We start from the raw sequence: 203026 nt of genomic DNA, 5'->3' as shown, positions 1-203026 counted from the left end.
GGCTCGACACCAAACAGGATGAACAGGGTAAAATAACCACGTTCTAAGGAATTCTGGTCTACCAATGCCCGGGAGAAAGAGCCGGGGTCCCGCAGGCGGAGTGAGATCCTTGATCCTCATCGAAGGGGGCGACAGAAAATCCTTGGCGAAAGAAATGGTCGTCAAGTATAATTAAACGCGGTCAGGAGCCGGGTGTTGGTGAATGAACGAGTGGCAGTGCGTGCGTGCCAGCAGGTATAAAGCAGCGCGTCTCTTAGGGCGGATTCAATTAATCAAAGCTGCGTCGCCGGGCCGCTGCTGATTACTCTTGCGATGCACTTAGTCGCGTACATGCGATTACACGCTGTGAGATAGACAGATGAGGCTACGTGCCCGTAGTTAATCTTCCGCGCGTCAAACGGTACAAACGACACGGGGCGGAAGGTGTGGAAGTAGTATAGAATACGCGGCTAAGAAGCGGCTTGCGAGAGCGTATAGGTATACACGCGACCCGAGCACCTACCCGCAAACAAGTTCGCGCGAGCGAAGCGGAGAGCTGGCGAGCGTATTCGTGACGCTCTGTACGCGACTAGCAGCCAGAGACGCGTCTTCCGTGATGTAGAGCTCTAATATGCGAATGAATTAACCAAACGGAGCCGTATTCGTTGGCGCGAGCTCTACTCGCCGTTCGGCCTTCTACTACGGCAGGAAACGTATTTGCTGACTGTGTTCACAGATTTATCTGCATAAAACGGTGCCCGGTTCGCGAGTAGTTTGAAGTGTGTCTCTTAAAAATGGACGTATGGCATAGACATATAGAGATAGACTGCGCGGCCTGTACGGAGCGCTGAAGCCCACAATGGCGGCGTGCGAGAGAGAGAGAGCATTAGCCGGGGTCCATAGCGCTCTCTTTCTAATTGTTGTGTCGACACATCATATAGAAAGAGAGCGCTATGGACCCCGGCTAATGCTCTCTCTCTCACTCTTTGTACCGCGCGCCGCCATTGTGGGCTTCAACTCGCCCATAAGACGGCGCAGTCTATCTCTATATGTCTATGACGTATGGAAACAATTGTATTGTGCCCCACAGCTATCACGAGAAATAGAACGGTCAACGCTGAAGTAGGCGAGCGGCTCGCGGTGCAAACGGCATAATCGAACGTAATGATTTCCTATCGGGTTTAGTCGTTATGTTTCCTCCGCTAATGAAGTTACATCGCCATCGGCGGTAACATTCCGGGTTTCGTATCGAATGAACCATAACCAGCCGAACGATATTCAAAAATTGCCTAAACCCAAAAGTGCACCCTTCGAAGACCCTCCCCCGTTCCGCGTAACAGAAAACTCAACCGAAACAAAAATGTAAATAAAATACAGCGAAACGAAAACAAACACGGAATGAAGAGCAGCATTTCCAGATCGATGGGACACTTTTTTCGCTGAAATATCACCGGAACTTGCGGGAGCGGCGCGCAACGATATCCATCGCTCCCGTATTTATTTATTTGCGCGCTTCTCACGTTAAATGTAGCATTTGCTCGATTCGTTCTGTCTACGGCGATGGCGTCCGAAAACAGAACAGAGCAGACCAACCGAGCCCGGTCGCACGGCTCTATATATTTTTCCGTCGGCGCAGCGGCGTGGCTCATCAATTAAGGCAATATTTTGATCGGCCAGGAAGCAACGGAAACCGCCGCGAAATCTATGCGGGATTAATTAATAGTCCGCCGTTTATAATTTACGCGTCACGCACACGGCCGACGATAAATTTCCGCGGGCCCGTGAACGCGCACGGGACACACCGGCAACAATTACACGCCCACGTTAACGGAACACTTTAAATCGTCCGCGCGTAATCGCGCGAATCGACGCGCGACGAGAGAGAGAGTCTCGCCGTGTCTACGCGACGCGCATCGAATTCGTCGATCTTCCGTACAATCGACACATACTAAGAGGCCCTCGGGGGCCTCACGGAACGGTCCCCGGGGCCCCTGGCACACGCTCCGATCCGCGTGCACACGCTCCGATCAGGAAATCACGATCGGGAATACCTGTCCGCCGTTTGGCCGTGTGCGCGCCTCCTTTCGCCTCGCAAGCGCCGCGCCGGTCACCGCCGCTCTGCAAACGATTATCGAGGAGATATCGACGACTCGATGGTGTCGTTAAGATACCGAGAATGCGTGTAGGAATGAGGGAAATAACGTACGGCCGCAGATAAACGTTTCACGACACACTATCCGCGATTGCGCGAGCTTAATACGGAAAGTGAACCGGTGATCCGAGCAGCGAACGCGTGCGATTGCTTAATGCCGATAATTACCCGAGAATGCGGGAACGTTTCTTTCGCTTTTCGTGGAATTCGATGTGCTGAAAGGTGCCAGACTTTTTACGCAGGCTGCTTATCTCCGGCTGTTCGTTACTAATCGTTTCGTAGATTACTGTCTGTGATTACCAGAGTTGGCTGATTGCGTTATCGTTTAGTCTTGACTAATAGAGACGTGGTTGACGGGTGCTGGAGAAAGTGAGGATCGGGAGTAATCAGTTCGGTGTTCCAGGGAGACATTCTTATGACGATGGTGAAATGTCAAACGTCTATCCGGAGTCTATCTAGAGTCATCATCTGGAGAGACATTAATAGCTATCATTCCGAGAGTGAAATCAGGTTGATCAGAGACTTCGGAACACCCACGGAGCAAAGTACAGTGAACGAGTGTGTATAAGAGGGTGCCGAGGTTTTTTAGCGTATCGGCGAGATCGGTCGATACGAAGGGAATTCCAGCGACGGGTTAACATTAATGAGTGTAGGGACCGTCGGCCACGAGTACGAAACAAGTCAGGAAGATGACATAACGAAGACACAGTGTTGGCAGAAGAGGATGCGATAGGAAGGCATCGGAGCGCACCGGCGCCCTGACTCGGCTCCGTCGAGGCGCCGGCGTCACTTCCGCCCTCGCTCCAGCTCCAACTTCCTCCAGCGGGTTGCCTCTCGGCTCGGTTGCGTTCCGTCGGGTTCCAACAGCCGCCGTCGAAACGGCCGGAACGCCGGAAAAAGGACCGAATAGAACAAGATCAGGGAAAAGAGAGAAAAGTAAGGGAGAACCGACCCGTTTTCGCGTGCACGCGCCAGAATCGCGCGACTACGAGCCGATTCCAGCCACCGCCGATAAATAAATATGAGATGCAACCGGCTAAACAGCACTCGCGGGTTGTTGATCCTGCCAGCCGCTACCATAAATCAGTCCCCGTGCATCGGGATTCGACTCGCGCGACCTCGAGGCAAACTTCCCGGCCAGCGATCCGATATGTCCCTTCGACATCCTCGCGCCGATTTCGAATTCCACTCGACGGCCGGACCCTTTTCCCTCGAGCCTTGGGATTCCGGTTTCGTTCACCGCGATTTTCGATCGGACCGAACGTGCAGAGACGGTTTTCGGCGACCTGTGGACGATCGACGGGCCTCGTCAGGATCGAGCACAGGAATACTGATCGATCCGCCGCGAACCTCCGTGCGAAATAAATGCAATCTTTCTTTCATTCTTTTTGGATTGATTTTTCTGGAATCAGCTGGGCAAACATTTTTATCATTGTCAGAGTGAAAGCAACGAACCACGTTGCGAGAAGGACAGTGACTGGCAGGAGCGGAAAAGCTGGGTCGGACGTGATCGCAAATGAGAATCGCTAATTAGTCCATTCGCAGGTCGTTCTAAAATTCCATCATCCCCGTAACTCACGTTTCACCCTCGCGAATCCGGGTCCACGGGAAAAGGGACAATAATCGAGAGGGCGTCCAAGATAGAACGTCGCGGCACGAGGGACGACAGGATTCATAATTTCACGCGAGCTTATTGCCGTCGGTTATTTATTCGTCCAGCTCATTCCACATGCAGCTCGCGATCCTAAGCGACGCGATTCTGTTCTGCGGCCAGTTTCATTCTCCCCAACCGACGTCCTTCCATCAGACGTTTTCTCCGTGAATGACTCAACGTCCTTTCCAACATCGGTGACATGTAGTTTCGAGCCCCTCGTGACTTGTTCGAGCAATTATCAATCGATTATCCGACGCACGCCGTCGGGCACGTATTTATCGGGAATTTATGAGTGACTGTGTGACAGGATGGGACGTCCCAGGTTGCCCTTGAGCTACAGATGTCCTGGATATCCGAGATCGATCGAGATCTCGCAGGCTCCTCTACTGTTCTGTTTGGCTGGTGGACCGTTGCAGAAACCTGATACGATTCGAGAAACTGCCAGGAGCTAAGTGGTGGCTTTCGGGATCGAAGGATGAAGATCGATACTCTGTAATTTGACCACAAAGTAGTCGAGTAATTGCAAACTTGCAAGTCTTTCATTTTGATTCATTTGCTCGAGGTGGATAGACGCTTATCGAATGGCCCACTTACCTCTTCGATTCATTTAATCTGTTTCACATCATAGAATTCACAGTCTACTGATTGGATACTTAACATTACACGTGATTGACGATCATCGCTAGTATGCTAATTGGACACTCACTACGCCGGAACAATATTCAGAAAAGAACGTACGTATTCCGCTTCTCTATCCGCGAAGCGGAATATTTAAATCCAAGGTTCGCGACAAAAGGGGCGCCGCGCTAGAGCGGCCATTAAAAAAACGGCTTGTCGATCGAAACAATTAAGTATTAATTAAGCAGGCGCGCGTAACGGCGTCCAGATGGACCAGCTGACGTACACGGGGCTACGGGGGTGGGGTCAGGAGGGTGGGGGGTGGGGGTGGGGAGCAATATCAAGGTCATTAGTCTGTATCGCGATTCTTTTCGAGATAGCGTCGGTTATTTATGGGCCGGGAGCGTAACAGTCGGCTCTCGAACGGTTACCAGGCAGATTTCGTAGGCCGCATTCGAGAGTACGATACGAATATTCGGGCAGTTCAGTGGCCAGATAGGCCCTCGGCCCCGGGTACGTACTCGCGCTGGAACACGAAGGATAATCCTTGTGGATTATTGCGGTATCACGTGGGTCCATACGTGCTCCACCGGCCGGGATGTGCCCTAGGACGTCGTATTTGTATGCCGTGGAATACACCCACGTGTTTGTATCGTACGCCGGGTTCTCCATGGAAACCCTTGCTAGGGGCCGGGCCTGCTGCGATACCCTAATTCCTAAATCTGTCGCCATAAGTCCTCGTTACAATAAATAACCCGACCGGTGTGTGTCTGGGCTTGCGCCTCCTATTCCTACGGCCGCCTCCTACAGTCTTCTGGCTACCTTCGACTACGGCTACGGCTACGACTTGTTCGCTATGGGGGCAAGATCGTAGATCTTTTCTATAAAGACCCGTTGCCTCCGCGCCGGACACCTCCGTTTTTCGCGAGGACCGGTCAGACGATCATTCGAAAAATATACAGACGTAAGGTAGACATCAATTTTCATTTTTCTGTTGGTCATCGTGAACCAGAAAAACGTTTCTAATGGCTTTACCCCCAGCAGAAGCAGCCGTAGTGGCAAAGGGGTTAGCCGAGGAACGTGGTTCGCCTAATTGAGCGCGGTGCGATGCAAGACGAGCCCGTCGAATCATTTGAAATATGGAAATTGATACTGAAGGCAATGAAATAATTGCTGCTCGAACCGGGAAGCGTCGGGAGGACTGCGCTTCGCGAGTATACGAGTACAGTATAGCGTACTCGCTGCCGGCATCGAGCCGTGCAAGGAGCCCGGGCATCGATGAAGACATAAATTGCCGACGCGCGCATCGGACGGATGGCTAAGATGATAAACAGTTTGTAACCAGTTGTGGTTATAACCCCGAAGAATGAAAATGAATGGAGAAATACGTCATTAATAATGGTGAACGGAATTTATGCCCAGCGTGTCAATTATATCTTCCTCGTGGCTCATAGAGTTTCGCTGTGCCCCGTCGGTGATTTACGGGCCGTGTTTCTTGCGAGCGACCGGCTCGGCTCGGCTCGGCTCGCGATTCATAATTTCTTAAATATAATATCCAACGACGGTGGCTTTTTTCGGGTCCCGGCATCTTCCGCTGTTCGATATCGACCAGGTCTGAGCGATCTTAGTAAGCGACGCGATTGGTCGGCTAGTCGAATGAATTTGAGATTTGTTTATAGAATCGCCGCAATTCTTCAACAGGGAATCCACCGCGTCGTTTTTCTGGTGCGTTTTGATGGAAAATATTTAGCTCGTCGCGTGTCGCCCGATATTTGATTTACCGCGCGCAATTACGCTCGCGCGTCGCCCGCACGAAGATTACGAAGAATAGCGAGATAAATTATATCGGCGGCCGCATTAACAGCGAGTCGGAGCGTGTTGGAGCGGAGTAAACCTCGCTCGTTCCTTCTTCGGCGCGTCAGCCCGGTGATCGTTGCATCTCATTTAAGCCGGCCGATAAAAAACGCTCGCCGAGCGTGAAATGATCCGTTCTATAAATCCTAATAAACGTCTACCTGCCCGGCGCAGACGTACATAAATAAAAGCTCGAGTGTTCGAGAGCAGCGTGATCGGCCGTGTTATACCTCTCCTACGTATCCTGCGTGTGTTGTGCACGTACATATACATGTATGTGCGTGTATATGCTTGTTGCTGTATGCGTGCGCAGCAACCCGCTCCCAACAGAGCGCGGCAAACGCGCACAGCTTCATCATGGACGCTGAAGAATAGAGTGCTCGCGACGGTGCGCCCGGCGAGGAACGCAAAAAGATGCCCGGTACACGATTGATAACCCGACGGGAAATTGCGTTTTAAATGCGCTATGTAAACAAATCGATAAATCCGTCGTCGGTCCCACACCCCTGCCCTATGAAACAAAATGTCGACGGTGCGAGCGCCCTACGCGGAATCCTCTATTCGTCGATGAAAAATTGACTACCCGTCGGACACGAGCGATCCAATCGGTCATCATAATCGACGCTGGCGAGTGTAGTAACAAATGGGTATTAAATGCTAGGCGAAACGACTTGGAGATTCAGATTGTCAAGACTGTTTCCGGTTGAAAGCGCCGAGGAAGTCTCCGGACATCGATAAATCTGTCGTCGGTCCCACCCTGCTGTCCTATGAGACAAGATATCCACAATTCTCGCACCCTACGTCGATGAAAAATAGATTCTTCACCCAATCGATCCAATGAAACGAGATAAAATGACTTCAACATTCAGACTTCCGGGGTGATCAAAGTCGAACCAGGTTAGACACTCAAATTTGAAAATTTTCATGCAGACGACAGTCGAATCTCTGGAGAGAGGAGGTCGATGAGCGTTATGGAGATGCGAAAAACGAGCAGCTCGGTATAAAGACGCGGCGGGCAAGCAAGCGAGGCGAAAAAGAAAAACAGGGCCGGGAAGCAAAAGAGAGGACAAGAAGAAGAAGAAGGAGACCGGTCGCGGGGTAGGGGAGGGGCGCGAAAGGGGAAGGAAAAAAGAAAAGGGAGCAAGATAGGAGAGGCGGGAGGCAAAGAGGAAGGAAGAGACGCGTTTCGAAAGTGTACGGGAGAGCCCCGGGTAAGGGATGGGAAAGACGAAGCGGGGGGGTTGTGGGGTGCGGCTGCAGGGGGCAAGAGGGGGCGGCCGGCACGGCGGAGGATGAAGGCAGTGGGGGTGTGCATTGCGGATTTATTCCCGCCAACACATTCATCATGGCGGATTTAGCTGAACCCGTAACGCATTGCCGTGGATATATATCTGCTTCCATCCCCGCCGCGTGCTCACTCGCGAGAGCGCGCGCGCGCGAGCTCACACACCTTCCTGTCCTCCTCCTCCTCCTCCTCCTTTCTCTTTCTCGCTCTCTCTCTCTCTCATCCCAATTTCGACCCAATCCTCACCGGTATATCCCGTATTCTGACAAAACCTCTCTTTTTCAATGACTTCCCGACTCCCGACCGAAAAGTGCGATCCCCCCGGCTCGCTTATGATCCCGGCACGGTTATGGCCGCGCCGCATATGCCGGCCGCGTGCGATCCGCTCGCGAGCGCGTCCCTTCTTTCCTCTGTCCGTCCGTGAAACAGTCGACAATATTCCATCCCACACCTTTTGCTACTGTTATTCGACGATATCGCCGATTGACGAGCACCCTCCGACATCCCCGCAACTACCCCTCGACTACACCCCCGCAGATTCCCGAGTCGGAATGATTGATCAGTCGGGACAATTTACGGACAGCTACGCTGTGCACTGGGAAGCACGTTTTCTGGATAGCTAGTCGAAACTTTTGCTGTCTTTGTGATGGAGGTGTGACATATGCGAAATTTACATGTAGGGGGTGAGTAGAAAATCCGACGGTACAAAATTTGTAACGATTAAAATCGCATTAGACTTGCGGATACTTGAGAACACTGTGTAAATGTCACCAACCAAACCCCACGTCTTTCACCGCCAGAACGGTCCTCCAATAAAACAGCCCCTGAGCGCACGGCCGTTTAATAAATCGATCGGCCGTTAAAAATGTATATTTCTTTAAAATAGACTCCGCGAGTGCCGTGACTCTTAATGGATCTTCGACGCGTTATCAGCAGCTGATCGCCATGCATCATGGCGCGTAGCGTTGACAAACCCTCCGACCACTCTTCGGCGTTCTGGCCCCTCCTGCGCGGCGCAGATACGATATTACGGGGTTCGGTATAAATCTATGGCTCATCCATCTACATTTTATCCCCGGGAGAACTAGAATACTCGCGCAGGAACGCGCCGGAGACGAGCAGGATCGGCGCTCGAGCTCGCACAAACACCGTCAAAGCCCCGGGCTTCTCCTCTTTTCCTCGCATCCTCGCTGTCCCCGTTCGTCCTTTCTCCCTCGAGACGGTTCAAATCCGATCTCCGGGCACGACCCACTCCCTTTCCACCCCTCCCTCACCGCTCCCAACAACCCCGTAACGCCACCCCCGCTACTACCCCTATCTATCGAGATTCCAATAGCGGCCTTATCGAAGGCTTTGTGCGATGAAGGATCGCAAGCCGCCGCTCGGGCACTTTCCGCGGTCCTCTCGATATTTCACCTTTATTATCATATTTCAGGTATTCGCAATCCATTTTTCATCATAAGAACGCCCCGTTATTAACGACGGCGCGGCACGATCTATGCGTGAACCGAACCCGCCAAAGGAACTGACACTTTCTGCGCCTGTTGCCTTCCGTGCTCTGCGAAAAATTGTTTTGACCCATTTTCCCATTCAACGGACAATGCACTTTCCCATCTTCATCTCGGACTATGAAATTTGACATTGCTCCCGGCGGCCATCGGAAATCGTGTCGGTGAAAAAAGAGGCTCGACCTCCCTCGGAATAGATTAATCGAATAAATCGAGATGTTGATTCAGCTCACCTATGTTTCGTCGATCGCTTTCGGGGTTTAACGCGGTGAAAAACGGGCCGGGAAGCAGAGAATATCCTCCGGCGCCATTCTGCAAATATGGTGGATAAGTTAGGCGGCCGAGAGCGGTTAGACCCGGAAAAAAAACGCCGGCTGACACGGCCATCTCGCTTCGTTTCTCTCCGTTTCGGCTCGTTCGTCATCTCGGGCCGGGTCGGGCCGGGCCGCGCGTGTTCGCTGCACGTGCAACTCCCGCAAGAAACGCGTTGCGACACTGCACCGTGCAAAAACGCGACGTCGCGAACCTAAAGTCGAAAAACTGCTACTTGTCTCCGGCGACCGTGGCTCTTACAGTCTGATCAAGAGCCGAGATATTTATGCGGCGTGCGGCGGATAATTAAAAATCAATAATTCAGAGCTGCCTTCAATTTTTCAGCCATCCCTTGCACCAATCTTTTCATACTTTCTAGGTAAAACTTTTGTAATGCTTTAGCGTAGACTCCTCTTGCGATTTAATGCATTTTTAAATGATCTATGCCGGTCACGCGGCTGTGTGCGTCGAGAAAACGCCGGAAAATGTACTTCGTATTGTTTACACACTCCTTCCAAATTTAACACTAACTTTAATATTCTGAAATTGTATGTAGTATATGCGAGTAATTGAAAGTTAAGAACATCACGATTTTCACTGAAAGTGCCCAGACAGGCCCGAGGAAGACGAGATGTCGAGGAGACGAGCGAGACGAATCGATCAATGCGATCGTTAACGCGATAAACATAGTTGCGAGCTCAAGACGGACTGACGTCAGCCTCGAGAGATCCGCAGTTAAAAATGGCCGGTGGGGTGGGAATGCCTCTACATAGGGAAAACTTGCTCCGACCTATTCCCTCGTTGCTCGAACAAAGTACGATTCACCATAGGACAACAGCTGTTCCGAGAGCAGCTATTGCTCGGAAGACGAGGGGACGAAACGACGAGGACCGCTCTCCCCTCCGATGCCCGGTCTCGAACGACGAAACATGGCTCGTCTCGATGTTTGCCGTCGAAACGGAAAAGATATATCCAGTCGAAACTACTGACGACGTCGGTCACTTTCCCGAAAATCGAACGAAATATATCCATATCGACTAATGACAGAATTCCGTTGACGCTCCACGCCGCTGAGTGCCATTTTGTGTTCGGCCGACGGTCTCCGCCATTCTGCGTCGGGTGCAGCTGCATTTTCTGATTTTTGTCAACGTGATCTGTCATCGGAGGACGTATTTCGTTCATCGTGACTGTCGATGTTTATGCAAATTCGTGGTCTCGTCAGATTTGAACACTAAACCACTGCCGGTCAAGTGACCGATTCTATATTCTTCATTTTACAATTATTGAAATAATGAAATCGCTTACATGGGAATTGATTCGATAAATTTCTTTACCCAAGCACGTATTCTAATAAAAGTTGCATAAGATCTACATGAACAGAGAGTAGGGTTGTCAGATCTTCTATATTTGATATGAGTCTTCTATATTTAAACTTGATCTCCTATATCATATTTGAATGGCATATAATTTCCAAAAATCTTTTAATAAAAATGCTTAAAATGTGCTGTGTACCTCTTTTACTTGAACTCCTATATTTTGAGCTTATCTTATATACACATAATTGCAGTTTTCACTACTTCTTTTATATTTGGATAAAACATTTCTGGCAACCCTAACAGAGAGCCTTGTCATTTTTAATAATCAAAGCCTAGAAAAATATGTAGAAAATAGTTACTACCCATTCTTGTTCTTTTTATGACCATATCGTTGTGGAAGTTTAAAATAATGGGAATTATATCGTTGAATAATATTAAACATATATTTCTATCAATCGATTCAAATCTTTTCTTTAAAATACGACAGAACTATCCCTCCAATCTAGAATTCATCTTAGTGGAAATAATTATTGTATTACTTTGGAAGGTACACTATTCGTGTAGAACTAAGAATACCAGACGCCTCGGAACGGCCGGTTCGCAGAGCGAAAATCCAAAATCGATTTGCAGAGCGGCGTCCGCGGTTTTCCCGGCGATACAATCGAACTTGTGGGTGGTGGTTCGGGTTGGTCGGTTGGCTCACAAATAAAGAAAATGAGCCGGCGAAAGAGGGTGGCAACGGGCTAGGTATCAAAGATACACAAGGAGAGCGGGCTACGGTCGGTCCTCGTACCGGAACTTCCTTCCTTCCGGCGGCTGATCGACGAGCCAAGTTTTCTCGTCTCTCGGATTTGGGTCGGGATCCACCTCCCCTTTCCTCCTCGCCCTTTCCCTTCGGCCCTTCCTCTCCAGTCCCCTCGGTCCCTTCTCCCACCGGTCGACGGCGTTTCTTCGTCCTGATTTTCGAGTCTCTCGGTCGCGGGGACCGCGACGGGTAATTTCGAGGCAAGTTTTTCTCCCCGTTGTCCCTCCACGACGTATCATTCGGAACCTCATGAAAGTTTGATGACGAAAGCAGAAGTTAAGAAGCCTCCGGCATTCGGAGGTGTACCGGTGCCACGTTTCCGTAGGACGAAAAAGAAGCTGGACTTCTGCACGAAGAAATCTTCTACGTTCGGGAACTCCGTATAACTTATCAGCCCGGCAAGAAACTGGGATTTCGTATTCCCGTATAAAGCTCGCGGTTTACCATTTACCCTCTCTCTCTTCGACCTCACTCTACCGGTTCGTCTCTAAATGTAATTTGAAGCTGCGCTTACAAATGATTCATCGCGCGGCATTTGCATCGCGTTTAAGCACGATTTAGACCGGCCGAAACCGGCCGCGTTTCAATTTCTTGCCACCGCGGCCACGTTGTCCTTCTGCGAATCAACTTTCTACTAAATCGTACACCGTCATTTTTGGCAAGACCGATCAATCTTCCGATCGCAACCATCCCTCCGCAGATATACCAGACTCTCTTACATCAATCTAACACGCTAATTGCCGCGTTACCCTTATACGGGACGCGACAACGCTGAGGCCATTGATACTAATGGACGCTTCGTTACGGAATTTCGTAAAAACGATGAATTATCGCTCGCGGCAAAACTATTCAAATCGGAATCGTTTGGCGCGATTCTTGGCTTTGTTAATTCTGAGCTGCATCGTGATATGAATCATGAGCTGAATCGTGGCTTGACTTACAGATTGATTATTGTCCATGATACTCACAAAAATGTCGATGTGTGAAAACGTTTCTTCAAAGAGTTTCTAAGTAAGGAAGTAGTGTACATCGAGATAGTCGCATGCAATTTGTAAAGTGATTCATTGAGGCAGTGGGTTCTTATCTGATGTGATCAAAGCGCACCGAACCAGTCCCCAAGAATCTAAAATCCAACAACCCGGTCCACTTTACTACCTCCATCCTCAATTTACTAAAGAATCACGTTCCTCATCGTGAAACCCAGTCCCTATGCAGGTCCTCAGCAGGTCTGGCAGCGAAGGTGGCGGGATTCGTCGCCTCGTATATTCCGGACCGACGTGTCCCGGATCAGGGAAGTGGGCATAAAGAATCCATGGCGCGATACGTCGTCGGGGTGCGTTTTAAATCATTTTCCTGGACAGTTTGGTAGTGGTCCGAGGTTCGAGGAACGTTCGGGGGCGAAGGTCGCCGGTGGTTAGCCCGGTGTCGGTCTTTCGTTTTGTCGCTTCGAGTCGCTTCGAGTCGCTTCGAGTCTGCCGTTGCGGCGGTCGTCGGGGCGTCGCTGTCGGTATCTGGCGTCGGCCATCAGCATTTTCCAACTTGTCTCACGGAATTCCCTACCGCGTGCTCCCTGACGTAAGTAACAACATATATAAAAGTAAGTGACTCGGGTCTCTCGCGAGGCGGTGATGCAGGGTCGCTGCTATCTGCGGAGTCTATCGGGCAGTAAACAGCGAGCGGCAGATAAGGCAGGAGATATATTATAGACACGGTGGCCGTCGTACACGACGGAACGGGACGGGGACGAGGACGAGGACGAGGATCGAGGACCAGAGGAGCCAGCAGAAGCCAGCAGGAGCTAGCTGGAGTTAGCATCGAGAGCCAGAGAGCAGCTCTCTAGGAGCCGCGAGCTAGCGAGAGCAGATTCTATCCGTAGTTCCGCGCCCTATATATCTCTCGTCTCTCTTTCTCTGTCTCTCTCCTCTCCTCTCCTCTTGCTCCTCGCCTACTCTTTCTTTCTTTCTTTTCGGCCGTTTTTTGTCGGGCTTCGCCCCGGGTAAAAACGCCAACGGCGTCTGAATAGTCGCGCGGAGGACGGAAGTCAGTTTGCAAGCCAAGCATGGGGCGGCGGCGCCGAGCTACCCCTTATTTTCCTCCTTCTTCGTACGGGGTAGCGCGAGTAGCTGCGCCCCAGCCCCTCACTCCACCCTTTCGTCTCTTCCTTCTTCCTTCGACCGAGCAACCCCTTCTTTCCTTTTTTTCCCCGAGGTTATTTCTCTCTGTCTCTCCTCCCCTGCTCTCTCGCTCTCCACCATGCCGCGCCCGACCAAGGTAACGTTTCTTCCTCTCCGCTCCACCGCCGACGCCGCTCGAAGTCGCCTCCTCTCGATGCTCGAATGCTCGACGCTACAATACATCACGTACACGTTGTTGCCGGGTTCACCTTTTTTCCTCCTTTTGCCGCCGCCGCCGCCGCCGCTCTGCCACCCCCGCTTCTCTCCTCTTCACTCTTCGCCCTCTCCCTCTTTCCGTTTCTCCACCCTTCCGCGTTCGCTCGACCAATATCGCTTCCTCTTCGTCCCTAGTCCCTTCCATCGCTCTTCCGTGGCCAGGAACGCTGCGGAGTAGAGCTCGAAGCATTCCGCGTTGTATTCGCGGCGCGTTCATCCCTTCGCAGCGGAAACGCGCGAGCGCTTGACGCCGGAAAATTTCTTCTGCCGCCAATTTTTGGCTGACTGCCTGCCTGCCCGGTGAGCGGGCTGCTATCAGTCAGACACTGCGATCAGTCAGTGCGAAGTACAAAACAAGTTAATCATCAAGTCAAGTCAACCCTTGGCCTCTTCCAATTCCTCCCACGTCAACCATTCTGGTATGCACGGTGGTTTCGTCCCCGAAGGGTGGGACCAGAAAAAAATTGTTGTCTAGGGTGGGCCGTAGCCGCGGAATCAGATTTCGTCACGGGGCTGTCCAGAAATTATTTAACGCCCCGCGAAAAGGGTTGCCCTTTATTTCTCCGCCAGCTCTGAACGAGTTATTACGCCGTTTGTCGGATACCGTACCAACCCTTCGTCGATCTGCATAACCGGCTACCACCCCTGGCTCCTCTGTTCAGCCCTTCTCCACCGGCAGGAACCACTCAATAGAGGCGCGACCAACAGCCAACCGCAAAAGCGATTACAAATTAACGTGCCGCTTCTTCGAGTTTATTACGAACGAGTGGAACGAGCATGGCGGTCGTTTCTACAACGCTCAACCACCGTCCCTTCTATTCTATGCTATACCATAGTCGTCGACGCTTTCGCGAAGCCTTTTACGCCCTCGATCTCCCCCGGGGCCGACTACAATTATCGTGCCTTTTGTTTCGCAATCGGCGCGGCTTCTCTTTCCTCCCCCTCCCCCCCGTCCCCCGGGCGAGTGAAATTCCGCTTATTTTTCAACCTGCTCCCCTGTGTCGAGTTTGCCGGGAGATTGGCTGCGACCGGGCCCCGTCTCATCTGCTCGCCTGGTACCGTGAATCATGCCGCGAGAGTGCCCGCTGAATGGCAACGAGCTCTTAATCATCCCACGACCTGATTGCCCCTAGCCTCATTGATTCCGCTCGTTGGGTGGCTACTCGACTAGTTCTACCGCTGCTCCTTAGGTGACAACTTTTTTTAAAATACTAATCGAATCTGCGGAACCATCTCTCGAATTAAATCCTGAAAACTTCACGGTTATAAAATAAAATTTCCGTAGCTGATGAACACACTCCCAGAAAGATGCCACTTAAAATTTATCCACGAGCGTCACTTCAATACCGAACTTTCTCGACCACGACTTTGCGATTTAAAATGAAGTTAAATAGTAACAAATGGAAGTAATGCCATTTTCATATTAATTTCATATTAATTAAATAATTTTCATAATAATTTCATAATATTTCTAAATTCTATATATAAAATTTCTATAAATAATATTATTCCTTCAAATAATATTAGATACATTAAATTTTCATATTGTGTGTGTGTGTGATTTAATAATATTTCTAAATTCTATATAAAATTTCTATAAATAATATTACCCCCCTCAAATAATATTAGCCACATAAATTTTCATATTAATTTAATAATATTTCTATAAATTCTATATAAAATTTCTATAAATAATATTCTACACGGAAAACGAAATTACTTGCCGAACGACCTAATACAACGAACAAAAGCGAATCGATCACCAGAAATCCAAGAGTCCGTCGGCGTGGACATCGACGGACGGCAGACGTGTTCCAGAAGGAAGTTCCGATGGTGTTCCAGGAGGAAGAAAAACGGAAAAAACGGTCTGAAACGGAGGAATAAGCCGGCAAAAAGCTACCACCCGGAATGCTCTAGATTTACGAGGCCCTTCATTGGTTCCACGCAACGCTGGAAATAGGGCGATGGACCCCGGGGCCCCTATTTCGCCTTTATTTCCCAGGGACAATGGGGTACCGTTTTTTTTCTGGCCAGCGAGATAAAGCAGCTAACGCGTGACGGGCCGATCGGCGACGTTTCCGCAAACATCCTCGACCGACGTGTCCCGTTAGGTTCCCGGATTGTTACAGTTTCGGAAACACTATGCGCGCCTACGTTTTTCCGACCTCGGTTTTTAAGGCGCCCCTGACTTTTGCTTTCGGCACGGCGGAAGGTCGAGGGTGCTTTTCGTCGAGGTCAGGTAAAATACACCTAATTGCGGGGGAGGCTGTTTCGCAGGTAAAATGGAATTTTTACGGACTTTTCGCCGCTTTTGTGGATCTTGTCCCGTTGTGGTTCAATAGGTACTAATTTATGTGCAGACATGATAAAGGACTTGCATTCTTTAACATGCGATTGCGATGACACTGGCAGATTTCGCAAGAATTGTTTTTACTTGTTGTTCACTTCATATATGGAATGATATTTGCAGCTACAATCTAAGAGCTAATTAATTATGTTGGAACGAGTTGTCGAAATGAGTCAGAAATGTCTGAACAAAGCAACGGCCGCTTCAGTCGTATATCGACAATATTTTGTTAATATTAAATCCAGCTCAATATAAACCACACGGCGACTGACAGGCAAGAAATTAATGTTCACGGCGTTAATATTAAACAAACTATAAAATTCATTTTTAACGGATGAAAGAGATTATATAAATTTTTAATAACACTGACACATCGACGAATTTTTATTTCTGAGGACAGAGAATTTGGTTACCTTTCTGGTTTTATATCCCATCGCACAGGCAATGTATCAAGAGATTGTCACCGGTAAGAAAGTCTTTGAAATTATTGAATAAAAAGTTGCGAACAAAAAATTGCATGAATCCCATGCAGTTCTCTCGCGGTGCGAACATCGAAGCTTACAAGCCTCCTCTCCAAGAAAAGCCGTGGCCATTCAAAATTCAAGGTTCCCGAGGAACAAGTCCCATCGTCCCAATGAATCTCGGCAAGATAAAAACAGTGCCATACTCGACAAAATACAAGACAGCTCGAGGTCAAGTTTTACTGCCCAGGTAAATCGCGGAGTTGCTCTATTTTCTCTTTGTTAAGGCCCGAGGTCCCGCCACCGCCGGTTCTTGAAAGACCGTTTTACAATCTTCTGAACACCGTGGCCTGTCCGAGGCTTTGAAACTGATTTTAGCGGCCGGACAATGACTCATTTCCGTAAACCACTCGGCTGTGGAACATCTGCGATTATTATTGAGGGACAACAAAATCAGCAGCAAGAATTTCGAACTTTATAGTCTATTGTAAAATTGTGCATGGTCTTTTTCGAAAACTGCTAGATTGTATCTAGTTTATAATACATAGTCAACATATTACACTTTCATATATGTCCATAATTATGAAAGTGGTCTAAGTCATATAGTATTTATTGTTTCGAGATACATATTTACAGTGGTCCACAAAAGTGTTCGTATGCCCTTTAAAACAGAATAGCTTTTTTATACTTGTACCAAACGACCTGATTTTTTATAATCAATTCGAAGCATTGGTTTACGAAATGACATGCAAAATACATGTTCCAAAAATTATAATTTACAAGGTTACATGCAAAAATAAAAAAGGCTTTTTTAAAACTTTCTTATTTGGGCCCTTAAAGAAAATTTAAAATATATCTTTTGTAGATCTATGTTAATTATACACATACTGAAAATTTCATCGAAATCGATTGAGATACACACGAACTACAAGTGGTTAAAAATGGTGAAAATCGTAGTTTTTCACGACTTTTGATCAGTGTCTGCTTAAAATCCACAGAATCGTACATCTTTCGAAGCGTGTCGTTTTTGTCCTGATTCAACCGATTTCGATGAAACTTTCAGTACGTGTATAACTAACATATGTAGATCTACGAAACATATATTTTAAATTTTCATTAAGGGCCCATATAAAAAAATTTCAAAAAATGCCTTCTTTATTTTTGCATGTAACCTTGTAAATTATAATTTTTGGAAAATTTTTTTGCACATCGTTTAGTAAACCAATGCTTCTAATTGCTTAGAAAACATCAGGTCTTTTTTAAACGAACACTTTTGTGGACCACTGTAAAGGAGAGGAATATTAACACCAAATGAATTCCATATAATGTTTAAATAACGAGCACTATCTAAAGGTTCATTCTTGACAATATCGTAAAAATTACATTGAATTAACTTAGTTTAAAATAATGTGATGTGGAATAACTTTCATAATCATGGGCACATATTTTCGTCCACCAGAAAAGACTCCGGTTATTAAAACCAGGATAACGTTAAATCTCAGGACTGCTCAAAAGCATTCCAATCATGTGCACTATTAATAATTCTGACAATGTTCGAAGACAACAGGACGTTTAAAGTATTTCAGCTGCACACAGATCATGTACTACCCCAAAAATTACGCGAGTACAATGTTATGCGCAGCATAAATTACACAGATACCGCTTAAAGGGCTGTAACTGGAAATCGAGGGGTGGGTATCCCGTCAAAAGAATCGATGAAGAGGAAACGCGTAGAACAGCGACTGAATGAGATTCTCGCAGAAAGTAGAATCGTCCGGATCCTACAAGGTCGTTAGAAGTAGACGGAAAGCAAAGTAGTTAAAACCACCCCCGGGGTTGGCCGGTCGTGCCGCGTCCGAGGAACAATACATCTCGCGGGGTCCTCTGGCCGATAACTTAATTCATAATTGAGTTCTGGCGGTGTAACGGACACACTGCGGCCAATATAATGTCTAATAATTCTAATAATTCGCCGGGTTGGATGCGAAGCCAGAGGTTCAGGGTTGTACGTGGGTGGGTGAGTTGGGGGTGGGGAGGGTGGTGTACGAGATCGTAGGGGTGAGAACGTTTCCTGGAGCCGTGCCCGGCCTGTAGAGTGGGACGTGGAACCAAGATGAGACGGGTGAAAGAGGAGAAACGTTCGAGTTGTAGGTGGATGGAGGAGGATGAGGTAGAGGTTGAAGTAGGATGAGGAGGCAGTAGGAGGGTTAGGGAAGAGAGAACGAAGAGGGAAAGGAAGAGAGAGAGGGAGGCAGAGGAGAGGGAAGAGAGAAGAGAGAAGAAGGAATAGGTCGAGCGAGGGTATGGGACGAGGAAATGGAGGGAAGGCCAATTAGAGGGCGGGAAGATTTATCTGCGGACGACGGGTGTGCGGATAGTAAGGGGTAGGTCGGTCTCCTCTGCCTAGCCCGCTTGTATTATTCCTTAGTTGGACAACCCCGTCCAAGACAACGACGTGGTCCAGCTGCTATTGACTACATCGGTTTCCATCCGGATTAATAGGCGCTAATTTTTCAGTCGACCGCGCTCCGACCTCTCTCCTCCACCCCCGGGGACCATTGCGCTGACCGATCGGGGGTGGAAAACGACGAACGTCTCACGGGCCTCTTCGTCCACCATAAATTGCATCTGGGCACTTCGGAAATTCACCGGAATTTTCTTGATTTAATAATAAAGACTTGCGGCTGCTTGCACGTAATTACAAGCTGCAGATCCTCGCGAGAAATAAAAATGTACTTCGAACGTTTTTTGCGACCGTCTCACCGGCGTGTTTTTGACCCCATTCGTTCTTGTCGGCAACGCAAAAAGTACACGACCCTACTACACTCGCTACCGACTTCCATTCATCAACGGAAACGCATCTTCATTTTCGGATGTAGCGTGAACGTCGGCAGACAAAAACGCGGCGATAAATCGCTGATAAACCCCGAACCGCGGCGCGAAATTTCGTTCGGATGTCCATAAGCAGAGAGAAATCAGCGAGGTGTTGCGTCCCGCTGGAAATTGAAGGCCGGCCCGCAAAAATAACGAGGTCCCCCGTGCGAAAGCTTTCGAGAGGAGAGTTTCTCTCGGCCGTTAACTAACCGGCCTCCGCGACCATTCCTCATCCTCGATTTTATTCCGGAGGTCGGGTGGACGAGCGGAACGGGAATATTTCGTGGAAGGGTGTCGTCGCCGCGAGGCTTAAATTATTTTAATAAGAAGCCCTGACATCTTAACTGGCCGGATGGCCAGATCAAAGGCGTCTGCGCAGGTGATGTCAGTTTCTTTCACTATTTACATGGAAAACACGGGGATACGAGGGATCGGGAACCTGCGAAATCGCGTTATCTCGGAACGGGAATGGTACCGGGAACCGAGGACTGTGCGTCAGTCGCGACATTTTTATAGGCAGCCGGCAACGAAATTAGAGGCGGCGACAAGTTAAAAATACGCTGGTCGACACGCGGGTAAAACTGCTCGCTGCCAATCCGGATCGCTACCGAAACGCGGAAAAGAACCGGGGGATAAGTGTCAACGGCCGCAATAACGTGTTTCGTCGACCGGAAATTGGGACAAGAAGAACAGTCTGAGAAGAGGCGCTCGAATAATGAGCCTCTCGTGGGGTTGCTAGCCTCGGGACTCGCAACGACGTACCCTCAAGAAACGTGTCGACAACATGGTAATACATTTCCCGTTCCAGGAACCGAGAGCAGGGGGAAAATCGGGCGTGGGTGGGACGCTGGAGGAGCCTAAGGCGTACAAATCATGCGGGGTGAACAATGAGAGATATCCTTCGGGGTCCTTCGTTAGCTGGATTAAGATTTCAGAGATGAACATCTACCAAGGTGATATTATTCACTGGGAGAAAATAATACATCAACGGTGGAGTGTCCTGACGAACCTGCATTATCTGCCAAACAACTAGAAAAAGCTGGGAAAAAGGAAGACCGGCTAGGCGAGCTAGAAATAGTGGAATCAGTGCGTTGTCTACAGATGTACCGAGGCGTAGCGGGAGTTAGGTGCAGCGGACACTTATTTGGGGGCGCGTGGTGCACGGTTGTTAGCCCGGCGTGTAATACTGCGACGGCAGCAGCAGGGGCAACAACAGCAGCAACAACGGGCGAGAGAGGACGTATCCCTGCGCGTCTCGGCGGGTCTCGGCGACCGACCGGCCGGGGCCCGCAGTTCGTTTCCGTGTTGTTACATAATACACGCTGCGGTGCGGTTACGCGGATGAGGAATGAGGTGCTGCGTTGCCTAATAACCCCCCTTCCGCAACGATCCCCCCGGCCGCCCCCCCCCGGCCGGCAACCTATTCTCACACCTTTTTGCCTAACCTCGCCTCCGCTTCGTAGCAGGAAGACACGCGCGCAAACACACGCACGCGCGAGCAAACACCTACAAACCTATGCAAGAACACGCGCGGGTGTACGCCGGCGGAATACGGTCCGCGTTGCGGGAAAAGGAGATGGAAATCCTCGAGGTGTGCGAGCAGGACCGGGAACGGAGCGCGAAGTAATTATATGAGGGCGGAGCACGCTACCTAGGACTCGTCTACACCTTGCACATCCGTATCGCTCGGCAGAGCTGCCCGCCAGATACGTGAGAACCCTGCGTCAGGATCTTCGTCGACCAACAGACCTCTTCACCCTCGCTATTTCATCCAAGAGGGAACACTCGGGTTGGTCTTCGGGGACGGATGGCTCGGAAGAATTTTTCTCAAGGTTCTGGGTGTACAAGATGGATTAAATTTTCGGGACAGGTCCACGTAACGATTTCATTCAATTCGCAGCTTTCTAAGATTGTTCCTGGTCGAACCGCAGCGGTATCACGGGATAAATAGCATGTCGGCAAGGGGATACACTGTTCCGAGCTGTTTCTAGCGATGTCTCCGCCGAAACTACCCCCGAAGTTGCGGAGGTCGCCGGTTGCGACGCCTCGGGCTCCTTCGCAACTACCCGCTGGCCAGCTGTTGTCTCGAACTTTGCTGTGGTTCCTGAGATGATATTTTCAGGAAATGTCTTTCCGGAATTATTCATGACGTCTTCGGGAGCCGGTGTCGCTATCAATCGCTGGAAGACGCTAGTTGGAATACTGTGAGGCAGGAAGACGAAGAAGAAGAAGAAGTGAACGGGTGGAGAAAGAAGCATGTTGAAGGGGAGATGGTATATATTTAAGGCGGGTGAAGGGTAAGGGGAAGTTACTGGGATTCAATTACCGCAACGTTTGCGAGGCACGCTATTCCCACACCCCCTCGGTGGGATCCCGCCCCTTCGGGTTCTACCCACCACCTTTCCATTTCTTCAAGAACGAACAGGTGCTCTCGCGTCTGCTGTAAATTGCACCCCTGTAATCCGAAGTAAAGCGGTCGTTTTATCCGCGCCAGTACCGGGGATGGATGCCCGCTACGTCTTTCGGTAATGGGTCCCGCTTACGCAGACGGAGGCTTTCCATCTTTGATGGAAATCTCGAAGACCCCTTCGCCGTTCGCGAACCTCGGGAACGATCACGGCCACGTGTGGATTAGCCTTGATGTGTTTCTTCGGCTTAGCTGGCACGGAGACTCTTCCTGCTACACCGGAAACCGCTTCCGGGGATCTTGCCGGGTCAAGCGTGAACGGTAACGAAAGGCTGGGGAACCTGCTCCTTGCTGGTCAAGGTCAGTTTCCGGTTCAGCATGCGCCAGTCGCGATTTCTACGGAGCAGCTTAAGGCGGGAGCGTTTTGTTAGAAAAGGTATGGTGAACTGCGGATGGATTGTTCAAATTGTATGATTATATTCAGATCTAGCTTCAGCGTTTGCTTCACTGCTCATCTTCAATGTTTAAGCGTTGTATGCATCGTACCTGCTTTATGATATATTTAAACAATTTAGTAGAAGGATGTCGAGGATTCTCTTAACAGTATACACGTTACAACACGTTCGCCATCAGCGACTTTTCGAGTGATTCTTGAAACTAACGGGAAAGGAGTGTGAAAATAAAAAAATCACCAATAGATAACGAAAAATTGTTTATTAGCTACCGAATAAATACGAAATGTCCAGACCAAAGAATCGCAGGGCCCTCGCTAACGTCGTCCACTACGATAGCGATTCAAATATCGAGCGAGCGTCGAACCAAGGGGGTTAGAAAATTGGGATAGATCTTAGGGGATGACGAAAGGTGGGGGTTGTCCGGCAAAGAGGCCAGTGCGAGCGAGGTCACTGGCAAAGTAGAAGCCGTGGCGGATCGGCGAGCGGCGTTTCGTTCGGGTTCGAACCGAGGTACATAATTCATCGAGCGTGCACCATTGTCGGGAGCTTCATTAATACAAATGGCGTCTGGTGAATTCTGGCCGGGCCACACCCCGCGCCGCGCACGATAGTAACAAGAGCAGAGAGAGCGTGTGGGGGGAGGGGAAGGGGTGTGTATAAGGCTAGCGGAGAGCAGCCGGGCGGCATCATCCCTCCGGTATAGTCCGCTAGCCCTATAGCTAGCCTCGACGTCGGCGACGCTCGCCGTCGTCGGGCGTCGGGACGCGCGAGACATATTTTTCCAGTCCTTGTCGACTTTCATGAGGGCGTCTTTCCGCAATAACATATTAATATCCCGGAGCATCGCGAGACTTATGGGCCCGGGGGTTCCGCGGACGGGTGCCTCGACCCTGGATCAACGCAACGCCCGTTAAGGCGGATCCGCACCACCGGGACAACGGGAAGAGGACGCCTAACCGCGCGGCTTAAGCGTCGTAAAGCAACCGTTGCACGTCCAACCCGGCCCCCGGGTTATCGGCCAGGAATTGACAACGATACCACCGCGAAATATCCTTCCCTCGTTTCACCAACTACCCTTAAGCCCGTCCGAGACCGGATTTATCGTGGCCACCCGGCCTCCTCCTATCGTCTTACGTAACCGAACACCGATCGTATTGCGTAATCGAATGACGGAACCGCGAGCGTAACACCGATGGAATCCGCTGATGAAAATAGCACGCCGTTTGTCTACGGGAAATTGAATGGCGGACGCCCGGCTTCTATGGAAATTGTCGGACCAACCGCCTCTTCGAGCTATTGCGAATCAAAATGGGACTCTTTTTACACGGATCTTTAAGTGAGTGGGACACTTGAGTCTCGAGCTACTGATGGTTAGGTTTTTTAGAATCATTTTTGCATACATTACAAATATAGAATAAAAATATCGTATACAATATCTACTGGTGCAAGTTCGGAAAGTAAGCCGAGCGAAAAGCTGCTGGTTTCTCGCGCGAGCAATCACAGCGCATACGACAGGAGGAATTATCACGGGAAACACGGATTCGTCGGAAGCGTGGAAAGGGTTGGTCGGTGTAGGTTTGGTTCGCAGATGGATCGGCTACGGCCAGGGCCGTGCAAAAAAAAGGCGAGAAACACGAGTAATCAAGGTTTACATATCGCATTTATTTTGTTCCTTTTTTTTCTTAGTAATCGTATAATCAAGGTAATATTACAATTCAGCGTTCAGAACAGCAACCGCCCCTAGTCTGTGTATCCGTTACAACGTTCACGCACGATATAGGCAGCAGGTGCGGCCCTGGTCGCTCTCTCCCTCTCTCGGGTTACATACAATCAGGATTCGGATTGGTAAACAATTAATACCCTAATATGTTACAAAAGAGGATTGCTGCTTTGTGTTCATTCTTCTCGCCGCGTCCGATGACGTTTACAGAGATATTGCTACGCTATAGACGCTCCACCCCTGAATTAGGGGTGCCTAACGCTCGCCTAAAAAGAAAAGGAGTCCATCGTTGAACGACGCGACGCGTTTCATCCCTCACTCACTGTCTTTTTTTCACATTCTCTCTCTCCCTTTCGCTCGGTCACTCGCTCTATTTTGTTTTTGTTTTTTCTTTGTTCTCTCTCGCACAGTCTCTCTCTCGCATGCTAGCTCGTATCACCGAGATCCACAAAATAAATAATTATTAACATTACATTCCTCTTAGAAATACTGCGTTTAACTGTTTACTCTTGCGTGTCTCTTAGCGGCTATTCGTATACATTCATTAACTAGAATAGTTGTTACTGCTTAGGATAGCGCCACACACAACCTCGTGTCTGGGTAGGCGTCTAGGTACTAGGTAGGTACGTACAATGTAATTAATGTTGCTCGTTAATAGAGAGTCTCTATCGCTCGTTTCGTCACTCGCTTCACCGAGAACACTAACGACGAGTCAATTCTGGGGGGGAGCTGGGAAGTTTAAACAAACAGCTGGGAAGAAGACGAAGATGATGATGATGATGAAGAAGAAGAAGACGATAGAAAATGGGATGGAAGATCAGAATCACCGGTTACCTTTTTTCCGTTTAACGAAACATTTTTCATCTACTACAAAGAAAAAGCTACTCCGACCCGAGAGGACGTCTCGCGCGCATAAACGATTCTATATAATATTTAACAAAATCATCGAACATCAACATATATATTTTGTACCGATCGAAAGACACACGTTCGCATCGTCCGCCGTGATACGATCGAGATTAAACGCTCAAGAAGGAAATAAGGAAGAATTTACAAAACGAATCGAAGAGTCGAGAAGAGCGGGACGATGGAAACGTGTTCTCGTGTCGTTCCGCAGACGATTAAAAAAAAAAATTAACAAAAACATAACATTCAACAGCAGTCGTAGCGCGACACGCTCCGGAAGTGGTGTGTCACACGATCGAGAAGCGACAAAACGGAAGTACGCTAAGTGAACGAGACAGGGGGTGGGGAAAGGGGGACCGCGTTTACTTTTATTTTAATCTCGTTTCTTTGTTTTTTTTTTGTACATCGATCCGCGAGAAAACAAGAGAAAAATCGTCACCGGGAAAAACACACGCGGATCGCTGAACACGATTCTCATCCCCTGAAACAACCCCCTGCGCCCGTTCGTGAATTTTCGCGTCTTACAGACACGCTCGCGGACGCTTCTCTACTTCCTAGGCGTTAACTTACTAAAGTGTACCTCTCTCCTTCAGGCATTTCGTTTTTACGTATTTTAGGTTTCCTCGAGAATGAGCTGCGCGCACCCTACCGCACCGTAAACCGCCGAGAAACAACGAAACAACGTTGGCTGCGAGAGAACAACGAAACGAAACGGGGGAAAACGACGAGTTGTCCGAGTGTGCGTTGTCCCTTCGATTTCTGTTTCCTTGTTTCTTTTCCCGACTTTCTTATTATCCGTTTCTTTCTCTCTTTTCTCTGCTGTTTTGTTTTCGTTCTTTCACTCTCTCTCTCTCATTCTTACTTGCTTTTTACACATCCGGACGATCTTTCGCAATTCGAAACTCGCCAGAGATCGGTATAAGTGTGGAACTACTCCGATAACTCACCCCCTCTATCTACACACTACTGCGCCAAAGCAGGAACTACAGATAGAGAGACCACTAACGGGGGTGGGCGAGGGGGTGGATTTAGGGGTTGGTGCGGATGGAGGACTACGACAATGCTAGGCTTGTACGGACGTCAGTGTGCACTTGGATACTGATTGGTCTGCGGGCATATTGGTCAAAGTGAGCTACAGGAGGTTCCTGGGGAGATGCGGGGGTGGTTCGTGATGCTAGTGGTGGTGGTGATGTGATGGTGGTGGTGGTTGGCGCGGGGGAGCGGGAGGCGGGTTCGTCACTCACCGGGTGCAGCTTCCGATTCGCCGCAACCGATAAATTGACGATCGACAGATACGCACATCGACCATCTATTTGGCATTACAGAGACAGTGGATGCAGCCTGCCACTCACCTGAAACAGAAATCAGAAACGCAGCGGTTAAGTGACGCGATGTCGAACGGGCCGCCTCTCGAAAGCGACAACTGCACTCTTACGTTACACAAAATTTGTTTCGCCAACCAGGAAATTCCTAGTGCCGTAACATAACTAATAACTAGACTGCGGAAGTGTATGCAAATTTTATATGTCAAAATATGCAAAATATATGCAAATTTAATGCATAATTTATGTAAAATATATGCAAAAAATATGTGAAATGGTCTCCCTGAATAATTGTATTAGTAGCGAAAGAAACAGTCGAATGTAGCATAATATGGTATAGAATAGTTTTATAATATTTATTAGTGCTTTTTTGTAATTGGCATTACAATATGTGACGATAATTTTTTCTATATTTTCAACAGTCATTTGGTGCCTTTTATCAGATAAAATTAATTTATATGCTGAAAATGTCCTTTCAATATCACAAGATGTGATGGGGGGCATATTTATACTTTTCCAGTATCACGCTTTTATTTCATTCGGACCGTCGATATTTGAATCATTTAAAGTATTATTAAGTTTCGACAATATTTTCAATCCTAAATTTTTCTGCAAACCATATTTACATTTTGCTCTCACTTTTTCTCCACAGCCAATAGGTACATTACCTAGATTTTGAGCAAAATCTGTAACTAATTTAATTGAAGCTTTGAATGCTAACGTATTCGATTTTATTTTCGTTATTGTAACTGACAAAGTGGAACAATTAGCTTCAATAAATGCTAAGTCGTCAATAAGATCTTCATTTTTTATAGTATCTCTGGGGTGTCTTATTACATGCTAAGTGCACTTTGTTCTTTAAAGGATTTAACAATCTGGAAATAAAGGAGAACTTGACTATCTTGCACAAAATTAATAATTCAATTAGTCTTTATGAACTTCAATATTACCAAATATATTTACTTTCTTCCCTAATAGCATGCACATGTTTTGCGTAAAAATCGCTGTTTCTATCCACGTTCCCAATCGTGTTACGACCGCTCCTGATGGTAAAGGAACATTTGGCAGCTTTTCTTTGTAAATTTCTATTTTACGTGGAGCTTTCAAGAACATTTTCTATAAAAATATGCATTTGCATAAAATCTACTAATAACGTACAGTCTAAAACATTTTTCTACAAACTAGGAAATTCCCAATCCGAGACTCTCATCGCACCTCGGTCCTGGTTAGGAGACAGGGCCAAGAAACGGAGCAGCTAATCTGCTCATGCGTCACCGTAGAATTCCTGAGCGTCTACTACGTCACCGAGACGGATTTTCAACGAATCTCTCTGTCTCCGTTCTAAATTTCGTTAAGCGAACCAGTCGATGTTCTGCCGGATAACAGGGTAGATTTTGTCAACTAAATAAAATGGGCTTCCTGTCCCGAGTGAGGGAAACGGGGGTGGCGAATCGTCGGTCGGTGCAGCTAGGTCGTTTCAAGGTTCGACTGGACGTGGGGTACGTTCATATGTTGAACGTGTCGAGAACACGACGGGTCGGGTCGTCCGGCGCTGGTTCAGCTCCTTTTGTAATGGGATGAATGCACGTGGTGCCTTGTCCAGGCACACGCACGTTGAGCCCCAGCTTTCCTGGTGTCTGTATCTCGGGGATATCGATAGCCCGCGTTAAGAGCGAAAGGGGTTGGAACGGGGTGGAGGTCTCTCAGAGGCAGGGAATGGCAGAGGACACCGAGCCAGCGCATTGCCAATCCGCTGCCAGTTCCGTTCTTGCCTTCTTCGCCGTCGTTTGTCTTCCTTTTTATAACCGGCTCTGCCTTCTGCTACCCCCTACCCTCGAAGCCACCCTTTTACCACCTTTTGATGCCCGAAGATGTCGATGATACTGCCCTTTCACAGTCCCTTACAGCTTCCGGACGATCCACTAGCCTTTCACTGAGAATCACGGAGAAAGTGAGATCTTTCCTAACTACCAACGGAAACAATACATTTCCTTCTCGCGCGTCTCGTTTGGCTACCGTTGCTGCTCCGTGCTAGCAGATCTTTCTGGATGGCTTGCGTCAGCTACGGAGGGTGACTTTTTACGTTTAGTTAGAGAGATTCTGAATGATGCTTTCCAGCGAATGTTTTCGTAAAGAATTTTCCAATCTCGATCTGAATTAACCAAGGAATACCAAATTCATCAGATATTTATGACAGTATTTTTAAAGCTTGAGACAAAGAAGAGAGCCATATGGCGCCGAGCCTAGACAACATGGCGGCCAGAGTGAGCTACGTAGCCACCATCATAATGGCCTCTGGATTCACAAATTCCTTAATTAATATTAGCCTATTTATTGCCTATTAATATAATTTCAACGATGTGTCGATACGCCTTTTGGCTTGCGGGACAAAAGTGTGCCACATTGTTAAGGGTTGAGACGAGGAGCCAAGGGACGCTCGCGAAGTTTCTCCGAGATGAAATCTCGGTGTTTCACGATTCCGAAGTTGTTTCTTCAGCACAATATCCTCTGCATTATCGTTCCTGTTTATCTTTATATTCCCGCGCGATTCTTTCCCGGTTTCCCGTCGCTATTTGTCATTTCTCGAGCGGCGGCGCTCGCGATCGTGGACGCCAGAGGATGAATCACGGATGCCCACGGAAGCAGAAGCGTTGCTCTTTATTTCTGCAGCGAGATTTCGAAAAAGTTGTTTGCCCTGGCTCTTGCCTTGCTACGCCGCGCCACGCCGGCCGTTCTGACAAAGGCGGATAAAGAAACGGAAAGGTAGAGGAGAGAGGATGTTCCCCCGGGTCTTGGCAAGGTCGGCACATTTTACAGCCGCAAACTCGCGCCAACTGTTCAATCTACCCCTCTTATACGACCCGCTTCTTCTTATTCTTCTTCTTCTTCTTCCTCCTCCTCCTCGGAGCTCGTCTACGAATATCCCTCCGAACTTATTCGTCTTCGACGAGCGCTCCCGTTTATTCCCTTTATTCCTATCGACTGATTTTTTCGCAGTTCACGTAATCCCATCGAAATTGATTTTTACCTTTTTACTGCCCGGAATTTAGTCGAGCTAAATGTCTTCACTGGGGCGAGGGCGGAACCGTTCCGGGAGAAAATGTATATTGATACTGTTACACGATTTTTCTTTTGTTGTAACGCCGATTAAAATGTTTAGATTTACATGCAAGTTCATTAGAATTTAATATCTTTAATCAGAAACAAATTTTTTTTCACCCATTTCATTATTATTTCTTGGGCAATCGATTTTAATCAACTACTTTTTAAAAATAATGGAATAAAGTACTGATAATTATCAGTTGTAAATGTATAGTAATGTTTATATTGTATATATACTGTAATTTTTAATGGCGAAATTGGACGAACGTGAGAAGTTGAGGAGAGATTACAGCGACGTCGCACGAAGACGTCGCCATCGAGCAGGAAGAAATCCCCGGAATTTATTCAAGAAGCTAGCTACAGGAACCGCCCCCATAACTGTTAGGTTTGTTTGTACCGCGACGGTATTTCATTTTTGGCGTAGTTTGCTTTTCGGCCTAGAGTCACATCGCCTTCGAGCTTCTCCGGCGTAGCTGTGCGCAACGAGCAGGCACCCGTGAGTTTAATGTACGTACACGAGCGTTGCTTCTTCGCGCATTTATCAGGATTTCCGAAGGAAGCCGGACTTTTTAAGCCGCAATAAATTCCCGTTCCGCGTGCCTTTACGTCGAGAGTCTAATGTTGCTTAAAGCTCGCAAAAACCGAGAGCACAAATCTCGATGCGACGCCCGGCAAAACAACCTTATCCGTCACTCCGGGATCAGGGCTCGCCCCGGATAACACTATGACTTCCCTATAAATTTCCCTTTGGACCTTACCAACATTTATTTCCGAAAAATATAATTTACCAGAGGATTTTTCTGTGTTGGCGGATTCTTCAAAATTTCATTCTTACCTGTTGGCTGTTTGAATGATATGGTAAACTTGACGAAAGAAATTTCATCAAAAACCGTGAGGAAGTGACGCTTTCACAAGTTTACCAATTATATTTGTCTCCACCCTTTACAGAACAAAATGGCAAAAAATCGTTCTGTACCTCTTATATGTATATCCTTACCGTCTTAATGACTCTATTCTCTCCTCAATAACAGAAGTTAAGGACTTAGGAATTCACTTCTCCTCTACCTTAGACTTTTCCAACCATTCTTATCACATTGTCAACGCCGCTTCAAGAATGCTCGGATTCATACTTCGTTTTTCCACTGATTTTCATTCAATTCATACACATTTAGGTTGCTATACATATATTGCCCTTGTCCGTCCCCTGTTAGAATATACTTCAACTATATGCTCTCCGTAAAGCGTTAAGTATGGTATAATGCTCGAGAGAGTGCAGCATAAATTTCTAAGGTATTGTGCGTATAAGACAAACAATCCAATGTCAATCTTTGATCATGATTACTCTAAAATATTAAACATAGTCAAGCTGGAAACATTATCTGATCAAAGAATAGTATCCGACCAGAGCTTTATTTTTACTTTGATAAATAATAATATAGATTGTCCCGCACTCCTGAGACAAATCAATTTCTACATACCTGAACGTGTTTTGAAAATGAGAGCAGGATTTCAAACAATGAAATCCAAATCCACATATGGAGTAATAAATCCTTTAAATCGCATTATTGCTAGCTCAAACATACTTAATAATAATATTGATTTTTTTAATGGCACGTTACAGGCATTCAAAAGAAAATTACGCAAGATTATTTGTTAATATCGTATCTGTATTTATTTAGTTTCGCGCTTGTCCCTTTTTATGTAAATTTTAGGTTGAGAATTTTTTTTGTTATGTTTCTTCTTGTTTTTATCAGTTCTACTGTAATCAACTGTAAACATTTGTATAAAAGGTCCTCGGTCCGTATATTTCTTATATTGACTTGGAATTCTAATTAGCGTTAATATTTGACAAATGTTTCATAAAATCCGCTAGGCCAGTATATCCCAAAAATCGAAGAGCAAACAGAGCATAAAAATAGTGAACCTCGAATGCGAGATCGGAAACGAATTGCGAGAATTGAATAGCGCAAGGGTTGCAAAGCGGGGATGGTAAGTGTCGAAGAAATCGTATCGAGCGAATCGAGAAAAAATAACCGAAGGTGATATGAACGTGCGAGCGGCCGGGCATCGGGATACAGTAGAAAGAGAGAGATAGAGTGAATGAGAGTGTGAGAGAAGAAGAGAAAGATAGAGCATGAGAGGAAGAGGAAAGGGGATGGGGTTGAGCACGGAGCGGTTATTATCTATCGCTCTCGTTACCACAGGTTGCTCGTAAACCGGCCGCATCAAGAGGGTGGGGCGTTCGGGTTGGAGAGCAGAAGCATAGGTAGGTAGATACCGGTACTCATATCGTTGTCGTCGTACCGTACCCTCGTGCCGCCACCGGTAAACCCCACTCTCGCGCTATTTTCATCGGTTACCCTGCAGGATATCGCGGGCTGTGCGAATGGACGGCCGCGTCGAGGGGGCACTTGAAAAATCTCGACCCACGAGTGCTTTTCCTTCCGTCGATTCTCCATCCGGATTCCTTTTGCACACCGTTTCTATCCCACGATCCTTTCCTTTACAACCTATACTTCTTTCTTGTCGCCACTTCTCCTCCATTTTTATTTTATCTTTTCAGTGGAAATTATCTTTGTTAATGTTCAATTACTCTAATGCTTTCGGCGGAAAGGTTCGATCAATTGTTAATTGATTTACAAAGCAATTTTGCGAACTACTAAAGTAATTCCGACGTTTCGATATCAATTAGTTCTCGCATACAACATGTACAGTATGTAGTCAATTCACAGATGGTTGAATGGTAAAAAAGAATTAGCATAATGTTATATAGATATGGTATATAAGCAAGAGGTGGTAAAATATTATTACATACGCTTTAAAGTATTTAAAATTTACCGCCGAATATTGAGGGCTTCAATCTATGATCTCATACGTTCTTGCCTGATGTGTCCTATTTACCTAAGTGTCTCGATAACCAGCATGTGTCCAACATATGATACATTGTCACACCGAATTTATTAATTTTCATTACAAAGCTAGTGTGAGCAATTTTCTTAATAACGTAATTACAACTAATTTGGTGTTATGCATTCCTAAATTTCAAAATGTTCTTAAGAAAATCATTTTTCACAGACGCAATTCTAGTGACCCCTGAAGATAATCTGAATAAACATCGAAACGTCGAAATTACTTTAGTAGTTTGCAAAATTGCTTTGTAAATCAATTAACAAATGATCGAAAATTTGCGCCGAAAGTATTCGTAATTTAACATTAACAATAAATACGATCGATATAATCTCGGTATTTCAGGCTGCAATTTATACGTACGAATATTGGTCCGTTTCCTTTCTTTATTGGTTTTCTCATATTATTTTATTACGATTATGTTACTGTATTTTTTATATTATTCTCCTTTGGCATTTGTAGTTAGAATTTTCTCAAGATCGAAGCTCATCCCAACAAATCAAAAACACCGAAGCAATCTACTTCTCCATCTACAATTTCCTTCGATGCGAATTAAAAACCGATTCGAACCAGATCCTTCATCCCCTATTACGTTCCCAGACCCCTCTACAATGAAACACTAATCTCGGGGTTGGCTTTAAAGAAGAACCATGCCCATAAAAAACGGCGCAACAGTCGCTACTTCAAAAAAACCACCCCCACAGCACCAGAACCTAGGACCAGTGAAAAATTGAAAGAACACCTTTCGGTATAACTAACGATCAGACTGTAAAGAGCAAAATCATGTTTCTACCCTCCCCGAAAAGCCGGCGGAGCGATCGTCGGCAACTACCACTACTTACCAAAACCGCCCCGGAATCACCACCAGGCAGTACCATTTAAAAATTGAAAAAACGCACCGAAGTATGATAAACGACGCCGGTGATCATTCTTCACGGGCCGAGTCCGGCGCGAGGCTAGCGGGCTCGCGGTCGCAGCCCCCGCACCGGCGTGGAACTATAATTTCAATGCGTTCGCAGTCCATAAACGCGCGGGGAACACAATGATGATCGATATTTCAAGTTCCGAGACCGCGAGGAGGCGGAGGAGCGAAAGAGAGAGATAGAGAAATCGAACGAACAGAAGAGAGGGAGAGAAAGAGGGAAAGAGAGGGAAAACAACGTACAGGGACAGAGAGAAGCAACAAACGAACCGACCAGCAGAGCTCGGGCTCGGCGCAGCGTGTCGGCGATGGTCTGCGCGCGCGGGGGTGTGTGGGGCTCGAAAGGACACAGAGCGAGGAGCCTCGGCAGAAAGAGAGAGGAAGTTCGCAGAAGCATCGGATTGAGATCGAGTCGCAGGTTTTTTATCAGGGCGACGTTGCACGAGCGCGAATTGCGCGTAACCCCCGCGGGGCAACAGCACGCCCGTCGCGACAGGGGGCAGCACCAACACCGTACCCGGACCCGATACTCTCCTGGCGGTGTGTAGTTGCTGCGAGCAGCCGCTGCACCAGGAACTCATAAATCTCCGGGGATATAGATGGCTCTAGTGTCGCGTGAGGTTGCAAGCTACCCCATGCAGGGTGCCGTGGAACGCCCTCCCACCCCTACTCTATCCCCCGGTACACCCAACCCACTCTCCCTCTCTCTCTCCTTGTATCAAGCCTTCTCTATCTATCCATCTCTTTCTCCCTCTCGCTTGTCCCTGTCTAGCCCCGGCATCCCCATCCCACAGGAAAACCCTCTTCCTCGCTCCCCTATGGGGTTCGGCTCCATCGGTCTTCCTCCGTTCTACCGAACGCGTCGAATTACCGGAATCCCACCTTCCGAACCGAAGGTGGTCCTAGCTATCCTACTAGCTTCCCGCTCGACGACCACGAAATCTTTCAGGACCGCAGTTTTGCTCGATACACGCAATCGATAGCCCCGAACCTTCGCTCTTATCGAGCTCCACGAAGATGAAGTCCGGACTGAAGGAACATGCGGTTGGATGCGCACGATTCTTGCTGAGTCACCCCTCGGTGGGCGGGTAAGTGAAACGAGGACGTTCGTTCATAAGCAGACTGCGGATCTTCGTGCAACATAAAAATTGACTACCTCGATTGAAATAATTGGACTGCGGATCTTTATGCAAAATAAAAAATGTTTGCATTGATTTCAGGACACAGGAGCCAAGTAAAAATTGTATTCTTCTTTTAATTATCCTATTAAGCTGAAACTAATGCTTTGATGTCCTTAAATATTTTTAACATGTCCACTGCTTTAAATTGTACGTGACCTTTTTTGTCATAAATACATAATATCCGCAGTCTAGTAATAAACCTGAGTAAAATACCAATTCATCTCCTTTCTTAATCGATCCAGTAGGTTTAAAATAGTAGAACAAACATGTCATTCGAATATTTCCATTTTATGAGTGTTCCTTTATGTCGATCGTAGATAGTGCAAATAAACAATTCAATGAAATGTTACTCAATAAGCATTTTCGATCCAAATGTGGATCATATATTTTCAAGAGAAATTTTGCGTCTGTAAAATTATAGTAATTGTTCAACAAAACCGGGTAATACCAATAAAACTTTGACATACTTGCTATTTCCATTTTACGTGATTTTTTCGTGTTACGCCTAGAAAACTGCAGCAGGAATGAACATCGCCGATGAAAGTAGAAGCTAGGGGACTTCTTCGAACCTTCAGAAGTGTCTATACCGTCTCTACGCTTCGAAGGATGACGCCCACACGATTCTAAGGGAACCCGAAGCGTATGTCGCCAGGATCACGACTATCAATCGTTGGAGCAACGGCCACGAGCACAGTTCCGTGTCTCGTATAATTGAATCGTTGGTGTCGGACGTTGCGCCGCGGTAGAAAAGCATCATATTCGATCGCGTTGACGAAGGAACACGTGAGTAACCGAGGGAAAGAGAGAGAGAGAGAGAGATAGAGTGAGCAGGAAATAAGAGTGTGGCCCCCCTTTTATTCCAGTCCCGGCCAACGGTGATCTCTGCCGTGCCCCCGCAGTGTTTACACCGCCGACACTGGCAACATTTCCAAGCGCGTTTCTCCCCCGGCGAAATATTACCGTATCGCCTCGTGCCGGAGAGTGATATCGCCGGGTAATATATCGTTTCGTATGTTTTATAGCGACGCGCACTCGCCCTTATAGTGGGTGTACCTGGCTGCGCAGATATCTTGGGCCGGGTGCGACGGGATACATCGGGGAATGTCCTTGGGTCGAAAGGGAACCGTGGTGTTTGACCAACGCGTCGCTGCGGGCAGGGGTGTGCGTAAGGGTTGAGCGTCGAGTCAGTGTTACTTTTCATTTCTTACAATCTGTGTGGATGAATTAAGATGTAGTGTTACGTAGAGAGAGACTGACAAGAATTTAACGTACTTATTAAACACCGAAAAATATTAAATACGTGTTTTTTTGTTTCGGCTAAATACGCTTTTTAGGGGTATAAAGCACCCCTCAACCTCTGGAGATGGAAACGTTTGTGGCTAATTATTTCTTAAGGATACAGTTTCTGAAAAAACTGCTAGATCCAGAGTTGTACAGTTCAGAGTGATACACTTGATGGCGTTCTTGCAATCGACCTCGAGGTCGATTTTCAAGATCAATAAAATTTGAAAATAATAACCGGACTTGCTGGATTTAGCAGTTGCCAGACCTTGAGCGCGTTCTGTATCTATAATCAGTAATTTCTTGCGATGACTCTAAATCTGTCTTCAGAATTGATTTGTTGCGTTATTTTCCCAAAAAAGAAAAAATCAAACGTTATGGGAAAATAGGCTCAAATTTATAGAAGCAATATGAATCCTTTAAGAAATAATTAGCCACAAACGTTTCCATCTCCAGTGGTTGAGGGGTGCTTTCTACCCGTAAAAAGCGTATTTAGCCGAAACAAAAAAATCACGTATTTAATATTTTTCGGTGTTTAATAAGTACGTTAAATTTCAATCAAATCAGTGAGTATCAGTTAGATAGTGTTACTTGTGAGAGAGCTACGTATGATTAGAAAGTATGTATCAGCCTTTCCTCGGAGAAACATAGGAATCTAAATTGCTTAAAGACTGTGATTACGGGTTGAGGTTATAACTAGACAATTTCTAATTTTTGCAGGCAAATTTCAAGAAAGTGAGAACAGATAAAATGTTATTTTCAGTGGTAGTAGCGTTTATAGATTTTGAATAGATAAAAATCGTATTCAATTCTGTGGAATTTTATATTCTAGCATACCCATTTCGAAAATTTTTAGAAGCCATAAAATGGTAGGTGTAATTTAAAACATTGCAAGCATTGAAAATTTTTATTTCCCATAAGGATTCGCTGTCTAGTTGTTACCGATGCAGAGGCTGATCGGAGAGAGTCTCGACAGTCGCGGACCATTGGATTTCAAGAAGTAGGAATTGATTAGCCCGGTTCCCCGAAGCAGATTAGAGGGAAGCGGCATCGATGATATTAAACCGTCACGGGGAGGTGTGAATCGAGCAGGTTGCAGCGGCGCGAGTCCGCTTGAAATTTTATGCGGATGAGTACAGATATCTCGGCGGTCGCAGACTCCAGGATGTGCCGGGGAGAAATGCGGGAATACCTATAAGCCAACAGCGAGAAAGAGCGCCCTGCCGGGCCAGAACTGCATGTTGGTACGGCTCCAGTGTAGGAGTAAAACGAGTACATAGGTCCGAGAGAAGGAAGAGGAGGAAGGAGCGAGTGATAGAGGAGACAGATACAGAGAGAAGCACAGAGAAGGAACAGAGATAGAGAGAGAAAGAGAGAGAGCGAGCGAGTGAGAAAGGGGTGCGAGGGTATAGAGGGGTCCAGGGGCCAGAAAGCCAGAAACCAAGCAAGCCGGCGAGCCAGCCAGCCAGACCAGCCAGCCAACCGAGCCAGAGAAAGGAGAGAGGACGACGCCGATGATGAATCACCCGCCAGGAGTGAGCAGGAGTAAAGGAGAGAGGAGAGCAATAAGAGAGCGAGCTACGCAAAAAAGCCTCGACGCTGGAACGCGCTAGAGCGAGTCGCTAACTGACTTATCTACACATCGGAGTATCCCTTTCTTCCTCTTTCCTTTGCTCTCTTTGCCTCTACCTCACTCTCTTTTCCTCTCTATTTCTCTCTCGTTTAGCACTCGAATGTAATGGACTGTTCCGAGTATTTCGGTTGTACGAGTTTAACAAGCTATGGGGAAACTATCGAACCAATAAAGAAATTAAACTGACGCTTTATCGCCAACGCTTTACGATAATGATCCGTGCAGGGAAAAATGTGCGTGAAATCTAGCGAACGAATCGAAACTACAGAATGAAGATTTAATCGTTCGTGTTGTCGTATTATACGATGCCGTTTTTAATGTGCTATTTAATGTTAACTATTTTAACGTACGTTTTTAAGTGTAATTGATGTTTTTATTATTTGCGATTGTGTCAATAAAATCAAATGATCAATGAGCACTAGTCCAGAAGCCAGAGGTACGAACGTATCAAAGGCACGCCCCACAGTAAGAAGAATGAATCGTTTTCCCTAAATAATAGCCCCTCGATGCCCAATCCAAAGCGTCCCGGCACCAAACAGAGTCATCATCAGGCAAATCCACGGCGCAGCGTAGAGTAACGTCGAGGGAGGAGCATGAGTAATCGGTATCGAGCAAGCCTGAATCCATCCCGTGGGCGAACGGGAGCCCGCCGATGCTCGCTCGTGGAAGCGAGTTCGAGATCGTAGGAAATCCGAGGGGTGCTTGTCGCCGAGGAAATTGGGTTCGCCTCTCTTTCTCTCTCTCTCTCTCTCTTGCGATGGGATGGAGGAAGCTGCAGAAGAAGTTCCAGTATCATCAAAGACCGCGCGCGGATCGGCGCGGCGCGCCGGTGTGGACGTGTGCACACCGATACGGTTTCCATAGAAGTTGCGTTCGCTCGGTCACGGGTAATGGTTTTACGAGCGTCAAGGGTGATATAAAGAAAATGAAAAACACGCCGGCGTAGCTGGCAGCATGCTCGGGCATATAACTATGTTGTTGGCTGCGTCCGTCCCCCTTTTACGTCTCCGGTTCCTTCTTAAGTTTTCCAACGGACAGAGGAGCGCAAGAGAACCACCACCCCTCTCCCGAATTCCAACCCCCTTTTCGGATTCAACTCCCCGCGGAGTGCGTTGCAATTAGTTCTCATATTTCGCCACCGCTCACACCACCTGAACTTTTAACGCTCTTTTAAGGGTAGGGCTACGGAGAATATGATTTACTCGGCGAAGAAACGTAAACTTTCATTCGAAACTTTTATTCGGAAATTTCATGGGGAAGCGTACCGATGTCGGGATCATTTCGCAGAAGGATGCACCGGCTACCGTTAGACCCCTCCCACAGTGATTTACGAAGACGCGCAAAAGTTTGCGGGGCATTAGAATAACGAAGGGGACAAGCAGGAAGCGGCCAAACACGCCCCCGCTTCTTTTTAAACCTCCTGCCACGCCACGCTGAATACCCCACGCCAACGGTTACTCTGTGCCCGCCGAGTGTATGGGCTATTGTCTCTGAACCCCACCCCCGCAACCCCCAAACGCCACGCCAATTGCCGTGTTATGAAGTCCCGGCCCCTCTTCACTGTTTCAACGCCATCGGAGGGAGAAGATGGATCCCGCTGATTGTGGGACAACCCCTTCCGTTCGTGCTCCTCGTGTGCTACGGCTGGACAAGGTAATTAGAAGTCGGCGGGACACGGATTAGCGAGATTCAAGCTGCCGGTAAAACCGGCCGGAATTATGCTCGTTCGATTTACATCCATTCGACGTCGTAATGATTCGGCGGTTTTTCTGGACTCCGTAGAAAATTATTTAGACTGTTTTCGGAACTGATGTATTGATCAACATGAAGTTTAATGTTCATCTAGACATCTACAATCTCTCATCATCTACAATCATTTTAAAATCGCGCTGCGTCAGCCAGAATCGCCGCATAAAAATGCAAAAATGCGACGCGTTTTTCAAGAGGTTTCTTTGCACTTGTAAGTGCATCTTTCAACAGTGCCAGGCGTCCCGCGGAGTGTATCGCAATTAGGCAGCGTGTTCCACCCCCTCGGTCGCACACAATTTCCAAGTTGCTCGCCTTTGTGCCGGGGTCCACGAACGTAAGAAAGTTTGCGGGAACTTTACCAAGAGTCTAGAAAGGTTATTTCAATATTGCAATGTGTGACGACGACAACGAGATCCCGGGGAGAGGACGACCGGTACAAGGGGGACGAAGAAAAGCTGATGCACTGGAGGGTCCAGGAGCCACACAATGAACGCATTACACCGAGAATCTTCGCGGAGACGCTTTAACATTAACTATAATTCATTGATCGTACATCTGCGACGGCGATAAAATTTCTCGGACTTTCACGACTCTTCCGAAACTTCGACGAATCGTAATGGGATGATGAGGCTATCCTCGTTCGGACCTTTTACACAGTCCGGCTCGATGACGCGTCGAATACTAAAGCACTCTCGATCATTGTGGTCGGAGAGCGGAGTCAAAATATGTGGAAGATAATCGAAATGAATAAAATCTTTCCATAAAGTTGAGTATGAAATTGAGAATATCCTCGAAATAAATTCTGAAAAATTATGGGAACCGTTTGCAGATAATTTGGAGCAATTAGCGATAGGAGGAAGATAGAGTAGAAGGGAGATCGAGGCGCGAACGACAAAATTGACGGAAGTCGCTCGCCGTGCGGACGTTAATCTCGGCCCGCGATAAAGTAAAGTGAACAATGATAAATTCCGCGCGGGATATTTATCACGCGCTCGCGCGGTCAAGGAACGTTTAGCTCGTACCACTTTATTTCAACGCGATCTTGCTCCCGGGTGGTCTGTATAAATAAAGCCGGCGTCCGAAACTGGAAACGAGCGAGATGGTGTTGGCGTTGGAATCAACCATCGTGTGTGCCTCTGTCTCGTTCTCTCTCTTTCTCTCTCTCGATCTCTGCCTGTCTCTCTCGCTCTCGTTCCCCGGGTGAGTCGATATCCGTTTTAACGCGGCTGTTCACTTTTTAATTAGCGCTGGGGCGACGGCGTGTTATCGGCCCGGCAATTATTCGCCGACCAGGACAGGATATGAGCGGGTTTGGAGATTGATGGACATCGCGGCACGGTCATTCTTGCCGCGTTAAACGAACCGTGTAATCGCGCACACGAGACACGTACCAGAAAACCGGCGAGCCAGTACTTTTTCTGTCCACCGGCACGAAGAAGGCGTAAAACTGCTCGTGAAACGTTCGTCCCGGCGCTTAACCACGCGACAAGTCGTGAATCGCGAGTCCGCAGCGAGAATATGCTCGATACCGGACGATCATTCACATAGAGGGCGCCATTCCAAATTTATTTAAAATATCAATCGATTTTATCCTACTGCACGCACATTCTTATTAATTTTTTAAAAATGATTTCTGTTGCGTATTCTAGAATATTAAGCGTTACTTAAACCTCAGGTACCTCAATCTACACCTATGTGCATCATTTAAAACGATACAACAGAAACAACGCGTAAGGTTCATCCTACCACATCTTAATTCCACAGCCACCTTCAAACGATTAACGCAGTACATTTTCGGCGTCGTTTAATTAGAATGGATATGGCAAAGATTATCAGCCACCCACGCAACAAGGAGAAGCATAATCGAACGTCATCGGCGCGAAGGTGTGACGCAGCGTCGAGGGCCCTCCCACCTGCCATAATCTGCAGATCGGACAGCCAATTACATCGTCGACCGCGAAAGTGTTAATGGCGATCAGAGTGAATGAGCCTGGCGGTCGAAAAAAAAATCGGAACGATCCTGGCCCGGAGAAAAATTAAGCGGTTGCGTAAGATAATTTGGCAACGCCGCAGCCGGCCATCAGGCTCGACAGTACGTCCGTGTGTATCGCGTGTGTTAGAAATATCCAGCCAGACAGAGCGTATATGCCATCTCCTCTCTGCGGCTAGCCAAGACCCGAAAACCGAGTAAAAAAAAGAGCCCCGTGGAAACCTGAGGTTTTGTGTTGCGAGAGGTTCTCTAGTCAGGCCTCTCTTGTCCCGTTCTACGACCCACACGGTCTCCTAACTCGAAATCCAAACCGTGGCAGCGGGGCAGAGGGACGCTAGAGGGAGAAAGACGATACGAAGAGAGACGGCGAGACTTTAGAGAGAACCCCGGAGAGACGATAGGGGGACAGAGGGTGGGCGAGAGGGGAGCGAGAGAGCAAAGAAAAGATCGAGATGGCGTTACGATTCTCCGTTTCTCTCTTCTTTTTCATCCGCCGTCTCTGCCGCTCTTTCCTCCGTTGACTTCGGAGCCCGGGGATTCTGGGAGTTTTTAGAGTGCGGCCCCCTCATTGTTGTGTAAATGCGGACCAATGGCGCCGGCAGACGGGGCGCTGTTCACGTTTTAAATGCTAATACCCGGCTGTACAAAACCGGGTTTTACGAAATTCGCGGCTTCCTCGGGCCTTCCGCCGGATCAGCGCCCGCGGTTATTAAGCTATCAAAGCGCCGCGAAAAAGCTTTTGTTTATGCCTGTTTGCCAGGGCCACCGCCAGTCCTCCTTCGCCGACAAACACGTTACTAGTAGCGGTACCACTATGGAAACTGCAATATGATCCAACCTTTTGTATTTAAATCGCGATCATTAAGTTGATAAGTCTGGAACACTTAATCCCGGAGAGCCGAGTGAAGGGTTCTTAACAGAGCTCTTTCGAGCGCGGGAAACGTTCGAGTAATTGCGTACGACGAATTTGGAAAGATTTTTTGGGGGGTCCAGCTTCGGGAACCGCTTTTCAAGCCGGAATTTTAATCAGGGATTACACAAGGTTGCGTGTAACTGCTGGGTTCTTTGTTGGGTCGTCTCTAATCCTCGGTCGCTTGGGCCGTGACTGTGCATTCGGTGCAGCAAGTTGCACTAACAAAACAAAGGGATTGCGAACTGCCAGTGGAAATAAAGAAATGTGCGAGTGAAACACTGGAGTGAAAATTGGAATAAAGAGCTTGCCATTTTCATTTTCACTCCAAAGCCCAGAGCATTTTCTAAACAAGAGAAAGAGGAATCGAGCGACTCGCTCGTGCTATATTTAGCGATGCGAAGATTGTTTCGAATTACAGTAAGATAATTTTCAGTACAGCCTCGGGGTCTCGATCCGAGCGCGGAGCGTGAAGAGATCGCCGATGCGGGTTGCGGGACGAACGACGAAAAACTAGAATTCTCCGAAGCGCGCGGCGAGATGGGATCACGGCGGCGAGGACATTTCTCAAAATCCAATTATTTGTCCGTCCGGCGCGAGATAAATTTACTCGGCGTGTTGGATTTATACGGAAATCATCAAGATCGGTCCGATACGACGCTCCCGGTCGTTCGCGGGCCAGAATTTACGACAGAAAGTAAGCGCGCACGAAATGAAAGCGAAGATAATAAGCGGAGGAGAGCGAGTGGGAGAGAGGAGAACGCGAGAGGAACGGAGAAAGAACTCTGAACGGAGAACGCGTAGAGGAGATCGTTCCAGAGGCCCAAGGCTACGATGATTCCTCGTGGCGAGATAAGAGGCCATAGAGAAAGAGAGAGGCCTCGATAAATGAAGTATGGCATTAAGACGTAGCCGAAGTACAAGGGCGCGATCTGCCGGACGATCCCGTAACTCGTAAGTCTCCCCTCCACTGGACAGGAGGGAGAGAGAAAGAGAGGGAGAGATATCCCCATGGCAAGAGGGGGACCCCATGGATCAGGGGGAAGCCCCCTGCACAGGCCAGCCCAACGGCCGGCGTGCAGGCGGATGTCCCGGACGAGCCGGATCGCACGGGCGTAGACTTTACGAGAGTTCAAGTGGTATCAGCTAATAATGACGGTCGTAAACGTCGCGATAGAATCAACAACGAAGAATTATTGCCAGCCAGTTACGTGGCAGCGAAAGGCGTAAAATGGTAATGAACCGTAATCAAAACAAATCATAAAACAGCGGACACCGACGGCTCCACGCCTCTGCCATCGGAGAAGCGAGCTGCCCCCCTTCGGACCAGGATTCTACGCACCTGCTGCACGCGCGGATATTAATAATCCGCACGGCGCTATCGTCATTGTTTTTCTTAGTCAACTCTGATTCACAAACAATCGGCATTCGGGTAGCTGATGACTGTAGTCTTACTCTCAAAAAGATACATCGTCGTGATGGTTGTCCTCAGGTATTGATGTCTAGACTTTAAGTCTGTATACAAACCCCTAAGGCCATTAGGTCTTTAATGAACAGTATCATTAAGATGTTGTGACAGTCCGAGGTCCTTTGGGCAAAACAGATCATTGTTGCGATACCTCCCGTGGGCCTTGAGTGTCGGAAGGCTACTTATCTATTGTCAAAGGGGTTGGTCATTAGTCCCGGCAGTTTGTACGGTCGAAGGAAGGGTTTGCAGGTGTTGTAAAGGATAGGGTGCGATTACTCGGTGAATCGTTGCGGACGAGACAATGGCATTGGACGCGGCAGGTGGCGGCGTTGAAATTTTTCTAGGACGTCTGCGCGGGAGGTAGGTCAGGGTCTGATTGCAGGAAGGAAGCAGTTAGGCCCGGTTAAAGTCGTTAAGCCAAGTTTACGAGGTGTTACCGGGAGCGTAACCTGTAAATCTCGAAGGCGGCGTCGGCGAGAGCGCGCGCGTGCCGGTGGCCGCCCTTGGAAAGGCCGCGGAAGGGGTAATGGATATAACTGGGGTGTAAGAACCGAGGTAAGACTGCTCGAGCGCTATAAACGCTTTTATGGATCGTAAAATGTCTTCCTTTACAGCCAATAAAGATCCCCGGGCCCGCTGGTTGACGAGCAACCGAGCGGTCGGCTCGAACGCGCCGAGGAAACATGGAGGAACGTGGCGGGATTAGGGGGCGGGGACAGAGTAGGACGATGAGGATTCATCAATCTGTCGGAATCAGGGTTTACCGGTGGCAATAAAATCGCACGCTGTTTTATTCGGTGTCCTACAGGACCGCCTAAATTACCAGGCGACATCATTTCGAATGATCGTGAGAATCCACTATGCGAGAAAACGCGCCAGGTCGAGACCCGCTTCGAGATCACATAACCTCGTGTGCACATATACGGCCGCGGCTACGTGGAAACACGAGCCGGGAATTCCCCTGGGTCTGGAACAGGGGAGCCCGACGTTGAGAACCAGAAACAGCACTGTAAGTTACTGTACGACCGCGTCGATAAAAACAAACCATAAAACGCATTACCGGCAATCATTGGACTACCGTGGAATGGCGTTAAGCACGGTAAGTAGGAGCGGCTCTAAATTACGTCCCGTACCGATTGAGGCGTCGGTAAGGCAGACCGACCACTTTGTCGACTGGCGACGCGTCGACCCGTGCTGCCATCTGCGACGGAAACGAGCAATTAACGAAAAATAGTGCCGCGGAGTACTACACCAACCAGAGAATTATTTCGACCCGTTCTACCTGTTTCCCAGCCTTCTCCAGACATTTCCCGGCGATCGTTGCAACGAAAAGAAATCAGTGGAATTTTATTTTCACGGGACAAAAATGTAGAGCCATGGTAGATGGTGAAAAGTGACAAGCCAATGCGACGAAATTGTCGTGACCGGGCGTCCCCGCCTTAACCACGCCCTCGAGAGCTAGGGGTGAGGCGGCCATAATTAAGCCAGATGTCGTTAGAGCCACTAGATGGCATCGCTATACCGTCAACGGGATAGCTGGCCGTATAAAGGATCGCTCATACTACTTGCCGACCCGCTCCTCGTACCAACGTTGGCTCTACTTTTCTCTATGAATCATTCATATCCAATTCCATCGTTAACGCAGATGTACGAGGTCCCAGAAATAAGCGGCGGGGAATACCGCGAGGAGCTCGATGATTCTCGCATCGACGAGTATATTATTCGAGCGGGAACGCAGAAAAGCTTGGTTCACAAAGAAAACCGTAGACGCGTTTTGGCCGTACGCTCGGAAACACGATATCGGAACCGAGAAAGAGGGAGAGACAGAGAGAGAGAGAGGGAGAGAGAGAGAGGATGCCTTTAAATATTTCTAGGTTTCAGACTCGGCGGGGCGATTTATCACCGCTATATACGGGCAAACTTTCCTATATAAAAGTAGATCGCCGAAATTCCTCTAAATTGCCTTTTCTTGTTCACTGTCAAAATTTATCTTGGCGTATATCGTCGAGCGGACCGGGTCGGTTCGGACCGAGCCGAGCCGAACGGGGCTGGGACACGCCGCGAGAGAGCTCGGCGTTGTCCCGTTCTTTATTTAGACGAGGAAAAAAGGTGACGTATGGAAGCAAGCGCGGCTAGAGGTCCGTCAAATTCTTCGGCCGTGACTCCGCCGCCACGATAGCGCGGGGCCTTTCTTAATTGGACACTGTCCCCCGCACGCGGAACGACAAAAACGTCGGGCCCCAGGGCCCGCCGACAATGAAATGTAAATTCGAAACGCAAATTCGGCTGGCGAGAAGAGAGAGAGAGAGAGAGAGAGAGAGTCGATCGCGACGGCCGAAAAAAGGGAAGGGAAATATATGTATATATCTCATTATATTATCAGGCCATGGTTGCGCGGTCGCGAATTTAATGCGGCCCGCTATCAATGCGCGATTTAATGAGCGCGCGAAACAATGCAACAGAAACACGGTCGCGAGCGGAGCGGACGCGGGCGCGCGCACCGCCGCTTCTAACAAATAACGTCATAAATATGTAATTAATATGGTAATATAACTCAAATCGGAATTTATCGTCGCGCTAATCGATTTCCCGTCCCGATACCGACGTTACTTCCACCGCCGACCGCTACTATTCGAGCGTGACGCGATTATAGTTTCTGGCAGTGTTCCATGCACCGGCTAACGATCTACTTTGCGCCGGTGAAAAACGCCCCTCTCGCCCAGCACGATGAGGAACGCGAGAGGAGAAGACCCCACCGACCCAAGAAAGAATACAGCCGACGAAATAAACGACGATGGGAAGGAGAAACTGATTGTTTCCGGCCGGCGAACAAACAATTTCTTGTAATCAAAATTCTAAAGAGCGCCTCTCTCGATGTAATACCGCCCTGCCGCCGACCGGTCGTGATCAGTGGAGGAAATAATAATGGTTGCAATCCTTCAATTTATGCATGATATTCAACCGTCGTTATGGAACAGACATCAACAATTGTTTCGCCGGCGAATTACGAAATCACCGATTATCTTTACTCGCATCGTGGCCGTCGTAATTTCTAGATACACTTCGCCGATGTGCAAACACGAAAAGAAGACTCGAGCACATTCGTTAAAAATTGTTGCTTTATCTGATCACGATGTAGTGTGGAAGACTGATAAATCGAAGAGGGGGTCGAAAGGCTGGTTTGGGGGACGATTACGCGAGGATGGTCGCCCGGAAATATTTGATATTCAAATATCGACGCCACCGAAATCTAATTTGTCGGACTAGAAAATAGAAAAGAGGGTCGACGGGATTGCTCGGAGGATAATTTTGCAAATACTATCATTCCAACCAAGGCCCGTGGAACATTGAAATAAATCCTTCAGGAATCGCAGTGCTATCTAACGGGAACCCAATTTGAGGGAAAATGGAAAAGGGTCGTAAGGGTTGTTTCGGGGCCAATTTCGCGCGAAAACGGCCCTAAACCAGCGTCCATCTTCAGCCCGATTTCCATGAGAACGTGCGCTGCGTGACACAGTCGATAACGCGTCCGGCAATTCGGCATTATCATCCTAATTCGCGTATGTAAAATTTCCGCGTGACGGTCACGTATAAAGTCGAACGATGCGAGGGTTGAAAATGGACTGGAGAATGGCTCCTTCGGGCAAACGATCGGGAACTGCGACAACCGGAGGAACGAGTGCATCGATTAAACATCACGTTGAGCAGAGAGTATCGTCGAATCGGCGCCTAGGAAGCAGCCTACAATTACGATGCAGTTCGTGAGGTTAATTGGCGAATTCCTCTGGCCGATGAGATACTGCCGGCCAAAGGGAAACTTTATAAACTTTTCCGTTTATCTCCGCGAGCCGTCGAACAGAGATGATTTGGGAGGACCGGGAATTATCGCGCTCGTTAATCGCGGACGGAGACTGATATGTAATGAGATTTCGAACGGAGTCATCGGACGTTAAAAGTGTTGACTTCGTTTTTAATCGTGTCTGGCAGACATTCCATTAAAACGTAAGTGCCCATTTTGTCGGGCATGTCGCGAATGTTCCCCATATCGCATTATTAGCCAGCGAATTGCGCTTTAATAGCGGATGCAACGGGCAAAGGCTAATTGAATAAAAATGTAAACTAAGTTTAACGTGTGGTAATAAGTTCCCATTGAATTCATAAGTAAATCAATTAAAACGCTGGATTTGCATAAATATTCACAGTCTACTAATCGAGGAGCCACGCTTTACATCAAAATATGAAACTTCTTACGGAGCCTGAATACATAATATAATGAATTTCGAAATTTATTAAAAGGATGTTGCGTCGAAGACAATAAACGCGGAGCGTGCCGGTGTAGTTTCTCTAAAGAAAGTTCCGTTTGATGGCTACGCACTCCATTAATTATGATGGAGGAAACGCGAAACATAATCGAAACGAAAGTTACCTGGCTTCCTAAAGCGTTTTCTGGGGAATCTTTTTCACGGAAAACATGGAACAAGTCATAAAAGAACAACCTGGAGGGTTAGGCGAGTCCGGCGAAAGCACAGAAAACCCGAAGACCTTTTTTTACTGCCGATGTTGCCCCCCCGGTACAAGCAATTCGAAGGGTCGTTCGTTTCTCGAGGATAAATGGTCGAACACCCTGCCACCAAAATACAAATTATACCGGCGGATCTTCGGCGCAGACATTGCCGCCACGTTTTCTACGGATGTCGCCTCTTCTTCTTTTTTTTACCTGACTAGGAAACTTTCTACTTTCTTTTTTAGCCGTTTTCACTTTTCCCTTTTGCCTTTTTTCCGAGCGCGCGCGCTGAAAAGCACGGTGAAAGTTCCGAATATTCTGGGAATTCGTGCGACAGCTTCGAGGGATCTTTCTGGAAAATATTGAACCGCAGCCTCTCTTTCCTCCAGAAACGGCCCTGAATTTTCTGTTCCGGAATTTGGCTGCCTTTTTCGCGCGATGATGTCCTAACGGGTAGAAAGAAAATTCACCCATTTTTTTAATGTTAAGAGAGAACATCGTGGTGTTCGAAGAAGAATTAATATAACGACGTATTACAGGAACAACAATTTCGCCAGCGAAGTGGAAATAAAACGAGCTGTTGGGTACGCTCGAAGAAGATAAAGGCGTCTAGAATGGAGCAAGATCAAGAAGCGAGAATTCTTTTCTGCGAGAAAGAGAAGGAAGAGAACCACTTCCGAAAACGCAGGGGTCGATGAAGAGAGCTGTGCGAAATCGAGGAAATTGCGGAGCCGCTTCGTTAACGTCCGCGGTATCCGCGGTAAAGCCCCGGGAAAAGAAGAAACACGAAAATCACGATGGAGCAACATTTCAGGTGGTCGCGGGGGGGTTTGGCCAACCCCTTGAGATGCAGAAGGTTCAGGCAGGCGCGAGTTAAATGCACGCAAACAGAATAACTTAGGGAATTATGAAGGCACGCTCGCAGGTGGTTTATCCTCATTAAGTGTGCCGGCTAAACTTAATTTTAAAGGCCGGAACGGCTAAAAGCCAGCCGCCCACATTCGTAATACTCTTTAGCCAACATTTTCTTCAGGTTCCCCGTAACTTCCTCCGATGATATATCAAGGCGTAATGCGCGCTCGCCGACCACCGTTGGAACACTGCGCTCGACGCCCTGGGAAAATCCATTACCATCGGGGCTGCTTCAACCCTTTCGAATTTAGGTTACCAAGGGTGGCTCTCTCCCTCCCTCGTACACCTTGCTTGAGACTCGCCAGATTGCGGGATGGAAGTGGAACAGGCCACCGAATTCTCCACGATTTCGGTCACGGAGGGTGAATTCGCACTCTTTGAACCCCTGGCAACAATCTTCACCAACAATGTACAAATGTTTAACTCTTCCAGGACGATCAGTAAATGCGAGATTTGCGACATCTATAGTCTCTTGCATCATGTGCGTTTCTTTACGAAGACATTTGAGTGCAGTGCATCAACAATGGAATAAATCGCCCATTAGAAAGCTAAGAAAGAAAGTAAGGAACGGTGAAAAGATGCACAAAGGTCTCGCAATTGATGGGACTGACATGTTCAGCAGTTTAAACAACGTTCAACCAAAGAATCATTAAAATTGCAACGCTATGGAGTACAATGACGCATCGCGAACGAACGCGAAGAAGAAAATGCATGAAATGCGTCTCATCCCCTAGCGAATCGTCTGTGGAAGGCTCTAACCCGTCGAAAAATTACCAGCAACGCTAACTGTTCATCTGGTCTGAAAGAAAGCCAAAGGAACAGTCCGTGCAGAACTTAAGATTCGCGGGGCGACACGAGAAACACGAATTAATCGGCCATTTCTAAGCCACCGTGTCACTGGAAATGAAAAGTGGCGGTCGTATATCAGTCTGGAAAGAAGAAAACAATGGATTGCCTCGGAGAGAGACATCGCTCGGGGCCTCGAACATCGCCCGAAGACTTTTGTTCTAGGACGTAGGAGTTTGTGTGTTGCAGAGGAAGAACAACTCACGAGCCGTACGAATTTACATAAATTACCGGGCGAACTATGGGAAGCCGGGGTAACTACGAATTTTACCCACGGATAATGGCCGCTCTCGGTAGCGGCCATCGGGACGCGCAAAAATTGAAAATCTCTTTCACTACCGAGGAACGATCCCGTCCAGATATAAAATTACAAGAAACTCGATCGGACGAGATGATACATTTCTTGGCTGACGTGACGACGATGCCGGTTCGATGATAGCGAATTAAAAGCGGCCCCGTAATTTCCACCGGAACGCGGGACGAGGTGGTTCGAGCCGGCAGGTGGACAAGCGATAAACGCGACTCGCAAGAAAATTACCGTGATGAGGGACCCGACTGAAATTGGTCGTTTAGCAGGCTGACGGGGGGCAATCTGAGCAACATGGTCAAAATCAGCAATCTTTGCAATTCCTTCCTCGGAAATAATTTCTTTCGTTCTGTTAGCTAAAACTGTATCCTACATTAAAACTTGCAGAATAAACTGTACTTGTAATCATCGATTTATTTAAAGACATTAAGACCAAGCGACGGGTATGTGTCTGTGGTTGCCAGGAAAAACGCCACATGTCACAATTTAAAAAAAATTCATTTTATGCATTAATTGAGCTTTATAATATTGAATTTACGTCCTTACCAGAAAAAAGTCATAAAAATTAATTCGAAAGGCTGAAAAAAATAATGCAATTTAACCGATGTCCTATGTGAAAGCATTAGTGATTAAAATTTTAAACGGCGATATCTCGAAAGTGAAAGTATACGACATGCGGCGTTCTTCCTGACAACCACGGATGTATAGGAAAAATATGTTCAGAATGTTCACCTTGACGACATATTTCAAGGGCAACGCGATTAGAGTTGGATCCTCTTTTGTCAATACATATGTACCAAATGATTGTTATGTGAAGGAACTCACTTTGACTATGTACCATCTGATAGAAAAGCAAAATTTCGTGTTGGAAGGGGGTTCGCGTGGGGGCCCCGAAAAATGAGAGAGATGGATATCGGAGTCACTCACCTTTAATATAGCTGTGTACATTGCGGTGCTAGCAGAGGGTGGTGTGGATTGGTGGTGGGGTGGTCAGGGGGGCTCCGGTGCAGGGCGTACCCCTAGTTGGCCCCCTCCGGTCCCCCACCGGCCGCTTGCTGCTGATGCGCAGCCGCGGCCGCTGCCGCCGCTGCCTTCTGCGCCTGCGCCTGTTTCTCTTGCTCGTTCAGCTCCTTGATCGCCTGTATCTCCTTCTTCAGCTTCATCCGCCGATTCTGGAACCAGATCTTGATCTGCCGTTCCGTCAGGCAGAGCGAGTGTGCCATCTCGATCCGCCTCCGCCTGGTGAGGTAGTGGTTCGTGTGGAATTCCTTCTCGAGCTCGAGCGTCTGGTAGCGCGTGTAGGTCTGTCGGCCGCGCCTGCGCATTCCGTTCGCCCCTGCAACCAAACAAAACCAAACGAGACGGTCAAACGAGCTCGATCGCGTGTCTTTTTCGGACGAGACTTGGCCCGAGGGCCTCATCGGACCCGTCCACCGCAAAATAATAACGTTTACACGCCGGATACCGCGACCCTACGCACCCCCATTCTAGATTCGGTACCCTAATTCCTGCAAGAACCCTGGTCCCACTTTTTTAATGTAAATTCGGCTTCAAAATTAATTTCTCTGGTTGTATATTATAAAAAATGGCTAAACATTTGGATAGACACATTCATTTCATAGATTCGTTCATTAGTGGTCCATAAACCTGGCGTTAAAGTTGTTCCAAGTGTTAAGGGTAACAGTAACGAACGTTGAAGGTAACCCTAATTCGAAGCTCCAGGACTAATTTTAGATCGTATATAAAATGTGACAAAAATTGTGCGAGGTGGGTCAGATCGCAACAAATCCAGGAAGAAAATCTTGAATCGAGTAGCTAGTTCCTTATTTCCGAGTGGTCGGCGATCACTCGGTAGCGTTATCCGAGATCGCGCGATCGGAGATCCCATTGAGAGGCCGGCGAACAGCAAATAGAAGCGTTCACGGTACAAGGCAGCGAGCCGGGTATCCGAGAGGTCTCCGAAATCCCGGTAACGTTCGCGATAAGACCGCGACGAGGCCAGGATGCTCTTAGGTGGGCGTTCTAAGGTGGAAAGAGGTGGAAACGGGCAGAAGGTGGAGGAAACAGAGAAGAGGCGCGTAAACGTTTTCAGATAGAGAGCGGCAAGTCGCCGTGCCGGGAGAAAGTAAGGGAGTGTACGACAACCGGGATAGGTACTGTCGAACAGCCACTTGGGTACAGTACCGGAATAAACCCGTCTGTGGGGGCGCAAGCTCACCTTATCGGCCGTTACTGCCTCGTAAAAACCCTCCTGGTTTCACCTCTGCCAGCGGCGAGAGGCGAAAACCAACCCCTTTTGCCCGTAAAGGCAGTCTCTCTGCCTTTTGCACGGCTCGCATACGGTTGATATCGAACTGTATAAACGGACCGGTGTAACCACGATTTCTGCCGCGAGTTCAGCTCCCGACCCCTTTTCGTTTTTCCGCCGCGGCCGGCAACTACGACTCGTTCGCTCGGAACAATTAATTTCGGTTAAACGCCACGCCCCCGACACCCCTGCCCCCCTCTCACGACCAACGCCCATCTATCGCCGCTTATTACGCGATAAACCGAGAAATTAATTTCACTCGAAGGGTTTAATTGTTATGAATAATTAATCCGAAACCGACCGGACGCCGCGCCGGTACCCTCGAGATAAGTGGCGGGGGTGATATTGAAACCGATGGAATCGTTCCTCGCGCGTTCTAGCTATATTGATTTGAAAATACCTCCTAGAGTGGAGAGTCTAAATCTCGTTAGCATTAGGAGTCTATCGCTTCAAGAAAGCTACCCTTCCTCGGTACAGAACCGTCCAACAAAGACCACTAAAGCGTAATGTTTCAATCTTATTACCATTAGAAGTCTATTGCTCGGAGCAACCCACCCTTTAACGACTGAGAAGTATCGAACAGAAACCCCCAAAGTTTACGCTTTAAATCTCGTTGCCACATTCAACGGCTCCAATAAAACCGTTCTTATCCAAGAAACATCTGACAAAGATCCCTAAACTCTACGATTTAAATTTCACAAACTTCGGAAGTCATTTACTCGAAGCAACCAACTCTTCCGTGGCCAACAAATGTCAAAAAGCGCCACAAACTAACAGATTTCGATCTTGTTACCAGTAGAAACGAGGAGGCTCAACAAAAACCACCCCAATCTTTCCGGAACCTTCAACCCTGCCTTCATCGAAGTTCGAACCTGCCTCGTCATTACTCGGCAAAGCAAACGTCACAATGAACGATGAAATTTTTCACCGATCCGATCGCGAGCCTCGTTCCACGGGCACAAATTTCCCGGGGGGTAGTTCGGATCGGAATTACAAGCGGAAACAGGGTCGCATAGCAAGCGGGGTTTAGCCTTCGGTATCTCGCGGCTTGTCGTACACACTTTCACGGTCGTGCAGGGATCGGAATCGCAATAAACGCGTCATATTTACAATCGTATCCGCGCCGATCTATTATCGAGAGCGCGACAGAGGCTACGGCCGCGCGAGCGCGCGCGCGAGAGAGGACTGGACCATTTCCAGGTGGCCATTACACAATATCGCGTCGGACGAGCAACAACACGGCGAGCCGGAGTTCATATCGGCGTCATGTATATTATCGCAATGTAATCAAGTGGCTCGGCGTCCGAACGCCACCCCTATCCTCTTCTCTCCTCGCTCTATCCACCCTTCCACGCCCTTCGCCGTTGCACAACATCCCCATGATTTTCATTTCGGGCTGTCACGCCGGCTCGCGAAACCCGCAGAATTACGGCTAGATCGTGGATCTTTATCCTAAATAAAAATTGTCCATCTGCGGTATAAGAAAATTTTAATGATCGAGCTTAATAACCTGATTTGGATAATAATGTCGGAAGAAGTTGTTGCATGATGTAAATTCTTAAAATTGTTTGCAGTAAACATTTTCTCAACTGTTGATCTTCGTTTTAACGTCTTCACGTGGATATAAACTTTTCGTGAAATGCATAAAATCCTCAGTCTAGTTAAATCACACCGTTCATAAGGATAATTTGTCACGCGGACCCGGTGTTCCCTTCTTGCGAGCACCACCCCGCCCAGAGTTATAGCAACCGGCAGCATTCATCCCCTCGGAGGCTCCTCTCGCGAGAAACGCGGGGGATGCGCGCCGATAGACTCGAACTTATAAATAAAACCGGGGCTTCAGCCAATTAAGCCGGCCTCGTAAGTCTCCGTCGAGCAGAAAATAAGACGGCCGCGACCCCCTCAGCCTTCCTTTCCTGTCTTCCTTCCTTCCTTTCCTTCCTTCCTCCCACGCTACAAGCTACAGCCGCAACCGCCCCACTCGTTTCTTTAACTTTCGATCGACTGTTCTTCTCCTCCGTCTTCATTCCGGCCTACCCGTGATGGATGCGCGTTCTTCGATCGCGGGGAACTTCGCCGACACGCTGCTGTTCCGATTCAAACGAGCTCGACTCGCGAATCTGTTAGCTGCTGCTATCTTTTTGCGAGAATTGTCTCGGAATTTTCTGTACTTGTTCAGATTGTAAATCAGTAAAATAATTCAACTATTGATACGAAGATTATTACCGAGTCTGGCTCGACACAAGACTGGAAGTGGCGAGGTAAATATTTTCTCGCCCCAAAAACGAGTAGAGACCAGGAAAAACAATTTCCCAAGAACACGAACGTCTGACAAAATCAATATCCTGCGGTTCAGCCATCCCCGAAATGAGCAAGGCAAACTTTGCACGCGATTGTCACTGTTCTCAGGGGTAAGAAATTAGTTGTGACGGGGGATGGAAAGGAAGATGTACGAGATCGTCGGATCGCATCGAATTCTTCAGAGCCTCCGCCGTCGGATCTTTTCCCATCCGTCGTTTCCATCCCTCGAAGGAGCCGGTCAGCCATCGCAGAGCCTCTCACCCCCAAGGTTTACGCACGCCCCGTGGGAGATCCTGAGCGAAACGAAGTTAGGGGAGGAGAGACTGCCACGCTCCCGGAAAAGTAAGAAGAGGCGTGCGTGGCTGTTTAACCAAGGGGGTGGATAAATTTTATGCTGAGACCGTGAAACGTGTTTCATCCGGGGAGAAGGAAGATCTCGCTGGGTGAACGGGGCGAGGGGAGAAACAGGGGTTGGAACCTGGCAGAGAGAAACGTGCTGGAGAAAGAGAGGGAGGGGGGTTGAGACTGGAAATATTTCGGCGATAACTCACCGGTTTCTTAAAAAAAAAAAAAGAAAAAACGTTCCTCCTCGTATATCGTCAGAAATTCTCGCCCCCTGGGTGGCACCTTCGCTCGACTCGTTCACTGTTCGACTAGGAAGGATCCTGGGGCTGTCTTTCGCGAGAGAGAACTCGGTTCTGCCAGCACCACCCTCTAGCAAGAGTATTTTAACAGTTTTCGCTGGCGGAAGTTCATACGAGAAGCTGATAAAATGCTGCAGAACGGAGAATCGTCTTCTAACATTTTAGCTACCGCGAGTCTAACAGACTTTTAATGGCTTTGTTAATCTAAAAGAAGCTTAGCCATTTCTTAATTTATAACTGTCTTGGCGTCTTCATTAAAATGCTAGATTGTAAATCGTGTAGCGCGGAATACTGTGAATTGCTGTTTTTTAATTTCGCAGGCGTACGAAGTCGGCAGTCCAATTGAAAAAGGCTCGGGGAGCACCTTCACTCTCTCAAAATTTTCTGTTGGCCAGCTAGACGGGGATTCCCCGGGGCCATAAAGAGGGAGTAGATTAAAGCGCGAGCTCGAACGAGCGTGGCAGGAGTCGCGGGTTTAACCGGATACGCTCACGGCTCGTTTAGGACGTTGGTAGACGTCGGGGATCCTCTCGAATGGAAGGAACTGCCGAGGTTCGACGTAGCGGACCATAAACAGCGGGCGGAAAATGGGTGGGGGGAAGAGAGAGACTTCGGCTGTTGCCAACTCTAATAAGAACAACCAATACGTTGATTGCTGCCGGGGATTTGCCGATATAACTCCGCGCCGGCGGTTCGCAAAACACGATGCCAAAGCCTCCCCTTTCGACCACCCTATCGGGGGCTCTACTCTCCCTGGCCCTCTTTCCCTTTCGAGAGTAAGAGAAAGAGAGATCGCGAGCACGCCAAAACCGGATCATACGCGCGGGGGCCAATCAAATCAAAGTAAGTGAATTGCTCGGGAACATGAAGGACCTCCGTTTCGAAACTCCCAGGCGGTAGGCTTCCGGCGCAACAACCCCTGCAGCGTGAGCGACCGAAGTCGAAGAGGGTTTCAGACCTCGAAGACGGTTACTGATGGCCGCATCAATCCGGAACCCCAGCGTTTCTTGTTACGTTGATTCAACCGCCCCGGGGTCAATTTAAACGCGGCCAATTTAGGTACCGTCTTCGCGTATATATCTCTCACCCCCTCCTCCCCTTCTCCTCCTCCCACACACGCATGAACGGCTATACCAACCCCCGCGGACCAATAGTGATGCAATACCAATTACCGCGTTTGCCCCGGCTGTTTCTGAATCACGCTGATCTATCGACGGGAACGGGACTGATGGTCCCCCGGAAGAGATACGGCGGAATCCTCGATACGTACTCGAGCGGTATGCTAATTTGATGGCGGGTCGAACCCGAAAAGTTACCCCCATTCGTTATTGGCACGGTGTGCGCGGGTTTAGGCGTTTGCAAAAATTTCGTGCGGGAAGGTACACTTCCGTTGGACCTGCTCTGGAAAATCTTGTAGTTTCGTCGTTATCTGCGAGATCCTAAAAATCAATGAATCACTTCAAGCCAACGCCGTCTAAATCACCAACGACTACTTCCAAGTCTAGACTAACCCACGAAAAAATGTTTGAACTGTTAAAAAACTGTGCAATACGAACCTTCATACGATACTACAAGCTCACGACCCGTTTCAAATCCTGTCAAGACCCAGTCCGAGGAAGTCGACCATCGACACAGCCGAACTTTCCACGAAAGAAGAAAGATCCCGTGGTCTCCCAACAAATTCCAGGACACGGCCAATCCGTCAGTCGAGATTACCACCCCGGCGTCTTATCCCCGACGTCCAAACACGCCCCCACCCTCCACGCTTATTTAATTTACCGTCAGCTGTATCTTTTCCAGCTCGGTGTGCTCCGTCGAGGAATTCTCGGTGGCGGAAGGAGAGCAGAGCGGTGCAGAAGTTGCCGGCATAAATCGCGGACGCAATTAGAGGACCTTTCGGTGTCCGGCGCCGAAACGGGAGAGGAGAGGGCTGAGCAAACACGACAGAAAGAGAGCGGGACTGAGAGAGTCCAAGGGCCAAGAGCCGGGGCCCGACGCGGGGCCGAGAGCGTTACCGAGCGAGGAGAGGGCCGTCCAGCTTCTGTTCACGTGTCGTAAGTTGTTCGGGCTTCCGGTGGCCCTCTCCGAAAACGCGAAACGTTCACGGCCGCGGCGGCGAACTCTGTTTGCGAGGCACGCCGGCGGTCCCGGAGACACTTGGTATGAGAAACGCGTAGCTACGCAGCAAGATCGTAGCTCAACGTAGCCGGGGCACCACCCTCCTCCAACTCTGGCAAGGTAGGTAATCCTCTCGGGGGCGTGAGTTACTGCCTGGCGTCCCTTGCCGTGTCCCACCATCTTCTTCCTCGCCACATCGACCGTCTTTCTCTTTCTTTCTTTCTTTCCTCCCCCACAGAAATAGGCAGCCTTCTCTCCTGTCACACGTCTGCGTCTAACCCCCCCACCACTAGTTCTTCCTGCTCTCTTTTCCTTCGTTTTCAGGGGCTGGAAATGTTCGGTGAAAGTTCCAGCTACGTGGGGGTGGAAATGTTCGGTGAAAGTTCCAGCTACGTGGGGGTGGAAGGAACAAGAGAGAGAGAGAGAGAGAGAGAGAGAGAGAGAGAGATACAGAGCCGTACGCACCGCGCCACAGCTGGAAAGCATTAGTCAACTGTAATTAATAAGTTATGTAGAACCAAGGCTAACGAACAGCGGCCGCGACGTGCCGGCGTTGTTATCTCTGCTGCGGGGGAGGGTGTGCTCTCAGGGTGTGACGACGGAAGCCTCGACGACCATAAATACAAGCGCGGTAAACCCTTGTAACGTGAATAAACCGGAGCTGCTGCGCAGGCAAATAAGGAGCAGCCGCTGCACACACGAGCGTCTGCCTATCGGTTCACTGATTCGATAATGCTTCTTCGAGAGCTGCGCGGATTACGTTGTTGGGGTGATCTACTTTTATTCTGTAGGGTGGATCTAGACAATGAGCTAACCCCCTCTTCCCATTATTATTCGTTTCACAGATGATTAGAGCATCTTCAATGTCATCCATTTTCTAATTTTTGAATTTTCTGAATTTTTCATTGAATAATTTTCCCCTAATTAGTAGACAGCAGATTTTATGCATTTATAATAAAAATGAGAAGGTGTAATTAGACACAGTGAAAACATTAAAAGAATTTAAAAACACTGTTACATTATTTTCGACCTATTAAACATATTAAGAAAGAAAATCAATTTCTATTTCCCTCATGTTGGTTGCAAATCAGGTAGAAAATTTTTATTTTGCATGAAAATCCGCTGTCTACTAATTAGAGTTGCGACGGAAACTACAGTCGGTCACATAAATATTGGGACACTCTTAAAAAGACTTTTTTAATATTGGACCATGCGATTTTAACTTTTTTGGAAAGCAAGAGCAATTAGTTTACTATAGGATGTGAAAAGAAATCTCTTCAAACACTGCAATAGATCGGAATTGTAGAAAAAATACTAATAGTTGCATTTTCAACTTTTTTATGCGGGCCTATATTGAAAATTTAAAAAGTACATTTTGTAGATCTGCGCCAATTATATGCACTGTGAAAGTTTGATGCGGGAAAGAATGACAGGCATTGAAAGATGTAAGAATCCTTAGATTTATTGCAGTTACAGGTAGAAAATCGTGAAAAATTACGACTTTCACCATCTTTAAACGTTTGTAGCTCATTGCAACGTCGATCGATTTTGACGAAATTTTCAAAATATGTTTAATTCACACAGATCTACAAAACGTATTTTTTAAATTTTCGATACAAGCCCACATAAAAAAGTTGTGAAATGTAACGTTTAGTATTTTTTCTACTATCCCGATCTATTGCAATTTTGTCCGAATATTTTTGTGACTAATTGTACGAGTCGCTATCGTACTCAGACCTGCGATGCACTTGTCGAAAGATAAATAAATAGCCAACTGTCATAAGTGGATACATTGTCAGCGTTTTGCATATCGATAATTGCTATAACCGCATATACGATTCGCAATTATACTAATCGCATGTTGTGGGACGTGACACAGAATGCTTGAGCAATCGTCGATCCAGCTTGCGTGATGACATGAATAGCTAAAGAGCGTTGATACCAACGAATGTTCTTTAACGCTCGTCAGAAAGCATATCAATTAATTCTCTCCTATCACCAGCATCGATCGAGCCTATTACAGAAAAATTGCAGTATCCATTTATTGCTTGACATCGTATTATCCTCTTCGTTTCACATTTACCCATCGAACAACGAACTATTATAATCAGTAGACTGCGGATTTTATGCATTTCTGATAAAAACGGGTGGACGTAATTTAAAACCGTAAAAACATTGAGGCGATTTAAGGACATCCATATGTTATTTTCAGTGTATTACTATTGTTAAAGATAGGAATAAATTGGAATATGGTTCGTGCATCATGTAAGCGACGAAGAAAATTTTTATTTTGCATAAAGATCTGCAGTCTAATAATCAGTCTACAGTCGTAGTGGGATGATTAAGTTAAAATAAAGTAAAGTTAAAATCCTATATTCACTACCATGTATCAACAAGAAAAATCGCATCGACCAAAAACGCGACAATCAAAGGGCGAAGAGAACGAGTAGCCAGAACGATGGAATCATTCTACGAAGACGAAGAGCCTTCCCGGCATCCTTGATCGAGCAGTTAACCCCTTTCTGTGTCCTAGAGCTAGCCCAAAGTTCGCAGCATCCAATCGTGCGCGGGACAAGGGCAAAAAGGTGGAACTGCGGCGAATTCCAATCGAAAGGCAAAACCTGGGTGCCTAACGTCGTCGTGGTATAAATCTGCAAGCGGCTGGACAACAGGAAGCGTAGCTGTTGCTCGCGTGGCGGGCCCTGAAGAGGGAATCGCGAAGAACTAAGGACACGGAACCGACAGGCCGGAGCGGATAAACGGCTGCGAATCAGCGAGATATCGAACGTGATCGGTTAGGCTCCCTCTTCCTCAGTGTGTCTAGGCTCTGTTTGGCTTCCCACGGGTTCCTAAGGGGGATCGTTATTCCGCGCGGAAGGCTTCTGGGTGTACGTTCTTCTGGCCTATCGAGCTAAACTCGTCGTTACGCGGCGCAATCGCGATCAGGCGAAACGGCTCGGATGCGAAAGGGAGCCGGGAGAGAACGAGAGAAAGAGAAAAACGGATAGAGAGAGGGAGAGAGAGAGGGAGAAGTTACGCGACGCGGACAAGAATGTCGCCGGCAGCCAGCAGGATATACCATAAGAAGAACGAATGGAGCATTCGAGAATAAGATATCGGCTTTACGTGCAGCCACTTTTGAATAAGCGTGGCTGCCGAGCAGAGCCGAGGCGAGGCTGCATGCTATGCCAGGCCGCGGGCAAGGTGGCGACTTTGCTCCCACGCGCGAAACGCCGGCGTACACGACACGGAATGAACCAGAGCTCGGTACCTAGCTGTCCCTTTTCACAGGAAAACTAGCGGGAATTGATCCTTGAAGCGTTCCTCGGCTTTGCTCCGATTCAGCCAAAATTCGGAAGACAGATATCAGATGCACGAGTTCATTCAAATTTGTAGTTTATCGGCAAACAATCGAATGTAGGCAAGTCTTGAAAATAATCTCCATCATACGACACAGCTAGGAATGAAGCTCTTTTATCTTCAGAAATTTTATAAACCGTCTCTATGGAGCGTAGAATTAATTAACAGATTCATAGCGCTTTCATGAGCAGCTATTGCAGGAGTATAAGCAATGGACATCCAGCTCGATCGAAGGAAGAGGTGCTAGGGCCGGTGCAAGCAGCCGAACTGCTCTCCGACAATCCGAGCGTAATGTGGTATTCCAGCGTCCATCGAGTCTCGGTATCTGCAACCGCATCGACATAATAACTCGTTGGAAACGATGGGCGTGTGCATCGCGTCCGTTATGGATCGCCGACGGAAAACGAGAGCGACCGGCCGCCATGTTTTTGCATACTTGGGCAAATTACGCTGCACGCGATATAATACTACTCGCCACCCCTTTATAATTTCCAAGGGATATTTTGTCGGCGGTTTGCCTCCTCCTTTTTGCCCGCGACGCTTGGCACTGGCGTTCCTTCGTCGAAAACGATCTTCGGAGAGCGAGAGAGAGAGAGAGTCTTTGCTTCCCCTCCCTTCTCTCCCTCTCGTTTCTTTTCGAAAGGTAGTGTTCCGTCGCTCTCTTTTCTGTTCGATCGGTTGTTCCTTCGGAAGAGGGAGGGAGAGGGTGTATCGAGAGAAGCCAGTTTGGTCGGACGTGTTTTTCTCTACCTCCCCATCGACCGATCGCGGCGGTCGTCTGCGACCGGTAATAGCCGGCCACCGATTAGCTCCGACCGCGAAATTAGTAGTCCGACTGTATACGCCGGGAATGTTGACGAAATCGCGCGAAGGCCGACCGTAACTCACGTCCTCGTGCATCAATCACCGGGGGCCCCGGGATTACTACTATACCGTGGTACCGTATTCGTGACGAGCGGGGCGCTCCCCGTCCCTGCTCCCCGCGCTCATTTAAATGTACAGCATTATTTGCTGTGGCGCGTTGAATGATACCTCGAAAGGTCGGGGCACGCGAGGAGGAAACGCGCCGAGAAAACGCCATTCCCATTCTCCACTTAGGACATCGATTCCCTTCAAAATTGTCCGACCCAAGGAAACAGCTGTCCAAAACAATCCTCCTCACAATTCATCAGCTTGAGAAAGCATTTTTCGATTTGGACGGAAGTCAATAACGAGTCTGGCTCTATTAACAAGTGAAAACAGATACCGAACATAGCCGATCGTTATTTATCGAACATTATCAGTGAACCTCGCCTAGACGCCCCCGAAAAATCGTGGCTTCAAATATCACTTGGCCTGCTCGGATTCCTTAGATTTACCGATCGGCAGGTCTCATATGCTGGAAGCTAATACTTAGCGCCATGTGGAGCCTGGAAAGGCGCTGAATAGACCATCCTCGGTGCCATTCCGCGTTCCAGAGCGTGCTGGTTCGATATTAAAAATCTCCGGGCAAGCTGTCGATGGTTGAAGAAAAGGGACATCGTGGACTGGATCGCGTGTACGTTGGAGAAATTTAATTAACGCGTACACGCGAGTGTAGGATCGACGGGGTTGGTTAGCTGCTGGTGTGGACTTTGGTTCGGTTGTTGCGTCCAGGTAGTACGTCTGGACGACAGCGTCTACCAGGTAGGCAGAGGCGAAAGAGAGACAAGGTGGCTCTCTTCTGCAACGAGCCAGCTGCTACTCGCGGTAACTGTAATAATTATGCAAAGACCGAACGCGCAACGGTGCACCGCGAGCGAAGGCAGGCAGGCAGGCAAACAGGCAGGCAGGCAGGCAGGCAGAGGTAGGCAGTTCTCTCTTTCAGCAGAAGGGACGAGGAAGGAGGACGTTCCAAGGAACGGAGCGCAAAAGGAGCAACGCGAGCCAAGATGGTGGAGGAGATGGCATGCAAAAGAGGCTTCGTAGGTAAGCGAACCGAGCCGGTTGTAAGGCGACACCTCGCGGCTCCATATATCTTTCTCTTTCTTTCTCCCCTGATCTCTCTTCTGCCGAGCAGTCGACGCCACGGTCTTCTCCTCCTCCTCATCCTTCTCTTTCTTCTTCTTCTTCTTCTTGTTTTCTTGTTGCTCGACTCTTCCCGTCGAAGATTTCCACCTCTCTGACTCACTTTCGGGAACGTTCGCGTTCATGTCTCCCTCCCGGCCCGAAAGAAAACTCCGTCCGCAAGTAGAGTTTCCATTTATTACGACTTTCCGTCATGTACACTCGCACGACACTTCTTTGAAAAGAGCCTTTCGCTCCTCAGGTGGTCCAGCGAGCACGGGTACCGGCCAGACATACTGAAAGCTTTCGGACGGATTTTTAATGGCGCATAGCAGCGGCGCTAGGATTGTCGCCGGAGTGCAGATGCTAGCTTTCCACGATGGAGATCTTCCTGCTGTTTGAAGTTCCCGCTGAAGTGTGTCGATGCTGGAGAAATCTGAGGGATTTGTATACGTGGAGAAAAGGCTCTTCAGAGCGCGCGGCGATTTGGACACGCTGGGTAGACGTGCTTCCTCTCGACGTGCTTCTTGTCGACAAAGTCTTCACGTATTTCAATTTTTTAGAAATATTTTTAGAGACTGGTGAGTTGGAACAGAATCGGGAGGACATAATCACAGAGTCCCGCAATGGAATCTACAAAAATTTCGTGTAGAACATCGTTCGGTAAGAACACATAAAATGCGAAAGGAAGAAGCCAGGGGCTCTCGAGGGGTGAGGAGCTCTTAACTGCAGAATTCACCCCGTACTCGTTGAATCGGCCAGTACATCATACGCGGCGGAGTCGCATCCGATGGGAACAAGCATCCAAAAACAAGAAAGACCCGCTCGCGCTGAAGACGAGCGAGAGGACGCGAACGAAGAGTAAAAAGAAGTATCTTAGGAGGTCTGGGGGGGAGCTGGTGCAGAAGAGAAGGGGGCTCGCCGGAGGACGATTCAGGGAGGAAGGTGGCGGAGTTTGATACAGGTGGGTAACCCCGCGACACCCTCTAACGAAACGGATCGTCTGTCTTACTTACATCGGCTCGCATCTATAAACTCACGCGGTTGGTACACGCATACGAAGGCCAGCACGCGTGTATATCCCCCATTGGACGTGCTCGGGGGACACGCGGTTACCAGCGGGCAACCGACCCACCAACCACCCATATATCTGCGTCCTAAAAGGAATTCCAGAATATATTTTACATATGCTTTATTGCCGCCTTATTTCCAACTCTATGGGCACAGACCTCGGTCGAGGAGACCACGAGGAGAAAGAAAGCAAGAGAGAGAGAGGCAGACACGGCGGAGGAACGAACACGGAGAAAAAGAGAGAGGGAAAGAGACGGAGGAGAAAGAGCAGTGCACGCGCGTACACATGGTGCTCACAAAGGACGAGACGCGGCTTGCCATACGCTATGTTTTTCTCCGCGTTTTCGTGTGTCCGACGTTCGTTCCTGATTGCCCGTTCCCGAGGCTCAACGGAAGAAGAAAAGTTCCCGGCGCGACGGGACCTTTTTTCGAGGCCGAGACCACTCGAACCGACGTTGCTCGTATATCTGTCCGATATAACCGAGGAATTCAGCTGACGATTGTCCGACGATGAAGGATCACTACCAGCCAACGCAGCTCCCGGCTCGCTGCCTTTCTTATTAATTCTTTGCCCCCATACGTGACGTCCCCGCGAATTATCGGCCCCCGACCAATTCTTTCTTTTGGATCGTTGCTGGGAACGTTCAACCCTGTTGTTACAGCAAAAGGCTCCGAGATCGTGACCAAGCCCAGAGGAAATGATTAAAAACAGAGTCCGTCAAATTTTCTCTGTTCTTAGCGATCACCAAAATTTTACTCAGTGACGAACAAAATTTAAAAAATTCGAAAATGTCAATATTTTTCATGTATTAGAATTAAGGAGAGAAATACAATTTTTATTTTGCCTAACCGAGATCGGGAGATCGCTCGCACAGCCATCAGCAGAATACACAAGCCCACCCCAGCGGAGTGAAAGGATCGGGACCGGGACAGCATCAAAATAACTCGAAATATCTGGCGTTAGCAAGGCATAACCTTTGAAATGAGATATCACGCGCTAACGGTAGAAAAGCCATTGTTGCTCCGCGGCGGGGAAAGCCGACTTTATCCATCGGCCGGCTAATAAATAATTCCCAATACATTTCTCTGGCGCTCACGAGGCAATGAAAAGCGGCGGTTGTATATCAAACCGATACGTTCCACTATTTCACCGTGCAGCAGATTGCTATGCGGGCATGGTTCACGCGTAACCGCGAGCGAGCGTGTCAGAAGAAGATCAACGGGGCCCTGGTTCGGAATATTTTCGTATCAAAGTTCACTTCGGCGTGTCGTTCGACACGCGGGGCGAGCATTGCGCAAACTCTAGACGAGGAACCTATAATTCCTGAAAGGTTAGAATACGTTTATATACAGGCTCGGATAAGGGAGAGAGAGATAGAGAGTGGGGGTTGTCGTCTAAGTCATCGGTAGCACGTCGCAGACTTATAACAGGGTAGAGAGCTGGCAGCACAATGTATAATACATGCCCCCTGCGCGACTGCATTCCGCAGTAATGACTTAACTTGTACCAGTTAACAAGTACCGGGGCTAGATGATTCGATAATTTGCAAGCGGGGCCCGTGATTTGCCGTCCGCCGGCAGCTTTATTTTTCCCCCTCCACTATTCGGCTTTCAACGCCGAATCGCCGAATGCAAATCGGCGATCGCTCATCAATTATATCGGGCGGAGCGTTTCGCGCGCACGATAAGTTGCTTAGCCGCTCGTTCTCCACGAGAGACGGAGACCAAGAGAGCAAGAGAAAGAGAGAGAGAGAATGAGGAGAGTGGACCCCGGGGACCGGTACTCGCGCGCGAATCAACTTCACCGATCTCTCGAAGTCGCCCGGCCTGCCTACACCTCACCCCGCCCCGTTAAACTTCATTTAATGTGAGAAGGGCTTCTGCGAAGTCTCGGACCTAAGACTTGGAGAAACCGGGCCACGTTATTTACAAGATATCATCAGGATCGCTTTCGTGCGATTAATAATAGGGATGCCGGGCATGGAAACCGCATTGCCGATTGCCGGGTCGAGGCTCCGCGTTTCGGCTAATGACTTAACTTCAGCCCTGCTCGCGCCGGAAAACATACATCGCGCCGCGGAATCGTCCGAGACCGGAGAAGTGTTCGGTAATTTGCGAGGGAATACGGATTACGAAATCCCCTGGAAATCGGCCGGACGGCACCACCGTGTTGGTCAGGAAGAGAGGAGAGGGGATCCTGCCGTGGGTCCTGCGAGTTCGACGGGTCCGACGGGGGGCCCTACCCCCACCGTCATTGCTCGCCTCGGTGCTCGCGGTGGTGGGGAGAGCCGGTTTCGACGACCAAGACGCCATCACGCTTCGCGGCAAGAAACTATGATTACCGGGGGCCCTCGCAGCTCCAGGGCCCCGATGCAGCGCACGCGCGCACGAAATTCGGCCTGCGACCCGCAGCCGCTCAATTACCCGAATCCATCCTCGGACGAGAGAAACGCGCGCGCTGAAATTTCGGGCCCCATGAACCCCTATGCCCCTCGATAACGCTCGCTTTTCGGGGCTCGGCGGGAAGAAGAGGTGGAGCGAAGTAATGGCGAGAGCCGAGCGCGACTCGCTCGCGTAAACACGTTATGCAAAAATCCATCGCCCTGAACCTCAGGCTACTCTTCCTCTCTCTCTCTCACTCTGTTTCTTGAATATATTAAACGATACTTTGTTTCCCGACCAAATTTCGGCTCGATCCGCGGAAATTGCACGTTCCAGCCCCAGTGGGCCGGCGCTTCTTGGGTGCTCCGGATTGGTCGGCGCGCTGGGTGTCCATCTTAACGGACGCCAGCATGATCGATAGCGATTATACCGGGTGATTGTAAAGAAACGGCCGAAGGTCTCGATTACAGACGACTAACACTGAGCTGCCCCGCCGATGCTAATTGCTTAACGCGCACCGTGCGGACACCTAAAAACAGGCTTCGCGTACAGGCTGCGCGTGTTGTAAATCAGTTTTTTATATATATATACCCCGTATAAAATGTTGGGAACCTGGTATTACACGGTAGAATTATAGCCGCGGGGAGGATGTAATCTACCGACGATTTTCTGAAAAGCTGCGTCGCGTGACTGACTGCCGATGTTTTCAGAAAAAGCACAGGGAACTTCTCTAAGCGAAACTTTTGTGGATTTATGAAATTATTTGGTGGCCGCCGAGTTTGTTGACTCAAGGCAATCTTCGGCCACATCTTCGCATCGGGTCGCTGTAAATTTTTACCTACACTACACTTATTGTCGGAAGTTTCGAGTCATACTTCAGGCGAAATAAAAATCTGCCACTGTTGTATACGGCACTTGGCGACCCTCTCATGCGATAAAAAAATAGAGGTTGTGCTTGTTTCTTTTTAGGGATTTATTGGCTTATCTGATAGCAGTTAATTTTCCAAGCAACAGTGTTAATGTTCCTCATTGAAAAATTACAGAAAATTTTTAGAGCGCGCTATCGCGGGAGGGGATGTTGAAGAATCGTTAAAGAATCGTGGCTGTGCCTTAACACCTGGACAAGATCCAGTCCCCGTTGGTCCGAAGCCCCGGAGGAACCTGCAACTGCCATAAATAAGCTGCTGGAGGCCGAGGATCCGCAAAGAATAAAGAAATCGGACCCATTATTCAGCGTGCCTCGGCGATGGTAGTTTTCGGGTTGGTGCGTGGGCCGCGAACGGTAGTGGGAGGTTTGAGGGTGGTTTGGAGAGAGAAAGAGAGAGAGAGAGAGAGAAAGAGTGCGGGGGCGTGATTATTCCGTCGCGCGAAAATAATAATGAACTCGCGTAAATCAGGAAAGTTCGGCGGAACTAGTTCTCCCCGGTTACTCCATTCACGACATCCGCGATCCGCGATATGCGGCAGCCGGCTGCCAAAAGTGTTCCTCGGCAACTTTTCTGGCTTCGTTCGAAAATCCCGTGGATCCGGTCCACGGCGACACCGATTAGTCTCTCCCTCTCTCTCGCTCCCTAGCATGAACGTCCTACATCACGGTTTTCGCAGGATTTCCAGCGACGGAGGAACAATTGGTTTCTTTCGGCAGATAGAACGGTTGTATGAACAAGAGAGTGGAAGAGCGATAGAGTAAATGAGAGAGAGGAAGAGCCAGCCGTCTCTCCTCTCCTGTGGGCTTTTCAGGGATCGTCGACGGGGTTCAGCAACGGCGAAGGTGGAATGGAAGTAGGTAACCTTTCGGGATTTCGACGTGATATATTGCGGCGAGGCGATCTACAATCTGCCGGGCCGAGTGATATAGACGCCGGGGCGGAGGATGTTCTATGCAAATCGGGAATCAGGAAGCAAAAGGAAGCCTTATGAAAATGGAATTTTTAACCTGGCCCCCAGGTGTAACCGTGGAAATAGTCAAAATACCGATTCCGTTGCTCGCGGGAGAGCTCCTGTTGCCTTTTCATTCGACTCTTCTTTTTCCCCCCGGCCGAATCTAATCTCGTTCCTTTTTCATCGGGATGAATTAACGACGCCCTCGGATACCTGAACATACGAGCTACCTGCGCACAGTCGTCTGAGGGTCCTGCAAAAATCAGGCAGGATGGACTGATAGCGAGTCGGCTAACAAACACGCAGAACAACACTCTCGCATCGTCGGTCCTTGTTTCCATTTTTCATGAAGCCGACGACGACGATGGCCAACGTGTCTATAATTCAGCGGCAGATTAAAATTACCATTCCATCCGTGCGAGATAATTGCTTCCCCTAATAATTACAAGAGCACCGACGTGGGATGTGGTTTCTGCCAAGGTCAGGGGCCCGGAGGAACCCGCCGGGAACCGATCAGAGGAGAAAATGATGGCTCGACAGTATCCTGAAGGTGATTCCGAGAGATCGTTGCTCGCGGTACAGTGCGAGCGCGATTTTCGAGATTCCATTGATCGAGCCGGGCCCCGCGATAGCCGGGTGAACGTTTTCAAACATGCAATTTCGACTTTACCCAGGAAACACTGGGTCCGAGGGGGCACGAAGATGCGGGTAATGTTCGGATTTCACGCGTAATGATCACGAGTTGCGCGCACACAGCCGATTCGAGCCCGCGGGATTTCAGTCCGATGGAAACACGAAGGCAATCTTGGCCCGTTCTCGCAAATGTACCTAACCGGGCTCTAGCCATAAGTCTGGGGAGCGCTCGCGAGCGCACGTGTACCGGCTAATCCAGTCGCATTTCTCTTGAGCACGAGGCGTCCGCGGCCATGTTAAGATCGTATGACACTTAGGATCACACGGTGTACGCGCCGTGCATCTCGCGAGACTTGAAAGGAACGTCCGCTGATTTCGGATTTATTTCGGAGAACGATGAACCTCCTGGCCAGAGAAACGGTCGCCGACCAAGACTCCAACTGTCCCGCTTCGAGAGCTCAGGCTTCAACGGAACACGGAATATTTATGGAACCGCCGGGCGATACGATGACACACTTGCTACATTTTGTTGCTGAGAGGTCAGCGGAAAAATGAACACGAGACGCTCCTGGGAATTCGAAGCGTGCAAATATTTGGATGAAGCTCGTGAAATGGCGACTCCTTTAGTGAGAAATATACATTTAATCAAATTTCCATAAAATCGAAATGAAAATTGAGTGATCAAGATGTAAACATCCGGTGCTCTTCCAACCCTTTTACATTTCCAGATTCTACCTAAACTTGGTATGTACATATCAATGCATGAAATCCACTTTTCAATTCGATCAAATAATTCCTATGTAACATCAACAACTGCCCACCCAAAGTTAAGTAAGGAAACATGGTGCAAAGCGTACAGGAACGTACTAATTGCAATCAGGCAGCCGAGAGACAGAGCTGTAAAGTCAGATTCGCAACGAGGGGTGGAACGAGCGTGTAGAATGAACCCGCTCACCCCTTCGCACCCTGTGTACCGGGAGGACGGTTGTAAACGTATCCGATATCCGCGGCCGGGATCGAGCTCCCATTTTCGCTGCGAAGGGGGTGGGTGCTCCGGGGTGCTCCTAAAGGCGGTCACTGCCGCATTGTCGGTATGATTTATGCTGATTAAGACTGTGGTAGCTGCCGCTATCGCCGACTTGTAAGTCATGGCCAGGTAGAGGGCGACTTGTGAGTTGCAAGGTGGCTGCGAGAGCGCCGCGCGGCTACGGTGTGACAGTGTCGTGCTTGGTAATTTAGTGCGCACCAAGGTTTCTGCCGTAGAACGGGCACTTATACACCGTGTAGCTCGATCTCGCTCCCGTCACCCTTCGCTCCCTTTCCCGACAACGTCTTTCTGTCCCTTTCCGTCCCTTCGGAAAGGGACCTCCCTTCTCATTTCTCTCTCTCTCTCTCTATCTCAAGGGTTTGGATAGACGACAACGACGACGACGACGAGGCTATATCGTGCCGTGAACGCGGGCATAGGTAGAAGGTTAGTACCTATAGGGAGTGAAGCGAAGCCCTATTCAAAGCGGATGATTCAGTGGCCGCTGCTACGCCCGGATAAGATCTTGTGCCGCGCCGCCTCGTCCATCTTAACCGCGAGTCTCTGACCAACCTGTAACTACGGAACCATCCCAGTGGCCGATCCTCTCCAGCGATTTTCGAGAAACCACGTCGAACCCCGATTTTTCGCCGATCATCGCCGCGGCACGATTCCATTCTGCCCGATAGCGGAACAACGCCACCAGATATCGCCATTCAAACGATGAACGCGTTCTCCAGGGGCAGTTTGTTTAATAAAGTAATTAACTCGTCACTATTGTTCCATAAGCGTTGTTGTCAAGAGGAAGCTTCAATCTTCAAATCTGCGGTGGATTCAGTCCAGAAAAAATGTTCTGACGATTCTAGAGACGCTTGGACTTTCATAATTTTTCACTGGACACGTATCTTCGGATCTTAGGTTTCAAAATTTTTTTGAAAACTCGGCGGACAGTGTTCGAATACTTTCCGAAGCCGGTACCTTGTCCAACGTGGGAAGAATGGCGATTTTCGCAAGGAATCGCTAGGGAACCGCCGCCATCGCTCACACGACGCAGAGAGATCGGATCGCAAAGAAGCAGCGCACCGTAGGGGCGCACCGTCTAGAAAATCATTAATATTGATCAGCGCGAGATGATTGATATCTTCGTTAACACGTAACACGCGCCGTATTCAATTAACTGCTCGTAAGGTTCCTCGCATGAAGCGATCATTTACGATTCAAAAGCCTTTTTTCCCGGGCGCTGCAGTCAATTAGCGATAACCCCGTCCCGATTTCTAACGGCCGCGGGGCCGTTCGCCGGAGCTATCAACGACTTGAACGTGATCTACACGGCCGCTAATTAATCGCTCCGGTGAGTAACCGGCCAGAGGAGGATTCGATATTATAAAAGAGAGTCCAGAGAGAGGAGAGATGGCACGGAGGGATGTACACACGGAATTATCGTTTTTCCGGCATCGTGGCGCTGGCGCGTGCGCGCGAGAAAACGTCCCGGGGATCGTTTGCATTTTTGCCAGGAAACATCGTAAATCCGATGCGTCGACTTAACGACGTCGGGACGCCGTGCCGAGTACACTATCGCGGAATATTTTTCTTCTGTTTTCTCCCTCTTCTCTCCTCTCTCTCCCTTCTGTTTCGTTTCCAACAGCCCACCCCTTGGCTCGTTTCGTTTCGCTCGTTGCCGGCAGTGTTTCGTCACGAAGAAATTTCTACCGGAATCTATCTCTCCGCTCACGTAGATGTTCGAAGAGAAGGAGAAGCATCGCCCGCGGCTCTATCTCAACTTCTCTCCAGTTCTCTCTCGGCTCCCCGCCGCCTCCCTGCTCTCGACGTTTTCGGGCCGGGACAAGAACAGATCCGTACCCGTAATTGTAAACATTGGATTAATGCAAATGCGCGCTTAAAAGCTTAATTGCTTTGATAAAGTATGGCCGGTGCATTAAATTCAAATGCATGTAAATTAATTCAAATTTATGAGAAATAGGTGGACGCGGAGGAGCACTTACAGGAAAAGAGGGAAAATAAAAATTAGTCCCCGCGGGGCCGGCCCCCGCGACGAGACTCTTTTTTCATTCTATCCCTCACCTCCTCCCTTCGTCGTTCTCATCCTCCCGTTCGTCCTCTGCCTCTCCGCACCTCCTCTCTCTCTCACTCGTCGGAGTTCGATCCTCTCGCTCTCTCTTTCGCCCTTCGACCGCGTTCGTCCTGCTCTGCGCCATTCCCTCTTTTTCACGAACGCGCCATGTTGCCAGCCAGATTGGCCGCTATGCAGGTCTCGCCGATAAATTCCGCCTTCGGCCTCTCTTCGTCCGATACACGTCGAATTTGAACGCGGCCGGATCGTTACCGAGCTGATTAACGATGTCAAAAACAACCTGCTCTCTCGCGAGTTTTCTCGGAAACCCGCCGCGATTCGGTCGAGGCAAACCCGCGACCGATCGAAGCCCGCGTACATACGGAAAAAGAGAGGAAACAGCGGACAGAGGCGTGATAGAGGCAGAGAGGAAATTGGCGTACAACGGTGACAGGTTACCGACCGGTTCGCGCCTCCGACGAGAATCACTCGTATCGGACACTTTCGACGGCCTGGAAAGCGCCGCGCCGCGCCGGCACTTCCGGTCGCCGGTACCGTTTCCACGGAATCCACGTTCTTCCACGTTTCTTCTGCCTTTTACCGCAAACGAGCCGAACACCGTAAACCATTCCACTCTAAGCTGCTCTGGCATGCTGTCTGCATTCCAATACGTTCTAAGTATCGACTAAAAAGATCGGCTTCGCCTTACGTGTACCGCATGTCGTGAAACGGGCAGCCAATTTTTGGTGCCGCATTACACTAGCTCTAAAGATGAATAAAGAGTCTCTGGCCATTTTTGCAGTTGTATGTCATTGTAAAATAATCTAGCAATTCCATTCCGAACCATTCTCATAATGACGTTCCCAATGTTTACAATAAGTGAATAAAATTAACACAGGCAATTAAAATCATGAAAAATTAAAATAAATAAAGAGACTCTACCCATTTTTGCGGTTGTATATCATTGTAAAATAATCTATCAATTCCATTCCCAATTATTCTAATAATGACGTTCCCAACATTTACAACAATTGAATAAGATTAACACAGGCAATAAAAATCAAGAAAAATTGAATAGCATTTAATCTTTTCTGTTTCATTCTGTTCCAATAAATCCAGTCGAAAGATACATGAAATCCAGCATCATAATACAATAGACTACACTCTTTAGTTTTCTCGCTTCTCCTCTTCGGTGGTCGACGAAACATTTTCAAGAGCATGTGCATTATGAAACCACCTGTTCCACGGTGCACTTTGTATTTCAATTGGACCCGATGAAATTCTTCGCTGCCCGAAAGAAACATAATACAGGCCCGGCGTGTTTCGTGCGTGGAGAACATTCCTAGCGAGCTGTATACGAATAAAGTAGGCACGCAATTAATTTTCTCACGCGCTTCGAACGCGTGCTGAGCGAACGTATTCGGCCGTTAAAGGGTTAATCATCCCCCGAGCAGCCACAAACGGCTTAGAAACGGGTCGCGCGCGCGCTCATTCGCGGCACCAGCTATCGCATTCTCTACGTCTACGACGTTCGAAGTTAATCGAGTTAATCCCCCCTCTCGCGAGAAACGCGTACGAACGCGGCGAAGAACGCATAAACAAGCATTGTTGGGTCTAAGCCCCCCTTTAAACACCGCAACACAGACAGAGAAACAGAGAGGTAGAGAAAGAGAGAGAGAGAGTGAATCGCTCGGAAGAAAGACCGTCCTTTTGTACACGCGCGTAGAGACCAGCCGTATTTCAAACGCTTAAACACGCGACCGACGTTCCTGAACGAACGTGTCCCTACGGTGCTCCCTTCGAGAGTTTGCGACAGGGCCTCAACTATTCGGCTGTCTAGAATCTTCACAAACACTGGAGAAATCTCAATTATCCCACCTTAATTGCGTCCCGAATTTTTCCGCAACTTTTGCCGAACGAAGCCGAATCAGAAGCACGACAATCGCGGCAATGCCAATGGCCTCTATCGGGACTGGTAGTCGCCGGAAGCGATTCGATTGCCGTTCGGAAACCGGTGCAGAAAAAAAAAGAGAGCGAGTAAAGGGTAAAAAGAAAAAATCGGGATCGCGGAGTGTATTCGAACGCGATCAGGCTTATTGACCAGGCGGTCGTCGGCATGGCGGGATAACGCGTCGAGCGAGAAAGCCCCGGAAAAGCCAGTGACAATAGGAAAATCTTTCTCGCGGCGCGGCACTTCGGGCCGGCTGATAGATGTGCGCGTTCCATAACGGCGATAATGGTCGGTGGCCCATCAATTCCGAGCCGGGGCTTGATTAGATAGGCGCGTTTTATTGCGGCAAAAACTCAACTCTCTCTCGCCCCCGTCGAAAACCGAGCCACCCTCCTCCTCCCCATTTCCACCCCCTCGCTAACCAGAGAGAGAGAGAGAGAGAGAGAGAGAGAGAGAGACAGAGAGCAACCCCTCCGTGCCGCGCCGGCGACTTTATCGTAAATAAAATGGAATCGCGAAATACGAGAGCGAGGTGATATTTGCCGGTGCACGGCCCGGCAAATACTCTCCGCGGGGGGTCGTATAAACCACGCGGAAGTATTGTCCTGTCTATGAGCCCCGGTGGTGGTCGATTGACGGTCAAGTGGTCCGCGGAAAAACGTTTGATAGCGCGGTTAAAAGGAGGATATCGCCGATATTCGCGGGAGAGGCGATCCCGGAGTTCGATCCGATCCGATCCGCTATAGCCCAAGTTCGAATAAACAGACATAAATCCGGCTACTCGCGAATGAAAATCTATATTTTTACCGGTGCGGTGAGCGCAACGGCGACCGCGGCTCCCGATCCCAGTGACAACTATTCCTGCGAATATAATACGCGATAAATAAATTGGAAACGTCGGTGATATAGAACGGGGATGAAACGCGATATAGATGACACTGGGGTGGAAGTAGTAGCGAGCGAAGTTTTTTCACCCTGTTGCCTGCGACTGGTTGTTTATCGTTGACCGTAACTTCTCGCGAGAGGATTTTTCTTAAGTCTCTGCGGTCAGCGATGTGTTTCGTTGCGTCGATCCGGGGAGACAATCGAACGTAGTTAGCCGGTGAAATATCGATGAGGTATATCGATGAGTGAGGTGTTCAGGGAAATTATTTTCAGTAACATGCAGTGAGATAAACGATTCTACTCTTCTCACAATGGAAAAGTAATTAGAAGATTCAATAAGAGGATAATCCGCACCCCCGAAACGTTAAATTTGTCCAACCCCCAGAATTATACAGTCAGCGACGTGTTTTTTTTTATCGTCTGGGACAAGAGAATCTTTTGAAATAAAACATTCACATTCGGACAGATAAAATCACCCCGAGAGCGGTTCCACGTTTTCAGATTAGAATAAAATTCACTCTACCCTCTCTGTTACATGACGACTTATTTTACCCTTGCGTTTGGGGAACGCAAATGGGCGGAGGGATACTCAAAATGGCGACAGAAACGAAATACAATATATTCCGTGGAATTTCTGAGGGAAGTCTGCGCAAAGTCTGTTGGAATTATTAATTCAAATATTTACAGGCTAATTTTTACAGTAACCAAAGAGGAATGATAAAGTATGGAGAAGCGAGAAATGAAGGGCTATTCAGTAGGGTGATTAACACGATACTTGGCGGATCGTTAATGAGATGCCGCGGGCCGTTGGATCGGCCGTCCACACGGCTAATAACCGGCGCGCCGTTTGATTTCATTAACGTTCTCTACTAAGATCGGCTTAATTCGCGCTGGTGCCGGGGCCGTCAATAAAATCGCCGGTATCTCAATGCATTAAGATTACGCGTGAAAGGCGGTACTCGTTGAAGCGTCCCGGATAAGCTGCAATAGCTCGCTCGGGTTCCTTGCTTGCGCGGATGCACCGGTTCGTGCCATTCGCGATCACTCGCGCAATTTGTAAAACCAAGCAATTTGCCGCGGAACGGTTTTATCTGCGACTCGAAGATGAATCGATTTGAACGCGACAGCACGCGAACTCCGATGACTCGCTTTTCTTCGGAGCGGCTCTCATATAATCCCCGCCTGCGCAAACCTTGACCCAAACGGCCAGCACAAATACGCGAGCATAATTTATTCAAAAATTTATACCGTCGAGAAAAGCGAATTTATATGAAATTTATATTGTTCAGGAGTGCAGACGATTTTATCCGAATCGAGAGTGACAAGGGAAAATTTATTATCAAGTTTGGTGTAACGGATCGTTTATTTATTGGTGGAATAAATTTGGAAATGTCGATTCTGGGCGAAATAATATTTCACCTCGATTTTTTCATCATTTGTTTTAACCCTTCTATTGCGTTCGGGTCTATATGACCCGTTCGAGTTTCTAAGTTAATAGAATTTTGTTGTTTAGACTTCGATTGCATACGGACTTGTTGACTTCCATGTATATTTTCAAATACAGAAAGAATCTTTCTTTTGTATATAAATAATAATTATTATGTATGTAATAAAAATTGTTACATTTATTACGTTCGGGTCACTATGACCCGAAATGTTAAAGTTATTAGATAGAATTCGTTGGACTCAATATCAAACGAACCTTGCCTCGAGTGAATCTCTTCAGTCGCAAGCAAGTAGTCGCAAGAGTTAGTCGCTCTAAAATGAGTGAGGACAGTATTCAACATTTTTCTGATTCTACTGATCTTAGTACATCAGTAATTGAAGATAATTTATCAGGTGCTAGTGATACATCTTCTAGTGAATTGTCTAACACGTACGCTACTGATGAGGAAACTACAGAAAATGTGTGTGTACCCAAAAATGGGAAAATGATATGGTCATCGGTACCTCCAAATCGGTCTGGTCGTCATACCTCAGAAAATATCATCCACTTGAAACCTGGAGTCACAAGATATTCTATTTGATCAGTTTCAAGTTATTATACTTCTTTTGTTTGTTATAATATTCCTTTCAATAAATGTCTATTGTATTGTATATTTTTATAATAATTGTATCCCTTTATCCTACAAGAATACAGCTATTATATTATTGTTCATTTTGTAAAATTATACATATACTTCTTTATGGAGTCTATGTGACCCAATGGAAGGATTAAGTTTGAATCGTCGTACATTATGATTCAGGAGTACTTCTATCATACTCGATTATATGTATTTTCTAGCAGTTCGTTTAAATAATTACCTATTTACATTAGGATCGTAAGAGGATTTAATCTCGAAGCCGCTTAAAAATGCGTAGAAGATTGGTATGTAAGAAAGATGCGATGAAATCGTCGAGTACGTCAATTTTCCAAGGTCTAATGACGAACTCGTTGATGGGAGAACCAGCGTACGAACTATAATTTCCAATAATACTTGCATCCGTTTGAAATTCAGTTTACAGATTTCCCTATCGAGAGACGGTTATTATAAAATTATCAGCATAAACTCGGCATAAAGCTTGAGCCGTATCCTTGAGAACAACTTGGCAAGGGAGACGACCGTTTAAAAATAGTCTAGCGTCTCGAGAAAAAGCAGTACAACTTCGGGCGAGCAGGTTAAGAACAGCAGAAAACGATATAAAACAATTTCAAATCTACTTAGAGTGCATCGTGCAACCGTTCACCTGCACTTTTCACTCTCTCGGGCGGCCGGAGCCAATTCACCGAATCTGCGCGCCGACACTGAATCGCGCCGAATAGCCTCTAATAGCACTGTTCGTTCCAATTATATCTTTTTTCCTGCTTCAGCACTCTGCGAGATCGATTACGAAGATAACGCTTGTTCGAAGGCGAACTTCATCGAGGCAGGCGCAGGCCGCCATGTTGCAACATGGTTGATCGTTCGCGAAGAGCCGAAGAAAGAAAAAAGCAACAACGCTCGAAGTTCAGTTAAAAAAGGGACCAGCAAGACTTGTATAATATACTCGAACGATGTAGATAGAAAAAAAAGAAGGTAGAGGGAGGGGGGAAAAAATAAAATAAAAATGCTGCTACGCGCATCTCGCGCGTTTACAGGCTTATCTACAATTTTGTGTCGACGCGGCAGGATCCGCCAAGGACGATCGGTGCATTTATAGATTGATAATAGCAACATGCACGTGCTACTAGCGCATAAAGGTCGACGCGCAGGTAGTCATTAGGCTGCCCCACGCCCAATACATTAAGTCGTTATGAAGATATCTTTAGCCGTTTCTCGCCGACAGTGGGCTCTCTAAACACGTTCGGGGCTCACCGGAATAATAGCCGGTACAGGTACGTTATCTCCGGAGCAAACAAGGCGTTCTCGGTCTCGTTCCTTTTTCCGTGTGCCCCCTCCGGGGCCTGGATCGGCGTATAGATCGTCGACCGATCCTCGAGATCGTTGCATCGCGTCGTCGTTCTTAGGCGAACTGCGTTACGCTCATTTGCATCCGGCCGCGCACAAACCAACCAAACACCTGTCGGAACGCACTACCCGTGGAACACACATGAAACGAAGAATCTTTAGGAATCTTCCTGGAAAGAACATTGTAGGTCCTACATTCCTTGCAGCAATAGCTTAACGAATTTGTGTAAATATAAATAAGTAGACAGCGGATTTTTGTGCAAAATTAAAATTATTCCTTGAAGACTTGAACGTGCATTATTAAGTTTCTTTGGGAGGGTACGAAACGGAGGCGCCAGGTGGACGTACAAAAATCCCGAGTCTCCAGTTCCCCATTCACTATGCGTTTTCCTCGACGTGTCCCGGCCCCGGGGTCTCTTGTTTTTCAAAAAATCCGGTAAACAGGGCAATAATTCGGCTCTCAGGGCGGCGACGCAGGAAGGAAAGGAGGAAGGAAGGAAGGAAGGAAGCTAATAAAGAAAAAGTTGTTTAACGCTGATTCCGGGCGTTACTCTCCATTTTCCGAAGCGGGGTCCACCGGTACGCCCCCCACCCCCGCCGGCAGCGACGACCAGTTTTATATCAGCAATATCGTCGCGAAATCCCCCGGTAAGACGTGAGCGAGCAGCCCCTTCTCATAGCAATTACTCCCAACCCATCGAGGGCCGAGTGCGACCCACACCATTCCCTTTTCTCTTCCCTGTTCCTCTTCTGGTCCCCTCGTCTCGACCCCCCTGTTCATCCTTCTCTCCTCTCGTACACCCTTCCCCCCCTTTCGCCGCTCCCGTCTTCTGGAATACCCAAGCACGCGTACTGCCTAACTAAAAGTCCTTCTCGCAAATTGCCGGTTATTACCGACGTTACGTTTATCGATGCAAGCGGTTGCGTTTACCTCGGACCCGCCATTTCTTCCACCCTCCCTTGCCCCCTCGACCAGTCCCCCTTGGTCCCCGAAGATTACCCCCCGACAGAGACCCCCTCCTACCAGGACTTTCGACATACCTTTCTTTCGGCCTCTTTTTACCTGCCCCTCTCCCCTCACCCTCAAACGTCTGCTGCTTCGTCTTCTTCTTCTTCTTCGAGGGCTGGAGTCCTCTTTCGACAGCCCTTTGAGCCATTTTGATCCGCCTCGTGAACCCCCTTCCCTCCCGTTCATTTATCTGCTAGTATTGCCAGCTATCAACCCCCTCTTCATTCTACCGTTAGTGCCCCCCCCCATTTTCAGTGCTAATTCTATTTATATTAAATGTTTAATAATTCACTATGTAGTCGAAGATTGAGAATGGTTTTAGGCAGTTTAGTTGAGATGAAGAGGGACTCTTCGGTAATTCCAGAGCTGCGGCGGAAAAGAGGACACTTTGAGTGATTTTAAAGGGGATGCTTCCTTTTCTTGTGAATTTTTCATTGTTTAATCTTCGCGCCACCACTCTTCCGGACTGATTTAGAAGTATGGATCTTACGGCTGTGGGAAGAAATAGTCTTTGTGTGCCTTTACTCTGGAGACATGCGAGAACGAAGTTTGAAGAACATATTTGAAGCTGTTGATTTTTGATACATTCGTAATTCGAAGTGTAGAGTCTATACTGTAAGCCCAGTAAGGGCCTGTTCTACAGAGACTGACTCGAAAAAGATTCTGGTAATTATTTAGAAAGAGGCACTCTTCTCCGATTTTGATGAAATTTAAATATGTTATCCAGCTACACATTTTGAACAACTTTTTCCTTTTCACATATTATAGGGGGTTCGCTTTTAGCTTTCGAGACATTCGCAAATTCGACCCCCCTATATGTGAAAAAGAAAAAGTTGTTCAAAATATCAAAATCCAGTATATATTTAACACTAAACCTACCACTGCTGGTTAGGGATGTCCATTTTTAATCGATTATTTTCATAAAATAAATATTTAATAAAATAATCGATTTTTATGGCAAATTGTGTGACTGTACGTGGAGACCGTGGAGTGTTTACTGTGGAGACTGTATAAAGAGATCTAATTGGCATCAAAAGTAACTATATAAATGTTCCTAAAACGCGACAATTCTATTGCGCATAATGATTCTAACGGAACTCGTTCATTGGCTAATTCCCTACTCGTACTCGGCCGACCACGCGACCATTCGCTGACGCGCAACGACATGCGCGAAACAAGTCCTACGTAAACTTCTTCGATTTTCATATACTCAATTTTGCTATAAATGCATAAAGATCCGCAGTCTAATAATTATTATTACTTTATTTCTTTAATAAAAGAGTCCAACAAAATTTTCATCTTCGTTTTTTATCATTTTTAGACATTTCTAAAAAAAATCGATTACTCAAAACATCGATTATTTTGGAAACGATTTTTGAAGCTTCGATTATAATCGATTCTGCCGGTCAAATAACCGGTTTTATATTTTTCCTTTTACAATTTTTGAAATTGTGCCAACCACATATTCGGATAAAAATTGCACAAAATCTAAATAAATAGAACCTTGTCATTTTTATAAGCTAAAACATTTTAATCGCTTTTAGTGCACGGTAGGTTTAGTGTTATATTTCATCAAAATCGGAGAGGAGTGCCTCTTTCTAAATAATTACCAAGATTCTTCTCAATTCCCCAGTAAATTGAATAAACCTCTGCAGGTTACCAATGATTGAAGTAACTTTGAATAGAACTCTCCAGCTCATCAATGGTTCTCTCACCCTTCAAACGACAATTGTCAAGAAATTCCCCGAATCGCGCGTCTCCCTCTTCTCGCAACATACACTCAAAGAATACCCAATTTTTCAGAGACCTCCATTGTGTAGGTCCAGAGATCACGATCCAGGAGGCGTCTTTATTCGCACGACCAGATGTTCCATGCTAGAACAATATCGCGCGAAACAGTCGGCTAAGCGACAAAGGGCGTGAACGGTTCACCATGGGAAACAAACGAAATATAGGGAAAGTGATAGCTGGAAGGTTATTTCGCTAGCAGGTACGTGACTCACGAGGGGAGGCTTGTTGGACGAGCGGAAAAGTTATGAAAAGACGGCACGTTCTTGGCGCGTCGTTCAATTCTTCCCTCGGTTAGGTGAACGGGGGCTAATTTCGTCTGTATAGCAGTGTTGGAATTAACTGGCGTCTTCTATCTCATTTTTCTGGAACGTGGCCTCTTGCATCAAAATTGCACGTGAATATAATCATGTCCAATAAAGTCTTAGTTCTTTATTATACAGGGTTACAAAATGTTTCACGTTTACGGCTGGTACTAAATTCTAATGAAAGATGAAGTTAAAAAGAGCAAACATCAATGACGAACAGCAGGAATGTAATTACACGACGAGTGTACTCGTAATTAGACAAAGAAAATAAGGTTATGGAACGAAGTAATTTGCAGAAATTCAGTGAAAAATCGTGTCCCGGATCGCGATAAGATCGTCGATGGTAGTCGTCGCATAGTCGCGCGTTCCCGGATGCTGGATGACAGCGTAAGAGAGAAAGCATGATCGTGTATGTCGCGGAAGAGATGAAATTGGCCGGTTCCCGGACCCGGCACGGTCTTATTTCCCCCGTATCCCGATGCAAAAAATATGATCGGAGCCTGTCGACGCTCCCATGGGTATATGTCTCGGGCCCGGGACCGATCAGGAGAGGATCGACGTTTAGCTGGGCGGAAGAGAAGACAACGGGGACGTCGAAGGGGCCGAGAGAAGGAAGAAGAAGCTGCCGGGAGGAAGACGGTGGAGAGATAAAAGAGGAGGAGGAAGAGGGATTGGTGAGCCACGGGCAAGATGAGAACGAGCGAGGGAGGGAGGGAGGGCGACCGGCAACAAGAAAGAGGGATGGAAGATCGGAGGCAGAGGTAAAGGATCTAGAGACGGCCAGGGAGGATCGAGAGAACGAAGGAGAAAGAGAACGAGAACGAATTGGAGGGAGGTAGAGAGCAAGAGAGCGTGCAGGCCCAGGTAGAGGAGGGCAAGAACACGACGAAGAGGGACGAGGAGGGGCCAGGGTGAAAGAGTGAAGCGTGTACGAAGAAGAAATGGGTGGAAGGCCAGCCGAGGGGATCAAGAGCGGAGGGGGATATCAAGAGCGGACCTCCCAAGTTGCGGTGAGATGGCGGATCATCATCATCGTCGCATCATCCGTGAGCCGAATATCGCCGCGCGCCGCGCCGCGCCGTCGTTGCTAAGCATGCAACGCGTGTTAAAAAATTACCTCCAGTACCGAAAATGCCTACTTGCGCGGCCAGGCGGCGGCTGCAGACGACTTTTTCGGATGCAATTTGCCGGCCAGACTACCTTTTGCACGTTTTCTCGCGGCACCGTCGCTCCCGGGAGCTCACGTCCTCGGTATCTCCTGGCGATCGTATAATTAGCTGGCAAAACAAGCATCGAGAAGCCGGCCGTCGTCGATCGCGAACTCCCTGCGATTCTGTGACGCGTTGCACGGTAGTCCGAACAGCCAAGCAAAAATTCACCAACGATCAGAGTAAAACACTGGGTTGGTTATCGCACGATTTAGAGACAATCTGAATTTTGAACTATTCAGACGATGCTTTTGGAGAACAGGATAGGTCAACTTTTTGAAGACAATTGAAAAATATTATCTCGTTCTGCTCTGCGTGTTCTGAACGTCCATCATTGAAATTTTTAGCAACATATTATATATTAATGTAACATATAATTGCTCCCGAGAAGAATCTAACGTCTTCCTTTTGCGATCCCGGGTGGTCAGAGCCACACAGAGCGCCATTTTGTCGCTGTTTTGCGCAGGACGGCGAAGCGACAACATCTGATAAGTGCGGAATAGTGACCGGAGCAATTTCACGGGCATCGTTGCGTGATCTTCCACGTGAAAAAAAGGCAACCACACCGCAAGCCGGTGTTTGACTGCGAAATCGAGCATATCCCGCGGTCTAGATCGCTTTATCGACTTATGTATTCACCGGCCGCAAATTTACAAACTTGCTCCCCCTAAAAAGGGATCATCGGATCCCCAAAGAACCGCCTGCGGTTCAACAAAGTATCGCCTAATGATCGCCGACGATCCTGTAACCGCGAGAGAGACGATCCGACTGGCCGGGAGCCAGACGGCAGGCGAAAAAGCTGCTCGATGGACACCGAGGGAGAGAGTGCACGAGTGAGAGCGAGGAAGAGAGAGAGAGTGAGCTATCCTAGAAGCTCGTTTTCTGCCGGCAGAAGAAAGCTGGGAAGAAGTAATCGGCGAAATCATTCGGAACGTTCTGTCTAATAAAGCCGTGCGTAAGTAATTCCGCAAGGAGCGAGTGCGCGAGAGAGAATCGAGGGAGAGAGCGAATGGTATTGGGCCAACAGATATTAATTTCGGGGATGTACGAGACATTTAAAGGCCCGGGAGGAAGGGAGCCTGATCCCCAGGCGTGTAAGGGGAAGATAAGGCACCGTGTACCCAGTCCCGTAATCAATGGCTGGCAAACGAAGTTATAACACGGATGACAAACAAACGCCGGGGGGTTGCGTCGCCACCGTAATGCAACTTGCTGAAGAGGGCTAATTCGATCCTCCGCAATCGGCTCGCCGCGATAGTGTCAATCGCCCCTGCTATCTCGAGAAGGCGGCTGTTCCCTCTCTACGATAGAAACTCTGAAGAGGATTCTAGGAACGATTTTCTTGGAGAGTCGAGGAAAGAGTCACGTTTCCCTGTCGGTGGTTCTTCAATGGTTTCGTGAGAACTTTAGATAGTTGTTTGGAAAGAGTCTGAAATAATAAATTCAGAAATTAAAAGATCGTGGATCAAGAAGTGCAGTTAACGAGATAAAACGAGTGTCTTCTCGGTGTCTCGGCGAACCGTTCCACGAAACCGTCCACCCCCATAAACAATCTCCGCGGAGTGAATCGGGAACGCGTTTCCCAGTATCTCCATAGAGAACGGCCGGCGGAATTGAGCAACCGCGTCCGTCGATTCGCGAGTCGCAATCTCGCGTAACAAGTGAAAAATGCGCGGCCGTTTCGAATCACGGACGAATCAAATTTTCGGAGAGCCGGGGCAGATATCCGTCAGACGGCGAGTGGCACAAAAGGACCATTGTGCGTCATTCGGGGCTGGTCCGTGAGCGGAATCGCGGGCCGAAATAAACGGGCGAAGGGAAAAAGCGGGAAAAGATAAATGTGAAACGCGGAGGCCGTTGCTGGTGCATATGTGCGTGGACCCGGTGTGCGCGGTGCATCGAGTTGCACGCGCGGGCGCGCGAGCGAGCAAGCCGCGATGGCAGGCGTCGATGCTTTACGAGTTTTCCGAGTAAATTGGCAAATTGTAAGCCGGTGGGGAAGTAATCAGGGGAATTGTTACGGATGTGGGAGGTTGTTACCGGACCGCCGGTACACGAGTAACCTGATATTCGACCATTCGTTTCTCGACTGCACGCCGCCCGGAATCTCTCTCTCTCTCTCTCTTTCGCCCTTTTTGTAACGGTAACACGTCCTAGGGGTGGGACCATTATGGGACGTCCAGCCCGAATCCCCCATGGAACCTGTTTTTCCAATGGAGTCGGCCCCCATCCGACATCTGCCGCTCGTTTTCGGGAGGAAATCTTCGAACTCCGAAACCGTCTCCTCGACCAGCTTTCACCGAATCGGACAGCACACAGCCCGAACACATCATTCTCGTGACCCGGACGCCGTTAATTGCGGCCCCGAAACCCAACCAGTAAATTATCATCGATAATTAGCCTCCGAGTAAATTGGATTAACGCTGCCGCGCGCTTCCTTAACCGGACGCATTCATTTTCCATCGTAAACCACCGCTTTTTGCCCCGGAGCCACGCCGCGTGTTCGACATTGTACGGCCGGACCGAATGGAATCCGCAAACGGAATTTATTAAAACTAATTAACGTAATTGATGGATGTACGGTGGAAGCATGTTGGCACTGGATGGGAGCTGCGGTGGAAAGTGAAGATACACGATCGGTGAAAAGAACACGTGTACTTGTGAAATTTTTGGCAATTTGGTTACAGAATTGTTAATTATGCATTTCATAAAATGTATGTAAATTACGAATTTTTTTTAGTGGCGTGTACGCTATATTTTCGTTGTAAGAAATATTAAAAAGGAGTTTAAGCATCTTTAGAGGAAATCTCCATTGAACGACCCCCTGAACAAATTAAAAATCCATTAAAGGGAACGAGTTGCAAGAATGTAAAACAGAGAAATTGTTTGAAAACGGGGTCGGAGATAAATATCGGTCCCGCCTAACGACAAGGAAAAATCGCGGAGATGAACGAGTTGCGGAACGAACCTATTTCGCGGGCGCATTTCGCGAGGGTTCGCGAGTCCCGCATCGGTATAGACAGGCGCGAGAGCTTGGAGAACGAAAAGTTCGCTCCGGAATGAAAATATCGAGAACACGGCTGGGGTCCGTCGGAGCCGAGCCGTTCAATTTTGAATTCGATTTGATTTTTTTCCCGGTGCCCGAGCGAGCGAAACAGCGCGGCGCGGCGAGCAGAACGAGCGGAGATCGCACACAAGCTCGCGGAGAGAGAAGCGCGCGCTCTCGGTCCGATTCGTTATGTACGCGTTCCGGCGTATAAAACCGGTACGATACCAATACCCCGTTCCCGTGCACCTTATGAATAAGCAATAGGCAGTTTCATTGTGGTCTCATCTTTTATTCTTAAATGTTATTCCTGTCGTGACCGAGCATTCTATTCCCCCAAGTGTTATCCGAAAGTCGAATCGCGTCTGCCCTTCCGGCACATCGAGATATACACGCCAGTCAATATTAATGTCTTTATTAGCGATCGTGGATCTCTCCTCTCTCTTCTCTTGGTTTTGCGCAGCCACCGAGAGAGAAAGAGAGAGAGAGAGAGAGAGACTCCGGGAGCGTGGGAGGATGCGCGACCCCGCGTGCCAGACTATAGCAGAAGGACCATAGAGTCACTGCCATAAAGCGCGACAGAGTAAACACCGGAAAAGCAAAAGTGGAAACCGGGAAAACTCGGGCGAGGGTCGCGCGCCGAATTTTCACCGAGACGAACCTCGACGAACGGCAAACTACACTTTTATACTTCGACGACGAACTTCGGGGACCACTTGTTCCTCGACCTCTTACTTCTTCTTCGTCTACTTCGAATTCTTCTTCTCTTCTTCTACTGCTCCTTCTTCCGTCGAATTCGCGCTCGCACGCGTACGTGCAACTTCCATCCGGCAATATCTCCTACACCCGTAACCCGGCTTGAATAGTTCCGTAACTTTTCAGACGCGCATAAAACGGATCGTTCTGTCCCTCTCTTTCTCTAACGGCAAAAAGGAATTCACTAAAATATACGCGATCGCGGGCTGGATTGTACCCCCTTCGGCGAGCAGCTTGCCCGAGACGCTATTCTTTCGACCTTAAATACCCTGTCGGGAACGTACGACCGAGATTTCGTATTATAAGGGTGTTCGCAAATTCGGCGCGATCTCGCGTGCCCGAAATAAATGTGAAATGTTGCGCCATTGTTTGGTCTTCTTACTTCGCTGAAGTCTATGGGAAGTGAATTGTGCGCTGTACTTGATATTCTGAGAATTTGGGGAGTTTACGGTTGACGAAGAACAGCATCAGAAGATAAGAAAGCTACCTCTGGAGGTAGAGAACTACCCCCCCCCCCCCAGACAAATGAAAACCCCATTCGAATGAACACGTGACAAAAATAGAAGAAAATGGCCTAATTTAGCCGAGATCTCGAAAGACCCAAAGACGGTAGGAACAGTCGGTTAGTCAGAGAGGAGGTCGTCCGTGTATAAATACGCAAACGCTTCACGTATGATCATATTGTGCCCATTAACATGGCGAAAAGTTGCTCTCGGCCCGGGGAAAGCAAGGGAGCAGCAACCACGAAGCCTTTAAGCCGCGGTACGGGAAGTTTCCCCACTGATCCTCAGTGCGAGGTGAGTTTAAGCCCAGGGATTCCGGAGTTACTGCCATCATGGCACACCATGCACCACCGCCCATAGATATAAGTATAGCCACCGCCACCGCCACCGTCGTTGCCGCCGCCGCCGCCTGCCTCTAGCGTACACCACCAGGAGAGAGAGAGAGACAACTCTCTGTACTCGTGTGTCTGCCATCCTATTTCGACTGGGGCTGGCTCGCTCTCTGGCTCTTTGTTCCACCTTTGTTCGAAGCCCACCCCCTGCTTTCAACCCCCTCCCCTTGGCCGGCTTCATCCCTCCTCTCACGATCCCTCTATGTACCCTCTTTCTCCGTCTGCCTCACTCCCACCTATCTTTTCATTGTGCTCTCCTCTCTTTCTCACTCCCTCTCGATTCTCTAGCTCCCTTTCACTCGATTCTCCGTCCCTCTATCTCTATCTTTCTCTCCGTCTGTCTTTCTCCCGCTCGCTCTCTTCGTTGAGTCGTGCAACCGCGATCTAGTGCATCCCTATCGCAACAACGATCGTTCTCCGGGACTACGGTAGCTGATATTTATGGCGTTGCCGGCGATGGCGATGTTGAAGTAGTTAAATCGCTGATAATAAATGCGAATCCGCGGGAACAGCCGCCGGAATGACATCCAATCTAAAGCCCTACCGTGCGATCCTACACGGCCGGACAATGTTTGAGGTTTCAATTCCCCGTACCGCGCGAAAATATAAGACCGGTTCACCGACCGGGAACGTCTCTCGCGAAACTTTTCGCAACCGAGCCGCCCCGGAAAACCGGTGGCCCGACTCAGGAAGCCGAGAACTTCTGTACGGCGCGCGGGGCTCTCTGTAGAAACTCTATCGGGAACTTTCGTCACATAGTCCCGGTCTTTATCTGGCTGTTCGAAGCCGATTCTACAGAGAATTTCGAATGATGTTACCCCCCCCCCCCCCGACATCGGTACGTCGTACTCTCAGGAATATTTCAAAATTGACTGCAGTCAATTTCACTTATTATGCAGTGCATCGATTTATTTTACTAATAATTGTATAATGAAGTGAAAAATTATATATTATATGTTATCCATGTAAAATATGGTAATTATTTAGAAAGAGGCACTCCTCTCCGATTTCGATGAAATTTAAATATGTTATAGATTTCGACATTTTGAACAACTTTTCCTTTTCACATATAAAGTTACTCGAATTAATATTCGGACGCTCTAAAAAAGACAACATTTTTAATAATGTACTATACGATTTGAACTTTTTTGGGAAGCTAGAGCAATTAGTTTACTATAGGATGTGAAAAGAAATTTTCTCTAAATTTTTTTGTAAGAATTCTTACAGTTTTCAATGGCTGTCGTTTTTTCCCGCATCAACCGATTTCGATGAAACTTTCACAGTGCATACAATTGGCACAGTCCTACAAAACGTATTTTTTAAATTTTCAATATAGGCACACATTAAAAAGTTGTAGAACGCAACATTTAGTACTTTGTATACAATTCCGACGAATTGAAATTTTCGAAAAAATTTCTCTTCATATCCTGTAGTAAACTAATTGCTCTAGCTTCCCAAAAAAGTTCGAATCGTATAGTCCAATTTTGAATGTTATTGCTTTTTTGAGAGCGTCCGAATATTAGTGAGAGTCACTGTACTTCGTCGACCATACAGAAGCAAACTGGCAATCCATAGTCAGTCCTCGAACGGTTAAGAAGGTTATTACTGAGTTATGGATCGTGTTTGAAGGTAGCAATAGGTCGATATGATTCGGTTGAACTCGGAGGCGACGGAAGTCGAGTCCCCGGGCTCGCCATTATCGCGGTCAAACAGGGTCACTCCAATTACACGAAGCGTCGTTAGGGTTTTACAACCCGATACAATGGCGGTTGTTGCTGGATGCGGCGGGGTTTTCGACCTCCAGACCCTTCGGTCGATAGAACCCTGCCTCTCTCTCTCTCTCCCTCTTTCTCTCTGTGTGTATCGGCCACGGCAAGATTAAAAGACCCTCGAGGAACTTTCGCTTGGCCTGGCGAAAACTTCCGGCTATCTTACCGCCGCTAAATTCGATTTCGAGCGCCGGAAGTCGCCGTTATCGCTGCGTAATTGAATGAAGCCTCCAATTCAACTTTTAGCTAATGATGAAGACCTTCTTTATCAAGAGATTATTGACCCTCCGTGTTTGAAATTTTGAACTGATCAAATCTGTCTAACGGATCTAGCGATTTTTCATATCTTTAAGTAATCAAGTACCTTTTAACTGTTTTCAATATTTACGCTTTGCAGACATTCAAAATGACAATTTCGGAGACGCAAGGGTCTCGTTACATAATTTTTATAAAATATTCGATGAATGTCAGATGTGAAGATCGGTCGCCGCAATTGGAGAAGCCTCGGAAAGCGCGCAGATGCACCTAAATCTGCAGAATTACGGCGACACAATGGCGGAGTCCGCATTAACAATAAACAACATAAATAATCATATCGTATATCGCGGCCGATACCCCGGAAACGAGTAAATTACCGATTGAATGGGGTCTAGAAATAAATTGGATGCACAACTAAATGGCACAGAGCGATAAACCAACCGGGCCGACTAAATCTGACGATTAACACTCGACGGGATACAAAATGGCGCGGCTTGAACCCGGTGCGCGGCTATGTTTCTTCTACAGATCGATCTGCTTCGATCAAAAAAGCTGAAGAAAGTTGGAGAGCAGATTTTCGAAGATAAAAATTTACAATCTAATTATTATTGTTTAATTATTTCCAAGTATCAGCAATCGAAGTCCTGAACACCGAGAACCGCGGCAAGGATCGTCTCGTGTGCGGGATCTTCGGTCGTCGTGCGATTAAACGGTCGGAACTCGGGCCCGTGCGAAATTTCCCCATAACGCAACACGATAATCGTGGGGGCTACGTGTAGCGGCGGCCACGGGGCGAGAATTTATCGTCGATGGAACACGGAAACGGCGATCGATTAAGGAATCGAGGCGCGTTCGTTCGCGGGGAACGCATGCGCCCCTATTAACAAACGTTGCCCCCGAAACGCGAGCAGCCGTCTACAAAACGGCCGAGCAAACGGCAAATAATCTGATTACATTTGCATAAAACCGTGCGGCAAATACAGTGTTGATACGTGAGCGTCGGGCGAAAAGCTCCGGGGAAACGCGAGGAAAAACCCGGGAGAGAAGAATGAGGAGAGGAAGAGAGAGAGAGAGAGGGGAGGAAAGAAAAAAAGGATAATTCAAACGAGGAGCCGTTTGGGGGCGTCTGGTGAGAAGAGAGCGATACGGAGACGGTAAAGGGGGGACCGGGGTAGTTGGTTCGAACAAAAAGTGAATGAACAGAGACGAAAGAGAGTGAGAGAGAGAGATAGAGGTAGAAAAGAGGAGACAGCGTCGCGACGCCCCGGGGCTCACGGTGCACGGTTCTTCTTCCACCCCCGTTCCTCTCATTCTTCTCCCGGTGAAGAAGAAACGGGTCCGAGGGGTGGAACGTGTTACGGGGATGCAACGAATTTTCAGTGGCGGCAGCTTCTTAAGCTTCATGCAAGGCAAATCAACCCTCCCGGCCGGAAAGCGACGCGCTATTCCCGGATTGCGCCGGCGGCGGACCCTTTTACTTATATTTAAATTTGAAGATGGAAGGTTGCGCGCGAGAACGGACAAATGAAGAGGATGCCACCGGTTCTAGCAGACTGACACCGTTCCCTGTTTGCGTAGTCGGAGCTACGCTGCAAATAACTAAAATTCCCGGCTACCAGTTCCTTTTACTTGTATTCAAATTCGAAGACGGAAGATCTCGCGCCGTAGGACGAATGCAATCAGGAACGTAGAGGTCCCCATGAATTTCGTGTAACAGACTTCTCTGTTGATCTCTGTACGGTGTCGCAGTCCGTGTCGACGCCTGGGGAACGCCGCAAATAACCAAAATGGCCGGCTAATCCAAATGGAATCAGGATACACTTAAACGAATTGCACACTTCGAATAAATCATTGGAAACTGCGGGATTGATTTGCATATCCGGCGAGGCATTACGCCACCGTCAGCCCTGTTCTCTTGCGGTAAAACGGCGAGGGCGAACCCGCGAGGAAAGGGGGTCTAAAGTCAGACAAGAGCATTCTCGAGATTGGCTATATATTTCACGGGGGAACCCGAAACCCGCTGGCCGCGTTTCGCCCGAGCGCCGTGTACGCTCGGTGAAACACCGACTGTTTAGAAACCGATATCGACCGGCCAGCTGGAGAACGTTCGAGAGATTCGATCCTGCGATATCGCGGCGGGAACCTGGGAGCTCGGAGAATTTTTCTTGGTGCAGGATTTTCATTGTCTCTCTTGGAAATCGTCGGACAAACGTCGCGGGGAGTCGTCCATCCACGAAAGTGTCCGATAAGTTCGAATATTTTCATTTTTCACACGTTAGCAATTAATATAATCCAAACTTCAATCTTATTAATTTTTTATCCTGAGAGAAGTAACATCAATTTGCAATTCTATTAGGACGTTCGGTTGAAGAGAAAGAGAGAAGAACAGGCTACTTAAATGTCGTAGCGAGCCGTCGGACGTCGACCGGGCCGAGAAAGTTCTAGTACGAATGAAACCGAGCGATTGCTGCGACGAATAGATGGGTACAGCCGGGAGCGGCTATTAATTCGGGGGAAAAACGTGTTAATTAAGGGAGGACCGACCGGTCTCTATTTAGAGACCCAAATCCAGAGCTGAAGAAGGATCGCGAGAGAGTCGATGAAGTTGGCGGGACAACACACGGTGCTCGCAGAAGCCTAGGAGAACAGCAACCGGGGCTAGGCTAGAAAATTTATGCGGTGGAACGCGTCGCCGGCCTAATTATGTTAATCGCCGTCGAATTTCCGGCAGGTGGATTTATCCCGGGCGAGCTTTGCTCCCGGTACACGCGAGAAACATTGGCCCGGGGCGGTAATTAGAGCGAAATCAAATTGCGGCGGGGAAAGGTTAAGAGAGAGAGAGAGAGAGAGAGAGATGGGAATCCTCTTGGGCGATGGCGTGATATGTGGACCAATAAACTGACGTCGAGTCTAATGGTCCGAGTGGCCGGAAGATCGATGCTGCTATTGGATTACCTGCGTGCGCCGGAAGAGACACGATCTTGCAAGAATCGGACCTGAAAGTCGAATTGCATCGAGAACCGTTTGGATCCTCGACGATCAACACCGATCCCGAGATGCAATTAGTTCGGAATCCTTTACTATATCTTATAGAAATTTCCTTCGGCATCCGTAATTCAGAAATGCTAAAGAAAGTTAAAGGAGAGGCAAGAAATGTGTGAGGATTAGAGGACACGAAGCTCCACTCTGTCTTGATATATAGAGGCCGTTCAATATTTTAAATAATCCTCTTGAACCATCCCGTAACATGTTTCTGCTGTTATCTTTTCTCGGGACCTTTATATTTGAACATAACACCCCTTAATCCTAAAGAACTAACCTGCAAAATGACGATCCAACTAATTTTCCAGGGAGAAATTTCCCGAGGAAGAATTCACTGTCACCGACGCGACCCGAGCAAAAAAACGACTGCAGTGCGATCGGTTTTCGAAAGTCGAGCCACCTGACGGTAGGGGGATGATCTTGAGAATCCTTAGAAGGGGCACGCGTCGACGGTGAAAGTCGTCGAGGGTAAACGGAAGCGTACTAGTATTGGTCGAGCTCCCCCATAAATTGCTGCGACGTTTTTTTTTGTCCGTCCGCTTCACGAATTCTCGGTGCCGGGCTCGGCGCGGCGCGGCGAGAAACGCGTATCGAAAATACGGGTGAAAGTTGCGAAACAATCCAAGGAACGTCGGGTGCGCTGTAAGGAGAAAGAACGGCGGCCAGGATGCGGCAAAAAACTATGCGGAACAAAGGAGAAAGCTAGTCATAGAGTCCGGCGGGCCGGCGGAAAAATATGGTGTCAAGAGGTCCCGGAGAACCTTGACGACCGTCCAGGTATTTTCCGTGCTTTCGTGGAATGCCTTTGAGCGAATGAAGCTGTTATCGAGTTCCGAATTGCCGTGGGGAGCCGTTACGGTGTTGTCGACTATCTTAGAATCTAATTAATGGTCACCCGGCTTGAGCGGAGTCGAAATTATCTACATTGTTACTTCAAAGTAACGTACAGCCCCACGAATCTTGTTCTGCGTGGCAAAAGTAGCCCTGCCAGACCTATCGCCAGACCGCTTTACGATCCCGAATGAACTGTTCCGAACATTCTTTCAATATTTAGTGCAACGGTGCAACTGTTTTAATAAGTGTCGGCAAGTTTTAACAGTTTTCGTGTCAGCGATTGTGAGACTGCCCCTCTGAAAGAGCGAAGCTGCATCGAATACTTCGGTTTTGGATCCGCGAAGCAATATTCGGAGGCAGGAGTCGACGGGTCAGACATTCCGACGATTAATAGCCAACTTATTAAAACCATGCGTCTTGTGAAACCCGAGTCTTCTTGGGACTGGTCAGGGTGACGGGTGCGGGATGCGCAGTGCATCACAGAAGCCCGAGGGTCATTCACGAGCAAGCGGAAAGCAGCCCTCTGGCCTCGGGATTTCATTATATCGCAGGAGTCGCGTCGCGGCGCCATTATTCACGCGCCTCCGGTTGCGTGGGCCCACGCCGACGAGCGGAGCGGAGCGGAGAGGCGCGCAAGAGCTACTGTCAGCCGTGCTGAATTATAAGGGCGTTGGGACGCGGAGCTGTTAATGGTCGTTAATCGCGACCGTTCTGGGCAAGTCCGCGACGCCACCAGACGACGTCGAGTCCGTGAGTCACGATCGTCGTTGCACGAGCGAATTCCATCTACGGTATTGCCCCGATCGTTGCTCCGAACCGAAAATCATCGCTGACGATCGTACGACTTCAATTTTCAATTCATTTATCTTTTCATGCAAGTTCGTTGTTAATGGTCGTTGATGGAATGCGATTTGCGAGATGTGCGGACTAGTAGCAAGGCTATACTGTGGTTTGAAGAAATTATCGCGTCTACAAAAAATCTGGAGTACGTCTAGATCAGGCATGTCAAACTCTTTCACCACCAAGGTCCTCATTATGTATTATAAATTAATTCGAAGGCCGCAGTAGAAAAAAGCAAACTCGAAATAAAAAGAAACCATTTTTTTATTAACGTTGCTGTTACACATACAAAATAACATACGTACAAAAGTTGTTTTTTTCCAAGTTTACTTTATTTGAATAAAACTATTTCATATTTGTTTTTCAGTAATCACATTTTTCAGTAATACAATTTTCAAAATTTGGTTGAATTTATTGAAATGTAATTATTTTTGAAATTGATTGTACACGCTGGTCTGTTCATCTTGACCTTTACGCAATTTCATTATTTTTTAACGTTACAAATAGCAGTTCGCAAACATATGTACACATATGTGGTACCACTGCTACCGGACATAGCTGAAATACGCCTAATTCTACATAACATATCGGGAAATCGGTCGACAGATAAATAATTGTAGAAATGTGGAATCGTAATGTTTGTTTCAATACGGAATCCCACTGCATTTTGATTAATTTCAGTTGTACATGTTTTGCACTCCAAATTCATCCTTCTGCAAATTAATTTCATCCTTTTGTAAATCAATTTCACCTTTTACAAATAAAGTATTTTTAAGTAAATTTTTGTAAAAAAAATCAGATCAAATTTATTGCAAAGATGTAGATGAAATACTTATTTAAAGGTAATTAAGTGTGTGTAGAATAGTGTAGATATGTATTATATATTCAGTGTAGCCATTTTCTGATTAATAAATTTTACAAATGAAAATACATATTTATTGAAGCGTATTGAGTCTTCCCTCGCAGTAATGAAACGGTTAACGTGTGTCTAAATAAATATATAAAATAAATAAATAAATAATTATTTTTAAATATTCTTAATGGATGAAATTGATTTGCAAAAGGGTGAATTTAGAGTGTAAAACCTATAAATTGTCATCAACAGTTTCAAAGTTTTTGGACAACATACTTGTCGACGGGCCGCGTGTTTGACATGCCTGGTCTAGATACATACGTCTTCCTAAAAGGAACAGACAAACCATTTTGCAAAAAATCTGGCGAAGCACATCCAAGTACCGAGATCTTCCGGTACTTCCAGCATTCGCTGTGCGCCGACATTGTTTTAATTTGCCAGTAAACGATCCATTCCGTGGATAATTGAGCCACAGTAGTCCTAAAAAATCTCGAAAGCCGTAACTAACCAGGCCCTACCGTAATTCCAAGATCCTCACAATCTCTCCCATGAGCGAGGATCGTTCTGAACCGAGCGTTTCGCGGCGGTTCTCGCGATATGCTGGGGGGCAAGGTCACGCGATTAAAATAATGACGAGAGTATAATTCGAGAGCGCGAGTACAGGCCGATTCTGAGTGATCGTCCGGTATCGGTGGTTAATCCGTCGGCATAGCGTGCCCGGGAAACAATCATTCCGATAATGCGCAGTCAACATCGCCGGCCGATCATTTACGGCGCGTATTTAGCAATTTACGTGGAGCGGGGCGTACTGATTGCACGCCTTCCTGTAATTACACCGAGATTATAATAATACATTGTTACCCCTAGTGGCGTCGTGTTTCCCTTTCTCGCTTTTTCTTTCAGTGGCACAGGTCGATGAATGGATCAAGGACCTGCGACCTGTCGACGACGTATCGCGAGACTTAGGCGAACCATAGTCGTGGATCGAGCTCGCCGATTTCAGCTCGAACTGTGTATTTATAGAATTACGGGGCCGGACGATCGCAATCGTACAAACGCGCCGGTTTCGCCGCTTATCGCGCGCGGAACGTGCTCGTTATTTGTATTAGCCTCTGCTCGCGCGCGACTGAGTAAAAGCGAGCAAAGCGGAGTGCCGGTCGTCGTCTGCGGCGATTCCGAGGCGGGTACGCAGCGTTTGACGAGCTCGAAGAAATAAATAATCGTGCGACAGCAGGCGGTAGCAGCAGGATCAGCGACAGAAGCAGCAACAGCAGCGGGCAGTAACGACAGGAGCAGCCGGATCCCTCTGAAACAGCCGGACGGACGTTCCTTCCGAACGAAACCCAATTAAGAAATGTTTTGTCCGGCTAGCGGGTAGGTAGAAGAGGGTACACCGTCACAAGAAGAAGAAGAAGACGCAGAGGAGAACGAGGAGAACGACGAGAGAGGCCCGAGGAATCGAATAAGAGCACGAGGAGGGCCCGGGGAACGAGGCCAGAGAGGAGAACGATCGAATATCGCAGCGTGAGTCCAAGGGGGATCGAATCCTCGATCAGGGATCGAAGGTAGATATACACTCGCTCGGCCAGGGAATATAAGCGAACCGGGTCCAGAGAGAGGCCTCCGCTCTCTCGCTTAGGCGGTAGAAACGGCAGCTGTTTGAGTCGAGCAAATTAGTAGCCGGCACGTGATTGGTCTGTTACCGCCCCGTCTACATTGCAATAACCACACCGGAGCCACGCCGCAATACTTCCGAGTGTGGAAGCCCAAAGCCAAAAGGGCTCTTTCGGCCTCGCAGAACCCTTCTTTCTTTCTCTTCTCTCTGCGTGCCGAGGCATCGTACCTATCTACGTGCGTGAGTCCGGGCAGGCACTCGGACTCTTCTCTACACACCGAGGCTCGCTTTCTCTCTTTCTCTTTCTTTCTTTTACGTTTATCTGCTTCTCTATCCGTCCCACCTCCTTCCATCGTCTATACCCCAATCCCCTCTGTCCGGACCCGGAGACTCCGTCTCTTTCAAACCGTGTTCCATACCCCGAACCGCCTCGGAACCCTTTTCCGCACGCCGAACACCGCCGGCTCGCAATTTACTCGCGATATCTTTATGCCGGAATTTACGAGCCGATAATCATCGGAGGGATGTTCCGGCATTTTTCGGCCAAATTATTATTATTTATATTGGCCGGTACCCCGCGGACAGAGATCGAGAACCAACCCGTAGCATTAATTAACTCAGGCTGATCTCCGAGGCCACGGGAAAATGTCTTTATTACGCGCGGACGCGGCACGGCGTCGATCGACCGCGCGCGCGCGCTATAGATGGGGATCGCAGTGGGCGGAGAATGAAGCATGGTTTCGATTGGTCGTCGTTGCTCTTCGGAGATCGTCGTGGTAGCATTATTTCGTAAAAAAAAGTATGTACATTCGACGCGTGATCACAATGAACTTGATACTAGAAAAAGTTCCGGTCTCAGTAAGTGATTAGTAGAGTTCATGGATTTTTCAAAAAAATGAGTACCAGAAATTTGAACCGAATGGTATGATCATCTGTAATTACACCGTGTAAAGACATAAGTGCCATGTGGATGATAGTTGGCGCAACCTAATGGTACGGATATTCACGCTCTCGAAATCAAAGGAGAGCCGACAACGTTCCCGGAACAATTTTATTCAACAAAGTAGCATCCTGAATTACACAGCTCTGAAATCATATGTTTCCGTTCAGAAGAAGAAGAAGAAGAAGAAGAAGTAAACGAAGATAAGTGAATGAAGACATCAAAACGTGTCGGAAGTAACGAGACGAAGAGCAAATGAAAGTATCATACATATATCAGAAGCAAAGAGATGTACGAGGAGCTACTCTCCACTTCAGAGAACATTACAAAGGGCCCGTTGGGGTCTGTAACAACTGCTTTCTGGACACTTTGCAGTATGGGTAATAAAGAGAGGGCGGTGATTACTGTAACCGCGCATCAACTCCGACTGGAACTGCAATCATACTGGGATCCGTGTGTGATTGTAGTGCTCCGATTGATTGTATCCTTCTGCCTTCGTTGCAAGGAGAGAAAGAGCGAAAGAGTTGGCAATTCGGCTGGAAGAAGCCGAGACACCGTCTGGCGGTTTGTCGATGTGATATTACAATGAAAATAAATGCCTACAGAGTCCATCTAAAATTCTATTGGGTAATTAATTCTTCGGATCGTTACACGGACTTTGGGCCAACTGATAAAAAACCGATGATTGGGGAAAGTCAACACGGAAGCCGGAGATCGATAACGGAACCAACCATCGACCAGAAATAGCCCGAACCGCCGGTGCCTCATTAGGAGCCAGTATCTCGCGGCCAATTATGAAAAGTAGATATCCGTAGTGTTCCAGACGCGCACGCGCGCGCTCGCCAGTCGCCGGAAAGTCTCGCGTCGCAAACTATCATTGCCAGTTGGCCTAATACGGTGTGCATGGCCTCGGCAAATTACAGAGAACAGAGATGGAACGGGAGTCGTTCGACTAACACGTTCGCAATGAAATCTTGCAGGCTTGCCTGGCGGATCTGTCGCGGCTCTCTCGCGCGCGTACACTCGGCGAAATCCTCGGAATTGTAGAAAGGTGCTCCTTAGCAACTGACTGTTGCCAGTCAATCAATCTGTCATAGCGATTCCATCATCTACTGTACGATGAACTATTGCGCGGAATCCTACCCATGCAGTGTAGCTAGGTCCTCATATAAAAACTGACTGTTTCGACGTAACATCGTCAATCCATGCAAATGACTCTAACAATTCGATCAGGCGCTGTACGAGGAGGTATTGCGAGCCATGGAAATTTCGCGTACGTGTTCGTAGCCCCCCTTATGGGCCCCATTGGCATCGCATGGTGCCCGTTATCCCTTCGGCCGTGTTCGCGCGATGCTTCCCGGAATTGAGGGAAAATAAAACTCAGGAGAAGAATACGGCGTACGTTGGAAAAAGAGGGACGGAGGCGGAAAGACCTTAGCAAAGGAGGATGAGGAGGAGGTGGTGGAGGAAGGACAGGGTTGCGCGAAGGGATGGAGGATAGAGGATGGAGGAAGAGGGGCGTCACGGAACTCATGCAACGTGAGCGGGCCTAAGGCACGACCGCTGTTGCAGTTGCTGCTGCTACTACGGTGCCGGCGTTGGCTTCACTGAGTCCACTTCTCCGTCTCTCTTTCTCTCTTACTCTCTCTCTCTCTCTTTCTCTCTATCTTTTTCTCTCCGGCTCTCGAGAGCGGTATCTACCTATCTTGATGCGATACAAGCAGCCACCTTCTATGCGATATAATCCCATTGCCGATGGGATCCGACGTGTTGCGCTGCTCGACGAAACCGTGCTAAGATAGAGGGGGTCGTAAATCCTCACTAGCTACCGTCGTGCTGACTCCAACGAGCTAAGTTCCCTTGCGCCTTATAAAGCTTACCCAACCCCCTCTCGCCTGCTCGAACGGCTACCGATCCGGCCGTTCACAGCGACGTTCCTTCCATCGGGATACATGAGGAACGACGACGCTCGGACGCCTCGTTTCGTCCACCCAGGCGCGTGTCATTAAAATCGCAGCCGAGTTTTATTGTACCGATTCCTGGGAAAGCCCCATCGCCACAGATTCAATCGCTGCGCTGTTCCCGTCCGCAGCCGTTGCGGAAACACTCTGATCAGAGAAGCACCCCAACTTTGATTTCGACCAGCTTTCGTTCAATAATAGTATACAGGTCCATTACGATGTGTGGAAAGCATCAGCGGTAGCTGTTCCATAATTTCGAAGGTGTGAACAATTTACATAATTTCAGGTGCTACAAACCCAACCTCTAAGAGGTCCAGGAGCTTCGAAAAGGGTAGATGGTATGTTCTACTTACTCGTACCGCTTCAACGTTCGTTTCTCTCGCGTGATCTTGAAAACCATGGTCTCTTACCTGAAACAAGCCAAGAAAATTCTCCCATTAGATGAACGTCAGTTTAACGTCGTTACGTTTCGGCAATCGCGCATTGAACTGACTTTTATGAGTGAGGTGCCTGACGCACCGGCGATCATCGAGTATCACGCGATTCGGGTTACGAGGCGTGCGATTGATGATCGCCGTTGCACCAGCGGGTGGGTAACGATCTTCGAAGCGCTGCGGCTCGGTTGGACGTCGTCGGATCGGCGGCGTAGACGAAGAAGCGTCTCTTTGTGTGTCTTCATCCTCTCGTCCTCGCCGCTCACCCGACGATCGTTAAAGTTAATGCGACGTGTACCCGAAGTAGGGCAGATTACCGGGGCCGATCGCACGTACGCTCATTACGCGTTCCGATGCGCATAGCTTCATCGCGACGCGCCGGCTGCGACCGGTCTCCGGGTCGTTAACGATGAAAACGCGGGACGAAAGTCGAAACGAAGCGATCCGATTAAATCAACCGGTGCCGAGAGGCGGAGAGGAGAACGCGCGCGCCATTTGCGGCTCGCTGTACCACGGGGTTTTGCCACACGGCATTCGGGAATTTCGCGGAACACGACGCGACGCGGCCGCCGACCAGGGAAAACACGGTGCACGGAGGAATGGAGAAAAAGATGTACGGCCGCTCGACCGGACGACACATAGAAGCTGCTAGGAAGACTGATAGGCCCCCCGGCCTTTCATTACCGCCTCGTGAAATCGCGGATTACCCGCTCGCTCTTCTTCCGATCCGAAAAACATCCGAGAAGAACCTCGTCTTTGTTGCCCTGCTCCCTTTTGTAAATGTTAGAACGTTCGTGAAGGATGGGAAGGCTCTTGTCAGGCTTTACATTAGCAGGTGTTCACACCAAAATTGTAATTGTTTGTATCGATTGTCTAGCTGATTATATTTTTTAGGTACATAGATGATTAAATGTCTGCAGCTACAGGAATTAAATTTGTAGTTCGAATGTCGTCCCAATACGTCGACATTTATCTTGATAGGTTCAAACATCTTTTTCAATGAAACCAATAGACATTCCTACCCCCCCCCCCCAGATCTTTGAGATACATATACTGTTCACGAATACACTCTGACACTCTCAGTTGGCCTCACCAACCCACTCAGAGTCCCTGCATCATCCCTCCCTGCAGGACCACTCGAAAATGATCGCCCTCCGATCCGATCTTACAAGATCGTTCGCGAGAATCGCGTCAAGCCTCCTTTTTCGCCGCGTCTCGTTGCGTCGGAATTCTGACAGGAATCCTGGATCGACGTATTGCGCGCAATTATAGGGGGCACGGGCCCCCGGTCAATCTTCCCGATCGTTTTTCTTGCATCGGGACCGTGCCGAGGGCCTTAACGAGGAATACGGAGAAGGACGAGCTGTCGAAACTGGCCGGCGCGATCTCAGAAGGCGACCGTTCCGGTTTGATCGACGTTCCGTCCGCGTATCCGAATTCGTGGGGGCCCGAGGGGGGCAGGGGGTTGGGGACGGGTACGGAAGGATTCGCGCAAAGCTGCGTGCGCCGGGCCCCAAAAGTCGGAGAAGGGCATCAAGAAAAGAAAAGACGAAAAGGAAGAAAGCCGAGATAAAAAGGCGGCGGGGTGGAAGGCTTTAGGAAACGCGGCATTCAGAGGGCCCTGGGGCCCTGGAAAAAGTGGTAGGTTGGGCCTGGTGCGGTCCGAGAGTGAGTGAAAGAGAGATAGAGAGAGAGTCGGGTCGCCATCTCTGCCGGCGTCACATCACGTAGCGGGCCCCGAATGGCGGGGGCCTCTTGCCGAGATATAACGAGAACCGTCGTGGTCGTCGGCGAGAAAAAGTTGGACGATGCCTTGGTCGCGTACGATGCCGTCGCACCACGCTCTACTACCTGCTCGTTCGAAGTCGAGCACAGAAGAAGAAGAAGAAGAAGAGAAGGAGGAGAAGGACGAAGAAGAAAGAAGCAGAGTAAAGAAAAAGAGAGAGAAAGAGAAGAGATGAAGGCGAACGGAAGAGTAAGAACGGAACGGAGAGAGGGGCCCTCGGTTCTTTCAGCCAGCCACTTTCGTTCCTGGCCGCATTCAGCGAAGGGGAGGCCCCGAGGCAGGGGCTAATGGGACGCAATTAAACGATTGGTATCAAAGAGCACCGCCGGTCGCGCTCGCGGGAATGTCGCGAACTAGATGGCAGAGACTGCCACAGCCCATGGGGACCCACGGTTGATTCGCCGTGTGTGCTCCGGGGGACGACGAGTCTAGAAAAATCTCGGCCACGTCCAATTCCATCTCATTAGTGGAGGGAAACGGGCAGCTGATGCTTGTCTCTCTTGCGGTCTTAGCGCAAGAAGAAGAAGCGTTCGGAAGCCATGTATGGAACCGGTCTCCCTCTGTCTCCCTATCTCTCTATACACCCGTATATATACCACGGGCACGGAGGAATATACCGGGTGTCGCCCACGTAACTCGTATCTCTTCTCACGCTTGAAGACAGCCGCGTAGAGAGAGAGAGAGGGGGGGAGGAGAGAGAGAGAGGGAAGGAGGTTGTGTGTCTGACGTTCCTACGCGCGGCTGCACCACCGAGAGCGCAGGATCGCTGCACCGGCCGCGAACTTCTGCACCGGAGATTCGAGGATAACCGGAGACCTTATGCACTTGGCCCCCACGAACACCGTGGGACGACGCTTGTGCCGAGGTTTTAATTAATCTTTGTCGAAACGCGAGGTAATTGCTCGTCCACCAGGAGGATTTTGTGAGCTGCTTCTGGGGGTGAGATTTTACCCCTGGATGGAGACGATAATGCTGATTTTCGCGTCTCTTTAAACTGAACAAATAAAAATTTGCCTGTATTAACTACAGGAGGTACGTACACATTCATTTCTTGTTTTTAATAATTTTATACAGTTGAAAATAGCGCCGCGGTTCTACGCCCAGCACTGTTTAGCCATCAATTAAAGCCAGAAAGTCATCGATCTAAGACTCTCGATCAAAGTAGTCGCTAACAACGCTACGCAAGGGTTGAAACTACCCTTCCCCTTGGAAAGACAGTTCGCGTGTAATTATCGTCTTCGAACGCATAGATAAAAATCGCTACGATATTAGGTATTGTTTAGAGGACGGCAGATAAGCAAACAGGTGACAGTAACCGGGCAGGACACCCCGTATATGTGCACAGCGGTTATATTCCGTATGTGCATACATTCTACCACGTATATATACCTTTAGCCCATACCTGCATGCAGCATGCACATGCATGCGCCGCAAAACAAAGCGAGCTCGTTAGGAGGTGCATTGCAACGACTGCACTCTTTGCTCTCTCCGGTACATCCTGCTGCCGGGCTGGCCTGGTCCGAGAGGAGCTGAGAGAGGAGCCCGAGAGAAAACCGAGAGGAGCTCCTCTCTTCGATGCTCTTGGGGCTCACTCTCCTTCTCTCTCTCCTCTCTTCGCCCGTTTCTCGCCCCGGTACGAACAAACTCATACTCGGAACACGCTTTGGCTTTGTTCGGTGGGTTCGGTACCAGTTGCCGAGGAAAGGGTAATTGCCTCCGAGTCTCTCCCGGCAATGTTCGAGAGATCCCTTTGGTAAACCCGTGGAATTGCGTATCGTTCCGTGAGATCGATCGTGTAAACTGCACGGCAGTCAGCGAGAAGCCCGGGCTGGCTGGCTGGCTGGCCTCTCGCTGATATACGGCTGCTCGGGGCAGTCCACCTAGGATTTCAGAGATAAGACAGCTACTAGTTTCGAGCAAGAGAGCGAAAAGGCTCCAGGGCTCGCGTGGCCGAACCTTTTATCTAGTTTAATTAGCTTCTTCCCGGGCCGCAATAGCCCCGCGATCAAACACCGACGCAAACAATATGAACACCCGGTTCTAGAGCAACCTTTAACACCAAGATCCCTCTAGGGGACCAAGCAGAATCGCAGAAAGAAAACGTCGAAACCATTGATTACCAAGCGAATTGAATACAAATCGCTAGACTGAGGATTTTCATGCAGAATAAAACATGTCTCTATTACTTGCCAGGTACAATTATCTCTTAAATTCTTTAAATGTTTTTACTGTTTCTTCGTCATTATCGCAGTCTTTATCCTTGAGTCGTACCTCGTGAGCGGACGTGGAGAAATTAATAAGCGAATGAAGCTGTGCTATCAGGTAGTTCGGGAAGTCTTCTCGTGCAAGCCTAGTCTATTGTATTCAAAAACGTTCTACCCTCTCGCAGCGTCTTTATTTCGTTTTGCCATCTAACCTAGCAAATAATACCCTCGACGGCCTAAAAAGAAAAATGCACAGCCTTTTGTGGCAAGCCTAATGTAATTCCTGCTTCGCTGTGAATACGCCAAATAATCTTTATTTATGACTGGTCCAGAGGGTTGCCGAGGATCGAGAGATTTTGGCAGCGTGGATCGCGTGGGAGGCGAGCTAGCAGGCAGCGTGGCATCCCGAGGAGGATAGACCGGTAGCCTTCAGGTCGAGATAAAAGCCGATCAGTGAAATATCGCCTTATTAATGCCAACCGCTTCATTAACGTCAAGCGTTAACACGTGCACGGCTGGTCAGGAGGCAATCCGTATCCGGAGTGAAATTATTTCGCAGTTCCCCCCCCCCTCTCTCTCTCTCTTTCTCACTCTTGTGTACATCGAGAAGAGAACGTGATCGTGGTGGGTTGTTCGTGGCCCGGTCTGTCGAGCGACCGCTTTGGTTGTCGATAAAGAGCGGATCCTTCATAAGCGCGGCAAACCGCATAACTCTCTAGCCGGGCAGACAAGCAGAATAAGAGGAAATATGGGAGGTGATCGGCCTCTCCTCGAGGTGGAGTCATGCGAGCGCGGCCTGCGAGCGTGTAGCCCTGGCTGCAGTGAGAAAGATGCAGGGGAAAAAAGATCGCGTGTGCGGGAAAGAGAGAACGGCACCGAAGAGAAACAGGCTGAAAGGAGCAACGACAGAGAGAGAGAGAGAGAGAGAGAGAGAGAGAGAGAGAGAGAGAGAGTGAAGCATACACAGAGAAGGAAAGAAAGAGACACGGAGAGGGCTCTGAGCGAGCGCCAACCGGGCCGACATAGCTCTCTCGACTCTCCAGGACGAGTTTATGCGATTTTTACACTCGATCTGATTTTTTGGCGGCGCGCCTCGCTCTCGCGAGACAGATATATGTCCCACGGCCATACAAGAGCCGCGCGTATAAAGACATCGAAGCGAAAGCCAACGAGAATTCCTCATCCCATCCTCGGCGAACCCTCTCCTCCCTCTACCGAACCGACCTCCACCTCCTCCACCTCCTCACTCTCTCACTCTCTCTCTCGCGAGCCACGGTACCCCATCATCCTCTTTGCCACCATACTTGGTATACCCCTCTTTCCTTCCAAGCCGTCCTCCCTTCCCCCTAACTTCGCCTCGATTCTACCTCCCTTCTACTTTTCTCTCTCTATCTATCTCGTCGTCGTTCTCCCTCGCTCTCTCTCCCTAGTCCCCGGGGCCCACCCGTTCCCGGGCCCAGGAACGGGAACAAGAATACGAAGACTACGAAGAGTCGAAGGGCCTCGCCCATAACCGGTTCACTCTCTCTCGTCATCGCGCTCCTCTACTCCGCCTCGAACTACCCGGCAACCGACTAACTCACCTACCTGATCCACATAGATACGCAACCACGATCAACCACCGAGACCCAATAAACTCTCGCTGAATCGCATGACCGTTCCGCGACATACATCCGCGGACATCTCGCGGCTTCGATCGCAGACAATACGACAGTCCGATCGCGATTTTCTATTATTTCTTTGCGGAGCACGTGGCGAAGACTGTGACTTCTCCGGAAAGCTGACCCTGAACGCGCGCTTTGCATAGACAGAAAGTATTGCGAGGAGAGACCGCAGTATCGAGGTACAGATTTCATGCACTCATTGCACATACGTTTCTCGAAATGGATACTTAAGTACGATGTTGTCGATATACGTTGTTAGTCGTTCACCGAACCAATAATGTCGAAGACAAAATGGCATTGGAGGTACCGATATATTATTTCCAGCTTTCTCAAATGATCAAAGAAGTAGACGTAGACAATTTTTATTTTATTTACGTCGCAAAATGAAGGACGACGAGCATTCTGCCACTGCTTCTGCACGATTCGTGCACCGCCTATTGCACTTCCTCGCGATTCGGTTAAAGATCTGGGCCCTCGTTATCGTCCAGTTGCGTTCGCGAGTAGAAAGAGAGAATTCGCTGGGTCGAGCCAGTAATTTCCACGTAGCCTGGTGTGGAAAAAGCGGTTCGACCGGAGCCGTCGTTGATCCGGTGCGGGAACGGTCCAATTTGCGGGTCTGATCGAGCGTTGTCTTGGTTCTCGACGAAAAAGAGGTTCCTCCTCAAGCGTTCGTAGCTCGCGTGCTCGCGTGTCTCTCGCAACGAGCGTTTCGCGACGGGAACGGAAGGGGGTTCGTCGATTCGTCGTCGCAAGCGACGAGAGAAAGAGAGAGGGAGAGATCGAAGAAAAAGGATTTCTTCGATGGGAGGCGGAGGCGGAGGACGAAGAGAGAGAGGGTGCGCACGGGTTGGCGCGGGTATGCAGGCGGGTACTCACGCATACGGGCCGGTCTTGGGCCGCTTACTCGCTTGTACATAAGCAACGACAGGTAAGAGTGCAAAAGCGAGACCAAAGAGTTAAAAGAAGAAACGCTCGGAACAGCGTCCACTCATCACGCGGCGTGTAGCCGGCCTTTACATAAGCGACCATGCCGCCTGGCGGCGAGAGCGAACGAACGCTTTTACAACTCAATGCAGAGAGCCCTCCTGAAGGCCCCTCGAGGCTATCTTACTCTCTCTCTCTCTTCTCTCCTCTCTCCCTTCAACCCCTCGACCTGCTCGCGTCGCGTGTTTCTCTCCCTTAGGAGGACCAGTTGTAGCAGCGTATGTACGCGCGTAGACTTCTCCTCTCTCGCTATCCTTTCTTCACGATCTCCCTCTTTCCTTCTTCCTTCAAAAGACACTGTTCACGCATTTATATTCCCGCGGGGCGAGCGGCTTATTCGCGTCAGACACGTTCGACGCGAGGAGACGAAGCACCGGGCTCCGAGATACACCGCGTCCTCGGAATCGTGTCGAGGACGACGCACCAACCGACGCCATTTTTCTTTCTCATCTGCGATCAGGATTCCGCTACCTCGAAAACCCGCGGTCATTCAAAGATTCGCCCACCGAGACTTCCTGATGTGAAGAAACAATTTCTCTATCTTCCGACAACAGCTGACTTCATCGACAGGCTCTCAGACTCCTGTTGAAGACACTAGTGTTCCCTATCAGCTAATTCGAACAAGCATAATCATGTTATCATTCCTGACTCCATCACGAATGTACGCAACCGTGACTAACAAAAAGTCATTTGCAGTCTGTCTAAGAAAAAATGTTTAACAAAATCGCATTTCATAAATATGAAAGCTTCTTTGTAACTTTAAGAGACGTTGAATGCAATCGAACTTTCTCGCCACCACGCGGTAACAATAGCGAGGGGCTGTCGTCTGTGGCCGGAGATCCATTTTCAGAAACCGGAAGTGCCCTCGGCGTAGAACAAGCCCCGCTTACAATGCTCAGAACGTTCGGCCGGCCTGGTTTTTCGCGGGAATCGAGGTCTAATTAACGCGATTAATAATTAATACGCCGCGCGCTCACGGCCACCGGGCATCGTGTAACGCACAAAAAACGGTCCGAGGGGGCGGGTCTCGAGCCGAAGGAGGGCACCGGTAATGTGGAAGGAGAGCTCGAAGAAGAAGAAGAAAGAGTTAATTATCGCGTCCGTATGATTTCGCCGCGAACACGATAATTAACCGTGGCCCCTTCCACCTTGTTCTCCCGGTCTCCTCCCACCTGAAGAACCCACCCTTTTGACGGTGTTCCGTGCGACGTCAGATACGGGTCGCGAGATTATTCGATATTAAAAATTGATGATGGCCGCGCAAGAGTATAATGCGTAATAAAACTTGTTTAGTCTTAGTGATTATTTAACGAATCTTTCACCATCATACTCGTGACGCTTTACCGCTTAAAACGATGCCAAACACGACACAATTCGAATCTTATTTGGTTGTGTAATCCACGATTTACTAGAACCTCCACTATCGGAACCAAAACAAGGTCGTGAACGCGATCGTCCCAGCCAATCACGGCAATGCTTGCGACTAGAGGCGCGCGTACACGATTGGTCAGGCTCTTACGATCACCGTACAACAGGTAGTGTCTCTCGTGCAGTCATTATCACGCTGCTAAACCATCATCACCACTGGCTGGCGGCGTCCTCGCCTATCCGCCTCGCTCGGCTGCCTCTGATGATCGAGTCCCGCGCGCCTTCTCTTTTGCTTCGGTCTCGTCCAACGCGCTCGACGTGCGCTTCATGCGCGGATAATTGTTTCCCTGCGATCTCTCGCGACCGCTATCCGACTGCCAATCGCTGCTCTCTCGAGCCAGGTGTTCCCCCGTCATCCCGAACGTGTATTCCCTGAAAGCGTAACCGGGTCGCCCGATTTATATCTCTAGGCAGAGAGAACGCGTACGCGTTTTCCACGGAACGAACGCATCCGGACTGTTCAATTTGCGGGGAAAGAAATCGATATTTCCGACGACGTTATCCCAACCATCTTGGATAGTTCTCTAAATTGATTCCGAGGCCTCGAGACCCCGAGTCGCAGCAGCCCGGAGACCTTATCTCTATCTCTCGCCCCCGGTTTTCTCTTATCCATTACGCGCCCTCCGATCCCTCCGATGCCATCCGACGACTTCCAACGCTCGTCTGCCAGAAGCCTGCACCCATTTAGGGTATCCGATACGCTGCATGTGATTTTTGATCACGAGCGACGTGCGCTGAACGGCTCTCGTTCTTTTCGAAAATCCCGCATAAACAAGATGATTTAGAGATCGTGGTTTTGAACGTGTATTATACATACATGTATTTTATGCGTGTCCTTCTAAGTAGACGGGTACACTGTTCCTCTACAGTTCCAACCAATTTCGATATTACCATTACCATTACCCTGTACACATTGTCCCATCAACCTCTCAAACTAGTCGATATTTAGAAAGAAGCAACCGTGCTTTGAAATGCATATTCGAGTCGATACTCGCGAGGCATAATACGCGGTACGCGATCGACAATCGCGTAACAGCAGCCCAGCACTCGCAGGCTTGCGCCAGACGAAAAGAAGCGAAAAAGTCGGCGACCTAAACACCGCCTCGCTGCTTTCTCAATTCTATTCTGGCCATCGATCATGGAATTACAGTTGAATGAATGGTACAGTGAACGTCGCCAGGCAGCTCCGAAGTCGTACAGCACGCGAACGATGGACTCTCGACCCCAGGATTCGGACGTTCATCGAGTTCCCGAACCCGACGACCGACGTCACGCTTGCGAACGAGCGGAATTTCAATGAGGATCGCGGAATTGGAAACTGGTTGGAGTCGGCGCAATCCCGCGCCCTTGTTAGGCCTGCGATACTTCGCTAATGATTCACCGGTGTCCTGGGCGCTGGATCGCGAATGCTGTGTCGGACACAGTGATTCCACGGTGACCTAGTCGGGCAGCCGAATTTCGATGTGGGTTGCGTCATTCAGCGGGTTCGGCTATGGATTTAGCGTTCTCTATTTTTAGTATCTATTTAGGCTTAACTGATCCAGCAAACTGTTTTATGTAATATTTCCTCATTTGCAGACCGAGGAGAGGTTTATTCTTTTTTGCTTCGTTCTAAAATCTTTTGTAGCGATGTCTCTTTTAGTTGACTGATTGACTTGAGATTCTGGGGCAATCTTGAACACATACAAATTTTTTAAAAAATTTAGAGAAAATCATACGTGTTATGAAAAGAAACCCTAAAAATCGCCCCGATAAGTGAAGAAACAATTTTCCTTATCGCGGGAAGTGACTCTGAGTCAACGCTAGAAGCGTATACCAAGTAGCAAATTCAATTTCATCGAGCAAACTGCAAGCTAGTGAACTGGCCAAGACATGGAATTATCAAACCAGCATTTCCACCGCTGATAGGCTGAAATACTCCACTTCTTCCATTCATAAAAACCACAATAAATCCCAGACAACTGTCGTCAATCAATACTGAAAGTGCAAGACCTCCCACATGTTGCGAACACTCCGCAAGCCAGCAATTTACCATTCCATCGCCAATACCCCATTTCACTGATTCATAACCAAGTAACCAGTCCCGCCACGAGTAAACCCGAACGATTCCGTGCAATTATCGAGGTTCCACCGTATCCTCATCTCCACGCGTGCCCCAAGGAAGTACATTGTGCTACATTGCGAGTAGACAAGCCCCATCGGCAAGGCAAATCGAGCGTCTGCGGTTTACCCGTGCGAAAAACTGCGATGAAGTACACTCTAAGCTTCTTACGAGGGTAATTCTAACCGGTCGTTACTATTTCTTGCCCGGAAGAGTGGTTGCCAGGTAGCCGGTGGAAGATGGGATATTATGTTTTCCGTGTGTAGCCTATTTGGAACGCGTGCGGCCGGCTCTCGGTTTCGCACTTCGGGCAGAGAAAAATGTGATAGAGAGCGTTGATAAGTCGTTAAGTGGACATCGGGCTTCCGTTTATTAGCGGGACAATGATCGTTACCGGTGGCTCTTAATTGATTCGACTCGGACAGTTATTTTAATGCGGCGAAGATTATGGGAACGTGCACCGGCGGAACGATCGTTCCGGACGATCGCTTTATTTGCGAGCGACGGCTAATTAACCGGTGGGCCCCGAAGGAAGTCGCATTAAAACCGAGAGAGAGAGAGAGAGAGAGAGAGAAATAGAGAGGGAGAGAGAGAGCAGCCGCGCGCGCGTCAAAGCAATCCCGACCAAGTCGGTCAGGCGTAAAAGCGAATGCGGGATCATCGTGTATACGCCACCCGATTACTTTACTTTACGAGGTTTTACCGTGGCAGTTAATTATTTATCAGCGGCGGCGTACATGTCGCCGCGCCGATAAGCTCCGTACATTATCGGCCGCGGAATTCGCGATATCTCGCGTTCTCGATCATTTTTTCGCCCACACATGCGGAACACAGATTAGTAGCACGGCCTCGCTAATTTATAAACGTGCCTCCTCGTCAACCCCCTCTCGTCCTCCCCCATCTCCGATCCGACGATGAGAATATTCCCTCGTAATTATCACGTGCTCGCGCGCGCGCGCGGTCTTCTCCTCTCCTCGTCTTCTCTTTTCCTCTCTCGAACCGATCCACCGACCGATCGGCAATAATGAAAGCGGCCGTCGTTATCTTCGGCTCAACGAGATGGTAATAATACAGAGGAACGATGAATGGGAGTATCGGAAACGTCCACGTTCCCGCGGCAACTTAATCTGTGTCCGACGGCCGCCATTAGCTGCCGCTTCGGGTTACCCGAACTCCCTAATAAGTGGGAATTCATTTTTCAAACGAGCTCCACAGACTATCGTCGCTGTTGCTGGGAAATTAGCCGGCGAACGGCTTTATGCCGTTTAACATTCGTTTTTATCGAATTCGAAAATATTATCTACAATCACCGCAGATAAATGGAATTAGCAGACGTTCAAGTAACACGAGATAAAAGTACTTCTCGTACAAATTAGGAGATTAATTTTTGTGAAGTGGAAGTTGTTTTTTTATCGAGAAGAGAAATCGTAATGCGAGAGGTGCGTCTGTCAGTTTGTGTGCTTGTTCGCCGGCCGGTTAGTCAGCGTCCGAGAAGATGGCGATTGACCAATTAAAGGAACGTCGCCATAAAATCCGCGGCACGCTCGGCGAGACGGTCGGTAAACGCCGGCAATTACCTTGATAAATATTGCTCAGTCGGATCTTTGCACCCGATGTGCTCTCTCTCGCTCCGTGGGTTATTTAAAAAGGACCGCGCCGGCCTTGGATATGAAATGTTGAAATTACTCGCCGGCCGAAAGGCGGTTTCGTAACGCGCGATTATCCAATACAGGCTTGGTTAATGGGGGCCCGGGGAATTATACGAGCCCCGGTAAAAATGTCATCGGCGAATAACGCGAACGGACAAACGGTTCGATTATGATTAGCTTTTTGCCTTAAGTGCATCGTTCCGAGTCACGCGAGTCGTCTAATGATTACGAGTGGACGGGGAAAGGGGTTGGGCGACGCGGAGAAGAGAAAGAGAGAGAGAGAAGTGCATCGGAATCTTACTCGGGTGCAACACCGGTTTCCGCCGGAGATAATTTATCGGGCGACCATTTTTCGAGAGATTCCCCGGTCGCGATCATTAACCGTAGTGTCGCAATTATCGTTCACATTTGCCTTTAACGGCGAAAACGAGATCGAATCGGCCCGCGCATTTTAATTTGCTCGGCTTTTTTTTTAACGAGCGACCAGAGCCGGCCCGAATGCCGACGACACGATGCTTAACCGTTAATTGGCCGGCATTGACGAGGGAATTTTTTGTCAATCTCTCTACCTGGCCGGCCCCGTTTATCGAGCGCCGTTAATGGACGCGCGTTTAACGCGTGAAATCTGAATATCCGAACGAAACGCCGGGTGTAATTACGTTTTCAGGGATTCAGGAAGCACGACAACGGTCCCCGCGCAATTCCAACAATAATTCTCAACGCGGACGAGTCGCGGATTATTTACAGGACAACGGTATAATAGTCGGGACGCGAAGAGGCGTGCGACGGAAGAAATAAAATCTGCCGAATGAACGCTTTTGTAGCCCGCGAACAGATACGGAACAGTCATTCGCCGGTTAAACGGAAGAGTAACGCGACGCTTTCGCTAATGAACACAGGAAAACGTAAACTGAGAGGTGTCATAATAAGTAGGCTCCCGGTGCAAGGTGCACGTGCGCAGGATGCACTCAACTGGTTGGTCAAAACGCATCCACGGACTTCACGCGCGGCCAGCAAAAAACGAGCAGCACGAAGCGCGAGCGGCCGCTTAAAGCCGTAAATGAAGTCGAGCAACCGCGTTTAATTTACATTTCGCCTGATACTTATAATACATTCCCGTAATTTTCTGCACGGGTTTAAGAGGTATTTCAAGGGTACGTACTTTGTAATTTTTATGAAATATAATGCGTTACGGTGCGGAGGTTGCAAAGGTGGCCGACGTGTTGTATCTTCGAAACATCATCTGACGCGATACGCTTGAAAAAGTTGGATCGACCGGCTTTTTCTCAGTCTTTAGAATATGGTAATTCACGGGGTGGGTAAACTGGGTGAAAATAATTACGGGTACTTCGTGCGATAAAAATTGCAGTGGTTTTTTATGTCGTTGGAGTACGGCGCTTCCGATGTGGGTGAAGCGCGCGGTTAATTATGATGGACGTTGTTCTGTCTTCGAAATTTTATGGTTTTCGAAAATGAGTAAACATTGCACCCACCCTGTTTTGTCTCCGCTATATTGTATTTTCTAATTGAAGTATAAACAGTGGCAAAATTTTTGATACAATTTATAACTTCAGAATTGTCGTTTCTGCTCATTTTCTTCAATCTAAAATAGTGAGTCCGAAGTCGTTCAACGGGCACTTAACTCGTCCCCGATTCGTGAACACACAAACAAAAATTAACAGGACTGGAGTTCACAGATATTCAAGCATTTAGGGTTCGCGTGGACTGCGGCGAAATAAAAAATCGACAAAATCCGTATGATTCACGAAAGCGAATAACTCCGAACAAAAATAGCTGAGAATGAATATTCAACGGGAACCACCGGAATAATGAGCACAGCGAGCACAGACAGCACAGCGAAATATCACAAAACCTCTCGGCGTCTACGGAACAACAGCTCCTACCAACAAAAAGCAAAGCCAATCTCGTAACAAACAAAACAACAACTGGGAAAAGTGTGGTTGAAACTGGTCATGCGCATGAACCTGAAGCGAATGTAAACAGAACCACGACGCCGAGAGTATCCACGATGCGTAAGCAACACCGTTGCGTCATCTTCAGGGAAAGCACAGTGGAAAGGAGCCTCTCGAGAAGAAGCCATAATCCGACGGGTGGTTTCGACGAAGGAGTGTTTGGTAAGCAGCCTAACCGGAATGCGAGTCACAGGGAGCACACGTGTGGGAAAGAGTCGAAAGATGGCTCCGTGCAGGGATGCATCTCGGGCTGTGATGCTAGCTTGAGATGTCCAGGTGTTTTGCGGTCCGGGTTACGTACCACTGTGGATGTCCAGTTTGCGGTGTCATCGCGCGGCAGGTTTACGGGGAAATCGTCGTGGACACCGTGGAAAATACAAAGGGAAACGACGGGCACCGAAACCGCGGCGGCACGACGGCCATGTTGACCTTTGTCTGGATCGGATTGGTCGCCGAGGCCACGAAGAAGCGCGCACGATCGACGCGCCACGCTCTTCCATCGACCGGTTTTCGCCCAGCACCATGGGACTCCCATACTCCTCTCTCTTTCTTTCGATCGAGTTATTTCCCTTTCTCTTTCTCTCTCGTTCGGTCGCCATGTTGCCCGAGGAAGAGCGAAGCTCTGCGCAGGTCGGACGCCGTCCAGGCGATCATCTCGCCTCGGATACACCCACGGTCGCGGACATTCGGCTCTATTTCCATTTTCTACCCGTCGATCGCGATCCACAAGATCCATCTCGACGATCCACGCGGATCCAGGTGCGCGGACGTCCAGTGTCGCGGATCGGAAACCTCGTTACCCGCGAGGAAACCACGTGCACAAGGAACCGAGCGATTTCTGGGTACGTTCCGGCTGATGTCATGGCGCGCGTGCGCTTCTTCTTCTTCTTCTTCTATCCTGTGTGGATATATATATATATATATTTTGTACATGTATACATATATAGAAAGAGATGTGTCGTCTGTGTGCATGTGCATGTGTGAGCCAGCAATGTGACCAGAGGCTGCTGCTGCCCGGATTTCGTACGTCCGACCCGTATTTAGCGGAGTAATAATTAGTATATGGCGCTGAGAGGTAGCTGGAATTATGGCACCTCGGGTCAGGTAGACCCCTTTCCCGGGATCAGGCCAGGGTTCCGGAAGTTTCTTCGTTTGTATGGAGCATCGGCCACCTGAAGGATCACTTCGGAGTGCTATACTCCAGGGAATTCGGGTTAATTATTGTTTTCGGAGCAGACTTTGTTTTGCGGATGTTTGGGTCGGTTATGTGCGAACAGGTAGGCTGGAATGGGTCTGAGATAGTTCAATTGAGTCTTGTTGCGATTTTCATTGTTGTGGGATGTCAATTTTTCTGGGTCAAAACTGACTCCGACCCACGCTCCGAAAATTAATAACCCTTTCGCATCGAGTACGCGAAAGCATGACAAAGACGATCGGCCGTGTCGTGTCGGCGGCCATAATGGCATCGAAAGAGTATAACCGTAAATACTGGATGCTCGTTGCAGTTCTGGTCGAGCGGAGCGTGTCGGGAAACATCTCGGCCGCCTCGGAATTATGCGGTTTCCCGTGTTCCAAGACGTTTCACCGCGAACGGCGGCGGGGTGCTCGGCGATTTCGGTGTGTGCAGTCTCACGATGCTCGCACGGTAACATCTATCGGGCATGTGTCCGTAGTCTGCGCGGCAAACCGTGAACGTTTATGAAGTGTTTATAAAAAGGTTTGATAAACGCGGGGCCCACGAGTCGGTACAGGAAAAAGCACTGCAACGAAAACGTGGCAACGGCTCGGGGAACGCGAACCGATCCGTAATAAATGTTGGCCGCGGTGCATGCATCGCGGATAGATACGGGGAAATTTCGATGATTAAAATGTAACACGAGCCCCGGAACTTACCACGAAATATCGCCACTCTGGGAATGAGCCGAGTGGAACACGCTTTGCGAAATCGCTCGAACAGTAATCCGGGGGGGGTTAATGTCGGCAGACTATTTTTTTGCGAGTATTCCGTAAATCTCCGCGTGTTGAGAGCAACATTGCAAACGCGGCGGCGACAGCCGGGCTCTGGAATCATAAATAAATCGCGCGGAAACGATACCACATATGCCAGAGAACCGACTTCTCCAGAGGAAACAGGGCCCAGAGAGAGCGAGCGAGCAGGCGCCACATGTTGAAAATAAGTCATCATCTAGAAACAACTTTTTTCCAGGAGCGGAGAACCCGAAATAATATAACGCTCTCTTTCTCGCCTTTATATAGCCCGTGACTTGGAACTAGGCAAAAAAAAAAGAAGAATAAATAAAGAGAGAAGAAGAAGAAAGAACGAACCGGGCATAAATCGCTCGAAGTTGCTTAATAACTCGTATCAGAAGTTCGCGAAACGAAACTTTTGCAATTACCCTCGCGCTTTTACGAAAACGGGCAAAAATTACTTCCGCCCGGCCGATATAACTCTCAATGAGTTCCCAACCGAAATAAGGATCGCCGCCTGTATTTCCTCGCCACCGATTCGTCTCGCTTTCACCTCGACAGTCAAGAGAGCTTCCTCTACCCTCCGAGGTTATTCAGACCAATCTCGAACGGTTCCCTCGCTGCAACGGGAAGCGTGTGCTGCTTGTACGGCGCGCACTGTTCTACATGATTACTTTATACCTCAATCGCAGCGCCTCTGGGAATGATCGCACTTACGAAATTCCGCGAACCTGCCTGCCGAGGAGCTAATCGCAACGTTTAGCGGCAACACTTTTCGCATCGAGCGCTTCGTTGTTGCAACGAAGTTTCAAGAAGGCATTCGGAGAACCTGTCTTACGGGACGAGGATCGTCAAGATCTTTTCGTCTTGCTTTTGTAAAGATCTACAAGAGGTGGATCGTTCATCGCTGTGGATGAAGACTGTGCAGCGTACTTCGCGACAATGAAGCGACGATAACGAAGCGAAGATATTCGAAGAATCTGACTATGAGCATACAAAGCGTCATCAAGATTACTTCTTTCATCAGTGCGTTGGCTCTGAGACTTTTTATCTGGAGAATTAATCTGCACTTCGTAAAAGAGCTTCTATCTGGCGAAGCACTGCCCCTGGTAGAATGTGATCGATTAAAACCGTGAATGTGGTTGTTGAAATACTCATACAGACGTGGTACGAACAAAGGTATTAACACAAAATAAATTTTAATAATAGAATTGTAGGATCAAAGATATAGTATATCTTTCGTCTGAATATTCACAAATTTCCGTCTGAGATTTACAAAAACGTCTTTCTCTGTCAACTGTCACATTCCAATTCGCAATTAATCAACATCTGAAAGCCGCAATCAATAACGGTAACGACGACGCGTCGTTACTTTTTCGCTTTGGTTTCATCAGTGACAGAAATCGATCTTAAATCAAGTGCATATGTAAACAATTATGAACGTTACATTATCAGGAGATGGAATCTTTTTGACTCGATGACACCCGTCGAGGAAATAATTCTGGCGACTGCAGCAGGGGTCTCCGAAGACCCCGCCGCTCGAGGAATCCCAAGAAGCCGTCTGGTCGTCTTCAGGGTCTGCCTCGCGGTCGAAACTCCGCGGCTTTGCTAATTTACGGGAAGTCGAGCAATAAACATCGCGTCTCTCGCTAGAGAATACCGGCGCAAACGAACGAGCTTGGTAGAAAGGAGGGTCGAGAGGAGAGCGAGAGGGAAAAGCGACAAAGTGCGTTCGTGTGTACGAACGAGAAGCATACGCACGTAGGGCGCAACAGTAGCCGTAGCGCCGGTTAATTAGGGTTTAAGTTTATGAGGTGCAGGCGCGCACGCCCTTCCCCCGCCTCCCCACCTATCCCCACCCCTAACCCTCTCTCTCTCACTCTCTTCATTCTCTCTCCTGTTGTATCCTCTCTCTATCTCTCATTCCCTCCTGGTCTCTCCCCTCCCCCCGATCTGTTCCTCCCTGCAACCCCCACATTCGCCATCCCCCTGGCGCGCGATTCACCAAACCACCACCAGCGCCAGGCAACATCGTCCTTTGCATTCAACGCGCATACATATGCTTACACGGGAGGGATTAATATGTGCGTGTGCACACGAGGATATCAAACTTCACACGCGAGAGCAATAACAAATGTTGGACGTTCACAGCTTCACAGGTTTATCGCCGTTACCGCCGATTTACGCGCGGACGGTCTAAAAAAAGGAGAGACAGAGAGTCAGAGAGAGAGAGAGCGAGGATCAGAGGGAAAGAGGATCGGAATAACGGCTACGGCTACCGAAAGGACGGTGATTACCGTCGCCTAAATGAAAAACCCGATACATTATGGGCTTTTCACCAGCCGAGCCTGCTATCTCATATTCGCTGCCCGACCGCCATCGATCCACGATTTTTAAGACGATGATCGACGGGTGATTGATGCCAGACGTTCACTTCCAATGTCTGATATCTGTGACAAGGCAGGTTTGAATTCGACAAACTGAGACATAAGCTACAATTTTCTCTTTTGATAGTAAACAGTAATAACAGCATGAAATAGAATGAAAATATAAGTGTAACGAAATAAAGTACAGAAACATGCTTTACCACTATTTTGAACACGAAACAATTTTCCCCCCACCACTAAAAATAAAGTACTACAAGCTCCATCATTGTTCCAGATAAAAGAAACAACCGTTTTCTTGTCTAGAATCTCCCGCAGCAAGGATAAGGTACATTTTCTTGTACCTCGCACATTTACAACAATCAAGCATCGCGCGCAACTGCATAAAGAACCTACTCCCCGCGATTTCATTCTCGAGAAGCAGCGATTTAAAGTTCGAGGTTACGTTCACCGCCATTGTCGGCTTCTCCTAGAACGACTTCATCGCAGAATCCTTTCTCTCTTACATCTCCTGCGTCTCCATTACGAGTCGAATTGAAATTCTTCGGCTATCGTTTATCTTACTGTATTTTCGAAAAAATTCTGGAAACGCTGAGTGATTAACGGCGGCCGTTTCGCTCGACAGCATTCGTGAGACGTTCGAAGTCGGAAACGGCCTCAAACTTGGTAATTTAAACCGATCGATAAAGAAACATCGGTTTCGAGAGCAATGTCGATGCGTTCCTTGGTAGAAGGAGCAAGACAGGAAAGACAGAAAAGACAGTGTACCATTGACTGCGCTTGGGCGTAGGTAGCAATAGATTTCGTTTCCGAGACAGTGTTCCTCTCGATTCTTTTTCTTGGGCTTTTCTTGGCCTCCTCCCGGGCCCGTGGCTACATCCATCGTCTAGCGACAGATCCATTAGAGGTCGTTGATAGCCGCGAACCGGTGCTTTTAAATAATAGCATACTTCGGGGAAAAAGAAAACGCCACGAGGATATATCCTCAAGATAGAGAGAGAGAGAGAGAAACCTCGTCTTCGCGTTTTCCTGTTATTTCCCGCCGAGATCCCGAGAACGTTTGTTTCATAACTCGAGAGGCGTCCGTTTGTTATCCCATTGTTAAACCGCTGATGATAATTCTCCGGCGTTACTTTACGCGCTGTTTTGCCATGGCCCGAGCACGTTGTTACGCTCGCGAAACCCGGGAACGATGCGCGAAAGCCTCCGCTACGCTAGCAAGAACCACTATCGGGCCAAGTTATGCTCGGCGAACTGATGATTACGCGATCTAATCTACGCCCGCGATCCTCCACTGTCGATTGTAACCGCCGATCGATCCCGCCGTAATTAATTCTCCCGTCAAATTACACCGGGCGTCGCTGATCGAGACATTCAGCGACAGTGTAATGGAACCTCTAAATCACGGAAGATAAAGCGAAATCCGGCTGAAAAAGTTGGCTCATAGTAACCGGTGTTATCTGTGTATCTTCTGAAAATATTTACAAGATTATTCACATTTGTTGGTCATCCACAACCAGGACAACTTCAAACAATCATTTTTCGTTCAATTGGATCGATACTTTCGCAATCGATGGACACTCGGAAAGCAATGTAAATTCAATGAAAGCCACTCGGGATAAAATTGGTTTTCCAGGCTAAAATCGCGAAATTTCAGGATTGTGACTGGCGTGCACACGGCCATCTTTCCGGCGATTACGCTCTTCTTGCAAGGGGCGTGATATCTACACCTTGGCGTCGGTACTCATTAATTTTTACACGCGAGTCCTCCGAGCGCGTCTTATGACAATCAAATTACCATAATACATATCTAGAGCTCTTAAGCATCGGCTGCCATGTACATAAAATGCTGCTGATGGTATCGTCCCTCTGCCAGAACCCCGTCCACCAGCCAAGCTTACACACAATGGCCGCTTGCGCGACGTTAAGCGTTTTTTCAATATTTCACTGGGCAGCATGGCGATATCATCTAGCGACGTCACCGGTTTACTTGAGATATCAGAACACCATGACGTTCGTAAGCGAACGAAGTTAATTACATTTTCTTGTAGTTTGTAATCGGCATGGATCTCCGGTTCTCGGACTGAGTAACTCTGGATGCGTTTCAGATACGTCGGCTTGCGTCGGTTTGATTAAGAAAGAAAGAAACACCTTTTGCACGGCTACTGTGTAATTAATAACCTCGTTAACCGTTGAAACGATCTTCCCCGGTGTAACGTTAATTGTGCGGCGTTCGACGAACACATTGTTGGCGCTCCGAACAATACTTTACGGCGGATTTGAAGATAAGAAATGTCTAGACAATTTATTATCATTGTTATTAATTTGATATGATGTATACTCGTAAGAAAAATATAATTAACTAGATTGTATTACACATTTAATACCGAATTTTAGGAGTATGCGTAGTGGAAAAATAAAAAGGGACTCGGTATAAGAGAAATTATAACGCCGCCTGAAATTTGGACATTTTGAGTTATCTACTTCGTATTAAAGAAAAAATCCAGTAGAATTTAATGTAAATACTGGGTAACACCTATCAAAGTAATCTACGACATCTAGTGAGCAGTGTTCACTGTAGATAAAAAATAAATACAGATTTCTATTTATGTTTAGTTAAGTAAATTACTGATGTAAGTTAAGTTAAGAATTGTAAGTTACCTAGTTCTTACATTCAGGCGGCGAATTAATTAATAAGACCGTATTACTGACTTATGGACGGGAGTGTACCTATTGACCTTGCCTATTTGATAAAGAAATATGTTTTAGACAGAGTCAACGAGAATAAAGCGCGTAGGCTGTTCCAATAATATGAATCGAGCTCGATCGTCTAGCTAATTAGCAATGGACGGCAATTCGCGAATTCGGCAGTTCCCAGCCGCGAGCAACAGGGGCACAGCAGGTCCCCGGGTTGAATCATGATCGCCGGTCGTCGTCCCCGTAAAAATGAAGTCCTCGAAAAGGGGATCGCGTGTCGGTTCGCTCGTAGCTGGTCTGTTCTATTTATCCGGGAGAGTCTTGTCCCGGTGCAGGGAGGTGTCGTCAACAGCTCATAAAATCGGATCGGGGCCCTGGATGCGGGCGCCATCAATCTCGGTTCAGGTCTGGAAAAGGGGATTCGGCGTGCTCGCGTGCTACGGGCTAACGATATCAGCCGGAAATCTCCTGTCGCAGGTTGGTCTCGCGCGAAACGTTGCATCGCGTGTTGCCATGCTACTGCAGTCGGACAAAAACCAACCAGAGATAAGGCCGCCTCTTGGAAGAAGGGTTGAAACGGGTCGGCCGAGGGCTCGTGAGGAGGGGCGGGAGCGGCGAGAGAGAGAGAGAGAGAGAGAGAGAGAGAGAGAGAGAGAGAAAGAGAGAATGACAGAGGGAGATAGAACGAAAGAGGAAGAGAGAGAGAGAGGGGCACGTTTGCCGCGTGATACGGCCGGGTTTCGAATGCACCGGTGCAAACGAGTCCACCACTCGACGAAACTCCGGGCGTGTTCCCTCTTTCGTGATCTCCCGCGATATTCTTCGGGGCCGAGCGCTTCCACGTTGCACACGTTTATGCAGATCCAAGGCGCACACAAACGGCCACGGACGGGACGGCGAGGCGGTGCGCGCAAAAACTCGCGTGGGAATGCAAAAATGCAGTTCCTCCTGTCCTCCCCGTCCCCCCTCTCCGCTCCTCAAGGAATCCCCTCCCCCCTTTCTGCCCCCGCCTTCTTGTTACATCAGATAATCCCACTCGCGCCGAAAAACGCGGAATCGTTAACGAGTTCAAGTGCGCGTGCTCCGCCGACAGAATTAATTGGCTGGCCAGCCCTTTCTTGAACCGGAGTCTAATTTTTATCGACGGGACCAGATAAATTTCCTGCCCTCCCCCGATACCCACACACTCCTCTCCGCTCTCTGTATTTTCAATTGTAAGGGAGATTTTAATTTGGTGGCCATCCTGGGTAGCGTGTGTTGTCGACGCTGCCGGTAATTCATTGCATCGGATGCCCTCTTTTTAGCCTTGCAGCTTTTCGACCGGCTTTTCGCGATGAAACATCACGATTTTTGTTGGAAACTCTCGCGTTTCCTCAAATTGTAGTTCAGGGTAGTTTGATAGATATAGAACAGTAAAAGCATTTGAATTCAATAATATTATTGTACTATTCTTAACACGTCAAGATTATGAGAAAAGGAAATCGATGTCGTAGCTCCTGTATCGTGCAATTGATTAAATTTTTCTGAAAATCTAAGATTTATTAGTCGTCTCTGCATAGCGTCCATCTCCACACACATAGACCCCTCGAATAGAAACCACCGACTTAATCCAAGAATAAATTAGCGAGTACCCGCCTCTAATTTCTATGTATGAGACGAGATAAGTTATTCGACTTCTAACCAAGATTTTAATTCGGAAACGGTGTCGCGCACGATCCGAGAACATACAAAACAGATTAGTTAGATCTCAACGAAGATTTTAATTCGGAAACGGTGTCGTATGATTTGGAAACATGCAGAACAGATTAGAGCCGGCTCTGAACCTTGTCCCAGCTGATAGAAGAGTCTATATCTCCGACACACTTAGCAACCTCGGTGTCCCAGATCCTCGGAGCTTGTGAAACGATGATCAGAGAAGCGTCACGATTTTTTCCGAATCTACGAAGTCCGGCAGTTGCACGCGAAGTCTACGAAGTCCCGAGAACATTCTGAAAACTTCAACAAGTCTCGGATAGCATACAGGAAGTTTCAAGTGAACGACTTTTCGAAAAGAACAGCGGTAACTCAGCCATCAGCGTGCTGCGCTCGGGTAATAAAAGTTCGCTCGTATGAATCATGGTGAAGGCCGGGCCAGTGAATATTTCACGTTTCGATCCCGGGGGCTCGTAAAATATGTAAACGTCATTTGCGAGGCGATGAAGCGTTCCCGGATTCGCCCCGCGGAAAAATTAGAAAATGAGTGGAAAGGGGAGCAGAGAGAGAGAGAGAGAGAGAAATAGCTCGACGGTTCTTTTTTCGTTTTCATAGCGCGGAAAGCTACCTCGATATCTTTGCTCGATACCTGAAACGAATATACGGGCTCGTGCGCCGCGTGACTTCACTTATTATTACGTATCTGCTCGAAGTGGTGGTTGTAGAGGAGGGGGTGGGTGCGAAAGGGTGTGAGAGGTATGTATGTACACGAGGATGGTACATAATATATATCTAACTGCGCGGGCGCCGCGTAATTAAATCATGCCGACGGTTTTGCAATTAAACTCGATTATTTGCTCGTCGCTGGCCGCCCCCGCACACCCGGCCTCGATTTAACTCTTTCCAAGCCCCAACGCCGGCTCTTCGCCCTTTCGCCCTTCACCCTTCGACACCCTTCGCAAAGCGCACCCATTCGTCCGGTGCAATATCCTTCTACTTGATTCCGCACGGGATAGCCGCGTTCATTTCCAGCCGCATTCCTCCAGACCGTTTTAATTGGTGACGAAATTCAATTAGGATCGCGGCCACGGAAACACCAAGACAATGGCCACCTTCGCGCTGCCGCAAACACCCTTCTTTCCGACTTTCCTTATTTGTTGACTCTACCAACATTACTGGAGCTTGATGCACATAAAATAGTTGAACGAAGATTGGACTTCTTTAGCTGGAAAACCAGTCCAGGCAATTTTGAGAGCTCATACATGTTAAGTTATTCTTCGACCACATCCCCTACGACGTCGTACGAAAGTTCTCCCCGCAAGATAACGTCGCGTAGAATGATTTTAAGCAGTCCGGAATATTTCGGTGGCCGAGCGTCGCGTCGTCGGTTGAAAAATCTCGGAAATTAAGTCGACGGCCGACTCGCTGCGAATTTGCATTGTAGAGGAAGGTTAAGGTGCAGCAGGTAGTTCCGGTCCTTCGCCAGGTTTCTACGATGTGGTTGTTACGGGTAATAAAACGGCATCACCGTGACCATGCTTAAATGTCTGTGTACACGAGAGAAACTTAAGAGACCGTTTTCATAGTTCTCCGCGTGTACGCGGCGCGCGGTCGCCGAGCATCGTCCCTCTCGTCACCGATGCACAAAAGCAAAGAAACTGAAACGCAACGAGCTAGATACATAGATAGAGGAGAGGCAGACACGCGCGAAGATAAGTCAAAGCGATAGAGAGAAGAAAAAAAGAGCTGCGAGGAAAGAGTCACGATGGGAATCGGTCGATTCCGAAAGGGAAGGGAAGGTGTTTTGAAATTAAGGCGATAAATATTCGGACGTTATCTGGACACGAAATGAGGTTTTTATCTTGAGGAGGACGAGCTACTCCCGGGCCGTTTGAAATTTAGAAAGCTGACCGGTAAAAAGATCCTATCCGGAATAGGAGAAAAACTGTGACCATCGTGGGCACCGTCCCAAACTTTCACCCGAAAGCAGCCTCGCTTTTTTTCGCCTCTTTCTCGTCTTTCTCTCATTCCCTTAAAAATAACAAAGTATCCTGTGGGGGTGTCCATTAGAGGGGAGGTTGCGACTTTCACCGGGGAAAGTTAGTCTCGAAGCTTTTTACAGGCCTCGGGACGAGCCACCCCGGCCCGGGCAAAGGTGCGCGGCACAGCCGCAATTTCGGGGCAATAAAAAAGTCAGAGTCCCTTTTGTCGAAGACATAAAACATTCTTCGAAAGGAAACAGGCAACAACCGTTAAAGTGAAATCGGGCTGTGCCGCCCTGGAAAATTTTAGCAGACCGTTAGTAAACGTCTCGGGAACCTCTCCGCTATTTTTATGATGATATAGTGTCGGCACGATGGCAATTTTCGAAGCACTAGGAAGATGATTCTAAGCAGCGCATTTATTTGCACCATATCTACAAATTCTTGCGGAAAACTGTCGCTTCATTCAGAATGAATTTCTACGCCTTATATACGAACTCTCGATAGAATGATCGAAGCAATTATTTCCGACACGGATGAATTAAAAGGCTAGTGAAAGCCCCGCGACGATTCCCGCTCGAAACGGCGGCCATTACGCGGCTATTAAACCGTGAAGAGGCAAAAACGATTTACGAGCGAAAATCAATGAAATTGCGGTACTCTAAGTACACACCGTTACCAGGTAGACAGTAATAAATCTATAATCGTTTTATCGGTGTGTTCGTTTTGAGCGAGGGGCTCGACGGTGATCGTTAAATGCCGAAGCAATCATCGAGCTGCCGGCAGCTCGATCGATTACCGGCGCGCGAGCGCGAAAAAATAATAGATTACAACTGCTCGATGCTCAGTTTCAGGAAGCTCCGATTGTATCTCGCGGATCGTAGATCATTAAAGGATCTTGTTGCGTTTTCGTTGCACCATCTCTACGGTGTTCTCGGCCGGGGGTTTTGTGTATTCGGCCGTTTGTGTCTCGCTCCGCACCGCGTAATAGGGAGAGCAAAACGGAGGATGCGACAATATCCGGCGCGCCGGCGTCCGACAACTGATAACGCCAAGGGATGTTTATGTTTGCGTTCATAATACGTTTCGAGTTATGCGCACAACCCTTTGGAACCATCGAAGTTAGCACGCTGCGTACTGGTTCGAATTAGCGGGCAATATTGCTAAGACGCGCGTTCTTCGGTGCACGATAAATATTTCCTCGATACACTCTGGCTGTTGGAACTGCATTTAGTAGAATGTTATTGTTCTTTAAATGTTCGTTTTTATATCGATCGTATAATTGTTAATAAAAGATATACTGATGCTATCGGCGCAGTGGTACATCAAAGCAATGTTGCAAAATTGAATTAAATTTTCGACGTTTCGATCTATGTTTAGATCATTTTCAAGAAAAATAATAACTGCGTTTGCTTAATGAAATTATTTTAACTAATTTGGAACAACGAAACACGTGCTGTTCTCATGCCGTTACACAATGCAGTTATTATTTTTCTTGAAAATAATCTAAACATAGATCGAAACGTCGAAAATTTAATTCAATTTGCAAAATTGCTTTGATGTAAAATTAGATCGCACCAGTGCGCCGAGAGCATCAGTACATCTTTTGTAATTGTTCTTTGTCGCATTTTCTACGCAGAATATGATTTTATTTTATGCGATTTGTAAAATAATTCGTCTGGGACATTTTTTAAAAGGAATCGAATTAAATAATGAATTTTATTGGAACGAGAATTCTACAGAAATGGCCATTAACCAATATAGGAGTGCAGCATCGCAAGAACAATATCTCCCAGTGGTTATCATATTGGCGAAGACAAAGCGCCGCTAGCGAATATCGAGGCTACTGAAAAATTCACGAGAAAGAGAACACTGCCAAGATAAGAAAAGTCAACGAACGAACGAACGGACGTGTATTGAAATTAGCTGAAGCGTTCGGCTGGCGATAATTCGCGGCAAATTTTATCGATGCCGAACGAATAAACCTATAAAAAGGGAAGTGCTTTTCCCCGGCAGCTGAATGGCTTTCGTATCTATATGTAAATAAAGTAGAGAACGAGAAAGCGGGAAAGAGACGGATAAATAGAGAACGAGAACCATCGTGGGAGAGCAACAGAGAGAGAGAGAGAGAGAGAGAAGAGAAGAGAAAGGTATGTATAGAGAGACGACCAAGAGGTAGTAGTGGGAGAAAAGAAGAGAAGCGGCCATTTCTCTCCATGGAGCTGGTGTAATTTACGCGGGGACTGAAGATAGCGAAGGGACTTAATTCACGTTCCGCCGGCGAAAAAATAGGATAGAACCACTACCACGAGACGGAACCAGCTCATTCGCTGCTCTTAATTCTCGTTACAACGGGAACGCCGCCCTTATCCGTGGCCAATTACCTAAGCTTATTAACTATTCCGGATAAACGGGTCGTCTCTTCGCGAAAAAATACGAAATCCCGGGACACGCCACCACCGGAGACTAAATAAAACTATCCCTGGCGACACGTGCACGTCATACCCGAAATGGGAAATTTCGACCCCAAGGAACGTGCGGAGGTTAAATCAAGGGATTCGTGGTAGGAGAGAAGTGAGATTGAGGGGAGGTTGACACCGGTGACATTCCGCGAACGATTATTCCACAGCCGGAAAAGAATTACACGCGCGTGTGTCGAGGAGAGTTCGAGTTCTCCCTCGCGTCTCGCGGGGCCATAATACACCTCCGTCGGGTAAAATAATAGTTCAGCCTGGATGCCACACCCAGTATTGTGTGTACACTCGTACTCGGACCTCCCCGCGTCGCCTTATCCGCTCCCTTTGGCATTTTACGTAGGTATACTATCGATGATATACAACGCGCGCTCTATCGCGGACACGCGCGACACCATGGATTCGCTGCAAGTGTACGAAACGATCCTCTCTACAGGGTGCTCCATAAGTCAGGGACCAGGGAAAACCATGCTGTAATCTGTAATCCCTTTAGAATCTTTCCGGGGCTCGATATTTTTATTCGGGGTTCATCAATGTGCCCATAATTATGAAAGTAATCTGACAAGGGAAGGACCCCAAGTGACCGACTTCGATTTTGATCATTTTTTGTGAGATGATGGTATATGGATCCCTAATTATGTATGCAAAATATTAGGTGTAGTTACTCAATAGTTCTAAAGATATAAACAATTAAAGTTTCATACCTTGTTGATATACCATGATTTGAGCTGCAGTTTTTTAAATTTTAATTGTTTATATCTTTAAAACTATTGCGTAACTACTCCTAATATTTTGCATACATAATTAGGGATCCATATAGCATCGTCTCACAAAAAATTATCAAAATCGAAGTCGGACACTTGGGGTCCTTTCCTCGTAATCTATTTTTTCTTATATCTATTTCTTGTTTCGAGATATTTAAATTCGAATGGAGATATTTATCTATAAACGAATTTCATATAATGTTGAAGTAACAAGCACTATCTAACTTTTCACAATATCGTAAAAATTACATGATAACTGATAAATTCATTTTTTTCAATTTTCACTTAGACCACTTTCATAATTATGGGCGCAAATTATGTTTTATTTTATTAACCATTATACACTGCCGTAAAAGCGTGTGAGAGATGGTGAAAGACCCCTGTTGTGAAGCAACCTGTGCGAACGTGCAAAGACAAACACGTAGACACAGAGGACCCTTGGCTGGGTCTCGAAGATATCGCGATACGAGCATCGCGTCGTCGAGAGAAAGATACTCTGGTCTACCAGCACAGGCAAGAGAGACATGGCGATATAGAAACACACACACACACACACACACACACAGAGAGAGAGAGAGAGAGAGAGAGAGAGAGAGAGAGAGAGAGAGAGAGAGAGAGAGAGAGAGAGAGAGCGAGAACATAAAAGGGAGCACAGAAGGTGCAAGAGGGATGATGGTGGAAGGGCCGTGACGGGGGTTGGTTTGGAAGAAAGGTGGGGTCGTGGAAGAACGAAAGGGGGTTGTACGGGATGATGGCGGTGGTTCTTCGTTCGTTCACGTCCGCCTTGTCCCTGCAGACGTCCCGGCCGCTGATCTACGATTCCCTCGCGCATAGCGGCTCGCATAACTCCCGTCTTATACCTCTCGGTGAGATCTGGACGATGATATTGCTTATCCCGCGTGTTCGAACCGCCCGAAAATCCTCCGAGCCTCTATACCACCCCCGCAAAACAAGGCCGGAGTGTGGAGAACGAGGGTAAACAGAGGGGGTGAGAAAAAAGAAAATCGCGTCTTCAAGGGGTGGCAAATCCGCCCGTTCATTCCGCTCGGCGTGAAATATCCGCGGGAATTTCAAATGGGATAACATTCTGGTCAATTTATAGTTAATAAATTTGGGGGATGGATTCGAGAGCGAGGGTGCATAAAGTCTGCAGAGCTGTTTATCCTGGGACACGCCTTCGGATCCTCGGGAAAAAGTCAATAACGGGGTAATGGAATGTATGGCGAGCGATAAAGCGTATTCGAGCTCTCTCTCTTTCGCTCTCTTTCTCGCGTCGGAGATTCTTCTACTGTCCATTGTTATTCGTTGCGTTGTCATAAGCGGAGAAAGACTGTAGGTTCTGGCTCCGTGCAGGTCGAGACGTTGTAAATAAGGTGTCGGGCACGCTACGCGCTGGCAACAACGATAACGTTCGCCGCGAGAACGGAGCTTAATATAAATGTAAAAAGAGCACCGATACGATCGCCGCGTGATTAACAGGACCATCATGGCGGGGCAGCCCGTAAAGAATAACGGAAAAGCCCGAAACTCATAAATTCCATTACAGCCCTCCGGTGCAGTCTGAAGCATAGTATTACTAAACAACGTTGTCTCTGGCCGGAAGCTCCGAAAAGAATAGAAGAAGAGGAACGGAGAGAAAGAGTCGGGCCGCGGGAGTGCAACAGAGTAAGTGAGAAGAGAGTCTTGCGGAGATGGAAAGGGGAAGGGGAGGAAAGCGTCCGCCCCTTTCCTTGCGCCGGGTTTCAGCTCGTGCAAGCGGTTAACGCAGCCATTTCACGCCTCGGGAAGCATCCAGTTTCCTCATCCAAATTCTAACCGAATTCACGGGAACCTCTCCACAGACAAGGCACGAGGATTTCTATTTAGCGGAGACAGGAAGATGGCGTAGACAATTGGGAGAAGGATCGAGCGAAATTTCTCTAGCTGCTGCGAATTAATCCGACTCGGTCTTACAACCCTTGAGGACCCTTCGAATCTTGTTACTGAAGGAGAACACTTCTTTTTCTCGGGGCTATGCATGATCTTTATGGGCCGGAATAATTTGTTCGCGTAGGATTTTTTCTGCATGTAATTTGAGATGCACTAAAAGAAAGAAACACGAGTGAAATTAATTGTGAATGTATTAAAAACTATGAATATCCATATGCATGATCGTAGAACTTTTTATGAAATTAAAATAAGAATATTTTTTACAACATTAAAAAGGTTAAACTGTTGCTATGTATTACTATCATTATCATAATTGTGTCGGTTCTTTTATGCTAATGCTTGCAGAAATATTATAAAAACAGAAGAGAGGCATGCAGTTAGGGGTGGTTTATCCATCCTAAAAGTGTACACCAAATTAAATGACTTGAAATTTCGAAATAAAATAACAAAATCAAATAATAAACAAAAGTTAACCCTCTCAGAGTCTCGCAGTCGAGCAACAAAAATGTAGTAATGAATTGTCCAAACACAAACGAAGACAAGGGCAGAAGGGAAATATGAGGGTTGTAACTCACCCCTGAAATGAACAAATACATAAGATCCAACCCTCCCAGCTGCTCATAATCGAACAACAAGAAGACGTAAGAACTTATCCAGAGACACAAAGCCTAGAGATAGTAACGACGGTCATTAGCCGCAATTGCTTTCAATAAAGAAGTTGTTCTTCTCTTCCTTGACGTTTAGCAACCCCTAACAAAACGTCCGTCTAATGAAAAGCATCTGCTGACAAAGAGTCGAACGCCCCGCGTTGGGATAAGCCATGGAAGCTTCGATCATGCGGTCCATCGACTCGGAGCGACCCTCGGAGAGATCCATCCCGTCATCCCTCAGCCCTTTAATCCTTCTCGTAGGATCGGATCGAAGCCGTTCCTCGAAGCGGTGATTCGGTATCGAATTAACCGGGTAATTAACGGGACCGATACTCCCTCGCTCTCCCACTCTCTCCTCTCAGTCTCTCTGCGGGAGCTCGCGAATCATTTCACCGTGTGCGTACAAGGGGAACAAGCGGAACGAAATCCCTAGACAGGGACCGTGTGCAATCAGGGGAATACAGGACCCGTTGAATCGAGGTCCGCGCTCGCGCGAGAGCACACGTTTGGCCCTGATATCGGCCGCTACATCTATCCCACGGAGAATTTCCATATAGGATTCGACTTATGGCGGATGGTGGATGCGCGAAACTGTCGCGGCGCTATCGAATTTTTCCCCGTTTCGCCAGTTCGCCCTCGTAAATCCGCGAACGCGGTGGCGGAGCTCTCGCGATTCCCAGCCGCCTTTCCGCGTTTTTCGTAGCCCCGGATGGCCTAAAGTGAGTATCGATCAGAAAGTCTGAGGGAATTACGGTCCATGAGCGATTCTCCATTGCCTATACCAAGTGGTTATATCTGCCATACGTCGTGTGCCATAGGAAAGGGGGCGGCAACCGCAGCAGCACGACTGTCCTTCCTCTCACCCTCCGTCGCCCTACCCGGCTACCCCAATTTCACCCCCGAGAGCCAATATTTATTGATCACCCTCGAAGGCATCGTTCTGTATTCTCTCTGTTTCTCCCTCTTTTCCCTCCTCGCTCTTATGCTCTTTCTCTCTCCCTCTTGTCTCCTCCGCTGGCTCTGTCCCCATCTCCTCTCTCTCTCTCTCCCCCGAAAACCAAACGGGATCTCGCTACACGTTCTCTCGCGGTGAACCTGCCTCTTCCCTTTTTTCTCCCGTTTCTCGAGAAAAAGAGAAACATACGTTCCTCCCGTCGCGTCGTCAAGAGACGCTCTCGCAGCTGTTCTTCGCGATCCTTCTCTCTCTATGTCTCTTACTTTTTCTCTGTCTCTCGTTTCTCGTGGCGAGGGAAAGAGTTCCTGGGGAGACAGAGGGAGCGATCCTTCGGAGCCGGGAGACTCCGACGATGAAAATTCACCCCACGACTCTTTATTCTTGGAAGCTCGCCTCCCGTGTCGGCCGAGAATGCCTTAGGACCGAACCGAGTTCGAGGAAACTCGAGGGGTACCCCCGCAGCATCTGCGCAAGGGCACGCCTCGCCCCGTATAAATCTACCTCTGACACGCACGATCCGAATTCGGCACGAAACTTCGGAATTCGGTTCGAACACCCCTCGGGCCTCGCTGTCGACCAACGGCAAAGGGCTTCATTGACTCGAGGCCTCGGTGTCGATCCAACCGGCACGATCATTTCAATCGGCTTTCGTTACAGCGTTCAATTAACGCGCACGCTGACCCACACCTCGGAACGAACTCTGTTTTTTTTTCTACGCCACACAGCGAATTTACGCGTACCGCTCCGATCATCGTCCACGAGAAATCGAGCCCGATAAAAATTTAGTTGATCCGTTAATGCTGCCTGCAGTCTTTAATCATATTCAGAATGAATTAATCTCCAATGGGATTATAAAAATTCAATAAAAGTGTTTCAATGGAATATTCAATATAATGAATGATATTCAATGAATAAATATGGTTTAATGCCATATTCGTTAAAACATTCGACGAAATAAATGTATCGATAAAATATTTCTCAAAAGTATTAATCTGGAACGATCCCCGATTGAAATCCACAAAAATGCACATTTATTCTACAGATTTTATAAATACGAGGAATTGTTTCAATATTATCAGGCGCGCAAATTAATTCGCCGATTTCGCCAGCTGTCATCAATTGTATTTTTATTTTCCGTTCTCGAACGTTCGATCATATGGGAGACTTAATTTTATTATTTTTACGTTTTCCAAGATGGGAGGTCAGCGAGCGCGTCAAGAGCCGTTGACGCCATCATGCCGGGGGCCGCGTTGCGTCGAGCTCGAGCGTACGAAGCGTTCTTAAACAAGTTTTAAGAAAGCACAACTCACCTTGCAACCATGTCCAATGCGGCTTAGCAATATCTTCCTTACCTGCAACAAAGAAAAATTCCGTGTTTACCTTTTTATTTTTGGTCGGAACCAGAAGTGGGGAGGAGCAAATTCGCCGGGAACGAATCGAATAAATCAGTGGAGGATCGACAACGCGAGGAGTGGTTTCGGGGGTTGTAGGTTCGACAGGGGGTAGCGGAGAAGAGGACGCGGGCGCGTACATATAATAAGAGGCGTCAGCTTTTGAATTATTCGTCGAAAAACTGATCACCGAGCACGCGAAACACCGTAAATCCTCCAACTGTTTAAGCAACCCCCTCGTCGCCTCCCCCGCTCGGTTTCATATAATGCCGGCGGGGTAGGATCGATCGATCGGGAACATTTTAAAACCGAACAAACGAGAGTAACTCCGGGGGCCCCCGGTACCGTCATAAATGAAGCCACAAATCGTACTTAGCCATTCGACGGCCCGACGATATTTCCCGGTCGGACAACACAATTTTCTATCGGGATAGTTCAATTTCTAGATCGAGGATTCATATTTAAAAATATCCTCGCCGATCGGACAGGATTCAACAATTAACGACGTCGACCCCCCACCGTTCCCAGTCTCGTCTCCCCGTACAGTTTTAACACCCCCTCTCTCGGATTCTCACCTCCTACCACTCGCACCTTGTTTTTCATTTCGATGGCAATCCCATGTCCGTGATGAAACGTCGATCGATGAGCTACTGAATGCGTTTTCCGTGCTGCACCGACGCCACGCCGCTCGACGGACGCTCCGGATTGTGTTCGTTAATATTCTATTAGACATCGACAAATGCCCGGCCGTGTTTCGACGACGCGTGGCGTTTAATCTCCTTTCCCTCATTATGCATTCGATCTCGAAGCGAGAATAACGATACGACCGTTCCCCTGACAGAAACGCTCCGTCGAACCTGATTTGTTTTTCTTGTGCTCCGTTTCCCCGGGCTTTCGTCGCCGTCACTATCAATTTTTCAGTAATATTCCCAAACCGTTCGACAAGACACGATATGGTTACGAACAAGCAGAGAGAACATTTTCCGATTTCGTTCGCAAGAAATTGGCCCCGGAAATTGGCATTTGTGCGAAGTATCGCAGTAATAATTACGGACTACGCCCGGCTGAAATGTCCCTCGCCTATTTCAGGAGACGGTACCAATTCCGGCGATGATTCTGGTCGTTCCATCTCGACGGTGCCGTAAACTCGAACGTTTCCAGCTGAAAAACGGAGCCAATCTTGTGCCATTATTTGAGCAATAGGCGCAGCCGGCTTTGAAAGGGCTAACGTATGCTAACGAGAGAGAGAGAGAGGGAGGGAGGGAGATAAGAGGTCGTATGTAGCTCGTACCAATTCCCGAGTCGCGTGACGCCGGACATTTTTGGTCTTCTGCGGGGCTACGAGAGAGAAAGAGAGAGATATTTCTCTGTTAAAATGCCACGGTGCGTTAAAGATTGTTGGATAACGGAGGAATTAAAACGTCGTCTGTGTCCGAGCTCTGCGGGCAGTCCCAGTGGGAACGTTTCTTACGCTGTACAATTACCGTGAGCTCGGTAAAGCGGACCATGGTAGAGTCGGATCTAATCCGGTGCTTCATCTTTGGGCTCCGGTGTCTATTTAGCTTGTCATTCGGTCTCGCTATGAATAGTTAATCGGCGGCCGCGGGTTTATCGATCGTTTGACCAACCGCGGTCGCTGATCAACAGGGGTAAACGATTCGAACGGACAACTATCCTCCATCTCGCTTTGCTAGCCAGTCACGACGTATTCACGGTAGCTAAGCCGGCTAGCTAGCGAGCGAGCAAGCAACCGACCGAGGGTTTAGGGCATTCGATCGACGAATTGTCAGGACTCACGGAACGCCGATAAATTGGCGTCCATAAAATCGCGAAAACGGCCGGGTTAACCGACGAACAGGAACCGGTCTGTTCAACCAGTTAGATCGCTAGATCGCGAGACGACTGCGAAGAGACAATCGGGACACACGTCCTCGACGGTGCTCGCGACACGCGATAACGATTGATCGATCGCGGGGGTCGATGAGGAGAGGGGGACGGCGGCGGCGGCGGCGGCTGCCCGCCTAATTTACCGGGGGGACATGGTTAATGCACGCGATCATCAGCGAAAAGGATTAACCAAATTGCTCGAAATGGGAAATTTCAATTGTCGAACGACTCGCCGGGCAGAAACGGGCAATTATGCGCGCCGCGACGGGACGCGCGTCGCGCCGCCGGTCGCTCTCGAAACACTCGTCGCAATAACAGAATAGCGTAATCAATTGCATAGCCTCGGGCCCGGCCGGCCGGGCGGCTCGAATTACATCGCCTCGGTTACATCAATCATTAACTCGTTTATCGTGTAACCGGGCTAGTTAGTCACGATCGTAAAGCAACCCTATTGAAAGTATAATGTTGCCGGTCTGGGAGTTAGGTAGCGAACACAGAGAGAAACACCGAGAGAAAGAGGAAGAAAGAGACGGATAGAGATACATAGCGGAGAGAGAGAGGAAGAGGGGCGTTTACAAGCGTCGAGAGGTACGAACGTATTGGTCCGAGCAATCTAGCATCTAGGAACAACTTCTTTCCGGGCCGGCCGCACGCTCTGTCATCCATATTCCAGTTATTTGCGCACGTGCACCGGTCTCTCTATGGCCGCTATTTATGCGTCTCAGCGGGGATGACGGCGCTAGCATGAGCGCCTAGCTGTAGCATGAGCGCGAGCGCAAGCGTGATCGCCGTACGCGCGATGGTTACCTACTTAAGTCAGATACTATCGGCAGAGGAGGCAATTCGATTGCGTGTACCGAAGCATGGTGCAGCGCTGATATAGAACTACTAAACAGGTCGTAGATCAGCTCGGTTAGTTATAACCGCTGCCACCGCTGCTGGCCGTGCCCTACCCTGCACCCCTCCGCACACCCAATCCTCCACACACCCCCCTGCAACCCCTTGCACCCCCGGGCCGGACGCTGAACCAATTCCCACCGGTGTTCTGGATCATTTGGCGGCCCGCGGCCGTGAGATGCGCGCATGCACCGGCCAACCACGCGCTATCTCGATCCCGTAACTCCGTGTAATTCGATCGGGTCTAGGATTTTTAGAAAAATCGCCTGAACAACGATCCGACGATCTTTTTTGCTGGGGATCGATGAAATCTGTGTGGCAGGTGACACGGAAAAGCGGGAGGATGGAACACTCACCAATATAAAAAAAATGTTGACGAAATCGAGACTGAATGAATTTTAATATCAATATATTAAAATAAGAAACATGATATACAGATCTTAAAGGCGTTCCATGATGGAATAAATTTGCGTGCGCAGTTCACATTCGGATTTCAATATTAAAAATTGTTTGTTGGACCGCAGACAACATGCGAACGTCGACGTAGTCGGTGGCGATAAATCAGGATCGAAATCTCATATTCGAGACGACGACGGGTGGTTCGCCGATCGGTCCCGCTCGTTCTTCTTTCGTCTGTCTCGAGGTTCGATGAATTGATAATTCAAAGGGGTGGGTGGCGCCGAAGGGGGTGGGTCTGCGACGCGTTATTGGTTCGCGGCGATGGTGAACGCCGTGAAAATCTGCAGACCCGGTGACTTACGACACATTGCCGGTGACTGGTTATTAGATTATTGGTCGTATCGACAGCTCGTGCGTTGCCTGCCGATACACGGTCGGTGGAGAAGGTGGTACGAGGGGGGTTGTAGGAGAAGGGGATGAGTTCGAGGGTGGTTAGCCAGGGGTACGGTGATGGTGTCGCTGGTTGTGGGTCGCGGCACGGACCACGCACGCAAATATAGACGGGTCCGTGGTGTACGGCAGCGGAACGGGGATGGCAGAGGGTTTGTAGGAGAGGGTAGTGCAGGGGTGGCAGAGGAAGAGAGAGAGAGAGAGAGAGAGAGAGAGAGGCGGTGGGACAAAATGGGGAGACTGTGATAACGATAACGTACGATCGGCATTAGCTGGCGGCTTGCTGTGGCTGATGGATGCGCTAATTATCAGCAAGCAGGAGTTACAGTGTTTCGCGTACCCGTCCGTGCCCGCGCGATGACTATGCGTTTCCGATAGAGACCATCGTGAAAAAAGAGATTACGCGTGCCGCGCGATGGCAACGAGCACGTGGGGAGGCCGACGGAAAAAAGCACCGAGAAAAATCGGAGTGAGAGAGAGCGAGAAGGAGAGAGGAACGCGAAATTCGAAATCGAACCGGGCCATTTTCGATGGCTCTCGTTCCAAAATTCGAACGAGCCCATTTGCGAGCGGGCCGATGCTTCCGCGCGCATTCCAACGACAAATCCCGAGGCCCGATGAAACCTTATTGCATAATTTCGGGAATCCTCTCGCAGTTTTATCTCCCGGAAATGAGACTAAAAAAAACAGCACGCAACGAAAGCGGTGAAAATTTTGTGAAAATTTCGTTGACCAATAATTTATCGGAAGAACGTCGAGTAACCGGGGTTGGTATCGTTCTGGGTTGGTAAAACTGAGCAATCTTCGTTTCCCTTACGTTCAATTGGGAAGACTGGGAGGAGGGTACCGTAGCTCGTCGCCCATCCACGGCACACCCATACGTATCCCGGGAACCGCAAGCTGCGGTCTAAGCCCTAGATGCATCTACGTAGCATAATCTACGATAGCGGGCAGCGCGTATACACCACGATCGGTCGAGATCCGGTGCCCCGTAATGAACATGGCGCTTGTTTATTTAATGGGAAATTCGGTGGCGCCATAAAGCTCGAAGAAGGGGGTGAAACCTATTAAATTTATGTTTTCGGTTTACCCGCTCTGACGGATCGCAATGCCCGCACGCGTCGACCTCTCTGGCCACCCCCTTTGCCACCCCGCCCGTCGTGGTTCAACCACCCCCTGAAAACTACCCCACCCTCTCTGCCTCGCACCGCCATTTCCACCGAGTACTCCCCTCTCGTTTCATCCCCCTGGCCTGTACTCTGTCCTGTATCCTTGTCCGAAAACGCCACACTGTTACTCGTTCATCCCTCTCTCTCTCTCACACACGATTCTCCACCCCCGTAACCCCATCCTATACTCCCCCGGTGCCCAAACGATCCACGGCCCGGTGTGTGTTTGTGTTTACCCTATTGGTAGTCCAGTGTAATCCAAACGGAGATATATATTCCCGGTGCCCAGGGGGTTCGGCCAGGGTTCCGTGAACCACGTTGCGGCGCCCATCGTGACGGACAGCGCCGCGTCAGCGCGTAAAGCATCATCGCGTTTCTGCGGCTTGCGACCGCTCGCTTGCTCCGCCGTACGTTTCGCTGGTCACAATGGGCCAAGGATCTAAAATTGCGCCGATGGACACGCACACCAGAATATCGACGATCTGCCGGAAACGCCACGCCGTGTGATGGCTTTACGACCAACCCCGAAGATCGAAAATTATACACTCTTTTGGACACCTCGACGCCCCCGCGATTTTACGACTGCAAACCGAGCCGGGAAAATTTAACGGCCGGCGACGATTGTTCGTTCTAGCAAAGATGCACATTTTCTTGTTAAAGCTGACGCTAAAAGTCTCAATTCTCGAATTATTATTAGGTCGTTCGGAAAGTAATTTCTCCTGTAGATTGCAATTGATGTATAAAAATGTTATTTTGCATAAAGATTAAATTGATTCTAGATTGTGAAGAATTGGCTTTCATTTTCCCTCGATAAAACGAAATGACCTTCCGAACAACCTAATAGTCCGTATAGTTGTTCGGGAGTGAGAGAGCCGAGAGCCATAATCGCAATGGATCGGTGGAAAGGTACAGCCAAATAAGTGTCTAAATTTAGTGCCGGTCTGCGAAAATAGACCCCGAGGATCGTATCCCCTTCGCGACAGAGAGGAATTATCGCTTTATTATTGCAGCGTATTCGGTGACACAAAAATCCATTCGGGCTTACGTTCTGCTGCTTATACGCGGCCGCTGCGTTGCACAAACATAAACGCTCGCAGACGTGACTGCGTGGCAAACAGACTGGCACGCGTTGCACGTGCAACGTCAATTCGCGTGTTACTCTGGCTCGTGTGCGCCTCTGACCTACACCGGAAATTATAATTAGAAAATCCGATGATCGGAACTGTTCCTATTATTCCCAGCTTTCAGCATCTTCATCATTCTTCGTCTGGGCATGGTAAACCGTATCTTCTAGATTCGATCATAGTTATTTATAAACGTTCTAAAAATATACGGACAATTCATGCATATTTGGATTTGATTAATTTAATTTCTCCTTAATGTGTTCCTCCCGAGATACTTGGAGATTATTTTGCGCAGAGATTAATGATCTGTCCAGCCGCCCCAGATGCGCAAAAAGGCTCCTAGAACGTGAGCCAGCCCCATTCTTAAGGGCGAGTCGCGATAAATTTTAATTGAGTCGAAGTTTTTGCATCAGACGTCGCCATCATCGTATCAGGGGTGGTTGGTAGGCTGAGGAATCGTTGGTTAATGCCCAATTATCGTGACCGGTAACGAGGATCGGAATCGATTGCGTTCCCGAGTCATTTAAATGCGCATCGAGTACGAATTTATTGGCCTATTCGGAAACACCGTGATAAAAGACAGAGGGCTGCTGGCACGCAACGAGAGAGAAAGAGCGCGAGCGAGAAAGAGAAGAAGAGTATAGCGAAGAAGGAGGGTTTAGGTATGTAAGGATATTTCAGAGAAGGGATCGGATGTAAGGAATGGCGAACCGAGGGTGGCTGGTATCACGGGAGAAGCTGAAGCACCCAGCCAGAGCAGCAACCCCTTGCAAGGGGTAGGAAGCAATTATAACACTAAATTAAGGGCGAGGAAAATTTGGTAATTAGAGGGATTCAAAAGGGATAAAGTTGCAGGATGGTCGTTTTTCCTGCACCAGATTCCTCCGGGGTGACTCGTGGAGGGGGCGGTTAGGCTCCCCGGGGCGGTTGAAAGAGAAACTTTCTCGAAACGGAGATATATCCCCACTGTCGCAGAACGCCGCGATAACGGTTTCGAAACTTCCAGGCGATTTTACTTTTTCGTTTTTCCCGACTTCCGAAGGAAAGTTCCCGCTATCCGATGATTCATCGACATTGGACCCGGCAGCGAATTTTAAATCACTCCGCGAATTATTCCCATGGACTTCTTATTTCCTAGGGAAACTTTCAACGGACACTGATAACGATTGTATCACGCCGACGCTCGTGCCCTGACGATTCTACTGTAGACGTTAACCCCGCTGGAAATTATTTACAATACGCCGGAACAAAGCACCAGTCTATTCGAGGGTTGAACGAGGAGACAGTTTATTTAAGATTCCCCGAGTATAAAAATGTCTGGAGCGAAGATACTTGGGGCCATTCGCAATTCAGGCGTTCCAAGGGGTAGTTCCATCAAGGAGAGCCTAATAGCCGAAGATGGCGGCGGCCGTAACTCGCAAGTTTTCCTCGTAGTGCAAAGCTGACGCACAAAGGAGACAATAAGTCCGAGGAACGGGAAACGCGTGAGACATAAAAGCCGCTGCGACGTCGTCGAGTGCGTTCTCGCAGAGTCAATATAATTTTGGCACGGCATTCGGATGTTGGGAACCCCCCCATGTACACATTCGCCCGACATCCGGGGGGAGGAGGCCGGTATACATCCTAGGAAACGACGAGACGGGATTCGACGTAATAACGCGCGGATCTGTCGCGTTATGCGCAGGCTAGAACCGTTCCAGCATATAAAACTCAGTTTACTTTCGGTTACATGGGAAGTCTGTGTGCAGGAAACTCGGCGCATATCGCGAAACAGTCGTTCAACATCCCCCGGCCCCTTGGAATCGGCCATTTTCTTTCGCCGCGGCTAATATATCGAGTCGTGGCGAAGTCTACGAGCCTAACTTCGAGGTCTACGCAAAAATGTGTCCCGGGGACCACGGAGACTTAGTCGTTCTGTCTCGCAACGACCGCCAGATAGCTTGTCCGACGGTGAAATGGCGCACAAATAAACGCCAGATAAATCACCGTGCCCGATGGGAAAAGTCCCAACGACGCCGGAAGATATTCCGCCATTGTGTTCCGCCTCGAACGGTGTCGATCCGCTTTCTACACGGCTTCCAGGGCCTAGGAGCATTGTGTACGCCGACTAGCCTAACGCGGGACACCGTACGGTCGCTCTAAACACGCCGCGATTCGAGATTCAACCGCGATCCGTTGAAAAAGAGCGACATTTCCGGTACAAAACCCATTTAATGCGCTATTACGCTGATCGATCTGGGTCGCAGGGGCTGAAATGACGATCTGAATAAACTTTGTGGTTAATTTGAATGTTATGGACGATTTACCTGCCGGCATCTACTTCTTTCGACAGTGAACGTAAACGTGACAGGACTGATTTGATTCAGATGAAGATTGTAAAATGAACTTCTGCAATAAATCGAGAAACCGTGCAACAAACCGTGCAGTAAGTACACGATCGTATAGCTAGATGAACTATTAGATGAACTTTCAACGCAAACAGCGAACGTGTTTGCCACAGTACATTAACTTGAACAACATCATCGACGAAATTTGACCTGGACCATCAACTCCTAAATCCCAGAACAATGTAACTAGTTTCTATGACTTTATTACCCACAATGAAACTTGATGCAGCCGCTGCCAGAACGAAACGAAACGGCACTAAAAAGAAGCAATGTTCGTTTACATAAAAAGCCGCTCGGATTCCGGCATTGAACGAATCATTGTTAGACCGAGGGACGTCTGAGGACCTTGATAATCCACTTGGAGGACCGCGACGCCATGAATGCGCGTCGCATGAATAGAGGGTCGCAATGATCGAGCCGCTAACGACTCCGAAAGCGATACTCGAGCTTTTTACGATGACTGTGTCGTCTCGAAGCGAACTTGTTTGGCGTGAAGGAAAAGGCTGGCTGTTTCTCGCGGGACGAAAGAAGCCGCTCTCGCAACAGCGTCCCGAGCGAAAAAGAGGACTGTTCTCGCCGGTAAGAAAAAGCTCCGCGACAGCGGCAAGTTTCCTCGCGGCGATGTTTTATTCGGGCGCGAGAGTTAAGGCTCCTCGCATCTCTACCGGCACGAAGATATACCCAAGTAAGTGGCGGGCGTTAGACTCCATGGTAGGAGTGTATAAAGGGCCCTGCCCAGTCACCGCAAACTCTCCTATTCCCATCTTCCTTTTACTACCTCCTGCCGCTGCCTTGCCTACCGCATACCGGCTAGGAAAGGGTTCGTAAAAGTTGGGGACGCCCGGGATATTTACGCGTCACCGTAAACTGTACGCGTCTTCTTACTTACCCTAGGATACACTGCCGCCTCCGGTTAGATACAAGCCCCGCACACACACCCGAGATTATTATCCCGCTATCAAATGGCACTGCTATTCTCCTCGTCGCCCGGAACTTGCCAGAGCACGCGCCGATTCGAAACCTCGCGAATTCTCTCGGGATTCGCCGATCGATACTCGCACCGCTTTTTTTATTTACGGAGGACGCGTTTACTGCAACTTTGATTGGGCGAGAGGCTACAGTATACAGTTCTGTGAATAATTATAAAGTCACACTTATTTCCTGTATTTTTTCATTATTATTTCTTAGAATCAAAGTTTTACTACACTCATGATGAGGTAGTACGACCTTTTCTATGTTAACAGTTCCTTGCTATCTCTTCTTCGTGCAATGTAGTAGCTGAATGTTTCAAAACAAGATTTGAGCTGTGAATATTTATAAACTCAGTCGCTGTTCATACCTCATCCAGAACGTTTCTGAAGTTTTGTCAGATCTTCTTAGTGATAGTAATATTACAGCAAGTCTCTAAAAGTATGTTTTTAAGGATCTTTAAGGATGTAGAAAAACAACGAACAATCGATTTGAAGAGCTGTGGGAAAAGTCAACGACAAATTGCGAGTTTAAATACCAGGAATGTTTGCGAAAACCGCCATTACAGAAGCGTCACATTGACGCTAGACTAAAATTTGCCGAAATATTCATTCGGAAAAGTAGCTTGTGGAGACATGTGATCTGGAGAGATGAAAAAAGTTTAATCTTGATGGGCCTGATGGTTTCAATTATTATTGGCACTATTTGAAGAAGGAAAGAAAGATCACACATGTCGCGAAGTGCTCAGGGAGGTGGATCAGGCATGGTTTGGACTGCCTTTAAAAAAAATTTTAAAAGTGAAATAGCTTTTGTAAACGGTGGAATGAATGCTGCTAGTTATCAACAGATGTTACACGACTATTTGTTGCCTTTTATAACATTAACAGAAGACGATAAAACGATTTTCCAGCAAGATAATGCTCCCATTCACACAGCATGCTCTACAAAAAAGTGGTTTCAAGAGTTCGGGATCGAGCTATTACCATGGCCAGCACTGAGCCCTGATTCGAACCTCATCGAAAACCTATGGGGTATCCTTGCGAGGAAGGTTTATGATCAGGAGAAGCCACGAATAGAAAGTATTATCGAACTTAAAAAAGATAATAAAATCTGCTTGGGCAGATATTCCAAATGACATCTTAAATAAGCTGCACTCCTCAAAAGAATTAAGAGATCACTTGTGCGAACCCGAAAAATTGGTCCCACTTTACGTGATCATAACTCGGTCAAAAATTGCCGTATCGATATCATTAAACAATGATTTGAAAGCCTGAAACCTCTAGTTTCAGATGCTCTGCTTCAAATTGTTTCTATATTGTTTTTTTACAAAGTTATAGCGAGATGAAGACAACATTGACGGTTAACAAAAATTTTGTGCAACATTGGAACATCACACGGGGAGCAACACATTTTTTTGAAAGAGAAATCCCGAGAAATCCTGAACTGCGGATCTTCGGTTCCAAAACGACAATTAGGAAATTGTCGGCGTCGAGATGAACAGCAAAGGGTTCAACGTTTGTTACGAAAATGGATACGATCCATCGTCGGAGGACTACGATCACGATACAAGGAATGCAGTTCTAAATCTTGAGAGGAGAACGCACCCCTTTGAGGATCGCATTCGCGAGGCAGTTTCGCCCCTTGGCAAGACAGATCGCCGACGGAACAGAACAATTAAGGTGGACGTATTTTTTCGTTGGGACGTCAAACGCGTTTCCGCTTAATTTACTCGGGCCGGCACGCGAAACAATGTGACCGTTTGGCCGGGATAATTACGTAGACACCCTCCTATCGTTCTCCGAAGGAAAAGGGTTGCGCGGCGCTCTCTCGGCTGTAATCCTTGAGAGGAAACGGTCCCGTGTCTCCTTGCGGAGGGTAAGGACGCGGCTGGAATTTACGATACATAAATATCCGGGACGTAGCTAACTTTCGGAAGATCCTTCCGGTGGCAGGGGGTTAAAAATACGGATCGGTAGAATGGCGGTGTCGCATTCGGAATAAGTAACGGTGCACGGTCGAGCGTAGGTGTACGGGTTCGCGTGTTCGTGTACCAATGTGTTCGTGTCCTCCCTCCCTCCCTTCTGTGCACGTACTTACACACGTGTGCGTGTGAATCACGTAGAAAATAGACAAAACACCGTCCTATAAATACGTGCCGCGCGGGGCCCCGAGCACCGTCGAATACGCCGATGAAATTCAGCAGACGCTGGTTAAATACAGGCCGATTCGAAAATATACCAATAAATTTCCTAGGTTCGGGATAGCAAGGGTAAAGGTGTTAGTAAACACGTATCGCGCGTGGAACTCGCCGCGGATGACGAATGGATAGAAAGTCGTGGAACTCGATTCGAATAACCGAGGCCCGGAAAGGTTGCGCACTGACCTATTCGAACTCCGTTCCCATTTAGCGTCCCATTTTTTCACGTCACCCTCTGCAGAACTTCTCTCTCTCTCTCTCTCCCCCCCCTTTCTGTCTCTCTAACTGTCGCGCGCGATCGTTTTGAAGCTATCCCGTCCCCGTGTGACATTTCTCGGAAATGTTAGACTTTTTTGGTTTTGCTGGAAATCGACCGCGAGGGAATAGCCGGCGACGGACCTCGCGCGGACAGGTATAAAAGCAGCGTACCATTATAGGCAACTGCCATTTTCGAATATCAGCCTCGCCGGCAGAAGGAATTCGTCGACGGCCTAGATAACTCAATTAGGTTAGGTCGGAACGGCTGAGAGGAAACACAGCCCGGTGTCTCGAATCCGGTTCGACTCTTTCTTTCGACACCGTAACGTCTCTTGCTGGCTCTCGATCGGCCTGTTCGGGATCTTTAACGATCACTGCGGGCAGTCTCATTAGACGTTGTCATTGCACGTTTAAGTCACGTACTCGGGCCTTGCTCGGCGGGGACCGAAAAAGTAACGAGAGTCGGTCGGCTTGACGGAAGTGAGCCAGCTGAAAAATCAGCCATTTTATATGTAAAGAAATAAATGTCTGTGTGGCTTCTGGGCCCTACAAAGAATCCAGAGAATTATTTTTAATAAAAATCCGCTGTCTCGATTGTGGAGGGGAAGGAGAAATAGGAATGGAGGATCGTTCTGCGCCTCGAGTACCTGAACCGAGCTATCAAACGCATTCGAATAGACAGAGAAAGATCTCCGGGCGAGCTATCTCGCCAATTCCAGACAGTCGTTGGTCGTTTTTTCCCTGTTCGGTCCGATGGAATTTCGAACGAGCGCGTCACGGTAGAAAGAGAGCAACAGCTGGCGCGATACGTATCGAAAGTTCCGGGAATATCGAACGGCGATCTTAAAAATAAAGCCACGCTATTTCCGATAGTGTCGCGCGCTGAGCAGATTGTGTTTCGATCAAACGACAGCTCCCACTCTTTCTCTCTCTCTCTCTCTGCAGAGTTGCAGGGTACATACAGTTTCCTGGCCGCGCCGAATTTAGGAAGCCCCCGGTTTTGCCGTTTCGCGTCTGCTCTCTGTCTACCCGAGAGTCGGTTCGTCAGCGTCCTCTTAAAAATACACACATACAGAGAGATATACAGAGACGAGAGAGTCCATCGCATGGCGGACCGTTCTTTCGGCATGGGAAACGTGAAGCTCGTCCGTTCGTTTGTTCATTCGTTCGTTGGTTCGTTCGTGCATCTAGAGGGAGGGTTTAATTCCCTTGAAGCATTGTCCACGTTAGCTACCATTACACTCGCACGGCCGTGCAATTAGCAATGTAAATGCCGGTTAGTTAGTTAGCCTGTTCGTAAAGCAAACGAAGGTGGGCACTGGGACTAGATAACGGACCTCCCAGGCGAGTGATCATCTCAATTAACCTTTGATAACGATACGGCGATCAATTGCTTTTTGCATACCGATCGTCGCTGCTGCTTTTCCGCCCCCTCTTGCTCGGACTGTTTGCCGTCTTTCCTCGATCGTTTCTGTCTTTTCCGCTACTAGTTAACGTTTCCTCGGACCTTCGCCTCGAGAATATTTAATGAGACACGGTTTAACTTGGTACGTCGATGAATATTGAAATTTCTGGGTTCGAGTCGTGAGAAGCGTTTTTCGACTGACTGGCTGCTGTTAGTCTTGTTGTTTTCGAGTACCGAAGAGTTTGAGCTGTTCGTTCAGCGTCGCTAAGTGCGGTGAGATTAGTAGATTGTGTATCTAAAATATTTATAAAAGGCAGGCAAGTTGTTTGTCCAGGGAAATGGAAGAAGTAATGTCGAAATATTCTTTTTCTGCTTACTAAATTAATCGAAAAAATTGTTCTCACAATGATTCAACAGCATCCAATCCCTGTCAATCGTACAATTAACAAAAACGACATCATCCGGAAAACGTCTTTCTGTGTCCCATCGAAGATTGAACGGAGTGACAATTGATCATATAGTAAAATCCTATTTATGACAGAAGAGTATACCTTAAAAATCGGCTGATCATGGTCGGGGATAGCGTGGCCATCGTGCGGTAACGAGCCATGGCCGGTAATCGTCGCGGCGAGCCCGATGACGACCGTTGAACCTTACTAATGGAACGGTCGCGCGATAGTCGATCACCACCACTTAACATGTACGGGTATAAATCTCGTGTAGAAGGCAAGCCTCGGCGAAACAAGCCACCTAACGAAGCGCCGTGTCGATTCCTCGCGTGGCAAGGCGCGACTACCTCTCCTCTCTCACCTCTCGAATTCCAACGGTTCAGTTCTCTCGATTCAGTTCGGTTAGGTTCCGTTCCGTACGCGGGTACACATTTTGTGATCCGTCCTACCGCGGCGGATATCATCTTTTTCGGGGGACCCGGCTCCGCGGTGAAACACAACCCATACTCCGAGGAGCCATACTGAACCGTTGGTTATGGCCGCAAGGGTGTTTCCCACGGGCGAAGGACCTGCCCCTTGTCCCAAATTTTGCTGCCACTCACCTAGCGCGACGACCATCATGGCCACGGGAACCCCTACTTTCTCCTAGTCCGATGCATCTGTTCCCTTGCATACTTCTACCGACTGCAGGAGACACTATGGGGACACTAGGGGTGCGAAGAGGGGGTAGAAGACGCGACTGGTTTTCAAACTCGATCCCCATCTCTCTCTTCACAGCCCTTTGTTGGATAACACGGCGAGGAAAAATTCGGGAGATCTTCTGACAACATTTTCGTACGGTCGCACAGTGGGCCAGAAACCGATCTTTTTGAACAAAAATCTGCCGACAACTCAGTTTTTCATAGATTCAATTGGAGTTTTTTTAAAAATGTTCGTGAAGGACTATACTTTGATGACGTGCTGCGCGAAAATCGTTAACTGTCACAATCAAGAATCCTTGTCTACAAAGCCTAATAACTCCGATACTTCATCTGTCCATACCATAAATTTGCATGTCCCAGCTGAGTTGCCAACACTTCTTAACCGTAAACCCTAAACAGCAAAATTTTAAACTATAAATCTGGCCCTGAGAATTATCAATTGAATAGAATTACATTTGGCGCTTACGAGACTTACCATTAATTTATTGATGCAAAAGGAGCGTTTTCGCTTCTTGAGAAAGAACTTCCTTGTGCTTGCCCTCCTTTATTCTTAGAGAGCTTATAAGTGGATGTATAATAATAATTTATAAATAAGTATATTTGTCTTCTTGCGGCAACACATTCGGGAGTTTTCAGCTCGTGACAAGTTTCAGCTTTGTAGATAAGGATTCTTGATTGTGACAGTTAACGATTTTCGCGCAGCGCGTCATCAAAGTATAGTCCTTCACGAACATTTAAAAAAATTCCAATTGAATCGATGAAAAACTGAGTTGTCGGCAGATTTTTGTCCAAAAAGATGGGTTTCTGGCCCACTGTGGATCGTCGCATGTCTAGTTAATAATAAGTAGACTGCGTAAAAAATTATGTATTTCGGTGTTTATAAACGTTGTAATTAGATTCTAAAATGTATTCGAGCATAAATAGCAAAGTGGAAAGAATGTTCAAATAGGTGGCAGTTTTAGCTGCGTCCACTACCCCCGTTATTTGCAATCGCGTAAGGGGGATGAATCTCTTGAATAAAAGTCGAAATGAAATTTGTCCAGGCCGCTTTCTGTTTTTTATTATTTTTTCTCGGATTTATGGAGGGCCGCGATAGTTAGATATGTACGAACAGGAATGATTAATCTTCCTTATCCGTACGAATTTGCTTTATTTGACGAAGTTATTTACATACACCGGGTTGTAAATAATCTGCATATATTTGTTCGCGAGCTGTTACGTTTTGTCAACGTGGCGTCAATATTTCAAAATCCCGTAGCGAAATCCACACGGCTGAACTTCGGACGAACGTAACACCCGGGCTCTATCGATTTTTCGAAGTCATCCGAAAACGAAGCTTCAGATAACAAAAAGAGTCGAGAGCCAATAGCTGCGCGCGGTGCCGGCTGAATAATGATTGTGCTTTTTTTATTTATGGCTCCGAATTCGTCAGTGGACAACGGGCCCAGGCGATAAGATCGTTGCGATCGATGTTCTCTACGCGGAACAGGATCAAAACAGAAAAAATACAGAAACAAGAAGAAAAAAGACAGCGTCGACTTCGGATAGAATTTCGAATGGCGAAAGCATTAAACTGAAAACCACTCGAATATTCCCACGCAATTAAACTTCGCCGGAACAAAAAGGCGCAACAAAAAACAACAGAATGGTGAATTGCGAAGTATTTCACGAACGGAACAGTTTCGTTTGTAAATAGTTGCGAAAGGACACGCGAGCCCCGCGCCAGTTTATTTTTATTTCTGTATAAACAACCGCGAAAAAAAGCATAGCCGGGGTAATTTTATCTCGCGCGAAATGAGCGTCAAACGGGTCGTATAACGTTCTGGCGAATTCCCGCGCGTTTCGCATCGAGCCCATTAAATCTTCCGGCCGGGACGGCCCGCAAAAATGAAAATTAAGCGATCCCCGATTGTTTGCACGGTCCGGAGGCAGCCATCGCGCATCGCGACCTTTCGTTTCTTTTCGCTCTTTGTTCTCTCGTCCTGTTGTACAAACGGGACCGACATTACCGACCGACCAAGAGAAAGAGAGAGAGAGAGAACAGAGCTCGATTGGGTTCGGGGAACCTCGGGACGATGGCGCTCGCATCTTTATGCCACACCCGAGACACTTGGGGGACGTTAGAGAGGGTCCTTTACGACTGACAACTAGGCGGCCACGTGCCGTTGATTTCTCGGGCTCGGTCGCAGCATGGCTCGTTTACCCAATTCCGGGCGAACCGGAAGCGGCTCGATAAAATCTAAAACGACGCCGAACCTGTACTTTAACGAGCACGTTTCTGCGGTCTCGTTGACGGCACCCGTCACTCTGAAGGATTCGGGGACGCGAAGACAATGCGACGTTCAGCCACTTTGCATCGCATTCCTCGGCAGAGGATGCAATAAATATCCGCCTCTCATCCACTTAAAATTTTCGGTTTTTACTGGCCCCCTTGTGTTCATAATTGGGTAACCGACTTATAAATTTCGGAATTTAGTAGGTCCATCCTCGTGCTTATAATTGGCTACCTGACTTAGGAATTTCATTTTTCGGTATTTTCATATTCTGGGTCTAAATAGAAAGAGAGACTGTCGAATCATTATCTGTAACTAAAGCGTGAAACGTGCCCACCGTATCTGAACCGCGCAAAACTATGTATTGTACATTATCACACAAAAGAAATACGATCAGAATATGAATAACACCGGCATCTCTATTACAAAAAGCAGCAGCGTGGATCAAGGAGCGCATCAATTATTGAGAGAAACTAAATCTAAAATTTAAATAGACACACTTACAACTTAAAAGAGCTACGCACAAACCGACTAATGAAACCGCTCATCGTTTCGCGAATAAACTTTCGAGAGCCGCGAAAAAGGCAGCCAATAACCTTTCAAACCGGAGCCTTTTAAAAGTCGTTTGCGGCGAAGGTTGCGCGATTAACGCTCGATCGCAATAAACGGAGCGGCGAGGAACCTGAGGAGAGGCCGTGGCAGTCTTTAAGGTTCCAGAAATCACGAGTGAACGAGGGGAGAGAATAAGATCGAGAGATCGGGACAGCGAACGGCCTTTGCTCTTCCGGCGGAACGATCGTCACGGAGCGGGCCGTGTTCTCTCCTGCCTAAGCTCGGGTTGTGGTCGAACGAGAGAAAGAGAGAGAGAGAGAGACAAGGAGTAGCGAAAGATTCGCCGGGGAATGTCTTCCGGTCGTTGATTACGGGCAGGTTGACAGGGTCCCGTAACAAACGTTGTTACGGGGCATTTCGTAGCCGGGCGCGCGAGTGGCTGCCGATAACAAACTGCTAGTCCCGGTGTGGCGGCAACGGCCCACCACCTTGCGACGAAATTAGGCTGTCCGTAAAATGTAATATTATTTTTAGTTGGCTGCCCTTCCCTGTTCACCGGCGGCAGTAACCATAACTTTCGGCGGGCCCGCGTGCCGTGACGCCAGCTATCCCGCTCGGCCGGTGCCGGTGCCTCTCGCACGCATACCGTACCCGATCCGTACCCCATCCGTACCCGATCCGAACGCGAACACTAATTCTCTCCTCTATCCACCCACATTCACGCTCTCTACATCCTCGACCCCTCTACTGCTTCGTCTCCCCTTCAGCAATCCCTTCTTCAGCCCGCCAAACTCTCCTTCCCTCCCCTCTTCTTTCTGTCTCTCTTCACCTCTCTTCAGATTCGCTCTCTGAGGCCCTCCGAAGCTCTTTCCCTTTCTTCCTCTCTTCACACTGTTACTGCGTGTGTATGGAATATACTGTACGTCCAGTGGATTCCAGTTGAGATGGAATTCAATCAAAAACTCGAATACAAAACTATGAGCACAGTAAGTCGCTTTTTATTGGGACCCAATTAACCAGAATCCACTGTACGTAATAAAATATGAAAAGTAAATAAAACATATAAATAATTATGAAATAATAACGATGAATAAATAAATGTATAATATAATCAAGCAAAATGTGTGTAACTAACGGCATCCAGGCCTTGAGATCCTGTCTCTAAGATCTTCGGATCCTCTCCGTTCGGTCTCATCCGCGACCCTCAAGGCTGAATCGAATTTCTATCAGACTATTCACGATCGAGATCCAAGGTCCTCGCCCCCGATCCTGACCACACTCACGTCTAACTACCGGTTCGAATAATACCCACTGTCGATTTCATTCGATCTCCCTCCCTCCGGTAAGGTACCACCTACCTCGTGTGTGCCTCGCCAGAGCGTCGACCATGATCGTCTACGACGCCGACAAACGCTACACGAATCGATTGTTGTTGGCTTAGACCGGGGGTCGCGTGTGTCTAATTGCGTTAACCCGACGCGATTCTTGCTAGCGGCGACGCGATACTTGCAGTGCTTAGCAGACCGTTTTCCTGACGGCGACGATGCCACACGAGTTTGGATGATTTGGGAGTGGAATGGAGAAGTTCGACTGGGAAAGGCTAATGTTACGGTGAGGGGTTAAAATTGTTAGGCGAAGAAATATATTTTTATTCAATCTCAGTTTCATGCGGACAATTTTTGTTTTCTACACAATTATAAAATATGTTCACACGTCTGTATCACACATCAAAGAACGTTCATCCATCCCAATGAAAAAGCAACTTGTTCCACATCATATATGGCGGAAAATTCAAAATTCTACATCTCATACCGGGCCCGGTCGACACATAACGCGAATCAAATGAGGTGAAACGCTCCAGAGGAAACAAATCAAGGGAGGGGTGGTTGATGTAGTACAGCTTGAACCAGCAAAGGGTCGGCGATCCCCCAGTCCTTGACCTTCCGCGGTTTTCACGGAATATAAAGCTCGCGGATCATTTTAGCGAGCTGTTCTATCCTCTTTTCCCGGGCAGTTTCTGTCACGCAATTAACGTATACGCGCGGTTGCGACCAGTCCCTCCGCAGCGGAGCTACGATAAATCGCGGCCGGTGCTCGCGGGCTCCGGGGAGATTTAAAAACATTCGCGCCCCCGTTAGAGAACGCGTGTTTCGCGACGCTCGCGAATTCTCGATACGCTCCAGACTATCGCGCCGGAAAGGCCGTTGATCGCCATCAATTATCGCGCTGTTGATTTTTGCTCCCGTTCTCTCGGCAGCGAGACCCGAGCATTTCGACAGCATAATCCTGCGTAGGAACGATAATGATAACACGGTTGGTACGTGTTAGCTGTGGCCTCGATACCCGATTTCATAGCGCTTGCGAAATGTTTTACATCGTGCCGGCTTGTAAAATATTTGCGATTTTTACAGAATCGTTAACCTGTCTAATTTGAGTGCAGGTGAATATTGAGTAGACGAAGACCAAGTGATACTTTGCGAATTCGAATGGAACGAAGTTGTAATTATGATTTGATTACAGCCCGCATGAATCATCGGTGTTCTTTTTCGCACGTTCCTTGAAATGTCAACGTTTTGTTTCTGTTGCTGGCAGAACGTCGCCGTTGCTCTCGCGATTAACATTTTAGTTAACAATGCACGCCGCCTACTTCTTACAATGTATTCAATTTTAACCAGCAAAATGATACGGTACGGCGCGCACCGATTACCACTCGTTTTCGTCGTGTTTCGCGAACAGCTTTTGCAGTTCGAAAAATTCCGATCGCCATTTCGACACGATCTTACCCGTACTTACAGCGAGAACTTTCAATCGATCTCTCAGTCGAGGGTATAATCAATCCGTTCTTCCCATCCATCGCCTTCCACCGGGTTATCCGCGATTTGCATACAACATAACGCATCTCCGGTGAACGATCTGTTCTGGCGGAAAGTGATTTCAACGATGTAGGTAAAAATAAGTCAGGAAATCGAAAATTACAAATCCCTCAGCCCGGGGAATCAATTATATTCTGTAATTGAATATCTTTGCATGAGATTATGGTTCTAGTTTCGTTAATGGGAAACACCAATTAACTTTGTATTGCTTTTACGCAGATGCGGCGGGGAGATAGGGACTAATGGGCAATTTAATTTTTCCTTGCTGCAACCGAACTGCGCGTTGCGAGAAAAAAAATCGAGCATTAGTCGATGCATCAAGCCAGCAAATCTTGGCAGGTTTCGCCCTGAAGAACAGTCGCTCTGTGCAAACTGAAGGTGTCCTCTTAATTTGCTGCAATAAGCTCACATTAACAAATAAACTATTTCTATGAACAGAAATGAATATGACAGTTTTCTGCTGTATTTCTGCGCGTCATTAACGCCAGCTTTACGAAGCGAAGGTGTCTGCCCACGGCGAAAATTGAACGCGCGGAGAGAGAGAGGCGATTCCAATATTCCTACGACATCGACCCGCTCCGCGGCCATTCGACGGAAAATGTTCCATAAAACGAGCAGATAGGTGCCCGGGAAAACCAGAATCCGGCGTCGCTCTCTTTCTCTCTCTCTCTCTCGCTCTCGCCGCGACAATTAAAGTGATTTACGTAACGGAGACATTTTTCAGTTGCTCGTAAAAGTTTACACCTGTATCGGGATTCAAACGGCAGGAGTTGGGTATCGGAGCCATTAATCCCGGGATCGATTAACGGCGTTTCGTCGGGAATCGACGGCCGTTTGACCCGAGGGTAAACAACGGACGCCAAGCATCGCATCGCGCGACGCCCGTTCGACGACGTTGTTGGTAATAACTTGCCATTACGGGGAACGGATTGCCCGGCCAAGAAAAAGAAGACGAGACACGTGTACCCCGGTTGTGTACCTGGAATCACTTCTCGCCGGCTCTCGGCCGCAGACACACGCTCTCTTTTCATCTTTCTCTCTCGTTCTCTGTCGGGAGAGCGAGAGAGTAAGTGAGCGTTCGTGCAAAAGGGGGCAAACCAAGAGGTTTGCGACGGGGGCGGGCAAGGGGGCAACATGGGGGAACCACGGGGGGAGTGGTACGCGTCGAAGGCGGCCCTATGCACGGCTCGCAAATCATCCGGATGCATCATACCGCAATTACACGGCGAGAGTTCATTTAAATGCAATAAATAATACGCCACTCATTGTATCGTGCCATCTGGCGAGTAGGATGCTCCTCCGCGCACACGTTCCCCTGGATATGCCTACCTGCGACTTTCTTCCAGCCCCGTGGAACCCACTTTCTGCACGATTTCATCGAATTACTTTCTTCCATTCGGCAAATCCTAAATCGAATTTCGTATTCTCGATACATTAACTCGTTCTCTGTCAGCGAACTGTCTAATTGTTTGCTAATGACACGAGGATTTTGCAAGAAGCTCACTCTAAGTAAATTCTTCTAAACCGAAGATCGAATGTCATCGATCTGGACAAAACCAGTTAGGGCATAGAAAAGCAGAGCGATCTCGTATCGCCCGACTGTAAGATTGATTCCTCAGGATCGAGGTGGAGGCCTACTCCTCCTGTCTTCGCGTGGAACGAAAACGCCGAGGTCACGTGACACACGGGAGGTACACGTGTGCATGCATACTATCGCGTCCATACGTATGTACGCGGGCCGTAGGTACGGTCGGTAGGCAGTAACCGAGCGACACGCGATCGCCGCCCGAGCCCTTAGGGTATAAATTATTGCGATTTCTTTTCGAGTAACCCTTGTTTATAAGGGTGCGTCGGCCGATCGACCGGGCCGATATGTCGTGACATCAAAGGGCCTGCCACGCTTCTCTGTCCGCCGGCTTCAACCGGATCTCCTCGGACCACAGGACGAAGGAGAGAGAGACGTGTCCGTGCACTTCTCGTGCCCGCCAGTTTCAACGTTATATCGTGCCGGGTTCCAGGAATGTGCAAATTCCACGTCTCGAATTATCCTGACGGCGCGACAGGAACGACGGTGTGCGAAACGAAGGACGTTCGCCACGTGGAACAGGAGACGAGAGAGAAACGAGAAGCGAGCGAGCGCGCGGTGTTCCGGCCGAAACTCAGCAAGTTCGAAATATTTCACCCGAGGACGGACGGTTTTCTTTTTTGATGGGACGCCGGGGCCGCGGCCCTTGGATTTATGGGCACATTAAGCCAGTCGAGATTTAGAACGATAAATACGGGGGACAAACTATCGTCGTAACGCACGATCCGCCTAGTACGCGCTCCTCTTCGAGCTGCGCCTGCCCTTAACCCATTGTTCGATTCTTGTTTCCGTTCACCTTTCGACTTCTTCCTGTTTCGTGCTTCATCCTCTCTTCCCTTTCTCTCTCCCTCTCGCGCACCTATTTACCTTTTTCTTTTCCGACATGTTACACTCGTTTTGTAATTTCGATGCCCTCGCTCGATCGGTCCCCGCGCCCGAAATATTTTGAAGCGGCTCTCCTTCTCTCAACGATCCGCTACATTGTGTTCCGAGCTGTACGCTGTTCCTCTTATTAACACTTCGCTGCCCTGCAACCTGGTCGAGGATAATAGAAATCGAGGACGTCGAGCTCCGTTCTTTAGCGAACGGCAAACTGCGATTGTTAAATCAAATCTTTCCATCATTCGAGTGCAAAGGGTTAAATCTAGACGAGCGATTCCGTCACTCACGCCCACGCAAAAGAAGCTCTCGGCGCCGAACACTGCGAGCCTGTTTTATCGAAACGGGATTACGAAATGTTAATCGAAAGGATTAATTCTACAGGCAGATTTTTCGTCAAACGGCGATCGACATCGAGATACCGCAGCTGGGACTGTCCAGTAATTAGCGAATTCTCGCGATCGGCACGGTAATAAATATTCCACTCACGTGACGTGTCTCATGAAGGAAGAAGAAGCTCGTCGGCGTGGCTGCTGAGCAAACATTAAGATGTTAATGCGATGCGCGCGCAAAAACAACCATTTTTGGAATTTATCCGCGCAAGAAGCGGGCGAGGGTAAATTATGAAGGGAAAGGGATCAGGCTTGAAGCGCGTCGATCAAGATAACGGGGAAGAGAGAGAGAGAAACCGTGTTCGCGAGCATTGCGTGTCTGTTTAGCCTTATCGCTGACACGTTTCGATACGCAGAACGAGCCTGCGATTCTACGATTTATCTGCAATATTTCTTGAATATAATGGCCCTTATCGTTGCACGAGGCTTGTAAGCGCATCTACGAGTCGTGAGGAAGACGTGTTACGATGAGGAAGGACTTAGGTTGATGAACATTGGCATACTAAGCTGGGTTTTATTTTAATTCGCCTTCCTAGAGACGAGTGAACTCATTACTGATTTCCTGTTCATTCGGCGATGTTCATAAAAACTCCACCTACTTATTCTCGTTTTGTTAAGTCGTCCTAAATTTTTTTTTTTTACAACGTCGTTGTTACTAAAACTACTACTGCCGGTCAAATGGCGGGCTTACGTTTTTCTATTATTATAATAGCGATCAACTCTCGCTTGCCTCGAGCGGTCAATTTTTACTCGGTAGATATGTGTTGGCCTTTTCCCGCAATCCGGCAATAAATCTGAGAAATTGGATTGCGCTAGTTTAGTATGCCCGAAGCAAGAGAATTTTTCCAGATTTTCGAGTGGAGTAATTGCATGGACGAGTGTGCTCGCTCGGAGCGGAGCGCGTTATAGCAATTTAATTGAGCGACGCGCCTTAATTGAGATTCCGCGATGCGGATAGAGGCGTGCACGGTGGTCCCTCGTGGCGCCGAAGAATGTCGCGCATTAATATCGGTGCCGGCATTTCCGATTTCGCGGCCCTTCCGGCTCGACAGATCGATCAGAGAGTTCTCTCGATTTAATATCGCCGGAAGCCCGGGTCCGCGGCACCGCACCGCACCGGATAGATGACATCTTTACATCAACCAAATAAGCCCTAAATAACGCCCGGATTGGAATAATTCCAACTCTTCTGGAATACGTCCAAACCCACGCGAAGCTTACCCCCCACACGACCATTCTCGTTAGCAGTTTAAGATCCAAAATAAGAGGTGCAACGCTGTTTTTTTTTACCACCGAAAGAAGAGCAGAGGACCAAAAAAAAGAGCCCGCAACATTATGGCCGGGAGAGTCTAGGACCACGCTCTCTGGTGTCCGAGAACAATATAAACCGCCTTATCTCGGCAATGGAGGAGATCAGGAACGAGGATCGCGGAGACGAAGCACTGGGCTTTCCGGGGGAAAAGCCTGCGTATTGTGGAAATTGCCTCGTGAAATAGAATAAAAAGACAAGCACAGCGACTTCCTGTTTGATCTCTGTTCGAAGGTGTTCAGAAGGCAGATAAGTTGTTTTCGAAAGATCTACGAAGATGAAGAACGTGTCGTTGGAATGCACATGTTTTGAACAAATCTAGCAGGATCTCTAGACATCGAGAAATGTACAAAGAGCCGGATCCGCTTATATCGACTGATCGAAGACCTGCAGACTTGCTGCATACTGGGTTGCAGAAGATTAAGGCATGGAAACCCCGGGGCAAGAAACATCGAGCGTTGCATGAATCATTGAGCATGTCCGAGTAAGCAGCCAAGTTGCTCAGCCTAGCTTCCGCCGCACAGACATACTGCACGGGACTATTCACGAAAAATCGGAGACTCTGAAGATTCTGGAGACTTTGGAGATCCTATTCAGCTTTCACTGGAAATTGACTGTACGTATTTATCGTATAATTAAAAAATTGAATCGAGAACAAGGTCCTAAATATTATAAGAACGAAGATAGTATTTAGACTAACTTGAGTGCTTAGCCCAATCGAGCTCTCTACTAAAGATGAAGTCTGGACACCATTTCTGACAACGAAGATCTAGTTTCCAGCTCACTATAATAATATGAATGGTGTTAGGGTAAAGTGCCCAAATATGGTATAGCCCCTATTATGGCACATTATATCTTGTAAAGGAGAAGTCGCACTCTAGTGAGAAAATCCTCAAACAATAGTTTACTATGTTTACTGAACAGTGTGCAGTGCATTCGCACCATTCTATAGATTTTAGTATCGATCCTCAGCCAGTTGTGTCTCCACGTGTTGAATATTTTTGTGGTTAGATTTTCGACAGTATCTTTTTCGAGGAAGGTAAGTGATTTTGAAATGTTTGGACATATCTGTAGTCTCAGTTTATTTATATTAATGTTTGCCAACTGTTGGTTTGGGCTGAAATCCATTTTCTCTTTGCCAGTAGCTAGTATTATCAGTTCACGTGGAGTTCCCAATATGGCACTACCAAGGGTTCCCTAATATGGGTATAGCTATTGACATTCTTGGTGTGGGTGCCGAATATGGCACTAGGTGTCGTATTAGAGACTCAAGGTGTACCATAGTAAGAACCCCTTTCGCTAGAACCTGCAAATGACACACCACAAAAAATATTTTTCCCAAGCTGTATTAATTTTCGAAAAACTTGACCTCAGAATCTTATAGGAAGGAAATGCATCTATAACTGGTAATTTTCGTGGTCGAAAAAGAGCATTCTAAAATAATAAAAAAATGACATCAACATAAAGTGGTTCATATTGGGGCACTTTACACTGTATCTACGGAAGAGGTTCCCAGAAAAAAGTTGGAGCGAAAAACGCGGAAGAGGCAGCGCAGACGGGATTTCCGAAGAACAGCAAAACGGTCGTGTAGGATACAAGGATCAGTAGAAAGGACCCAAAACACCTAAGCGGCCGATAAAAGACGAATGGCAGCCGCGTTGAAGGCCCATGGGTGCCGCGCGCTAGCCGTGCGGTTCAGGGTGGTCCGGCAACTTTCCGCCGCAGGAATGTAACAACGTAACAGAAATCGTCCCCCTGGTCTAACCCCGTTCCTTTTGCTTTTTGCGCGCGCGCACGAGACTGCTGTCTCGCTCTCTCTATCTCCTTCCCTCTATCTCTCTCTCTCTCTTTCTCTGATCTCGGTGCCGCCGTTTTCTTCTCATTGTTATTATTATCGATATTATTTTTGGACGGCTGCAGCCTCGTTGGAAGGTGGAGTCGCCCGTATACCGGATAGCAGAGAGCGGAAAGGAGGGCGACCCAGGACGAGGGGGGCCCAGGAGGGGGCGTAAAGGGGGCCCAGCAAGAGAGAGGGATACGTGCGTGTATCGCCATGCATCATCCTTCGTTCGGTCGAGAAAGCAAAGGCCACCGCGGGGTGCGTTACCTTAGCTGCTTTGCCTATGGGCGCCTAAGAGCTCCGCAGTCTCCTCGGCCGAATACTTTCTGAATCCATCGGGGCAATTTGTACTAAACTAGGCAGAAGATGCTCGGTTGCAGCAAGCTCGAATAATTTTCGGATTTTTTCTTCGGGAAACCATCGCATTGTTTTCGGCGTCGATTCGTGTATACCGAATCATCGCGAACAGTCACGCGAGTACGAAATTGTTCAACACCGTTTATATTTATGTGGGCCGACGGAATCGAGAGCAACGGCGGCGTGGCGCACTCGTGTTATACTTCGTTGACCCAGGAAGCAACGCGGTTTTCTGTCAAACAATCCACAATCCGTGTCTCTGAGGAACGGAGCCGCGATCATTCTTACGAACGAATGCGAGCTTGTCACGGGATCGCTCGTGGGGAATGGAAAAACGTGTCAGGAAGAAGGATACTTCGGGCATCGATATAAAGTTTTCTAATATACAAGCAACCTGACGTAAGGTTGTTGCAATAAATACACCTCCCGCCGTTGAACGCTCGCTCGCTCGCTCGCTCGCGACGACGACTGCTTGCAACTGCGGTACGTGCTCGTGCATCGCTGATAGGAACGATCGAAATAGTGGAGACAATTAGGAATTCGAACGAACCCGAACGTGCCCGATGTGTCAATTAGAATGACAACGACCAGGCTCTCTCGGCTCTATGTCCTGGCACTGTAATTTCGCGGTCAGTTATGTCGGGAAGGATTAGAAAGCGCGTAAACCAACGTTTCGACATGTCCGTTACCCAATAATTAACCACGGATCCTGTCATTTAGATGCGTTCGCGGTAGATGCAAATTTTATAACGGAGAAATCGGGTGTTTTCTGTGACCGATCACTAAAAGAAGTTTGCGCCCGGGTAATTGGCCGGGAATTAACATAGTTTCGTCGTCGCGACAAATAATCAATGTGATTAACTCCAATACATTCGTAGTAGATGCAAATTGTACAATACGGCGATTAAGGTGATCGACCAATCATTAAAATACATAAAAATCAATCTCCAGTAACCCTTATGTCAATAACCGGGTGCCTGTTCTTTCTAAAACTTCTTTAACGTTTTCGTCGACAAATAAAAATATGCGTGGAAAATCTATTGATTCTTAACCGAATAAAATAGCCACCGACCAGAAACGGGCCCCAGGAATTCATGAAAAAATTGCGCGAACGGTTGCATCGACATAATTGACCGATTCGACAGAGGCAACATGGAGGCGAGTGCAGCCGGCCGGTCGTCCATAGACGGTATGGCATCGTCAGAAAATGAATTCAATTAAGAGTACAAAGAACATCGTCAGAAGCGGCGGCAATAAATCGCGGGAAGAGGCTCGTAGAAGGGCTGGATAGTGGAAGGTAGGCCCTCTCGGCGATCCTCGGGAACGTTTTACACGAGTTCCTTCCGGCTGCGCGCGCGGTCACACACCATCGTGTTTCAGGTTATCGAAACCGTGCGAGCCTATACTTGGAATACAGGAATATAATGCCGGGGCCGACTATAGGGGGTTTGCGAGCTCGCAGCGTGGTACCATCGGAGCACGGGTAATGAGACGGCCCCCGACCAAGAGGAGTTGATATGCCCAAGCGCTGCTGCTGCCTCTATAGTCGTCGTCTATAGTCCTCTCTACAGTCGTCGACCCCCCCCTTTTACCATAGACCGAGCAGAGAGAGAGAGTATGCCCTATACGTCGACCGCCTAACAAACCCGGCGATCCTCTCGCTTATCGATGCCCGCAACCAGGGACTCTCTTAAGGGCCTCTGTAATTGCGCCTCCGACAACAGCCGAGAAATTATGCAATTGCGTGGAACTGCTCCGCGATATTTACTGCCGGGCGAAATTACGCGCGAAACACGGCTACCTCGCTAGGCCCCCCTTTCAACCGTTTTTGACGGAGGATCGCACCTGGACTTGGACCTTCTCTCGGGCAGAAGGCCCCCAACTTTTCTACCAGTTTCACCGAAAACCAGATCTTTCATCTCAGCACGCCGCGCCGGTTTCTCAGTCACAGCGGAACAACGACTGATACCTGTATCAATCAACAGGGAACGAAAGGAATGCGAAATATCGAATCTAAAGAATGTTAGAACAGAATAAAAACAGAGTTTGCTACACATACATGTGCTACAAGCTATAAGAGAACGATTGGAATGAAGTTATTCATCGATTCAGAATGCCAATTCATTATCGAATGCCGACATCTTAAAAATGTCTCAATTATTTCCCGCTCAATGAACGATTTAATCGATCGTTAAGTCAATGAGCTCTGTCAAGACCGGATTCAGATATTCTGAGATTTCTTGCATTTTACTTCGATTTAAAGTATAATCGAGCTGTTGCGCCAGATTTTTAATTCACCGTACGGGAATTTATATTCGTAGAAAACACGGTGAACTTTTTTAATTAGATCCGCGCACAGATCAAGATCTACCGGTGGCGTATGCGGTTATTTACGCGTGAAACAAAGTTGCACCGCTCGATCTTAATCGGTAGCACTAGTTCAAACAAATATGTAGTTGTTCGCCGAGTGAAGCATTTTGGTGAAATCTTACGCTCCCGGCGACTATTACTATTCAAATTTAACAAGCATGAAATTAATGCGGTGCGTATAGCACGAAATACTGTTCCCTCGATATTAACATACGTTCGTGAAACATTCAGACCATGTATAACGCGCGTGTAATTCAATTTTCTTCTCCGCTAACGATTAAGCAAGCGCGGGACGCGCAGGCGCGGAAGTAATCCGTAGGACGAGTATTATCCATTACCGGAAATGCTCCAAATTTTTGCAGTATCGAAACAGGACATATCGATGTTTGTTTTATCACTGCGAACTTTTATTTTGCATAAAGATCCGCGATTACGCGTATCAAAATTCACGAGACTCGAAGACAATTTGACCAGACATGTTTTCATTTGATCAGCAAAAAAGCTCGATACCGTTGAATCTCTGCCGTTTAAACTGCCAATACGCGAACGGCCTGAAATTGCAATTAAATTGCAGGTTTGAGTGGCACCCTTTGCGAATCGCAGGCGGACAGTCGGAGGGCTTGAAAAAATCCGCGAAACCTGTTATGCGGTCGTGCACCGAGAGAGGAGCCGATCGGTGGAGCCGTGCAACGAAAAAAAAAGAACGAAAAAGTCGGCGAGCGTCTCGCGCGCGTCGCTCGCGAAACCAAGAGGCGTCGACGGAATGCAAAAGTCGTCCGTGGAAGCACCGTTGGACCGTTAGCGGCGCTAATTCGCTTGGGCATCGCCCGGTGAAATTCAACCGAACAACATTCCCCGCTTGTAAATCACGCAACCGTCCGGGGCTTTCCGTGACCGAGCGGCGTATTTTCTCGAAACTCGCATTTTTTTACACGGCCGTTAGCGAATTTTCATAAATTATCCCGGCGATAACGTGGCTCTCCGCCCGAAATGGAAGCGGGGGGATTCGCGTAACACCGGAGAGCTAACGGAAATGAAAATCATGCTGACGAACAAGAAGACGCGATTTCGGGTTCGCGTGTAGGTGGAGCGTGCCGCGAAACTGTTCGCGCGCTTCGTCTTCATAAATATTTTGATCATCGACAGCTGCACAAGTCATGTTAAGAGAAGATTCTCGAGATGTTCTTTCGAGGAGAGCTGCCTTGGATCTGTGGATTTTTCAAAACTTCGAGAAGCATTCTCGAGAAGGCACGAATAAAATTCGATTTACGAATTCGTCTCCGTTTTAATGCCAGCTCTCGGTCCGTAGAAAGCTTGGGCCGAGATACCGCGATCATTAAACAGCGTGCGGTTGAATTAAATTATCGGTAATCTGTGGATCGATCGTTGCGGCCGATCGGTGGCTCGAAATCGGCGAACGTGACCTCGCACGTGAGACGTGGTCTGGCCGTTGCAGTGGGTCTCCTGCTGATATTGCGATCGATCACGAAGGTCCTTCGAGGGGGTGCAAGAGAAAAGAAATTGATGTCGGTGTCTCTTTGTAGAGAGAGAGAGAGCGTTCCTCTGCGTATGGATCATAAGACGATCGGTGGATCGCGAGGGAAACCGCACTTTCCTGTGATCTATCCTTACTAGCCACCGAAATTGCCCCGAGGTCGAGAGAGCGAGATCTGATGGATCGCGATCGTTTAGACAGCACGCGACGAAGATCATCTCTGAACAACTCGCTATTATGATAACGTACTCGCGGTTTCGCAAAACCGGCAAGTTCGATCAATTACCGTCCTCACAGTATAGCTCGTGTTCGATCCGCTACTTACAGTATAGTTCGATCGAGCGATGTAATTGATTGCAAGTCGCTCTTCCCGAAGATCGTGTACAGAGATAATCGAGAAACGAAATGCGGAACAGCTGTATCGTTTCTGTGGCATCGGGCATATGGTGTTCGGCCGTGAAATATAAATTACAAGATTTAAAACGTCTGTCGCGGCGTGAGAGAGGCGAACGGATTCATTCATTACAGGTGAGACTCACCGGGCTGAGGTGTTTAATGATATGTTCGACGTGAATTATAGCAGGCATTGAGGATATTAAATATACGGGTCATTCATGCTACCTCGGGATACTCTTTTGGAGATCATGTGTTTGTCGTTCTTGCGGTGCAATCAATGGTATTTAATCGATCGATTATCTTGAAGCATTCCGATTTGTTCATTTAATAAATTGGAAATCGTGTGTATTTAATTTTGACTTGCATCTCGACACGCGACTTGTGATCGTCTTCATTCTTTGATAATACTGTAGAATATAAATCAAATTGCTCAGTTTGTAGACACTATCTCCAACCCAACAAACACTACTCAACTATAAAAAATTAACGGCATTAGTTCAGAACGATTTCATCCGGCCCGCCCTCCCCTAAATATTCATAGGCTAAATATTCTAATTCCGCGGAGTGAGAGTCCCAACCCCTAACTCTCCGGAAGATACTCGGAACCCTTGTCTAAGAAGCCGCGGCGATCGGTTGCGCGATCAGACGAAATAAATTCGTCGTATAAAGGGCGAGCATTCGTAAATAAAAGAGCGACAGGCTAATAAAGTCGGCATCGATTTTAACGAATTTAAGGGGTGGCCCGGCGCGGTCTATGGAACCGTAACACAGCTACACGGCCATTTATCCAGCCCTGTGGCCCGGCGAGCGTGCGCTGGGAGAGCAAGGTCACCTAAATCTCGCCGAGCGAAGTCGCGCACTCAATATTGTGACCGAAGGTGTAACGTATCGCGTTTTACACCTCTTCTTCCGTCCCCCTCTTGTTCTCCTCTCGTTCAACACCCCTTGGAACGAGACCGTTTTCGCGGCGGTTTCAAGGCGCATCCTGATCGAGCCGCATCCGAGGCGTTGATTTGATGCACGTTTTAGATAGGCGAGGAGGCACCAGACGCGAAGATAACGAGCTGCTAATGTTAAGCTTGAAACTTACGCGCCGGAGAGTATTGAAACTTCTTCTTTCTTTTTTATACCCCCTCCACCACCCAGGAAGAGAGCCGCGCCTAGCAAGCGCCAGCCCAGGCTTTTCCTCTTTCTCTCTTCCTTTTTCCGAACTAATTATCAGCAGTCTGCGCGCTTCCGTGTCTCGTTACATCTTATCGTAGCCCGTACAACCGCCCCCGCACACCCGTTCCCCCTCTCTTTCTCTCTCTCGGTTGGCTTGATCGTTGTAATATTTTATTTCTCAAAGCACCGTGGAAATTGAATACACCGTCATCACCGTAACGAAATCCTCCTCGGCCATCGTTCGAGGCCTTATGAATATACGGTTTATGAATTTCATTAGCCGATCGACGGATTTTCTTTGTCGGTTCTCTATTTTATTATACACCGACGCCGTGGCTCTGGACTGTGGTGTGTTCGTCGAACAACCCAGTACGATCGCTCTCCTCCGTCGAGTCTTAATGGGCGTAACGAGGACCGTAGGACCGGTAGCTTAACCCCTCCTTCTCTGTTATGCCCTCGGACAGAGGATCTGGCTCGATCCTCTCGAGCTTAGATCGCTAGCGCGCAGATCATTCCTCGCGAGGAGCTTCTGGCTTTTGATTAACCGATTGCTGCACGCTGATAAGAACAGAAATTGATTCCGCCCGTGGCAATGGGGCCTCAGGGTGAGAACTGTGGCCTTGAACAATTTCTCTACCGAGGATCCACGTTCTACATCTTCGAAAATTTTGTCATTTTTTCACGAAGAGGCGGGCTGCTCGAGTTACCGATTGATGGGTTGCGATAAGACTCCAGCTTGGGACTTCAAGGTGCTAACTGTAGTCTTGGAGAGGTTCTAGTGAACCCTTTGGTAGTGAAACATGACCTTGACAAATTTTAAAGCCAGAATCTAGAAATTCTTCCCAAAGTCTTCTTAAACGAAGAACAGGAGTCCATCTCTTCCTGAAGTCTGTTTTTGCTGTTTCTTCAACGGAGGGGAAAGATCGTGCTGCATTTAATGTTACGCTGTCCATTCGTATGATAAGATAGAGCAATAAGATACGTAGCTACACGGCCAGAAAAAAAAATGAACACGCGTTAGAGGCGGGATTTAACGACTTGGAACTATCTCTGTGTTCGCGAGAACCGATGCCAGACCTTGGAAGCACCGAATCTCTGATTAGGAACTGATATGTATGTGGCGTCGTAAAATACAAGGTGCACCGTGATTGCTCCAGAATCGCGGATACTTGGCTATCGATCAATACTGACAGACGCATTCCAGTTTCTGGGCTCTTTACATTATCCGCGACGTGACTAGCATTCGCGTAACCACTGCAAGTCCGAATGACAAACAGGAATTCGGAATTCGAAAAATTTTCAAAAAATTTTCGATCGACATCCACTAATTGCTAAGCTACATTTACACAAATCTAATTCTGACAGATCTCTTCACAGATCTAATCTGGGAAGGCAACTTGGAGTATTACAGAATTGCTGGGAAGAATTTATAGAGATCGTTCCGAGCTGACGAAACACCAGTTTCGGGATGCAAAAATCGCTTCCGGGAACGCGTCGGGACGTTCGCCGAGACAACTCGTCCATCAGCGAGGGGTTAAGTACATGTGCGCGTAGTGGGTCGGTTATTTTGCAGATTTAGTGGGCACACAAGGGTCGGCGCGTGCTGATAATGCTGCCTCAGCCCCCGGCCCTCGAACCCGCCGGGGAAAACAGGTCGTAGCCCTCCCGGCGAAGTGATTTTTCCAAATTCCGCGGCAAATTAGTCCCCTAACCTCCCAGCAGTTAATACTTCGACCCCTCTAGCGTTTACAACATAATCTCGATCGAAAAACCAAACCGCCACCTCACGTATAACCAACTTTCTTCTTCAACAATGCAAATTGAGTGTATATTGACAATCTCCAAATCAATCGTTGTTTCAAATCGTTGAAACATCATCACGGGCCACGAGGATGATTGCGATACGAGATTCGCAGTACATAATCCATCCACGACGATCCGCTCCGTGACGCTAGACAGCGTACGCCCGACCCACGCATCCTCCATTTCTGATAATTAGTATATTTAATCGAGCTAGCGGACTATGAGAAGTTGGGAGCGCGCATCGCTCATTTTCCGGTGGTCGTCTCGCCAGCGCTCGTTTCCTTTGTTTATTTTCGTCGGCGCGAGAGGGTTTACATAAAAATTTCAAACGCAATCCTCAGTTGCGCGCCGCGTAGAGCGCCGCGCACCGAAGTTCGCGCGGAGGTACAATTATGCAAAAATCGAGCGTATTCCCCGTCAGATTAAGGGGTAGGTTTAACCACACCTGCTCGCGGAGCCAGACATACGATTAAATCCATGGGCATGGATAATGAGATGCGTGTTCGACTTTAAGTGGTGCAGCCACGAGTGAGGAACCTCCCGGCAACCGGTCCCTCTTCTACTAGAGGCTAAGCTTCTCCGCGCTCCGCTCCCCGCTGCTTGTTGATCTCGTGCTCGCGCGATCAACGCCGAGCAAACGTGGAGAGGAAAATCCACCGCGAAAATATGCTCTTGCCGAGGATCGATCTGGTCACGAAATTTCGTCCGCATTAGGGCCGAGCTCGACCTTAATGGCCTGTTATTTCCGTTTAACGCTAAGTACGCCGCCGACGATATACAAGCGGCGACGCTTCTTTAAAGTACGCCATAGCGACCCCATGCTCCTGCCTTTTAACCCCCGTGTGACGAGGTCACTACCCCACCGGAGCTGTTGTTCTGTTTATTTATTCAGCCCGGCGTGTTTAACCCCTCCGCTCGGCCGACGTTCGCCTAAACGCAGGCCTCCGTCTTTCGTCTCATTTTGTTTATGGACAGTGATCTATAATAAGATTTTCATTCCGCATCAGTGGATATACGAAATTGATGTAACAAGAATTTTTTGATTTTCAGAATTGTATCGTACTCGACATTTACAAGCCTGGGCAAATAAATATTTAACACTCACGGAAAAGATAAAAAGAATCAGGAAAAATCAACTCGTGTGCGGTTTCGATCGAAGAAATATGGGTCCGAATGATTATCCGTTCTTTGCGCGATTCACGAAGAAACCCAGAGAAATCCGAAGGACGCGAGTAGTTGAAACTTAACGACGGGCACCGACGAAAAAAGAAGAGCAGCAGTCTCGGGTAGCGTTGCGGTCGACGTCTGCGGTCGAGGAGCCGGGGTCCTGCGGCCCCCATGGGCCCTATGGGCCAACGGAGAGAAAGGGTCGCGCGTTCCAGCAATGGAAGGGGAACGCCAGTGATGGACGGACTCCACGCCACGGGATGGCTCGGACGCGCCAATAACTTCCCGAGAACGAAAATGGCATTCTGGGCCCTTCTTCCGCTCGGTAATAACGTCATTCTAATATTCCACATTTTTTCGCACTGTCAAAACTGTCCACATAAATATCCTTTTCAAAAATCGTTCTAAACAATTCAAAGCACCCGTCCACAAAAATCTCAAGTCCTCGCGAAACATCCTGTACCCATGACTCCCACTCCCTAAACTGGTCCCAACAGCCTGGCATGGCGTATACCCATGGAGTAAATCCTTCGAGTGGGGAGTCAAGGGCCTGCTTCGTTCTGCGGCTCTAAAAAACGGTTTCCCATGGCTGAACTTTGCACTCTCGAGCCGACGATAGAACGTGACCGTCCCACATCCTTGATAATTAGTGCGGCCGGTCTTAGCAAAGATCTTGGAAAAAATTGATTAATTTATCGGCAGGGTCCATTCCGCAAGGAGACAACGGTGTTCTTCGTGGTTTCCCGCGGCGACCTTGCCGCAGCAAATGATATAACTCCAATAATTTGTCCCGTCAAAAGAAGGAACGAGGTATATAATGGGGATCGTGACCCGATGTAACGCGATACGTAGCTGGTTGCAATGTTCGCCGTGTACCCGTGTATCCTCGCGCCGATGCAGCTGCATTAGATGCACATCCACGCGTTTCGCAACCCGGCGTCTTCCGATTGTTCCGCTGAACTTTTATACGTCGCGAAAAATTGCACAATGTCTGCAGGATTTGTGGGTAGAACAATGATCCCGTTCTGCTTCTGTTCGAACGCCAACAGGACGACTATTTTGGTGCTAGATCAACACCGGCGGATGTGCGAAAATTCATTATTCAGAGAAAGTCGCGGGGGATGAATAAAAGATTAGAACTCGGCCCTGAACGTACACTTCTTCGCGGGGATGATGCTCTTTGTGGTTGTGTTACTCATCTTCTTCGAGTTTTTCGTTTAGCAAATTCCTTTCCAATTCGTACAAAAATTAATTAATTCCATTTAATTTTACGATTGATATTGTCACGCAACGAAGAAGTTAATTTGAACGTTCCTCACACTGTTAAGGAATCCACTAAAATAAACATGAAACGATGGATTGTAGAGATTACGCTAATTTCGGACGATCGGAAAAATTAGAAACGCGTGTTTGAAAGTTGCTGCACTTGGACAGAGGCGATCGTCGTCGCACAACAAGACATCGGCCACCACTCCGGGCCAATAAAAGAGCAAATAAAAGGTGGCTTTATTAGCATACGATTGGCACCGTCCATCTTAATGCCCCTCGGGACCTGCGGGCCCCCTTTCCCGTTCCGCGCATCTTTGTCCCCCGTGCGCGTATCTTCCAACAATGTTTATGCCCGTGTTTCGCCGATGTATCGGGCTGTAAACGCGCACGCGCCTTCCTCCGACCGAAATCTCCAAGTCTTCCTGTCGATTTCACTTTCTTCCGGGCCGATTTACTCGATCGTCCCCAAGAAAGTGGCGTGGGGGCTCTCTGCTCCAATGTTGGATCACGGGAAAAATGATTAACCTAATCGTGTCGACACTCGATTTTGAAACATGGATTGTTGTGACCTCGTTGAACTAACCAATCCTATAGCAATTTTGCTAAAATTCTCTCAAGCCTACATTCAGAACGCTCCTCGGAGGATTCCCAGCAAATCTTCCCAGCTGAATAAAATAACAGCGAAGCGCAGCAGAGTGCACCACGACCAACAGGAACCATATCCGACAGAAAAAGGCGACTTCAAAAATCCACATGACACGCGAAGCTCGGCACGTCCATAATTACGAGAATGTATTATGGTAATGGTTCAGCCGTCGATCGGAATCGCCGCAGATAAAGAAAGAAGGAAGACAAGTAATTAGTTCCATCACAGAAGTCCATCCGACGCACATCGAATCTGTTGAAGAAGGTTGCAATTGCCGTTGCAAACAGACTTCGCCATGCGAAAATTTTACACAAAGCTTCGGCAAATTACCGGCATATAGTTCCGCATCGCGAGACTCCATTGTCGAGAGGCTTTCTAGAAATATTCGCCGTAAAAATCGAAAATATCACATTTTCATGGAGACTGATTAGGTATGGATGAAAAACGGCGCTCGATTTGGTCAAGGCGTTGTAGAGGGCTCGTCGGAAACGTCCTCGGAGGAAAGCGAGCTCTCCGACGATCGAACGTATTATTATTGCTTGGGCAGTTTATCGTAATGATCGTCATTATTGTCATCGAGAGTGTTGCTAGGACGTTCCTTTACGGTAACAAGTTTAGCCGAGCCTCCAACCGAGACGAGATCTCGAAGGATCTCGAGAGAGCAGACGTTGCCCCGGGCCGCGTCATCATTATTCAATAATCGCGCGCTCCTCTTCGTTTTTAACCGGTCCCCCGGTATTGTCGGGCTTCTCCGTGCAAAATCTCACTCACGGACATTTCGAACAGTCCCGCAAAAATTAATCCCTTAATTATAAACCATCTGTTAATTTTCGATATTAACTATGTGAAATTTTCAAGTTGACTAGCACGCGAAAAAACTGAATTTCCCCGGTACACGCGTGCAAAGTGTTAAACCTCGCAATTGTTGAAATAAATGGTTGAACCATCATCCGAAGAGCGCAATAATTCCCAAAAATTAAGATTCGCGCGAGCTCGGAGGATTTACCGGCCGCAGTCTGTTCGCTGTTCTAAGTCGCATTAGGATCTCCGACCATAGTCCACAGTTTGCCCAGCCCTTGAAGAAACCGAGTAGGTGTGGGTAGCCTCTCCCAGTGTCCTTGAGTGGCTAGTTGATCTTGCGTCGGCTATACTGTGGAAAGTTTAACCGTCTTAGCGTCGTAAACCAGCGCCGAGTCAAAATGGAGAACAGTTCTCTTGCCCGAGTCTGTATTTGTCTTTCGACAACTCGGCGAATGTGTGAATTCTACGAGCTACGGCGATTGGAAACTGTTCGAGGGACAAGTCTAACTGATCACCGGAAGCTGATAAATCCGGGAAACGTCTGCCGCGAATCTGCGATTAAAATGTAGACGCGAGAGTATGATGGAGGGAAACACCACACCACCGGAGGAATGTCGGCGACGGTGCAATTATTTCGCGGCGTGTGCAACGAGTGTGTTTCGCGATAATGTTCCGGCGTGTGTTTCGCCGAGGCTCGTTCGGCGAGATGTCGCGGGAAAGGAGTGCGTCGGCGGAGTTATTAAGCCAGATAATAATCGATACGAGGCCGAGAAGCTTTTTACAAAATCGTTGCACCTCGAGATGCTATCCCGGCACCGAGCATTATCATAATAGAAACGCTATTAGCGTCGAAGATCGACGCCAGCGATACGCGGGACCGAAGTTGATCTACTTCATTATTTCAATTATCATCGAATCATTTCGATTTTCCGCGACGAACATTTATTATCGCCGGGACCATAGAACGCGGATCGATTAGATAGAAGTGGATTGATTAGCTTGATGTGGATGGTGTGCCTTGTTTTTTTTCTTGCATCACACCTCCAGGAAGAGGCGCCGATGCTAATTCACCCTGTCTTCCGCTCTGCATTCTTCATTAACCGTACACCTCACCCTCCCTTTTCTTGTTGCGATTTCCATAGTCTCGTGCGAATATAATGCATTAAGATAATTATAATCGACTATTAATTTAGGGCTACTTAGCTCGAGATCCGGCCGATTGCGACGGATCGCCGCGTACGCTACTTCTGAGACCGTTTCAAGGAGATAATTGTTAATGAAACTGGACAGTTATGGCTCCTTTCTTTCCTAACAGTGATTAATCTCGGTCCATAAAGCGGTGTTCAACAAGCCCGTTCTCTATTCTTAGAGGAAATCGCTGTTTGCTGACTAGCTGTCGGAGAAATTCTATGGGGGGTGACGGTGACCTTGCGTTCAGGCATATAAAATGGCTGTACGAGCTCTCCTCGTCTTCGCTATTCCACTCTTGTTAACAGAATAATTATATTTTCTGGTTTCCTGAATTTCACAATCTCTCGAGTCGTTTCCGAATTCGCGCCGCTACGAAGGAATCAGCTATGCAACGTCTGATAGAGTTCTCCTTTCCTGTCGGTACTATGACCACAAAGAACAATGTTCTACTCAACTCCACTTTCTTGCAATTTCCATAAACATCCGCAACATGGTGATTACGCGTCAGGCATATATGCTTACAGCAGTTATTCCCATTAAATCATCCTTACATATAATGTTGCATGAAGAAGTTCTCATTACACCGATAAAATCAGGAAACGAGAAAATGGCGTATGTATCTCAATTTCGAGAACAATGGACTCCGCTTAGGTTGGCATGAAATCGTAAACTTGAACTGACGTGCTGAACGGCGCTGATAAAAATTCGAAATTCTATGCGACTGCAATTCATCAATGTCTGAAATTTCCATGTATGTATTTCTTAATTCATTAATATTGAATATCAAATTATTCAAACATATCTACACGCGATAACGAAACAGAAGAAGTGTCGGAATCTCAGAGGATCTGAAGAAAACGTTCGGCCCGCGCAAAGCAGCGCCGTTTAATAATTGCATAAATTATGGACAAAATTCTATCCCACGCATCCCGGCGTTCTGTTTTCGGTGCATCCTCATAGTCGAGGAATTCGAAAAACAGAGAATTCCATGGTGTTTATTTTTACGGAGCCTCTAGGCGGCGGAGGATCCTTACGAGGTAGTCCCGCGATCCACGGCTATTCCTCCTCCTAGGATGAAGAAGAGCCACTGTCGGCAGTTTGTCCTGTCTTCCGCCACGCACTCTTTATTACCCAGTTCTCGCGGCCAGCACCCGCGCGATCCTCTACAAGTTCAACACATTTAGGGGGTTATCGTATTATGTCGAGTCACGAACTCGTTATAGCACGGCAAGACGGATCGGCGCTATAAAACCACTTGGTTTCAGTTTAACCAAAGGGTGCGCGATATAACTGGTTTACATTTCGCCGCCTTTCTCGCGGTCTGCCCCCCCCCCTTTCTCTCCCACACCGTCCCTTGTTAACTCTCTTCTACACGGTTTCTGCCGCCACGATAATGTTGCACGGCAAAATTTTTTACGGGAAATCACGGCGAAGCGAGTCTCTGGGATAGTCTCCAGATACGATCAACATTGCCGGGGGTCCACGAAGTCGGGAGGGTGCTCGAAGTTACTGAGGATAGAGCCTGCGAGAACTTGCTGGTTCGAATTATTTCGAAGAATAAAATTCGGAGAACCGACGACGAATTAATTCTCAGAGAATATTGCAGCTTTGTATAATGATAATATAGAAAGTCTAACTGGATGAAAGAAATGGCCCTGAACTCCTTTGGAGGCTGGTCGGGCCAAAAGCCGAAAAATTCGCAACAAGAACAGGACGCTGCCAGTTAATACGAAAATAATGGAGCCGAGTGGGCAGTCGTTCAGAGAAAGCTGATCACACGTTGCGCCAACGTATTTCGCCTCTATAATCAATCGAAAAAGGTGCATCGCTCTCGGTGCATCGAGAGTCGCGCGTTTAAAAACAAGTGCACGTACACAAACACAGACGCACACGCGAACAACTTTGTAACAACCTCTCCTGCGGATGCATTAGCATACCAGGGTCTCCAACGGCGAGCATTACGGTCCCCGACATTAAGCATCGGCGGAATCGAATGGTGCATTGAATGAAGAAAACACGAGGTCGGAATGAAAGCGACGGGGGCAATTTTCGGGCGGGGGAGGGGGAGGCAAGAGAGAAAGAGAGAGCCAACCAGCGCGCGGCAAGTCCCTTCTCGAAACCGGCACTTTCGTTTCACGCAAATTTCAGAGTTTCGCGAGGGCAAATTGCGGGGGGGGCTATCGGGGTCCGGAGCGGAACGCGGCGATAGGCGGCGCGCGGATTTTCGAAGCGGCTCTTTCCGCCGCGAGGAGGAACGGCCATCGAGAGATCCTAACCAGTTGTGACCCACGTGCTCGTTATCACAGTGACGATATCGACGCCGACGACGCGATGCAACAGAGAGAAAGGTGCACGAACGCGTGCGCGAATGAAAAACTCGCGGACGTGGAAGAAACTGCAACGTGTTGTTCCGCGCGCGGCTGAGGAACTGCATTGGCTGAATTCGGGGCCGATAACATGTAATACTGCATAGTAGAAACATCAGAACAATTTTTAAAAAATTCACAACAGCTTGTCTAAAACTTCAGATCGGACGAAAAGGGAAAATTCAAGTACGAATGTCAAGGTCAGGGCAGTCGTCCATCAACGCTGAAGCAACCACATCGGAAGGAGTATCTTGTAGAGAAACGTTCAGGAAACCACAATTCTTGTGCGCGGAGGGTTGGCTGGCGAAGAAAATAGCGAAGAGGAGTTCAGTAGCGGCAAGGAGACCATCATACGAGATCGATCGAGATCGTTATCTCGATCGGCAGAGCATCGATCGACGAAGGTTGTGGTTTGATCGTCGGCCGACGGGAAACGTCCGCGGGTAGGCTGTGTATCTCTCTAGCGCGTGTAATCGCGCAACGAGGAGAACACCGAGACGCTATTACGGAAATTGAACGAGGCCTGATGCGAGGTTAATCAATAAGTGGCGACTCGTTGATGGAATGTCACGATCCGTCAGAGGGGATTTCGTTATTCACCTTCGGGCACCACTGGTTTCCCTCTTTTCCAATCGAGAGACCGTTCGCTCTCTACACACGACCGAGAGGAAATTGTTACTTGTGCTGGAGGATGCCGCTAGGTGTTTTTCAAGTCCTGTAGGGAACGCAGCGTAGAGATTGTCTACTCGACAAAGACGTGTTTCGGAACGGAGACCACCCAGTTTCTTGCGTAACAATACTCGCTATGGGAACCGAGGATTCAAATGAGCTTGTTCTCATTACAATTTTACAAACTTTAAATTATTAGGTGCTTTGGTTCCCGTATTGGTTGTGTATCGAGGCTAGGATTGATATACTTGTCTACTTTCTGCATTAGAATTTCTTCTGTGCTTGTCGACGGAGTCAGTCGCCGTAAATCTACCTCGTAATGTTTTAACGATTCGTTTATCACGTTCGCTGTCACCATAATTCTCTCCTTATCTTCTTTGTTAAAATGTTTATTAAAACACGCCTGCGCCTCCATCACAAAATGTATTCAAACAGTCGTGGAGTCTTTCTTACGTGTTAAGTATACCGAAAAGCACAGAATAATATTTGATTGAATTTGAATTTTCTCATTACAGATTATTTTTCAGAAATAGCAAAGTAAAAATTGGAAGCAAGGGAACTCGCGTGTGTTGCACGAAGTTATAAGTTTCAAGAACAGGGATCGATAATGTAGCAATTTTCAAGGCTCAACGAGGACCCGGCGAGCGTCAAACGGCGAATGGTATGCACCGATTATCTTCAGGTTCGCGAACGCTTCCTGTACACGTTCTGTACGCGCATGTGACCAACGGCACACGCTTCCGACTGCACTCCGTCAGGATGCCGACGTAAATCCTTCGGTGGGCGGGGCGTGGACGCGTTTGCGTTCATGCCGACCAAGAATAGCCCGTACAAAGTGTATCGGAGCCACCTCCGATTACGATCGGGCTGATATCATCCTCCAACGATGTGATCTTCCCGGAAACTTATTGGCAGAAACAGGACACTTCGGCCAACTCGAAATTCAATATCCCTTCTGTCCCTCGTTCCTGCATTCTTCAGACTCCCACATTGTCGTTCACTGGGTCCCTTGCGATGGAGTAGCTTATGTGGACACTCAACACTCACTATTTTCATTAAGCCTCCCATCAAAAAGATCCATCCTACAGTTCTAGGATTCACCGATTCTTCCCTACTGATACCAATCCTCAAAGACAAAGACCTCGAAAATCCTCGATGACGCGCTGCCAAATTGTCTTAGGCGATCAAGAACGTGTCGTGGGGCAGTTCCAGCATGGCGGGATCGTGCGGAATGTATGCACCGAATTTGTCAGCGTAATAAAAATCGACGAGCAGCGAGATCTAACCCGAGATAAAGCAGGATTTACGGTGGCGGCGCGTGATCGTGGTCGAAGAAAGAGACGACTCTCGGAGGAGAGACGAGATATCGACGACGGATTCAGCTCGACTGGCCAGCAGGCACCGGCGAAACCCGGAAGAGACCAACGAGAGGGCCCACGGAGTTTCGGTGGCCAGGCCCGAAAGAAGGTAAAAGTAACAGTTATGTTCATTGTCGCGCTGCCCCGACCCGGACGTTTTATGACTGTTCGTTCGCCCCGGTAAAAAAAAGAAGGAATAACGGTACAGGCCGACTCGCCACGCTTTACGGTCGCTATACAAGTCCTGTTTATTGGATTTCGGTAACGCCGAAGACCGTATCAGCGCGCCTAACCGAGGGCTTAGCACCCAGGGACAGCCGATGGACTACTCCGAAGGCAAAAGTGTCCTGTGTATTCGTCGACGGACGTGACTGCGCGACCGTTTGCCAGTTTTATTGCCGACCCAGGCAAATTACGACGCTATTCTATACCTTGGCCCTTTTTCCGCGTTTTATCTCGCCCTTCCTCTGCCCTAGCTCGCCTAATAGACCCCGAGTCAAGGCAGAATGTTTTAAATTTTCGTTAGGCTTTATGGCCCTCGTAAACGCTGCTCTAGAAAATATTCGTATCGTTTGGTTCGATTGCTTCATGGCATGAGTCTTCGGGATCCGATTTACGGTGGAGGTGTGCTAAAAAAATATCTTTAGCTGCAAAATTTTTTTAATTGATTTTTAAGTATACGAACTAGCCAAAATCAATTGAAAATGATAAAAATCCTGTTCAACTTCGATAGTTAACATTGTTCCTGAAATTGTTCTGAATGCATTGCTAAACTGTCCTTCGATATTAACGATATACCAGGTGCACAGATAGATTTAGGGGATGAATTTCATTTTGAAGCTGAAGCATCTAATAAAAATTGTTGGCACAATTTAATGGTCAGAGAGTGAAGCGTGGACATTATTTTAAATCGTAAAGCGTGTAACATTTTCTGCGTCGGGTCAATGTTTCAACGTAATTGGACTACATCGGCCAGTTCGAAAGTAGGTCGAACGTAGGGTAATGAAGGCTGCAGAATTGTAAATTAAGTGGACATTTTTCGCTTGCTTCCAGGGAGGGTTACAAGGCCGTAAAATCGTCGACCCTCTATCCTATCATTCCGGGTGTGACTGTACTCGCATTAATGCCAGATTAACCCCTTGACAACGACCATCCCCCCGGCTCTCGTAGGAACAGCATATTTTTCGCGACTTGTACCGCATGGGATCTTCATTTTTTAAGGTAACAGTTGTTTTTATATGGTCAACCTGCCACCTAATCTTCCACCTAATAAGCTCAATACAAACATATAGAGGATCGAGTCGAAGTAATAGCTAACGGCTGTACCAGTTTAATTACGTGCATGTTAACATATCGTTTTCTAATAAATTGAACTACTCGGCTAACTGGACTTTTTTGCTCACCGGTGTCCGACAATGGAAGTTACAGGTAGGCGACCGCCACAGGGTGTCCCGTAGTTTCTATTTCCAGCCCGAACCGTGAAAAAAGTTATTTTCGAAAGATCGTAGAGCCTTAAAGAACCCAAAAGAGTCGCCCAGGCACAGATTAAAAATTTAAGAATCATGACTTCTTTAATAACAAATTAAAGAAAGAATTATTCACACATTCGCTAGTGAACTAATTCTTGAAATGTTGAAAGAGTATTCGTTTTTAAACGGCATACGAATACTTTGCACACCTACTGTAGTTATTCCTCGTGTTCGACAGGGTTCGGTGCTTGTCGATTATGAAACGGCGAGTACGTAATTAATCACGGAGGATCGTCCTAAGCCGGCCGAACCAGTCGAGAAGTTTAACCAGATCGCCGTGAACGAGGCGCTCGTCTCCGGAAACGAGATTTCCTTCGGCAGCGGGGTTCGATCTATATTATAAAAGTAAATACGTCGGCTAAGGTCGGCGCGCTCGGAGGGTACGTGTGTGTGCTCCGGTATAAAGCTCGCGGTGTGCAATATATAATATGCGGTCAGACGCGAGACTACTTTTAACCGCGGCCGTAAATCAACAACCGACCGACTGCGTGTGCATTCCTAGAGAAAACCTGCCCCGGGTAGAAAAATAGCCGCGGCCGCGGCCGCACTCGAGAGATCTCGCCGCTTCTAATGAACGCTCCGGCCTCTCTTGGCTTCGGCTGCTCTCTCGGTTCGCAAAACGAGAAACCACGACCGATTATATTCCTGTACAGGCCGACTTCCGTCAACGCTTCGTCTGTACACGATCGCTCGTTCGATCGCCGGGAGATCTCGAAACGATCGGCTGTCGAGAGCTGACTAGTGGAACGAGGAAGAGAAAACTCTTTTTCTCGAGTAAGACCAGGAACGACCATTATGGAGATATTTTGGAAAGCCGACCCACCGATGTTCTGGGAAAAACGATGTAGAAGAAGTGAAAAATTGGCTCCGGGAAAATGTCCCACCCAGGATTATTTAATCAATCATTGAAACGAAGCTTCCGTTTCCTATTTCAATAATATCAGTCGTCGGACTGAATCGTGCAAACGATTGTCCGTTGTTCTATATCGTACAGAATTATTTGTAATTCTAGTCAAGTGTAAATGTATTTCCGAGCGAGTTCTAAGCGGTTCGTCCATTTTCTGCGGGAACCACGTTAACCGGTAACAATCTAACGAGAAGAAAGATTTTATTAGAAACCGGAGTGGTGTAAGGGCCCTGAGAACGACTTCGAGGGTCTCTCGAGCGACCCGAGCCTTGGGCTACAGTCCAATTAACCCATATATATATATCCCCCCACTGCCGAGGAAAATGAAATCGAGCTGGTTTGATCGATTCTTTCTGCGATTTGCGTCGCAAGTTGCTTCTCGAGACGAACCTCTACAATCGAAGGCTGTCCGACTGGAGTAATCAATATCTTCGACGAACCCGTAGACAGAAAGGGGTTAGATAGGAGATAATATTGGAATTAGAAAAGATTTTAAAATCAAAGGAATATGACCCTGGTTGTAATGTCTCAGAAACAGATCCTGGGGGAATGCTGTGGGAGAAGGCGGGTTAAAAAAATTTTTAAGACAGAACGGGGTACTTTACACTGTTGGAATAAAATTAAAGGAAGTAAGAAAATCGTCGAAGTTAACAGGAGGGAGAAGGGGTGCAGCGATAGGGGGATCGGATACGAGTCGCGTTAAAAATCGCAGCCAGGAGCGACATTTGTCACGGTGGCCGTAAATTTCTGGCGCTAATGGTGCACAACAAACGCTTGTCCGTAGCTGGTCTCGTAATGTCCGTTCACGCCGGCCTAATATCGTAGCTGGCGTTTAATAAATACGTCGGTCGGGTAATACGTCATAACTTTTCCACGCGTCGCGATCTCGTGCACGCGCGCGACAACGCCGGCAGAAAGAGAGAAGACCGAGAGGAAGAGAGAGAGAGTAAAAGAGAGGCTGAAAGAGAGGAGAGATCGAGCACCTAGCCGGAGCGCACACGAGCGGACGAGTGTATTAAACGCGCGGCGGGCACGCACGTACCGCGATGTATCACGTTGATATTCGTCGAACGGTTACCAAGCGTAATGTCACTGAGTTATATGGTTCTTAACCGAGACTCTTAATCGCTGGATAATGTTGTCGATTCCTTTCTCTCTCTTTCTCTCTCTCCCGTTTCCATCGCAGTGCTCCACCCCCTCTATCGACGCCGTGGGTGCACGCAGTGCCAGTACACGCATACCGATAAAACGAACGCGTAGTCGCGCGCGCACGTGACGAATGCGTAATTCCGCCACGGACGAATGATCGTCGTACGTTTTTAGTGGCACAAAAAGGACGCCAAGATTAGAACTCGCACCCGCCACCCCTCCCACATCCCCGCACCGTGTTGTCCGGCGCCATACAAGCCGCGTGGAAATTATTCAACGAGCATGTGAGTGCAGTGTCGATGCCGTTGCGTGATTCACGCATCTGGAATCCGACGGCGCTTCCAGAAAATTAATTAAATCTTGCTGTGCCGCCGACCGATTTCGCAAGTCTTTCTGGCCTACTTGTTAAGGCTAGGGGTGTGCGTCAGTCCTGTTGCGGAAATTCTCCTTCAGTCCACTTGTCGTCGCAAATCATTGATACTACGATCGCTGTCAAGTTTACAATCATCTCCACTTTCACACTCATTTTTAAAAATTTTCTTTTGGAGTTGGGACTATTTGAAACTGCCCCACCGAGTTGTTCCAGCGAAACGGAAGTAGAAACTGATAGCTACGAATCGTCACTTGCAATAGCCTTCTGGACCGATAACATTAGGAGAGACTTGAATGTTCTACACGACTCTTATCTCGAAAAATAGGCTACAACTAACAAGGGAACACAAGTCAGACAAGTCACATAAGTCGACTTTGATAAAAGACAGCTTCTAAAGCGATTTAACCGACGAGATACCCCTTGGAAAAATATTCGACACGTGTGTATTTTTTTATTAGCGTTCGTTCACATTGAAGAGGCAGAAACATCCCCCAAAAAGAGGAGGATTAAAACTACAATGTTTGAAAGGTCTGAATAATTTTAATAGGTTGTAATGAGGAACTTAGTAGGACAGGAAAACTTCAGAAGAAAGCATGAACGATCCCCACCAGTTCCAAGCAGCATACTCGATGTTACTCGACTCTACATCAAGAATTTTAACTTTTCGGTGTATTGTCTGGCCCAGTGTCTTTGTCTTGGCACCGACCATAGTCAGCAGAGTAGAATGCTGTGTCCTGTATAGCAGCGAGTAATTCTTTTTCTGCGTTGGCTACCGTAGACCGTAGAGGACGTTCCGGCAACGCTTCCGCGGGCATTCATCGCGGATGATGAACGACAAACGAGACGTCGAGCGGCTCTCTCTATTAACGCTCGAACAACAAGCGATTAATATGGCCGGCGGGTAATAACGGTTTGTGTGTACGCGGCCCGCGGTCCCACTCTCTGTTGGTTGGCCGGCTGTTGGTCGGGCCCTCTTAAAAGTTCCCGGATAGAATCGTACATCATCGACGCGTACGACGTCGAAAGAGGCGTCGTGAAATTAAGAAATTTTCGTTCCGCGGCGAACCGAGGCTGGTTGGCTAGCTAGCTGTATGTATAAGAGCGAAGATAGCTAGGCTCTCTCTGGCACGTTGCGAGAGCTCCGCGCGAGAGCAACGACGATCGAGCGATTATTTTAAAAGGTCAAGAGGTTTCTGGTGGATGAGTTATGCCCGTCGTCCTTTCCCACCCGCGTCGGCGGTCAATAGCCACGAAATAAATGGGTACGCAAAACGTTTCGATTCAGTTCTCGTATGGAACGGTGACTTATGCACGCGGCGTTCCAACGGCCTGCGTGAAATCGACCAGACGAAGGAAAAGGACCCGCGACCGCGTCCACAAAACACACAAGTACCGATCTATGTGAAATCATAATTTATTCGAAAATATAAGAAAAAACCTCCGTAACTCAATGCCTAAGTTGACCGTAAGAAATTGAAATTTTGTGTTTCTTGCAGGAAATCATCGACGACGAAGAAGTAACTTGTCGCAGCTATGAATGGAATAACACTGTACGGGGTTAATTACTCGTGGTTGCGAAACCCCATTGGCCAACTGCCTCCTAGATCCCCATGCCTGAACTAACCAGGTAGATCATCGCTCTCCACGTAGTACCCGCCCTCCGAAGCCCGCAGATGATCCGAATGACGAGCGGCTAGCCCTCCGCAAGGTTGAAAGTGTGGCTCTCGTGACTCGGAATCTGTTGAACGGCCTTGTACCCGAAGGAGGCAGATTCTTCGGCGCGCAAGACGGTCGTCGCCGGTTTTTCAAGCTGTTACAGCAGAGCTCCGTTACGCTCGTATGTTCTTCGACGTTATTACATCTGCCCCGCCCCTTCCGCGGGCAGCGCTTTATACGTATTCGCGTACGGGCGTAATAATCTCGTCGGCAGATAAACAAATAAACGAGCACGGGATCGACGAGAGCGTGTGCTGGCCGCCTCTGTGCCACGCGTCCTGATCAATCCGTCTTTCTCTCTCTCCCTCTCTGTTCTCTCTCTCTCCGTTTTAGCGTGGCGATAAAGTGTATCGGTGTCACTGGCAATTAGCCGACTGCTCGATATTCATAACGTTTTTACCGGATCGCCGGAACCTGATCGGAATGAAGAAGAAAGCGGTCGCAGGAGGCGGTTGTGGTAGCTCGGCCGAGCATTGTGTGTCAGTGAGAGAGCATTGTGGCAGTGCCGGGTCGCAGTCAGTGGTGGCAGGTGCTGTACGTAATGGCCGGCCCCCGTCCAGCCAGACACACAGTGTGCGTTATGGGCAGGTTCGCCGAAAGAGAGGCAAAAAGAACAGGGGAAAGAAGCGGGCCGTGTTGCGCGCGGTTGAGTTACGAACGTCCGTGTCTATTTGCAGTGGCAACGGTGGCTGATTACATCGTCGCGTATTAATTGAATACGGGCCACGGCTACGCGCGTCGCGCAGATGGCGCCAGAACGTGGCAAAGAACTCTTTCTCACTCTCTCTCTCTCTCTCTCTCTCTCTTCGTCGAAGAGAACGATGATGATGCGAAGAAACGGATCGAATATTCTCTCTCGGACTCCCCTCTTCCTCTCTCTTTCGGTAGGTCGGTTCTCGTCAGCAGCGTACTCCCTTTCTCCAGGGGTCTGGTTGATGGAAACGGTGCGATACGGCCGGCGATCATCGATTTCAACGAGTTCCACGTAGAACGGCGAAGCATCGCGTCGAATCCCTAAGTAACGCCGCGATGGAAGATCGATGGAACGAAGAAACGTTTAGCCAACGCGATGGAAATTGTTTGGTTTTATCGTGGGAGCTGCCGACGAGCCCGTGGACACACGTCTCCTGATGAATGTTTAATGGCCGGCTAATTAAACGTTCTCCCTTTGACTTATTCAACAAATGCCCTTCGATATAGAAGACTTTTTCATTCTCCTCCATCAGTTCTCTCTCTCTCCTCTCTCGTTCATCCTCGTTCTTTTCCGTTTTACTCGGAACCGGCCTCCGGATTCCCGGCGTGCTGTACTCAGAGCTACATCTTCATCTCCCGAGCGCTTCTCTCGCCAACGAGGGAGAGAGGCGGAGATAGAAAGAGAGCATTCTCGCAAAAACGTGAGCAGGAACACTTTTCGATTCAATTATTTTGCCTTGTATCCCATCGTTGCTCACGGGCACGGGCGTACGTATCCTTTGTCTGCCGGTGTACTCGTTCCGATCGTCGAGCACCTAAACACGTTCTTCGTGCCTACGAAGCGCGGCCGGCTCTCCGAAGTATGCATTATCTCAGCCCGGAGCAGCGAAGAAAAGGCAGTCCGCCGTATAGAAGCCGCGCACAAAACCGGAGCCTGCAACTCTCCACGAAATCTCCGCCATGATCGCGAGTGTCCACGTGAATGCCAGTTTTCGGCCATTCTTGCGTGCAGCCCCTCTAATTGGCTAAACTCCCGCCAGGCCCCCTCGCACGAGATCACTGCAACGGGTGGGCCTGTACAATTTATTAGGCATTCATTAGACTAAAAAGTGTTTTCGTTTTTCCACTGTTCAAGGCAATTTCAGAAAATTCCTACGACCCCTCTGAGAACTTTGGTTACTTGCTTATCGGTTAATCCAGCACAGCCCGGAACGGTTTCTCCTTTTCCTGGGAGAACGTGGGCGTTCGGGAGCACTAATCGTCTCGTCTCGCAGCGATCGAAGGCAGGGGCCACTCGGAAACAATCTCAGAAACAGCGGGGTAATTGATAAATTGCCGCTAACGACAATGGTACGCGGCGAGAGGATTAATCCTGGCCGCGAGGGCGATAACTCCTCCCGCATGAAATTTGCAAAACACCGAGATAGCGTAGCCGGGCCGGTGTCGGTGTGCAAAGGCGAGCCAGCCAGCGCACCGCGCTCGTACATGCGAACAGCTCGTCCATCAAATTGAGAACCCTGCTAGGCAGGCAGCCGGTAGGCTGCCGGCTGAACGTGCGATCAGCGCGTCGTCTATACTTTGCTAGCTTGCTCGCCTCGCTTCTACTCGCTAGTCGTGTCGGCTAAGCTCCGCGCGCGCGTTACGCGCCGCTCACGTTTCAGAAGCTTCTTTTTCCTCTTTACAGCTCGTAGGCACGAATAAACCATCCTGCCTATTGTTTCGTCGGACGACATCCAACGCGCTCGATAGAGACGAGAGAGACCACCGTCGCTCGACGAAACGCTCGTTGCCTACCACTGAGATACACGTGTCCTCTCCTCGCGCGATCCTACCACGAGATACCCGACGCGCTAATATCACCTCGTTCATCTTGTAATCGTTCCCCGAGCTTCGTCGGCCGCCCTGTCCTGCCGGCAACTCTTCCGTCGGCTATCCTCGAACCGCGAGATTTATCGCCTCGGCTGCTCTCAGAGCATTCGATATTTTACGCCGATCCTGCCCACCTTCGAACCGATCGGTATGCACTGATGTGACAACACCGAGTTTACTTCAAATTTTGTGCAATTTAGTAAACTGCTTCCATTACTATTTGTAAAATGAAATTGTGAAAGATCTGTTCACTCTCGACGGTCTACGTCACAGACCGCTCGCTTAATCATGATCACTGTACCGGCGAGATTTATGCAGCCCGCGGTGGAGATTTAAATAAAAATTCATAGCCTGATCGTCTGTCGTGCATCATAATTATTTCATTCAGTCGAGAGTCGCAAGCAGTTACATACTTGCAGTAATTGAGAGCCTGATGGTCGATGAAAGCTTCATATTTAATCGGCTCGTTTGCTTTATCGCGGGCGAGTTTAAATAATGGCCGACAGCTTGATCGCTTATCGTAAAGATTGTTGCGTTCAATTTTGATACGTTGTCGGAGAACCCGGCCGGCCGATAGTTGCTCTATAAATTTTTAATACTTAATTGGCTCCTGGCGAAAAAGACGCGAATCATTCAATTTGATTTTCCTGAGATCGCGTTCCGCACCTGTCGTTCTATAAAATTTCAAAGTGCGTAATCGGCGCGGTTGCTTTTCCGCGTAATGGAATATAAAATCGAAATGGTCGCTTCCTATTTCTCGCGGCAATTTTAAAGAATGGCAGACGATCCTTCCCGGTGGGCAACCGGCGCTGAAGCATCTCCATGTGTTACGGTAAGTGATCCAAGTAATGTTTAGCAGTAACCAGCCGTAGATCCTATCGAATGCGAGATGCAATTATTTTGCACATGTAAAACGGCCGGTTAACACTGGCTCTCTCGGCCGTTTGCCAATCGCGTGAAATAATATTACGCGTGTTTACGGGCGGCGGGGCCCCGGAGTTGTCGGCAGAAAAAACGTGAGACAGGATGTAAGTGATTCCGCCGATCAGAAATTACGCTTTCATGGCAGCGGATCACCGTCGACCGTGATAAGCACCTTTAAGGATTCTCGCGTTATAATGCGTTCAACGTGGAAAAATCGGCCGACGATACGTCGGTTTCACGGTGAAATTATGCGGCGAGACTTCATGCAAATTGCCCTCCCGGACTCGATATAATTTGATCAATGTTCACAATTAATTTTAATCGCGCCGCGTTCTCTCCTTCTATGACGACAACCCCCGTTTTTTTTTGGTCGCGACAATGGCCAACAGCGTGCCACGATCAATCAAAAATCGATTGACAGACGGCGTAATGTATGCGGGGATCAGTGTCGGCAGCGATAATTATCGACAAACAAGGATTTTACGGCAATTTGCATTTAATGGGCTTCTTGTAAAGGCGAAAAGTTACGACATCGTCTCTGATTCCTATTTCTTCGTGCTAAAGTAAGGCTTTGAATTCAATCGTACGGTGGAAAATAGATTTATTATTTCATCCGAAGTTGGATTAATTTGCCGGCGTGACTGTCACGCGTGATTGCTTCGTTAACTTTTCTAGATTCTAAGTTACATTTACTCAAACCTACTAAGACACACAGTGATTACTCTATTAACTGTTTCAGGGTCTACAAGTTCCAATGAAGTTTGATTTACGCAAATAGAGGTTACGATGACGATTACCTCAAGATGGATAAAGAATTGTGGTATTTTAAAAACGTCCCAAAAAATTTTGAAGAGCGTCCAAATATTAGTGGGGGAGGACATCACTGTACATATTTTATTATCCAAAAAATGTTGCAAAGTCTCAAGTGACACCCGGTAGCAAGCCATGCGCTAAATTCCCATCATCTCTCGAAAACAGGTATAAAATGGGGGCATGAACGATCGCACCCGGACATTGTCGACAATGCGGAGAATCGAGTGTCAAGGGTGTAGTAGATCGGTGATGGAGAGTACGGAAGAGGATTCGGCGAGGATTTGATAGATCGGAGGCGTTCGAGCGTGAGTGGTCTCCAGGATGGAAACGTGAAGGGTCAGGTAATTCCGAGGGCACCGAATGTTTTTCGAGCGGGCAGTACGCAGGAGCGGCGGGCGTGGAGAAGGGAAAAGGGCGTAGTAAGTCATACGGAGAGGCTCGTACGTCATCCTCCATCCGGGCCAACGGAGCAACACATGGAAAGGGTCTGCGGAGCGCCTCCATGCACGATGAACGCACCTACCAAGTTGGGTCGCCTCTTTAGGTCGCCGTTCAGCTTGTGTTCGTTCACCAACATCATCCCACAAAAGCTCGTCGGTTGGCTCGCACACCTCTGCGAACAGCAGAGGCCGAGCCACTTCGTCACGGACGTGCAACACGCACGCCTATGTTCGACGCGACTCCGCCACGATCCAATCTTTTCAATTTTCCGATTGTAAATTACCGGTTTAATCGTTCGACTGTCGCAGATCGCGCTTCTCCTGTTCAGTGCCCGAAAGTGCTAGCCAATCACACGGTAACGTAACAGTATTGTAGTCAGGATACTATAGCAGTCTTTCCGAACGTTCTTCTAAGATGATGAGAATCGAACGACTACACGGAATGTAGTTACCTTCCGCTCCTGGCTCCTGCGATGGGAAGAGACACATTATCGCAGAAGACTTTCAGCAGTTTAACGTTCAAAATTTTTGTTCACATCAGCGTTCGAAAATCTTGTTCAATGTCACGTCCAACAGTCTCTCAATCAATGCAGAGTTCAATTATTCCTCCACATCCGAACTTTGCCCAAGCATGTCTTTACTATGACTGTTCTTCAGGCACTGCAGCTCGCTCAGAGGATCAATTGATTATTTAGAGGGCTAACTGACATAGTGAACTGTCGTCTGGATATTTTCGCCGGATTTTTGCAAAGGTCCCGTGACAGCCAAACGGTTAAATGGTTCGTGAAAACGTCCCCGACGCAGCTTGGACGACCAACCCAGGCAGGAAACGGGGCCTAAGAGGGGGCATCAAGATGGAAAGTGCACTCGGCCATGTTCGTCAGCCATTGAGGTACAAACCGGCGCACACCTTGCAACGCGTTTATTCGTCGCACCGGTTGTGATCGATAAACAGCTTTTTCTCGGTTTTCTTGCAGAGAACAAGAGGGAAACCGATGAACAATGGGCGGGGGAGGCGAAAACGGGGCGAGCACACTGTCGCAATAACTCACGGGGACAATCCCAGCGAACAGTTGCCGGTAATTAGAAGCTCGCGTGAAACGGACCCGTAAAAACAGCCGCCGGCCCATACATGATTTGTACAATGAACTTGTGTTCCTGTTCCAGGGACGAGACGACTCCTACCGCACACGAAGAGGGATCCTTGGTCGATGCACGGCGAGATACAGTGGCCGACAAAAATACAAGACTACTGTTCATCTTTCGCGTTCTTCACTTGCAACACTAAATTGCGTCGAGTTCAAACTATTCTTTATTTCATTAACACTGAACCTGCCGAAGCAGCGGCTGCCTTTAAGAAATTACAACACTGAATTTATTTTTACTGTCCTTGATTTTCATTATAACAAATGTTTGAAGAAGGAAATCAATATTGCCAGAATATTGAAAAATTTTTTTACGCAGTTATACAAGTTCGAAGACTTTGAAAATAGAGTTCAGAGACGTGAAAGTAGAGGACTCACTCTGTAGCACAGGAACAGGCAGAATATTTTACGATTTTCTTGCAGGAAGTGAAGGAAGATCAAAGATTAGACGACGGAGGATTTTTCAGAATTTAGTGATCGTTCGATCCTGAAGGAAGGAACGTGCAAAAACACGAAGGGTAGACAGGTCTCTTATTTTTGCGAACCACTGTACGTGCTCTGTATTACCGACGAACCCTCGGCAAGCCGAGCGACGATAGCGAGCGTCGAGGCACATAACAGGGAGGGGTAAACGAGCCGAGCCACGATTTCGTCGTCGTAAACGTCAACGTTACGGTTACAGCGTTGTTCCTAGCTGGTTTATATTGAACGAGGTTGCTCCCCGAGGTACGTAACACCTACTGGCAACCGTCGTATCGTCGAGTAGCACCATACTCGAGGCTCCCAGACCTCCGGTGCGAGCTGGAAAGAGACGAAGAGAGAACCCGGAGAGAAACGGAGAGAGAAAGACAGAGAAACAGGAGGGAGAGACCACGTGGCTTTTACGCGGGAACCTCGCCGGCTTCGCCACCGAGAGAGTTCAAGGTTTGTTAGCTCTATCCTTTCGTACCCAGCGACGGGGATAGACCAGCCGGCCAATAAAGATCGCCCGTAACGATGCGATATCGACGCGCGTAAATCAAAAAAGGAACACAACACACGCGCCGCGGTCGTTAACATTCCGACACGTACTTCGCATTTTTCTAATGAATTCGGGTAGCTCGACACACGCGGAAAGTGTACGTCACCCACTGACCTTGGATTATATTATCGATTCACCGGTCCGTTTGTTCCACAGTCATTTTTACCCGGTTGTACTCTTTTACCAGCTTGATGTAGATGAAATTATGTGTATCCTCACCGTGGCCGGGCAAATGAATTTTCTGCTCATTTTTTTGCGGAGAAGTTTCGCTCGCAGGAACTCATTCTGTCACGGTACTCGGTTCAACGAACGTGTCGCTGCACTCATTATCCCGGCCACTGTCACGCGACGCTTGTGTGAACTCGTGGCAAGACTCGACCCGGCATCAAAACAGAAGATAACGTGTACTCGGGCATCACACGCCGTTACTCAATTGCCATCCTTTCGGGAAACGAGATTGAAGGCTTTGGACTAATGATATAGCGTGGCCATTGCGAAAGATGCTGAATGGAAGATCTTTGTATCACTCCAATTTTCAAGGGAGAATTTCATTAAGATTGACCTCGATTGTGATCCTTCTCAGAAACAAGAAATTGAACCAATTCAGAATTTGTTACAGACTGAATGTAAACGTTCGTTGCTCCTTTATCGATACCCTAACAGAGACACGCTTGGTTCGCATGTTAAGAACGCCGTGTCAGTCTCCGGAGACTGACGATGCAAAACTGAAATGTAGAAGTCACTAAGAGCGTTTAGACAGTGCCACAAAAATTTCGGTGCACTGGATAGCTACCTGACTGTTTCCGGTCGCAGCGACACCGAGTTTTTTCGTCCGGGACAATGCCGGGATAACGCGGAACAAGAATTAGCATTCTAAGGCAAGCCTCAGGGAAACGAGGCAGTTTCGTCGGGATAAATGAACGACGGGGCGCGCGGAGATAGTATTCGAAGGCTCCGTCTTCACGCCCTCTAATTACCCCATAGACGCGCGGCAGACCCTTCAATGAGGGGCCATAAATTTCCGTGGGCGCGTTTGAAAACAGCCTCCGAAAGTGATACTGGCGGGACAGAGAAAAGGCTTTTGTGCAACGGGGCCGTGTGTCTCGGGAATTGCCGCGGAAACGCGTTCGATAAAAGAAACTTTTAACTAACTGGGACCCCCCCGTTCAATCATCCGTGGAACGATCGTGGCTACGGCTAGTACATGCACCGCTCGTTGATTGCTATCTAAATAAATGTTGTCCATTCGAATAAAATCTCTGGGGGGCGCGGTGTATCTGCGAAGCGATTCATTAAGGCAGAAACGATAGCCGTTCGGTTTACTTCATTACCGTGACATTAACGGGCCGAGACGTTTGCATCTGAAAACGGTGGCGATATCGACGCGTCCGCGACCAATCATAAATCACAGTGAACTTCAACCGGCGCGTTCTCCCTTTGATGTTTATCAACGGCAATGATACAAATGCATTCCGCGTAATCAGGTTCCTTCGACGAACACCGAGACTCCAGAGTACGCGGGCAAGCGGGCGCGGGCGCGTGCTCTCGACCCGTTTAATGTGTCCCGAGATCGTGTTCCTGTAACGCCGATCCGCCAATAAAACCGAGTTAATGATACCGTGTCTATCGGCCGTTGATTTGTGCGCGATTTGGGCGGCGTAATCGCCACCGCGATCACTTATTGCACACTCAGGACAGACGTTTACGCAAATACCGTCGCAGCTTTCGTAAATCATGCCGCGCGTACACTGCGGGCACTGCATCGCGTGCCGTCGCACGTTCGATACCAACATTTATCGCATTCGCAACGACCGCTAGAAGAAAAAAAAACAAAGGCATGCCGATCTACAGGGGCGACGATTACGCTCACAATCGCCGCGAAATTAATGCCGCGAATTCATTAGAACTCTCGCTGTGGGACAGTTGTTAGCAAGTGGCGCCGATTTTTTTAAAGCTTGGACCATTCTTTTCCGAGACCGAACAAGGAGCATGTATGCTGAAATGGGTGTGACGAATGTGCGAGGTTATTGCAGGTGAACAAAGTGCGACATTGCAGTAAATAAATTGATTCGATTCAGTGAAACATACAATGAAACAAATGATTGTCCCGCGAAAATTGATATACGATGATATGTGATTATCAATTTAACCAGAGTTGTTAAAGTCTTCAATGTTTAAGCCCACGTTTACTGTAAACGGAGAACAGGTTAAAAAGTGACACAGTTTCGGAGTAACCATGAATGAAATGTCCCGAAACAGGTCATTATGGCCGCAAATTATTACCCATTGCACTCGACTGTCGGCAATCGTAAATTTAGTCAGCAGAATGTGCCTTTCAGGAGTACACGAAAAGATGAATTATACAAGACCTAAAAGTAGCCGTCCATAAAACCCGTGCCGCTAAAATTTCCCGCTAAATCTGGAGCACCTACTCCCGTGAATGATTAATAAAGTGCCGGCGCGGGAAACGCGGATAGATCAGCAATTCTTGCGGGGGTTGTGACAGAGAGCTTGGCGAATCATCGATCGAGATTATTGCGCGAAAAGGGAGAACGAGCCGCGCGATTCACCGAGGCGCGAGAACGATGAACTTTTTCTGGCGTGGTCGGCGTCGTAAATCGTTGTTTATCATCTGTCCCGAGCTCGTGTTTTTACGCGGGACACGACGCGACGCGACGCGCCAGCGACACTGTCTCGACGGATTGGTTCTCCGCGTGCCGTGACGATAAAGCCGAATTATTTATTATAGCGGGCGAATGCCGGCAGACACGTTGATGGCTCTATATTTACCCGCAGACTTGAATCTACGATGAAATAATCCATAATCCTGTATCAATAAATTTTCCTACGCGCGTGTATCGCGCGCTTGTACTAGCAGAGGCGAGCTGCTACGAGAAAGAGAGAGAGGGAGAAAGAGAAATAGAGAAAGAGCACGTTTCTCGAGAAATGAGTCAACGACTTTCGATCCGCGAAGCGCATAGAACCTGTTCGCCGAGCAGCAATGCCGATCAATAATCTCGGCATTACGCGGCATCTTCGACAAGGCTCATAATCGGCCGGTTATGTCTGGTTTCCGTCGCGCGCGGCGTCCGCGAGAAAACGCGTGAGGGATCACTTTCCCCGGCTCCGGATCCATTGACTGCGAATCCGTTTCAGTTGCTGAATGGAACTCCGAAGAGGTCTCCTCGTTTCCCGAGATGAAGAGAGAGCAGCAAGTTCAAACAAGAGGACCACGCCTACCGAATATTAAAAATTCTCCGGGCGGGCTGAGAGCGGGCGCTGAGAGAGTTCACCGAAGGTTCGTTCAATAAAATCCCGTTTCTTCTCTCGGAATAAGCACGCGCCTACGTCACGAGGGCTCGTAAAATAATCCCTACACCTTTTGTATGCATAAAGAGAGAGGGATCTCGCGTGGTCCAGCCGGAAGAAAAAAAATAGGCGGACCTTATAAACCGGACCGTAGGGCGCGAGGAGGAGGCTAGAGAAAGAGGAGAATCCGAAGGAGACCGAGCGAAGCGGGTCAAGAGGGGACGCGAAAAAAGGATCGCGAGAGAGAGAGAGAGAGAGAGAGAGAGAGAGAGAGAGAGAGAGAGAGAGAGAGAGAGAGAGCTAACTAAGACGAACAGCCTAAGACTCAGCTGAGAGCAGCCGGGGGAGGAGAAGCGATCCCCGAAAGCGAGACAGAGCTCGAGAGAGGGGCCCACGGTGATTATATATCTGCCTACGACCAAGCGAGAACTGCTAGGCCACCTATAGAGCGACAAAGACACCGATAGAAACAGCTGACTACCGGAATTCGGGGTTCCGGAGGGGTGAGTACCACGAGGAAGCCACTTGAACCCCAATTGGACGAGGGCTTCCCCATTATACTCGACGTACCCAACGATTTTACACGCACTTGACTCCATTCTACCTATCCACCAGACGTAACTTTATCGCGCGCTGCAAGACCGATTTTCCACGATCTGACGCTTCCTACCTATGGGAAGCGCTCTCTGCGATCGTGCTATTTACCACCGTCACCAGCGGAAAAACATCGGCTTTGCTCCATTTTGAACAGAGCACCATGTCCCTCGTGTTCAGCTGCGCAACGGCACAGGTACAACCGCATGAATATGTAATTAACGATAAGTCCCCAATTATTGTCCCTACTATGACGCCCGCGGAGGTTTATCCGGTTAACCGGGAGTGACCGGTGTATAATTGTATGTCGGGTGAACATTCTTTTCGTTCTTTGGACTTTGCACATTTGTCAATGTTCTAATTCGAGTGTTACTTGTGTTGGTTGTTAGTTCAAGATAAACATTGTCATTCGGACATACAGAAACTTCGCGGACATCTATTTTTCTTTTCGTTTTCACTATATTGAATTTGATCTACTCATTTTTAGCTACGTAGAAATTACGATGTATTTACATTAAATAGGACAAAATTCTTGTTATGTTAATTCCGCTTGTCTTCTTGTGTATCTTTGTAAACGTTCATAATTAGGAAGACTGTTCAAATCCTTAAAATATGTGACTATGAATAAAACATAAAAGTGTAAAACAAGAACGGATGAATATTAACCTAGAATCTTTTCTCGTACAACTACTTCTGGACAAGCATCAGACTTTCTTCGTTTTTATCCTGACTCAAGAAATCTTTTTACAGTATTTTAGCGTCTACATCGATGGTAATTCCATTGGCAATATTTCGTGTACATTAATTTCACGCGTCTAAAAGAAATTTACGTTTCCACGAATTTTCACATTCCTCGACCGGTTAAGAGGCCAAAGATCGGGCGAACATCTTGAAGAATTTCTTTCAGATTTTTCTGGGTTCGAAAATAGATGTTTTCTTTCTGGCAAGGAGACGGATCACGGGGGCCGGTGTTAATGACAACTCGAGGCGTCACTTTGCGCGTCGCTTTCACGCGGATTAGTTATTGCCAACCCCCGGCGTTCGTGCACGCGGTGCATTGATTCGCGCAGAAGGCGGCAGAATATTTTTAGTCGGCCGAAGACTATAAATCCGTTATCTCGAGTCCGCCTCGTGACGGATACGTCGTATTTCAATCGGCGTACAAATAGACCCCCGTTGAAAAAGTCCTCTACGAGCGGTGATCGGGATAACGCGACAACGACGACCTTACATTTGACGATTGTATACAACCGTGTCTTTCATTTTTCAGAGTGTCGGGACCGAACGGAAGAAATGATTTGTTTCGATTCGTCCGCGCGGAGAGGCGTGTCGAGATCGATCTTCGCGCGTGTTTTCCGCTTCGGGAAAAATTGTTCCCGGCGATCGGGGAAATGCGTGGGCGAAGCTGTACCACCGATCGCGAGGCTTGCGTATGTGTGTTTCACGTTAATCGAGCAGGTGACCGTGAAACAGCGAAACACGATTTCGCGGAGCACAGGCACACAGGGCGAGGAGAGTGTAAGCCCGATGCACCACGCCTTTCCCGACCACGTGGCCTTGCAACCACGGTGTATGCCTCGCTCCCCTAAGCTCTCCTGTCGCTTCTATATTTCATCACGGCTGTTATGATAATCGTCGGTGCAACGGAGAGACCTACGGGCCGAGCGGGATAAAGCGATCTTATGAATGTAAACTCACCTGCTATAGCCATCCAGGGGTAGAAGGTATGGCTGGCGTTGGGTTGCTGATGTAGTTGCGTGGCAACCGGTTGGCTCGCGGACGAGTTCAAACTGCAGGTGTTCCAGGACGTCGTGAGGGACCTCGAGGAACTGTTGTTACCAGGACTCGATGCCGGGTCACCGCCGACCAGGCCACCGTAGCTACCAACCCTCGTGCCCTCCGGAGTACACGCGGAAGGGCGCACCACCGAATTGCTCTGACTATTGGCACCGGAGGTCGCCGACTGCCAGACGTCCTTGGCGGCCGCGGCTGCCATCACGGCCGCGTAGCCATTCTGATGAGCTGCTGCCTGGTCCTGCTGTTTGCAATCCTTGGTCGCCGTGGTCGAGTACGAGGACGTGGTGTGCCCGGTCGCCTCGGGGGTTGTCGAGTACAATTTGCAGGCCGTCGCGACGCTCGCGTCATACGGTGAGTCTTGGGGTGGCCTCGTGTTGGTGCCGCCTCCAGGATGTATACCCAACGAGGACGAGGTGTGATGATGATGCTGCGTGGACGCGTACGGTGACATGCCCAGGCCAAGCGGGAAACTTCGGTAGGCTGCGGCCGTGGCTGGATCGTGGTGTTGACTTGCTGCCCCTGTCTGATGGTGGTGGCTCCCGTAGAAGCCACCAGTCTGTTCGAAATATGAGTTCATTATCCCGGGTATCTTGAATCACTTGCACTGAAACACCGGCACTCGAGAGAACAACCGGAGACGGCTGAACGGGCTGAAGCAACCACCTCCGTAGAGAACTGTCCGTTGCTTCGGGGTTTTTTTTGTTTTTCGGGTTTCGAAACACGCGGCTAGTCGAACGATACTAGTCCGTGCTCGGGACCCCGATGTATCTCGGATTCGAGTAGAGGCCGGTTCACCGGTCGGTTATGATGTGGATGGTCGATCTATCGTTTGCGGTTCCTGGTTCGGCCGGGTTCGCGCCAAAAAGGCGAGACGTGAACGCCCGCGGGCTGTGTACCGATGGCACGCTGTTTGACGCAGACGGCGACAGGTGACAGCGTTGACGAGGGACGAGCAAACGGGCATTAAACCGCCTTTTAAGAGGTCATAAAAGTCATCGAGTAGGTAGGTAGGTCGGTAGGTATAGAGGCGGCGTCGGCGGCTTGCACCCACAGTGTCAATGTCAGTAGGCCGTGGGATTGTAATTCAGAATGGGACTCATGGCAGCGGCGGAGGCTGACTTTTATGGGTTTGTTATGGATACGGCCACCGACGAGAAGCGTGAACCGGCGTCGGTTGTCGGCTCTAGATGGTGGAAAACAGGCGATGATCGTTAAACTGTTACGACGCAATAAACCGGGGTAATAAGACGGGCTATAAAACTGCCTGGTGTGGGTCTCTCTACCGCGTGCGCGCCCGTCGACGGTTCGGTCGGCCGGCACGCGACGATCTCTCCCTCGCGAGCACCTCTCTCTCTCTTTCTCTCAGTATCCTCTTTCGAAATGCGTGCGATGATTTCGGTTCGGTCAAGGCCCGGGGCCCCGGTGCCTGGTTGATATCGGAAAAGACGGTCGATATCTTTTTTCAAATGAGGGGCCAAAAGCAAACCGCTGACTCTGTCCGCACTGCACACTAGCACTAGTCGAAATGTGACTTCGCTGATGACTGTGAGAGGTTCAGTACGAGGCGACGTACGAAGGGGATCGTAACGAACCACGGTATGCCAGTGCGGTGGTCCACGGCACACTACCGCTTTTCTCGCGCCCCGTGTACCGCCACTCTGTACCGTCCTCTGTCTCTTGCCCGCTCGTTCGCCTAGTTTCGTCTCTCTCTATCACCATCGAACTCTCTCGCTTCCACCGTCGAACGTTCCTCTCTTTCTCTCTCTCCCGCCTATCGCAGCCCCCGTTTCTCTCCTCGTCACGCTCTCTCGCTCTTTCTCTCTGTCGCTCCCTCTCTTCGTTCCCTCGACCGCTCCTTCTCGCTCGCGCGCGCACACTCTTCCACGATGTACTACGTTCCAACGAGAAGCGCGCACCGCGCCAGGGCTTTTCCTCCTTGTCTTTCGTGCAACGTCCCCCTCTCCAACACGATAACCGACTTCTCTCGCTTGCTCCGTTGTCGCTCGCCTCCCCCTCCCCCGCACACAACGCCCCCTCCACGTTTGCTCTCTCACCCTCTCGTGCCATCTCGCTCCACCTCTCACCGGCGTGTAGCGCGTCTTCTCTCTTTCCTCCTTGTACTGTTCCCGAACAGTCGCTCTCCTTCTTTCCCTCGCTTAAACTACGGGGCGACCCCTGTCGAGGGCTCGGCCAACTCCCGCGACATGCCGCGAGATTAAATTCATACTGTGCCCGAGCCGTGAAACGCTGTGCTGCCCTGGACGATTCTAGGTTGTGACCAGTCGCTTTCGAACAAGAATGAAAATACTGTGAGGAAAACGCAGAAAGAAAAAGAAAATTCGAACAGGTAGAGAATCGAAGAAACGGGGAAAAAGACGAAACGGAAGGAAAAAGAGTAAGACATAGAGTTACGAGGGCCAAGAGGGAGACGAGAGAGGTACGAGGCCGCGTTGATCGCGCGCGCGGCGGAGGGGAGAAGAAAACAGGGTGCCAAGGGAGGAGGTTATGCTTAAGGACCAATCAGAATTGAATTCGTCACGAGTGCCGCGCCGGCAGAGCACGAAAATTCCTACGCCATGTGAAAGTAGTTCCAAGCTGGAACGACGCCCATGACCGGCTAGGCGCCGCCCCGCGCTGCCCCCACCAGGCGGCAACGCGCGAGCAGCCGCGGATACAGACACGTCGGTCGCCGTGCGGTAGAGCGAAAGCTGCACGCCACACGCGCGTCACGCAACGTTTCCTCTCTCCACTCCTCGTCCACAGTCTCTCTCCCTCTCTCTCTCACTTCGTCTCTGTCTCTCCTTTCGGCTCTCCACATTATACACGGGTCCGCTCGTGGGGATACGTGCACCGCCACCTCTGAGTTTCGCGGCGAACTAACGTTGCAGATCCATTCAGACGTTCAAACGACCAACATCAACGAGGCACCTTGCGATTATTGTTATTGGCGAAAGCGGTCTCGCCAATCGTGCCTCGCGCCCGCGCTTGATCGACAAGCGGCCCCGGGTAAAGGAGGAGAGAACGTACCGTGCCGAGGAGCCGGGGAAGATCTCGCATTTCATCCGATATGATGACTTCGATTCAGGTCGAACCGGTCCGATGTTACGGACCGTGTCCGAAGTCGGCGGATGACGACGCGATTGCGAGCACCGGCGACAGGAATGTTATCATAAACGTCCTTTACGAGATACTTGGGCGTTTTACGAACCAATTAGACCACGGCCGTACAATTAAAACGCCGTAAAAGTGGGCCTCGTGAGAGGCGAGCCGAGTCGGCCGAGCCGAGCCGAGCCGAGCGCCGTGGCGCGCGCCGCACCAGTATCGGGAATGTTTATTGGGATGTAAATGTCGCTGGATTATCGCCCCCGCGGTTCGCACCTCGTAAATTATTCCGTAACGAGCCAAGTAATGCCCATCATAAGCTGCTCTCAGGGGCCGGCACCGGACTATTTGCTCGTTCACTTTCGCCATTATGAATGTTTAGGATATCACCCACCTACTTCGAAGCAAACCTCGAAAAAAGGGGTTTATAAACACACCGGCCCGGCCCGTCTCGCCGAACGGCGCCCGTTTATGACCAATTATTCAGACACCGTACAGACTCGTGCCCGCACTGGAACTCGTCATTTGTCACTTTTTACTGCTCCACCGAGATATCACTCTTTGTTCGAGATCGCCTTTCTCCGCTACTTTGTTGAAATTATGACTGGCAGCAGACGCGTAAATCTTCGCCATCCAATTTTTTCTTGCATAATTTATTGTCACGTGGTTTTGCATGTTCGCTATTGTGAGACGATGTAGCTACAATTTTATAAAAGACATTTTCCTTTCATTGATCATTTCATTTACTAAAATTGCATTTAGTAAAGTCCATTCATCTGCTACAGTGTAGCTATCGTGTACGCACCGATTGTTTTACGCGCGGAGATCAATGGCGGCGGCTCGTCAGGACAATTGTCAAAGGGTCACGTTGATGGAGCTCTTGATGAAGAGACTTGACGCCGTTTTCGCTTTTGTGGGACTCCGACAGGTGGCACAGCCCGTTTGCTTGAAAATCATGACGGCAATAAACTCCGGTTTTATGACCACTTGAACAGAATCGTAAAAGTCAGGGCCTTTAAGCTTATAGCGTGGTAGGACGCGTGTCGAATATGGTGGGGGCGTGAAGAGAGCCACCATAACGCGAAAGAGGGGGGAAAGGGTGTTCGAGGCTGTGTGGGTAGCCAAAATGGGCCTAAATGCCCCTTTTAAAACGCCATTGAAGATAACCAGGCATCCACTAAAAGGGGTTTATTTAATGACCACGGTTGTTCTCACAGAACCGGACACACTGCGGCTACTGACGACGACAGTCACCTGATGGCTTCATGATTATTACAAGTTTTTTCTTCGCCGCTGTTACATTCCCACTCCGGTCACCTGCGTCAAGAACTCTATCCGATGCTCCTTTTGTACTCGACGGTGAAAACAGGAACCAGTTAGATCCTACGCCTCGATGAAACTCGGATCTTCGCCCAATATAATGAACTAATAATGATCTTTTTTTCTAGATTTAGCAGCAACGATAAATTTCACATTCTTTTTATGATCACCTACATTAAGATCCAGGTAGTTCTACCAGGTATAAATGAATAAATTTTTTATGATTCTCTTACGGGCCATTTTGCTAGATATTGTTTCAACATCAGATTTGGCGTTTTCGTAGGTGCCATCTTATCTGAAGTGGATGACAGACAATGCGCTTATGAATTTCGAATAAAAGCAAAGTGGCGATCAGGTATCCGAAGATGGAGGAAGGTATTAGAGGGCGTAGCTATAGCAACGAGAGAAGATGGACACGAAAGCGAAGGGGCCGTTGCACCCGACTCGAGCAAATCTGCACTCTTGCTAAACCAGCATCCATTCTTCATCGCTCCGGTGGCTTCGGCTCTCTTCTGGTCTCCTCCAGCATGGTTCAACGCACTGCTCGGACTCTCATTTTGGTTGGTCTTTCTTCCCTCCTCCAACCCTACGGTGTGGTGCCCCCATCGCTCGCATCCTTCTCTTTTGCTTTCTTATAGCTCTCGCCCCTCCCCGCACTGCTCTCCCCCGGGAGGCCGGGGATGAATATTCGATCATGAACGAGCGTCAGAATTTCAGATAAGCGCGATTCTCGTCGTCGTTATTCGCGCGGATCGAAACTCTGGGGGATCAACCTATGATGTAGAGCCACTCGCGGCGGTAGATGATAATACCGCTCTAGGAGGTCTATTCTTGCAGTACAAATAGTTCGTTCCACAATGATACGAAGACAAACTTTCCTTAAAAATCCTTGGAATACATCTTCAATGTCCCGCACCTTCGGTTCATCAGTGTCGCAAAATTTCTTCCTGGGTTCGTATATAGACGTTTCACATATTTTTAGATTATTCTTGTGACGCAGATGTTAGTTGAAATTTATATCGATTGCGTTACGATCCCATTAAAAAATTCAGGATTTTGTGAAATGGAGCTTGTACGACCTTCGAATGGACATTCCATGCTTTTGTTTTATTTAACCTTGCAATCACTTTGAGTCAACTTGTTGAAAAAAATTGTTGTCACCTCTACAGGACAGTGCATGGTCATTACAATGTTAAATAAATAAAAGGAATACAATTGGATTACAAAAGGAGTACAATTTTCATTTGCAACAAATTTCCATATCCACTGTCCAATATTTTCAAATAAAATCAGAAACACTTTTTTCTCCGTTTAACTGCTTTCTAGACAAGAAATTCACTTGGAGCATTTCCACTTCGGAATTAATGTCCGAAATAAACTATCAATGTTGGTTAACATTGAGAGAATAATAAGAGAATAATAAACAGCAGATTGCAAAATTTCGACGACCAACTTCGTGCAGGTCGGAACCGTTTTCCAGCTGTTAACAAAAACAAATGGACATTTGAACGTTGTTGATTGTTGCAAAAAAACGTTTGGAATCTAGTGCATATTGATCTGCAGACCATCAGGAATGAAGTCGAGATCCTTCGGTCCGCGAAGGACACGGAAGAAGTCCTGTTTGCCATCTGGCGGTTTCCTGCGGAATTACCTGGCCACGAAATCAGAATCGCAGCTCTCTGCAGTTCTTGCAGCCGATATCCTGATCAGGTGAAGGATCCTTTAACCGTTCGCGTAGGGTATAGAAATATTATCTAGTATTTCTGGCGCGAGTAGAAATTCTACGTTCGTATCTCCGGCTGCAGAAACGTTCAGGAAAAATGCAGCATCCGTCGTTGCCAATCCTCCTCGTGCAGCTGCACTCGTAAATTGCGAGTTGGGACGAGAATGTTCGAATAGCTGAACGAATTAATATGCGCGAGCAATTTGGCAGTCTTTGGTTTGCTAATCTTAACGATAATTCTGCACGCCATGTACCTTGCTCGGGAAATACGGAAACACTGGCTGAAAAAACAATGTCCAGGGCTCGAGGCGAAAATGTATAATACAACGCGAAGATCGCACACAGGCAACGGGCAACACCTACGAACAAGTAATTGGCGACCAATTTCTTTAAACACAAGTTGAACACTCGTTAAACTTGATGGCGTCCTACCTTACCGATTGAGAAACCTGTCCGGCGACGCACGAAATATTAAGGAGCGTTCACACGGCTCAGCTTGCCTGCTACCTACGCAGCAGTGGCTCGAAAAATTTTTTCGAAATTGCCTGCTCGCGAAACCGTATATTAACGGCGTCGCTCGAATCGGAAATATTGCTTCGCTCGGCACGAATAAATCGGCGCCGGCTAATTGGAAGAGCCAGCTGCTCGGTTAAATACGATGCTCGCTTTAAATATTAATAACATCCTCGGCGGTGTTAAATCAATGATCGGGGCGCAGGGGTGCCATTGTCGACTTAACAAGTTCTATTATACTTGGACGAGACGCGCGGCGATTTGCATAATTCCAGGAGCAATCGGAATGTCCCGCTATGAAATAGCAATCTGTATTTTTCTCTCTGCGAGCGATCATGTCGACTTACAGTGCGGACAAGTGGCCAAAATTCGGCACATCTCTAAAGATTACTAGTGTACATATGATTCACAGAAAATGAAATTAAACAATATCAAAAATATATAATCAATAAAGTTAACAAGAAATTAATAATTAAAATTAATAATTAATAATAGCAATTTCCTCCTAATATGCAGTTATGACAAAAGAAATTTATCGTACATCGTGATATAAACGAGTATTGAGATATGCCAGGTTTGTCCACACAGTGCAACGACGCCGAAGAAGAAGATTACCTGATCGACTCGGACTTAATAAAACTAGAAGACGAACCGCGGTATAATTGCTTGAAATGAATCGGAAACGACGCATAGAACTGAGTTGTAAGTAACGAGTAGTAAGTAATACGTAATGATAGGATACAGAGCTGTTGTGGGTAATGAAGAAAGTGTGCCCGCGACGACAAAGGGGATAATAATGGCTGGTTAGAAGTAGCCGTGCGGGCGAATGAATGAGTGGCAGCTTACATGTAAACAAACAAGTATCAATGCGTCCAAATTGAAACATAAAACGAAATGAATGAGCCCATAAATACTTAGACCTAATGGTAGGGTGCGGGTAAGCTATTGCTCGAAGATCGTTACTTATGCGAACGTTGTACGAGAACGAGCCCGATACCTTTGGAAATACTGATGCGGTTTCACTTTAAACGGCCGTTTTAATCGAAATCCTAAGGCCGTTAGTTTTATCATTCCCGGGGCCGTAATGCCGGGGGATATTGAATATCGGCAATTCTCCGGTACAACATTGTCACAACTATTGCGTTACGGCAGCTAATCGAATCTGTTTGATACCGAAGCGCGCCGTAGCTTAGGAATTCTCGCTTCTTTTATTTCCGATCGTGTAATGCAATCGATGCTTGACTCCCCGGGATACTGGATATAATCCGTGAAAATATACGGAGATTATAATTACCGTTTTAATCGGCCAAGCATGCTTCTCTATACGTTTATTGATTACCGATCAATGAACTGCTCAATCCTTCGCCACTGAACTTTTGTTGTCACCAGAGCATTTTCTTATACACCCAGCAAATAGCGATCCATTGGTGTTATACTCGCACAATAGGTCCCAATTGGCCCGTGAATGAGAATCAATCCCCAATTGTGCGACGTTACTTTTCGAGATGCTGATCTGTCTGCGGATCGCTTTTACTTCGAAAACAAAGTTCTTCGTAATCCTCGAACAAGTCTTCATTATGCTTGAAGGCCCGGTTATTTATACTTCGGTATCTTACGAGATTCGAAGAGCTGCCGATGATGTTGAAACGCAGAAGTCTTCTGAACTAATGCATTGATTTTTCGAATACGCAAAATGTTTACCGTTGCACTATTACGAACGGAAAAAGTCGCTCTTGTTTATCGAAGCCACGGAGGCTGTAGCTTACAGTTATAAAAATGATTTGTCACTTACCAAAAATGCAACTGGAATCGCCTCGGCACTTGAACCTCTAAAATGACCGCAATTGAGTCTCGCACTTCCGTTTTCAAGCCAAATGTACGTTCAGCTCGATACGCTTTAGTCCCAGTCTCAGGTGATGTCCATTTCCAACTGCCACTTTGTCAACCTGGAACAAAGAAACACACATCGTATCGATAAACTTAATATATCAGAGCAGTGGGACCGTCAACTTTGTATAAATGCGACTATTGAAGGTTCGCGAACCGAGTCCGGCATGAAATGTCGCCGGAATAATGACCGATTCAGCATCGAGTTTACAATCATTTTCTGTTTCGCGGGTACACTGATGGTCTTTGTGGTCCAGGCTATCGTGACATTAAGATTCCGAGGGGGAGGCCTGACAGACGACCAAGCGCAGCCATGCTCTCTACTTTCGTTGCGACGGACTTTGGCTCCTCTGTCGGTCTCGACTAATTTCTCCCGCTTTTTCTGGCCCGTGAAAAAAAAAATACCGATTGGAGGAGCACACGGAAAGTGATAGCAGCTCAACGACGGTATTGATAGTGCCCGATCGGTTTCCGTTTTTCATTGCGACTGGACTTTTTGCCGGTGATCGTCGTTACGATGCTGTTTCGCGGCCCAGTTGACAATTCAACTGGCTGACTAAACTGGCCACCTAACTGGCCAATGACCGCGGTGCTAACCTAATCATCGGCCCAGAAGTTAACTGTTCAAAAATTGCAATTTAGAAATTTGCATACGATCTCCCGAAAATATTAAATTACTTGGTTAGCAGGCACTAAGGCTTGAATCTTTTAGTAGAGAAAGATGCTCTAGGTTTTAAGTAGTTCAATCAAATTTAATTTGAA

At 48.2% G+C, this 203026-nt stretch overlaps 4 protein-coding genes across 5 annotated transcripts; 2 read left to right on the top strand and 2 right to left on the bottom strand.

Annotated features, from left to right (window-relative positions):
- Nucleotides 1-24058: 24058 nt before the first annotated feature.
- Ubx (ultrabithorax) lies at nucleotides 24059-202162 on the bottom strand. 2 transcript variants are annotated; one of them, XM_076422357.1, is made up of 4 exons: nucleotides 193621-202162; nucleotides 132313-132354; nucleotides 51005-51413; nucleotides 24059-26395 (listed from the first exon to the last, which is right to left on the bottom strand). In XM_076422357.1, exons 1-3 carry the CDS (start codon nucleotides 194294-194296, stop codon nucleotides 51097-51099), a joined length of 1035 nt encoding a protein of 344 aa, XP_076278472.1. In that variant the 5' UTR covers nucleotides 194297-202162; the 3' UTR covers nucleotides 24059-26395; nucleotides 51005-51096. The 2 variants fall into 2 exon arrangements, with proteins under 2 accessions (XP_076278472.1, XP_076278473.1); XM_076422358.1 differs by lacking the exon at nucleotides 132313-132354.
- On the bottom strand, nucleotides 88000-121546 carry LOC143208191 (uncharacterized). The gene is made up of 2 exons (XM_076422359.1): nucleotides 113809-121546; nucleotides 88000-99694 (listed from the first exon to the last, which is right to left on the bottom strand). The coding sequence occupies exons 1-2, from the start codon at nucleotides 114241-114243 to the stop codon at nucleotides 99557-99559; spliced, it is 573 nt and encodes a 190-aa protein (XP_076278474.1). The 5' UTR covers nucleotides 114244-121546; the 3' UTR covers nucleotides 88000-99556.
- Nucleotides 167312-176598, top strand: LOC143208193 (uncharacterized). Its single transcript, XM_076422362.1, has 3 exons — nucleotides 167312-167465; nucleotides 175263-175549; nucleotides 176494-176598. The coding sequence occupies exons 1-3, from the start codon at nucleotides 167312-167314 to the stop codon at nucleotides 176581-176583; spliced, it is 531 nt and encodes a 176-aa protein (XP_076278477.1). The 3' UTR covers nucleotides 176584-176598.
- LOC143208194 (uncharacterized) lies at nucleotides 186835-188029 on the top strand. Its single transcript, XM_076422363.1, has 2 exons — nucleotides 186835-186932; nucleotides 187021-188029. Exons 1-2 carry the CDS (start codon nucleotides 186849-186851, stop codon nucleotides 187381-187383), a joined length of 447 nt encoding a protein of 148 aa, XP_076278478.1. The 5' UTR covers nucleotides 186835-186848; the 3' UTR covers nucleotides 187384-188029.
- Nucleotides 202163-203026: the final 864 nt, after the last annotated feature.

Source organism: Lasioglossum baleicum, chromosome 4, assembly GCF_051020765.1.
Source record: "Lasioglossum baleicum chromosome 4, iyLasBale1, whole genome shotgun sequence".
Classification (NCBI taxonomy): domain Eukaryota; kingdom Metazoa; phylum Arthropoda; class Insecta; order Hymenoptera; family Halictidae; genus Lasioglossum; species Lasioglossum baleicum.
This window is presented reverse-complemented; position numbering and strand designations above follow the sequence as displayed.

What these genes read in the sequence shown, in the direction of transcription:
- LOC143208191 (XM_076422359.1), bottom strand. Translation starts at nt 114,243, where the DNA reads ATGGATCTTGTGGATCGCGATCGACGGGTAGAAAATGGAAATAGAGCC. An exon ending in CAAACTGGACATCCACAGTG is followed by an intron (nt 99,695 to 113,808) that starts GTACGTAACCCG and finishes GGCTTGTTTCAG; the next exon opens with GTAAGAGACCATGGTTTTCA.
- LOC143208193 (XM_076422362.1), top strand. Translation starts at nt 167,312, where the DNA reads ATGGGCCCTATGGGCCAACGGAGAGAAAGGGTCGCGCGTTCCAGCAAT. An exon ending in CTGGGCCCTTCTTCCGCTCG is followed by an intron (nt 167,466 to 175,262) that starts GTAATAACGTCA and finishes AAATTGTCTTAG; the next exon opens with GCGATCAAGAACGTGTCGTG. An exon ending in GTGGCCAGGCCCGAAAGAAG is followed by an intron (nt 175,550 to 176,493) that starts GTAAAAGTAACA and finishes GCTTGCTTCCAG; the next exon opens with GGAGGGTTACAAGGCCGTAA.
- LOC143208194 (XM_076422363.1), top strand. Translation starts at nt 186,849, where the DNA reads ATGAACAATGGGCGGGGGAGGCGAAAACGGGGCGAGCACACTGTCGCA. An exon ending in ATCCCAGCGAACAGTTGCCG is followed by an intron (nt 186,933 to 187,020) that starts GTAATTAGAAGC and finishes TTCCTGTTCCAG; the next exon opens with GGACGAGACGACTCCTACCG.
- Ubx (XM_076422357.1), bottom strand. Translation starts at nt 194,296, where the DNA reads ATGAACTCATATTTCGAACAGACTGGTGGCTTCTACGGGAGCCACCAC. An exon ending in CCCCTGGATGGCTATAGCAG is followed by an intron (nt 132,355 to 193,620) that starts GTGAGTTTACAT and finishes TCTTTGTTGCAG; the next exon opens with GTAAGGAAGATATTGCTAAG. An exon ending in GCATTGGACATGGTTGCAAG is followed by an intron (nt 51,414 to 132,312) that starts GTGAGTTGTGCT and finishes GTTTGGTTGCAG; the next exon opens with GGGCGAACGGAATGCGCAGG.